This window comes from Amia ocellicauda, chromosome 8 (genome assembly GCF_036373705.1).
Source record: "Amia ocellicauda isolate fAmiCal2 chromosome 8, fAmiCal2.hap1, whole genome shotgun sequence".
NCBI classification, from domain to species: Eukaryota; Metazoa; Chordata; class Actinopteri; order Amiiformes; family Amiidae; genus Amia; species Amia ocellicauda.
The window spans coordinates 28,206,259-28,494,616 of NC_089857.1; the positions used below are offsets into that span (position 1 = coordinate 28,206,259).

Genomic DNA, 288,358 nt, shown 5'->3' on the forward strand with positions numbered 1-288,358 from the left:
GTCATTATATATATATATATATGCAGACACCTTCATTTTCTACTGCTGATTGTACCTAGGCAAGCACAGCAAAGACGGGAAGAAACGGGTATTAAAACGCTTTACGTTACCATGGTCTTTAAATCTCAAGAGTTCAAATCGCATATTTTGTTTGTCAAAGCCTCTCAAACATGGTGCTATTGATATTACAAAATAAAGTACTTTGAACTGCCCAAACTATAGTGTCCCTATAGAAACAAGTTATTCATATTGTAAACAAACTAGATGCGAAAATGGTTAGTCGGTGCTGACACCGTTAAAGTAAAGTAAAACAAAATTTATATATATATTAAAAAAAACTGAATCTTTCCTGAATTCTTTGAAATCTATGGTTCAGTGAAATTTGTGCGCTTGACATTTGTAGGCTATCGATAATTTTGAACGTAGTGAAAATGGAAATTGATCTGTTGGCCAACTATCCTGACACCTAATTTGACAAATTTGACTGATCATACCTGAGATAACATGCCATTGTACATCATGGAAATATTGGGATATGATAATGTTTAATAGTTATTACAAATATTAATTTTGTGGGGTGTGAGTGCAGGAGCAATAATTGATAGGTGGTATCTGTGGCAAACGTACCTTGTTTAGTACATAACAATTATAAAAAAAAAAAAAAAAAAAAAAAAACTACAGGACTCACAATATTGTACAACCTGAAATGAAATCCTACTGATCCACAGAAACTGATAATAAAACTTAAAGTATAAAGTGAACTTTACTAGTGAAGTGTTACTAGTGTAAAATCAAAGTGTTTATTTTACTTGTTGGCTAAAATAAAGTCACTATCATGCTTTGATGATTGTGTTATGACAGGGAGTTTGGCTCAACATCTGAATCTGAAAAGGATTTTCACAGCGGTGTGTGTAGGCTGCACACTGACCTTTTGTATAATTAAAAGTAAATTGCCATAAACCGTCATAAATCATGTACAGAAGTCATATATTCTGTTGCTGTAAATATGGAGGAGTCTTGTGTATTCATAGTAATGTTTGTGTATGTGTAGTGTATCATCATCCAGGCTCTTGCTTGCAGGCACAGTTTCTAATGTAAATGACTATACATTGTACAGTTATATACATTGTTGACAGCACTCTTTCCATCCACTTTTGTTTGTTTTTTGTAAAACTGTTGGGTCAATTGCAACTTACTTTGTACAGTTAGTACGGAGCTCTGTACGTTGTGTAAGTACGGCACTATCTCGGGATCATCCCCAGTTGTGGACTAAAGTTAGTGCCCATTGCAACGAAAAAAGAGGCGGAGCAGAGCTGGAGACTAGCTGATCGCCAGGTTTAGTCACGTACTGAGGATTAAGTGTGTTATGCTATTAAGCAGGAAGTGAAATCAGTGAAGAGGCCAGGCCTCAGCTCTAGCACAACCGAGCAGAGTGCCGGTGCTGACATACTAATGCTGCTGCGCTTTGGCAATGCTAATCAAGTTACAATGTGAATGCCATATAACACGATATAATGATACATTTATTTTAGTACAATAATCGATAATACAATGTTTTTTGTGTGTGTGATGTTATGCATCGATCAGCCATAACATTATGACCACTGACAGGTGAAGTGAATAACACTGATAATCTCGTTATCATGGCACCTGTCAGTGGGTGGGATATATTGGGCAGCAAGTGAACATTTTGTCCTCAAAGTTGATGTGTTAGAAGCAGGAAAAATGGGCAAGCGTAAGGATCTGAGCGACTTTGACAAGGGCCAAATTGTGATGGCTAGACGACTGGGTCAGAGCATCTCCAAAACTGCAGCTCTTGTGGGGTGTTCCCGGTCTGCAGTGGTCAGTACCTATCAAAAGTGGTCCAAGGAAGGAAAAGCGGTGAACCGGTGACAGGGTCATGGGTGGCCAAGGCTCATTGATGCACGTGACGAGCTACTGTAGCTCAAATTGCTGAAAAAGTGAATGCTGGTTCTGATAGAAAGGTGTCAGAACACACAGTGCATCGCAGTTTGTTGCGTATGGGGCTGCGTAGCTGCAGATCAGTCAGGCTGCCCATGCTGACCCCTGTCCACTGCCGAAAGCGCCTACAATGGGCACGTGAGCATCAGAACTGGACCACGGAGCAATGGAAGAAGGTGGCCTGGTCTGATGAATCCCGAGTTCAAGGTGTTGACTTGGCCTCCAAATTCCCCAGATCTCAATCCAATCGAGCATCTGTGGGATGTGCTGGACAAACAAGTCCGATCCATGGAGGCCCCACCTCGCAACTTACAGGACTTAAAGGATCTGCTGCTAACGTCTTGGTGCCAGATACCACAGCACACCTTCAGAGGTCTAGTGGAGTCCATGCCTTGACGGGTCAGGGCTGTTTTGGCTGCAAAAGAAGGACCTACACAATAATAGGCAGGTGGTCATAATGTTATGGCTGATCGGTGTAAGGTGCACACAATTAGAATGTGTCAGAAGTATAGAGAAGAAAGCAAGACGAACACCTAGTGGTGAAAATTTGACTCTTTAGTCACCTGATATTGTGTCCTTGGTATTGCGCAAGAAGCTTTGCCACACCAAAGATGTCTGCCCCAGTGTGACTTTTACCATTTCAGCAGTTAGTACACTTTACGGCAGCGTCTCCGTAAAGCTGTGGAGTAATCAGCTGACCGGGGTGAAGCTGCAGAGGGTAATAAACACAAGAAACAGAACTGACTTGTTTGACTGTAAACATACATTACAGATATTTTCGAAAACGTTTCAAATAAAGGACATGTCCCAATAGAGTACTTGTCTTTGATAGGTAAGTAATGTTGGTTTGTTATTAAGCAAATAACCCGGAAACAGGCTTTGCCAATGCAGGTGCATCTATTAATTACTGTGAAGGATAGCTAATGTATTGAATTAATTAAAATCAAAGTGGATAAGGAAACCTAGTGCTGGTCGAAGTTGTCTTGTATGGACAGATGTGTCTTCCATGCTTTCCCAAATCACAGTGATTGAAATAGCCAGTGGTTTATAGGGATGGTAATCTAGTAAAATTGTAAACAGTTATATTGCTGGTAAATGCCCCTGTCGATGTAGAAACCTTACGAAATGGCTAAAATAATGTAACGACATCAATAAAAACGGAACTAGTCGTGTTTCATTGCAAATGGCAGTGTTTGTGCACCGTGTAGTAAGTGTGAGCATCGACCCCTCTTGTACTAACGAGTAAGGCAAGGCAGGAATAAAATGGCAAAATTAAACTAGGCGACTGGACGATGCTGTATTCAAGTGTATATTATTCACCGCATACAGCAGGACGTGTATATGCTTTTAGAAAATACTGTTTTTGAAATAAAGTGTGTACCAAACAATGCTAGAAATGAGCGGCTACCCTGTCCTTTAATTGCCGGTAAAAACTGCAGGATCAGCCTACATTGCAGTGAAGGCCACATTCAAATTGATGATGGTGGGTTATGTACTTTCTTGTGCCCCCAAGCAAATTGCCATCTTGTTTGCCACATAACTGACTGGACCGCATAATCTAGGTCAGTCCAGTTGTATTTCTAAATGAAAGCAGTCCTCTTACTGACACTGTGACCCTAATATCTACAGTGTTACTCAGTTGAGTTTAAATGAATCTGTGTGTGTATGTATTAACAGCACCTGTTAGGAGTCTGTAGTCATTTCAATATGCATTGTGTAGGGAGACTGCTTCTGGGTCCTGCACTGAAGTTGCCCAAATGCACATCATTTGAGCTGACTCTTCATGAGAGACCAGTTCAGTATTTTATCATGCTCTTGACATAGGATCTATTGGTTTATTAACTAGATACTTAATGCCTGATTTAATAGCAGGACAGAGACATGGGAAATACTGTGTAGTCCATAGTATTATGTTTTTGCAGGTGGCAAGAACAAAGTCTGTAGTCTGTAATGTAGTTAATTCCAGTTGATACTCATGTTTATCTTGCAGCACCCACATTTGCATTCAACATACCTCTGACCTCTTGGCATGATAAGGCTCAATTTGTTACAGGCTGAGTGAAATTTGCATGGTGAGACGCTAACCAGTCTCCACAGCTCTTCAGACTTCCTTTTTTAAGAGAGAAATAACACTCCATTTCAGATCAATGGACCATATCCTTATATTTTTCATTTGGCGGTTTGGTGTAGTAATGCGAGTCTTGTCCTACTAACATGTACCTATTGATTATGCTAAAAGCCTGTGAATAGATTGGTTTGCCGAGTTTGGTAGTTGTGTTCTGTGGATCAACGGAAAAAATTAGAGGACCTGTGAGCCTTGCTAGGCATATTTCTGTATCCGAGTTTTTGGGGTAAAAAGAACACTAAAGAACACTCAGGATGAATCTGACATTTTGTGAGAAGATGAAGAAAATAGTTCGAAAGATTTTAAAGTCTTCTGTGAAACAACTTGAGGTAGCAAGGTAATGTGCCAACATACATTTTTAAGTGTATGCTGGTGTCTAATTTTTTTTTTTTTTTTTTTTAAGCACACTGAAAATATATATTTCGTGTTATTATATTATTAGGTCTTTGCCAGGAGTTTTTATGGAAGATTGAATACATTTTGCTCTAGCTCTTACCATATGTTAGCCTGAAGGGCAACATTGTGCTTATGGATTGTTTCAAATAGTTTATACTATCCTATACTACTGTCAGATACAAGCTATTCAGATGTATTATTATTCATTGTTTATGGTAAATTCATGTTTCTTCACAGGATAGTAATGTCTGTGCTTGTTAGGTGTGTTTTTAGTATTGTTTACTATCTCGGTGGAAACAGTCACCAGGTTAAGTTTTGTTATAGATCTCTTTTTGTATTATCTGGCTATTTATAAAGCATTATATTATACAGACATTATACCGGCAGCTTTTAATTCAACATCATCTGTTTTTGGGGGAACAAGTTCTGGTACTTTTATAACACAGCATAAAAGAGATGTCAAAGCCTATTGTTCATTCCTGGGTTGGCAACGAAAGAAGAGCGTACCTGTTTCAGGAAAGAAAGCAATTTAATCTAGAGGTGAAAGATGCTTTTAGAAAACAGAAGTTATTTGAACTCAAAGTAATGTGTGTTAATTGGCCTGTTTAAAGTAAGGTAAATAAACCATTTACATTGTTGTTGGCAAAACAGTTAATCAGCTTATTTTAGTTTACTGAGAGATAGCATAGCTCTCAATTAGTTTAAAGGATTTTAAACGATTCTGAAATAGAAATAAAAGAAAACCGAAAACAGGGTTCCATTCACTGTCTTTACTTAAGTTACAAACTTATTCATGTTTAAAAATAATAATAATAATAATAATAATAATAATAATAATAATAATAATACAAAAAAATAAAAAAAAAATATATATATAATATGTTATTATGTATATATATGTTATTATATAATATATAATATGTTTGCTTAAATATGACAGCCAATTTAATATGTGGAATCAGTATTGATCATGAATTTTATTTGGACTTCATATGTTTTTAATAAGCATTTAAGACCGCTGTAATCTATTCTTTGCAATAAAATTTGTTTTTAGATGCCATTTTAAGTCACAAAATAAAATGCAATCAACTGTCCAAGCACAAACTACATTGAACCATTCAGTAGATTTAAAGTAAATTGTAAATGGCACTAACAGCTTAGGAATTAAACTGTAGTGAATCAACTACTTGGAGAGGAATCGCCTCTCTGTTGTTTTTTCACACTGCAGATACATCATCATTTCTGCAAGTAGCCCAAACATTAAAACTGTAAGTAAGAGGGTCAACTGATAGTAGTTTCTGTCTTTCACAAAGATTTGTCAATCATATCCCTATACCAATATTGTCTCTGCAAAATGCTTAAAAATAAGAAAATTAAGGAGATTAGTCAGACATATTAGAGCTTTATTTCAAGATAACATACTGCTGTCTACATTGCCCTTTTAACTGGATAGGCTACTTCTTACCAAGCAATTCTAAATAAGCTTAGCCAGAGTACTAATCTATTATGGAGGGAAAACATAGTTTTTATTTTATGAAGGTTATCAAAATTGCATGCAAGTGAATCCATTGTGTGATTAATGCAATTTTCAAGTGCTGGGTAGCAGACAAATGAATAGGTGGATTACATAACTTTTGAAAACAAAACTGTCTGTATTTACTCTGTAGTACACTCGGTTACCAAAGTTAAGAAGAGAATCCAAATATAGCAGATGTTTACCTTCTTTTTAGACTTTATTAGAAAAAGAAAAATCTGACAAGGTCAGCACTTCATTTCAAATTACAAAGTACCCTGTAGTTATGTTCTGCATTTAAACATCTAGAAATGTAACTTTTGTGTCTGTCTCTTGGTTTGTCCATCTGTTCCTTGGTCTGTCTTTCTGTCTGTCTGTCTCTTTGTCTGTCTATAAATGATTGTATGAATATACTCTGTAGTAGAGTTTCTATAGGGAATGAATGCTGGAAGTATGCAAATTGCAACACTATTTATAGTCCAGACCAATGGTCTTTCACTGCACTTTCTGTTGACCTTTTTTTTTTTTTTTTTAATTATTATTGATTTGCCAAATACATGCCCTGAAATGCATTAATTGTTCTGATTGGTCACACATGAGTGGATAATGTGGTGGTCAATTTAGATACATTCACTAAGACTGGATAAATACACCAATCGGTTCTGAACAGGCCAGTCTGATTTGAACAAGTCATTATGTGTTAAGGACACAGTCTGTGTTAAAAAGGCACAGGGTTTATTGACGGTTGGATTTTACCCTGAATGAATATTGAAACCTTCAGTGGCTCAGTGAAAAAGGGGACCATGCGATTTCAGGATTCAGCAGCTACCTACCACACTAATAAACTAATCAGTGATTAGTGGAGGAGAGAAATACGTTTTTTCCACTAAACATCTACGCATTTCACTGTCAGAACTGGTTGACCATGGTGCCTTTATTGCAGCTACATGTAATTATTGTCCAGTAATTTCCTTCGTTTATCATGCAGAGGTGCTCTCACTCTTGATGTGTGTTGATGTGAGAGAGCTCTTTGACTCCTCCCAGGTCCAATGGCCCATAATGGAAATCACTAACCTTTACAGCTGGATTTCCATTGCCAGGGGGGAGAGAGACAGTTGGTTGACTGGAAACTGATGGCACTTCGTACAAAGCAGGGGATAAGGCTGAAAATCAAGGGACATCTCTGAGCTTTCTTTCCTGATTTGTTTTTCCTAGTATGTCAGACACAATAAATCAGAATCCGCCTGAGTTTCTGGGCATCACAGCTCTTCTGTTGATTTTGTATGTAATGGACATCTGCTTTCAGATCCAGTGATTCATTTCCAAACTAAACCCTGGTTCTGCTGGGTTTGTCCTCCATGTGTGGTATTTTATTTTGGAATTGTAAACTGTAAACATAGCATACTGCAGCAATTAACTTCCAATTACAATTCAAGCACACTTCCACATTCGTATGCTTTCCCCCTTGAAATAAGCTGTTACCCTGTACGGTAGCCATTTCTTTAGGAAACCTATACTGACAGCTCAGTGTGTCACAGGTAGAAACTATGCTGTCATTTCATGATCTGACCCCAAGAATCTGTAATATTACGTGCAGTTGGTGTTGTCACATTAATGTTCAGAGTGAAACCTAGTGACATAGTAGTGTAGCACTAGACTGATTTTGTTTAACCAAAGCCAATAGATATTACTGCAGTCACCTCTGGACATTCATAGAGGCATTGTAGCGAGAGAGAATCTGCGACTGGGGTAATTGTTACTGGCCTAATGATTGGGTGGATAATAGGGAAAACGGCTAGGCTACCTCATCTAAACCACCCACACTGGTTTTCTTTTGCCTAGCAACCTAGCAACATCTGCCCGTAAGGGTCACTGAGCCATATTGAGCAGGTCACATGCCCTCAATTGCCATGGGTCACTTGCTTCTCAGAAATGATGTATCAATTCTGTGATTTCAAACTGTCTCAGAAACTGATGTGTAAAAAGGATTACAGCAGAGTGCTATAAAATAGTGTTTCCATACCAGCACTGTCTACTGGTTACTATCAATTCTGGATAATGAGTAGCAGGGCCTATAGATTTTAAGATGCTTACAAAATAATCAAATAAATGGCCTAGGAGAAGGAGCCTTTTTCCTGCTCTTGCATAACTGTTTCAAGGTCATTTCATGCTGAATCAAACCTACAATAATGTATTTAATATTAACAGAGATAGAAGCTATGTTGTACTGGAGGGCACCATCTCTTCCAATGCACAACCCCACAAAAGGTAGAATACACAAAAATAACACAAATCCTGATCTGTTGGACTTTGCTTATGAGCGACAAACAAACAAAACAAATTAAGGTCTTCTGAGTTTATCTTGGTTACCCATGGGGAAATCCCATTGGCTTATTCTTACTGTCTTGAATTGTTAAGCACATTTCTATAATTCTTCTCCTTTTTTTGGTTTCCAGGCCTATAGAGAACATGGCAGGTAACAGCCTGGTGCTTCCTATTGTTCTGTGGGGCCGCCATGCCCCAACCCACTGCATTTCCAGCCTGTTGGTAATGGATGACCTGGCGACCATTGTCACCGGCTGCCATGATGGGCAGATCTGCCTCTGGGACCTCAATTCAGATTTGGAAGTGAGTCTTTCTCTTTCTCAGGACATCATCTCTGGTCCAATCATAGCTAGAGATTAACACTTGGGGACTGATCTGTAGAAGCCAACTGTTAGAAACTTTTTGTCAATTCCTGGTCCTAGTGAGTAGCAGTGTTATCGTTCAGGTTCTCATTCAACCATTCAGCTCCTTTTTGTCTTTATTACACTGGTTTAACTGTCCCTGTTCTGAGAATGTAGAAGCCTGCTAGGCTGCACTCCTTCACTCTATAATTATATTTTTACATTGAAATAAGTTATAATTGGATCAAGGTGACTTACCTGTAGCAAACAATTTAATTCACAATGCAGTTATTCCTTCACATTCGGTGTGATTGTAGATACCTAGGCAACAAGGTATAGCTCATAGTTAACTTAAATAAGTAAAATATTTTGTATGTACAGTGAGGGGAAAAAAGTATTTGATCCCCTGCTGATTTTGTACGTTTGTCCACTTACAAAGAAATGATCAGTCTATCATTTTAATGGTAGGTGTATTTTAACAGTGAGAGACAGAATAACAACAAAAAAGAATAAAGAATAACGCATTTCAAAAAAGTTATAAATTGATTTGCATGTTAATGAGGGAAATAAGTATTTGATCCCCTATCAATCAGCAAGATTTCTGTCTCCCAGGTGTCTTTTATACAGGTAACGAGCTGAGATTAGGAGCACTCTCTTAAAGGGACTGCTCCTAATCTCAGCTCGTTACCTGTATAAAAGACACCTGTCCACAGAAGCAATCAATCAATCAGATTCCAAACTCTCCACCATGGCCAAGACCAAAGAGCTGTCCAAGGATGTCAGGGACAAGATTGTAGACCTACACAAGGCTGGAATGGGCTACAAGACCATCGCCAAGCAGCTTGGTGAGAAGGTGACAACAGTTGGTGTGATTATTCGCAAATGGAAGAAACACAAAATAACTGTCAGTCTCCCTCGGTCTGGGGCTCCATGCAAGATCTCACCTTGTGGAGTTTCAATGATCATGAGAACGGTGAGGAATCAGCCCAGAACTACACGGGAGGATCTTGTTAATGATCTCAAGGCAGCTGGGACCATAGTCACCAAGAAAACAATTGGTAACACACTACGCCGTGAAGGACTGAAATCCTGCAGCGCCCGCAAGGTCCCCCTGCTCAAGAAAGCACATGTACAGGCCCAATGAACATCTGAATGATTCAGAGGAGAACTGGGTGAAAGTTTTGTGGTCAGATGAGACCAAAATCGAGCTCTTTGGCATCAACTCAACTCGCCGTGTTTGGAGGAGGAGGAATGACCCCAAGAACACCATCCCCACCGTCAAACATGGAGGTGGAAACATTATGCTTTGGGGGTGTTTTTCTGCTAAGGGGACAGGACAACTGCACTGCATCAAAGGGACGATGGACGGGGCCATGTACCGTCAAATCTTGGGTGAGAACCTCCTTCCCTCAGCCAGGGCATTGAAAATGGGTCGTGAATGGGTATTCCAGCATGACAACGACCCAAAACACACAGCCAAGGCAACAAAGGAGTGGCTCAAGAAGAAGCACATTAAGGTCCTGGAGTGGCCTAGCCAGTCTCCAGACCTTAATCCCATAGAAAATCTGTGGAGGGAGCTGAAGGTTCGAGTTGCCAAACGTCAGCATCAAGACCTTAATGACTTGGAAAGGATCTGCAAAGAGGAGTGGGACAAAATCCCTCCTGAGATGTGTGCAAACCTGGTGGCCAACTACAAGAAACGTCTGACCTCTGTGATTGCCAACAAGGGTTTTGCCACCAAGTACTAAGTCGAAGGGGTCAAATACTTACTTCCCTCATTAACATGCAAATCAATATATAACTTTTTTGAAATGTGTTTTTCTGGATTTTTTTGTTGTTATTCTGTCTCTCACTGTTAAAATACACCTACCATTTCCCTCACTGTATGTTTTTTTTAAACTCCTAAACAAAAACTGAAAATAATGAATATAACCGATTTTATAAGCCCCTATGAAAGGGAGAACAGCCATTATACCATTTGCTAACACCTCCCCAACCTTTGTTTTTCATACTCATTTTTTCCTCTGCAGATCAATCCAAGAGCTCTGCTGTTTGGCCACATGTCCTCCATCACATGCCTGTCCAAGGCCAGCTCTGGCAATGACAAGCAGTACATCATCAGTGCCTCTGAGAGCGGGTGAGTACGGAGCGGCTCTAGGGCAGATATGGCACGCTGCTCGTTGAGCCGGGGCCGTCTGTGCTGGAGCTGCGTGATTGCGCTGTGTTTTTCCAGCCAGGATTTGCCGTGCTTCTAACTGACAAGATTAACACTTCGAGTTGAAGCAAAGCTGCGACCAGTTTGTATTGTTTAATCCACACCCTGTAGGGAAAAATGAGACACTCATTCATCAGCCAAGAGAGGAAAGGGATTTCTTACTTTCTTTATCAACGCTAATCATTTAAAGAACTTTGTCATACTGATTTCAGACAGAGGTATTTGCATTTTAATACATTATCCAAAGTACAGCTTCACAAGTCCTGTTGAACAGAAAGTTCAGTCTTCTAGGCAATACATAAGTGATTATACACTCACCTAAAGGATTATTAGGAACACCTGTTCAATTTCTCATTAATGCAATTATCTAACCAACCAATCACATGGCAGTTGCTTCAATGCATTTAGGGGTGTGGTCCTGGTCAAGACAATCTCCTGAACTCCAAACTGAATGTCTGAATGGGAAAGAAAGGTGATTTAAGCAATTTTGAGCGTGGCATGGTTGTTGGGGCCAGATGGGCCGGTCTGAGTATTTCACAATCTGCTCAGTTACTGGGATTTTCACGCACAACCAGTTCTAGGGTTTACAAAGAATGGTGTGAAAAGGGAAAAACATCCAGTATGCGGCAGTCCTGTGGGCGAAAATGCCTTGTTGATGCTAGAGGTCAGAGGAGAATGGGCCGACTGATTCAAGCTGATAGAAGAGCAACTTTGACAGAAATAACCACTTGTTACAACCGAGGTATGCAGCAAAGCATTTGTGAAGCCACAACACGTACAACCTTGAGGCGGATGGGCTACAACAGCAGAAGACCCCACCGGGTACCACTCATCTCCACTACAAATAGGAAAAAGAGGCTACAATTTGCACAAGCTCACCAAAATTGGACAGTTGAAGACTGGAAAAATGTTGCCTGGTCTGATGAGTCTCGATTTCTGTTGAGACATTCAGATGGTAGAGTCAGAATTTGGCGTAAACAGAATGAGAACATGGATCCATCATGCCTTGTTACCACTGTGCAGGCTGCTGGTGGTGGTGTAATGGTGTGGGGGATGTTTTCTTGGCACACTTTAGGCCCCTTAGTGCCAATTGGGCATCGTTTAAATGCCACGGCCTACCTGAGCATTGTTTCTGACCATGTCCATCCCTTTATGACCACCATGTACCCATCCTCTGATGGCTACTTCCAGCAGGATAATGCACCATGTCACAAAGGTGGAATCATTTCAAATTGGTTTCTTGAACATGACAATGAGTTCACTGTACTAAACTGGCCCCCACAGTCACCAGATCTCAACCCAATAGAGCATCTTTGGGATGTGGTGGAACGGGAGCTTCGTGCCCTGGATGTGCATCCCACAAATCTCCATCAACTGCAAGATGCTATCCTATCAATATGGGCCAACATTTCTAAAGAATGCTTTCAGCACCTTGTTGAATCAATGCCACGTAGAATTAAGGCAGTTCTGAAGGCGAAAGGGGGTCAAACACAGTATTAGTATGGTGTTCCTAATAATCCTTTAGGTGAGTGTATATGAACATTCCATAAAGATTGTCCATCAAAGTTTTAAGACGCAAAATGATCCATATTAATGGTGAATTGTGTATGACAACAAATCTAGTTATAATGGTCAGAAATTAAATCGTATAGATCTAGGAATGTACATAAAGATTCAAATACAAAAATTCAAGTAATGATCCAATTTAACAAATTATGAGTTACATAATTCACATTTTACAGAAGGATGTGTAACTATTTTATAAAACGGAATGCAATTGCACAGGCACCACACACAGCCTTTATTATTGAAAGCCCCCCTGGTTGGGACATTCTTGGAAACTAACACTCTCTAACTAACTCTCTCCCTCTGCCTGTAGTGAGATGTGCTTGTGGGATGTCAGTGATGGCCGGTGCATTGAGTTTACAAAGCTGGCCTGTGCTCACACTGGAATACAGGTAGGAGACCGCCCCCCCCTTCCCTTAATCTTATTTAAACAGAACATAGTTCTACAGTTTGAAGTGTATTGTAAACACCACTAATACATACATGACTGCATTTTTCTGAATGGGTATTATTTCTCTATATTTGTTAAGCTTATCTTGGTTTTGAAAATACAAGTTGGCAGATCTTAGCAATAGAACATGGCAATATTTAACATATTATTCACTTGAATAAGTAAACCGGGTACAGTGTATGTTTTTTAAACAGTTTTACAAATCCCATTACAAATTAAGTAATTATGGTAACTTGCCTTTAATAACACACTGAGTTATTTGTAAAACAACAGAGACAAGAAATATTATTAAAGTTAATTAACACACTGATTTTAAGTTGTTCAAAGAATTGCCTTGGATTTCCTAATTGTTGAAATCAACAGTAAAATAGAAATTATAGACAGCCTGGGTCATTTATGGAGTCATTTGGTTTATGGTCTTTCTGTTCAAATTAAAACTTTTTCTGTTGATTATATGATAATGTTGTAAGTGGTGTTGCCTTCACCTGCTTGAACTGACTGAAGAACGGCTAGTTTACATTGCAATTAAATCTCTTGCAATTAGCATGACTCTGAGACACTTTTGGCAGGTGGCTTACATCACATAAGTCTGATTTACTCTGTAATTTGCATGGCTAGTTTTATCAGTTCACCATTGGAACCCAGCGGGAGGGAAGACTACTGTGTAATGGCCATTACCCAGAAATCCTTGTGGTCGATGCCACCAGTCTGGAGGTCCTCTACTCTCTGGTTTCCAAGATCTCTCCTGACTGGATTAGCTCCATGAGCATTATTCGTTCTCACCGGACACAAGGTCAGTCGCAGTCTCCTGCTGGGCTACACTGTAAACCACAGGCTTTACAGGAACTTAAGCTAAGCATGTTATAAATCCTTCACAGCCTGCTAAAAAGCATTGGTATTTCACTGGTTTCTCTCTCCTTGTAATCCTGTGTCTTGATGGCACCAAAGCAATGACTACTAAGAGTTTTGCCTGGTGTGTTGCTGTATTAGAAAAATGCCCTACAATCTCAAACTGTAATTTTTACAACATTGATCCCTTCTATTGCAACCAGACAACAGAACAAGTGCATGAATTTAGTCAGCAAATATTTCAAAATCTTTAATACTTAATTGAAACCTCAGAATTTTTTGCAAATTGTTCTACAGACATATATAAATGAAGTGCATTTTTCAGGTGGTCCTGTGTCTGAAATATATTCTACAGATTCCTGCAGAATATTATTAGTTATTTAACTATGAACTGTCATGGTAATCCCACCCTGTGCAATATAGGTGGTAAGAGGCTATGATGCTCTGATATGTATTTTTCAAGATCATCTTCATTATTATTTATATTAATATATATTTATATGTAGGTGGCTGTTTAGTGATTCTTGTCTTTATCTATCTATCTATCTATCTATCTATCTATCTATCTATCTCTATATATATATTTATATATATATATATTTTTTTTTTTTGCAGAGGATACAGTTGTGGCAGTGTCAGTGACTGGCATATTGAAAGTGTGGATTATTACTGCGGATGTCAGCCGAATGCAGGTATGATCTGGAGAAATGGTGCCACTGAAATAGTCCTCAGATCTTTGCAGCAGCACGCTTGCATTAAACTAGTATGTGTTTAATGGGAATGTGTAAAGATATTTTCAGATTTTATCCCAACTACTTCCATATTCAAAAACGATGTGCACATATACGTCTGCTCATATGGTTTTAAGTAAATGATTGCTTTATTCTCTTGTGTGGTGTATGAGGTAGATAAATGCCTTTTGAAGAGGCTTAGATGTTTACTGTGTTGGAAGCTGTATCTTACCTGAACACTGGTCTGGAAGCAGAGGCCTGAAAATGTTTTGTTAAATCATTAATTAGCATTTAATATACTCGGCTGCATCCTAAAGATACTTTCTATCTCATTAGTGGTGAGGGTATACTTCCTTATTTTGCCTTTTAATAGAACCTAATTTACAATCTTTGAAACAGCAGGTTGTCTCTAATGTTAAAACACAAATGGGATGCCATTGATGTGCTAAATTTATCTTTGCTTATGCTTCAGTTTTCTAAGTTTAGATTACTTTTATTCAGCGATTACTGCAGAATGTTGCTGGTGAAATGAAAAATGTTTCTTTCAGGACACTGACCCAGTCTTTGAAGAGGAGTCTAAGCCCATTTATTGCCAGAGCTGTCAGAGCATCGCCTTCTGTGCTTTTACTCAGCGTTCACTGTTGGTGGTGTGCTCAAAATACTGGAGGGTAGGTGCTTTGACAAAACCAAATGTAAATGAGAGAAATTAAACTCAAATTAAGTTAAATACAGCAAACTGTTAGTCTGCCAATGACTTCTAATACAGTACTTTACAAACTTTCAAACAACCTTGTATAAATTAATACAATTAGACTGTATGATATCATGCCATTATCGAACTTCCAATTACAGTGAACTTTTATCTGTTTTATTCTACTATTACAGTTTTACTAGTGGAGTACTGCATTCATGTATAGAAGCATGTTTCTCAACAAATGGGTGGCTCGCTGGATTCATAATATGCCAGTCTCCTTTGCCTTTCAGTGCTAGTCTTGGTCCTATAGTGAATTACATTGTGAGACCCTTTTCACCGTTGCTGTTTTGGTGCAATTCTCCCCAGGTGTTTGATGCCGGAGATTATTCCCTCCTGTGCTCGGTGCCATGTGAGAATGAACAGGCCTGGACAGGAGGAGACTTCATCGCTGCAGACAAGGTCATCATCTGGACTGAGGAGGGCTGCAGCTACATCTATAAACTCCCGGCAAGGTATATTTCAATGCTGTTGATTGCGTCGATGGAGACGTACCAAATAGTTAAATTGCTTATTTTGACCAGTATTCTGCTAGCTGCTTTTCCTTTCTTCTCTTAAGAACATAGCAAAGGTTTCAAGTGAGAGGAAATCCAGCTGCACTATCTATCTGATTTTGGATGTGTGCTAATAGCTATTTGTTGAAAGGATTTTATCCAGACCTTTCTTGAAGGATCCTAGGGTGTCTGCTTCAACAGCATAGTCGGGTAACTGGTTTTAGAATCCCACAGCCCTTAGTGTGAAGAAGTGCTTCCTGGTTTAAGTCTTAAAAGCACTTTATCTTCATTTATACTTGTGTTCTCTTGTTCTTTCATTTGTTTGCTGTAATTTAAAGATGGCAACGTGTTTTTGTTTGTTTTCATAGCTGTCTTCCTGCGAGTGAGTCCTTCCGAAGTGACGTAGGCAAGACGACGGAGAGTTGCGTCCCCCCACTCCTGTACAGCATTGTGGACAGAAAAGACAAGCAGGTCACTTACCCTCTCCTCAACCTTTCACTTACTCGCTACTCTAACCCTCACCTTCCACTTTCAGTTACTGTGGAATGAAGGCTTTCAGAGGGCTTGCAACCTTAATATTATTTATAATGTATCTATTCCTTTTTCGTTCCGCTTTCCGATTCCTTGGATGTGACAACACTGCAAAAACCTTCAGTGAATTGCACAACTGTCTTTTCAGCACACTCCCTTTTTCACCTCTGCACATGAGTCCTGTTGATTGATTGTTGATCAGGCTGCTTCTGTGAACAGCTGCCAATTAGAAGACAAGAAAAAACACCTTAATCCTTTGATACTTTTTATAATTAATACTTGCTTTCACAATGTTGTGCTTATCAGTCCTAAGTGAAAATATGCACAGTTTTCCACCTGACAGCATATGCGAACATTGTCTAGACAACGTCTACTAGTGATTTTGGGAAGAAAACAACAACAACAACCTGTAAACCATACTTTTAGCCTTGCATGTCCTTTACAATATTATCACTTTAAATCTCAGTCAATCACAATGTATTCAGTTCAACAATGGAGCTCCAAAGAGAGAGAGCAAGAGCGAGAGAGTGAGAGTGAGAGTGAGAGAGAGAGAGAGAGAGAGAGAGAGAGAGAGAGAGAGACAGACACTTCCCTACAGCCATTGGTTGGGCCTCACTTCTTTACGCTATATCCTTTCCTTTAATTGCTTTGACACGTGTTCATTTCCAGTCAGTCCCAGCCCCCCCACCCCCCCTTGTTATTTGTTAATTTTTATTTGCCGTCAGCATTTCATGTCATTTTTCATTTTGTTTTCATTTCCACAGTGTGATGTATTCTTTTTTTGGTATTTTTGTTTTACATTTTTTTGTTGTATTTTTGTACCTGCCATTTCTTGTCCTTCTCTGTGTGGAACAAACTCCAAAGCAGGCAGAGCAGGGCTGTGTGGGGGAGGACACTGTCCAGGTGTCTCTGGAAAACGGCCTTGATTCTGACTCGGCCTGGGAGCACTACACTCCTCGGCTACTCTGCCGTACCTGGCCAATAGAGGCACCAGTAAGAGCACCTACAGCAGTACTCAGAAATAGCCAGCAGAGGCAGTCCTTACGGCATCCGCAAAATCGTCCACTCACAATAAAATAAATAAATAAATGTCTCATTATGACTTACAATACAATCATTCATTAAGACCCTGAAATAGCCGTTTATAATTGCTGGCAATGGTAACCAGGATTGCCCTCCCACTGAAAGTAATTAGTGATTTGGACAGGAGCCCACTTGACAAAAAGATACAAATGACTACTGGGCCATACGAATATGTTATGATCCTTTCTTCAGTTTAATTTAAACTGCGCTTTTCAGTTTAGCCAAGGCGTAATGTTTAATCTAATCATACATGTCTGTCAGTATAAAGACACTTATAAAAATCCAATACTGTCTCAAGGTGTTCCTATGTGATCATCCTAATAATTGTGGAATATAGTCCTATTGATTTATAGTGCTATGAAAGGCAGTAGGAAGATTGGATTTGAGTACAAAATGAGAGGTTATTACTGAGGCTTCAAATGTATTTATTTTATAATCCGGAATAATCAAGCATACTCTAAAATATCTACATCACAGCTAGGGGAGGGGTCTGCTTTTGCAGTACTCTTTTGATTAAATATGCACAAAAACCCCAGTCAAATCTTTATTAATGTCTTCCTTTCATATTTTCATAAATGTATCCTTCTGTTGAATATGTTGACTATAAATCTCTAATCTGAATTTTGCACACTAGAAATATATCTAAGAAATTAAGCTTGTAGTTGGGTTTCTGCAAAAGACACCATGATGTTTAGTGTCTTTGGATGCCTTAGGAACAGCTTCTAATGGATATTTCAATAAGTTTGCTATTAGAGAGCTTGGCCCTTTCTTCCCTCTGTCTGACTCAGTTCCACACTTCTCTCACTTCAGGCCCTGACTGGCAAACAGGAAATATTATAATAGCAATTAATATGTGGTGGTAGTATACCTGTAACTTTTAGTCTGTTCTTAAATGGGGCATCTGATGCACAACCAGACCTAACCAGTTGGAACCTGTATTCTAATAATCAATCGTTAAACTTCCTTGAATGAGATTTGCTTTATTTATTTTGGAAATGCCAGTTGTCTTTTAACTTGAACTGCAGTTATCCCTGCTGTACTGATCAATGCAGATTTTTTCATCGTGAGCCAATCAAACCTATCTGTTATACAAGGCATGTAAATGTAGCCAGCAGACATTGTTTTGGGAGACGTGAGGAACCAGTCTAACCTGTGTTCTTGTGTGGTTTATTAATTCAGTCCCCCTATTCCATCCCTGGCACAGTGTCAAAGTGTTTTCTTGTCATTCAGTCAGGGGCTTCATAGTAAGCGATTTTGCAAATGTTGTGATAATGTCTGTCTTTTCTATTTTTACTTGGATATAGTTAGATGCACAAAGATAAAGCTTCAGCTTTATATTTGTTGCAACCTACTGAAGCTTTGTGGGTTTCTTGGATTACGTTCCTCTGCATCTTCTGTCAAGTCCCAAGCTATGATTATCACGGGATAGGTCAAGAGGGTTAATCCAGTATGTATGATGCAACAAATAATTTTCTGCATTGCCCTCTGAAAAGCAGTGTGTATATATGCTGAAGTGAAATTGTCACACAATGTAATTTTAAGATTATGGCTTGCCCATGTTTGTATACGGAGTAACAAACAAAATGGATAGAGTGTTTGCGTTTGGTTGATTTTTTTTGGTAGGGCTTTCTTTCAGCATGAAGTGGAAAAATGAAAGCCCTTGCTAATTTTTCAGCTTTTTTGTTTTCATGTTGATAACATCATGAATGGAATAAGTTTCTTTTATTACATTACTGTGTTTCATTTTCATCTGAATAAGTCCCTCTTATTCTTCCTGGATATCAATGGATGAATTTGTCTTGATAAAGCTGCATGTTGCTCAATGCATCATTTATACCTTTGAGAAACAAAAAATTAAGCAAGTTTGTAAACTAGGATCAGGGTTTAACAGTAAAAATGCATCTAACATGTTCTCCTGTAACAGTGCAGTATCAATACGCAGTCACAGTGATGTCATTTTCCCCCCCACTGGAAAGCAGAAGTATTGGTGAAGAACAGTGCTCTTCAGATGTGCTCTTCGAGACCTGTGGGCTACTGTGGTTCTCATCCCGCCTGAGCTCTTAATTCCTTTATCTAGTTAGTCACATTAACTGAATCAATTTAGCAATTTTCTCAGGTCTGCAGCGTCTAATGATTTAAAGATTAAACGGAGGACAGTATGTGAAAATCAGTGTTCCATAGTTTCCATGTCTACAGATAGATCAAACTATTAAGCCTTGTTGTCTTGCTCTGCTTATCATTCTTCTTAGTAATAATAACCGTTATTCTCTGCAGTCTCGCTATAGTGATATTTCCATATTGAGATGTTGCTCTGCTCTGTGTTCCAGCTACTCATCTGTCCTCCTGTAACTCGCTTTTTCTACGGCCGCCGGGAGCCGTTCCACAAGCTGCTGGTCCAAGGAGACTCTGCAGGGAGGCTGTCTCTCTGGAGCATCCCTGAAGCCACAGGATCGCAGCCTGAGTCGGGTTCTGCAGGTACTGAACCTCGTCGCATGCCACACAAGTCCCCTCTGCTCTCAGCCATCCCTGTGAAGAAGTGGTGTTGAAATCTGTCCTCACAATACCCTCTGCAATCAGCAAGTGTATTGCTTTGCTGCCCTCCATTATATCATGATTTTATTAGTTTACTGACTAAAACGTCAGCTTTAACTGAAATAAACAAATCATGATTGCACCGTTCACAAAAATCCAGCTCCTCTACTACTCCAAACCATTAGAAACACCCCCACACGATCACACCGTGACATCCACACTGACCTTTTGGACCAAAGTGCGGTGGAAGAACACGAAGAACAGACTGTTCCCCCCTCAGATCAGTGGCGACTACCCAAACCTTAAACCCTGGTGCACGCAATTCCCCAAGCATAGTGGACACACTTGTGGCCATGCCTCTGTGGTTATTGATCTCCTGGGGGATATTAGGCCAGATTTCTTGTCAGCATGTTTCTCTGTTCACTGATTTCTTCTCTGCAGTCTTCCATACAGTTTGCTTGGGAGATAATTGCCAAACTGGCAGGAGCTGAAAGAGAAATACTGCGGTTTGCCTTTATATACCATAACTATGGACTACAATATATGCTTTCTACACAGCACGTGGATTCTCCATTACAACTGGAGGGAGGCTTGATCCAATACGTACACAACATTCTATATGGGATCTTTTTGTCACACAGTTTTATTGAACTTCTACTGACAATGTTTATATATATATTTTCAAATGTGTTCGTCGTACTGTGATTATGGTAAAAACAAAATAAAGGACAAAACAAAAAAAACATTCAGTATGAATTTGGTCTGTTTTATGGATGTCTATTTGTATCCACTAGGTGGAGTAAGCGCCATGCATTTCAACAGTTTGGCCTTGACAGAATTATGAAAGAGCAAGACCACCCTTCTCTACGGAGTTGGCATTTTTTGTTTGTCAGTATCATGGCAGGGAACAGCGACAAACCTTAAACTCAGTCTTCTTATTTATAGGATAAAGGATAAACTGTTGCGAAAAGTCTACCAATTCCATTATGGAATATCACATTTAAAAAAATGTTTAAATGTTTTTTTAAATGCATTAAGCTGAATTGTTGCTTACTTGGGTGGTGCTGTCTTTGTGGAGTTTTTGGCAGGGTAAATAATAAATAGTAATAGACTTACATTTTTCTAACTTAATTGAAAAAGTACTATGTTGTGTCCATAAATCACTCGTTACTTTGGGGTTTTGACAGTCCTTTACTATAAATTCTTGTAAAAGTATTTGTCCGCATATTGAAGAAAAAGTGTGTTTTTACTCAACCAGTGTATTACCATTTTTAATTTGCATTTAATGGTATACTCTGGGGTAATTGTCAATGGGACTCAATCTGCAAACATTGGAAAAGGGCATTGGAGACGCCACCTAGTGGTGGTGTACTGCTGCTGCTGGAGTTTAAATCAGTGCTCTTCAAATCCAGCAGGTCTCTTTCAGTCATCACCTCCTAAACACCAGGGGTTACATGGGGACAGTCATGAAACTGGCCTTTTGGTATAGCTGGTTTATCACCTGTTTGGGGCTGTGCAGATCAGATGTGCAGTGTATGCATTCAGACTGCCTGGGACGACTGTTTGAATCAACACAACATTAATTAATCTAATTATTGGTGTAAAACCACTGATTTTAACAGCATTATCAATTTCTTAAAGTGCTGATGATTCAAAAAGGCCTATTAAACCTTAATGGGGTTCGGGCCCTCTGGCACGAGATTTGTGCACCACTGCTGCAAGTCCTTTAATTCGTTCAGTTTCCTCTTCACAGGCAGGAGAGTGAAGAAGCTGCACAGTGCGCTCTGTCTCACCACTGCTGTCTTGTTTCTTGCCTCTCTCGCAGAGCTTGACGTGTCTGCCTCGATCAGCCTTCAGGAGGCCTTTGACAAGCTCAGCCCCCGACCGGCAGGCATCATTGACCAACTGAGCACCCTACCCGGCTCCGAGGCCACCCTGAAGGTGACGGCCAGCGTCTACATCCCCTCCCATGGGCGCATGGTCTGCGGAAGAGAGGATGGGAGCATCGTGCTGGTCCCTGCCACCCAAACAGCCATCGTCCAGCTACTTCAGGGGGAGCACATGCTGCGCAGAGGTGCATTCGAACCCTGAGACACACAGGCTAGGAAAACTAACAGCAGGTCATAGCGATGGTTCCCAGCTTCTGTCCTAGTCAGCCCCACAGTGTCTTCAGTTTTCCATTCAAGCTCAGCTCCTAATTACATAATTGCATTGGCGGCTTTCTTATTTTTCAGCCATATTCTATTTCTACTACTAGACTATTACTATTGGCTTTGATAGTATGGTGTTTCTTACAGACTGGCTCTCCTCTCCTTCTCCCTCCTTCCCTCTCCTCAGGCTGGCCTCCCCACCGTATCCTGAGAGGGCACCGCAACAAAGTGACCTGCCTGCTTTACCCGCACCAGGTCTCCCCGCGTTATGACCAGCGCTCCCTGGTCTCGGGAGGGGTGGACTTCTCTGTCATTGTGTGGGATATCTTTACAGGAGAGATGAAGCACATCTTCTGTGTCCATGGGGGAGAAATCACCCAGCTCCTAGTCCCCCCAGAGAACTGCAGTGTGAGTTTGCCCCGCTGCCCTCTCTATAGCCTAATTGCCTTTCGATACGAACTTTAAGATGCAGAAATTCATGGTTTTCAGCTCCTTTTCTTGATGAGTCACACCATTTGTCTGTAAGTGGGATTAACCTGATTGTATTGTAGTTTCAAATTTGGCCAATCCAAGAATGGAAATGGTCAGTGGGAGTCAACAGAATGGGCATTGAAAGTCTTTAATGTCGAAGGTGGATAAGTATGGTATATGTTTCGAAATGAGAGAAGTTAAAATGTGTTCTTTTAGTGTTTAGCTTGTTACATGTTGAGTAGAAGCTAGCTGGAGAAAACAAAATTCTCCATAGTCATTTGACTCCTGTGGATTCTCGAGCACCTGCAGCTTTATAAGTTTGGCTGTTCCATCTGCATTGAACTCCCTGATAGTGGTTTTCCACTGACATGGTGCCCGTGCTGGTTCGGAGCCGGTGCCTAATCTGGAACCATTCCGCGCTTTTCTGCAAAAAAACTGGTTCTTGGCCGGCCTGGAGCCGCTTTAGCCGGCACCAAAAACTTGGTGGTCTGGAACCAAGGAACCAGTGACATCAGGGGCCGGGGGGTGGGGTAAAGTTGTCTACACAAAAAGTTATTTCCTGGAGTTCAGCCGCCATTTTTAAGATGTCAGCAGAGACGTGAGCAGTGAGGAGATTTTTGATAAAAAATGAGCGAAATCAGCAGCAGTCAGCGGGTCTGTCAGAGAGAAAAACTTTAGTAAAAAATATGATCTCACCAGGTCAACTAACTAGTTAGGAGTTGTCAAATGGCAGCAATGAGAGCAAGGAAAGACGTGTTACAGCAATATTATGATGATGGAGAGTTAATGCGATGATATAGATTGGATAGAAATATTGTTTGTTAATGGACAGATCATTAACTGGTCCTTATGGGCAGTTTCTTCCACCACTGGCAGAAATGCGGTGTTACGCCGAGTTCAGTGCCCCTACGAATCATGTGTCCCTGGTTGGTTTGCGCATGATTAATAATTTATGAATAAATTCATTTTCTTAACACAGGAGGCGAATTACACATAACATACATATTCTACAGTAAGAGAAAATCAAATACACAATAAGCGCTGTTGACAGCGCAGCGAGCGATCACACGCCAGCAGAGTGCTGACAATGTATTATTATTATGTATTTCTTAGCAGACACCCTTATCCAGGGCGACTTTCAAAACATAAGAACATTGTTGTGGTGTCTGGCAACAGGGACAATGCAACAGTGATTTGGGACCGTCATCAGAGACTTCATAAATAAGCAGAATTTCCCATCAAACCATGATGGCATTAACATCACCTGAGATCGTCCGACAGTTTATTGATTTTGCCCATGACTGCGCCGCAAATACCCCCAAAACAACTGCATTCATAATCAATAGGCTAGCGTATAGTCATTGTTTTTTTAACAAGAATATAAGTAAAAATACGCCACAAAATGAATGAAAATGTATCCACTCATACAAAGTGTATTCATAATAAACTGTATGCGCGGCGACGATGTTAACTCTAACTGGTATTGTATTCAATATAGTAAAAGTGTCTGACATAGCCAATGGGTGTAAATCCCTTAATGCATCTCAGTGTTTCCACCTGTGGACAATTTCCTGTGAACAAGGGAAGGATAAATAGTGTTCAATTTAATATGTTTTATATAGGCTGTATTTTATGATTATGAATGTGAAATTAATCTAGCATTTGAATTCCATGTAGCATCTTAACGTCCTCGTAATGAAGGAATGAGGGGGGAAACGCATATTAAGTCAGCTTATAAACAAATAAAAGAGTTATCTTAGCATATTTGTATAGTTGTATTATCTTTTCTGCTTGTCTACATGTGATCTCACGATTTTTTGTTTTGTTTTTTACAGTGTATTTGTGCTGTGTGTAGACACTGAACGAGTTTAATTTTGATGGTTAAATAGGGTTTCAAAGACGTAGTCCGCCTCGGTGGTGATTTATTATTGCCATGTGTTTCTCGACTTCTATCCCGTGCTTGGGAACGCCCACATCCAGTGACGTCAGCGTTCGGTTCCCAAACCGGTAGGAAATGCAGGCCGGTTCGTAAAAAGTTTAGCTGGTTCCAAGGCCGAGCACTGGCTCCGACTCCAACACCGGCACCATGTCGGTGTAAAAGTTCTATGATTGGTTTGATAGATGGACTGTAGGCATTCTGGGCTTGCAGCACAGAAGTCATAATGGTCATCAAGTTCACTAGAGTGGAGATTTCAAATTGAGAAGGAAAAGGGGTACAAATTGGACCTTCAAGAATACAGATCAACAGGTGTGGAAGGTTCTCTAGTCTGTGAGTGAGTGAATTTGAAGGAGTTGGATTTTTGCCTGGGTGGGAATTGATTCCTACACCTCCTGCAATCCCAGAAAGCATCCCTGGTTTCCTTGGGAAGAAACCGTGTCATGTGTGTGTCTTACTCCTCCCGAGAAAACCACCGCCTTGCATTGATTGACAGAAGCAATATTGGTGTCCATTACCCAGAGTAGTGCAAACTGTAAATAAACCTGCCTGAGAATTACTTTGGATTTAATGACCTGCTTAGTTATGCTGCTGGTTTATAGCATATCAATACTTGTACTTAAGGACTGGAGCATTTAATTGATATGTGAGAGGAGGCTGGATACTATATCTGTTGAAATCTATAATACCCAAGTGCTTAGTATACCTGCGCCTAGCAGCTCCCCCCTTGAACTGCCCACATTACCGTTGATTAAATCATAAAATCACCCTTTCGGCAGTTCAATACAAATTTGCGACCCCTTCAAACACTGTCCAGTTTGAAACAATGCTGACCGGGATTTTAAACGCTTTAAGAAACGCATCCCAGTTATTTGCATCAGTTATGCAAAACTTATTTTTTAATAGCCATTGATTAGAAGCCTCTTATTTATGTATTTTTTGGGGGAAGAATTCAGTCATTTGCACTATTAAACTCAGCTCTGAACATGTTCCAAATAATTGCTTTTTAATGGCAGTATAATGATAGTAATTAGTGAATCTGAATTTGATCTGCAGGAATAGCATCCACTTTGTTTTCTTAGATATTGTTCGCTCCGTCTCCTGCTTAAAGCCCTGGTTTCCCCCTGCTGTGCCCAACAGTGCTGCCATCAGTGGGTGTCACCCCACCTTGGCTATGTCACATTCTCACCTCAAATAGAATCTTCAACCTGTTGTGAGCATTTTAGTATATCATTTTAAACTTAAACTTTTCACCTCTTCCCAGAATTAAAATTAAATGTTGCCTGTAAGTTTTTAAGATTCAATTTTTAACATGATTATTTATATGAATTGACTTTATTGTGTTATTTGGATAGATTCTGAGAGTGGTGGGATTACATTTCTTATTTGTATTAAAGTGCTTGGGAAAAATAGCATGTTACTTAATTGAATTAACCTGTATACTTACCTGAATGAGTTTAAAGATAGAGAGTGATAGAGGCTCTAGCGAGCTTTTTAGTTGAACAGTTTTCCTATTTCTTCTCAGCTGTCTGTGTAGGTTGTGTTTCTATTATGAACACGCCTTTTAAATCATTGGTTTTAGGAGACTATAAATGTGTGCACTGCTTGAATGTAGAGGTGGAACTTCTATGTTTATTTGCATTTCCCATTTCTTATCAAGTTCGTTGCAAATTAAGGTGGAATTAATGTAGCTGATAATGGAGAGTTGAACTTGCACATCATATACAAATAGTGTAACGGTGTCAAAGCATCTGACAAAAAGGTTCTCGCCTGATTATTGGTTATGGTTAGCAATTTTCATGAAAACCCTCAGATGATCACACAAAGTACTAGAAGCAATTCATATAAACGCATTGGATCTGATTGCTACACTGCCTGGATTTTTAATGTATGTGTTTTCTGAAATTACAGCAGCATGCATCATATTACAGCATGTAACCACTGTTGTAAAGCTGTTACATGCAGGCTTTTTAACACTGAGCACCAAAGTGCTTTACTGATGAAGCGTGTTTCCACATGACCTCATTAGAGTGAAAGGCCCCATGTGAAGGAGTGGTATGAAATGCTGATGATAACGCCCCTGCTTTGTGGAAGTGCGCACTGACAGTGATGAAGAATGATGCATTCTCACAGCCCAAGTGCAGCTCCTCGTTGCTATTTTGTTGCACTGCAGTCTCTTGACAAGTCTTTCCATGGTCAGGCTTTTTATGGTAGTATATCAACACTGCAGAACATTGCTTTTCACTGGAACTTCAGTTTGCTTGCTGTTCACCAGTCTTCAGAGATTTTCTTATTTTAATTTTTTTAATAACTTTTCCTTTTGTTGTCGGCCTCATTTGTATCTCAGGTTGATTATAGTTAATTGTGTTTGCCTTTGAATAAATTTATTGTTTTTGGAATTCAGCCTTCTCGCTAAAGACCTGGCAATATATTCTTAAAACCTTAACTTCATATTCAGTTTACCACCATTTTTTTATTGATGAAAAGCAAACATCCAGTAGTACAAAATAAGAAAAAAACAAAACAAATTTTAGATATCCTCACTGCTTGGTGTTTTCTTCATTTGGAAACTATGGTAAAAATCTGATGCATATGGTCCTTAGAAGCATACTTGTAAACCAAGCAATTTATTTTTCCAGTTAGATTCCCAATTTAATGTCTCTTAGTTTTATTTAAGAATTCATCCTTCTGAAGACTTAGATTTGTAAATATATTTGTAAAACAAATAAACCACTTTTTCAAAATGCAAAAGTATTCAAAAGCTAAAAGTATATTATTTTTATAACTGCCCTGTCATTAAGCAGTTTTGGCAGCTATTTCCACTTAGAATTTTGCCTTGAATAGTTGAATAGTTTATTTTATTTATATTTTAGTTTTGTCTTGGCTTTGAAATCTTCAAAAGTCATTAAAGTGAAAAGAAAACTGAACAGAAAAGTCAGGTTATTATGCTTTTGCTGTTCCAGAGAAAAAACATGTCAGAATAGATTTTATAATGGAGACCTTAGAGACCTAGTTTATGATAAACCTCTGAGTGCTGCATTCAGAATTTGTGCTCAAAATATTAGTATCTGGAATAAGAGCCTGAGAGTATAAATAGACCATCCACACATCCTTTATTTCATTTTAAAATTACAGCTGAGGAATGCTTTTTATATGTCGAATTTAGCCATGTGTAGTCAAAACCATGATGGCATTTAAGTGTTGGGACTTCTTACAGCTCTCACACTGTTGGGCTTCCTTTTATATTTTGAATTTATTAGGTTAGCCAGCTCTTGTTTTTTAAGGTTTTCTTTATTGGTTTTTATGGGCTCTCTGTTCTGTTTTCCACTTTCATGTAATATCACAGAACCTCAAAAGGCTAGTAATGAAATGTGTCGGCAAACGATTGAATTATCTCCACCCCCTCCCCCAAAATGGAAGCAGTGTCTTGAAAACAAATATCTAGTCAATTTGAAAACAAAGGACTTTCCCATCACATTCATTGTGCCAAATGACAGAAATCTGATTTGATGGACAGCTTCTCAGTAATTGAACTTTATATGAAGGACAACTGTTTTTATTTAATTTTTAATTTTCATAGACATTTCTTCCAATCTGAAAGTAACAATGCATGTCAAATCGAGATGGCATTCTTTAGAATGAAGATTCCTTTCAGGTTAGACATTTTCTTAAATTCCTGTTTCTCATTCCTACAGCCTTTTACTTCATGCTAAGATGAACCACGACAAAGTATTTTAAATAGACTAACCGTAAAGGTGACCAAAATATTTAAATCTGTTATTCCAGTCTGAATGAATTTCAGTTTTCTACACAGAGCATTGTACTTTAAATTTGGTTAATTAATTAATTAACATTTTTGCTATTTAATACACATGAATGCAAAGGAGGATTTAACACATACTTAACTGCGATCCTCAAGGAACTGGTTTGAAGGATCTAGACACACGGGTTTGGGTTAAAAGGTAGGAGCATGTTTCTTCTAGTCATGGTGTCCAGCAGCATCTGATAGGACATTCTTTCTGTCCCTCTAGAACCGTGTCCAGCACTGCGTGTGCTCTGTGGCCAGTGATCACTCCGTGGGACTCCTCAGCCTGCGGGAGCGGAAGTGCATTATGCTGGCGTCGCGCCACCTCTTCCCCATTCAGGTGATCAAGTGGAGGCCCTGTGATGACTACTTGGTGGTGGGCTGCTCCGATGGGTCGGTCTATGTCTGGCAGATGGACACAGGTATGTATTCAACACAGGGCAGTCCCAGGCCATACCAATCCAATCCTAAACCACACATGGATTCAAAAGCACTTGCCCAGGCTCAACTAGAGCTTTCAAGATTGTATTCATCCCTGTTCATCAAGGTGAGACTTTTTAATCACAGCTCTGCCAGTTAAGTTCAGTCAGATTCACCTGTTCAGAACCTTTTCAGTCACTTGCAAACTGTCCACTGCCAAGGTGAAGAAGATCATAAATGGGTGTGTTTGACTGAAAGGAATATGGGGTCTTGCCTTGATGAACCATCTTAAAAGCATTTGCAACTGCATTTGAGCCTAATTACACCTACCATGAACCAATTTAATGGAATGGTCAAAATCTCTTTCCTGATTGTGTGAAATTTTGCCTTCAGTATACTCCATTTAATGATCTAATAATACCTAATATCCTTGTAATTGTTTTATATACATTTGGTTTTGACAACAGGTTATTTTCATTGACCTTATTCACTCAATGACTTCATGTCTATCAGTTGTGCTGAAAAAGGCACGGTAGGCATGGTCTTTGCTTGGTATCACAGGAATTGGTATGCACTTTTTCACCTGCCTTTATGTCCATCTGGAACTAATACATTTTTGCTAATTTCAGCTTGTGGGAGTTTTTATGCTAATTTTTTTCTATATAGGTACAGGCAGAACTTTTTGACTGCATTGATTCATCTGGTATTTGAAAGTTCTAAAAATGCAAAACAAAATTAAACCTAAATTGGACTTGACATGCTCGCTACAGGTCCTGAAGCATATTCTGAGGAGAGCTCTCTGTGTTTGATCGCAGAGCTGCCCGAGGCTTGTACTTAAGGCAGTGTACATTGGGAAAAATATATTTTCTTACAAAAATGTATCCGTGTACGTTTGAAAGATTTCACTTTTTCATCTTGCATCTTCTACCTAAGACACTGATACACAGACTTACATGGCTGTTTTCTTGTTGTTTTTGTCACAGAAGACTGATTTAGAAATGTCTTTATTTTGTTTAGGCTTCTGTGATGTTATTAGCGACTTACCATATTATTGTCGTAACAGTGTAAATGTACAGTATGTCCTTGTCCTTATGTCATCTCTTATCTTTAATATTTGATGGAAGCTGGACGATTTAATGCATTATTTTTCCTGTGCTGGCTATTTTAAACAGCCACAGCTTTACATTTGAATTTGAAGACTGATTGTCTTGATTGAAGAGCTCACCTTTCTTCTGCTGAAGGTTGAATATGTATAGCCAGCTCTTTGATTTGAGCATCTGATTGAAGATCCTGTGCTGTTTGTTTTATATTTATTTATATATTTTGAATCTCCATCTATATCTAATATCCATCTCCATCTTGTGTTTGTAACAGGCATTTGTTAATTGTTTTTCAAATATAGAACAGTTGGATCAAGATTTTTTTGCTGCTCTGTGCAGAGCATTTGCTTCCCCATCGATATAATTTATTCTCCTGAAACCTTGTTCTGTTTACAACTTAATATCATAATGTGTAAACAATAATGCTTCAAGAAAAGAAAACCTCTGATGACAGGAAGAGATGTAATTTTACAGAGCTACAGTGAGGGAAAAAAGTATTTGATCCCCTGCTGATTTTGTATGTTTGCCCACTGACAAAGAAATGATCAGTCTATCATTTTAATGGTAGGTGTATTTTAACAGTGAGAGACAGAATAACAACAAAAACATCCAGAATAAACACATTTCAAAAAAGTTATACATTGATTTGCATGTTAATGAGGGAAATAAGTATTTGATCCCCTATCAATCAGCAAGATTTCTGGCTCCCAGGTGTCTTTTATACAGGTAACGAGCTGAGATTAGGAGCACTCTCTTAAAGGGAGTGCTGCTAATCTCAGCTCGTTACCTGTATAAAAGACACCTGTCCACAGAAGCAATCAATCAATCAGATTCCAAACTCTCCACCATGGCCAAGACCAAAGAGCTGTCCAAGGATGTCAGGGACAAGATTGTAGATCTACACAAGGCTGGAATGGGCTACAAGACCATCGCCAAGCAGCTTGCTGAGAATGTGACAACAGTTGGTGCGATTATTCACAAATGGAAGAAACGCAAAATAACTGTCAGTATCCCTCGGTGTGGGGCTCCATGCAAGATCTCACCTCGTGGAGTTTCAATGATCATGAGAACGGTGAGGAATCAGCCCAGAACTACACGGGAGGATCTTGTTAATGATCTCAAGGCAGCTGGGACCATAGTCACCAAGAAAACAATTGGTAACACACTACGCCGTGAAGGACTGAAATCCTGCAGCGCCCGCAAGGTCCCCCTGCTCAAGAGAGCACATGTACAGGCCCATCTGAAGTTTGCCAATGAACATCTGAATGATTCAGAGAACTGGGTGAAAGTGTTGTGGTCAGATGAGACCAAAATCGAGCTCTTTGGCATCAACTCAACTTGCCGTGTTTGGAGGAGGAGGAATGACCCCAAGAACACCATCCCCACCGTCAAACATGGAGGTGGAAACATTATGCTTTGGGGGTGTTTTTCTGCTAAGGGGACAGGACAACTGCACCGCATCAAAGGGACGATGGACGGGGCCATGTACCATCAAATCTTGGGTGAGAACCTCCTTCCCTCAGCCAGGGCATTGAAAATGGGTCGTGGATGGGTATTCCAGCATGACAATGACCCAAAACACACAGCCAAGGCAACAAAGGAGTGGCTCAAGAAGAATCACATTAAGGTCCTGGAGTCTCCAGACCTTAATCCCATAGAAAATCTGTGGAGGGAGCTGAAGGTTCGAGTTGCCAAACGTCAGCCTCGAAACCTTAATGACTTGGAGAGGATCTGCAAAGAGGAGTGGGACAAAATCCCTCCTGAGATGTGTGCAAACCTGGTGGCCAACTACAAGAAACGTCTGACCTCTGTGATTGCCAACAAGGGTTTTGCCACCAAGTACTAAGTCGAAGGGGTCAAATACTTATTTCCCTCATTAACATGCAAATCAATTTATAACTTTTTTGAAATGTGTTTTTCTGGATTTTTTTGTTGTTATTCTGTCTCTCACTGTTAAAATAGACCTACCATTAAAATTATAGACTGATCATTTCTTTGTCAGTGGGCAAACGTACAAAATCAGCAGGGGATCAAATACTTTTTTCCATCATTGTACAAACATGTAGGAATGTATAGCAATGACAGTACTGGAATGTCTTAGAAACTGCTTGCTGTTTTTTTTTTGTGATTTTAGTATTTGGATTAATAATTTTAAGATGTTTTACTTTTTTCACAGTTTCCTTATTTCTCTTAATTAACTTTTAAATGCCTTAAGGACTCATAATTAAATATCGTTATGCATATCATCATGCAAGTCTTCTGCAATCTATTTATTGAATTGTCCTAAAGCCTTATTTCACTGATATATTGAATGGAACTACTAATTAAAACCTGCTTCAACTAATTTGTAAACTCAAATCAGACCAATGTGAAAATGAAATATTTTGGATAAACTATTTCTTTATATGAACACGTATATCAAAAGCAGCACGTTTCTTAAGCTAGTGAAAACTTTAGTATCCTTATTATATATTTGAATTCGTGTTTTTTACTCTCTTGGGTGTAGATGGGAGAATTTCATTGTCTTCACAGAACTGCTCTTTATATTGCAATTCAAACACAGCTGCCTTTTTTGAGAACATGTTCCATCATCCTTTTATCAGCTTTGTGCTTTATTCTTTTAAGTTTTTTAACCAATATAGGAGATATTAAGTGGTTAGAACTGCAATTTTATTGTCAGAGAAAACCAAAGCCCACTTTTATCCATTGATCACTTGTTTTGTCTAACCTCAAAACCTCACAATCGTAACACAATAATTTAATTTATTATTATAATTGTATATTTTGATGATTATGCCATTAAGTGATAGTTCCTGCTCTTCTGTTTTAACAACCCCAGTAAATAATTAATATGTGCCTTTGTCATGTTTGCACAAGGTTTCATTAAGCTACATGCCACTTCCTGAGACTGCTCTCATTTAAATTCACCCAGCTTTGTACTCCTTTGCGCTGCACAATGGAAACCAGGGGCCATGCACTTTAGAAACATTTTCTAAATATTGAATAAGCCTGATGCTAAAAGTCAGTATTTGTAACGAAATTAGGTGCATTAGCCTGTTTATGCAAGCTCTTAAAACTGGTTTTAAAGGAATGTTGCTGAGTAGGTCACAGCCTTTTCAGGGCTGATGAGGGGAACTCTGTCTGGATTTTTATTATCTAACTGGTCTGCATGGAAATCACATGGGAAGGAATTACTATAAAACTTGCTTCTTTTTATAGACTTATCAGGTATAGTATTTTACCCCCTGCAGGGTGCAGTTGATGACCCATTGTTTGTGTTGTTTTTTGTCTTGGTTATTCTACATTGTCATAGTTGGCAACCAAAGTATTTTAATTTCAAGAGCATTATTAACATGTATTGTCTTCATAACAAGTCACATAAATATAAATTAATCCATACACTAATTCGAATTAACAAAGAAATTAGTAAATTAAGTATGCATTTCTTTAATAAATTATTAAATTAATAAATATCAATATATCACCCATCCACCAATAGCAAATACAAACAACCTCTAACTCACATTCTTCTTCACCTAGACTAGCTCTGAATCAGCTGAGTTATCTTTAAGGGAAAATATGTGATATGGTCTCTATATTTTGAATTTGAGGCTGAAAGACCTTGGTGGGCTCTACAGTGATTCAGTCCTGCTTCCAGGATTTCTTTTGTCTTTTGTGTCTCTATATTATTATACACTTCTTGGCCGCTTGAATTCAGCCCTGGAGGACTACAAAGCCACACCCTTATTCCACTATTCTCCATGTCAGAGTGATGGCACACAAATGTAATGGAGTATTTCATAAAGTATTTTGAAGTCAGCATCTAAAAGTTCTGTCATAACAGGCCTCAGAAAAAGTTATTGTGATTTTAGTGTAGAGTGATTGATCTTTTAGTTTAAGCAGATGTAGAAATAAACCCCAAAAGTCTATTCATGATTTGCCTTGGATGAAGTCCACGCTAAATATAGTAATATATAGTAAAGTAGGTGAGCGTTTGGGGGTTTTATGAAGGTCTGAGAATGAGATGTAGTAGAAGAAATTGCGGGGTAGTAAAGTGTGAAATTAACAGCTCTGTGTGCTGATGCGTTGAATGGGTAATAGCACAGTGAACTGAAGTCCTCTATCAATGTGAGGAGCAGCCACAACCGTCTTGGAGTGAAAAGGGAGAATTCAGACTCCTTTACCTGTCCAATTCTCAGCCTATTTCGAAAACTGCCACTCGTTTGAGTTGATATTGAACAAAATCCCAATAGCGTCACAGTTCACAGAAAGCGGTGTAAACTTTCCTTAGTTGAGGGCAAAAAGGAGACATTTCAACTGGTTTCACTCTTGACCTCAGCCAGATTCAAACTGGAGGAGAAACCAATGGAGATGTACACCAATTAAAACAATGCAGTAGTCTACTGAAATATATATATAAAAAAAAAATCCACTTTGAGGTAACTGGTTTATCTTACCTTTTAACCTGATGTCCTTCTTAATGCACTTAAATAGGAATACTCCATTGCACTTTACATATTTTTGTTTCTTTGGAATAATACTTTTTTTTTTTTTCATTGCTTAGTGAAAAGCATCTTCAGTAGCTACAAGTAGCATCTACAATATTTATTTGATTTGTTTTTTCAGCCCCCACATTGAAAGTGTGGTGTAGGTTGTATGAATCAAAGGGATATTCGTATGCCATCTCTATGAAATTTCAGGTTGTAATACAACAATGTGAAAAAGTCCAAGGAGGGTGAATACTTCCTATTGCCACTGTATGGTTTAGTTAAAAATATTAGGGTTAAGAATATTCCGCATCATATTTTCAGTCCCTTAGACCTTATCCCTTATATGTCTTGGCTAGGTCTGCCAGCTTTGCAGAGTGTTTGTGTATGTGTGTGTGAAAGTGACTGCAAAATGCAAAATGGGTTGCATTTCAGGAATCTCTGTCTCCATTTCATTAAAATTGCTGCATGTATAGGGTTCATTGGTCACATCACCAGAGATGTGTTAAGAAAAGAACATTTAATGATATGAATCTGATGGCCTTTCCACGAGACTGGTGAAATTAGAGTAGTTTCTGAGCCTGTGCTGTTCCTCTCAGGGGCCCTGGACCGCTGTGTTATGGGCATCACTGCAGTGGAGATCCTGAACGCCTGCGACGAGGCTGTCCCGGCCGCCGTCGACTCTCTCAGCCACTCGGCCGTCAACCTCAAGCAGGCCATGACTCGCCGAAGCCTGGCTGCCCTAAAGAACATGGCCCACCACAAGCTGCAGACGCTTGCCACCAACCTGCTGGCCTCCGAGGCTTCTGACAAGGTGAGCTGTCCCCTGCGCAAACATGGGTTTGACTGCATTTGCAATGACTGTGTTCACCTTTGTGATCATCATGGCGAGACCTTGTAATCCCATCTCTACAATTCCAAATAAATCGTCTCATACCTGTGCATGATCTTCTTTGAAGGGGACATTTTGGAAATAGTTTAATTGCTTCTGAAAATTAGTTTTGACTGAACTACTCCCACAGTGCTCTTAATATGCAGTCCTCCAGGGCCACAATGCAGCAGTTTCTAGAAGTTTCTTTAAAACCTCACCTGCATTCAACCTATGACGTATTAAGAGCTCAGGTGGAATGATAACCAGAAGCACCATGGGCTTTAACTACTGGAATTGGTCAATGTGAAATATATACACATGTACAGTATAATTAGTTATACAGCTAATGGATCACAATATAAGTATAATACACTAGATGCCCCTTATTTTAATCTGAATAGCAAGTGCATCCTTCAACAGTTTCTGACAAGTGAAAAACGTAAAGGATTAACTTGCTGTATGTATGAGCTCTAGTTTAACATTTTATACAGATAGAAATATGTTGCACTTATCAAAGAGACTAGGGAAGGCAGTTACACATTAAATGCATTTATTGACAAGACATGCCCAATACAAATTACAGGTAAAACATGTACAGAAAAGATATTAAAAAAGAAAGACGATAAGTTGCATTTGTTAGTTAAGAGGTCAGGTGGAAAGAAAATCTGTGACCCTCCCATACCAGGATTCCACACCAGGAAAGTGTCTTTTTGTTGGTTCATAGATTATGTATGTATTCACATTTTTTTATTTTTTGGTAATAAGAACTACAAACACGGAGTTCTCCATATTTTTTCCACATGGCCACTTTTTAAATTTTTTTTTATGAGATTATAATCCATATAAGCATGTACTTTAGAAATAGCATTTTATGTTTATGGTACATTTTGAAACTGCATTAGTCAACTGCAGTCTTGTTTTTTAATAACATGTTCAGCACTTACCCAGGACTGATTCCTGACTGGTGTGTGTCCAGTTAAAAAACAATTAGAGATTTCAAAAGAAGGAGCAGAAGAAAAGTAGGGAAAAAAAATGAAATGAGCTGAGCGATGGAGGGGATAATCGCTTTATGAAAAATGCATGCCGTCTATCTCGTTGGGGAATTCAGTTGGCTGTCTGCTGTACAACCATTTCAGGCGGCACTGCAAGATAGTGGCTCTTCCAAGCAATTAGACAAGGAAATGACACCCCCATTTGATAACATAGTGTCCCCTATTGCTACTAGAAAGGATATAACGGGGGAAATGACTATCAAATAGCTAGAAAACTGTCTGGAGAGGAGTTAAGTTAATGTAGAGTGTGCATGTGCTGTGTGTAATATCCCCTTAGAAGTTCTGTGTTGTCTCTCCTATTTGTCACATAAGACACATGTGCTTTATATGGTTGTTAGGCAGTTCCTTGTCATTCTCTGCCTTTCCCTTTCTAAAATGTTTTTGCCCACTTCCAAAATGTATGGTTTGATATTTAAAGTTTGTTCGATGAGAGAAAAAAAAAAAAGCCAATTTTAGCTTTCAATGTTGGTACTGACAACTCCGTTTTCCCCTTGCTACTTCAGAGACTAGAGAGCAGGATTGGTAAATCAGAAACAATCCACTGCCAGCTTTTCAGCTTATGATGGGTGTACAACATAGGTACAGTGTATTGATGCATGCAAATACTGTTGCAAGCGGCAACTTAAATATACACTACTCCTATGGATCTGCACACAGATATAAAGTGTTAACTGAATGTAAAAATGTCATGATGCTCTGCAGATGTACAAGTATCCCAGCGAGTCAGAGTACCTGTAGGTTGCCTTGTGGATCTTTGTATGGAAAAACTTGACAATTCCCCTTAACTGGGGTTATTTTGTAGACATCGTCAGTGGTTTTAATAGCATTGCATACAGTGATCTACATAAATTTAATATTACAATGATAATGAAAATGGTATGAAAATTAATGCACACATTAGTCCGTAAAATTATGATAAAGTATCAAGGAAGAATAGAATGGTCCACAGGTACAATCTAACTTTAAGGAGGTGTCGAACCCTGATAAGACACTGTGCAGTGTTAGTCCTGGCAGTCATGATAGATTTATCCTCTTCCCTTTTTCAGTTCCGCTCATGTTATAATACATGGATTAGCATTTACTACCCAGAGAATGCCCAGGCCTGTGCATAACATGATAACATGCCTGGAAACACATGGGGAATGGGTGGCAAAGTGTTACTCTGCCCAGGACACTCATTCTTTGTGCCACATTGGAAAAAAACATTTTTTACTGTGAGCTGAGGGCTCACTGCCACTGAGGGCTGCCTTCCTGCTGGGACACAGTTTTGATACATATCCCTTGCCTGTAAACGTTTAGGGATTTTCCAAAATATAGCCCTGTTTTCTTTTCACTATCTTCTCACACACACACACATGTATATATAAAATATTTATTGAGACTTATCTGAGTTAAGTTTAAGACAATGCACTAGTTAGAGCTCATCTGGATACTGTGTACAGTTCTGGGCTCCACACTTCAAGAAAGATATATCGCTGCTCTAGAGGCAGTTCAGAAGAGAGCAACCAGACTTATTCCAGGTCTGAAGGGAATGTCCTACTGAGAGACTGAGGTACCTGAACCCTTTCACCCTGGAACAGAGGAGACTACATGGGGACTTGATCCAAGTCTTCAAAATCATGAAAGGCATCGGCCACATCAAACCAGAGGAGCTTTTCCAGATCAGTAGGGACACACGGACCCAGGGACACAAATGGAAATTGGGCTTCAAGGCAATCAAGACGGAAAACAGGAGACACTTGTTCACACAGCGAGTCGTCACAATCTGGAACAAACTCCCCAGCGATGTGGTTGAAGCGACAATTTGGGAACATTTAAAAATAGCCTGGATAGGATCCTTGGATCACTCAGTTATTAATGGACACCAAACGAGCACGATGGGTGGAATGGCCTCCTCTCGTTTGTAAACTTTATGTTCTTAAATTCCGTAATCAGCGAGGATAATCTGATGGAATCTTCTTAGGTGCCTCGTCATCTCCCACTTTTTGACTCCACACACCTTTCTTTAATCTGCTGTTAATCAGCTGTTGTGATGTGCTGCTTTACAAGAGGTATACAAGACTGTATCAGGTACATTGGGATCCCACGAGGTAGTGGATACAGATTCCTGCCTTACCAATTTATTTGTAACATGGTAAAAAATAATCAGATTTTTGGATAAAGTAAAAGTATCCTGTATTGTTCTCTGTGCAGTGGAATGGACTGCTCCTCTCTCTCTCTATATGTATATACACACACAACACACACATTGTTTATATACATGTATATATGTATTAGCTTGGGCTGGTTGCATTGTGCATTAAAACAACCATCAGCCCTCAGCTTTTTTCTAACTGCATGTCAATCATCATTTCCATTGATTTCAAGTATGTGCCCAGTAATCGGCCTTAAACGTTAAAATCCGATCCTGGTTGTTTATACATCTACGTAGATGACCTTTCTTCTTCCATTCATTTTTTCTAAACTGCATTCAGTTACACCATGAACCAAGACATGAGGAGTCTTGACAGAGATATGGTTAAATCACAGTGTCATATGTTTATGGTGTTTTCGAGCAAGATTTTTTCTCTTCCTCCTCCTGGCTGTATTTTCATTTGAAACTAATAAGATGTCCTATGTATTTTCTCCCCATTTTTTTTTTTTTTCCTCGCCCTTTCATGCCTCTATTGTTGTAATTTTTAAATGGCGGATCGGGGGGAGGGCTATTGCCGAGAGACCAGCTCGTTAAGACCAAAAAGTGGGAAGCAAGTGATAGATGACCTTAAACGATAGCATGAGTGTGGCTTGCTGTCTGAGCCTCTGAACAAAGGGGAACCTAAAGCTTTTTTTTTTCTCTCCCTGCTACCCCCCGCCTTTCCTCACACTGACAGTGTTACAGGATTCTTGACCTTTCCTCTTGCCTGCTGCACATTTGGTCTAATTAGTTTGATCTTCCCTGACTGTGAGGCCGCTACTGCAGCTGGCCGTTCAGTGACCTGGTGGGATGAAGGAGTCTTGGCTGATTACTCTGCACCTATGATGAGTGCTGGAGGCAGAGGGAAAGGGCTATGGGGGGGCAGAAGGGGGATCAAGCTAAAGTCTGGGGGCTGCCATGGTTTACAAAGGCTCCAAGCGAGATCTGAAAACAGAATGAGTAAATTAATGGTGGAGATTTTACATGACTCATTTTATTATTAATGAATTGTTTGTTTGATGGGCTGATAATTCAAACCAAGAAGAAGTATAACAAAGAACAGTGCAAAAGTAGGAGAGTGCTACATGACTCTAACAGATGTATACATAGATGTATACAGTTTATACACTTCGCAGGCGTCACATGGAAAAGAGAAGCTGTGGATTGAAGCAAGTGGAAACGTCTTGGGGAGGCCTTCCTCCAGCAGTGGATCGATATAGGCTGATGGTGATGGTGGTGATATATATGTATTTATTGTCATGAAGGACCATAATGGAACTCTTCAGACCTCATTCTGAGATGTCTCTGTAGCTCCATAATACAGGTCCATGTACAAGGATGTACACTTGGTAGCTTGAATACCAGTGGTCTCTGGTGCATTCCAGTTTAGACTGGCCTTTGCAAAACATGGCATATAATACATATCTCTATCAGGATATGAGCGGCTTTAGCAAGCTAAGCCTCAGGCCTCTAGAAATTTGGCTTTTGCTTAACTTGTAAAAGGACAGATTACTACATTTAAAATCTCTCATTGGTTGTTGTGTTCTGCTGTTTGTTTTTGATGCCTTTATCTTCCCATGTATATAATGTGTGCCCTTTCTATATATTTTATAAGGGCTTTTCTAATAAGCTGAATCCGTCGTCTAGCATCTGAAGTTTGTTCTTAAACATTAATTCTTAAAATACATTTCAGAAGGAGGGTAGGAGTGTTGCCTTGTGGAAGTGAGGGCCACCTTTCTAATTTTGACAGGAGGTGCTACAGGAGCCTCTTTGGGATTCGAATGACAGCTGGTGTGGCTGCAGATTTACCCCAATCTGCTCCATAGAGAATCATGAAAACAAAAAATTGATTTAATTTCACCCAGGCCTCTGTGAATGCCAAGAGAACTAAATGGTTTCTACTCCTGTTCAGCAAGATGATGAGATTGGGCTCTGCCATTTATTTAGGAAGCATACGACATGCTTATGGTGAAGCCTAGCCTCAGTGTTTGAATTGGTTTGAAAAGAGGGTGTCATCATAAAGTGTCTGAAATCTGATCCCTGCAATTAATTGGCCACTTGGCTTATGAAGAAGTATAATAGGGTAACGGGATAACCTGGAGCTCTTTCATTTTTGACTGTTTGTTTTTTGTAAGTTGTCATGTGCTACGGTTTCTTTAAGGTTAAACTATTGGAACAGTCTACCCCATTCCACTGTAGCTCTAATGTAATGTAAGGCAATTGTATTCGTAGGATGTGCAGTGCTAAATGTGGCATAGTTAATCAGTGGGTCAATACTTCCTTGTTTTGAAATGTAACATCTGTGTCTGGCTTTGTAAATGCATTTTGTGTTGAATAGACATGAAATATTTGGTAGATTGTTTTGATAGGTCTATACAATAATGGTCAAAGTAATCTGCTTTGTCACATTTGTGTGGTTTGGCTATATGATTTTTTAATCAGCTTTCACTTGGGATTAGGTTCCATTATTATATGTAATTTATATTGGTTATAGGATAGCTAGTATTCCCTGGATTTGTATTTTTCCATAGGGAATATATTTGTTTAATTTCATGGTCAGATTATACTGAAAGCAGTTATGAAAAGAATCAAGATGGTTACTTCATCCTCACTCCTCACATTTTTTTTTTTTAGTCTTTGAAATAAATTGCTAAATCTTTACAGACAAGCTGGATCAATGGACATTGCAAAGATGCATCAAGCACACATGCCTTTGTGGCTTTTCAGACCTTGCCATTTGTAAGGCATGATTAAAAAAAGAAAAATCTGAGATTTTATTTTTTTCCCTTTGGCCCTCTATCAAGGCTGCTGAAGTGCAATTTGAGTTACTGTTTCTTGGTCTCCACGATTACAGTAAGTGTCAGTGTCTGCAGTAAAACAGCTGGATGAAATTAAAAGGCCCTCTTCTCAGCCCACAATCTGCCCAAACCATCCAGCTTCTTTCTTCAGGTAATATCCCATCACTCCCAGTGACAGGATAATTCTGCACTGACTGCTAACACGGCAATAGCTCCTGTCAAAACAAACCATTATTTCACGAGATAAAAACGACAACAGGACCAAATACAGCCCTTTACGAAGGTAATAACACATAATCACCATGGAATGCTTGCACTTGCAATCATCCCGGCCTCCTCTCTTGTGTTTGATCTGCACATTCCACCTGAGTCAGGTGATCCCAGCTGCTGGTGCGTGCTCTCATGGCAGAGTCTGTGTGTGCTGAGAACACAGCCAAAGAGAGAGAACTACATTTGTCCCAAAAAAATGATCGATGCCTTTATAACTGGAATCAAAATTTATTAGGGAATTTGCAATGTGAAGCTGCTGAGTTTGTATGATTTGAGTACCACCATCAGCAATATTTTTAGTGTTCACTTTGGATTCTTACATTGATGTTAGTGCTTCCAAGTATGATTCGGTAGAAACATTTTATTGCTTCGTAGGCCCGTGATGGTTTTCGTTGATTTTGTTGTAAAGAACAGGAATAGCCAGAGTACTATAGGATATTCACAGTATTGCTCATTCTCTCTTCAGCTCATCTTTACAAATAGTCTGACTGTACTGGGGGCTACAAGCACTTCTGTGCAGAATTGCAAACTTCCCTCTTGATTGTAATCAAAATGAGTAAGGAATTTGTGTGTGTTTTTGCTTTGTTTTGATGTTTTGCATAAACACCAGTAGTGGATTATTTATCAAACTGTAATTTACTGTAGTAATTCCACAGAGTAAAAACTGAAACATTTTGGTCAAAAGACTTGTGTTGTGCTCTGATGCTCATTAAGCCTTTTTTAAATTTTATACTCATGGACGTCTGTCTTTTGTCATTGACCAGCAAGTTAATGGCACTGTAAAGCCTTTCGTCTGAGAACTGTTTATGTGCTACTATGTCTTTAGCATTAATAAACTGAGTTTTCTCAATCTCCACGCTAGTTAAAGGAGCAAATCTCATTAATAATGTAGTGGTGTTTGTGGTCAGAGCTTTCAGTCCGACTGCTGTCACAGACACCCCCTCTGAAAGCCCGATCCACACCCACAAATGAGCCACAGACCCATCATGCCAATAGGCAGGTCTTGTACATTGTGTTCAGGCGCCTGTTATGTCACTCCCCTAGACTTAAGAGTGTATTCAGATGAGATACTCTATATCTGTATCCAAATGTCTGTTAAAGCCAAACCAAAACAATTAAGCTAATAAGAATATAATTTACACATCTTATGATATTTATATTCTTGAATGTTGTCATTGTTTTATTATACTTGCAACTTATTACAAGAATGGTTCTACAATACTTTGTATATGTTTACAACATTACACAAGTGCAGATATATCATAAGTGCAACACACAAACCGAATGACATGAATTGAGTGGGCAGCTGTGTAGAATAGATCAGGGGTCAGACATAGGAGGAAGAAACCTGCGATCTTCAAATATCGTCCTAACAAATTGGTTGAGAGGCAGTACGGGGTTATTGGAGATGGTACAGCCCTGCTATTCGCCAAGTTCATTTTTAGTTTGTAACAAAATAAAAAAAATAAAAAAATCTGAAGGAGATATTCCTGTGTTTCTGAGGAGCACTTGGATTGTGTGAGGCGGCCCCTCAACAGTCTGTAATGAGAGAGCTTTCCCCAGTAAACGCACTGCCCTTGGATCTCACAGCCACAATGTGTTTATAATTCACATGCTGTTGCTCCTCAGATCCCCTTTCCCCTCCGCCTGCAGCTGTACTGAGCAGGAGATCTGTATTTGATGAAAATGATGATGATAATAAAAATAGTCCTCCTCTGTCCGAGAGTCCTGTGATTGAATTGTGTGTTGTTATTGTATGTCTTCCGTACCCACCAAAATCAAATTTGGGAATTCATCTTTTCCACGAATGGCCTTTAGAGTCATCCCGGCTCCTTCCACTCACCCCCATCCCTTCCTTTTGCCTGATTCTTTTTTCCAAACCAAGAGACTGCTCCCCAGTTTAGATTGTGCTGAGATTAAATAAAAAGCTCATGTCTCGAGTGTGGTTAAGAAGAATGCTGTACGTGCTCTTCGCTTCCTGTTGCCCTGTGGAAATTGAGTCTCCCACAGAGTACAGCAAAGAGGAGAGCATTTTCCTTTCAGACCCATTCCTAGATGCAGGAGGAATGGAAGAAAATGGTTATTTGCTTTTCACCTCAATTCCCTTTTCTCTTTTTTTCAATTGATCAACTGAAATTCACTCCAAAGAAACACTTGAGCAATGTGCACTTTTTTGTTTGTAGAGCTGTAGAGCTTTGTGATATTAACAGGGCAGGACTGTGCAGGGCAGGTTGTGCAGCATCATGTTTTTTTCATAGCAAATGGGCCTGAAACAAACGCACAATCGGGTATTTTTTGCAACAGGATTTTTTTTTAACCGAAGATTTAATCCCTAATTTCTAGTTTTGGTTTGTTGCATGGTAACCACTTCATAAATATACTGAAAAAACATGATAAAATAAATACGTACATAAATGTATAGTATTTGCACAGGCAACTGGATATAAATCCTTCCAAATGCATTGAAAATCACAATTTTCACCATGTTTATTGTGTTCCTTTTGGCCTGCTTTAAGGGAGCTCCTCCTTTCACTTGCCTGGTAGAGTCCTGGCTGGTGAATCACAGGGTCAGTGGTCAAAATGTGGCCCACTGCAGCCGAGCGTGAAAAGTAATGCACTATTTCAAGCCTTTGTTCACCTGCTGTGACTACATGTGGGCTGTAGAGGGCAGCCTTTCTCCATGAACCAATCCAGGCCTTGGAAGAATTGCTTAATTTGAGCCTTAATAAATTGGGGGGAGAGCGAGTGAAAGAGAGAGAGAGAAAATAAATGAAAAATAAAGCAAAATAAGGTGACGCCGTTCAGACCACACCACACTGGCTAGACGTATTGAATTCTGACAGAATGTCCCTAATAAGCTTTGTGCTGAAATGGACACTGAAAATTTGGATATGTTTAGTTAGGTATGTTAAGGTCTCGAAGAAAGAATCCTTTTGTGTGATGTTGTACAGACCTGTTTTTTCATTTTATTTTTTTGTAATGCTCCGTCTGAGTGGCTTTGTCTTTCTTTCTTCAAAGAGTGAGTGTGATGGGGTTGCAGGGGCTGGCTACAGACAAAAGCCAGGGTCACAAAGACATTTTTCACACCTCATTGGCAACAGATTTGTTTTACCCCTTTTATTAGTATTTTGTTATAAGACCCATTCCCAAATAAATAAATAAATTGTTAGATGGATAAATAAATTAAATCCCCTTGTGGTAATTGACTGATAGTGTGTGAGTGCCTGTTTCAGCCACAAAAAGTTCCAGAGGAGGCTCTTACAGTAAGGTTTTGAGCTGGAAATCAGTTCATCTATTACAATATAGTCTCTCCGTGCATTGTACTGTTTGACTTGCTTTCCTTTATCAAAGACTTTTAAGAAAGCAGTAAGTTCGTCTTGGTTCTCTTTGGTAATCCCGTTCAGGGCAGGTTGTCTCCTCTAGCTGATATGTCAAATGAGTCTCTAGAGTCACCTTGCATATCTAAGGTGTTTCAGGCTGGGATGTGACTGTAGAAACATAGAGCAGGGCTTTGATATAAATTTGAATACCTGATACCGAACATTCATGACAATGTGCTTTGGCTTAGTGATTTTCATGTTAAATGGAGGGATATATAGGTCAGACACAAGTAGACAGAGCAGTGCTTTTGATAACGACAAGGCAAAAGAGCAGTTTGTTTGTAAACTAATAGTTTTGCGGTGGCTTGTCTCCTTTCCCAATTCATGAAATGAAACTCGGAATTATAATACATTTGCCTTTGAAGGCTACATCATTTCAAAAGGTTCTCTCATCGTTTTATGAACCCAAACAGTTGTGCAATGGGTTTTTGTCTGAGATAACTGTGATCACTGAAGCAGACGCTGGCTCTCATTGAAGGTGCTTAACTGCCATTGAACGCGGTGACAATACAAACCTCCTAAGCACTAATTGTCAGTAATGGACGTTGGGCTGATTCTTATTGAATGCTCATTGGTGTTGAAGGAGAAGGCAGATGCACTGTATGAGATGGTTGTGTGGAATGGGCTTGGTTGCTGTGACTGATGCTTTTTCTTTGCTGATGATAGAGAAATTGATGCCTCTTCCATGACAAACAACTTGTTAGAAATAATCAATTCTTGCTGGTCAACTGAATTCCATGAATCACTGTAAACTGATAAAAGGTACCACAACTGTTACCGTGAATGAGATTAAGCTGTACTGGTGATAATCAGTTTAGAACTTTAACGTTCGGCTACTTAGTTTATTTAATTCCGTCTCCATCCAAGTGTAGTGTTCTCCCATTGTTCCATTTCGTGATCTTAACAAAGTTTCTAAAACGTAACATCTGTATTTGGATTTTAATAAATAGTTGATTACCCAAATAAATAATAACTTTGAAGTTTCCCCTTGGTGGAGAATCTTTCATGTTCACAGAATCAATGTTTACACATTCCCTGACTTACCTTGGTTTAATCAGGTGGAATTTGTTGAGGCTTAATCAGTGTTCAAGAAACTTTTGGAAAGATATTGATAAATAAGTGTAGTTTATTGGATAATATTCATATGACTAAATCAAGGACAGAATAATTTTTGTAATTTAAGGGTGAGAATTGTGTACATACACACGCTAATTTTATACACACACTATGTGAAGCCTTTTTCCAGTATTTCTGTTGTAATCAGAGGTGTATAAAACCAACAGGTGCACAATCCTGAATCCCTTCTGTTTTAATTCTCTGCTTCCCTGCAGATGGTTGTGAAATTAATTGACCCTCATCAAGATGAATTCAGATTATTTAAGAGCTGCTGCGGTGGGAATGGACCCAAACAAATATAGCTGAACAGTCGTGGTATCCGATATCCTTGCATCCTAGTGATGGGGTGTTTTTGTATTTGCTTGTGTGTGATTTCGGGGTTATGACATTTTCTCTGTCTGTTCCCTAGGGTAATTTGCCCAAGTATTCCCACAACTCCCTGATGGTACAGGCTATGAAGACCAACCTGACAGACCCGGACATGCATGTGCTCTTCTTTGACGTGGAGGCCGTTATCATCCAGTTGCTGACGGAGGAGGCGTCCAGGCCCAACCCTACCCTGGTCTCCCCAGAGAGCCTGCAGAAGGCCTCGGGGAGCTCCGACAAAGGGGGATCCTTCCTGGCTGGTAAGAGGGCGGCAGTCCTGCTCAAGCAAGTCAAGGAGACCATCAAGGAGAACATCAAGGAGCACCTCCTGGATGACGAGGATGATGAAGACGAGGAGCTCCGGCGCCAGCGGAAGGACGACCCCAAGTCCAAGTCTCTCAGCTTGCTGGAGTACAACCTGACCATGGACACTGCCAAGCTCTTCATGTCCTGCCTTCATGCCTGGGGCCTCAACGGTACTCTTGACGAGGTGTGCCTGAGCCGCCTGGGCATGCTGAAGCCCCACTGCCCCGTCTCCTTCGGCCTGCTCTCGCGGGGAGGCCACATGTCTCTCATGCTTCCCACCTTTAAGGACTCCATGGTCCGGATGGCCATGGGTGGAGGCGGGCAGGACCCCATGGGTAGGAAGATGTCCGTGTCCGAGATCCTGGGGAAGGGCACTTACGGTGTGTCTAGGGCTGTCACTACTCAGCACCTACTCTCTGTCATTTCCCTGGCCAACACCCTCATGAGCATGACCAATGCCACCTTTGTGGGCGAACACATGAAGAAGGCCCCAGTCAGGTAGGCCATTCATAATTACCCTGATTTCTAAAGCTTGCTTTAAGGTGGCGGGATAACACTTCACTCCACATGCACCATGTTAAAGACTTACATTACATGATGATATTATGATACAATAATGAATACGATATTTGAAATTGTACTCTTTACTAATTACAGTGTAGATGTCTGTATGCTTCACCATGCAGTACCTAAAGCTCTTTTATTTGAATTAATCTGGTCTAATGGTACATAGGGTGTTAGATTTCTGCAGTTTATCGTAAAAACAAAAAACAAATTATAAACTTTGCGAGAAGCATCTCTGTTGATGTATTTCGATTCATAAGCAAGCGTAAATTTCCTGTTTTCTCAAAGCCATCTCCAGTTAATACAATAAGCTTATATAATTTTATGAAAGGTATTGGAGGCTTCAATATTAAAACAAATATTATCATAGAGCACACTTTAATTGCATTGATATTTGCTTATAATACCGGCTGTTTTTATTGACTCTGAATGAGGTGTAAAAGATTGCTGCACCAGTTTCACACACACAAAAAGTAGTATGAAATGCAAAGCAGGCTTGCTGCTGTAATTGGCATGATTCCTCAAAGACACTATAGATTTTCAGTGTTTTCAATACTAAATATCTTATGTGTAGGGCACAGTGTGTGTTCGATTTGCTTATTGTTGATATTATTCATCTGAGCTTAAAGAAATATGTATACTTTCTTTAATTCTGAAAAAATAAAATGAGTCATAGATATTAGTAGAAATGGTTATCGAAATGGTTATGGACTAATTTTGAAAATTGCTGCTTACCAAATCAATCAATAAATAGTTCTGGCATAAACATGTAATGGTTCCCCATTGACAATTTGGGTTAAAGGATACTCATCACATGTCATAACTTATAGTTTTATAGTAGCATAAAATGGTGGTTTAGTAGCTCAGCATTACACAATAGTGGAATTGTTTACAATAGTCATACTTACTTCCCTTGGATGACTTATCCTTGTGCAAGTTGAATCCAACCATAACTTTGAACTGTTGCACAGTGATACTTGAAGTATCGTTACTGTTGAATGTGTCTGATTTTTGTAATTTTCAGGTTTGGAATAAGATCCTGAAGTGGACCTAATTAATTTGCCTAAAAGGCTGAAAATTCCCCCATAGCTAAGTTACCAGTTTCTTTGAACTTCAGATCACTTTCAGGTTGTGTCTTTACAGATTAATGGAAGTGTGGGCTGAAGGTCTATACAATATTGAGCTGTTGTCCTCTGTTTGATATTTGTACAGTGAAGCCAACAAGCCCTTATTGTTTGGGTTTCCACCTCCCCATTGGGCACTGAAAGATTTAGTGTTTCACACTGTTCATGAAACACCAGGAGATGACAATTTCATAGTCTATTTATATCACCCTTTGAAGTGTCATCTTCTTAGATGGATAGACAGGTAGACAGACAGACAGGCATACACACAATCCCATTGAAGATACCAGGTGTCCTGCCCTACTGCTTGATATTTTAAAGCACATGTTTATATGGTTGTCTTTCTTTCTCAAGTTTGTGGAGCTACAGTTTGCACAGGGTGGAACAGTTTTGTTAGAGAATTGTTTCATGAAAGTGTGGAAGTTCTCAGACACTGTACTAAACTTCTTCCTGGATAATTATAACAAAATAGCTTTACATTTTTTAAAACTGTCTCTTGGTGGCGGTGTACTGCCAAACACCATCCATTCCATCAGTGTAATAGTCAGTACTAAAGATTAGCCTACTATGTAATACCAGTCTAAGCAGTAAAAAACGTTTTGGCGAATGGCAAAGACCAGCCAGTCAGACATTCGGTCACTTTTATTAAAAAATACATTTAAAATGTATTATTTGGGCCTTTCACAAATAAAAAGTCAATATAGTAACACATTTTGTTCTGCCTACATTATATAGGCTAGGCAGAACACTGTTCAATTTCTACTGGTTAGTGTTAATTGGTTTAACCATGTACCGAATATAATGGTATTGTACCTGATCTGGGATTCATATTCGTACCATAGAAGCACCAGCTTTCCTTACCCTGTTTTTCTGTTTCTATTTCCTTCAATTATATGGAAAATCCTTTGTAGAAACTGATGCAAATAAAATGTACTTGCTGATGTCTTCTAGTTGCCACCCTCCGTGGTGTAAATGAAAAAGACTCTGTTAAAGAGTAGTAAATTTCCCTGTGCCTTGAGTCTTTGATAAACAGTACAATAGTCTAAATGAAATCCATTAGTGCAAGAGGTATTGTGCTGCTTTCTTCCACTGAACAGCACTTTATACAAATTCAAACAATGGAATGGCTCGTACAAAAGGGCTCGGCTTCAGACACCAAATTGCTGAATAAATTTGCCCAGCGGTGATGAATTGGACTTTAACGCCAACGTCTTGTACCAGTTCTGTTTCTTCCCCTGCTCTGTAAGCTCATTTAGTCTGCAATTTGATGCAAAAGACGGTACTTCCCGATAAGGTTTGCACTTTTAAAACCCTTTTGTAGTAAATATATTTTAATATATCCCTGGGTATCATGTAGGTCTATGTGTAACTTAATTTTGCTCAAGGAAAATTGCAAGTCTCGTTAGTAACTTAGGCCCTTCATTGATACTTTTAAAACTGAATTTCATGTATCTGCACTTTTCTGTTTTGTCATTTACTTTCATCTGTCTGCCAATAAGTCATTTTCAACTTCAGTATGCTTGAAAACACCCTTTTAATACAGCACAGTCTAATTGTATTACAGAACAATACAGTGGAACCAAAATATAATGTATATCTATCAAATTACATATATATATATATATATATATATATATATATATATATGTAACTTTAATATCCTTGTGCAAGTTGAATCCAACCATAACCTAAAACTTTTGCACAGTACTGTGTGTGTATATACACTCACCTAAAGGATTATTAGGAACACCTGTTCAATTTCTCATTAATGCAATTATCTAACCAACCAATCACATGGCAGTTGCTTCAATGCATTTAGGGGTGTGGTCCTGGTCAAGACAATCTCCTGAACTCCAAAGTGAATGTCTGAATGGGAAAGAAAGGTGATTTAAGCAATTTTGAGCGTGGCATGGTTGTTGGTGCCAGACGGGCCGGTCTGAGTATTTCACAATCTGCTCAGTTACTGGGATTTTCACGCACAACCATTTCTAGGGTTTACAAAGAATGGTATGAAAAGGGAAAAACATCCAGTATGCGGCAGTCCTGTGGGCGAAAATGCCTTGTTGATGCTAGAGGTCAGAGGAGAATGGGCCGACTGATTCAAGCTGATAGAAGAGCAACTTTGACTGAAATAACCACTCGTTACAACCGAGGTATGCACCAAAGCATTTGTGAAGCCACAACACGTACAACCTTGAGGCGGATGGGCTACAACAGCAGAAGACCCCACCGGGTACCACTCATCTCCACTACAAATAGGAAAAAGAGGCTACAATTTGCACAAGTTCACCAAAATTGGACAGTTGAAGACTGGAAAAATGTTGCCTGGTCTGATGAGTCTCGATTTCTGTTGAGACATTCAGATGGTAGAGTCAGAATTTGGCGTAAACAGAATGAGAACATGGATCCATCATGCCTTGTTACCACTGTGCAGGCTGGTGGTGGTGGTGTAATGGTGTGGGGGATGTTTTCTTGGCACACTTTAGGCCCCTTAGTGCCAATTGGGCATCGTTTAAATGCCACGGCCTACCTGAGCATTGTTTCTGACCATGTCCATCCCTTTATGACCACCATGTACCCATCCTCTGATGGCTACTTCCAGCAGGATAATGCACCATGTCACAAAGGTCGAATCATTTCAAATTGGTTTCTTGAACATGACAATGAGTTCACTGTACTAAACTGGCCCCCACAGTCACCAGATCTCAACCCAATAGAGCATCTTTGGGATGTGGTGGAACGGGAGCTTCATTCCCTGGATGTGCATCCCACAAATCTCCATCAACTGCAAGATGCTATCCTATCAATATGGGCCAACATTTCTAAAGAATGCTTTCAGCACCTTGTTGAATCAATGCCACGTAGAATTAAGGCAGTTCTGAAGGCGAAAGGGGGTCAAACACAGTATTAGTATGGTGTTCCTAATAATCCTTTAGGTGAGTGTGTATGTATATATATATATATATATATATATATATACATATACACACACACAGTACTGTGCAAAAGTTTTAGGCAGGTGTGAAAAAATACTGTAAAGTAAGAATGCTTTCAAAAATAGACATGTTAATAGATTATATTTATCAATTAACTAAATGCAAAGTGAGTGAACAGATGAAAAATCTACATCAAATCCATATTTGGTGTGACCACCCTTTGCCTTCAAAACAGCATCAATTCTTCTAGGTACACTTGCACAGTGTAGTCCGGTATTGTGCAGGCATATAGTCAGGTGTATGATTAAACAATTATAGCAAACAGGTGCTAATGATCATCAATTCAATATGTAGGTTGAAACACAATCATGAACTGAAACAGAAACAGCTGTGTAGGAGGAATAAAACTGGGTGAGGAACAGCCAAACTCAGCTAACAAGGTGAGGTTGCTGAAGACAGTTGACTGTCAAAAGTCAGACACCATGGCAAGACTGAGCACAGCAACAAGACACAAGGTAGTTATACTGCATCAGCAAGGTCTCTCCCAGGCAGAAATTTCAAGGCAGACGGGGGTTTCCAGATGTGCTGTCCAAGCTCTTTTGAAGAAGCACAAAGAAATGGGCAACGTTGATGCAGTGGCCGGCCAAGGAAACTTACTGCAGCAGATGAAAGACACATCATGCTTACTTCCCTTCACAATCGAAAGATGTCCAGCAGTGCCATCAGCTCAGAGTTGGCAGAAAACAGTGGGACCCTGGTACACCCGACTACTGTCCGGAGAAATCTGGTCAGAAGTGGCCTTCATGGAAGACTTGCGGCCAAAAAGCTACACCTCCGACGTGGCAGCAAGACCAAGCGACTCAACTATGCACGAAAACACAGGAACTGGGGTGGAGAAAAATGCCAGAAGGTGCCCTGGACTCTGGACTGATGAGTCAAAATTTGGCTGTAGCAGAAGCCAGTTTGTTTGCCGAAGGGCTGGAGAGCGGTACATGAATGAGTGTCTGCAGGCAACAGTGAAGCATGGTGGAGCTTCCTTGCAAGGAAGGCTGCATTTCTGCAAATGGAATTGGGAATTGGTCAGAATGAATGGTCTCCTCAATGCTGAGAAGTACAGGCTGATACTTTTTCATCATGCAATACCATCAGGGAGGCATCTGATTGGCCCCAAATGTAGTCTGCAGCATGACAATGACCCCACACGTACAGCAAGTCATTAAGAACTATCTTCAGCATAAAGAAGAACAAGGAGTCCTGGAAGTGATGGTATGGCCCCCACAGAGCCCTGATCATGAAGAGAGAGAAGCAGTTGAGGCTGCCTAAATCCACAGAAGAACTGTGGTTAGTTCTCCAAGATGTTTGGGCAAACCTACCTGCTGAGTCCCTTCAAAAACTGTGTGCAAGTGAACCTAGAAGAATTGATTCTGTTTTGAAGGCAAAGGGTGATCACACCAAATACGGATTTGATGTAGTTTTTACTTCTGTTCACTCACTTTTCATTAGTTAATTGGTCAATATAATCAATTAACATGTCTATTTTTGAAAGCATTCTTACTTTACAGCATTTTTTCACACCTGCCTAAAACGTTTGCACAGTACTGTGTATATATATAAAATAATAAAAAAGACTCTCAGCCTACAGGTGTGGAAGAGTATTGAAAGTTTGTATACAAAGTTAAGAAACAAATTTGAAGATATATTAGAGGACCAGTCAAGGTTATTTGTGATGCTGTTAATCTGCTCCAAGCTTCTAAAAAGCAGGTGGAGATGGAAAAAGACATTCACACACTGTCCTGAGCCCCATAGGGGAAGCCCTGTGTACAGCAGACTGATTAGTACCTTGCTTCATTTTTCTTCACTATCAGTCTTAAAGAATCTTATCAGAAGCATTGTTTTTTGCTGGAATAGTTAGTTACCGTGGAAAATAATTAAGATGAAACAACAAGGGGGAGTTGTTGAGATAAGAATGAAGAAGATATTAAGCAATTAGGAAGTGAAATAATTGGGAAACCCAAACAAAACTATTCCTTGCCTGAAGTACTGTGGGTAAACAGGATTTTTTTTTTTTTTTTTTTTTTTTTTTTCTTTCCCCCCCTCAGTGTCTTCTAACGGCTCTTGGTTATTTCAGCTGAAAATTTTATTTTTTACAAGAAGTCTCTCCTCCTCTTTTTTTGTTGCAATTGCAGATACCATTGTTGAGGTTATAGCTTACCTTTCTGATAAAGGGCTTTAGTTTATTCTGGCTTTTTTTCCCTTGTGCTTATAGAGTGAATTCTGTCACAGTTCAGCACTTCTCGTTTTTTGAACACCTAAATCCAACAGTTTAAGCTGCAACTTTTTTTTCTCTCTTTCTATTTATTTTTTGCAGCGTAGATTGAAAGCCGGCTTCAGGGGTAAATTCATAAAGCTGAGCTGAAGGAAGGATTATCATGTCTGCGTGTGTGTGTGTGTGTGTGTGTGTGTGTGTGTGTGTGTGTGTGTGGGCGGACAGAGAGGGCCTGCTCAATTGACTGAAACAGTGGCTGGTCTATGCTAATTGAATAGTTTAGGTAGCAAGCCCACTATGGCATTTACAAATGTTTGTGTTCTCTTGGGCCTGCTTAAGATTGTTGTTTCTCATGTCCCTTGCTCATAGGCCTAAGCCTAAGATTTAAAACATTCAAACAGTACTTTGGATGAGGCCACAGTACTGGAAGTTGGCCAGATATGTTTCTAGTTTTCAAGAGCTCCTCCCTTGTAGTCTTTCTAGTTCTGCAGTGAAGTTTACCCATCTCGACTTCATCCCTTATGGACTGTAGCTTCCATCGCAGCCACCCGGTAGGGGCACCCTTTGTGCATGGGTAGATATAATGAGGATATCATTTCATTATTGCGAGAAAAGCAGTGATGGCACTCCATTAAATTAAAGAGGAGTCTTTGAAAGCAAGAAAGCAGACAGTGTTTTAATTATGAGGAGACTGGGAGGCTCATGTTAATGCAGTCGCTGCATCCTGCTCATCTCCAGTGCGGAGGATAAATTGAACAAACTCCAGGATCTGTGGTTTATCAGGGAAGGCCAGTTCAGACTCACCAGCCATTTCAGGGGCACTAATGCTTAAAAGAAATAAAGAAATGATGCAGATTGTGTCCATCCTGTTATCGTTCAGTCTTAATACACATGGAAGATAAGTGTCTTTGTAGCTATAAAATACAAAAATAAAGTTATTAACTTAATGCATACAATGAAGATTGTCTTGATGTGTCTGCCTTTCAAGCCTGTCTCGTAAGAATTCAACAGCAATATCATCGCATTGTTTTTCATTAATTGCCTCTGCCCCCAAAAAACTGTCACTGCCCCCACCTCCACAAGCACACGCATGATAGCAGACCATGGAAATGTTTTTCCTTTCTTTGAGTAAAAAATAAAAGCAAATATTTTATTCTGCTTTTGTCTTCAGGCCCCCAAAACCAGGCACCCCTGAGATGGTTAAAAAGACATCCTCACAGGTTTCCAGCACAGCTCTACAAGGACAGATCAAACAAGGTAACTTCAGAGCACTGTTTTCATAGAAGCGTGCAGGGAAAATGACAGAGGTGGAAGCTTAAGTTATAAAAATGAGAAATTTCCCTCCTAGCCTGTCAATATCAGAGTCCTTGAACCTTCGAAGCACAGAGGGGTTGTTAACCCTGAGAATCCTGCTCCTTCTGGAGATCCAGTTTGGCATTAACAGCTTATACAGATTAATATCCGCTGGTGTTGGTGAGGCATTTTAAAGAAAGAAAGAAAGGAAAGGAAAAAGGAAGCTTAGCGAGAGGTTTGTATTACAAGGCCTTAGTATGTGTTTACTTTTAAATGTATAATGTTAAGCCAAGATCCAGTCAGCGTGTCACCCTGCTGAGACGAGTTTTCAATTTTTCTGCAGCTCTATGCTATCGTTGTCTAAATATTTAATAAATAAACAGAATTAATAATGAAAGCCTCATCTGCCTTGAGGTCTTTTAGGACTGGATTCCTAGGACTCTGTATTGCTAATAAACGATTATAAATAAAAGCCCAAATGTAGTGGCACAAATAAGCACATTTTCTATGATGAAGTTACAGTGCTGTTAAAACAAACTAGTGGCAAAATTGCACCATCCTTGCTAGTACATGGTACATAACAATGATGAAGTAAAAATACTTGATTTATTATACTTTTTCAGCTTAGGCACTGTTCTCACAGTTTAATGCTTTGAGGGGTAATGTTGTAGATTATTATATAATTAATTAGTCTTAATTCTGTCTTTTGAATTATGTGATTCATATTGTTCAATCAATTTCTTAAATTTAATGTATTTATATAATAAATATATTTATGTATATATATATATATATATATATGTATACTTGAAGAGGTCAAAAGTTGTCTACCTTGTACAATAAATCAGTGCAGATGGGAATTTAATGGAAGAAATGTTACAAAAACTGTATGGATTGTATTTGGAAGCAACCATACATTGCTGAAAGGAAATGTACCCATTTGCCTGAAGAGAACTATTTCATGAATGCATACAACCAGTGCACACAATAATACAAAATTCATATGCATTAAGCACTGGGCTCTGATTTCCATGACTTCTGTAATGGGCTCTGTGTGGCAGACTAACAGTGAGACACTCTGTTTTGACTTTCCAAACATTAGCATCTATCACGGTAGTTTTGGTCACTGTGAGGTGCGTTTGGTCTTTGGCAGCCGTTGTGGCAACCAGCCAAGAAAGCACCATTTCTCTTAGCACGTACAATTTCCTGATGTGTATAACAATTGAACTCTCCTTTCTGTAGTGTAATTATTTCAGAAAGTAATTGCTGATTTATTTTTAAAATTGAAACTTGACCTTTTCTAGTCTTAAGCACAGCAGCCTGGAATACAAAGGATATAAAAATGAAATAGAAAGAAAATTAATATGCATCAATGTGATATTGTGTTTCTCTATGTTTACCTATTGATCGAACTTAGCAGGAGTTTATTTATTCACTTTTCTGTCAGTGAAGTTGATAGTTAATATGGTGAAAGTTATGAGGCTAAAATATATTTTAAGCTATGTTATTTCTTTTAGGTCCATTCAGCACTGTATGAATGTTATGCATTCGATAAATTCTAAACCCATTACAGAAAGCAAATGTCTAATTTAATAAATGTTAACTTTTTAAATAAATGTTAAGACTTTTTTTAAGTCTTCTGTAATGAATTATACATTTTAACATTGTGTAAAAGTAGATTTTTTACAACAAATAACCTGCAAATTTAGAATAAATTTCACAATCATTTTATTAAAAATCAAAACCAATGCACAAATATTCAACGACTTTGGCAAAAGAAAACGGGCAATGAAAATAAATGAAAATTAAATGTGATGGACTTTATGTTGAAAACCTGCCTGCCTGTTTTAAATACCGTAACATGTAGACCTGTGGCCTTTCATGAGGTTTTTACAGTACTTACAATGCTGCTATGCCTGAGGGCTTGCGTTCAGCAATTCACGGGGTGTGTAGTATGGAAATTAAAAGGTAGTTGTCATGCAGATCCCCTGCGAGGACAAAAGAAACTCTGCCACGAGTTAAGCAAACAGACCATTTCCACCACACTGCCAAATCTGTACAGGAGCTTGAACCCATTGTGATTGTATAATAGAGTAAAGCATGGGGATTAATTTGTGTCCACTTATGCCCGGCATATGGTTATTTTTTCTATAGAAAGGAGGTGTCATGTTGCGACCTCTAAATCTAGGAGTTAACCTTCAATTGTTGAAGCACTGTTGCCATAAGGGCTTTCTGCTTTTTCATATGCAAATTTTTGTTCTTTCTTCTTTTTTTTTTTTTTTTTTTCCAGGCGTACGTGTAGATCGTTTAAGAATTTCCTGCGGATGTTAACTCGGAAATACAATCACTTGTCTTTCTGCTTTGCTTCTATGAGCCTCAGTTTGTCTTTATTTTCATTTTTTGTTTGTTTTTTGGAAATCAAAGCAAAATCCTTCCTCAGGCTAGATTTATCTGTTACAATGTATGTGAACCTACTGCAACAAAATCAATTTAAAAGGAAAAAAAATAAACACAGTACATTATTTGTAAGTCATTGTCCTTCAAATCCGCTCTTAAAAGACATGGGGAACTTTCTAGTTTACATTCCACTTGAGCTCTTCTTTAATTAATTGAATTGAATGGAATTCTTCACTTAACTGAACCAGTTGAAGCCTTTCCTAGGCCTAATGCAGATGTTGAGTTAAAGAGACGTGTACCACTTGCTGGTTTGTAAGAACACTACTTAAACCAAGGTGGGTGCTTGCAGACACCGGCATTTACTGCAATATCTACATTAAGGCCTGGATTAAATAAAAATTGTGACCCACCACCTAATCGCAAACTACCAACCTGTACATCATAGTGGTTACATTTATAAGTAGAAGAGAGAAGCATCTTATAAAAGATGAAGCTGCTCCTGAGTACAGTTTTCTAGTTTTCTATTTGAAGGTGGCTCAATATTCTGATCTAATCCATGCCTGTTATTGGTATTATTGTACAACTCTGTGTAAACCATCAGGTTATGCAAAAGTTAATTTTATCTTAAAAATAAAATACATCAGTGGATTTGTTTTACTGACGTTTTACTTCTGATCCTCTAGTAAAAAAAGTACCCTGTCTTAAGGTGTAACTTTTTCTACTTTAAGTTAGAAGGGTGCAAGAGAGCTCGAAGAACCTAAACTGAGAATCAAGTCAAAGGCAGTTCATTGGTTGGGCAATCAACTACTGCATGTTTTTTAAACACTGTGAAAAGGATAATGTAGGTGTTTAGGTGCATTCTGGGAAGAAACTAAAATATGCTTATGAATGCATTTTTATCTTATTTTTATATATTCATTTGGCAGGAGCCTTTCTCCAAGGTTCCTTACAATGTTTACAACAGTACAGCATAATCAATTCTTTATATAGGAGAGTTTCACTGTCAAGTTGCCTTAATGCTACTGCATGATGTTAAAAAATGAACCACATTGTTCCTTTATCCATATGCCTTCTGTTTTTATTGTATCTCTGTATTCATTAGTCAACATATCAAAGCTCCATGTGTTATTGTAGTTATTACACGCCATTCTGAAATTCTGCTAAAAAGTCCAAGCATTTCTTCTCTCAGTGAAAATCTTTGTGGTTGCTACATCTAATATAGTTTATTCTTTATTCTAGATATGTTATTCATGTACAACTGACCTTAAACTTTTGTTGAAGTACAAACAGGAGATGCACTAAAGATTGAAAACTACATTAGTCATGCAATGCCCTTAAGAAAAAAAACACTTGTGAGTGAAATCTTTAATAATGACCTTAAACACATAGCCAAACTTGTCATAAATGACTTAATGTGGGGAAAATAAGCTGTGAAATAATGCTGGTACCCTATGTTGGGAAGCTTCTCAGGATAGAGATTACAAACAGTATAAATATGCTCTGTAAGATGTTAAAGCCTGATGGTACAAAATAAATGGTGATACATTGCTAATTTTCACAATGCAGCGAGCATTGCGTTAGCCTGTTGGTATTACGGTACCCTATACAGGTGTCTCCACAATTGCGATGACCATTTTATATCCCTTCCTCATTAATATGTTGTTACGTAATAGAGAAGCATATTTAATTTAAACTTGGAGGATACAGTTTCATTGTAACACAAATTTGTTTCACCAAATCCATTCAGATTCAGAGCTTTTAAATCCTGAGCAAAGCTGGAGTCAAACTGTTCAAATGCTCTTCCTGTTAAAGAAAAAGAAAAAAGAAAGGATTTTAAGAAACAAATTATTTCCTTTTTAATGGAGATTTTCAACCTGTCCTAGAACCCATTATGTTAAATGAGGAGGATTAGGAGGAACAGGCTGAAAGAATCAAAGAATACTTGCCTGGATGTAGCACAGAGTAATCGGCAGGGGAAAAAGAGAGTTTGAAATGTTGTGACTTTATTTAACACACTGCTTTTACAGCCATCTGTCTGGTTTTAGGGTGTAATTGTTCTAAGGTACTGTTATCTTCTCTGCATTTTAAATAAGATGTGGAAAATGCACAAAAATGTTTTAACAAATTAAATATCTCAGAGATGGACTTTTTCTTATTTATTTACCTGTTGTCTGTTGTCTTTTTAAATTGGTAAGTGTCTTATTAGGACTTTCTAGTTTCTACAGGTTTGGTTCCATTTGTGTTTTTGTTTTGTTTAATGGCTTTAATGCAGGTTAGCTAATGAGCCTTCCTGAATACACTTTCCTTCCAATGTTTGGTGATTTTGTGTGGATTATTCTTCTGTACACAGTTATTTTGTGGACATCATAGTTTCTGTTTATCTGTTGTTGGAAGTTTGTAAAGTTGCAGGGAAGGACTAAACCAACAATGACATACAATCCTGGTAAATCATTTACCATTTATCACTCAAATTACTCTTAGTAATTTAAGTAAAACACTATCAACATGAATTAGCTGTAATTGGTAAAATGTTCAATGAAAAGGTACTCTTTTGGTTGACATTTAACAGGTAAAATTTAACTTCAGTTAAAAATAAAAATTTTGTCTCATGAAACTTAAATGTGGTGAAATTAATGTAACAAAAAATACTTATCGATTCTGTAACTTTTTTATTAGACTGCCCATTACACCCCCACTGCTCCTTCAATCCACTTCCCTCTCTTCTCTTAGATCTCCCCTCACCTGCCCTGCTTTTTGCTTTCATTTTAATTTAGCATGTTGACAAAGTTTACTTGGAGTCAGGTAAATCCCACCTTGTTACTTCTGTGTTATAATAAAGCAGCAAATCACTTTTTAAAGCCTTGATATAAATTGTTTCAAAATCTGCACCTCACCCTGAACACAGGTACTGCATATTCTTAATATTTTTAATTCATTAAAATAAATCTTACATTTGTCTAACCAATATAGATCAATAAGGCTTCAGACATATAAAGCTCTATGTATCAAGCAAGTTCAGATTAAAAAAAAAAAATAAAAAAAATTATGATTTATATTTTCAAGATCTGATTGGGAGGGTGACAGACATTTTTTTACTAAACGTGAATAGACAGTGTTGTACAGAGATGAGTGTTGATGCACTGTTCTCTCACTCTGAATCACTGCCTCTTAATGAGACCTGAGATAAATAAACAGCACTATTCTGGTCCTTTTTTATGACTTGTTAATTTGGCCCTGCTACGAAGTGAAGGACAATGGTGCAGTTTTTGAAGCAGGCATCTCCCTGCCAGCTGCCATGTGATCCACATCTCACTTTGGCTCGAGGGACCTCTGCAGTGAATACCTGGGTCTCTGCCAAGCAGTACTGCTCAAATGTGTCACAAAACTGCGGGGTTGTTGGCTGCTTTAGTGAAGTCGACTGCTGCCCTCAGAGGCCACCAAACTCAATTGTGTTTTCACTTCATCCTATATCAAACCAAAGGAGACCAATGGCAGTATTCCCCTGCCTGCCTCACCAGCCACTTGGGCAAGAGGTCGATCTACTCTCACCAGCCTCAGCCACCTTTAAAGTGAACCCCTGTTTAGTTCTTGTGTTGTGAGAAAAATGCAACATATATCTGAAACTGTAAAAACATATTACAATCAGGCAAAAGGGGTCCTAATTTCTATTGTCTTATGCAGGTTTGTGCTTTTGGATGTGATTTCCAGCTTGTGTGTTGGACCTGCTATCTTGTCATTGATGCTATTGGATTAGTGTTTACAAACTTAAATTTGACTGGCCATCAAAGTTGATCCAATAAATATTTTAATCTGGGTGGCTGCGATTTGCTGATTAATACATTAGAATTCTGCTGTTATCCATACCTATGAAAGCCCCCCCCCCCCCCACCAAGATAAAAATCTCTTCTATCTGGCAAAGCACCAGCTTCAACAGAGGCTATTTGAAACAGATTAAAAAACCAAAACCATACACGCAAGCAACCAAACACTGTTAGCTGCAGTCACAGTTAACAATAGGTTACACTTTTGGTTCAAATTCACAATATCCACAGCCACACGGTAGAATCTGAGCCTTTTTCCACAACACAAAAACTCGGGTCGGGTCTTTTGTTCCCTCATTCTTATTAATGCTGTTTCCTCCTCTTTATTTCTTCTCTTTCTCTATTTATCTTTCCTTTCCTCTATAAGCTGCTGCTGTTGCTGCTGCTGATACTACTGGCTCTGAGGCTGTTCACTCTGGCCCTGCTTTACATTCCTGTCCCTCAGTCAATGAAGGTACTTTCCCTGATATCTCCTCACTGCTCAGTACCTCCGCTCTCTCTGTTCAGTCATCCATCTATTCATTCACTCTTCCATTTGCCGTGCCGTTCCCGTGCCGTTCCCGTGCCGTTTTGAAGTTTTTTGTTGTTGTCGCGTTTCTTTTTTGGTCAAGTCCTCCCCAGTCTCACAGTCTCCATGCTTCCCCATTTCTGTCTGTACTTGGTGTCTTTATTCACAGAACTGTCCCTGGTCTTGGCTGGGAGGTCTATGAAGATTTTTTTTATTTTATTTAAGTTTGATTTTTTAACCGCCACTGTGTTTTGAGATTATTTAAATTGTTGAGGATCTTTCATTGAAAACGGTTTCAACCCCCCTGAGCCCCCACATCCAAATCTAGATAAAGCACTAAATCATTTAGAAATGGCAAGATGCTGTTTTGTGGATTCTGATCCTTTCCAAAAACACTGTGTACTTAAATTTTGCGTTTGAAGAGCTCACGTGTTCAAATACACCTGTCTGTCTTTTTATAAACCTTTTATTCCAGCACCCGCCCCTCCCCTCACACCCCCTCCTTTTCTTATTTTATACTTATTTCAGTACATCAGGGCAATCTGCAAGCAAGATTAATGAATTGATCTAACAACTTAAGTAAATTTGTGCTGGCATCACTGAGGTGTATTTTTATTTAAAAACAAAAACTAAATATACCAAAGCAAAGCTGATACTATTTGTTTAATTTTAAGCAACATCTACTGCACTGCTTTCTTTATTGTGTACAAAAGTTTGCCTTGTAGTTTACCATATATATGCAGGGTTTTGTGTATAACGTGAAACATTAATCTGAAGCTTAATTTAGTTGTTTTTAAAATCCAATAACAGATGTTTCACAATTTATCGATAGAAACATGTCTGCAGTACTTGTTTGGTAGCACATTTCTGCTTTCTTAGTTACAATAAAAGTGAAAAGAAACTAACAGTGTATTGGAATTGTGTGTTTAAATTGAGATATGCCTTTTCTCCTTAACCTTAAAACAAATTACAAAATTAAGATATACCCTAATAATAATAATACCCTATTAATGTAGGTAATGTTGCTTTTTTTCTAAAAGTAATTTGTGATTTTCCCAGAAACAGTTTTTTAAGTGGTCTCAAACTTATTACATAAAATAGATGTGCTCATCAATGATTGATTTTATAATTCAATTTTTATTCAGTGATGCAAAATATGATTATTAATATTAGTAATTTGATATACTTAATATATAATACATATAATTATATGCTAGCAATAATTACAATAGTAGTAGAAGCACTTGTAATTTTAATGACATTAATAAAAGCACAAGGATCCAGAAGGCTTTTGGTCTGAGTATATTGCAATTGGTATATTGGTTATATTGCAATGGCACTGTAGTGATGGCTGTGGTTGTCTTTTATATTAATGCAATTTAGAATACATTTGGTAGGAATGTTTAAGACACTGGCTGAGAGAAAAAATAAATAAACTGGTCTATTTTCTTGGTTTTATACTGACAATTACAATACTGATACTTACAATTGTACTTTCCAAAGGTATTGATAAAACTGAGAGAAACTGACTTATCAATACAAATGATATCATAAATACTATATACAATTATACACAGAAAGCATGTTTGTTTATGGATCATTATTTGGTAAAGTTGATTACATTAATGCTACATTAACTACATATTATATATATATTTTTCTTTCTTTGTTGAAAATGGCAAGCTAACATTATATACTATACACAATTTGAAAAATGTAAATTAATAAACTGACAATAAAGATGACAAATGGTGACAAAATGGGGTGTCATTTTACATCCCTCTAAGCCAAAGAACCTTTTTACACCAGTGGACCCTACGGACCCTCAAGTATTACCCATGGTCCCCCACCCCATTTATATAATATAATTTCATGAGAATCTATTAAAATAACTTATTCTGGCTCACCAAGCAGCTAATCACATTCAGAGCAGCGATAGTGTTACCAGTAACTTTTAATTGGCCGCCTTTTGATAGTGATCATCACAGGAGTGAATTATATATAGTTCTGAACTTTTTGTGGATGCTTCCACATGAGCTCCCAGTTATCCAAACCTTTGGAACACCTGGATTCATGATTATTAATAATATTTGTTAAATGTAATTTGGGAGCTAACTTTGATTTATATCTTTCCTGTTCCATGGACCCTCCACGCACCCCCCCGGACACACCTCATGGATTCCCTTGGGGGCTCTAAATTAAGTTTTAATCACATTGTTCATATATATATATATATATATAATTTTTTGTCCTTTTTTTTTCTTCTTTTTTTTCTTCTTGGGCTTAGTTTTCTTGGTCTGATTTTAGCACCTGTGATATTTTTCTTATGGGTGACAGTCGGATTGTGGCACAGCTCTGGGTGTCAGCAGGTTTATTCATATTGCCCCTTTTCTGAACCCTGACAGGATGGAGCCAGCTGGCGGCAATGCACTGTGTCATGCTCCCTGACTTGCTCGGGTTGGACAAATTCAGACCTCCCCTCCTGGAAATGCTGGCGCGCAGGTGGCAGGATCGATGTCTGGAGGTAAGATGGGGCTGAGAGTTGATCACTCCAAAGTCTCTGTGTCTTGTCTGTATTTGCACTACTCAATACTCCCCAAATATGAAGAAGACTGAATAAAAATAGAATACCAGTGGAATAATGACAGCCCTAACAAACAGGCCTCGACATTGTTTCTTTATTAAATTCAATTATGCCTTTATACCCTACTGTACAGGATTTGACAGAATCCTAATACAGTAAAGTAAAATTACTAACAGAATGACAGAATTATCCTTAAATACATACAACTGGGTTGCCTTTTCTCCTAGGTCTGAACATTTGCTCATGAAATAACTTGATATGCCTGAAGAAACTTGATAAAATAATATCCTTTATTCAGAATTATTTCCTTATTTGTGTTTTTCCTCCACTAGAAAAGGTTAACTAACAGAACCTGTTACTGAACAGTTCGTGTGCAGGTCCGAAATAAAGGCTGTTTTGTTCTGTGCAGGTTTACCTTGGTTTGAAATCTCCCAGGATGAACGGGCCCTTGGCATGTCCCGGGCTTGCGGATTGACAACCTGCTTACTTATTCTGTTTCAGGAGTGCAGGGTGCTGGGCATTGGCTCGGTACATTCCAGTTTGATAAATGACTAGATGGCCTTGACACGCACCTCTGCTGCTGTGGCAGAAATTCTGTTGAATGTGCAGCTTTGAACAGAAAGATGTGAAGGGCTGGAGGGCAGCAGCTGAGGTTTCAACAGCTTAATTGGACATAGCTCTTTGTTATCAGGGACGGGCTCTGGACTTGCTCAGTGTGAGATGATCACTGGTTACAAAACAGTCTTCTCTGTGTGTTTGCATTTTCTTGGTTCTTTTAAATCCTCCAAAGTCTCTTCTCTTTTTTTTCTTGTGTTTGTTTATTGAAGGAGTTTAAGTTCACTGCCTTTCTTCAGTTTCCCTTGGATCTTAAATGATTCCCTCCGGTTCTTCTTTGAAACCTGTTCATTATGCAATGCATCTCACCTTTAAAAAGTGCCTTGTTTTCCTAAAGAATCCTATTGTTTTAGCTGATTAGGATCTTAGATGTCTATGCTGGTGAAGACCAGGAAGCTTGTCAAAAGCTGTTTACTCTGTTTACAATACTCCTTTTAATTACCCAGGTGTTTTGCTGGACAATTGGACAATATAATCCTATACCTCAATATCAGATGTAATAGAGAGATTTAAATAAACTGGATAAAGGTGTAGTGTTGCAATTAAAATGGTTGAACTACAGAAAGACAAATAAAACGACAGTCTTTTTCACAATTAGAGTGACTTCTATAGTTTACAAGATGTTGGGCAAGAAATAAAATCAGACTGCAATAACTGTTCAATAATTGACTTTGGAGCCTGATGCACTGCATTCACATCCAGTCTCAGGTTGTGAGGTGCCTGAATTTAAAGCTGTCCCATGTTAGGAATTAAGTTATTCCAAATGGAACTGAGGAACAGATTGAGGGGCTGTCACAATCGCATGCTGCATTAATTTTATATTGCCCGTGTTATTCCCACCCCTTTTCACCCCATTTTGGAATAGACAGTTATTAAACTCTCATGGGAGGACACTTCCTCTGACCGATGGCATAGCATTAAAGCCATCCGCCATATGAAACTATATATATTTTTTTAAATTTTCTCCAAGCCGCATTTGCTTTCCAGTTTTATTAAAAAGGTTTTATTGGACCCACATGTGTTGCCATAGTTCAAGAGAATTGTTGGCCATTGACTTTGGTTTTTGAGGCAATAATACCTTTGTTCTGCTCTGTTGCTCTCTGCAGGTGAGAGAGGCAGCCCAGGCCTTGCTTCTTGCAGAGCTGAGGAGGATCGGGCAGTCGGGCAGGAAGGACACTATAGACCTGTGGGCGCCGTACCTACCTCAGTACGTCGACTGCGTCATGTCACGTAAGTACTGTGAACACTGGGGAGTGGAAGGAGAACAAGACACACTTACAGATGAGAGCAGTTTAAAAGAAGCAGCACATCAATGTTTGATCTTCACACTAGGGTTATATTGACGATTTAATTTGCACTTTGCATTCCAGGGGGTGCGCATCCCACAACAACCCCCCACCCCCCCCCCCCCCGGCGAGAAGATAATATTGGATATCTCAATGTTTGCACGTCCATCATCTGTGATATGTAATTTTTAATATCACCCAATCCTACTTCACACTACTGTGCTTTTATGGCATTTTTATGTTATACAACATTCTTGTGTTCTTCGCACATTGAAAACAATCATAAGTAATCAAAATACCAGCTTCGTTACACTGATTGCATGGAAAGCGTTTCAGTCATTGACGTAACCATCTTCATCGCTGCGCATCCTGTTTAATGAAGATGCGTAGATGCTAAGTGGTGTGAAGCCAGTAGATTGCTTATGGACAGCTACATAAAACACGGTTTTCCGTTGAGTGTTTTTTGAGTTTGAGGGTGTTGCGCTCAGCATCTTAACACATTGAAGTCAATGCGCTATTAAGGGATAAGATTCTGTAGTTAATACTTAAGTTATTCGATATTCAAGGTGTTTTGTTCAATTGACAATGAATTCTGCCACTGATGAGCAATCAAATAAGTATGAGATGTTTTTATTTTAATCATTTGTCTTTTTTTACAAAACAATGAACCATTGTCCATCGAACCAAGCCATAGTCCAAGCCTTCAGGGATTCTAGATTCAGTTTTGTTGCCAGATTTAAAGGAACATCTACAATGTCACCACTTTCAAGCAGCCAAATTGTCAGAATGGCCTCCTGTCAATTGTAAGCTTTCATAATGATTGTAACTAAACCACTTGTCCACTATGTAATTCTTCTTAATACTAAAACATGTGTTGCTTTTTTGCTTAAATGATTTAATCAGTATAAATGCATCTGACCTAGAACTAAGGAGGGGAAAAATACATTTATGTTAATGGATGTAATAACTGTAGTAATTTGCTCAGACAGATGGATAAGGACAAGAGTCTCATGCAGCCTAGTAGATACATGTGTTGATGGGGATGGTGATTTTCTTGGGAACATGCTCGTACTGACAATGCAGTTACAGAAATGAAGTCAGCGATTGAAGGATGAGCGAGGGGGCATGGCTAGAGTTTTAATCCCTGTAAAAGTCTTTCTTTTCAGCTGTGGCCAGTGTGAGCCTGGTAGATAGAAATGCTCGGTACCATTTATTTCAACAGCTGCTTCCAGTACCACTTGGAGAACTGCAGCGGTTTACAGATGTTTTCTCACTAAGTTTCCTGCTGCTGTTGCTCATTGGAGAACTGACAACTTTATTGTGGCAAACTCAAGGGAATTGGACGTGCCTCTCTGAGTGGCAGGACCACTCAAAGCATTAACCAATTAGCCCAGGCAAATTCCTTGCTGTCACTGGCTATCAGGTTTTTATTTACTGGCTAAACAAATTAGCAACAGTAATAAACCACGATATAACCAGAAATGCTGTCTGTATAATAATAATGCAGTCCTGCTGAATGACCCAAGGGAAAATTTAGTAGCATCAAAAGGTGCAATTTTTGCAGCTCTCAGCTGAAATGCTGCTGATGGAACTGTAGAAGAGGATTGTCTACCTGATGGCAATGAAATGTATGGATGTGATTACCCGTTGTTTAATTATGCCTGAGCTAATTGTTGGCTGCAATTAGTTAATTTGCTCAAGGGATATTATCCAGGCATTTATAAGAACTGTAGATGGGGGATTGCAAGGAGGTGGTCTCATTATTTCACTGTGCTTTTCTGCTATTGTCTCTGTGCTTTAAATTGCATGGGATCTGAATTGGCCAGAGTGCTGTGCAATTCGATATTCATTTCTACCCTAATGGCTGGAGTATTAGGAATGCGGCTGTTATTTATTAGTTCTCCGGGGGGATGTCATAACCAGGGACGGGGGCAGGAATATATTGTGACACTGGGGCTGCAAGTCCGGTAACCCGCTTTATTGATGTTATTACAGAAAACGAGAGAGACTACGATATCAAGACGACCGTTTTGGTGCAAACAGATCAAATACTTTTGCCGGGTAACTTGATTTGGCGTGATTGGGTTAGCGTGGATTGTGGTGTCAAGTGAAGGCAAAAGGGGCTCCATTTAAAAACAAAATATATATCCTCTGCAATTGGATATACTTGGGAACAGTCATTCTGATCAGTGTGGAGCAGCAGCTGTCTCTTCTCTTACCGAGTTATAACTCAGGGCTATCACTGTATGTCACACTGTCAAGTGATTCTTCATTCGATGTCACTTAATTAAAATACGTCATGTTCATTCACCCAGTTTTTTTTTTTTTGTGTTCCTTCTCCTCCAGACTGTTTTTTCCCTAATGGCTTACTTGAACTTGTTCTGCTGTAAGCTTCACATTTGAAAAGAAACAATTGGTGCTCTTTGGTCTTATCAACAACACGATATACCAGGCAGCGTTACAAAAGTGTTCTGAATCCAGCAGGATGGGATTGACTTGGCTAGTCTGATTCATTAGTGCCTGCTCAGCAAACATATCTGAGGTATGGCTGAACCTCAAGCTACTTTCACAAGGAAACACTTGGGCCCATTTGGTGTCCTCAGAAGTGCTGCGACTTTGCCCAATCAGGGCCCGAATCAGCACATTTGCAGAGGTAAAGATTAGCATCGCGCTATATGCAACGTCCCATTTTAGCAAGATAAGCCGCTGAGGGTGCCACGGTGTTGTGATTTGAGCTCTGCGCTTTTGAAACTCGCAGCATTTTTCATCACAGTTAGCTGCTGTGGGGGCTGATAACGATTTTAGATTTCTGTGTATGATCATTTTTACATTGCCCAAAAAAGAAAAAAATCAAGCCTATTGATGATTGTTTTATATTTTTTTGTATTCATCTTGTTGAGTAAATGTTTTGTAAGACATGACAGTTGGTGGTTTTCTTTTGTTCAGAATTTGTGGCCTTTTCAACCACTGCTGTTGCTGACTACTTTTTTTTATGAGACTCATTACAAGTAATTTACTTTACCTTCCTCTCTGGCAGCGGGAAACACATTTTCTTTTCCTTCTCTGTGCTGTGCCCCCCCATCTCCCCCCTCCCTCTCCCTTTGTATGTTGTGTTCTAACTGTGCTGCTTGACAGCCCCGTGGCTCCCTGGACAGCGCTGGGCCGGGAGGAGGCTGTGCCGTGTCGCAGGCAGCGTGTCGGCTGCAGCCCGCTCTTAATCAGCAGCCATCCGTGCACAGCGCCACATGGGAGCTGGCTTAATTTCCTGTGTGACAGAGGGGGAATTCAAACCCTGACCTCACAAAGCAAGGAGGCCAACGAGATCCTCTCTCTCTTTCTATCTCTCTCTCTCTCTCTCTCTGTCTGAGCCTGCTCGGCCCCGGGGAGCCCTGTCCTTTCTGCTTCACTGCCCTCTCCGGAGCGGCCTGGTTGGGTACGGCCTACTGAGCGAGTGGTTAGCAGCCACAGCTGTAAAATAAATTGCTCCGTAGATGGGTTGAGCCATCCCAGGTTTTATTTTCCTTCAGAGCAACACATTACAGTTTTAAAACACACCTCATTATCAGCCTTTGTTGATCATCTGCTTGAAGCAGGCCTCCCCAGGATGTTGCCACTTGTTTTGGTATACAACATGTCTTTTCCACATTAGACCAGCAAAGATCATCTCATCGTCCCGTCTCCTAGCTGTTATTTTTCTAGGTTGTTTTGGAATCCTTTCTGTACTCTCTCTGGTCTTTAATCTCATTGACATTTTATTTATTAATATTTATATATATATACATACACTTTTGGAATGAACATTGTATTCTGACATCATCTTCACACTTTGAACAACACCACACTGTGAGGTTTTCTCTTCTCTTCACTAAGGAGGCGTTTCTGTAACAACATTTTCACATCACACATATCCACGATTGCTTTACGTTTTGGTCTTTTTGGCAAAAATTGCAGGTTTTCTTCTCTGCATACTTGGAGATGAAAGAAAACTGTGCAAATAAACCCCCCTGCCCCCCCCCCCCAGCCTTTAAATATTGCCTCTCTGTGTAAAGAATGACAGTGTGTCAGCTGTCAGGAGAGAGAGCCTTGGACAGAGCCCCACTGTGCTGCTGCCCATCTGCAGAATGTTCATAAATGCATTCATTACTGGAATGTGGTGAAACCGTTTTAGTTTTACGTAACAGATTTGATCAAAGTTACCATATGTGTGTTTTTATTTTAATAATGTATTTAACAAAGGGGAGGTTCCCAAAGCTGTGTCCAGTGCAAAGTATAAAGTCTGCTTTTATTTATATATTTACAGTTTATTTGGTGATGAAAATGAGCAGGTATTTGGAGTTATGGGTAAATGAGAAGCATGATGAATGATCTTCTCTTGCATAGTCTAACTTTCTGAGGGGATAGTCTCTTTTGGTCTGTACTCATGAACATGGTTCAGATCTCTTCCTGTAAGCTTTCTTGCAACTTCATGTTCTTGCATTTCCTGCAAGTCCTTGCAGTTTGCTATTTGTTTTGTCAACCATCAAGAATAAATGCATAGTGATGAATAATTTACATCTAATTCATTCAGCATATATTATCTGCTATGGTAATTAAACATGTTTAGGAAAAAATCACAAGAAAGTATTTGGTTTTTTGTCTTCTGAAAAAACAGCAAAGTGAATAAGTTAGTTTGAGCCTCATATGATAATTGATTGACTAATATCAGATTGATTCAAGGTAAAGCGTTATGTTTTTTTATGTTCTTGCTAAAAAACTAACATGTCAAATCAGTCAATCAATCAAATAATGTAAACGAGGAAACTAACACATGCATTCTTTATCTTTTGACATTGCATGTTACCTCAATGTGGATTATGTATTCTTACAAGAGAGTTTTTTTTAATTCTGTTCTAGTGCTTAATTCCCAGTTTATAATATTGTGAAGAGGGGAATTTAATGTTCATTGTCCAAAAAGTAATCAGATGTATTTTAATCCAAAATCATTTAAAACAAATTACTTAACAGGTCTTTGCTGCTTATTTAATAGTCTGTAAGAATAGTAGAATAGTAGGGAAGGCCACAACAGTATTTTATTTGCAAATACTATTTCACTGAAGATAACCTTAAAGCATTTTATTTTCCCTTCAACCTGATTTTTGGGGTATTGTATAGTATGCCGTTTTGTTTTTTGAAAGAGTGCCCCTAAACTTTTTTCCTGTCTAATTGTAATGCAACATGCTTGTTTAAAAGAACTTTGTTAAGCTTTTTATCTCTGAATTTGACCTTAATAATCTATGCTAACAAAGAGCAATCTCCAGGGAGAGATCATGCTGCTTTCCAGAAAATACAAACCTGCTGAGAATTCCAGCAAAAGGCTAAATGCTAGTCTTGTGTGCTTCCTCTAGTTTAGACAGATTCCACTTAAAAAGATGTAGTTTTGTGGTTTTTGTGCTGTTTATTCCTGGAAGTGGAATTGTGTGCTGTCAGTTAGTCTACTGGCGGGTAGCAGAGATACTGAAAAGAGGCTGGCTATGACTCTAGGGAGTGGCTGCCATGGTAACCACTGATGGTCAGTGTTCTGTTACCACAGGAGCGATGCTCAATGACCTCTGCAGGGTACAAGGTTGCAGGGTCACTGAATTTGATCTTTCTTTGTTTTAATGGCACCTATTCTACCAGAACAAGAAAACACGGTGGGGAGGATGGAGAACATTAGTATTGAATTCTAATTCATTCATACATCTATATCTTTGTAGAGAAATCGTAGTGTCATATGTATTATTACACCCCATTGATCCGATTTCATGGATTTGTTGTGCATTTGATATCAAACCTATGAATGAAAATTCTGGGGATTTATTAAGATGAAAAGTATTTGTTGTCTAATTTTATTGATGACTACTAAATAAATCAAAACAAATTAGAACTCAGCTTGCAATATATAAATAAATATATAATGTATTATTAATATATATATATATATCTTGCAAACTGAGTTCTAATTATATATTGCAGATGGAAACATCTTGGGGAGTCCTTCATCCAGCAGTGGATTGATATATGTATATGTATATCCCATAGTATTAGAAATCATCACATGAGTTTCAAAACCTCTTATGCTGATTTGATGTACATGCTTTAAATTAAACTGGCGTTCTGTTTTATCCCAGATTCTTTTGTCGTTCTCTTGGTTTCAGTTTATTGCTGAAGAGATTTCTAAAAATATTTCTGCAGCCTTCTGACTCTCTCATAGGAGTTGGAGAAATGTTAGTTAAATAGTTGTATTTTCTTGAGTAGAAGATAATCACTTGTTTGTGTAAGTCAAATGTTGAGTTCTCCTTTCCTGGTAGGATTGCAGTAATATTCACAGGTGTCCCCATAATTCTGACCACCCGTGGTGATCGATAAATATACGCCCTTATTAAAGATGCCCGTATAATGGTGAAATAAGTGGAATTACTTTCAGAAGTTTGGGAGACATTTTGATTTTCTGCTCTGCTTCATTGCAATTTCTGACAGTGAGAGCACTCATGCCTGAGTCAGCCAAACAAACCCTCCTCTTGCCTGTTAACCAATTGGAATTGTACAGGAGTCTGTCAAATTTCGGGTCAGGTCGAAGGCCTATTTGCTTATTTCATTTAGAACTTTATGTGCAGCAGTCCAAGACTCTGGAGCTCCCCTGTCTTATCTCGTTTCCATAGGGCCCCTGGAGGACAGCAGAACCCGACAGTCAGGTTACCACTGTCAGTCTCCGAGCTGTGCTCGCTCTGCTGACAGGGTGAATACAGACAGCTTGCTCTGGTCAGGGCTGTTTAATACACACTTTTCTCCTCCATACCTGTCTTAGTAGTATTATTATTTTATTATTATTTATTTCTTAGCAGACACTCTTGTCCAGGGCGACTTACAAAATAGAAGAGCAATACAAAGTGCTATAATAATACATTTGTATGTTGTCCATCTACCCCAGCACACTTGTCATTTGTCATGCCACCATAGATGCAATATTTTTCCAATGCCATACTGATCAATTTAAGTCATATTAGTACAAATCAATGATAGTAATGCATGTGTTTACACATCCCACCGCCTAAGGGAATACACTAAGAAACATCCATAAATATTTTTCTTTGCTGTTCTTTTTTTATTTTAATATGTATGTATTTATATATTTCGTTAATGAACGAATTATTGACTTTATAACTTTCTAAACATTGTTTTGATTAAGGCTGTATGCCACTCTGTCACTGCAGAATTCACCAACAAGGAAATTTGTTTATGGTCATTCTTTCAGACTTCTTTATGGAGTTGAATAAATATATATTGTAAATATAGTCTGGTGTCAATACCACAAGGGGTGTTATTTGGGCCAGGTTTTGATGTGACACCCAATGTAAATGCACAATCGGAGACGGTGCTTTTTTCTGGTGGAATCACCCAACTTAATCAGCAGGAACACAGCAACAGGAAAGCTCACTGAATAGGAAATAAATAAATAAGACAAGAAACAATGAAGCGCTCAGACCCCAAGGAGTTAAGATTTTTTAACATGGCACAAGACGAGCTGAGGATCTGATGAAAAGGTGCCTTTGCTTCAAATTCACTTGACTTCTCCTAGCCCCCCACCTTGGCTGTACAGGTGGGGGGCCGGGGTGGATCAGGCTGTGCTGGCTGCCTATGGGCTTTGTAAACTGCTGGAAAGAGGTGTTTTGTCATGAATAATTCACTTCACTTCACTTCTTAGTTTGTTTATTCTTTTCCATACTGTTTGACTTGATCTCTTTAAATATTCCTTTTGGACCCTGTTCTCCTGCTCTCAGGTCAACTTTTGCTGTTCTTCTGTCTTCCACTCCTTCGCAGGTTCAGAGTATTAACATTGGCAGATGGCGTTGGGATAAAAACTTTGTTTGGGTGAGCAGTTTAACTGTAGCCCAGATGCAGACACATTCTTGCCATTATGTTCTGTTATGTATCTTTAGCAATGCATTGTCTTTTGGCAGACTAATGCATCTTTCTAATTAACTGTGCTCATAGGAAAGTATTTGTGAAATTTGTACAATAAAAATGAATAAATAAATAAATAAACATGGCAAACTCTATCACCACGACAACAGAATATATTATAATACAAATTCTACTTACAATATTGTCAATGTAATAATAAGATTTACAGTATATCACACAGTGTATTACATTACACCAGTCTTAGTGTGTGCTCCATGTATTTTAATCAGTCTCTCATAAGACAATATCTGTGAATATTTCACATTCTTATTTTGCAGGGGTTTTTTTTTTCGTTTTTTTTTCTCCTCTCTCCTTATTTTTCTGTGCCAGGTCAATGGAAAGCTTTTCTGCCCAATACTAATGTGCTCTCAGTTCTAAACAGCTGCTTTTCTCAGATTTTCTCTTGGAAGTAAGTAAATCTATCAACTTAATTGTTTTATAAGGGAATAGGTTTGTCACCCTTTAACCTAAACTTATTGCGTTTTTTCCTCTCCTTCTTTTCGTCTTTACTCGAGCAGTGGCAGACAGGGCCCGGCTCTCATCAGAGAAGTAATTGAATTGGTTAACCTTGAAAATTTCCCCAGTGCAAGGTTATCATCATGAATATATAATAGCCGCTAATACGGAAAAGCAGCACTAGTGCGGCTTAAGAAATGACCTGTTTCCAGTAAAACCCCTAACTCCTGCACAATTAGTCTGCCAGAAAAACAACAACAAAAACAACACGGAAGCCAGCCTTGGCGATCACGAAAAAAGAAAAAAAAAAGAAAGAAAAACCATACTGAGTGGCTTTGTGCTCCAGACATTCATTGCTGTTCTGTTGCTGTTTTAGATTCTGCAGTGCATACGCCTGCACACACCTTAACCCAGTAATGGCCACCGTAGCTCAGAATTAACGAGTAGTACTGTAGATCCCTTATTGCAGCATTTCCCATGTCATAATTATAGAAAACAACTAATTTTCAATAAGGCAGTGGGACGCACCGATTCTCTGGACGGTCCTCGTTCATTGAGTCCTGTACCACAAATTAAGTACTCTGTGACTGTAATTTTCTTGTGGAATTGATGTTTTGCATTAAAGAGTGTATGAAAAAGATCTGCCTGGCATGTAGCTGCCTTTAGCTTTCTATTTCTGTAGCTACAGAAATTGGCAGCAGGATAAAATGTGCCTGCAGTTTGATATTTTTGAAGATTTGTTTCATTGGGTAAATTTTTCTGCATTATGCTCCAATAACAAGCACAGGTTTTCAGTTTGTGAACTGGGATCGCTGCATTTTTTAAATTTATTTACTACAAACGTCTGAATTCCCAGAATGCATTGTGTGATTGACTAAGCAAGACCAGTCTAAGGAAAGACTGTTTTATGCAACCATTTTAACTGAATGTCTATTGTTAGTATGACTTATAATTATACAAAGAGAGAGACTTGGTCTACGTTTATGCAATTGGCCCCTGTTCCTCAACCACAGCGTCTTCTGCTTTTTGATTTACCCAAACTTGATCTGCTTAATTGATTCAGTTATTGGACTAGATAATTTTGCGTTCAGGACTTTCAGTGGTTTAATGTTTAGTGCAAGGGTTCTTAACCTGGGGTTCTTGAGGTATGTCCAGGGGGTCTGTTGTTTTACTAATTTTTTTTACTGGAGCCTTATGAAATTATATTCTCTAAATAGTTTTGGGGTTCATGGGTAATCTTTGAGGATCTGGAGGGTCCGTTGGTGTAGGAAGATTAATAATCACTGGTGTAGAGACCTATACATGTTTCAGGGTTGTGGCTCTCCAGAAAAAGTGTTGACAATCACTGGCTTAGACGGTCCAGGAAAGTGAGATGAGTTGTAGAAAATTGAATCAATGGAAGAAAATCTGTTATATGCACACTTTCTCATGTGCTCCACAAATATATTTATCCATCCTTAAGCAGAAGAGGGTAATGTTTTGATCCCCAGTGGATGCTGGAAGATAGGTTCATAGAAATACATTTTGTGGTGCATCATTAAATGTGAGTCATTTACCTTCTCCGCATATGAACCTATTTGAATGCTTTTGGATTTAGGCAGATCTTGAGGGGCAGCAAAACCATTTCATTTCCAGAGAAATTCCCTTTACCCATGAGGGATACGTTTCAGTTTCCACAACTCAGGACAGGTTGTGCATGTGCTGCTGCCCCCCCGGAGTCCCACCTCCTTGCACCGTCCTCCACTGTGTTAACTACCAGGGAAATCAGGCCAGCTGAAAAGACCATGCATGAGTGCCTAGAGTGAAAGGCAAGGCGGGGTTCCCTCCTCACAGTCATCCCCCTTCTCTTCTGTTCTTGAAGGGCGTTTTTCAATTCGGACTTCATGAACAAATCCACAATGAACTTTACTCGCTCATTATCAAATACTTTTTCAAAAAACAGCTGCTATTACTTTCATCTGTGTGACTGCCCTGTTTTATAGAAACATTATTATTTCACCCCTGTTTTATCTAGATTTAAAAGTGGAAAGTTTAGGTTTGCAGCTAGAACTTATTCTGTAATCAGTGGAGTGAAGTAATGGGAGCAAAATTATAGTTTGTCTGAATGATAATGCTTTTTATTATGAAGATAAGGAAATAAACAAATTATGTTCTTTGGAAATCTTCATACTGTTTATAGAGCCCAGAGAATTTGATCATGGACACTTCTAAAAATAATTGAATTGTATTTTTTTTTTCTCTGTACCTCTACATCAATTCCTTTGTGGCTACGTAATCATATACTATTGTGTTTCATCATGCTCTGTTTTGTGCTTGGTGTTATACTTAACAAGTGCAATCTCTATTGTTGGGTCTCTGCAACATGACAGGCCTATAGATTAAAGAAACAATATACAGTGCAAAAACCTGTCTAGTGGTTTTGGACCCTGGTCATGGAGAACTACAGTCTAGAGGGCTTTCTAGAACAGCTTTTAAGAAACCTCAGTCATTTTTAGATCATTTGGAAGACAATAAGTCAAAATAACTTGTTTAATGGATCAATAACAACAACGTGTTTTCAGCATTTTTAAACCAGCACATTAGGGTGGCCTATAAAATGAACATGTTTGGGCCACTGTCACGGTCACATCAGTCATTCAGCCAAATACCCGAAGATAAAAAAAAAACTGACTGCAGCCCCCAGCTAGTGTGATCAGTGATTATTGATATGTCTGTATCATAACATGCATGAAGCAAGTGCAGAGACATTTTCAAATAAATACAGGTACAGAGAGTTGTGCTGGTTTGATTTTCACTTTGATTCCTTCTCAGAATATACTTTGATTTGCCTTCTCTCTCTTTCTGTTCCGCTATAGTAATTGCCACAGCCTGCCCCTCTCTTGAGTATAGCCAAAAGAGAAACAAACTTTCAGAAAATTGGAAGACCTTGCTTAGACATCACTGCTTGATTGATTCTGGCCGTACATTATGGACCTGCCAACACGAAACAGTCGGAAGTCATAAGAGCTTCTTGGACGCTGATTGTTTAGAGATGGCTGTTATAAAAGAAACTGCTGGTATTTGAAAATGGAATCTCTCAATGCCTCACAAGTCTGCTAAGAGATGATTTTATATATGCTTGTCAATCATTTCAAATCTTTGAGTCAAACAAACAAACACAATTGTTTGTTTAGAGGTCTGTCCATTTTTCTGTCTTTCCATCTACAAGGCTGATCCACGGCAGTATACTTACCAGGTCTTTGTTAATAGCTTCATTTGAAAACCACACTGATTTGATCTCTATAAACCTAAAACAAATCTTTCCCCTCTCTCTCTTTCCCTCCTCTTTCCCCACCTCTATTCCTTTCTTTTTATTTGTGTGCCTGCGTGTTTCTGTGGGTGCGAGAAAGCAGACAGCCTGTATGTATAATGCAATTGGGGAGCTGGCCTTGGATCGATAAGCATGGTGTGAAGTGAATTAATGTGAGGCAGGCATTCTGTCTATCACAGAGAGAGAGAGAGAGAGGAGGGAGAGAGCAAAGGAAAAAGTGGGCCAGAATAAGGCATTGCCTACATTTCTGCACTGTTGTACCTTCAACACACCTTCCTGAAACACAGCCATCAAAAACTAGGCTATGAATGGGCTAAAAGAGATTTTTCCTTTAGGTAATCTTCAGGTTAAAACTTACCAGTACATTTCATTGCATTTCTTTACAAAGGAAAAAAATCCTGCCTGTGTTGGTTTCAGGTAAGACTGTCAGATGGTGCAGTGATGGGTAAATTTTTTCCATCCAGATGATATATTGGTCTCTCCCAAGAGACATGTGGAAACCTGAGTTTATTGCCTTCAAACAGCGAAGACAAAGCACAAAGTTGGTTTGAATGAACAGGCAGCGTTTTTTAAAATAAATGCTGACCAGGATTGTGCAATTTTGGGGTGTTAAGAAAAAAGGAAAAGAACAACAAAAAATGATTTTAATCTTGCCCTTGAAATCCAAATTGCCAGACACAAAAACATTTTGACTGGGGGGGGGGTGAACAAAATAAAGAAGAATAATCGTAATTAAAATGACACTGTGCTATTGATACAATAGCTCTCTAAAGTGACACTGCATTAGAGACTAGGTGTATCATATATAGATTTGTGTACATTTCCTTTCATTTGCAGCCATAGAATATACTTCAATCACACCACTTTACATGTATTGGGGTTGGCTATAACTTAGATAAGAAATCCTTTAATACTAAAATAGGTTCTGCACTGCATGTAGCAAAGGTGTGATGAACTCTCTCCAGTTCTCTGTGCTGAGTTAGGGTGCACTGTGCTGTAAGGAGTAATAAACTGTCAATAACCAGTCATAAGTTGATGTGCCTTGAAGAACACAACTATTGAGGCAGAAATGTGGGTGATGATTTTCCCATATACCCCAGCTGGCTGGAATACTCTAACATCCAGTAACATTAGTCTATTACTTTAACAGCCAAATAATCAATTTGTAAAAAGAAACATGTCTGTCTGTCTCTCAGTTCATCAGTGTGGCAACATTCCCTGTTCTTTGCAGCAGAAAATGATTGATCCCTTGTAATAGTCTATTTTTATGTAATATGTATGCAACCAACTGTAAAAGCTGCTGAAAATCACTCCTTTTACCTAGTCACTCATGAAGTTGATTACCTTAATAAGGCAGCCGCTGATGGCTGTGTAGCATGAGATTTGGCCAACTATGAACCACAAAAAATATGGATGATTGAAACTACTGTAAAGTAAAACTATGAACCAGTTTCTGTCATCTTTGGATACATTTGGTCCTACAGTTCCCCTCTGTCCCATCGCTAATGTTGAAAGATCTTTTCTATGTAACGACCAAAGAGATCTCTTCTGCGTTTGTCACATTTGTTGCACTATTGGTCAGCTTTGATTTTGGTTTCAGAATTTTGCGAGGCCTAGTTCTGATATGGTGTTCAGCTTCCTGTAATATTTCCCTGTGGATGACTATCTGTGGTGCTTTTAGCCTCTTTTCAATTGCCACCTGAGTCATATTTCAACCCTGACCTCCATGCTGTACTTGCAAGGCTTGAGAATTTGAACACAGCACTTTTTCTTCCCCAGTGGCTTCTGAAACAAAATGCCTGCCTTTTGCTCAGTAGTGACTTTGGGGAATGTGAATAATTATGATTCCCTCTTCTCTCTGATCCTGAGCATTCCCACCTCTAGAACTTTGGGTCTTTGTGCATCTCTTGATAAAAGCAACAATTGCTTAATGGGTTTTGCTCATGTTATGTTAACCATTATTATTATATATTCATGATATTTAACTGACATGTTGGCATAAGCTTTCCTTCAGGGTGTAATTATGAACAAACATTTAGATCTGAAATGAAACTATCTTCCTTCTTGTTTTGTTATTGAATGGGAATTAAAACATTCTCATCAGTTATTGCTGAATAGGTTGTAAAAGTTAGTAACCCAAATAAAAATGCAAGCCAACCACGAGAACAGATAATAATGTAAACCAATAAAAACCAACATATTTTGGCTTAATTGTTTATTGTTACTGCAAAGCACACGTCAAGTCCTTTAAAAAGTATTTTAGACAAAATAATCAGTTTTTCTAAAAATGTCCAATAAACTACTATAATAATATTAGTTTTAAAGCTGATTGACCCAAAAAACAAAACTAGGCTGTAGAAACTGATTCGCGAGGATCATTCAAGAAGCAGCTTGATGAGGTCCTTGGATCAATAAGTGTCTAGCAACCAAATGAGCGACATGGGCCAACTGGCTTCCTTTCACTTGAAACTGTTCTCACATCCTTGCCTTCATATGTGATTATCTTCTCATGAGAAATTGGATGAGCTCTACTTACTAAAATCCTCCTCAGCATGTGTGAACTGAAGGCATTATCAACTGCATACATTTACTCAATACAACCTTCTAACCAAATGTTCGTCTGCAAATAAAATGATTTTCACACTGTTCCGATACATTACCTAGCTTCTGGCCTTGATTCATCGGTCTACTACATAACAAGACTTACGTTAATTATGGTAATTTCATTCTGGAGGTCCAAATTGCTGCATCTAGTACAAACCAAAAATCCAATGAGCCTTTTATCCAGCAGTCTTCATCTAACATCTTCATGTAACACTTGATGCAAAATAACTATTTCTGCTCATGACATTGTTGTAGGGACTTCAAAATTAACTAAACTCCAAACCTACACTACTTAGTTTCCTTTTTAATACCCCCTAGAGTTAAAGCTTTATTCTCCAGCTTTTGATATTATACAAGTTGCAGGAGTCTTGCGTTATGTGGCTATGCTCCTGGTAGTAGGGGTGAATGGTGTGTGACTTAGGATTATACAAGCACAGCTGGCTCTGAGGCATAAGGGAATAAAGTGGATGGATGGATGGATGAATGGGAAGATAATTAAAATCAGGTGCAAGTGAGCCCTTTTTATGAATTGGGTGGCATAGCAGGTAAGTGTAATTCTTTAATCTCACTGGTCTCTCACCCCCGAGACCAGTGATTAATTGAACCAGATCCTGAGCTGAATCCATACACATAGAGTTGACAGTGACTGGTCAGCGAGGGGGAAATCATATTGGACTCAAAATCCCAGCTTCATCGAGGATTTCACACACAAGGTTTAACTTGTCCAGACATTTAGTGTTAGTTAATATTTGATCAAGACAGTCACAAGAGTGTGGAGTAATTCCCTCTAAAAAAAAATATCCTTTATTTTTCTTTGGCTTATAGTTAAGACATAGGGCTGAATGCCAGTGCTTTGAAAATTGTAACTGGTTTTGCTGTAGCCAAAAGGGAGCATCTCATGTTTTTGGTCCTTCCAGTCTCAACTAAAGCAGAAGTTTAATCCATCTTCAGGAATAAAAAAAGGAAAAAGGAAATTGTTAACCTGATAAGCTATTCAAAATGAATGTGATTTTTAACAACTGTTTTGGTGTCCCAGCTAATTAGGCTGCCATGTTTAAAACACAACCTGGGATTACACATTTCTTGTATGATTAATATTTATATGTGTGAAAAATATGTCCGGGCAGAACGCTTTGGTATAAAAGTTTGATGAATGAAGCGCAAGAATAGCTGTCGTGCTTTGCAGACACCTTCTTTAGGACCTGAATTTTAAAGCAGTGAAACCTCCCAGAAAAGCTACCTCTTCCAGGCCCTGAGGTTAACAAGGCTGGGTCGAAGCTGTGTGTCATTCCTGTCATAGAGCACTTGACCTTGCAGGAAACCGTTTCTATTCATGCAGCAACACAATGAATTATGGGTCCTACTACACTGGTGTCTTAATACCCTCTCTCAAACCAAGCTTTACATGTGCAAAGATTTATATTATTATAACTATAAAATTATACTCTTCATCTGCTGTTACTGCTTGTTACTTTCCTTTGTCTTTGTTTGAGAACCATAGGTGATCTTTTTTTAGCCTAGATATTTTTGTCCAAATGGCTATGACTCACCTTGCCAGCCAGCCAGGTTAGTGAGTATATGGAGGCTGATTGGGATCATGCCTAGACACTGGTGTTATGAGCACCAAACCCCATTTGATGCAGCCATTCAGCTCAAGGTGTTCTCAATGACCAAATACCAGTATGCAATCTTTACTATTTCTTTATATTAAGTTTTCCTTCAGTAAACCATATTAGATGACAGGTTTTTCCTTTCACTTTTGACCGCAAGCCCATGTTTAGATGGAAGAATCAGTATTTTTTTTCCCCCATTACTTTTCAGTAAATCAGTTTTTATACAATTTTAAATATAGGCTGTACTAATGCAAATTACTGAATTCATAATAACATAGGAGAGGGGACATTTAAATGTCTGTGTCTACCTGTAAATTTAGAACCACTCTGAATGTTGTTTAGGAGAACTTCGTAAGTAAAGTGAGATCTTGACTGCTGAAATCTCGAGAGACACAAGTATTGAAGCTATTTTAACCATGAGAAAGCAACTGATCCTGCCCTTAAAGGCATGCTGAGACTTTATACACTGTGACCCTGTACTGGATGAGTCAGATATTGAAAACTGATGGGTGGATAAATAACGTGCATAATGTGTGCATGATATATTCTGCACAGATACACACTTTAATCTGTACTGGTTGCTACTGTGCTTTTGACTTCCCTCTCCTCTGATTATGTGTGTGTGGGTGGAGATGGGGGGGATGTAATTTAGCCTCTGTCCTTTTTCCAACCTTGACCTTTTCGGTAGAAGCCAGAGGTGTCTGATGGCCTTTGTGATGCCAGAGAATGTAAAAGGGATTTTGCTTTGGGTAAATGTTTACTATGCTCTCCATAGCTATGCACAAAAATAATTGTCTTTAGATCTTAAATATGTCATTGGTCACTTCTGAAAGCCGAGGTTAATTAAAACATAAAGAAATACATTAATGGACAGGGGGATTAATCAGTCTCAGCCTCTGTGCACTAAGTTGTTCAGTTCATCAAAATTAATTGGACGAAAATTGTCAATATTGGCAAATTTAGCTTTGAGAACAGCAAGCATTTTAGATAGTCACAAAATTTGTTTAGAAAGTATGCAACACTGGAAAAGAGAAGCAGAAGTCTGGTCTGTGACATTTGCAGGGAAGATAGCAATATTGTTCAAGGAATTAAAATATCATGAAGACTCATTAAAATGTATTCATTCTGCAGAGGGTGGTGGGTGGCGATAAAATCCAACAAGTCATTTCCCTTGATGTGCAATACATTTAATAATCCTCAATCCAGTTATGTCACCTGGTAGGTAGTCAGAGAAATGAGCCCTAATTCACAGTGCTTCATCATTAGCTGCACCAGAAGAATGATGTCATATTTGTACTTTCCCCAGGAGATTTGTGAGGCTGGAGTTGATGCTCCATATGATACTTGATACTTGTTGGCTGTTTTTGTTTCTTAATTTGAAGGTTCACATTTATGACTTCGCTGCACGCCAATCTTATACCCGAGAAAACTCTTTACATTTGACATGACTATTTCTCAAGGAAATGGGGCGTGAGGTCTTGTGGTGTGGTGGTGAGCTGTTTGCCAAACTAAAGCTCACCACCAGCTTGTGGGAAGTGGATTTGATATGTAAAGCTGTACAATATTTGTTTTATTATATACAGTAAATAGATTTAAAAAATAAATAACTACTGTCATGTGGCACATGATATTCCTCAATATGGGGCTGTTTTGTGTCCCTAGGGTGTGTGGAAATAGCAGTCTCAAGATTAGTAACCTACCACAAGCCCCCAGGTATGGTTAATCTACTAACGAGGGTTCACATTTTGGTCAGAAAGTCTGCTCTAGCTCATGGGGTTTCTTTTATGTTGCAGCTGGAGCAACAGCAGAGACTGTGCAGACTGTGCCGCCCCCCCCTGAGCTCCCCGGCCCTGAAGTCAAAGCTCCGGAGGAAGAGGTGGACCTCCCTGAAGACGACATCACAGCAGGCAAGTCTTGGCCTTCTTCGGTTGTTTGCTTGGAATTTATATAGTTTAACCTGTAATGCCTGGCTATGTGTTGTCTGTACCCGTTAACTTTCCCTTAAGAAGAAATACATATCTTTTTTTTTTTCTTTTTTTCTCACAAAGAATGACTTTCTTAACTCTACTTTATTTATTTATTCATTGGAACTCTCACAATTCATTAACGGATTTCTCAGTCCATCACACATTCCCTAATGAGTGCAAATGTCCATGTAAGGTTGTTCCGGTAAACCGTATACCACCTCACTGTAGTGAAATATATATATAGAGAGAGCTCTGCTTCATAACCTGCAGTGGCGATTGTCTGTCAGGTTGTTCACAGCTGTAGCATCAACACATTTTCCATAACAACTACCTTTGAACGAACCTCTGTGAAGATGCTGGTGTAGCTGCAATTCAACTCTGGCGCTTTCAATCGCAGTGAGCAAAAGTGGCTCACAAGTGTCTGTCTTTGCAGGAGCACAAGACACCTGTCAGTCATTCTTTAGGACCATTAAGTGTTGGCTGTCTGTACATTTACCAAGCCGCAATTTCTTCCTCTAATAGTCTAATAAATTCTCTTGATTCTCAAATGTTGCCATTTTCTAAAACATCAAGGGGCAGACAGTTTAAAAACATACAGGCTACTTTTTATTCAGCGAATTGATTATTTTATTTGCACTTACCCATGGCGACTTAGTTACCCTGTATAGTCAAGAATCACAATTACAAATTTAACACAATTATTTATTTATACATATTATAAGATTATATAAATAAAAGTTATCATTATCGTACTTGGGCATCTCATTACTGTAATAGATGTCAGAAATTACATGCTAATGAGAAGTTGAGTAATGGTAATGGGAAGGCCTTCATAATTTCTGTAAATTAAATTCAGCAGCCATAGACATTTTGAGAAATGTTGGCGTCGAGACCTTAGATTCTCTTTACATCCCAAATATTTTTTTCTTCAAATTAAGGAATTTCTTACATATTATAGTAATTACATTAACAACCATAACACACAAAGGACACCAAGGTAAAGTATTATTTTAAAATAAATAAATTGATGATACTCACCTTATGTCCATCTTGAAACTTATTTTCCTGTTGCATCAGGGGTAAATAAAGCTTTATTTAATGCTTATTGGAACCTCAGGGGAACATTAGCAATTATAATGGTAATGAGAATAATACTTGGGATACATAGGGGCTGGATTTAAAAATAAAATTTGAATACACGCTTACTTAAGGAGCGAACAGCAGCGTGAAATTCCTTGGTGTTATTTCTTGACATATGAAGCAATCATTCCCTAAATCTGTATTTCTCTTTTTACTTGACTCAAATAATGGGCATCACCAGGAATACAGATATAATTTGATTTTCTTTGGGGGATGTATCTGTTTTAAGATAAAGTAAGTGTTAATCAATAATTCACATATTCATAGTTTTCTTATGTTCCTAGATGGTTATTGGGAATGACAGACTGTATTGGCTTGGTAAAAGGTGCAATGTAATTATTGTGTGAGAGGTAATTGAAATAGACATTGCAAACGGAGGGTTAATAATTTCAGATACTTCAAAGCCTAATACATCTGGAAATCAGGAAAAAAAACATTTTATATGTGAACATATATTTTATTAGTTTTTTTCCTTTCTTTAAATCCTGTGTAATTGAAACAGAGCTCCTTGACTTTGCACAAGCCTTGGACTCCATTTGAAGTGGCTCCCTGCACTATTCTACTCAATATAGCTGCCTTTAGTATTTCCTGTATTCCTTTGTGAAATTTATAAAGACTTTGTTAGTTCTTACATGGTACTTAAAAATGAACATTAAATAAACCAAAAAAGCTGTATCTGCTAAAGCTGGTAGTGAATAATGGATGTTTCAAGTGTAAGGGCTCTTGCTTGTTACTTTTGTTTGACAAGAATTCATTCTCCCCAGATGAAGCGCTAAGTTGAAGAGCTAGAGAGTAATTTGTCACTGCGATCACTTTACAGTTTTTAAGTGTTGCCACTAAGCACTGTACATGTATGCATAACTTCTGACTGCAACTTAAAATTATGCCACTTTGATCTCCTAAGAGCTGGTTACTGCAATTTTTTCCCCCCAAAGCAGTAAGAGAGTAATTACGGATGTGTAAAACAAACACTTATCACATAACTGTAGGCTTTGTTTGAACTCTTATGGATTGAATTGGAATATGGATTGGAAGACACTTTAAAATGGTCCGTTATCGAGTGTTGGGTGCTTAGGAAGAGGTGGATGCAACCAGCACCAGAAGCCAGAGATTAAAATACTGTCTCTTTACAAGCAGTTAATTTGTTTGGGTGGGGATAGCCTTTTGAGTACCATGGAGTCTATAATGTTAACCAGAATGATCTGCTTTTAAAGTGTCACCGGCAGATTGTAAGTGAGGGGGATGGTAACTATAGCTACTTGTGTTGAAATCACAGAAACCTACACGCTTCAAAGATACTGATTTCCAAAAGGGCCAAAATAAGAAGCTGGGTCCCATTGTGATATATATTTTTTTAAGCCTGATTTATATAACCAAATCAGTTGTTTTATATTTCCAAAGTTGTAGAAAGTGGATAAACTATCACAGAAGAGTTTATAAGTGACCTGATGAGGTTTATGAAATTGCCTTAGAATCAACACTACATTTTTGCCCCTCTGTAAATGCGTCTCATTAAGAAATACCCAAAATATTCCATTATAAGGAATGATACAGCACCGTGTGATCGGTTGACAAGTGCTACTGTGAGTATTGAGCTGCCCTGAAGTTAAACGAAACCCTTCACAGCACAGGGGGGCTTGTCTGGGCTCAGCCATTATAGGGGAAGTCTACTCGAGGGGTATTGTAGTGTGCTCATTCCTAAATGATTCATAAACTCCCATAGATGTTCCCAGCTGTTCTCTACGGATTAGCTTGGGGGAGCAACCTTCGCTCATTTCATAAACCAGTGTTTATTTCTCAGAAAATGCAGTTTTCAAACCTAAATGGGTACTTCATTAGTAGTAAGTTGGAGAAAGACCTCTTGTGTGTTGTTTTAAATGCATAATGTGTGTGACGTAACACTCTTTGTTCCTGATCTGCAACAATGTATAAATAAATCAGACACCAGCACAGTGTCTAAATCCTCGCCTACAAAGGCGAAACAAAGGCTTATCATTTATTTTAATTTTTCCTATTGATCCCCCCCAGTAATTAAAAGAGCTCATAAATTCCGGAGAGCATGCGAAGCAGGAGAAGCGCTGGGGCTAATTTCATGTTTTTGGCCGTGTTGATGACTTGCCTCGAACCAGCTTCCCTTTGATAGTCCATTATTTCAGCTCAAGCCGGCTTCTCCGTATAAACCCTTCTTATTAGCTGAGAGGATTTAAAACGATCCCCCTGTGGGAAGACTCAGACTGGGAGCCTAATGAACTCCCAAGACATTCCCAAAGCCATCATTACTTAAGATCGCACTGCAGCTTGGAAGAAGAAACATGTTTAACTTATGAGCGGTTTATCGGCCATGGTGGTGCAGCTTCTTGTTGCAAGGAGGAAAAAACAAAACGTAGTGGTAACTTCCAGTACATGGCTTCCCATTGATGCTGTATCGACAGAAGCATAACTTCCTATTATAACTTCAGCTGTAACTACTTGAAGACTGACCTTGTTCGATCTCATCTAAGAAAGGCTGTCCTGTTCCATGGAAGGTGTGATTCTGAGTAGTGTCAGTAGACCAGCAGTCCACACTGTACCAGCCCAGACTTGGGTTCACATGCATTTACAAAAGCTCTGTTCACCAAGATGAGACCTAATCCTTGCACCTTCATCGGTTCAGTTTAGTCAAAATCTCCAGTTCACGATCTTGTCCACCTTTGAACGGGACCTGTGTTGAGGTGTCTGACATGATCATGTTGAGGATGGAGTTGGATTGAGTTGATCTGAATTGTGATGATTGGTTGTGAGTAGAAGGCCTCTCCTTGATTAATAGTGATAGTTTCATTTCATTCATTCAAAAGCTGGCTGGCCTTGATTTCCCTCTTGTATTTCACTGGAGTATTTCCTAATGTACATACCTGCTGGCACAAAAATTATAGTGGGTACAGCAGTGTCCATCAGTAGTGTGTGAAGTGAGTAATTCCTACCTATAGAGTGCTTCAGGTCTTGTGAGTTGAAACAAGCTATATGATCTCTTATGATTATTGTGAGTAATACTAGTCGGAGGAGTACTTTGATTAGTAGTATAATTAGGGTTATATTATGATTGTAATAATGTTTCTTTGTAGGACAGTCCTAGACAATGGTTCTGTTTCATTGAAGCCAAGTTGATGCAGACGATAAGACTTCCTGTTTCTAGAGTCACATGTTTGTTAGTTAGATTAACATGCTGCTCCGGCTGTACTCCATAAATCCAGAGAGACTTTTCAAAAGATGACGGGTTTCTGTGTGAGGAGCAAAACAACAGTTGAAAACAACCCCCCCCAACCATTTAATAGTCTGGTATCGTACATTGATAAACTAAAGCGTCTGCTAGTCCTGTGTCTTCCCCCTCTTCCCGTATGTGTTGCAGTGAAAAGTTTCTCTTATCTAGCTGAAAATCCTGCAGTATATCTTCTAGCCATCTTTGATTAATCCTGGTGTGTGTGACCCATTCCTTATCCATTGTAGCATGACGAGAATTGCCTAACCCCCGCAGTGGCTTACCTCTAAACCGAGCAATTCAAGCAGGCCTGAATTCTGCCATGCATGTCCTTGACAGACTGAATAAACAAAAACAAAAAGTGTACTTACAAAAACTGCGCATGATTTTTGTAACTGCTGACGAAAAACGCACGGCACGCACACACACTCTGTAATCTCTGGATTCTTTCCCTTATAAACCCAGAACACAATTCTCTCTCTCAATAATCAAAGCTCTTAATGACAGAATTAGTCCACTCATAATTAAAATTAAATCTCATTTGCTCCATTAGCTGCTTCATGAGTAACTTAAATAAACGTGTTTCAGTGTCTACCTTCCAAATGTGCCAAATGAATCTGTTCTCCGCATAAAAGCACAGTATTACACTTCTTGATTTACCGTGAGCGAGAAATGAAACGTCTTGAAGTTTGAACTGTGCAGTGTGGCTGCAAACCACATCCCACATGGCTCTCTCTGCCTGTCAGCGGAGTGGACAGGATGTTTCTCATGGTGTCATTGCTCAGACGATCAATGTGCAGCAACTTCCATTTGAGGGTAATCCTATTAAAAATGAGCAATCATGATAAAACCCCCTTCAGTATTGGCGGGAACTAATATTGGTGTGATCGGTGGAAGAGTTGCTGTACGTGCATTTTCTATGTCACCCCCCATTCATCTAGCAGAGTAATTTCATTAATAGATTAATGGAGTTGATTGTGCAGATTAAGTTTTTCTATTAGTTTTTCTGAAGGAATTATGTATGTGTATATAATAATAAAATACAGTGCGTTTTGTACTTTTCGTTTAATATTCAAAACGCTAAGAATAAGGAACTTGTATATTAGTGGTAGATTTCAATGAAGAAGTTAAGGAAATTGGTCCAAATTGTAGGATCTTGTAGGAGTAGAATGAACTTCACTCCAAAATGGAAAAGAAGCCCTGAGCTCAGATTATTTCCCAATACATATTACTCTAGCACAGCCTTTTGTAGTTGTTGATTATTTTGATGTTTTGGAGCTACTGTGCGTCTAGCCCTAAATAAATCTGTGTAGGGCTGTCATTTTACAGTTAGTTTACCTAAAATTCTACCTATTGACTGCTCTTCATATTGCATTAATGCAAAAACAATAACACTGTAGGGACTAAACACAAAGGTTTCATTTTCCATCCCCCTTCCCTCTTTTTTCTTTTTTTCTTTTTATGCACTAAAGCGTGCAGGCGTTATTTGTTCCAGTTGTGCCCCTCTCTGTAGGCTGTGCAGAAATTAAAAACTAACTGACCTTTTAGTTAAACATATCCTGCTGTAATGTTTGAAGCATCCAGCATGGAGGAGAGTTATTGCTGTTATTAATGCTCTTTATGAGATGAAGTGAAAGGTCCTGCAGTAGGAATCAGTAATGTGATGTGCGGAGACTGCAAACGACGGCAGCTGGGGAGCAGCCATGCTACAGAGTCATCTTGGGCTGATACATTCATTGATCCGAAAAATCCATCTCCTGCACCTAATGTGGTTAAGTTTCTCCTTAATCCCACTGAAACCATACATTCCCACAACAAAGGTTGCTAAACATACCTGCTCCTTTACCCGCAATGCTGGAGATAATAGCATGACCACTTTGTGGGAAGAGCTTCCCTTAATAGGGGGGGTGTTTTTCTCTCTCTAGCTTTTGCTTACTGTTCAACACAAGGCTTTAACCTTGTACACAACAGAAGCAGTGCAGTAGAGTTCTGGTGTCAGGCTGCCGTTTATGAATTGACAATTAAAAAGCTGCTTTGTGAATTCTGTCTACTAGATTCTTGCAGGTTCCTTAAACTGCATTTGAAATGTGTATGGTGGTAGTTTTGGTCTAAATACTATACTGATTGTTTTTAAAGCCAGGTGTTGGCCTTGAGAAGTCGTCCCCCCCCCCCCCACAAAATTGACACTAGCAAACCTGGATTGATTAATGTTTTTTTTTGTTTTTTTTACTTGCAGTGTACTTCTGTTTTTAATTGACTGAAGTACGAATCAGCTCGACTGTGTATGTAATAGCAATTCAATAAGAGAAACATTTCTACTGGAAATTTGATCCCTTTTTCACATTTTCAGCTGCAGTTAAAATGTCACATTTTATTTCCCATATGAACATTGGAAATGGAAAAAAAATAACTTATCTGAAATTATATATATATATAAGGAATTAAAATAATAAATATGGAATGGAGTGCATTTCCAAGAAACTGTTCAATATTGCAAGGAAAAATATAACTTCAGATTGTTTTGAAATCCAGTCTCCTTTCAGAGATGGAAAAAAACTAAAATGCATCTGAGAACAAAACATGCGTGACAGTAGAATGACACAGGCTCATGATGAATCTATGAATGTATGTATGTATTTATGTATGAAATATATGTATAATCTGACATAGGACGGGACTGGATACAGATCTGTCCTGATTTGAATGTAAATAATCTGATCGTATAGAAATAAAAATAACTAACAATATTGGAGTGCTTCTGCTCCACAAAAAAGAAGAATAGAGGCTTGAATTGAAAGGGGACAATTTAAACCTTTCTCTATGTGCTTAAAAATATGATGGCACTTTCTAGCCTCCATTTATATATCTTTCCTAAAGCTAATATCTATTGATTGTTTTCACAGGGCAGACTTTGGTCTGGGCTAGCCAGTAAGGATGCCTGTAGTGTGCATCTCGGTGGCCTAATCTTTTTCCAGGCCATACTTTCATCTGAATAGCCTCAATCAATGCAGTTGGTTAAAATGACATTGCACGTCTTTAATTCTGCTATTACTGTATCGGCGCTCGTCTGTGCCCTTTTAGAAAATTCCGCCTCTGTCTGTGAGCTGCATCTTTCCCCCAGTAAAGGCGACTGAAATTTAAAACCCCTTTCTCACAGGGAATCATACATTTGCTTTTATCTCTCAGCACTCTGAACATGTTAAATAACATATAAGGTGAGTGGGGGACTCGTAAATTACCACTTCATTTACAGAGATTAACAAAATGATTTTACTCTGAAATATAACGCGGTGTGTTTCGATGATGTAACCATGGCCCATGAAAATTATGCCCTGATTACTACTTCACTTTAAAAATCCTTAAGGAGAAATCTTTATTTTGGTGCACCCAGTAGAACCAAAAAAGGAAATTACTCACAGTTTTGGCAGAATGGATTGACATTTTAAGAACATTGTTTATTGCATAACCACTCCCTGCATCTATGAATGGTACCCATGAATGCGCTGAGTATGTGAATCAGTTGTTTATTTCCCTTTTGTACGTGTCAGTGAATGATAAGACAGAATTAAATCCCTATCTGTCTCTTGGATTTCAGCCATGCTTTACTGAACCCTGTGTTCTGTTAGTATTGTGGGCTACTTTTCACAGGAATTCAGATGTCCAGATTATCCCTCTAGTTTAAAACCAGGATACTGCATTGTTAATGCAGAAACTCTGGGGTGCAGCTGCAGGAGTGTATTCTGCAAGATACTTCTCAGTGCTCCTATTCTGAAAATATCTAATCCTCCTTTTCCTAGACTTGTTAGGCATAATAACATTTCTTAAAATTGTCCTGCATGATGCAATCATGATAACATCAGCAAGCAGAAACCATTGTTTTCTACGGTTTTGATTCAAGCAATTAAAAACCCTCTACTAGGGCTGTGCGATATGACGATATATATCGTATGATGATAGAAAAATGTCTATCGTTTCATATTATGCTCTATCACTTATATCGTGGTGTCGCAAATCCCAATCTTCACGGCAGTATTTTTCATCATTAGGACGGTTTGCGTTCTTCCCTGTTCTTCCACATGTCGGATGCGGCAAGAAATGAACAGACATGGAGGAGAGTGAACTGACACACAATAACCAACATAACCAAGAGATCGCACCCCCCACCCCCGCTAATTTAGACAGATATAATTTGTATACAATTAAAGAATAATAAAGTTTGTTTTCATTTTAATAAATTGGAAAGCAATGCAAACAGAAGCACAAAGTTGCATTAGATGGTGAAGTGGTACAACAGTTTTTATTACTAAATAATAATAATATTATTATTATTATTATTATTATTATTATTATTATTATTAACACGTGCTGTATCGGTAAGCAGAATCGAAACGGGACAGTCAGAGAAGAAATGTCCCTGTCTAGCAGATGTTAAATGCACCACTGTAAACCCGGCTGTGGTAAAATCTATCTGAATCTGTACCATTTTACATGTGTTGTGTGATTACTATTACTTGTGTTATTGTTATGTGACAGTAAATCATATATATGGGATATATATATATATATAATATATATATCCCATAACAACATAACACACGTAATGGTAATCGCACACTTGCGCTGTAATGTTGCATTATGTATATATTTACAATGACAGTCTGCATGTAGTATTTGTTAGTTTCGCAAATTTAATGATTAACAAAATACTTGTAGTTTGAGTGTCTTTCGTCTTACAGTATTTTGTAGCTTGATTGGATGAAAACAATAAATATCGAGAGATATATCGTGTATTGCCCAAACTTCTAAAAAATATCGAGATATTATTTTTAAGTCATATCGCCTAGCCCTACCCTCTGCCATGGCCCCTTCAGGATCCATGTACACACTTTGAAAAAAACTCAACTAAAATAAGGACGAGCGCCTGTAAAAAATGTAAGGTTATTTATTTGCTCAGTTAAATCATTAAACAAGGTTATGTGTTTTATGTGGGTTTTCTTTTTTGTCTTTGTTGATCCTTTGCAATGCAATAGTCAGTGTGTGTTGGGGGATCTTTCTTCATGCTGGTCAGGGGGAATGCTTTATACCGATTCCAGATTTGTCTGATGCTTTCAATTCTCAGGCAGATGCTCTTAAACGTGTTGCTTTTATTAGGTAATAAAACAGGCAGATCATGATACAAGGCTTATTCAAATAAGCTGGCTCGTGTGATGGGTTTGCTTTACACAGCTACAAGCGTGAATTTAATGGAAAAGCAGGTCGAGTAACTATAAGGACAAATGTAGAATCTAAATCTTGTATTCCCTTTGTTCTATTGTTTTACTTAGATATTCCCTTCTTCTGCTTTTTTAATAAAACAATTTGTTTCATGTTGGTACTTTGATTTTCCTTTTATGCATTTTACCAAGGCAACAGTATCGCTTTTCTTTCTTTCCTGTATCACTTCTTCCACTGGTTTCATCTAGGGAATCTGGGGCTCTTATGTTCTGTCTCACACATCCTCCTGACTGAATGACGAGAAAAGTAGGAGAAAATAAACTTTGGATGAACAATATTGCCTATTTCCGTTATTACTGAGACATTTATTTTGAAAATGATAGTGTTCATATGTTAAAAGGTTTACATATCAGCCAAAGACAAGCAAGTATCCTAATGTGCAGAAGAGTCTGCCAACAATAAACAAAACAAAAAACAGCACATTTATTCAGTTCATAAGGTTAACATATACATATCTGCAGACATCCTAAATCCCCTATCACACTGGTATTTTGTACACAAGACTAAATTTAAGGACTCCCAATCCAGGTCACAAACCTGAATCTCTAATAATGAGCAATCCAATAATAATGATATGCAGATGCTACATTGCCAAGTCTTGACAGAGGTGATTTTGAAATGCATGTAAACCCTGACAAAGCCTTTTAAACAATATATAGACATCACCATTTTGTAAGATCTGGCATTGTTTCCGTCTTCTCTCAAATGTGCTGTAGTTGCTGCAGTCCTGAAAACAGAGGGAAGGAAAAAGATTAAAAATCGGCTCGACAAGGAAGCTGGAGCTTTAAGTTGTCTGCTATCCAGTAGAGAAAGGTCACAGACGCACTCAGAATGCAGCAGCCCTGCTTTGGCATGTGAAATCTCTTCCCTGTGTGTCTCATTCACTTTTATGTTTAATCCATAAAGGTGCACTTACTGTATTTATTTTTTTATTTACTTGCATTCAGCTTTCCGCAAGCCAATGCTTCAAAACCTGCATTTGTTGATTCTTCTGGAGGAATTATCAATGTGGTTAAGGTATTTATTTTAAGAAGATTAATGCACCATACCGCCCGCCCATCCATTTATGATGATGATGATGATGATGTTTTGAAAACTGAACGTAATTGTCTGACTCAGGAGCTGGTCACTTGGCGAAAGGAGGTCTGTGTTTTTAGATAGCATAATAGATAGTATTTAGAACTGTACAGAATAAAAATGGGGTTTAGAACTCTCATTTCAGATCATAATGTTTACTTTTTAATGCTGATATAAATCAACAAACACACGGCAGCCTGCGACAACACAACAATAACTACAATTTGGCTTTTCATTTGACACGGCATTTCAGCGTAGGAGCTACTTTCATCGGTCACTACTTGTTCTCCAATAATCCGTCTCATTTCTGCACTTGTTCTCATTGCCATTTGAACTTTCATTTTGTTGGTGGTTCCATCTGTCATTACTCTCCCTCCTTGGGTTAATACTCTAGGGAGGAAAGATATTCAAATGAAATTTAACTACTGTAATTTGACCCTCTGCTTTAAGATTTTCTAACCACATTAGCGCATGACAAACGACGACGTCTCCATGTCCGCGTTTCTGACCCAGCCCTTATTTATTTTTATTTGTATGGCATTACAGCCACTCTCAAGGCAAAGATCAGAGGCCGGAGGTCATTCAGATTGACGCTTCTCTGCTCGGCCTCAGCAAACTCATCCTTGCGAATGACGCCATTGCAGTGATAAGGAATTGCAGCGAATACTTCTGATTCAGCATATTGAAAATGTATGAATTTTCTTCTCTTATTGTAAAAGAATATGCAGCTGCATAGTTTAGTTTGTGTAGTTCTTTAGTCAATGATGTTTGAGTTAGTCTTTACAGAATGGACCCTCCTGTCCATAGTCCTGAAGTGTGACCCCTGAAGGTTAAAGATCGGTTTGGCAGTGTCAACACACAACAGCTTCCCGTCACGTCCCTGGTGCCAATCCTTTTCTCTAATGACTTTTCTTCTTGGATGCAGTTAAAATGAGCTACGGAAGGTCAGAGCTGGCTTGTGCTTTCCTATCCTTTTCCTGCTGTAGGATTTGATTTTTCCACTTTCTGTTTGAAGTACAGGTCTTAAATAATGAATGTGGGTCAGTAAGTGGGGGGAAATAGTTACAAAACAATTTAACCGTGCAAAGTATCCTGACTTACTCCCCTGTTCTGCTCAGGATCCAGCACGTGTTTAACCATCTCTTTCTTTTGTCTGTCCCTTTTGATGCCTTTTGAGAATCGGAGGCTCTCCCTATTTAGGAGCCATCTTCAAGAGCATAGGTTGTCAGAAGCTTGCTCTCAAGCCAGAGGTCAGTTCACTCCTTCAGAGGACTAAGACCAGGGTGGGTGGGGGTCAAAGGTGAAGAAGAGCATCACAAATCAGCACCGCCTCTTATGCCATTAAGAAGGAGCTATTACATTTTCTGAAACATAACCCCCTCTCCTTAATCCAATAGTAAAACAAAAGGAAGCAAGACGGATGCCATTTTCTTAATGTCCTGCCCCCCCCCCCCCAAGTCTTGCTAACCTGCACAAAAAAGACATTGCGATTATTAATTGATTGTGATAAATAATGCTTGAAGGAGTGGGCACCGAAAGAAGAATGAATGAATTTAAATTCATAAGTTTCAGTAAAAACCTACCTAGTTCGAACATTTAAGGATTATGACTCTTGAACTGTGATGTTTGTGAGGAGATGTATTAGTTTCTTTACTGAAAATTGCCAAGCTCATTGGAAAACATTTAAATCCTAATAAAAATAAATCTATATAGTGTGTGCATGTTTAGAATTTTCAGTTTACATCAGTTAATAGCATCTTGTTTAGCCCAATGTCTTGCTTTTGCAGTCTTTTGCTGCTCGCAGTCTTTCAGGCTCTGTGCACCTTCACCAGGAACCTTGATCTGAATGTATATTTGAAAGGGGTATGAATTGATTATGAGGGATTGATGAATGTGGAAGGCCGGGCCTGGCTGAGCCTTAAAGACGAGCGTTCTCGCTGCCGAGGGAGGAGGCGGAGGAGGGAGAGTGGGGCTGGTGAGCTTTCAGAGCAGCCAAGCCCTTTGTTTCTCCTCTGCTTGTGGAGCCAGGCTGATTGTATTGCTGTCTCCTGGAAGTCAAGGGAGTCAGAGGTTGGCCAATCCTATCAGAAGACGGCCCGCTTTGTCTTCTATCAGCGGCTCGCTTCCCTTTCTTCTGCCCCTCCTCCTTCTCCTTCTCCTCCTCCTCCTCCCGCTGCCTCTCCTCCTGCAGTGTTGTAGTATCCTTTTCTATTTGTTTATAGTTATTGTATTTTCCCCATTGATTCAGAGTTAACCCAGCCGAGCAGGAATATCGTTTGTCAGTGTTGGCTCGCAAGAAAGGCTCTTAACTCAATAAATCCATGGCAGAAAATACAGGGGTTTGTGCCTGGGAAAGGCAATATGGATACCATTTGAATATGGGTTTGTTTTTATTCTTATTAATCATAATCATTATTATATGGTTTCCTTCAAAGGTGTATGTCTTCAAAATATATATATTTTTTAAAGATTCTGGACATTCCACTTCTCTTTCTTTGTCTTCATTTTGATTTTTTTTTTTTCTTTTTTAATTGTTTTGGATATCGTACAATTTGCAGTAGTGGCCCAGAGTCGAGCATGATGTAATCCACAGAGGAGGGGGCCTGTCTCTGGTGGGTCACTCAATTAGACCGCCAGCGTGCAGCCTGATGTCATGTGTTTGATTGACCTATGCTGCTCTTCCCTGAAACCTACTTGGCCGCTGCAGTCCTCCAATAAAGGGGATAATAACATCATAGCATTCGAACTGCTGCTCTGTGATGCTGCCGGATCACTGATTGGCCAGGCAGAGCTAGAGTTATATTTAATAATTGTATTCTGCCTGAAAAGAAGTATGCTTTTTTGGGGGTGGAGGGTTGCAGCAAACCGCACTGAACTGTTTGTTTAAAATGGTGTTCACGCTCTTTAATGTGAAGAGGGAGACAGTGGGGGATATGTATGTGATGGATCCTAATACAGAGATCTCAGCTGGATAGAAATCTGCAGTACCCTCTGAATCGCATGGCTTTTTCCTCCACTCTTGCTTTGTGAAATCAGATAAAGCTTTTTTTTTTTGTGTGTGTGATTGTCTCTCAACGAGCCAGCCAACCTCTTGAGGTATACATTGCTGCTCTAAAGAGACACTTCACTGTACCTTTACAGACATCTTCAAAAATATATTCACTAAACATCAAGGACTAGAGTTGCTGGGAGATTGAGTACGTCTCTCCGTTTACCTGACGTGATACGGTTGACATTGTATTTATTTATTTTTTCATTTTAGTGTGGTGTTCAAAAATGTTACATCTTGCTACTCCACAGGCCCTCATCGCACTGTTTTGAACACTACTGTTTAGGACATTGGATATTATTGACCCTTGAGTTCGATTTATAAATCAAGAATCTGCTTTCATCAGTGGAGCCACATCGATGGTTTATCAATCTGTGTTTTGCTGTTCGCATGAGCCTTTTAGATTTGTGCTTACATTTTGGGTTGATGCCTGTAGCCCAGCTGTGCAAAATAATAATAATAATCATGATGATGATGATGGTGTTAAAAAATAATAATACTCTGGTGCTTTTTTCTTCACTTTAACTGTGACATTGACAGGGAAAGGACATGTCTTTTTAGACTGCAGAAGTGTATGATTGGGGAGGGAAGTTCAGAGATAGAAAATTCAAGTTGGGGGGGGGGGACAACCACAAAAAAACATTTAAAGCAAAACCTAGCTGACCCCTTTGCCCCTCCCTACCCTTGTCCTATCTCTGTAAGTGAGTGAAATTATAGCTGTTTTTGCGCAATTCTTCCAAGTCAAGGGGTCATGCGGTCTGTCAGTGGGGCCCGCCCCTGCCACCCAGTGGGGGACACCTCAAACAGGAAATGTGCCCAATTGGAGAACAGGTCAGCGGCAGTGCTGTGTTCATGCCCGTCAGGACACTGGCACCCGGCTGGGCCTGCTGAGGTAAACAAATCCCTCTCTTTGAGGCTTGGCTTTCTATTGAGACCTTGGCAGCATAGTTACAGTTGCAGGTTGAATGAGTCAAGGTTGAACGGTGCACATACAGGAATGTGCTGGGAAACAGGGCATGCGGCTCAGATTTTATGTGCCTCTGCAAGAAAAAGAAGAAGCCCCCCTTCCCAGGTCAGGCCACAGGTCATAAATCCCTGATTGCTGCAATAAAAACAATAATAAAGAAGGAAACAAAAAAGTGAAATGTATCTCTCTGCTGTCTTAAGCCCCATTAAGTTTGTGGGGGAGGGGGGGTGGGAATAAAAAATATATAAAAATGTAAAAGGCTGCAATCATGGACAAATGTTTGTTCTCTCCTGTCAGTTCAATTTAATATGCTTTTATTCATGCTGAGATGACCATGGACCATGGTATGAACTGAAAGTTTTTTTTTTTTTTTTTCTCATGAACAATGGTATAAAATATCTATTTCATGGTAACAATGCAATCATTCTTACTAGTTTTTCTTTTTTATATGTGAGGCACCAAAATTCTTAATGTCGTTTCTACATTAGACTTGATTGTAAGTTTAACATTCTATGTTCTATTTCATCTGAAGTTAATTAAGTATTTTCAGTACAGTAGGCAGCCTAGATAATAGCACTCAAATGAGATGTCAAGGTATCTTCTGCTCTCCAATTACCCCTATCAAATGGCTGAAGGTCTTTGATTTAATAAATAGCACCTAAAAGTAGTAAGAAAAATAATTTCATGTATTTCTTTTCAATGGTGTTAATTACCTATTATTGATGGGTTTATTCAATAATATTGCGTTGTAGAAACTGAAATATAGGGAAAAAAGGGTTACTTATTTATACAACAGTTAGACAAATTAATACTTACTACTACTCATATCAATGCTTCAGAAAGTGCTTCAGTTTTCTTTGTGCTCATTGCTCTTTTTACTGTAAATCATAATTTTATATATGTATAATATATATAAATTATATGTACACACACGTGTGTGTGTGTATGTATATATATATATATATATATATATATATATATATATATATATATATATATATATATATATGCACACAGATATAAAGGACACTTTTAAATTAGATTTCTTCAATTATAATTTTAAGTTTTAATATAGCAAAATGAAAGATGGTAGCCATGCTTTTATGCTCCTTTGTTTCTTTGAGAAAAAACAGAATTACAGGGAGATTTTTTTTCCAAATGTTTATATCTAAAGCTTGACCATAGTATGCAGGAGAATTCCAGTCAGGTCTTTCACCCCACTGTCTTCCTGTTCACTATAGAAGGAGAGCCTTAGGGCACACTTTTACCAAGCTCTGAAAAATAAAAATGCAAGCAAATGTGACGGCTATAGAGAGAGCTGTGAAGGGGTATCATCTGTCTGTCTTCCTGAATTGGCAACACAACACACACAGTATCAACAGAGTGTCCAAATGCCTCACTCAGATGCACATTGGCTCTTGTGTGCACCCAGAGGCCAGGCACTAGATTAAAGTGATTATTCATGTGATAATTACATCTGAAATCATGCTCACAACAAGAGCTACAACAAAGACCTTTCACCAAAAGACAAAAGCTTTATGATTTAAAGCATTTACACCTGTAACTTCTGCTTCAGCAAAGACCATCTAAAAACCATTCCTCAAATACTTGGGCAAACATCAGTCAGAAAGTGATTTGATAAACAGCACAGTTTTGTGAAAAGCTTTGCATTTCAAGCGCTATGATCCATGTGAAAATTGATTAATATTTTCTGTAAAACTAATGATAATGTGGCATGGCATCATTCAAATGATTAGGCCTAAGTAATATACAGTAATAGTAATATAATAATATAATAACGAAACAAAATGTAACTCCTGAAAGTTTGGTTTAGATCTGAAAACAAACTCAACAGACTGGCTGATGATAAATTGATTGAAGATCAGTGGATGAAGATACTTCAATAAAGAATAATAGAAGGAGAAAAAAACGTATCTTCTATGTTTTCCTAATTGTCTAGTTCTGCTTGCATAACCTGTTCAGGGGCCCTGGTTAGCTTACTTGAATGTCTGTGTGTGAGAGGTAATGTCTGAATATCTACATCTCGGCCAATTTAGATAGATGGCGAGGTTAATCTGAGGGGAAAAAAATAGTAATAAATACATACAGGCAGGCCAAGGCGAGCAGCGGTCTCTAGGAAACAAGAGCTGCATAGCTAAATTCCCCCCTAATTTAGATAGATGTTGAGTTCAAGCTGTGATTAGGCCTCATTTCCAGTGCAGTGCGGTCTGAATCCACAGGCGGCACTACATCAGCAGTGTAGCATCAGCTTCTGAGCTCGAAATGGAGGCAGTGGCTTTTCTCTTTTTTTTTTTTTCTTCTTCCCCTTCTTCCTTTTTCATGCTCGACTCCAGGATCAATGTAATGGTGCAGGGTCAGTCCTAAGATCAGTCGTTATTTTGAAAAGAAAAGAGAATCACAAAAGCAAACAGTGTAGCAAACAGCCTATTACTCCCACTCCATTGGCTTTTCAAGCCCCAAAGCCAGGTCCTATTCAGTGCAGTAATCTGTGCAGCTTCTGCTGTCTGAACAGAGGCTCAATTCTCCGCTGTTTGTTCAGGCCCCCTTATTTCAATTCAAACGTCCGCATAAAAAGCCAGTGCGTCTCTCCTTTTGTGGGGAGTAATTAACCAGAGTCGATATCTCACATGCCTGAGGGTGTGCTGTCCAGGACAATTATGTATTTATCTTTATATGACATTCTGTAGAATTTATTTTCTTTGCAAAGTACATGAACACACACTTCACTGTTGTTTTTGTTTTCTTGTAATCTGGTTGACCATTGTTGTGTTGCTTTCTACTAAACGGAAGAAATCCAAACGATCTCCTTTGTGCTGCATACTTGGTTTATTTTAGGCTCTCTGCTTTATTTTCCTGAATATTCCTAGAATTCCAGGCATTTGAGTTATTACCAAGTTGTCTATCTTACTAGGACTGGCAGGTGCATGTTCACCAGTAAATTATTTGACCCGTTGATGGAATATTTTCAAGTTTTGACGTACACAACACAATGTTGAAAGTTTTCCAAGTGTTTTTCTTTATAAAACCTTCAGGTGACCAGATGTCTTTGACTTAACATTGATTACTCTGCAGTAATATTGCAGTAGACAGCACAGATTTAAAGTAACTTGATTGACAAAAGCACAATCATTGTTTGAAGTTAAATCTCTGGAGAATTGCACACACTTGCTTTTTTTTTTTTTAAAGAATGGATATTACAATATTGCAGGAATTACAAGGAACATTTAGTTTTCTCCCTAATTTCAGTTTCATACTGTAGAAAACTGTTCTTCAAGAGAAAAAGTAGTCCTTCTGTGTATTGGAATATTATTCTTAACCTTCTTCATTGGGGAGAAATTGAATTAAGCTTTAAGTTATTTTCTTTAGTTTTCAATATACTGTACTGTGTAAAATGACTTGAATTTGTGATTTGAGCGTTAAATCTGTCTTTAAGAGTTATCAGTTGATAATGTAACACCAATTACAAGCATTTTCCCTAATTGGTTCCTGACATTAATTTGGAACCTGAACTTGTGGCATAAATTAAATAAGTACATTTTCATTAGGGTGTGAAGTGTACAGTAAAACATTTTTTTTACTTACATTTGGCATTTATTGAAATTGTTTTTTACAGCTACCTGCCTGTTTAGTTGTGCTTGTTTTGTCTACATATTATCAGAGATTTTCATTCACCCAAATACTTCCCAAAAATATGTTCTTAAAACTTATAATACAAATTGGGACTTCTAAGTGAAAGCAGGATATACTTAGAAAGTTATAACAGATGAGAAACCACGGAAGCAAAAATTATATACACCTACAAAAGAACATCAGTCCAAAGTCTCAAGCCGATTTATAAACAAAGTTTCAACATATTAACTTTGTCCTAGCAGACGTGCTCAAATTGTAGCCATCTGAGCTGGTTGTGCTCTGTGGTTTCATCAAAGCTTTTATAAGGAGTCAGCTTAGCCTTCTTTACAAAGTCCGATTTTAAAATAAATCAAAATAGTGACAGATATCAAAAAGAATGCTGAATATGAATGATAAAGTAATACACTTATACAGTGCTGGTGAGGGATTTTAAAGCTACAAAATATATATAGACTGACCAGGGGAGAGCACAAAATTGTTGGTGTCTCTTCTGCCTCATTCCTGGGTTATTAGTACCCCACTGTACCAATAGATAACAGGCTCCTCTTGAAAACTATACTTTAAAGACCCGTTTTTGTGTATGTGTGTATTTGTGTATGGCGCAAGTACTCTAGCCTCAAGTACTACACAAATTGTTAGTGTAGGTTATGCAGATTCCAGAGTTGTATGAAGTACCTAGCCTCATATCTCATAGGTACCAGATTGTTAATACACCTGAATAGGTACAGTATATTCCTCCATAACTGGGCTATATAAAAATGAATTTATTTTATGTATTATATTAGTTTGGAAATAGTAGGTATTTCAGAATGTTTTATCCCCCCTTAATACTTACAGTATTTCATTTATAATTCTTCTTCTTCTTAAAAAAAAATAGCATTATTGGTTTGAATGGTGCACATTTTATTGCAAGATTGTGTGAAAAGAGGTTTCTTACCTCAAATTACATGTCTGTAATATTAAAATAATAAACACCGGCCATTTATCGAAGGCTTTGATAAAAAGGTTCTGTTTTTTTTCCCTGTTTCTCATATATTCCACTTTGAAGCTAATGGCTGATGGAGAGCATGGCCTCTGGTCCAGCAACAATAGCTGAACTAAGATGATGCTGACGGTTTTCTTTTTTTTGCAGCGGTGATTAAATACAAATTAAAAGCTGCTTTGATCTCCACAAGGCTGCCCTTTTGTGAGACCACGCACAGAAATGAGTGTTGACAGGAGCTGAGGAACGCTCTCTTGGCCCCTACCTAAGCTCCTTAAATGGATCCCAGCGGGAACTTTGTTCAGTGGTTGACTTCTGCCGCATGCTTATTGTGCCGAGCAGTGGGCCAGGGGCTTGTTTGTTTGGGGTTGACAGATGGTCTCATCGGTTCCAGACTCCCCCAGCCATCCCTAGTTTTCAAGCAGTGACTTGGGCCTAGTAGTGGTGAGGTGCTGTTGTTGCATGGGCTACACCTGCCACTTCCACTTCAGGAAACACCAATTGAGATGGGAGTTTATTAGGAGAAAGGGACCGTTACGAGTTAGACTTGAGCGAAACAGCCTGCTGAAAAGAGGTAGGGGGTGGTGTGGTGGTGGGGGTGAGGGGTAAACACCTCAAACAATCGCAAGCAAAACACAAAAGCACTCCTGCCAGCTCGCAGCTCTACTGCTTTTGGGGTCAAACCTTAAAAGGTCAAGGAAAAAAAAAATGCTTTCTGCTCAGTGCAGAAACTGAAAAATTAAAACAGTGACACATACATTTACACACATAAAGAACTGCTTCTTTTAGAATATCTTTTTAGTAATAGACGAGTGCTCCTAATACTTGTGAAAATAGTCTTTTTTTTCCTACATATCCATAATTTGCTGTCATGATTAACATTACCTACATGTCTACAGTCTATATGTTTGTGGGTGCATTTATGAATGTGTTTATCTGAACAAAAGCCATTACAAGAGTCTATCTCAAACACCTTTCCTTGCCTATCCTCTTACCACTTGGGAAGAAGAAATCTTCTTAATTGCTGTCTGCTAGGAAGTGATCTTTTTGGTTCATTTTGAATTACTGGGATCTAGTCTTATAAAATGCTATTGTGGGGCCCTTGGAAATATTACTAAAATGTTATAAAAAATGCTAAACTCTGTATAAACCAACTGGCTTATGCAAAAAAAATCGTATTTATTTTAAGTACCACCGTGAATATGTTTTGCTGTCATTTTCCTTCCGTTTCTGGCATTAAGCTATTTTCCCATATAGAATTGTACAGTAAGGCAGCATGACTCAATTGAAGATGCATTTTAATGATTGTGTATCCATAGTTACTCCCCGATCTCTTTCTAATCCTTTCCTAACTAGCCCTCAAATTGCTGCTGATTTCAGTTCTAGATCCAAGCTCTCACAACACGTGTCAACAATGCACAGATGCCTTTGAGAAGCTGCTCTGATGAGGAAAGCTGAGCAGCTCAGAAACCTTTGAAATACCTGCAACACATTTGCTCTATTCCTCAGTATGAGAGGATTTACACATTTCCTTATGAATCAATGCTTTTATTTTTTTACTGGTCACAATTCTGTGAAATTCTTCAGGTGTCCCCATAACTGTGACCACCAGTGCATCTGTACTGTGTATTTATTAATGCAACAATGTTCTAATTATTGGCATGTGTTCTTTTTGTGTTTTAACAGGATATAGATGTTTAAATGGATAGGGCTACTAATTATTCTTAATGATGTTGGAACATCATCAAATATCATGCTGTGAAATCGATGTAGTTTGTTTTTTGTTTTAGTTTTTGGACCCTAACTTAGTTAAAACACTGAATGTATTTTGTAAGCTCCTGACATTTGACCTGTGTAAACAGGAATAGGGAAAAAAGCAAAGTGAGTAGTAAGAACAAGTTGTTTATTGATTAACTCTGTATTGAATTACGAAATGGCTCTCTTTCTGAATGCTATTGAACTACTTCAGGAAGCTCCTTCAAAAAAGAAAAGAAAAGTGTGAAACAATGAATCCTGTAAGACTCGAGAAGTAACATCAAACACATTTGTCATCTACCATACTAGATAACACATTGCTTTCTGTTTGTATTCAGCCTTCCCTACACATTAGGAGATGGAAATCACAGCACTCATATGCTTTGCTCTAGGCATAATCTGAGACAGGTACTTTCAATATGGTGCTGTAGTAAACAAATCTTGAGAAGAAGGTACAATGAAATGTACTGATGCGAGGGCCAGGACTTGATGTTATTCCGTCTACACCAACACAAAGAAAAGTCATTTTCAGGTAATGTCTGTGGAACCTCTTTGTGGTGCAATTCTTTTGGGAAATCTTCATACACAAAAGTAGCTGCAATGGTAGATGGGTCAACAGGTGTGGATTGCAGTAAGGAGTTTGGAGACAGAGAAGTGTATCACTGAGGGCCTCAAGTAGTCAAACATTTGCATGTGTTAAGTATGTCCACAAACATCAAGAGTGTCAAGGAGGGGAAATCAATGAAAGCAGAAAATGAGTACTTGTACTCATGTACATGGTACTTGTGGGATCAAAGGGTTAATAACATAAAGAGCAGGGCCAAGGAAATCGCTCCTAAAGAGATCTGAAAATAAGACCACCTTCTCCAATATCTAGTCTGGGAGTGTGGTATAAATCAACGGTTTGGTCTTTATAATTCTCACATGCATATGGTGCTTATATACTGAGAGCCAAGCAGGGGGTGGAGTGGAGGGCATGATGCAGTTATTGTACTATATTGGTCCCCTGATTTCCAAAAGGAAAAAGCGAAAAATACGAGGATGGATGGATCAATTTTGGGTTTAACTAATGAGAGCGTCATTAAATTCTTTATTGCCGCACGCCTCTGTTAAAGGAGGAGGATGAGACTGCACTTTTCAGCTGTTCCCAGGAAGGCTGTGTGGATCTCAGCTGTACTGCTTCTGCTCCTGTCCTGCAGCAGTGCAGTGAAATTAAGGGGCAATCTCTTGTCTTCCATCTTCTTGTCAAACAGCTGCCATTTACTCCCCCCACTCCTCCCTTTTTCTTATTTTTTTTCCCCCCACTCCCTTTTGCTTTTATTTCCCATTTAAGAGGTGTTAATTTTACACTATATTAGTCTATGGATTTAGTTTTCCTTGAGCAATATATTATTTTCATTGTTAATTTTAGCAATTGTAACATGTGATACAGGCCATTATAATTAACCTATTTTCTTGTGATCATATTTATTTATATTATATTCATCAGTTTGCCATCCTCAACTAATCTATGACTTTGCAAATGTGATCCTTCAACCAGAAATTGCCTCGAGATTCCTCTTTTGAGTTAATTTTGCTAGCTGGAAAAATTAAAGCATGCTCGCAGCTTAACAATAACACAATGCATGCCCAGTGTGGAGTTAAACCAAACCATTCTTCAGCCAAGAATTTCTCCAGTTCGGAATCTGAAGGTATTCTGAGACGTCAATAAAATGATAATTTGCAATTTTATTTTCCTGGTCTTGTGTTAAGCATTTCATATTGTAGCACATGTGGTGTCTTGAAGATAGCAACAAACTTCAATTCCAGAAACATTTTAAATTGCCCACATTTTGTTGCAGTTCTCCATAGTAGAATGCTATGCTTTGGGCTTATTTAATATTCTACATCCTAGAGTTCAATATTAGGAGGTTTATTAATGTTACAGTATTGTCTGCCACAGTTGGTATATGTAATGTAGGCCCACAGTGATTACTGGACAGGTTACATAAGGAGGCTGCTCAGGCAGAGTTCAGTTCTCAGTGGAGCTGATGAATTGGGAGTTCAGCTCTCTTGCATCTTCAGTTCTAAATTTGCCATTTACTCTGTAGAAATTAACCAGAGAGGTAATAGTTAGAGATACATTGCAGTGAACTAAAGATGTGAAAGTGAATTAGGCAACAGAGAAGAACATGGGCCTTTGCAATAAAGCTTCTGGAAAGATGAGAAATTGCAATAAGTTAAGGGCACAAAAGGGTTTTTAATTATTAACCTATTAATTAAAATGTATTTGTTTTAACAAATCTTCCTATTTCTGGGAAATTACCTTAGCATTTTTACACACCTTGAAAATCTCCAGTGTAAGAACTACCTGTTACATTAGATTAAAAGAAATACATGTCTTTATTTGATTTGATGTTTGATACAATACTCTTATACATAAGAGTTTACAATATTTAGGCTAATTAGACGTGGTACCTATTTCACCCAGTTACTGTAAAAGGAAATTGACTTCATGTTCTTAATTCCCTTTTACCACGATTTATGGACAGAAAAGTGAGTGGCAAAATAATTTTAAATAAGAACTACAGTTTCCTGCAACTGAAACCAACTCTCCCTTCTGGGACCCTTTCATTGAGCTGTCATTATTCAGACTTCCAGCAGATGTTGCTGGTGTACATACTCCGAAGATCACAAAGAGTACCAATGGAAATGGATGCATCTGCACACCTAAAATGTTAGTTCCTTTAAATAACTGAGGTAGCATTATTACAGACTTTAGTTTTCACTGCCTCCAGAGGAACCCTTTGTTTTGTTTGATTTAATGTATTTATTTAACACATTCTTTAAACCCACAGTTTATTTTACACAGTTAAAATAGTAATGTTTATCAGTGGAAATCTTACCTTGTTTCTTTTATGTTAGGGTTGCAAAGCTGTCCCTTCACACACACATTTGAAATCAGTTTTCTTTTTTCTTTTTAATTTTAGATACTATTACTTTGAATTGCTAACAGAACAACTCCTTAATGCATCTTTCCAGTAGCTTTTCCCCAAACAATGCAAAACGATTGTGTAAAAAATCATTTTGACTTAATTGATAACCACCTCCTTCCTGAATATTTGCCTTAGGAGGAGTGGTTCCCTCACATTATGCTGAAGCTATTCTATTATTTGGCAGTTCCTGCAAAGCTTCTCTGTCAGTTCTACATTTACGCTCAGCCTTTTGTGGCATAATTTTAAAGGTTGAAAGCAGGCTGTGATATAAAACGTTAAAGGCCGTATTTTTTTTTTTTAATTTATCAACATTTAAGAGGAAAGTTGATGACATAGCCAGAACTATATACAGTATCTCTATTACTTGTAGTTCACGCTGGCAGGTAGAACCTAGACCTGGATAAAAAAAATATATATATATTGTGCCCAACTGGAGAAGAAGATATATTGGAATAGTCCACTGAAAATCAAGTCAGTAAAGATGTGTGTGTGATATATATATATATATATATATATATATATACACACACACACACACACATACATCTGGGTTGCCATGCGCACTCACAACTACAGGGCAGTTTCTTCCACCTGGAGAAAACCCACACGGGAGAACACTCCACACAAGCAGACACCCAAGGCCCATATACATCATAAAATCAGGATGACTAGGGTGAAATGTCTGCTACAAGCTCCTCTTCTCTTAGTTGTATGCAGTGGTCTGCTGTACTGTGCTACAGTATTCAATATTAATAAGAATTCCTGCAGAGCTGTGTTGCAATTAACCACCTGTCAAATAGAAACGTCACTATGGAATGCAATGTAACTTAATTCCCACCTGAGTTTCCGAACAAACTCGACTTCCAAAACAGTGTTTCTTTGTAACAAAGCCACACTGCCCACAAGCTGAACGGGGGGGCACTAGGATCTGCAGATCCTGACTGACAAAATCCCCTTTCTGATCTGCCACATTTGCAGCATCATACAACACCGTTTGCATATCACAGGCGGCAGGTATTAAATGCTGCTTAGTGAATGTAGCAGCACTAAAATAAAAGAGTGCATATGAGGGAGAAAGAATTGCAGCTTGCAAAGACACTGGTTTCAGTGGATGGGGGCAGGGTGCGTGAGGGAAAATAATGCAAGTGTGGGAGACAGTGAAATAAAGGAAGGAACGCTTTCATTGCTGTTAATACAGTGGCTTTCCTGAATTAACGTTGGTTGTCTTTGTTCTATGTTAATGTGAGAGTGATTAGTTACTAGCTTAATCAGAAAGACAAAGACAATGGTTTGTTGTATGGTTGTCTCGCAAGTAATATCTCCTTGTGTTCAGTGCTGTTTCTGAGGTGGAATTACAGAATTGGGTTCAGTTTAATTCTTAGCCTAATGAAGAAATCTAACCTCATTTTAAGACTTAACCACTGATCATTGTGTGTTTTTAGGCTGTAGACTAATTATAAATTATACATTTGAAATACAAATTGCACACAACATATGTTTGATATAGGCACAAAGGAACATTTTCATATTGCAAGTCTGTATTCTGAGTGAAGAATAGACTAATGCTTTTAGAAATCTTCTACAGTCCCCTTTTTTGAGTGAAAACAATGTTTTTGCAAAATTGCTTTCCAATTGAAAGTGACATCAGAAGAAGGTCTTGATCCTGTACAAACCTAATTGGCTTCAATTTCCAGAACTCATGCCTGCAAATGCGAACTCACTAGTACCACCTAGTTTCCCTTTCCCCTTTTAAAGGAGCTCATCCCAAGAGTAACTGCTCATATGGGCGGAACAGCAAATCAGAATCAATTGTCTTCCATTTTAGCTCAAAAGTAGCATTCAAGCCCAGTGACATTTTAAAAGCACACAGCTATTCTTTTATCATACGTACACAAGGCATTGTTCCTTGACGCCACATCAAATCTCTCTAAAAACAAGCTAATTTTATATTGTGATGTTTTTCATGAGTAGAAACCATTACATTTGCATAACAGTGAAAAGCCAGAAAAGACTCTGGAAAGCTTGTTCTTTGTGACTTATTACGTGTCACATCCTTTATAATATTTCAGTACCCCAACTTAAAAAAAAAAAATGAAAAATATGTATCCTTGTTGTGCCTCACTTGGAGGGAGATGGACTCTTAAGAAAGCATGTTTACCACAATATTATGTGCCTGTAATGCTCTAAATTGTATGAAAGCACTTACAAAATACTGCTCATATTGCATCTTTACATAATTTCATGTTTTATGATTTGGAGGCTTATGTGCAAGATGTAACTATGAAGCAGATGACATTGAACCTCACACATGTATGTGCTGAAAAACAAATCATGTGATCTTGAAATATTCAGCAGCTGTGATAGCTTATACAAGAGCCTGCAGCTCAATAAAACTGATACAGATCAACGTTCTGTGTGATGGAAGGTTCGGTTTACACTGAAAATTAGTTTTACAGTTAAAATAAAAACTACTTAAATTAATTGTATATACAGCTCTTGAAAAAATTTAGACCACTGCAAAATTATCAGTTTCTCTGGTTTTACTATTTATAAGGTATGTGTTTTGGTAAAGTGAACATTTTTGTTTTATTCTTTAAACCACTGACAACAGTTCTCCCAAATTCCAAATAAAAATATTGTCATTTAGAGCATTTATTTGAAGAAAATGACAACTGATAAAATAAAAAAAAATGCAGTCAGACCTCCAATAATGCAAAGAAAATAAGTTAATATTCATTTTTGAACAACACAATACAAATGTTTTAGCTTAGAGTTCAGAAATCAATATTTGGTGGAAAAACCCTGATTTTCAATCACAGCTTTCATGCGTCTTGGCATGCTCTCCACCAGTCTTTCACATTGATGTTGGGTGACTTTATGCCACTCCTGGCGCAAAAATTCAAGCAGCTCTGCTTTGTTTGATGGCTTGTGACCATCCATCTTCCTCTTGATCACATTCCAGAGGTTTTCAGTGGGATTCAGTTCTGGAGATTGGGCTGGCCATGACAGGGTCTTGATCTGTTGGTCCTCCATCCACACCTTGATTGACCTGGCTGTGTGGCATGGAGCATTGTCCTGCTAGAAAAAACAATCCTCAGAGATGGGGAACATTGTCAGAGCAGAAGGAAGCAAGTATTCTTCCAGGAAAACCTTGTCCGTGGCTTGATTCATGCATCCTTCACAAAGACAAATCTGCCTGACTCCAGCCTTTCTGAAGCACCCCCAGATCATCACAGATCCTCCACCAAATTTCACAGTGGGTGCAAGACACTGTGGCTTGTAGGCCTCTCCAGGTCTCCGTCTAACCATTATACAACCAGGTATTGGGCAAAGCTGAAAATTGGACTCATCATAGAAGATGACCTTACTCCAGTCTTCTATGTTCCAATCCTTATGGTCTTTTACAAACCTCGATCCCCTGCTGCATGAAGGGCCCCCAAGATATTTCCACTTGTTTCCAGGTCACACCAACAAATCTTATTTCATCTTCCTATCTTTTATGTGGTCGTCTTCTAGGTCTTTTTTTTAATCTATTGGGATCCATTCATTAGCTTGTTTTGTCCCATCTTTGGTCTGTTCTTTCAGTGTGTCTGGCCCATTGCCATCTTACCATTTTCAGTCTTTATAAAGAAGTTACATTGATAATCGACATGTACTACTTATATTTATTGATATTACCACATTTACAACTTACTTCTACATTGTGTGAATCAGAGTTGTGCGTAACTATATTCTGATTTTGTTGTTTCTTCTTAGGTGCCTTTACACTTTTGTGTTCCAAAAATACCAGCTACGTTTTTCTTTTTTTTTCTTTAAAACTTCCGCTCACATCCGATAATGCAGCCCCACAAATGGTGTTGTTGCTCTTTCCTGTCTTCCGCCTCCTTGTGTTGTCTCCCAGTGGGCTCACTAAGGGAGCACCTCCTGAATTAACAGCGGGATGAGAAGGCCGCATTTCTTCCTAAAGTGGATGTGTGACGGCCGTTTTAATGTGCCCTAATAGTATACCACGTGTTTGTATTTCACATTTAGGAAACACACTCCAGCAAATTCCCCCCAAAGCTTGCTGATTTGGAATCAATAGGGTATTACAAGTGGCATTCATTACATTACACCCTCTCCCCCTGCCACTCAGAGGCATTAGAAAACATTTACTCTGATGAAAGTAGTGCAGGAGTTTTGACAATTTCAATATAAACATTTAATAATGGAATTTCAAGAATATTTTATTATTGCTACACCTATATTCTAATATTCAATATAAATGATCAATAGATTTGATACCATTGTTGCTTTAATAGTCAGATTGGATATGTTCATTAAACCACTGCATACACAGCGATAACACAGCTTTGTTTATAAATATGGTACTTGTTCCTTGTGCCTGGCACGGTACACATGAAACTTTTACATTCTTTTGCCTCTTTGTTTGCAGAGAAGGGGGCCCCCAGTCATGTTCACATACAAAGGACACCCTCCTGACATCACCTATTTCACACCATATCACTTGGTTAACTGAAGGAGACCCTTCCATAAGCCTAACTGACAGTGGCCAGAGGCAGGCTCCCAGCCTTGACCTTTGAGATCGGAGGGACCGTGCAGTGTCCTAAAGAGCCAGCTGTGACCCTGGTTAATAAGAACTTTACATTAGTCTAGTGTTTAACTAGGGAAGGTTGTCGCAACAGACTTCACTTTTTACATGCTTATGTGTATATTCTTAAGAGGTGGGCTTCGATAAGAATGTATTTTCGATGTAATGTTGACTAGTGTTTCACGCAAGTTCAGATGACTTGTGATTGTAACCTCTTAGACTTGTGGGATGTTGTTTTGTGATGATGCCTACAAGAAACACCACAATATACACCTTTCCCTAGCCCCCTCTGTTCAGCTTTCATTTCAGCTCATGTATGCATTACACCATACCAGCAGCAGTAATAATCATTCTTGTCAGAGCTGTTACAGACCAAAATCCAATCACTAGCCCTAGGCATTTTGATTGGAATGATTTTTGTGTACAGCACATTTAATCTATACAAAATATACGCAAAATATAGGTCCATTTACTGCCTCAGCTAAAGAGTGTCAAAAGCTTTTGTGGCTTTTATAAATGTAACAGGAAAAAAAAAATCTTATGATTTTTCAGTTTAGAATTTTTCCCCAGCATGTTTGCCTCTCTTTATAACTATATACATTCATATTTATAGTAAAAACCTAAACCCATTATAATTGCTTTTGATCTAATTATTTGATGTTTTAATCTTTCCAGGAAGGTACGGTGTAAATTTGGGGTCAAGTTGTATAATTGTGTTATTACATTATATAAGAATATAAGGGCTAATGAGAAACCAAGGAAGACTGTTATATGTTGAAATTAATTTTATTATCTGCTTAATAGATTTTTTTGATTGAATGAAGACATTATTCTAAATCATTCAAAATGTTTTCCTTTAATTTTACTAATGATAAAAATACAGCCTTAATTTGACACATTATTATGAATTCATAGAATTATTGCCATACAGAATTCCTCATTTATGATTTTACTTAATATTTTACTTAATATTTTTTATATTAATATTTTTACATTACATTCATATTTGATATTAGTATTAATTAGCAAATAATCCCTGTAAACACACAAGTACATCTTGTACTCTCACAATTGTACAACATGGTAAATATCTAAAGTTTTAAAAAATTTTTTTAGATATTACATTTTACTTGATTCACATTGCTTCTAAAATAGTTTATTTTACAAACCATTATCTAAAGCTCTCTCTATAATTTTTTTTAAAGTAGCAGGTTAAAAGGTTTTTGATGTAAACTGTCATTTATTTATTTTATTTTTATTATTATTTACCAGTTGAGTCTGAACGCTAATATTTTTAATTGATGCAATTGAATAAATGTGATGTTTTTTAAATGTATGGAATAGAGCCTTTCAGACTGTATAATAAAAAGCACTCTTTCAATGTGTGGCTATAACCTTGAAGCAGCTAATGTATAACATGTGAGCAGCATACATTTTTTACTATATATATTTCAAAACAGCCCCGTAACAATTATTTGATTTGTAATGTATTCCTATTTCAAACAGCATGTTCTAAAATTAGTCTATTTGAATGTGTGTGTGTGTATGTTAGCAAATCTTTCTTTCTATGGCAGAACAAAATGTTTCAGTGCTTTTGTTTGCAAAATAAAAGGTACCCCTAAAATGAACTTTAACATGTAGACATTTGACCTATTTAACAGGAATCCCCTCTCCAAATTACCATGTCCATTGAAATGATCTATTGGATTATTACTGTTTTCAGTGTCATAGATTGAAAGACAGATTGGTTCCTATATTGTAAATCAAGTAAAGTTATTTATTTGATTTGATTCAAACGATAGAGAAATCAGATGGCACCACCCTATTATGCAATGTGATAGCTGAATTAATGATGTGCTTAATATTGAGCTACATGTCAGATGAAGCATTCCTCCAGAATGTTTCCCTGTGAAATATTACATATTTTTCACTGCGTCATACCGCAACCTTGGGTTATGCTTTTGATAAATAGATTAGCTAAGATTCAATAGGCCTATCACAGCGTATAATGGCTATTCAGAAGCAATTAAACTGTCTTTTTTTTATGTCTGTGCGCGAGTGCGCCCTTTCACAACCTTCAACTGGATTCGCAGTGATTCAAAATTAACTTAAAAGTCTTGTTTGCTGACAGCTTAAAGCTTAATTGACTGAAAGCCAAATAGAGTGTGTTCTGTATTCAGCAGCGGGGACTATTGATAAAGCCATGTGCAAATCACACATGTTGAAAGAACGGCGACTGGGCCCCTTCTCTTGTATTCAGCGCACAGCTTAGCAGGGCCACGCAGTCAGAAATGCTTTGTCGAGTCTTTCATCACCCCAACTTAACTCTCTCTGGAGTTTCTCAAACAGCAGCCTGCTATTGAGCCACTCACAACTGCAAGGCCTTATGCAATTCTTAGAAGTGATTAAACTTGCAGTGTGCCTTTCTTCCAAATCTCTTTTGTTACAGGATCTTGATAGAATATAACAGGACCCCCCCCCACACACACACACCTTTCTTTCTAAATGCCCCCCTTCATGCTATATTAATATTTGTTTAATTAGGCAACATGAAAATGGTATTTATCCACATCATTGACTCTTGTGTAAGGGTGTAGTATTTAGGTAATCAGGAATACATTTCACTAATTAAAAGCTAAATAAATAAAATAAATAAAAACACCACTAACAACATAAGATCGTTACTAAAGACAAACTCTTTATGGATATAGCCAGACATTAAATATGGGGCTCTTTTAAGTTTTTTTTTTTTTTTTAAGTTACTGCAGTCTGGGTCCAGGTATGGTTTCTGAACTGCTGGAAACCAGTTCGTTCCCCACAATGCACAAAACAATAATGCAGATGCTGATTTGAATTGAAGTGTGTAGAATGAGTAAATGCATCCCTAATATCAAGAGAGTGTTTAGATCAAATAATTAGGAATTACTAAAGCAGGGGACTGTAATGTGTTCTGTGGAAATTGCTAAAATGGTGTTCTCCGAGGTGCAGTATTATATGATGTGGCTCAGTTACTGCTAGGAACATAATTACTAAAGTGATCAATGCTGTAAAGTGGGAATTTACAATGCAGAAGGCCCCATACTGCACGACTGGACAGCTTTCGCTATTCTGTTTATGGTTTTTCCCATAACCTTACAGGCTGTAACTTAGTATGAATGTTCCTGCTTCTTGGACAACATTTTTGAAATGCACATACTTGGAGAGATCTGAATACATAGAAATATGCTTGCATTACATGGATTGTATAACAAAAACTTTAAGGTTCTGCCTAAATCACTGCATCAGAGTACTACATCTCCCTTATTTCTGCAGTAAGCTCTTCATGAGCTTTCTGTGCAGCAATGTAAATTACAGCAGTGTAATATCTAAAGATATCGCACAAATGAATAATGTTTACCCAAAGCTCTATGGGCGGGTTGTTAATACTCTTGTTAGGAGAAAATGTAAGACTGTAAACTTTTTGTTAAATGTATATTTCTCTGTTCTCTCTCTGCCTGCTTATGTAAGTATACAGGTATATAGAGATACAGCCAAATGTTTGTTGAGCAAAGTAAAACCAGGTGTTTTTCAGTATTTCAAAATGGGAATTAATACATCACTATTGTACATCAAATAAAAATGTTGTAAATGTTATCCTGTAGTACTTTTTGGACAACTGGTAATTGCATGAAACATCTATAATTTGTAAGAAGTTTCTTTAAGTCTCCTTCATTGCCATTTTGAACTTCACAGAATCAATCTAGATATAATTTGTCCTCATAGAGAATATCTTGCAATGGACTACATTTTTCAGATGTTACAATTTTTCTGATGTCAATGCCAAAGGAGGATCCATGAATTAGGGAATAAATGTGGAGGCTATTATATGTTTATACGAGTGTGTATATTGTGTGTGAAACTGTCTTAGTATGTTTGTTCAGTTCTATATGAACATATACACACTTACATATTCTGTACTTTATGCAGGGACTTTAGATGAGGACAATATTGATAATTCTCTTTACTCCACTTCCTGAATTCCTGAATTTATATATATATATATATATATATATATATATAATTATCTCCTCTTTGTAAATATACTGCATGCATTGCTAAGGAAGCTCTCTAGCACAAATCAGGGCAGGAAAATTTGTCCTTTTACTAGGAAAGCTGTAGATCCACGGAGGGTGTGTTCCCTGCTGATTCATCTGTAAAGGACATTTCTCTGAGAAGACAACTAGTTTATTTTTCTAATCATCTAGAAAGCTTTTAAAGTGGAATCTTTCACAAAATGTAAGCAGAGACCCTAGTTTGACCCTTTAACTACCTTGGCTGTATTACTTGAAGCACCCTTGAAGAGTAAATCTCCTGCTCCTTTCATTTGTTTAACCCACTGCTTGCTGTTATGATGGCTATTGTAGGAAAAAAAAAAAAAAGCACTCAACGCGAGTGTGGAGACATGCTAGACATAAACAGCCTGCTTTTTATGAGGGACAAAACAAGAAGTTGCTTGCAGTGCAGAGTCTGAAACCTAATGTGGGTCCCTTAGTGATCTTCTTTCAAATGGATTTATATGAAAGGTGTCTATCCATTTTGTGCACCTTAAAACAATATTTAAATCTATTTCTGTTATGTCATTCAGGGTTTAAAAATCATCTTGCAACCAACCTCCTATCTTATCCCTTGTGAAAATCTGAGAGTGTGCTAAAACCCTGCTTTTAGACCAGACTCAAACTGAAACAACTGAAAAGCTAAAGATTAAGTCCTATAACGATGAATGCCCAAAGAGCCAGTGCATTTATATAGATGATACACAGATGGTCCTATGCCATTCTGTGTACAGTAATTGGGAAATATTTGTACATTTTCCTGAGTCAAAACAGTTGAAGCACTTGGAGGAGGAAAGTTGTGCTGGTGGAGTAGGGCATTGACACTATACAAAGAACAACTCTCATACAAGCGTTAAAGCCAAAAAGCTCACAGCTGTTCTATTGTTCAACATTGCTGATGTCAGTGTAATGCACGCATGTCTAATTACTTTGGATTACTAGGCTACAAAGTATTTCCAATAGAAATCATGTCAAGAAACCTTAATCCATCTTTCTGAACGTACCAATCTGATTGATCGCTAACCCAGGAGACATCCCTTTTTCAGTTTGTGTTATGCAATCAAATTTATTCAGTTAGTCTAACTACACACAAATGATCTCTGCTAAGTTTAAATACATAAATAAATAAATATGTTCATTAATTAATAGAAAAGAACTAGAGTTGTAAGACAGTCCTAGAGAATAGAAAGGTTAAAAAAGTAAACATAGCTGAACTGTAGTCCTGTGGGTGTTATTCTGTATATTAATGTTTTTCTCTTTTGTATTATTTCTTTTAAACACTAAGAAAAGTGAGTTTTCATCCTCGAGCCATTATTTGACCTCATTAAAAGATATATACAGAGAATTACTAAGTGTGAGATATGAGGTTTTTGTTAGAAATAAATGTTCAATACAGATGAAAATAAACAGGAGACTTCATATAAAAAAACCCCAAACAAAACGTTTTTTTTAATTTAATGAGTGAGTTTCTCTGCCAGTGAATGAGATCAAAGTTAACAATACTAATTACCACACAGCCATGTTTGCCTGTGCCAGCATCCACCCGCCCAGCCCCTCCCCTGTTTCCAATGTTCCTGTCAGTTGTAAAGTCAAAGGAAGAAATGACAGGTGAAATATTGATCACAGCATAAGCTCTTTGAGAATTGATCTTTTGGAGGGTAGAAAGTTTTTAAAATATTAACCAGGCCTGTTGTTTTTGATCTGCCATCTGAGGAGGTAGAATGAATAGTGAGCAATATTTGATATTCTGGAATTCAAGTCTACTTATTTATTTTTGTGAATTAAATTATAGCAGTTTGTAATTTCTCTAAATCCCCCAGTCCCCCCACCAAACAGTTTCAATTTTTTTACACTTTTTTTCTTTTTTTTTTTTTCTTTTCTGTAATACATGGCTCCCAAGTCAGGCTACTGGGAGTAAATTAATAATCCCCAACCTGGATGTAGTGTGTCATCGTTCCTAGTAGAATCCTAGTCAATCTTCAAGCTTTCTTTCTCTGGAATACAAATATATACACAGCATTTTGACCAATGTTATTGTTCTTAAGGTTTGATTGCGTTGTAACTCTATTCTAACACACCCACACACACACCTAATCCTATTAAAGAATTGTATGGCTTTTGCATTATGTATAATGAAATGCAGCAGGAAAGAACTGCATAAATTGTAACAAAACAAAAAAAAAAGAGAAGGCTGGATACATTTTTGTATAATATCAAAAATAAGGACAATTCTTAAGCTTTGAAGGTATTATTATTATTATTATTATTATTATTATTATTGATAATAATAAATATACATTTCATTGACAGATGCAATATGTGTAATCTTTTGCATTGTGACTTTTCAAAAAGAGTATCCAAACACTGAACCTAGAAAACAGATACACTGCAAGCATTTGTTTTAATATCCTGCTGTGACAAAAATTACTTTCCACCATATGGGTCTTCTATGCATTGATAAATCCATTTTTTGTTATCTGGAGTTCTATATTTTAACTTTTATTCTCTTTATGGCTTGTGGGAAAGCAGTTGCTGTAAAGCATGTAAATACAGGTGATTGTTGCTGAGAAACAGGGTTTTAAAAGCATCTTTCTCTCTGAACTTTTAAAAATACTTCTCTGCAAAGCAATCTTATATTAAAATGCATTGCAAGGACTATTTATGTTAAAAAAATGTATGACTATTAATGCTATTACTGCTTCTTTTATAGGTATTAATCTCAACAATAATTCAATTGGTCTTTTTTTGACCATTAAATTAATATATATTTGTTTACTGATTTTGTGTTTTACTTAAAATAAGCAAGCAAACAATAAAGCAAGCAAACAAACAAACAGCAACATTATCACAGTGCTGCTGCCTAGGGTACCACCTTTTGCAATGCTGCTTTCATTAGATTATAAATGGTAAAGATTTGATAGGGTCCAGTTTATTGCACGGTTTATTGAGTGAGTCAGGTGATAAAGAGCCCTGTCTGCATATTTCTAAGTGATTTCTCCCCGCCAAGCTCTACTACACAATTATAAAAATGCAGAATTGAATCCGATCACAAGAAAATCATAATTGCACTTTGAGTGGCATAGTGATGCATTTTTTTCCCCGAGCCATTTATTTAGAAGAGTTTAAACTGAGATTAGGAATGCCATTGAACAGGCAATGCATGGCACACTTTGCTTTGTATTGCAATGCTGCTTTCCTGTCTCTTAACTAAAGCTCCCTGCAGTGAAGTCCTGTGATGGTCGTATGTTCTTAAATTATTGAATGAAGTTAACCTTCAGGAGACGGTCGGTATAGCCTCCGTATATGTGTATGTAATTGAATGTGTGTGTATTTTTGTATATACATATGAATATGTAATGTATACATGCAGAAACATATAGTACAGTATATTGCTGAAAATTAAGTGTACATAATATAATTATACATGATTACTATTTTTATTAGAATGATTATAATTTAAAAACATTTGTGGTAGTTATTTGTGAAGCTATTTTTACATGCTTTTAATTTTATTAAAATTTTGTAATATTTAAAATATTATTTTCCCCCACCCCACATGAAAACCCAGCCTGATATTGCAGAATCTCGCTATTGATTTTCCCACAATCCCAGGCTATCAAATTTTACCTGCCTTCTTATCGATGTTCAATTGAGGGCCAGACTGCCTGCGAGAGCATGGCATCATGGGAGACCGGTCTGGCTGAACACAGCTAAAAACCTGCCCAATAATCCATCGTTTATGAGCATGCCCAGTACCTTTGCCTAAACAACTGTGTGGTTGTGTGTGCGTATATATATGTGTGTGTGTGTGTGTGTGTGTGTGAATGTATGTTCATTGTTGTCAGTAACATTTTACATTTATCCTAGTCTTCTATATAACTACTTGTAGATCCCTTTCTTTCTGACTGTACTTCAAAACCCAGTGCTTGTTTAAAGATATATGCGCTACAGTATTGATTATTTTGCCAAACAAAAGGCTTCATTGCGTTTCTTTTTGTTTCCTTATTCACCCTCCCTATAGGGCAGCTTCATGCAGAGAAACCACACAGACCCCAGTGCTCTCATTTGATGCTCTCACTTTCTTCTCTTTCCATCCCTTCCTTTTTCTTTCGCTGCCTATGTCTACTAGTCTCCCGCGTCCTCCTCCTTTTTGTCCAAATATGCAAGGTGCTTTAAAATCAAGCTGTTATTCAAGGATCGCAAGTAATCAAAGCGGTCTATTTTACCCCAAGCAGGATTGATATTTTGGTGTTAAGTACAATAACTCATTCACCACTTTTCAGATCAATTGTCTTTCACATCAGTTAATTAGAAAGCAATGCCTTTTGATGTTTTATCTTTCCATTAATTTACAAAAGGGGGTAGCAATGACATCATAAATATCCTGTGATGCTGTTCCTTTCCCTCCCGCTTCCCCTATCTCTAAGATTGTGTGTACCGGAAGCAGCACACTGTATTTTCATGCAGTGCATCTCTGTGCTGCTAATTCTATTTTGAAAGGCATTTGCCTTTTCTAGATTCATTCCCTCTTCTAAAGATTAAGAATGAAAGAAAGAAAAAATTATGATTCAACCTCTTTAGTTTATTGCGTTATGTTTTGAAACCAGGGTACAGAAAATACGATTTAGATACAATGTCATTAAAATAGATCTCTCCATATTAAACTTATGGGATCAATACTATTCAAAAATCAATATCTTTTAAGCAGCCTTTACTCCATGAAAGAAGGTGGAAAACGACAAAAAAAAAATATGCAGGCTCTGCTTTTTCATGAATATCTCTGCAATTAGATGTATGAAATCTTAACCTGTCTTTCCAGACTTGGATTTCAACCTATAAAATATCTCCACACACACTATTATATTAGCACAAATATTTAATAAATACCTTTAAATAAAGTAAACATTTGTATTGACTTGCATGCGTTTATTTTTATTATAAAAATATTATTTATTTAACATACACAGCCTTAATAATAATATTTTTGTGTTCTGCAAATCTATTATTTTGTACGAATAATTATATTATACTAAAACCACAACTAAAACTAAACCTAGAATTGTATTTTTTATTTTTTTACCCCCTCCCCCTTCAAAACAATTTGTTGCTAAGATTTTACCTTTTTATTTTTACATTTTAGACTTCATTGCTGTAGTCATTTGGAACTCAATTTCCTCATCACATTAATCCTTATCAGTGCTATAGTAATAAAAACCACATTAAGGTGCATGTATCCCTGTTTACACATGCAGCAATTATGATTGGACCCTATATTTTACAAATGTAACCAGCTCTCTTGCTTTTTTGATTTTCGCTTACAGAGTAATTTGCTAGTTATTGGTAGTTTTTAATAGGATGACAGATTCTAGTAAGGCTGTACAGAGGTCTTTATGGAAAACGTGGTTTGAAATAAAATTACTTTGTGGGTAGAAATGGTCCTATATTATTATTATTATTATTATTATTATTATTATTATTATTATGTATATATAGTTTTGAACCAACATTTTTGAATTCTTTCTGTGGGCTTCAGAGCCAATGGAAGGTTGAGATGTTACCTTTTAATGTTTTTGGGTTTAGTTGAAAATAACACTATGTAGATTTATTAAGATTAATGTCCAGAACTGTTTGTACATTTTGTTTATAAACACTATTTTAATTAAATAAATTTCTGTTATTATGGTTTTGATGCATGGAGAATATGACTGAACCATTTTGATGGGGGTGGTGATGTTTGTACAGGAGATGAGGTTTGTTGCTTGCTGTAGGCAGTTTAGTGTGAAGCATATCATTACTAACACCTTTATAATGGGGACTAGGATTCATAATCTGAGGCAGCCCCATTGATTTACACCCATATCAAAAAAAGAAAAATAATAAAAAAGTAAAACTGCAGCTGCTTTCATTTTGTGAGTGTTTGTCAAAATTGACTTAATGGTAGAGGCCAATGCTGTAACTCACATTGGATTATGTAACGGGGACTCGTACCTAACTAGCTTAGTGTACAATTGGGTTTCCAGTCTAGCGATGAGTTTGAGAGGTCTAAGTGGATGCAAAAAGAGTGCTGAATCTGTTGGCTTGTAAAGCGGCACTTCATAATTGGCTTAGATGGGAAACGGGAAAGAGCAGGGGTTACGGTAGCAAGTTGGAACAGGGGACCGTATATAGTTCTGTAAGTTAATCAGGGCAGGCTGACTGTGTGGAAGGAGAAGCGAGGGGAATGACAGGTGCTGATCCTGGCAAACTTTGGAGGCACTGCTTATAATATATATATTGGTTTACTGTAAAAACACCTGACGATAAAAGCATCAGAAAACCAAACAAACAAACAAACTAAACAAAAATGAAAGCATAGGGGCGGTCTTTTCCGGAGCCTCTTTTAATGAGCACTGGGAAGTCTGTCCAGATAGCTTATCAAGAACTGCACAAGCGGTGATGTTAAGCTTCTTAGGAGCGGTGAATGATGGTTAATGATTATTTAATGACAGATCTTGGGACTGAAAGGCACTTAGCACTCACAGTGTACTGCGCAGCCTATTTTTCATACCTCTAGACAGGTTTATGTGGTCTCACCTTGAATGGAACAGCGCAGTATTGATTTTATTGGTGTGGGTTTAAACACACTATTGGCTTAGAATACCACTGACTGGGAAAGGGAAAACAGTTGCATTTACCTGGCAATTGTTTTAGTTTGTTTTTTAAATGTCTTTTTTTTTTCTTCTTCTGTTGACCCCTTATGTACAGTCCTTGGGGTCCATATCAATGATCGAAATACTCGAAATGAGGCTGCTACTACCTATACAGATGTATGTTTTAAGCAAGGTGCATCTTCACCCTGTATAAATGGGAACCAGTGTTCTTCCCTGTCTATGGCTGCTGTCCATTCCTATGTTTCTTAAGTTTAGCTCTGCAAATCAAACTAGCCTTCAAGGGTGACAGCATAGTGCTAAATATTGTGCTATTGGTGTGTGTGTCGTAGGCTTGCATTACACAGTTACAGTTTACTAAAGGCACTATGTAACATAAAATGCAGAGAATTTAAGACCAGTAAACAAGTTTGCACAAGTCTTACCAGGACCAGGACTCAGTCTTGTGTTATTTCAAATCTTTTTTTTTTCTTAATGTTTTTTATGTGGTTGGCACCTTTATATAGGGGGATATGCGTCAGTGTGTATCAGTCACTCTGGACTACAGCACCCGTTCACATAGCAATTGAAAATTCTGAGTTCATTATATTATTATGCAGGGGGGCAGCACCAAGCCACAAATCCCCATTAAGTAATCTCAATAGGTCTTCGCTCCAGATGACAGTGCCTAGGAGGTCAGTGACATTGACCTTGACTCGGGACCCCATTGTAGGGTGCCTCAGTGGTCCTTAATTGAGACAAGATACACAACTGTTTTTCAGGCCATCAATAAAGCAAAGCTATCATCTTCCCAATTGTCAGTGATCAAGGTAACCAGGGGAAAATTAAATCGAGTGCACTGGCACTTTAATGCACTTAAGCACTTCACCTTATTCTCTTAAAAAGGACAAAAAATACATCGTTTTTTTTCTTCATTTTAGTTTTTTGAAAGATGTGTTTTCTTTGCTGTGCACATATGTAAATACAGCAAAGCAGCCAGACTATGAGTTATAGTCTGAAATTCAACAATTATATTTGAAAAGCTTTATTTTTCTAATTTAAAATATATAATGTGTGTGTGTGTGTGTGTGTGTTTATTTAGATCGATTTTTAGAATAGGAAAATAAAAGTATTTAATATAAAACATTTTTATTGGATATATTTCAAATTTGATAGTTCTGAGTTGGACCCATGTGGACCCAGTGTATCTAGGGAAAGATGAGGTCAAGAGCATTGTGCTATTCCTGTCCCAAAAAACAGAACATGTAGAGAGGGAAAACTCTAATTTATATTTTTAAATGCGATAATAGGGTACAAAAACTGTATCACAAATGTATCAACTTGTGTTTTTGTTCTACATAAAAAGCTAAAAGATAGTTTATGAAGCTAGAGAATTGGAAAAAGAAATAAAATAAAAGTAGAAACCTTTTTTTTGCCTATTACATTTCAATGATTACTGTAGTAAGCAAGCACTAATGTAAACACTAAAGTAAATGATATTACCTATTAATTTAGATGATGTTGATGATAATAATAATAACAATAATAATAATAAAAAAATAGTAAAGCTTTATTTTCCATAATAAAAACTTAACATGGACATTTGTTTTCACTTCACTTCATGGCACAATACAAAAAGCTATAACATTGAACACTGATAAAACAGTAGTCCATCATCTCAATATACATAAAATAGCAGCAGCTCATTGTTGTCCAGATAGGGAGGAGTTGTTGTCATTGTTGCTGTTGTTTTTTTATATATTCGCATTCATACTTTTTTTTTTTTTTTTTAGAAAAATTGTTTGATGCTTTCGTTGTTAGATTAATACTACATTTTTCAGCTTTAAAGCATTAGGATAATAAATGCACCACATTATTTTTGGATTAATTCACTTTTTTATATTTGTTTTCAAGTGATTCTCAGTCTGTGCCTTTTTACACCTACAATATGCTCAGAACTAAGTCACTGTACAATTTCACAGTTATACTATGAACCTCCAAAAAGTCACATTTTATTTTAGATTTCTATGAAATAACGGAAAGACCTCTGTATACACACTCTTTAACTTGAAGCCAGTTTAATAAGTAAAATAAACTAAATATTTTGATGCATTTAATTTTCCTTGATTGTTATAATAGTAAGAATACCATATGCCTATTATGTACATTTTACAGTAATCATTTGTGATGTTTCATGAATTTGTATATTTGCCTGTGTAGCCAGATTTGTGTATAATGATTCATGTTGTTGAGATCCAACATTTCTGGGTGTATGTATCTTTAATGGGTGTGCTTCCATAAATAAAAAGTCAATTACAGCGCCAAATGTGTAAGCTTGAATACCATTTGTTTGTACGTAGATTTTATAAAAGGGTTTTCATCGCATTTAAATTGACATGGTGTCAGTTTCTTAAAGAACTACCCTACAGGGCTGTGTACATTATGAATATTGTTTTCTTTTCTTTCAAAATAATAATTATTGATTATCAGCTTAGAAAAATCTATTTTTATCTTGATGAGATAAAGCTGAACAACTAAGATATGATAGGATCTCAGATCAGTTGAAAACATATATAATTTACTTAACAACAAAAAAAACAAAGTGCTTCTTTTTCTTTTGTTTTGGTTTGGTTTCAGGACCAGGCTCCAAAGTTTGCCATGCTTTGTCAATGCATTTTAGATGTTACCTAATTCAATTAATTCCTGTTCCAGGCTAACCTTCGGAATAAATAAGATCCTTTAATCCTTTTATTCTTGGCTGGGACAAAAGGAGTTTAAGCCAAATTACTTTTACTTCTGAAAGCCAATTAAAGGGGGCTTTTATGTAAATGGAGTAAAACTGCTTACACACCCTTACTGTGGTTTTAATCCCCTCTCAGCAGGTACATTAAAAGCATGCAAGAAAGTGTCATGTTAAAATTCTGTCTAAAAAGAATAATACCTTTTACTTTTGAAAAAGAGCTTATGATCTCTATATTCCAGATTCTGTTGATAGGCCGTGATCAATACTGCTCGAATAAATACCTCAGTATCTGGCAGCTTTTTCAAGAGTGGTGTCTACATGTTACTAAATTTGTTCACTAGTTAATAAGATTAAGCCTTTAAAATGTGCTGTACTGACAGCTGTGTTCGCCTTGACTATAGTTAATCAAGTAGCTTTGTCATTTCATGATTTCTAAATAAGATGCCGAAAGGCTCCAGAAGTTTATCCATTTGTTAGTAATTATTTTATTTATTTATGTTCCTTTGGCTGCAGTCATTTCACTACCCCTGAAACATTGATTTAAGCTTTCTGGAGAAACAGAAATTCAAACTGCAAACCCCTTTTCCTCAGGTGTCTTATCAATACAATTCCTCTCTCTGCAGAAACGGAGCAGTTAAAAAAGTTTATTAAAACAGTGCAGGGAAACTTATTGACTTCTTGAGGGTTTCCTGCAGTGTGTGGCTTCGATCGTGAAATTTTCAGTATTTTAAATATTTCAGTTTATTTCTTAGTTTTATTTATGTTACAGTGGTGTAGTAGTTGTAAAAACACATACTTTCAGAGGATTCTGTAATGTGTCACCACAGTCTTTTCCCCCATACCTTACATATATGGGGAATGCAGAAATCTCTCAAAGATTATTTAATAAAATAAAAGTACATATTTCCCTGACAAAACACGCAATAGTTGAGGGTGTAATATAATTTCCTTAAATATACTCTTTTAGTTAGTTTTTACATTGAACTGAATGTATTTTTAGAGTGTGTGTGTGTGTGTGTGTGTGTGTGTGTGTGTATATAAATATATATATATATATATATATATATATATATATATATATATATATATATATATATATATATATATATATATATATACACACACAATAGTGTATTGCAAGCCTAATGGTAGTTAAGTCAGTCAACAATTAATCTGCCAATGCCACACCAATACTTTAATTTAATAATTCATAGGCATAAAGGACGATGTCATAGAAAGGTTTTGTAATTATCACTGAATAATATTAAATGAATTAATATTACAACTGTATGTATTCATGATGTTTAAATTCAAACATATCCATCAGTGTTATGCTGTTAGACCAAATTAAACAAGTATTTCTGACATATGTTTTACTTTTGCTTTGCTGTTTCACTTTTTTTTTTTTTTTTTTTTTTTTTTAAGAGATTAATTTTCCAATATGAAGTTTTCACATTTTGTATTCCTTTATCAACTCCGCTATCTCTCCTTGTGGATGTAGTGTAATGAACTAAATGCGGCAATGAGCAGTTGACTATTGAGTGTTACATTTCTATGCTGCGTCTTGTCTTGTATAGATTTATTTATAATGCTTGATGGCATTTTATTTCTGCACGTATGGATTACAGTGCTGAAATTGGTTTGATTTAAATGGTCTTTTTGATTGTGTTAGGTTTCAGAAACTAGCAACACGTTTCCCACTTAACACATTCTTTGGTTGGTGTTGTTTTTATTAAGAGTTACAAGCATTTTTTTTCCTAGGCCGCTTCACCCAAGTGATTCAATTTAGGTAAACCACTGGCGAGATTCTTTTTTTTTCTCTGTCTTACACTGCTGCTGTGCATTTCAGAGTTGTATGTGTCTGCTTTGTCCTACATAACAGATGCAAATAAAATCCAAATACTGCATTGATTAATGATTCAGAAACATGGACGCTACAAATAAACGATCAGTTATTTGGGAAAGGAATCTGGCGAGCAAATTTATTAAATGACTTCAGCACTAGCACATTAGGATTAATGTAGCTCTGCTAATATTGGTTTTAAGTATTTAATTATATTTCATTATGTTTTCATATAGTGTTTCAGGGCCGTTTCAATGAATAGGGGGGAAATTGATCAAGGGTTTTGAAGGGAAGGGGTTATCTACAGTGTATTTCAGTGCAGCATTCTTTTCCAGCATCTCTGCTTTCACACTGCTTATTTGGGGTTATTAATTTTCTTCTTCTGATAGGGTGATCAACTGTCTTGTCAAGAAAATGGATCTCTGTGTCACACTTTAGCATGATTAAATATAGCCACACCACCGCTAGAAATACCAAATTCTCTGTGGATTGATGAAACTGCAGAGGGAGGGATTTCAGATTTCTTTTACCACCATTATTACTCCTTTCCCCCCCATTTCCTTTCACCTTCTCTTAAATACTTTATTCAGATACATAGTTCCAAGTGATCTATGAACTTTGGTTTGGATTGTAGAGACTGAAAGAAAAATGAAAGGAAAAAAAAGGATCATAGTTTATGAGCAAAATGAAAGGAGCTACATGCCCTTGAGAATGTGTCAGTATGGTTGATATGTGTTGAAAAAGTGTGTCTGTGTATATATACATATGCATAGGAAAGCATTTATATATATATATATATATATACACTCACCTAAAGGATTATTAGGAACACCTGTTCAATTTCTCATTAAAGCAATTATCTAACCAACCAATCACATGGCAGTTGCTTCAATGCATTTAGAGGTGTGGTCCTGGTCAAGACAATCTCCTGAACTCCAAACTGAATGTCTGAATGGGAAAGAAAGGTGATTTAAGCAATTTTGAGCGTGGCATGGTTGTTGGTGCCAGACGGGCCGGTCTGAGTATTTCACAATCTGCTCAGTTACTGGGATTTTCACGCACAACCATTTCTAGGGTTTACAAAGAATGGTGTGAAAAGGGAAAAACATCCAGTATGCGGCAGTCCTGTGGGCGAAAATGCCTTGTTGATGCTAGAGGTCAGAGGAGAATGGGCCAACTGATTCAAGCTGATAGAAGAGCAACTTTGACTGAAATAACCACTCGTTACAACCGAGGTATGCAGCAAAGCATTTGTGAAGCCACAACACGTACAACCTTGAGGCGGATGGGCTACAACAGCAGAAGACCCCACCGGGTACCACTCATCTCCACTACAAATAGGAAAAAGAGGCTACAATTTGCACAAGCTCACCAAAATTGGACAGTTGAAGACTGGAAAAATGTTGCCTGGTCTGATGAGTCTCGATTTCTGTTGAGACATTCAGATGGTAGAGTCAGAATTTGGCGTAAACAGAATGAGAACATGGATCCATCATGCCTTGTTACCACTGTGCAGGCTGCTGGTGGTGGTGTAATGGTGTGGGGGATGTTTTCTTGGCACACTTTAGGCCCCTTAGTGCCAATTGGGCATCGTTTAAATGCCACGGCCTACCTGAGCATTGTTTCTGACCATGTCCATCCCTTTATGACCACCATGTACCCATCCTCTGATGGCTACTTCCAGCAGGATAATGCACCATGTCACAAAGGTCGAATCATTTCAAATTGGTTTCTTGAACATGACAATGAGTTCACTGTACTAAACTGGCCCCCACAGTCACCAGATCTCAACCCAATAGAGCATCTTTGGGATGTGGTGGAACGGGAGCTTCGTGCCCTGGATGTGCATCCCACAAATCTCCATCAACTGCAAGATGCTATCCTATCAATATGGGCCAACATTTCTAAAGAATGCTTTCAGCACCTTGTTGAATCAATGCCACATAGAATTAAGGCAGTTCTGAAGGCGAAAGGGGGTCAAACACAGTATTAGTATGGTGTTCCTAATAATCGTTTAGGTGAGTGTATATATATATATATATATATATACAGTGGGGAAAAAAGTATTTGATCCCCTGCTGACAAATAAATGACAAATGTCTATAATTTTAATGGTAGGTGTATTTTAACAGTGAGAGACAGAATAACAACAACAAAATCCAGAAAAACGCATTTCAAAAAAGTTATAAATTGATTTGCATGTTAATGAGTGAAATAAGTATTTGATCCCCTATCAATCAGCAAGATTTCTGGCTCCCAGGTGTCTTTTATACAGGTAACGAGCTGAGATTAGGAGCACTCTCTTAAAGGGACTGCTCCTAATCTCAGCTCGTACCTGTATAAAAGACACCTGTCCACAGAAGCAATCAATCAATCAGATTCCAAACTCTCCACCATGGCCAAGACCGAAGAGCTGTCCAAGGATGTCAGGGACAAGATTGTAGACCTACACAAGGCTGGAATGGGCTACAAGACCATCGCCAAGCAGCTTGGCAAGAAGGTGACAATAGTTGGTGCGATTATTCGCAAATGGAAGAAACACAAAATAACTGTCAGTCTCCCTCGGTCTGGGGCTCCATGCAAGATCTCACCTCGTGGAGTTTCAATGATTATGAGAACGGTGAGGAATCAGCCCAGAACTACACGGGAGGATCCTGTTAATGATCTCAAGGCAGCTGGGACCATAGTCACCAAGAAAACAATTGGTAACACACTACGCCGTGAAGGACTGAAATCCTGCAGCGCCTGCAAGGTCCCCCTGCTCAAGAAAGCACATGTACAGGCCCGTCTGAAGTTTGCCACTGAACATCTGAATGATGCAGAGGAGAACTGGGTGAAAGTGTTGTGATCAGATGAGACCAAAATCAAGCTCTTTGGCATCAACTCAACTCGCCGTGTTTGGAGGAGGAGGAATGACCCCAAGAACACCATCCCCACCGTCAAACATGGAGGTGGAAATATTATGCTTTGGGGGTGTTTTTCTGCTAAGGGGACAGGACAACTGCACCGCATCAAAGGGACGATGGACGGGGCCATGTACGGTCAAATCTTGGGTGAGAACCTCCTTCCCTCAGCCAGGGCATTGAAAATGGGTCGTGGATGGGTATTCCAGCATGACAACGACCCAAAACACACAGCCAAGGCAACAAAGGAGTGGCTCAAGAAGAAGCACATTAAGGTCCTGGAGTGGCCTAGCCAGTCTCCACACCTTAATCCAATAGAAAATCTGTGGAGGGAGCTGAAGGTGTATATATATATATATATATATATATATATATATATATATATATATATATATATATATATATATACACACACACACACATTTATATATTTGATTTACATATATATTTCCTACATAATACATTTCCTGTTACAAAGGTAATATTTTTTTGTATAATTTAATACAATGTATGATTTATTGATAATATGCCAGTCATGCCAGGTCATTATTATATAAAACACAGTTGTCAATGTCTTTTAATCACCTAGAGACCTGATTACAGAAAACTGAAAGTAGTATCCTTTAGAGAACGCTGATCTCCCAGGAGGTAGAGTACACAGACTAAAATGCATAAACAATGAGCTACAAATTTGACATTTCAGATCCTTATTGATGATAGAATCACACTGCCATCATAATTCTATAACAACAACAGCGACAACAAAATACTTATAATCTTCCATAGTGCTGAGTTTTAAAGCTTAGGTAACACTAATATCTAGGTGTTGTACATGGGATAGTCTCAAACTTTCTTGGTAATCGTTATACTTTGATTGAAGTCTTATACTACCACTTTTAGCTTTTAATGGTATTATGTGTGAGGTAAGAGAATACATGCTTGATTTATTCAGAAAATCTTGCCCAAGCACACCCATTTTTTAAGTTCATGCTTGTTCTTGTATTGTTTTCAAATCATTATATTATTTTTGCTTTAACTAGTTTCTTTTCTGTCAGTATATTGATCAAATGTAATGTATTTTTATTATTTATTTTTTAGCAGATGCCATTATCCAGAGTGACTTCGTTTACACAAAAAACTTTTTAAACCATTACAAAAGTGCAGTAGTACAATCAATACAAAATACAATAAGCATACATCCTAGTACAACAAGGTAATTAGTGCAGACAAAGTTAAGTTCTAAGTAGCCTGTGTCTTAAAGGGAGGAGTAGGCATAGGAGAAGTTGCAGTAAAACAATAGAAGTGATATGAGCATGAGGAGGCATAGTTTAATTAAAAAGTAAAAATAAAGCAAGAGGATTAGGGTGCTTTATTAAAGGTCTGAACAAATGTCATAAAATCGCTGGAAGTTGGTCAGGCACTTGGCAGTCCTGACCTCAGTGTGAAGGCCGTTTCACCACTTAGGACAAGGGTGGAAATGGAGCGGGCTGTGGAGGTAAGGGAGCAGAGAGGGAGTACAGTGAGTGTTCTGGTGCAGGGGCATCGGAGTGGTCGGGAGGGAGAGTAAGGAGAGATGAGTAGATAGCAGAGAGACCAGAAGAGATGCAATGGGAATGAGGGGGTCAGAAAATGGAAAAGAAAGGAAGATCTGGGCATCCTCTGCTTAGAAGTGGTAAGATAACCCATGGGATGCATAGTGGGGACCCACAGACCGGATGTAGAGAGAGAATAGAAGGGGGTCCAGGACAGAGCCTTAAAGCACACCTGTGAGGAGAGGTTGACGAATATGTGAGTATCTGTACAAATGCAAATACTATCCTATATTCAGCATCACATTCTTTACCTGAAAGCTACAGCCATCAATCGAACGAGATTACAATTCTACTTCTTCTATCTTTTCTCCTTGCTGTAGCCCTTTTTCCTATTTCCTAGCTTGTTTCATTCCCACTTTGCTCCCCCCCCCCCCCCGCCCAAATTAGCTTTACTTCCCTCCCCCCCCCCTGCTTTTTTGGTTACACTTGATATAATTTAGGCCTTTAATGATGGGCAGTATTGTGGGTACCCAGAGAGTGAACGCAAGGCTGTCTCTTCTCACTAAAGCATGGGCAGCTGGGGAGGACAAGAGACTTGCCTCTTGCCTTCGGTCAAATATCCCTAAAGAAACAGCCCAAGAAAAAAGAATGAAAAAAAAAAAATAAAAGTCCTAAAATAAGTGACCCAGTTCAGGGGTCAAAGAGCAGCCTTTGTGTTGTACAAAGCTGAACATCTCCAACAAACTGTCAGAAAAGAGCGCTGCTCTGCAATAAGCCACAGCTGAATCAAGTCTAGGAGGTACAGATTGTTTGCAATCACACAGCCTGTGAACAGCACAGGTAATGGAATGGAAGAAGCCTTTCGTGCTTTTTTGGGTTGTTGTTGTTGTTGCTGTTGTTGTTGTTCCCCTGTTGTGTTAAAATATGTATTGACGGATTAAAAAAAAAAAAAAAAAAAACACAAACAGGCAGAAGAGTAAATCTCGTTTTAAGCAACACTGCAGCTGCCTCTGCCTGTTTCCCTCAGTCATTTTCACAGTATGTTATACCTCCAAAATATTTTAGTCATTCTGATGCTTTGTTTATTGTGTCACATTTGAATTAGGCCCAGTGGTAACTTTGATATCTCTGGCTGGTTAACCAGAAGTAACAACTGCTTAATCATCCCAATCGTGACTTCAGATCCACAGAGTGTTTGGTGTAATGTAGTGTTGCCACATGATGAACTGATGAAAGAAACTTGGTTGGCACACCTTGCCTATTGACCCCTTCGGAGAGGATGTGGGACAAAAGATTGTACAAGTCAGTTATTGATCAATTTAGCAGGTACCGTCACTTGTCCAGTTAAGGGAACTCTGGTCCTTGAGGGAATCAAAGGTGTTTGATTGATCTGAAAATTACTCAATATGCTAAGACACCTGCTTAATAAATGAGTCAAGTATCCCAAGTAGGGCTGCAGCTATTGATTAATAATAATTTATAATCGATTATTCTGTATATCAAATGATCGATTATGCGAATAATCACAACAACAAAAACATTGTTTTATTATCAATGCATTTGAGACTGGTGTTTTGCGGTACTATTTAATGGAGCTGCCAGTTGAGGACCTGTGAGGCATCTGTTTCTCAAAGTAGACACTAATGTATTTGTCCTCTTGCTCAGTTGTGTACCGGGGTCTCCCGCTCCTCTTTCTATTCTGGTTAGAGCCAGTTTGCGCTGTTCTGTGAAGGGAGAAGTATACAGCGTTGTACGAGATCTTGTTTATTCGCAATTTCTCACATGGAATAGCCTTCATTTCTCAGAAAAATAATAGACTAATGAGTTTCAGAAGAAAGTTATTTGGTTCCGGACATTTTGAGCCTGTAATCGAACCCACAATTGCTGATGCTCCAGATACCCAACTAGTCTAAAGAAGGCCAGTGTTATTGTTTCTTTAATCAGCACAACATTTTTCAACTGTGCTAACATTATTGCAAAAGGGTTTTCTAATGACCAATTAGCCTTTTAAAATGATAAACGTGTATTATCAAACACAACGTGCCATTGGAACACAGGACTGATGGTTGCTGATAATGGGCCTCTGTACGCTAATGTAGATGTTCCATTACAAATCCGCCGTTTCCAGCTACAATAGTCATTTACAACATTAATGATGTCTACACTGTATTTCTGATCAATTTGCTTTTTTCTTTCAAAAACAAGGACATTTCTAAGTGACCCCAAACTATTGAATGGTAGTGTACATGGAGGCTCTAAACAACATGCGATTGGATAAAAACATGGCATGATTGCCGTCCCTGACTTTCAATTCACATTCTACAGTATTAACACTGGCTTGGGGAATGACATGAAACTACACAGAGGGTTTTCATTTGACATGTGTGTGAACATCATGGTATTGGAAGTGGTTAAATGCTCAGCCCTATTGTCCTCCATAGCGCCCAGAGCCTACATATGTTTCAAAAGTCTATATCCAAAATTATACGTAGAATTTGACATGTCTGAAACATGCACATAAACCACGTGTCTTCCATTGCTGCGCACGTATGTGCAATGTCTACAGCATAACTTAAAAACGTTCCGGCTTAATTTGTTCAATGCTGTGACTGTCGGTGGCACAAGCATTGGCGAGAAACCAATTGATGTTAACTAAGAAATTCTAGTGTGCTTGTATTCAAAAGTCACTTTTAAGTTATTCTGTACCTTTGGAAAATTGCGTCTGTGCGCCACGATTGAAGACAAATGTAGAATTACATGCATGTATAGGTATGTCAAATTTAATGTCGAATTTTGGATATAGACTTTTGCATAGATTAGCATGAGAGATAACCTTACAGCAAATACAACACTTTGGTCAGTGCAATTTCATAATTAATACCACAGTTGCCCTATTACTAGCAAGGTTGCAAAAACTTACCATGCATTTCGTTTCAAGTGCTCAAGCTTGTCGGATGTGCTCTTTTGGAAAGCTAATTCTGATTCACACAGTCCACAAAGCACAGTACGTTATCATTCTTTCTCTCTTATAAATACTCCCAGTTTCGATGCTTTCGCCCAAGTTTTGTTCCGCGCGATAGGCTGGCTGCGACGTGCAGGCTCAGACATTTTTCCAGTGAGGCGCATACAGGTGGATGACAAACCAAGTGATGCATTACTGCCACCTACTGCTGTTGGGAATGAAACCATCGTACTCACACAGAAGTAGGAATACGGGCCAAGGATATTAGACAAAAAGGCTAAGATCAATGATATTAATAAGAACAGTTAAGATAGAGGTAACGTAGCTAAATGACTATTCGACAGCTTAAATAGAAGTTGACCTATTTTACTAGTCGAATAAGTCAACTAATCGTTGCAGCCCTAATCCCAAGTCTTTATATATGGATGATTTACGAGGGACCTGAAACCCCTGCTGGATTGGGGTTCTCCAGCACCACAGTTGGATATTCCTAGGCTAGAGAAGGCCATTGGAGGACCCCCAATGATCAACAATCCTTGAAATATTTCCAAATCTAAAATAGTAAAATGACATAAGAAATGTAATTAACTTCAAATTATTAATCTAGCTGTATCTTAATAATCAAAATTGCAGTTGACAATTATTGTTGTTAATATCCTTGCTTAAAAATGTAAAATTCCTTTTCTAATTAAAGACGGGATTACTTGAAATCACTTGGGGACAAAAAAAAAGTTATTGGATGGAACTGTGGTTACCAGAGCAACCTCCCTATTTATTAATTTTAAGTCTAAAGATGCCTTCTCCTATGTCTGCATCTGCACTGTAAATCTAAAGACAATTTCCAGTCAAGAAATGATGTTTGGATATGTAATTTCCTCAAGATATCATGGTGAACAGTGGGTGAATGCTAGCTAAGGTCAGTTTCTGTTTCGTCGACTCAGACATAGGTTACTTTGAGCTTTACTTCCTCATTTAAATCAAGAGGTTTGCAGAGTCAGGGGTCGTTTTTGTGTGTCCACCCTGTGATGCGTATCCAGATACAGGTGACCGAATCTTACACACGTACAGGGGGAGAGTGTAAAGAACAGCATATGAAGATGTTGCTGCTTGTCAACCTCTGTTATGTTTGATTTGCAATTTAGCAAAACAGCATTAAGGGACGAAATAACCATACTACTCCCCACTTCTCATTTCCTAATGTGAGCCTGTGAAGCAGAGACTCATCCCTGGTGTTTGGTTTCCTACTGGAACTGCACACATGGTCCCCCCCCTCCCCCTCACCACCCCCTCCCCTTGCAAAAGCGTCCATTGCAGAGACTGAGCGGCTGGGGGTCAGGGGCCTGCCTATTGATCAGTATCCCTGCTCTCCTCACTCCTGCATCTGCTTCATTGGCTCCTTTCAGTGGCTGCTCCACTACATTAGAATAGAAATCCATAACCAGGGCTGTGCTCATCCAAGCAGGGGAAGAAACTAAATTAAATGCTATAAAACAATCTTGGAATCAGGAGTTGGTGCCAATTCATCTTGATCTAGAATGTCATGCCAGCTCTCTCTCTCCCTCTCCCTCCCTCCCTCCTTCCCTCCCTCCCTCTCTCTCTTGCTCTGTCCGAGCACCTGGGCCAGAGGCTGCAGGAGTGAGAATAGATGGACCTAGCCTGTCAGCTGGGGAGCTCAGCCGTAGTTAGTATTTCCCTTTTGCAGAGGTCAGCTGACAGAACAATCAGTGTACGGCCATGAAATGAAGCTCTCTGCCTGTGCCTTTGTTTGGACGCACGCTCCACACAGAGAATGGGCGGGGGGGAGAGTGTGTGTGTTGGTGGGGGAGTTTCATCCTCTAGCTGAGGAAATTACTCCTGGGCTGCAGGCCCCATTCGCACAAAAGACTTTGTGCTCCCTTCACTTCCGAAACACAGGCGCTCATTTGTGAGAGCAGGCCATTTGTTATGGGAGCCGTGTGCGTTGGCATCGGGTCAGTCAGTATCTCTCTTGAAGTGCGCTTCCAAAAAAATAGCTGGGGAATTTCACTTGGCTCTCAAGCCCACAAGTTGGCAATAGAGTAGTATGCTCCGTTTTATCATTAGGTTGCTCAATATCTCAGACTGGGAGTACTTGGGCCTGTAAAGATTTTAGTGTGTGTTTGTGTGGAGGGGCTGCGGGGGGGTGGTTGTTGGACATGTGACCATCTACATCAACATGACAGGTTTACTCTTCTACACAGAGGGCTTTTTGGCACATTCTCTTTCATTATTATTATTATCTTTACATGACTTTCATGTTGTTGTTTTTTTCTTTTTAAACACTGACATATGATGGTCTACATAAACACAGCTTTACAATGGGTTATATCTTCACTACCAAAATCTATTTCAGTGAACAACATTGCAGTTATTTGTAGTAGCCATTGTCACAGAAATGTAGCTGATGTACTAATAGAGGATAAATAATAATAAACTTGAGAGGCAGAATGAGACAGATGCTAGGAGTTGCATTGGGTGAGAATAGACCAAACATACCATCAAGGGAGACCAGTGGTAGTGACATATTATCTGCTGTGCTACTTGAATTCCAGAAGTAATTAACGCACATATATTAAGTAAAAGTATAAATAATTACAACAAAATTAGTACCTTCAGCATGATACTTGTCTCACTCACTATTTGATGAAAATTAATAATAATTTACTGAGATTAGCAAAAATGTGACAACAATAATACGCAAACCTTAACCATTGAGCAGTTTTTTTTGTACACCTTTCAGCAGTCTTGGCAATCTTGTAACATTTTAACTTCATGAACAATCTGTAAACATTCTTGAAAAACTGTATTTGTCTCTTTTTGAATGAAAATGAATACATTTTGAATGTGTTATACAAAGATTATGAAAACAATGGTTCCATAAAGCTTGCAGGTCTCTATTTATTTGCACATATATCAGCATATATATATATATATATGTGCATCTGGAAAGTATTCACAGCGCTTCACTTTTTCCACATTTTGTAATGTTACTGCCTTATTCCAAAATTGATTAAATTCATTATTTTCCTAAAAATTCTACAAACAATACCCCATAATGACAACGTGAAAGAAATTTGTTTGAAATCTTTGCAAATTTATTAAAAATAAAAAACAGAAAAAGCACATTCACAGCCTTTGCCATGGCACTCAAAATTGAGCTCAGGTGCATCCACTGATCATCCTTGAGATGTTTCTACAAATTGATTGGACATGATTTGGAAAGGCACACACCTGTCTATATAAGGTCCCACAGTTAACAGTGCATGTCAGAGCACAAACCAAGCCATGAAGTCCAAGGAATTGTCTGTAGACCTCCGAGACAGGATTGTATCGAGGCACAGATATGGGGAAGGGTACAGAAACATTTCCGTAAATGGAAGAAGTTTGGAGCCACCAGGACTCTTCCTAGAGCTGGCCGCCTGGCCAAACTGAGAGATCGGGGGAGAAGGGCCTTAGTCAGGGAGGTGACCAAGAACCCGATGGTCAGTCTGAAAGAGCTCCAGCGTGCCTCTGTGGAGAGAGGAGAACCTTCCAGAAGAACAACCATTTCTGCAGCACTCCACCAATCAGGCCTGTATGGTAGACCAGACGGAAGCCACTCAGACCATGAGAAACAAAGATTGAACTCTTTGGCCTGAATGGCAAGCGTCATGTCTGGAGAAAACCAAGCACCGCTCATCACCTGGCCAATACCATCCCTATAGTGAAGCATGGTGGTGGCAGCATCATGCTGTGGGGATGTTTTTCAGCGGCAGGAACTGGGAGACTAGTCAGGATCGAGGGAAAGATGAATGCAGCAATGTACAGGCATCCTTGATGAAAACCTGCTCCAGAGCGCTCTGGACCTCAGACTGGGGCGAAGGTTCATCTTCCAACAGGACAACGACCCTAAGCACACAGCCAAGATAACAAAGGAATGGCTACAGGACAACTCTGTGAATGTCCTTGAGTGGCCCAGCCAGAGCCCAGACTTGAACCCGATTGAACGTCTCTGGAGAGATCTGAAAATGGCTGTGCACCGACGCTCCCCATCCAACCTGATGGAGCTTGAGTGGTCCTGCAATGAAGAATGGGAGAAACTGCCCAAAAATAGGTGTGCCAAGCTTATAGCATCATACTCAAAAAGACTTGAGGCTGTAATTGGTGCCAAAGGTACTTCAACAAAGTATTGAGCAAAGGCTGTGAATACTTATGTACATGTGCTTTTTTTGTTTTTTATTTTTAATAAATTTGCAAAAAATTCAAACAAACTTCTTTCACGTTGTCATTATGGGGTATTGTTCGTACAATTTTGAGGAAAATAATGAATTTAATCCATTTTGGAATAAGGCTGTAACATAACAAAATGTGGAAAAAGTGCAGCACTGTGAATACTTTCCGGATGCACTGTATGTGTGTGTGTATATATATATATATATATATATATATATATATATATATATATAGTGGTAGAAGTGGTATTCGCAAAAATGTGTTAAAAGTTAAATTAGTGCTAAAAACAGTGCAGACAAACCGTACCCAACGTAGGGAAGTTGATAATTAAATGCAAGAATAAAAGCATATCAAATTAGATCAATAGAACAGAAACCTTAAATCTTTAAACTGCACACTTTTATTTGAAGTTGTACTATTGCAAGGGAACTGAAGTGTATCCTGCTAATGAGCTTTATTGTCCCAGTGCTCTTAAGTACATTGGTGTAAAGCACACTACATTCAAGTATTTGTTCTAAATATTTGTATTGGAGAATATGCTAAAACAGTGAGTTTCAGGACACATATATAAGAGTTCCCAGTGGTGACGGGTGGGATTATTCCATTATATGTGTGAGCCTGATTATTTGGGTCAGGCATTATCAGAAACAAGTTGGAAAATTGACAATGGGCTCTTTTTGCTTATGGTGTACATGCCTAATTCTCTTTTCGTTTTCTCTCCTTCAACTCTTACGACCTCAGGGTGCCTGTCTGGTCTCCCGCCTCACATAAAGAAGATCTCCTCTTCCTACGAGGAAAGGCGAAAGCAGGCGACAGCTATCGTCTTGCTGGGGGTGATCGGAGCGGAGTTTGGCGCCGAGATAGAACCTCCAAAACTACTATCCAGGGCACGCACCGCAACCCAGGCCCCTGATGGCTTCGGACTTACTACTGGAGGTTCCAATTACTCACTGGCCAGGCATACCTGTAAGTATATGTCATCATGAGGTGTCCTAGTGGGAATTTTAACTGTGCACTTACCGCTTAGTCCTCCACAAATTAACTCAACGTCAGTATCGATCTTGTTGTCTGGATATCTTAAAGATTTTTGGCTTCAGAGGAACTGGATCACAGTGTATTGAATTGCAAAGTTTTCTTTTTTCTTTCTTCTTTTTTTTTTTTTTTTTTTGTTCCTTCCCACCCCCAAAAAACCCCAAAGAAATAACTAGTCTGAGCAGGCAGAACTTACAGATTATAATGTGTTTTAACTGTTTCTTTTCACTACCAATTTTAAAAAGGTCTTTTTTATTTTCTTGTTGTTGCTTTTTTGCTCTCGGGCTTGTCCAAATCGGGCCCCCCTCCACCCACCACCAACACCACCCCCAGCACCACACGCAAACCCCAACTGTGATTTCAGTCTTACAGCTGCTTGAGGGCTACATAAATAATCTAAGACTTAGTTAGCCCAGAACCACAGCAAAGCTTGACTAGGGAGTTTCTATAGTCTCACTTGTGTTGTCTGGTGTGTTCTTTGGAAATACAGGAATTGAAGTCCTGCATAGCCACCATAGACGTGTCTATATAAGCACAAAGAAGTAAAGTGCTTCAGTATTGTCTTTAGAGACATTAAATAATTTGTCCACTATATCATCTACTACATAGATCCATCCAGAATAAAGTCTTTAAATGCAGTAGACTGAAAAGTCATAAATGTTCTAATACCCCTGCTTGAATTAAAAAAACCTGACAAAAGTGGATTTCATAAGTTCTGTACACATTGAAACAAATCGCTATACCTTCATACCTCAACTAGATTTATTCAGCTCCTCCATGCTTTGGCTCTGACCCCTTTGCTCAGTATTATTAGATGTATGTGTATTTGTTAACCCCCCCCCCCCCCCCCCGAAAAAAACACTTAGTGTTGCCTACATTGCTTTCTACTTCACACTTATGAAGAAGGCTTGAACTTCATACTTTATTATTTGGACTAATAAGTTGTAGGTCAGCACACTGTCGTGCTGGGATTTACAGTAGTACAGGGTAAGCAACAGAAGTCATGACAAGCAAAAGTATATTCACCAGCTACTGTGGATAAAGTAAGTTTATTTTATTTTTTAATTATGGAAATGTAAACATTTTGACACCCACCTAACACAACATTTCCTGTCCTCCCATTGCCAGTGCCTGATTTCACATTTAATTGAATTTCAAAGGATCTTTGCTGGGGTTTAACATCAAGATTATGGGGTCTGTTTTTGAAGTCATATAAGATTGTAGCTCTAAACCTGAAAGGTGCCGATAATGTTTTGTTGTGGCATTACACTCAGAATAAGGCAATGTGCCTGCAGAATAATTAGGTACTGTGGGGTTAACCTGTCAGAAAAGAGAAACATTCAACTCTTTCTCATTTGAGTTAATATTAGTGAAAAGAAAGAGCTGCTGTGTAGTTCAGAAAGCTTCACTGTTTAACTAGTTTTGTATTATACATCTGATGATATGTCCAGCTTCCATGAAAGAAACACACTTATATTAAAATGTAGGGGTTTATATGCAACTATTTGTTCTTATATAAACATGTCATACATAGGCCTTCATATTCCAAAACTGAAAACAGAGATGGCAGTACATATGTTTATTATAACTTCTGCAAAATTCAGCTTCTCTCATCCACATAATGGATACCAAAAGACCCCATAAATAGTCATAATTTGAAATACAGCTAAATGTAATAAATTGTTTTACAGTGGCTGGTCTTACTCAAGAGTAAATCTTTTACCAACTTTGGAAAACCTGGCCCATAGTATATGAAAATTAATGGGTACAATCTCCATTCCTGTTGAGAGTGAAAGCACAGTTGGTGTCCTCAATATTTATAGCTTCCTTTGTTAGTGTTTGCTTTATCTAAGTGACTGACTTTGTGCTTTGAACTCCCATTGTACTCAAATGGGCTCTTAAACGAAATTCAAAGCTTCCACTTGGGCTCCAATCGACTTGACTTGGCAAAATTCTTTAGGAATTCGCCGGCTGACCTCGCCTGTCTTCTGGCATTAATCTTTGCTGACCTAACAAATGGCTTGTGATATATGTAATTGTTTAGGCTGATGCCACCCAGCGAAGTTCCTTATTACGCATTCATAGTGCTCCATCCGCCCCACACCTCATTTTAGGATGAGAAATTCTCAAGGCTGCCTGCCATTCCAAGAAATCTGCTGAGTGAAACAGACACACTCTGTCTCAGTACTTGCTAGGGCTGAGAGGGGAAAAAGGAAAGTTAATGTATTTACATTTTATCAGTTTGTTAGTCTTGATATGAGAGTCAGGAACTGTTTAGTTAATAATGCAACTTTGAAAGTACTGGCAGATGAAAACAATACAACCCCAATATACATTCCTGAAATGGACAACAACACATATAACAAAAATATATTAAACTGTAAATACACAGTGCTAATTTCATGGTAACTTGATAGCTCAGTACAAGTGCTTGTTGACAAAAGATAATATGGTAAGTGCTGCAAAATATCTAAGTACTGTATATACGTTTTCATAAGTGGTCAAATACATATTTTAGATTGGCAAAGCTGTAATTTCAATATAAAATGGTCCCCAGTGGCAGAACTATCTGTTGAATACACATCAACAGACACTCTTCTGAGATGCATTTGGCATAAGTTTGAGTCTGTGGAATTGAGTTTTGTATATGTTGTTTTCCTACTTTATTGTCCTGTAAGAGAGCCCAATTGTATTCCAATTAAAAACAATTCAATAACTATAGCATGTTTGGGTTCATGTTTGTGCCAGTTGTGTTCATTCACACAACACTTTAAAGAAACTATTATCAGGACACAAATGAAAAGTTTCCAAATCCTCAGGCTCCTCTCTGAACTGAACTGCCCTATATGTTTTATAACGGTAGGACAGAAAACAGGAACGTTTATACCTGTAGAGTGGCCTGACACTCGAGACATCATTTAAAATTGTGGTGTAGGTAAACAATTGTTTTCAGGACTTTTGGGACATGACTGAACTGAAAACACTTCCATTGGCCTCAATAAAAAATAAATAAATAAAAAGTGACATGGGAGAACTTTGTAGTCTGATTCTTTGCTCATGTTAGAATGACAAACTACCACAGCAGCCAAACGTTTTGCATCATCCCTGGGGTTATATGCAGTCCTACCATGCTGCAAAACTTGTGTCTGAAGCTGTGAAAGACCTCTCTGTACGTTTTGTCCATTCACGGAGGAAAGAGCACCTGAATGCTCTGGGTTTCAAGTGAAAAAACATGATATTTTCTGCCCTGTCAAAGAAAGAAAAATGCAGTTTCTCTTGATATATAACCATTGTCAGATTATAACCCGAGCACCTGAATTCACAAGAGAAAAACTGCTGCTGGTTTGGTTTAGGTGTAACAGGTTATTATATGAAGAGGCCAGTCAAAAACAAACAAACAAATATAAAAATAAACCAATACAAACAACAAAAAAGCAACACAAAAAGGAAAAACGTTTTTTCAAATAATGAATGCTTCATAGAGATGCGTCTTGAACACAAGTCTGTAACAGAAGTTAAGATTAGATTTGTAAGGACATTATATCCAGTAATGCCAGCAGTGTGTCAAGTTTTCCTCCAGAAAAAACACTACATAAAGTAAAGCCTTTTCCTGGGGAAGAAAGAGGTGATGCGTTTGTGTGCGTACTGTTTTCTGCTTGGGTGATTTTGCTGTGTGTGTGTACCATGATTCTGAAATCAAAACTATGTCATGCTTTGCAAAGCAAGCCCAGGAGCGTGGTTCTGAGCAAGAACCTGCCATCGATGGAAAAGCAGTGCACGTCTGCAGCCACAGATAACTAATTTGTGTGTGCCTGGGCATTTTCCTCTGTCCAACACGGCCTAGGAAAGGAGTAGCACACGTTCCAGAGACTCTCAACTTGGACTGGAATTAGAACGTGGCAAGGCATGTTTCTTGTAAATGGAAAATTATGTGAATGCATACCTGTTATTTGTGCAATTAATACCTGAAGCCATGCATAGCAGATCCTTTCCTTCAAATTGCCTGTCATTACCTTCTGCAGGCATCGATATCTCCAGAAGCTATTGCTAACTCTGTTGAATTACTGCCCAGCTAATGGTGCCCTGGTGGAGAAACCCAGTATAGATCAGATGTTTTAGGTATGGTATTTGCTATATATTACTAATAGTATTGATAGTCCATCTATCCTGAATGGAAATTAAATCTGAACAGCTGTATAATTACCTACTTTTAGAAACAGCATACATTACTCTTTGCTTCAGTGAATGGTGCTTTGAAATTCCAGCTGTGAGACTTTAATGCATTTTAAATAATACTATCAATAATACAATCTGATTTGAGGGTGCACTTAGTATTTTTGAAAAACAAAAATGAAAGAAAAACGTTTCATATTATTTGTCAACTGTGGAGCCTAATTCCACTTGATGCAATGCAGTTGAAATCCAATAAGAATAGCTGTGAAATATACACTGCTTCTCTCTATTGTCTTTCTGCCTTTATGAGCTTTGACAGCATAGCACAAGCAGTTCATTAAAACAGAACATTACCTCTGCTTTTTATGTAATCTTGAATCTTCCTGGGGATTGTCTGTAATTTTTACTAGTTTTAGTTTTGGAAAATATGGGAAATATACAGAACGAGACCTGCCTGGGGATAAAAAAATAAAATGAAACAGGCTGAGGCTTCATTCATAAACCCCATCTGCAATTCATTTTCAAATGGAAAGGGGGAATATGTTGGCCTCACTGTGTCATATTGACACTATGCTGTTTGATGGACTGTAAAATTGTTGGATGCTTGCATAAATCGGCCAGGTTTGGTCTTGGCCACTTACAAAGGATTTGTGTTGCATTCCTCTATGGATATATGTCTGGCTTCAAAAAAAGCCAGCTAGGATAATCAATATATCTGATGCTGCGCCTTGAGTCTGGTGTGGATAATCAATGTGATTGGATCGTTGTTGTGTTTTTTTTTGTTTTTTTTTTTTTTTCATAACCCAGACCAAAATCCTGTAACAATGGAATCAGTATTTCTCTCAGCCAGTAAAGCATCGAACTCTGCAATATATATTTCTGATCCACAGGGACTTAGCTTTATCAACTGTGTAAGGTAATATCTTTCTGCGTTATTGGAAATAAGCGTCCATGTGCTAAACAAGAAAATAACTATTTTCTTCCAGCATATAGTCTTGCAGCAAGGCAAATTATTTTATGCAAAGGAAATACCATATCCTTGTTTATATTTTCAGACTTTCAATCTTTAGAGGAAGTCGCCTTCAAAGAAAATGCTCACTTTAATAGTACTCCATTCCCTGCCACTTGAATCTGTGCAAACTAAAGGTTATATTCCTTTATTGCATAAAAACAGATTTAATAGCTGCATGTACACAGCACATCACAGTACAGCAATGTGCATTAAACCCTGTGATGTAACAAATTCCATTCACAACAATATGCATGTGTGTTTATGGGTGCTGTGCTTTTGACAACAACAGCTTCTTACTGAAGTCGGATCCGTTTATTCACTTTCAAAATAATTGCTGTATTTCCTTCTTCAGACTTCATTATTCTTAATCATTGAGTTTGAGATTTTTTTTTTTGGAGGAACAGCACTTCTTTATATGATGTACAGTAACTCAAATACACAGTTACATTAAATGTACACACCTGATATTGTTTCAACAATTAGACATTTTGTGAATTATTCACTTTTATATTGCCATTGTATTCAACAGCATACTAGCATTTTTGTAGAATTATTTAAATGCATCATCATAATAAGGTATGATTTCTTCCTTAAATTGTGAATAAGATTGTATTATATCATTACAATTTATTTCCATCTAAACCAATCACATTTAACAGTTGGTTCTTCTTTCAAATGCACAGCAGGTCCGTTAAACCTTCCCAGCTGTTTGCTTTCTATTTGGAGACTTTAATATCTGATCAGCGGAGTGCATTATAGAATCCAAAGATGGAGAAGACCTTAAGAAGCCAGCCACAGTAGGTCCAGATTCAGCTGAGCTAGATTAAGGTAGATAAGAAGCTATTTATTTCCCACTGTAAAGTAAGGTGCGGATCTCCTTTTCTTCCTCCTTTGGATGCTGTTAATAAAAATGGAGCTGTTGATAATTAGCGGTAATGGAGTATATTCAATAGCCCAACATACATCTGCTTGTGGCAGGGTGGTGTCGAGGCATTTTCTAGCTGCTGCAAACAATAGGGAGCTACAAGGTTTTGTTTCATTGTGTTTTTTTTTTTTGCTATGATGAGTAACTGGCATGGCATAATTGCCCCAGACAAGCCTCAGGGCAGGAATTATTCTGCAGGCTAACAAGGATGTTCTGGGATTCATTGCCTCCTCCTCGATGAAAACAAGGCCTTCCCTCTGAAATCTGATTATGTGTTTGGTGTGAAATGAAAATTGTAAGCGCTTGTGAAGATGATGGAGGGGCCTCTCCAGTCGTCCGCCCCGCCGTACCTTCTCAGTCATTTGGGAAGGCCGCCCATGCATGCAGGGGAAATTTATCTGTTTGTTTGCCACCTCGCGCTTCCTGTTTTCAAAATGAGGCCATGCATCATCTGAGAAAAATACTTAAAGAGCAGCTGCACCAAGCGATGACTGTAGGATAAAGAATAGAAGAAAGAGGAAAAAAAGAAAAGAAAGAAGAGGCGATTAAGGCAAAGCAGCTCAGACAGTCAGCAGAGACGGTGCTTTTCTGCTTATTTTGACTCAGTGTGCTGCCGGGCAAAAGATGTCTGATATGTATTCATTTTTTTTCCCTTTCGAATGTTAAAGGGGAAAAACAAAACTAGTTACTCACTGGTTGTGTTAATTTATCTTTAGCTGCCAAATGATTACAATGCATTACACAAGTGGGTTGCTTTTCTATTTAAAAAGGATTGAAATGTTTATTCTTAAAGCTTCCTCCTGTTGATACCCTTGCTCACCCTGCAGCTCACCAGAAATCACTTCTCTGAAATCCCATTTGCAGTTTACATAGTTTAATAAAGGACACGCAGGCAAGACTGAAAATTCTAATTAAATTTCCTACTATAGACAAGCCATTTTTTAAATCTGTTTTTTGTTTGTAATCATAGGTAACCCTAGAATACATGTACACACATTTCCAAAAACTCAAAAATAAGCCTTGATGTAAGCTGGAAAAAAGTACAATTAAAAAAAAAAAAAAAAAAAAAAAACATATTTCAAATAATGTCTTGCTCTAATTGTATTGTTTGTCATTCTTCATTATAGTGTGGCTGTAGTTTTAAATTTTAGCTTTGTGAAACACCATGCATGCAATCTAGAAAAGGCTTTGCTCCTGGTCCTGAAATTAATTAACACCTTTATTAACCCTTTTTTAATTCAAATTGCTTTTATGCTGGTGTCAAAACTCCTGAGAGATTTAGCCATATTCTTGAATTGTTTCAGTAGATCGGAGAGCTTATGAAATGGTATTAACTTCTGGCATTATTGGCATGTATCCTTGATTAATCAATATTACTGCTCAGAGTGATCTCCTCTGCTTGGTGTACTTAGGCATGACTTGCAATAAAGCAAGACTACAGGGTTGGGTCTTCCCAGGAAAAGAGTAAGGCATTTACTTTAAAGTTACTTGTTGAAAAGACTGCCAAGATGGTTATTTCCTATGCATAGTTATACAGTTTAGAGAAGTAAGCAACATGTCATTCATTAAATTAATTCCAGTTATTGGATAATCATACATTTTACATTGGGGTTTTGTTTAGCCTTGTTTGAATGTATGAACCACAAGTGTTAAATAACTAAATGCTTGGCAATTGTCCCTTTTTGACGATAAGAACATAACAGAGGTTACAAACGACAGGAAACTGTCCCACCCATTGCTCTCATTTGGTTTCTTTTAGCGTAATGATACAAGAATCCCATTAAGTAATTTCTTAAAGGATCTTAAGGACTTGGATTGTTTGTTTCCAATCCCCATGATTCCGTGTGAAGTGGCTTTTATTTTTCTCTCTTTTTGTCATAAATGTTCCTAAATGTCTTTTTCACTTGGTCTCTGCCTCATTGTTGATCTTGAAGATGTCCCCTGGAATAACTTTGTAAACACCCTTCACTTTTATGAATACCTGAATTAAATTACCTCTTAGTCTTCACTATTCCAGGCTAAAGAGATTTCATTATTTCCATCTGTCAGTGTTTGACATTTTCTTTCACATCAGAAATTTGTCATTTTGCTCTCCTTTGTACTCCACTGTTTATACTGGCTTTACAGCAGTATCTCTAGTTTAAATAAATGCAAAACTGTGCAATTTATTAAATTAAAATGAACTGTGCCTTCGTACAAGTACAGGGAAGGCACTATTACCATTACAGTAAATTACTGTGCGCACAAATATTCATATTCTTGTAAAACTTTAGCAGTCTTGATTATGGTAATATATCCATTTGCTAATAAGTGTGTCTTTGGCGATGGCAGTGTAGAGAACAAGATATTTTAGTGTTTACCTATGATATCAGTAGCAAGTTTACACAGTTTTCTGTTACATCAAAACCTTGTCTTATATAACCCCCTTCTCTTTCTTTGCAAGAAGGAAGGTGATATTCCAAAAGCCCTGAAACAAGCCTGAATGTGTACCCTTTCAATTAGTGTATAACCTGGGGCACTTGACCTTAAACACATTAAAAAGTAACCTTTTGTGCATTTAGTTTACAAAATCAAACAGGAATTAATGCAGCTAATCTCCAGGGAGCCCATTTAAACCCAGAGGAACTTTAATTAGCTGTATACAGTTATCAAAACTATAACTGGCTTGAGTGGTTTTCCTTCCTGTGAACACTTCTAATATAGAATAACTTACTCTTAGCAATAGTTGGTACTTAGCAGGCATATGTCATCACCAAACAACAGTGACCTAAAATACAACTAATAAGGTACTGAGTATCATGTAAAGGAACAGTAAAAACAACACAAAACACATGTAAATAATGTTTATAAATGAGTTATGACACTTTAAATATTGTCCAATGTGGCCCTTGTCAGTATCGCTGTTTTGAGCCATTCCTGACGTGAGCTCACAACATTGTGCATCTTCAGTGGGAAGGAATGAAAGTACAACATACCAAAACAATGTATTAACCATGGCCTTGGACAAAAGTTCAATACCAATAGAAAAATGTAGCTCAACCTACTTTTTCTGACTGCACATGGCTGGGAATGTGACGGTGTATGAAAACACCGGTGTATAAAAACTGTGTCCAGTTGCATTAACTATCGGTTTCTTTCCTGGTGACCTACTGACGTATTTGTGTTTTGAAGCTTTGTGGAAGCAGTCTAGTGGAAGTGCACAGAACACAGTCAAGAATATTTTGTAGGATTGAAGCCTACATGAGCAACATTGTTCATTCATCTTTTTAACAGTTGCTTAGGGGAAATTAATGAAATAACACATTCAGTGGTACGTCTGCTGCTGTGGTTTTTACATCCAAATGACCCACAGTGTGACATCTGTCTTTCTTACGGTTCCCAACAATGACATTTGTACAGTCTGTGAGTATTTTTTTGTTCCAGTGTAGGCTATGATACCTGTATAACTCAGTTTTGCTTATCAAACTAATACTAGCAAAACAAACTTCTCAAGCACCACAAATGCGCAGTATTGATTCTAAAAGTCAAGTCTGAAAGACAAGCTCATTCGAGGTGACCATTACCTTCTGCATGCTCGGATAATGGTATCTGATTTTGCCGATACATGTTCACATGCCTTTTTAAATCAAACATGCTTGAACCCTTGACAGAGCTGTTGAGCATGAAAATGCTGCTTTTTTATTGCATATTTACATTAACCACGTACTTCTATTTTTGCCTTTTTTATGACATTTTGTAACAATCTCAAGCTTTGTATGTTTATATTTTAAGAAAGGTATTATTTCATTATGTTTTTCTTAAGAGCATTCAGATCAGCAGCTACACTACACTTTCAATTTTAATGAAAGGTGTCCTAGTAGATTGGATTTTTTCAAATCTGCCTTAATAAACTGTAGCAGGTCATGCTGATCCTTTTACCAATTGCTTCAACTGGACAGTTAAAGCTGGTGCTTTGTTCTGGACCTGTATCTTTTGCACAATGCATGTCTAAGCTAATGCCATCTGGTACAAAGAGGACAGTGTTTTTAATTAGAGATCGTGCCCTGCCTCATACCCTTTCCCAACAAGAACATTGGCATCGCAAGAGCTCCATATCTTTTCCAATCGCTGGGCATGAACCCAGCTGTATTGGCAAATTAGTTGCTCGTTATATGTGTTATCACACTCAAAGTATTATCCTGCTGGGCTTTTCCTCTCCTTCATCTTTGTGATCTTTTTCAATCTTTGTAGAAGCTGTTACTAGTGAAGTACTGGTACAAAATGGAGGAGGCAGTCAATTAATTGATTGTTTTTCAGACTTTATCCTAACTCTTGGGCCTGAGAATTTCGCCCTTGTTGAAAGCACTTGTAGCGAAATTAGCCTTTTCATCCTGTTGCACTCTTACCCCTGGCCCAGTGCTCTTAAGCCCAGTGTGACACAGTGTGTTTTGATAAGTGGTGCGCAACTCGGCCCCGGGAGCAGCAGTGTGGGGCTGATCCCCCTCTGACCAGCGTGTGTCAAGTGGCTTTGTAGTGCAGGCAGCTGTCTGCAGGGACTGGAGCTCAGACCAGAAGCCCCACTGGCTTCATTGAGTGCCCTGGAGGGAGAACTGTCAGACAGACGTGACGCTCAGACCCTCTCCGTTTGAACCTGGCTCGCAGAGGTGAATAGCCACTGGCTGTATCTAGGGAGCAGGCCGCCCTTGTATTCTCCAGCAGACCCCCTCAGCCCACTTCTAAATGAGTTATGATTTGTGAGAGCCTATCTTTACATCTAAAAAGGCTCTCTGTTATTACAGGACTTTTTAATTATTCATTTCCAAAGGAGTAGTTGGAGGTTATTTTCATCTTATTAATTAATTTATTTTGGTGCTTTCCATGCGATTTCCTTAGTTTGATTGAGCTCTTGCAGTGGGCTTTGGGTTGCTTGCTCATGACCCTGATCTGTATTCTTCTGAGCGTGCAGGACCGTTTTCACCACCACGTCTCCCTAATGTGGAGCTTAAACCTTTCTTCATTTGGGCTGTTGGTTAACATACATGTTTTTGTTTAATAGAACTCAAAATAGATCACTTACAGTCAAAAGCCATTTTGCTGCTGTTTTTGGATAAGAGAAAAACATTTCCTTAGTGTGACAATTCAAAAACAAACATTTAAGCTGCCTGTAGGGTCTTTTAAATTAGCATCTTGAAAGATTTATGTGACACTTTACAATTTAATTGTTGTTTTCTTCTTCTTAAGAAGCAAGAGTAAGCCTACCCTGGTGGTAATGTTTTTACGAACGTAGTCAAATTGTCATGGTAAAAAAATAGTTTTAACACCATTTATGCCTGCATTATTTTGTGGTGTGTGTGTTTGTTTTAGAATGCAGGCTTAATTGTGCTGTTGGGTTCTACTACAGAGAACTATTAAGTAAAATATGAAGACAAAAGAATTGATCTCTGATGCGTTTTTGAGAATATTGTTTCATCAAGTGTGTCATGACTTCTTATAAATAAGGTTGGCATTAGTGTGTGTCTGTCTGTCTGTCAATCCCAGGTTTGGCAAATTCATGTAATCGCTGTCTGCAAATTATAACATACAATCCCAATTCTGAAAAAGTTGGGACAGTATGGAAAATGCTAATAAAAACAAAGAGGAGTGATTTGTAAACGTACTTTGACTTGTATTTAAACAAAAAAACATATAAAGACAAGGTATTTTATGTTTTACCTAATCATCTACATAGTTTTTTGAAGGTAAAAGTTTATTTTGAAATTGATGCATGCAACAAGTTCCAAAACAGCTGGGACAGTGGCAATTTAGGACTAATAGCGATGTGACAAGTTGAAACAAGAAGGTGATGTGAAACAGGTGAGGCAATCGTGTAATCATAGTATATAAGGAGCCTCCAAAAAAGGCCTAGTCCTTCAAGAGCAAGGATGGGTCGAGGCTCGCCAATCTGCCAACAGATGTGTCAGCGAATAATCCAACACTTTGAGAACAACATTCCCCAAAGACAAATTGTTAGGAATTGGGGCATTTTACCTTCTACAGTACACAATATAATTAAAACATTCAAGGAATGCAGTCAAATCTCGGTGTGTAAAGGGCAAGGCCGAAACCACTTCTGAATGCGCGTGATCTCCGATCCCTCAGACGTCACTGTCTTTAAAACTCATGAGTCTGTAATGGATATCCTGACATGGGCTCGGGAATACTTTGGTAAACCTTTATCTGTCAACACCATTCACCGCTGCATCCACAGATGCAAGTTAAGGCTTTACTAAGCAAAGCAGAAGCCATACATCAACACTGTCCAGAAGCGCCACCGACTTCTCTGGGCTCGGTCTCATCTAAGATGGACAGTAGCACAGTGGAATCGTGTTTTGTGGTCCGATGAGTCAACATTTCAAATAGTTTTTGGACAAAACAGCCATCATATTCTCCGGGCCAAAGAGGGAAATGACCATCCAAGCTGTTATCAGCATCAGGTCCAAAAGTCAGCATCTGTCATGGTATGGGGGTGTGTCAGTGCCCATGGCATGGGTAACTTGCACATCTGTGAGGGCACCATTAATGCAGAAATATATGTACACATTTTGGAGCAACATATGCTGCCATCCAGACGTTGTCTTTTCCAGGGACCTCCCTGCATTTTCCAGCAGGACAATGCCAAACCACATTCTGCCCGGATTACAAGCGCATAGTTGTGTAAGCAGAGAGTGCGGGTGCTAGCATGGCCTGCCTGCAGTCCTGACCCGTTTCCGATTGAGAATGTGTGGCGCATTATGAAGCGCAAAATAAGGCAACGAAGGCCTTGTACAGTTGCGCAGCTGAAGAAATGCATAACGGATGAATGGGGAAAAATTCTGCTTGCTAAACTTAACCAACTGGTGTCTTCAGTGCCCAAACGCTTAATAAATGTTATTAAAAGAAAAGGTGATGTTACACAGTGGTATTTTAACAATAGAGAGATACTAAAGATTGAAAAGCATGTATGTTTGACTGTTGGAGAGTATGGAACACCAGAAACTGCCATTGGCATATCGCCACATTCACCTTTTCCAGTGGGCCTAAATCCAGCCCACTGAGAGCAGATTTTCAAAAGCATCCTTGCCTCTTTTTCCTTCCTGAAAAGCTATAAGTAACCCAGAAATAAAATACATTTTTGGCCATGGCTGAATTTCGCATTGCAGCTTCAGGCTGAAACTCGGTATTCCCCTATGAGACTGCCTCTATCCACCATCGCACACTGGCTCAGGCCTTCCCCGGTGCTGTTCATGAACAAACTCATCCATCAATGTCCAGCTCAAACCACCTGTTCTTCAGGCCTTTATGCCTCCATACATCAACTGTGTTTAAGGATTGACACCAGCAGCCCAGCTCACAATTTCTCCCTATTTGCTTAGCCTCCTTTCTGTTACGGTTGTCCTGGTGTAAAGAGCATATGGATACCTCCATTTTCCTACCCCCCCTCTGTTTTTGGGTCCTTTTAATGCGAATGGTTTATAAAACCATTAGGGAAAAGCATGGATAGATAGGTGCTTGAAATGTTTCCCTTAGCCAGCCATGCTTTAGTCATCCTATATGGTGTCACTGACCAATACAAATTTGATCTATTTGCATTAGTGGTGAAAACCCCATAATCCCCTAGACTGGTGTAGAGATTTGCCCTTGGTTTCTATGTGGCAGTTTAAAACCTAGAGATTTGGAAACATTGTGTATTCAAAGGTTTGTGACTGCACTGTATGTATATTTTCATGATTTATGCTTTTACTAACCCCCAATATAAGACTAAATACAGTTCAATCTCATGAATAACGACGTCCAGTATACCAGCCATTGTAATTTTTGAAGACATTTGTGTTTCAGGTGCTCAGTTCCCTGCCTATCTGACGGGTTCAGTTCAGCCATGTTTTCTTGGTTTATTTTTTTGGATAACATAGATTCCCCTAGCTGTCTAAGCACCCCTCCCTTTTGAAGAACCTTAACCTGTTATTTTATTATAGTTCACTGTAGTTCCCAGTGATTGGGAATATTGTAGTGGTCATTTCTTTTGTGTCTAAATCCATAGTTTGATATTTTCCCCTTTCCCTTCAATGGTTGAGAAACTGCATCATAAGGGAATCGTCTTCATATGTCTGATATGACGGGTCCTGTGAAGATGATGGATCCAATTCAGCCTTTATGGCATTTGAAAATAATTTAGGACCTGCTAAATAAAACCAGGTACTCTATCGGCAGCTTCAAAGATCTGTCCAGTAATGTCTGCTGTTACACTGTTTTTCAGTGACCAGTGGCTTTCAGTGTGGGAACTGCCTAGTCACGAGAGGCCATTTTGCATTTATTAGAAGTCGGTCTTGATGTGTTCTAAAATTTGTAGACACATTTGTAGACTATGAATAACTGGTCATCTGTTTTTCTATTTCTAAAGACACCAGTAACAGCGAATAAAAGGAAATGTGCAGTGTATGTGGTATTTACACACATGCATACGATCTGTATCCAGCTGTACTGCACTGCTTGTCTGGAAACATGAAATTTCCAACTCTGCCTTTAAAGCAAGCTTCATCCCATTCTCATTTACTTCCCGTTTCTCCCTCCTGGAACTAGAATTGATTTTGCTTTCACTTTTGATTTGACCACTGCAGGTGCTGAGTAGCAGAAAAATTGTGTTGTTAGGCCTACAGTAACAAGGCTTCAGAAATAAACAATAAGGATTGGCCAACTTTAATGGGATGAAAGCAAATTTTTTTTTTCTTTTAAGGCCAGATCTGTGTTCCTTAACAAATAGCCAGCCCTGGCAATATCACAGCTGGCAAGAACAAAGAATAGGAAAAGAAAATTGGGAACCAGCATGATGTACCGTTCTTTTAAGCACAGGCACAGCAGTGGCATGAGGCCAGCCTAAGACCATTTTAATGTAAGGAATCAAGAACATGTATTTTGTGTGCATTATTGTTATTTTTTACAGAACTAAGTAACCAACCTTGGGCAGAGTATTTTAAATATTATCAATAAATGACAGCCACTGTACAGTAGTGCTTTAGAGCTTGTGCTTCTACAGTGTCTCCATCATTTCAGTTAGTCATTAAATCACTGGTTTGCTTGATGCTGGTTTGAGTGGTGGACTCTGTGTTATCTTTCCACTGAAAAGCTGTCTGCTTTCCTCAGGCAAGTGGTTGAAGTAAAACTTCCTTCTTGATTCTACTTCTTGTAACATTGTCACTACATGAATTCAATGAGCAAATAAACATACGTTCATATACTGGAAAAACAACTAAAGGCATTCAGCATCATTTGACAAATCGTTTGTAAACTTTAGGCACATGTAACATGCTTTACTAAGTCTAAAGAATGAAATGAGTTTTCATGCTGAATAACTGCCTCAGTAAACATTTTTACAGGGAAGATGGTATTGTGCAGAAGTGTAAGCTATGGATCAACACAATAGGATGTTTATAATGTGCAGCTATTGTATAATAGTTATAATTATAATAGCCTTAGTATTAATTCAGCTGCTTTAAATTTTCATGCTGGAAGCAGGCATTTTTACTTTAGTTATCTTTAGATACTTATTTATTCATATAATTATTCATAAAATACAAGTGATAATGAGGCATTCACGAGAAATATGATAGTGTGTAGGAATCTTGTGCTTTTTGGAGAAACAAACCAATAGAAATGCCCAGATTTGGGCAGTTTTCCAGGTGCCTCCAAACCTCTTAAACCACAATTGTCAAAGGGAGACTTGTCATAAAATGGCCAAGGTATCTTTGGCCAGTTTTTGAAACATATGTTAAAACTGCAACAGATTTCTCATGTCTGTAACTCAGGGCAGCCTCCTTAATGACAGAAATTGTTCTTCAAGAGATTACATTATCCCAAAGTAGGGTAGACTGTTTCACTTAAGTTTTTGTCATGTGTTCCTGTAAATCAACACTGGTTACCACCTATCTCTGAAACTTAAAAGGCATCAGATACTATTCTGGCAACAGTGCTGAATTCTGAGCATCCAGACTTAAAGCTTTCGTCCCTTTACTTTTGTGAATGACCATAAATACTTTGCTGAACTCTGTTTGGTAGTATTGCTAACCAGTTTAGCCTCGCTTATGTATCCATTTATTTATGTATACTCGTTTCTATTGAGGTACAGCTCTGGCGTTACAGTGCCATAAATACAGGTGAAAATCAAGCTCATATAGCTCAAAAATACTCATGATTATTTCTGATCAATATATTTTTAGTACTTCCAGTGGAGTTCTTTTTACAAACCAGCTAGACCTAATCAAAAATTTGACCGATCCACCAAAATGAACCAATTGATGGTGAATTTGCATTCAAAGGGACAACCCTCTGTTCAAGAATAACCTGCCAAGTATTGTCGTGTCTTTTGCCCATGGCTATTTGTTTAGCTATGGCTACTCTGATAATGCAGTCCTTGACTCTGGAGCAAGTGCTGCTGTCAATGGGAGAATTCACATTAGCATAGCTCAGCTCGTCCCACACTTGATAATGGACTCAAAGGTTAAGAGCAGGGGATCTCAACAGCTCCAATCAGCAGAGCTTTTCCAGGGCTAATTACCTCTTTACCGTGCTGACTCTAATGTGACATGTTTATTGCCTTAACTAACAACTCATTAGCTTAGTTGATGTTTTGTCAATATTAATTCATTCATTTAAGCCAAGTCAAAGCTTAAACAAAGATGTCTGGTCTGAGAAACGGGCAGCGTTTTTCTCAGCCGAGTCTGGTTCTGGGGGTCACTTTTAGCTTAATAAATGTAGAATGTCGGGTGTAATTATATTCTTAAAAAATCCTCTCTCAAAAGGGGTTAATAAGGGTCACCTTTCTGCTTTATGGAGAGTGTACGTCTCCTTGGATATTGTGTGTGAGAGTCTATGGAGAGAGAGTGTGGTGGAGTGGTGGGGGGGTTACATTTTATGGAATCCTTTTTAATAAGTATTGATTACAGTGCGTGTTCTGTGCTGTTCACTTTGCACAACGCCGTGCCTGCCCTGAACTACGCTGATATGAAGCTTGGACATACAAAAGATTCTCCTTGTGAGTGCTCCCACCATATCAGTCACTGCTCTAAAGGATGTTGGTCACGCTGTGTGTAGGGTTACATGATCCGCAGAAACATAAACACTCGCTTCATCGTTTTGGTTTTAGGAATGTCAGGGACACGGTTTGATTGTTGTAAAAATGTAATCCAAATGAAAAGAAGAAAAAAAAAAAAAGTCTATCTGTACCTAAAAGGCATTTCAAAGAATCTCCAGGATATTTTCATGCAGGTGTGAATGTGGAAGTAACCATTTCTTTACACATCCTGAATCCTCATAGATACTGTTGCAAGCTTCCTCATTGCTATATGTAGGGAAACATAAGTTGCTGAATTCATGCACTGTTAATAATTCCTGATCTGATCAATGGCACTATGCCACTTGTTGTTATTGATATTAATTAATGAATCAAAAAGTTACTACTCAGTTAGTAACTGAGTTATAAGTAAATTTAAAAACCAACTTCCTGAACTACTAACATGCTGATATATTTGTGTTTCACAGAGAAGGATACATGTTTGTTCAATGAAGAGAATAATAGTCATATTGTGCTGGACAAAGGTATGAATACAATATTCCAATAATACAAAATAAATTGATTGAATTGTTGCTTTGTAACTGGACCTGGATAAGATATCAGGCTACTTCTGTGATGAACTAAAAGAAAGAAAGAAAGAAAGAAAGAAAAATCTGCAATTCTTCAATACTTGGCAGATCAGGGCCTTTGTGTTTCACTGTATTGTCCACACTAAAGCTCATAGGAGAAGTGAATGGAGTTTGAGTGAAACAAACCAAAAAATCATAATTCACGTTCTGCTCTTTCATTCCTTTTGGGAAGGTAAATTGATTTTTTTTTTTCACCTTGTCTTAATATGTCAAGTTTTAGCCCATGTTTCACTCCCTAAACTTTTGTAAAGAAACTGTTTCCAGTGACCTTCAGTAAGACAGTGGATACAAAATGAAGTGACTATAGTTTATGAGGTGTCCATATTTGACGTTTATCAAATACTACATATCATTTCACAGTGTATTTTTTCCTAGCACTGGACTATATTGTTTTCCCTTTTACAGACCTGTTTTGTATGTGCCAAGGCTTTCCATGGATGCACCATTATGAGATAGTACAACACTGAAAAGTTTCTGTAAAAAAAACATTTTCTTTTGGAAGAAACCCAATTCCAGAAAAAAAGTAATGAAACAATTATCCATTAACCACTTACTTAGCATCAGGTATTAGAAAAAAAGTCAGTTATTGTAATATGTTCATTAATTTCACAGTTAGCTATGAAGCCTGGGGTGATGCAAACAAACAGGAAGTAATAGCACATTCAAAGTTTATCATAGATGAAAGTCAAGAAACAGAGAAAGAAATGGCCACACTCTTGTATACGCCAACAAAAAGGTATTAGTTGGCCGCAAAATTCAATGCTGTTTTCCTACCAATGTTCTAGAAGATTTGAATACTCCATAACCCATCTACCTGAAGCATCGTTTCTCTTTGTGATTGAGGAACGTTCTACACAGCCCCAAACGAGTGACAAACAAGCTACACCAAAAGCCCTCTCCCCTAGCCTGAAGAGTAGACATGCTCTTCCTTGTCTAGTGGTGTGACATCACAATGAGCCTTGTCACAGAGGGTAATCCAAAAAATCAAGCACTGTAGCTGTCCAAGGATGTAAAGATGAAATTATGACAGAGAATATTGGGATCTCTGAAGAGAGAGAGAGTCATGCAGCATTGTGATGGCTAATGATCGTGTTGCAGTGGCTTGTTTTCCTATCTCAGTGTGGTGGCAGTTGTATTAAACCTTCAATCACAGGTGTACTTGTTGACAATGGGTAGAAGTGTTCATCTCAGTGGCTAAAAGGCTAAAACAGCACACTCTTGGGTGTTTGTGATGAGCAATGCTGTAAGTGTCAAATTGTCTGAGGCTTAGAAAGTGTTCTCTTCTGGCCCCTTGCTGAGCTATGAATGTGATGGGAAAGTCTGCTTCTCTTTGGCAGTAAGGCCAGTAGAAGAATGGCTGAGCTGGACCCCGTGACAAAATCTACTTTTTAGTTTAATCAATGGCAAACTATAAAAAAAAAAGTATTTGATCCCCTGCTGATTTTGTACGTTTGCCCACTGACAAAGAAATGATCAGTCTATAATTTTAATGGTAGGTGTATTTTAACAGTGAGAGACAGAATAACAACAAAAAAATCCAGAAAAACGCATTTCAAAAAAGTTATAAATTGATTTGCATGTTAATGAGGGAAATAAGTATTTGACCCCTTCGACTTAGTACTTGGTAGCAAAACCCTTGTTGGCAATCACAGAGGTCAGACGTTTCTTGGCCACCAGGTTTGCACACATCTCAGGAGGGATTTTGTCCCACTCCTCTTTGCAGATCCTCTCCAAGTCATTAAGGTTTCGAGGCTGATGTTTGGCAACTCGAACCTTCAGCTCCCTCCACAGATTTTCTATGGGATTAAGGTCTGGAGACTGGCTAGGCCACTCCAGGACCTTAATGTGCTTCTTCTTGAGCCACTCCTTTGTTGCCTTGGCTGTGTGTTTTGGGTCATTGTCATGCTGGAATACCCATCCACGACCCATTTTCAATGCCCTGGCTGAGGGAAGGAGGTTCTCACCCAAGATTTGACGGTACATGGCCCCGTCCATCGTCCCTTTTTTTTTGTTTCCACCTCCATGTTTGATGGTGGGGATGGTGTTCTTGGGGTCATAGGCAGCATTCCTCCTCCTCCAAACACGGCGAGTTGAGTTGATGCCAAAGAGCTCGATTTTGGTCTCATCTGACCACAACACTTTCACCCAGTTCTCATCTGAATCATTCAGATGTTGGCAAACTTCAGACGGGCCTGTACATGTGCTTTCTTGAGCAGGGGGACCTTGCGGGCGCTGCAGGATTTCAGTCCTTCACGGCGTAGTGTGTTACCAATTGTTTTCTTGGTGACTATGGTCCCAGCTGCCTTGAGATCATTAACAAGATCCTCCCGTGTAGTTCTGGGCTGATTCCTCACCGTTCTCATGATCATTGAAACTCCACGAAGTGAGATCTTGCATGGAGCCCCAGACCGAGGGAGACTGACAGTTATTTTGTGTTTCTTCCATTTGTGAATAATCGCACCAACTATTGTCACCTTCTCACCAAGCTGCTTGGCGATGGTCTTGTAGCCCATTCCAGCCTTGTGTAGGTCTACAATCTTGTCCCTGACATCCTTGGACAGCTCTTTGGTCTTGGCCATGGTGGAGAGTTTGGAATCTGATTGATTGATTGCTTCTGTGGACAGGTGTCTTTTATACAGGTAATGAGCTGAGATTAGGAGCAGTCCCTTTAAGAGAGTGCTCCTAATCTCAGCTCGTTACCTGTATAAAAGACACCTGGGAGCCAGAAATCTTTCTGATTGATAGGGGATCAAATACTTATTTCCCTCATTAACATGCAAATCTATTTATAACTTTTTTGAAATGTGTTTTTCTGGATTTTTTTGTTGTTATTCTGTCTCTCACTGTTAAAATACACCTACCATTAAAATTATAGACTGATCATTTCTTTGTCAGTGGGCAAACGTACAATTTTTCTGTCTGTCTTTTCCACAATTCCATGGCACACTTGTACTGTACATACCCGATGGCACCCCAGTCATGGAGTCTGCCGCAGTTATCAACTGTTAATACAGAATTGGCCATTAGTAATAATGAGCCTAAATTTATAAATAAATAAAATAAATGTACAAGCACCAAAGGCCTGTCCCTGTTACCACATGTGTGTAATATTGCCTGCTGTTGGCATCAGTAGCAGATTTCTAATTATTTCAGGCCTGCTCCTATTTTTAGTAATTAAAGGCAGTTTATTGGATAAGTTATTCAGAGAACTTGTTGCTCGACCAATTGGCTTTTAGATGTAATGGCCTGAAATAAATTCTTTGCGCCTTGCAGATAATTGTATCTGTAATTATTTTGCAGTTATCTATCACAAACAACATAAAAATTGATTTGTAGGCCAGCATCAGGCTGTTTGGAAAGCCCTTGTCAGTATTGCTGCAGATCATTACACTCGGTGCAGACCCCTAATGGGTCCTTATTCAACCTCGTTCAGTGTAGCCCTGCACGGGTGAGGCAGCCTGGAATTACAAGGGCGATTATCATTATCAAAGCCCTTCTGTGAAATTGTGCTGTTTTTGTGCTGTTTTTTTTTTTTTTTTTTTTCCTTTTTCTTTTCTCTCTCTCTCGAATGTCACAATGGAGTAACCTTTCATTATGTTTGCACATTGATGTCTCAGGCTCTGCACTACAATTTACTCAGTGGGAGTGTGTGTGCGGCTGTGTGCACACGCCGGTGTCGGTTCATAGGCTATATTTACGTGTGCGTCAGTGGTCTCGGTCTCCCACATTTCCTTTAAATGCCAGCGGAGCCCACGGTGGCCATTCTCTCGAGACCCTCCCCCACACCACTCACTGACCATTGCAGATGCAGCTCTGTCTTGGTAATGAGTACAAGTGATGACCCAGGGGTTAGTGTCCGCCAAACGCCTTTTCCTGTCTCGCTGCGAAAACGGTTTTGGAGATTTCCGTTTTTTTTCGGGGGGGTGGGGGCGGGTTGGGGAAATCTAGCTTCTGTTTTGTCATTCATTTTTGCATAAGTGATATTCCATCATGATAAACACTGAGCGCAATATACAGAGCTTAGCCCGCTCATGCCACTTTTCCTGTACTGTGTAATGAGGAAGGCTTTGTGTTGGGTGTGATTTAATGTCCCTGTAGGTTTCCACTTCTCATTGAACGTTGTAGATATTATTATTAATGGCAGCATTAGTGGTAGTAGCAGCAGCGATAGTGTGAATATTACAATACAATTCACACTTTTCTCACAGCCCTCTCAGTGTAGCAGCGGCTCAGAGCCGTGATCCGTTTCATTTGGCAAGTGCTCCACAATTCTGATGATAGTTTGAACATAAGTATTACTTGTAACTCTAGCATTAGTTTAATGACATGTTAACACATTGAACCAAGGTTTGTAGTAAAACCTAATATGATGGAAATTAATCTGTTTTAGAATTAGAATGAATATTATTTAAACTGCAATTTCTTGATGCAAAAATAACAGATGCATACATAAATGAAACGGATTGAAAACCTGCATCACTAAGCTTTAATGTGTACAATTATCATTTATGCTTTCTGTGAAGTGCTCTGGTTTCTGTGTGTCATTTCAGTGGCCATCCACTGGGGAATGTAGTACAACAGGAATATTGAACAAATCCACACAGGCACCATCTTCACTAGCCTTTCTCATAGCAGCCACGCAAAGGAGCTTTTAATGATGAAATAGCAACAGTAAAGATGGGGCACAAAGCAGCAAAACTGAGAATGCTATGACATTACCGGTGTAAAGTTTATTCAGTGCAAAATCAATGTTTCTGTTGTTGGACGCAATGTTTAAAGTAGGAGATATTCAAATGTATCTCAAGCCATCTTATGAAGCACAATATCAAACACGCTCGCACCCAAAAATGGAATTGACATTGAAAGACACCTCAGGCGTGGACTATTTCCATGGTGTCGTGTTTTTGTGTATGTGTTTCTGGATGTTTGTATGCGCCCAGTATTTAGCACTGTCTAATATAAAGGTCAGTGGAACACAAGGCAGTGAATGGTGGAAGAATGGGAGGGCCTTTGTTCTTGTCTGTTAATGGTCAGTCTGCCCCTGCAATGCTTCTCTCAGAAGCCAGGTCATGCCTGAAGTGACCTCTGCAGAAAATATTCTCCCCCCCACCCCCGCTCACATAAAATGGCTGATCCTGCCACTCTGGGTTTGCAGTTGCTCCTGTGCTTGATAGCTGTCTGTGGTCAGTGCAGACTTTTCTCCTTTTCTTTACTGTCTTTTCTTTTCACAGGGTTATGTTAAAACACAGCATACGTCTAGCCTGAGACTTTGATTTTTTAGAGCACGTGCTATGCATTCAAGATTGACCGCTCTGCCACAGCACAATATCCAGACATCTCTGCCTTCAGCTCAATAGATTTGACTAAAACTTGTTACTATTAAAACAGATATATTTATTATTAGTAGTATTAGTATCAGTATTATTATTACTAGTATTAATAATAATAGTATTACCAGTGTTTATTGCATATTTGCAGAATCCTGTACTATTTGAAATATTCTAAGCCTTTTCCTGTTGACAGAGTGATATACTGTGCAGACAACAACTTACTGTGTAAGGCTGACATTTTAAAATGTAAGCATGAGAACTATTACAACAAATTGAAAGAGCTATATTTAAAAAACTACAATTTGTATTATTAGTGGCAGTAGTAGTCATGTTAGTTGTAATAGGAAGATGAAGAAAATGCTACATTATACCTTGACTAGCTACATAATGAGCATAGAGACTGCATACCTAAGACTGTGAATATCACACTAAAGTGGATAATGTGGTAGAGATGACATCTCTTATATTCCTTTGAAGTTTACAATAACCCCCTACAGTCTTAATGAGCCACATTATGATGAAGTGACGGGCTGTTTTTAGAGAATAATTTCTTGTTTGGCTTCCACGTCTTGTCCCTGCCCCTGTCTGTACAGTGGTGAAAGTATCCCTTGAACAACAGGCTAGATTCTCTTTTCTGCCAAGACAAAGAGACAGACACATCTACAGGTGAATAAAGAAGAGAGAAACCGGACGGAGCAGTGCCAGAGCGCCGGCATAGTGGCGTGTTTAGCCTCGTCAGCCGCACAATGCTGTTGAGCTTTTGTTGCACCGTAGCATGCTTGGAAACAGATTTGATTATGGGGCTGGTGTACATTGTGATGAACAGCAGATTATCTGAACTAGTGTAAGTGCATTAATGGGTAATGGGATAGAAACCTGAGGGATTGCTTTTGAAATAATAGTAGCCATTGTTCAGCACTATTGTCAAAAAAGGCATTCACTGTATGAGCAATATATTAATTTTCTTGCTGTAAAAGCTAAAGTTTTTATTTCTGAAGGTGTGCTTTTATCATCTGATGTGGTTATGAATACCCAGAAAGCCTCAACACCCCAGAGGCAGTATATATAGCAGACACTAGGCTGTGTCTGTGCAGACAACTACAGTTTATACGTAATGTGCAGCATTTGATTTATATAACCATGTTGTCTGTACAGGGAAATTCAGTTATGCACGTCTACAAAGGGGACTTTTTAAAGTTGTGATTAATAAAATGTCTACAGATGGTGATTCTGTAATGAGAACTTAAGTGTGCTTCAGGATATCCATACTAATGGGAGGTGATACACTAGATTTTCAACAGTTGTCAAACTCCCTGAATGCAGTGACGGCACTTTGTGAATTTTGTTGTATGTTACTGAAACTTGCTTTGCAAGGAAAACGCATTTACTTTCTCTATAAATACAACCATTAGAACATCTGATCCATCGTTTCAGTGAAGGAAACATTGTGCAATATGTTTACTATAAATGGAGGAAAAAAAGAAAAGGAAAAACATCAGTAATAAACATTTCAGCTGTACATGAAAGATATGGAATAACCAGGACTGCATAGTCCCGGGGTAATTTGAGACAGGATGGGATTTTATAGTTGCCCATAAATCGAGAGAAAGGAATTAAGCATTTTACCTTAAAGATATATGTTGGTGCTTAATTACCACATGCAACAAGTAGCTATCACTGATCTGCTGTTCACTACTGCTGCCACTGCTTAAAAAGCAAACAGCTGATCAATGTGACTGGTTTTATGAATGCATATTTAACAGTACAAATAACCTATAATTCTTAATGTATTGCTACTGTTAGTGGCCCACTTAAGGGATGGAGTGTAATGCATTAAAAAAATGCACAGGTAACTGGACTGACAGTTCTTATTCCCTCATTTTAATCATGATTTTCTACACGTTTAATAACATTTATTTGCTTGTTGGTCTTTCCCCTCCTTTTTTCCTACCCCAGGTAAAGCTCTCACCTTCCTGCTGCTGCAGCCACCCAGCCCCAAGCTACCCCCACACAGTACTATCCGACGCACTGCCATCGACCTCATCGGCCGCGGGTTCACCGTCTGGGAGCCATACATGGATGTGTCAGCTGTTCTGATGGGCTTGCTGGAGCTGTGCGCTGACGCTGAGAAACAGCTCGCCAAGTGAGTACCTCTGAGTCCCGGCTCTCCCCAAACGACTCCTGCCAGCATGTTCAGAACAGAAACGGTGTGCACTCTGCAGGCCTACATACGTGCCCACACTTTTCCTTGTAAGAGAACAATGCAGTGAATAGTTCAGTCTGCTCTGATTCCTTGGCCTCTGCTTTGTAAGTGTTTCTGGTTTGAAAACCCAGTCATGGGTGATCAGCACATCAAAAGGGCATAACTACAGTTGTATCATCATATAACATTGTTTAATACTTTCGACTACCACTGACGGTGCAGATCAAAGCTGGAAGTGACGATTAACATCAAAGTATATTTAAATGTCTTAATGATGTGGCCCACTTTTTTGTTTTTGTTGTAAAGACTCTAGGGGGTTTTCAAAGAGCACTTATATCTCCAAATGAATTTCGTGAAACTAATCAGAGTAGTGTAAGTGAATATGTTTTTTAATTGCATCGGTGTGATTTATTTTCCTGTAGCTATAAATAAGCTTGCAATTTCACTTAGGAGTGTGTGGCTTCACCTTGTTAGTGTTGCTTGTTGCATGGTATGCAAACCATCTTTGTCTCTGTCAGCTATGACAATGAATGAATGTAAAGCACCAACATGGTTGAAGAAAATTAATACATAGTCGTTTTGTCATCTTTGTTTTATGTTCTAAACCTTTTGCAATGGACACAAAGATCATCAGTCTGTTCACTAACCTTTAAGAAAGTGCCCCACAAATAAGGTTAAATTGGACTGCCGGGACACAAAATAAAAAATACTGCAAACATCTGTTTATGTAATTAAGATGAAACCTTATCTTTACAAATTTATTATGAGTATATATATGTCTGCTCTCCCTGTAGCGAACTCTAATATGGTTAGCCTGAAAGGCAGTAATTTTTCAGTGTTTATTAGTAGAGGGGCCTAATGCTAGGCAAACCCAGGCACTTAGTACAAACTCAAAATATGGACGTTACGTGATTTCAAGACAAAAAATTAGATTTGCCTGCAAGATTCTCCCCTCATCCACCATCAAGTAGCCCCGGATCAACCCTCATATTTCCTCTCACTGCCTCCCTTGAAGAGTGACTCATTGTGTAGATTATGATGTTGCACTGTCTGACCTCAGATTGAAATCAGTGAGTTAGAGTATCTTGGTCGCTGAAAAAGCAAATTCTGTCACTTGCTTATCGGGGCTGGCAAATGGCATTTGAATCTTTGTTTTAAGAAGGGAGGGGGGGAGGAAAAAAGATTTACACAATACTGCTATCTGTCCAGCGTCAAATACATTTAATACAAAATTGAGTCTGTGATGTAAAATCACATTTTCAAGGTCTTGTCTCCCAAGCCTGTAGAACAAAAGATGCATCTGAACAAAATGTCAGGACGCACTGAGATAACAGAAAAATTGGATGCTTACACTATTTTGGTTTTGCTTGTCTCCCTATTTTTTTTGTTTGTTTTTCTTTTCTTTTTTAAACGTGGAAGGCATTTTAATGGCACTATGAATGGCATTGTCAGCACAATTTATTTTCTTCAAATGCACTTATCATGGGTTCCTATCTATTTGATAAAGGCTATTGTTAATACACAATTGCCCAAGGTCTTCTGTGGAATTTTTGTGAAATATATTTTACATCTAAGGAGCAAGAAAAAGGCACTTAAAAAAGCATTTTCCCCAATGAAAAGCAGGCAACATCTGTGGCACTGCCCTCCAAGAGAAAATCACTCTTTATTCACCAGTTTCATTCATAAATGCTCATTGTATTCCATCAAGTGGATTAAAAAGAAATCAAACAAGAATATATTCAGAGCTTGTGTGTATATTGCTCCTGAGTCGACTTGAATCCAATAATAACACTTAAAAGCTCTCTTTACGGGAAGTACGTATCTCTTCAATAACATTCAATTTTCACTCGAGCAGTGCTTTACGAGAGAATGTGAACGTCTCAACAGCTACAAGTGACTTGTTTGGTATATAGTCACCATTCTAGGCTGACAGCTCGCAATAATGTTGTTTGCACCTTAAAGGAGAGCAATTAAAGATGAAAATATATTTATATTTTAATACTTTAAGTACTAAAATTCACTGGAATCCAGTTTGCCTCCATCTGTTCTGGATCCACCCATTACAATGAGCAGAAGGGGATTGACAGTTGGCCACCTCCAACTTTGCGTTCTTGTCTGCAAAACTCCAGTGAAGAAATTAAGGCTCAGGAGAGAAAGCTACCTTTTGTTTTCGCAATCTGAGATCACAGAGAGAATAATTATTCAGTTGTCATCCTCTCACTGTCACGGTTATTTTGAGATAATGAAAAATATGTGCTTTATTATCTTTCAGCTCAATTGCTTCTTTGCTGTGAAACCTTTTCTTGTGATTAGGTCAGCACTTTGTATGAAGTTTGACTGGTCACCCTTAAAATAACTTCCTACTTTGACGAGGCCAAACCCAGTTGAGGCCTGTATCTCTGCAAACAATTAATTTTTACCTGGACAGTCGGTCCTTTTTTCAGTCCACTTTTAAAATGAAAAGTTGGTAAAACCTTGAATCTAATTTATTAATCACATTTTCCTTGCTGCATTTAATTTTCCATTGGAATTAAACTGTGATCCAAAGTTGTATGATTTATTTCCTATTTGTATGTAACTACTAAAAGTAAAAAATATAAGTATTTTTAACTATCAGCACTAATACTAAAATGTCTTGCAGTATGTACACCGATCAACCATAACATTATGACCACCTGCCTAATATTGTGTAGGTTCCCCTTTAGCAGCCAAAACAGCCCTGACCCGTCGAGGCATGGACTCCACTAGACCTCTGAAGGTGTGCTGTGGTATCTGACACCAAGACGTTAGCAGCAGATCCTTTAAGTCCTGTAAGTTGCGAGGTGGGGCCTCCATGGATCGGACTTGTTTGTCCAGCACATCCTACAGATGCTCGATTGGATTGAGATCTGAGGAATTTGGAGGCCAAGTCAACACCTTGAACTCGTGATTCATCAGACCAGGCCACCTCCTTCCATTGCTCACGTGCCCATTGTAGGCACTTTCGGCAGTGGACGGGTCAGCATGGGCACCCTGACTGGTCTGCAGCTACGCAGCCCCATATGCAACAAACTGTGATGCACTGTGTGTTCTGACACCTTTCTATCAGAACCAGCATTAAGTTTTTCAGCCATTTGAGCTACAGTAGCTCATCTGTTGGATCGGACCACACGGGCCAGCCTTCGCTCCCCACGTGCATCAATGAGCCTTGGCCGCCCATGACCCTGTTGCCGGTTCACCGCTTTTCCTTCCTTGGACCCCTTTTGATAGTTACTGACCACTGCAGACCAGGAACAGCCCACAAGAGCTGCAGTTTTGGAGATGCTCTGACCCAGTCATCTAGCCATCACAATTTGGCCCTCGTCAAAGTCGCTCAGATCCTTACGCTTGCCCATTTTTTCCTGCTTCACCTGATCGGTGTATATGTGTAGATGTTTTGGGTACATGTCTGATTGTAGAATACATCTGTAATCAACACCAGTGACCAGTCTTCTCCTTAATTCATGTGTAATAGATTGGTTACCTTTTAAAATGCAGACTTACCATTAATAACAACAAATCAGTGTCAATAAAAAGGGAAATCGTTTAAAGCTTTTAAAGATATTTTCTATTTCACCCTGAGAAGTCCTACTCAATTATTTAATTTAGAGCTACTGCTTGGAAAACATAAATGTTGTAACAATCTGTGTGTGTGTGTGTGTGTGTAAAATGTAGTTTATTTTCACATTTATAATATTTTTTTAGAATGTGAAATCGCACAAGAAAATATTTTAACTGATAAAAATGTACTCAGCAACATATAATATTGTTTCCTTAATGTATTTACTGTACGTATTTTAATACAGAACCAGGCACAATGTATTTCATGTCCTGGAAAGGAAAAGGTCTGATTTCTCATGATCAGTGAAGTATTGGGGACAAATGCTTTTTATGATTACATTTCACTGATTTACTATTGAGAAATGGTAGAAACGTGGCACTATATGTGTAATTTATTTACGGTGGATTTGCAAACACCAGGCCTGTTGAAGAAATATAATTAGGATATATTGTGGAGATTTATATAAATAATAACAGGAATGCTTCTGACACTGCTACTACTACTACTACACATTTTAACAATACAATTTAAATTATTTTCTATTTCCTTTATTTATTATTATTATTATTATTATTATTATTATTATTATTATTATTATTATTTTCCTTTGTGTTTGTTATGGTATTGGTATTTATTGTTGACTGAGACTAGATTTTGCACTGTCATTTGTGTGGGTGCATTGCAAATTGTATTCTAAAACAGGAATGTAGGTGGCACTGTGGATAAGCCTATTTCATTCAAACACCAGCCCGCGTCTGGGATTTAATTAGACAGCAGTGTTTAGATTAAATAATGGGGCCGTAACAATCACAGGAGACTCATAGGAGTTGTTGAGTCATAGGAGCAGCCACGGAATATACTGTCCAGCTGAGTAACTGAGATTTTTCACAAGGTTTTTACTGCACTTCTAATTCTATTACATACTGTTAGAATCCCTATAAAATCATTCTATTTCCATTTCCTAGATAAAGACATTAAGACATCTAATTTATTCCATAAGTCAGTTTTTGCAGCAAATAGCTCCAGTTAGTGTATTAGGTATGATGGATTAGTGATAGATAAATGGAAAAAAAAAAAAAAAAAAAAAAATATATATATATATATATATATATATATATATATATATATATATATATATATATATATATATATATATGTTTATTTTCATTTTTCTATTACCTGATATATAGATAGATAGATGCATACACAGTCTATATATATATATATATATATGTTAGAAAATGAATAAATAAAAGAGTAGCTATGTGATTGGGAGAGGTGAAAAACCATTATCTACAAAGAGTGATGAATAGTGAGAATTTGATTTTGAAAGAAACAGCTGAAATATATTTATTTATTTGTTAGATTTTGTTAAAAAATAAACAAAATGCTGCATGGTAAATATTTATATTATTATTCTCACCAGTTTGTGTTTGTTTATTTGGAGTATACTATTTATTTGTAATAAACTGTAAATTGTGACGAGGACAAAGCTACACTATACCACACAATTGTGAGAGAGCTGTGCTGCTTCTAAACTGCAGTATTGTTTACTTAAAACAATGTCATTTCATCTGCAACCGAATTAGATCAGTTTGTTTCCAACTAATCAATGCTATATGTATCTTTTGTCTCCTGCAACAAGCAATACAAGGAACCATAATGACGATTTCTACAGTAGTAATAGCACTTGGTGAAAACTGTCTTAACATTTTCAACAGCAGTTGTTCTTTTTGTAGTTAGATATGAGTTTTCCAATTATTTGCAAAATAATAAATTATTCAGTTGGTTAAAAAGAAAACAATTAATTTGGTCTCCATGCTGAAAAAGTGTGACGTCAATGAGGGATCGTTTGTGACTTTACACTGTAAATATTTTAGAAAGTGTCAGACAGTCAGTAAGTTATTATACCTAATGATTGAGGTTTTTTTTAATAGATAATTTAATTGATCTCCCGGATACTTCATTTGGAAGGAGCTTCATGTTTTCATTATCCATTATTTCCAAAATGTGAATGTGTGTTTCATGAGACCTAGATGCCTGAAACCAGACTTAACAAATGCTGTGGATTATTTACCCATCAGGAATAATTAAATAATTGTCAACTTAAACTCAGTTATGGATTCCAAGCAGATTTTGGGGGGTTGTACCAAATAGTTTACAAATGCCACAATATTTTCATTTTTTAATAAAAATTGGAATTTGCAAATCATATATTCTGTTTAAAACTGAAAGTAATTTAAAAGTGTTTTTAATATTTATATATACTCTCACGTATACACATGTATTAGTGCCCTTTATCTGAAAGGCTATACAGAACTTAATTTCAAATAAAATAAATATACAAATAAAAGTAAAATAGTAATAAATAGTAATTCATACTTTGTTAAACATACATACTTTGTACATTATTAGAATTGTAAATCTATCTTACATATTAATATATCATTAGATGGAAAACTGTAATATAATAATAAAATATAAGTTTTGTTGAGAGTTGTTGGTATATGTATACATCAGTTTGAAGTGAGTAGATATTGATGTGCCTTAAGACCAGTCGATGGCATTGTAATGTACCATAGAATTCCTCTAATACCAGGTCAGAGGTCATCCCAAATTAATATTTCTTCAGATCTATGCAGCGGAGATATTGACTCTAGTTTGTAACTCAGAAATTAATAGTTCAATTAGTGTGTTTTTGTTTATTTATAACAGTATATTTTTTATATGTGTTGCTTGAAATGTATTATGTAATTCTACAAATACAATGTAAGTAAATATATTTAATGGAACATCCCTATTTACAGTTCCAACCCATAACTTTTTTCTGTTTTTACACACACTCTACGTACACGTACGCACATGCAAACATGCATATACCCATACAATTTAGTTCTATGTACAATTCAGACATTATTTTATTTTAAATTCAGAAGTTTAAATTCCAAACCATACCTTTATCTGTTATCTTAAAAAACTGAATAAAAAAAAATGTACCACCATCAATTAAAAACATACTTTCAATACATTTAAAAGATTGTTGAACTATGAAAAGGTTTCTAAATACTTTGAAAATATCAGTGTTTTCTAAACGATACCATTCAACAATTACAGCTGCAGTGGACACCCTCTTCCTCCTTGTGCAAATTTTATTGTCGGGGATTATTTCTCCACTGACCACAACATTCCTGGCCTTTTTGTAGAGCTGGTTTTAATTCTCTCGCTAGCTTTCAGTAGATTGTTTTCCTGACGATGACCACCCATTAAGAAGGAAAACCTGCGAGTTACAGAATTAGTGTTGAAGTACGATCCATTGCCCCCCACCTCTAGCAAACCAGTCTACACTGAGCGTTCGGTGCCCAGTTCAGAATTTACAGCAAACATCTGCCCGAATTCTGTCTACAGCGCTAAGCATGCTTTTGTGAAGACCTTTTTTTTTTTTTTTTTAATATATTTTTTCCACGTGTATTGACTTTGGGGAAGCGGCAGGCTGTGTCGATGAGCTTTCAAACACTGAGAGAAGCAAACTTCAGAGCCCCCTGCCATGACAGTGCAGCAGATAAATCCCTCCAAAAAATAAAGGAGCAGGAGAAACAGGACTTTACTGCATTAGACACGCTTTGTACTGCGGCTGGCACAAATGCGGCTTATCTTTTTTTTTTGTTTTTTTTTGGTGCTGGAACACTTTTCCAGAAACTTTAAACAAAGTGCATATATTATTAACAATACCCTCATTTCTGGATTTACTGTGCAGTTTGAATAGGAAACAAAAACATACAAAAACGATCTAGCTGTCTATCTATTTAAATAAACTTTGATAAGTTTGTGGGTTTACCAGCACTGATGTAACTATGTGTTGTCTAATTGTAAAAACATTGACAGAATTTCCTGATCAATCTTCACTTACCATCAGGCACTTGAATACAATAGCAAGTTCTTCTAAAAACACATTCAGATATCAAGGAATTTGGAACTAAACTCATATAGATAAACATTTGTAAAAGATTTGTACTGATTACGATCTATTGCTTTCCATGTATAGAGTTACAAACATATACATAAAACCATATATCATGTATATGAAAATGTATATATACAAAGTAAATGTGGTTAATTATATGTTATACAAAACAGTTTCTTTCACGTCGTTTTTTACAGTATTGATGTGGTTGTCAATAGTTCTGTAAGTTAAAATGCAAACTGCACGAGAGATTTAACCATGATTATTTGCTTGCGTCTTTGACATAAGCGTATTGACAAATTGTTGGATCAGCTTATAACAAAGCAAGTGGCTTCCAGTCACATATATGCAAATGTACAGATAGCTCAAATAATCCCCTTCCCATAAAAGATCTGAGCCTCTTCTCACACTTCAATAAATACAGATCATTTAGCTTCTTTAATGCTTCCAAACAACACACTGTATTGCATGTGAAATGTAATATTTTTATTCTGAAAATTGAGACATACCAACATTGTATTTTTAGTAGTAGTAGTATTACCTATACTACTAAATTAGTAGTAGTAGTATCACTACTATTACAATAATACATTACATTTAAATTAGTAGTTTAATTTAAAATGTATTTACATGTATTGTAAATCAAAAGGAATAAGCTTTCAACGTGAAATGTTTAAGAATATAATACATAGAATTGTCAGTGTTCTTAAAATGTTAAATGTTGACTTAAAATATTGCCTGTTTATCTTGTGCAAATGTATTTAATCAACCAAGAAATTGTTCAAATTTATAACTTAAATATCCCTTTATTTTTTGTCATAAAGCTGAAGTGCAGTGTTTTCAATCTATTTAAAAGCAATAGGCATTTTCAAATTTCTTGCTAGACATACACATGAAATACACAATGGAATTGTCTGAACAGTTTTCGTTATGGATACAGTCCATGCAGAAGGGACTGTAAAGATGTAAATGTATTCTTTCTGTGTCCTATCGTTTCATGTCTTCAAGCAGATTGCTGTGGTTATTGATCATTGATATCAATCAATATTTAAATTAAAATATTGATTAACCTCTATGAGCATGTGTGACTACATTGTTTTGCATGTTTGCAGGTCACACACTTGCAATTTGTTTGTTTTAAGCATTTGTGTCTTAATATCTAACAATTTTGAGCACAGTGTTTCAAACAGCAGTTTTGAAGTTAGTTACTTATATGCTACTCCCATATTTCAGAACATTTATGATAGCTAAAGGAAAATCAATCCATCTATCCATCTATACATGTGTGTGTGTGTGTGTATATATATATATATATATATATATATATATATATATATATATATATATATATATGATATAATTACAGTATAGGCAGAGTGAGAGAATCGTATTTTTCTATACCTCTATGGAATATTCAGTTAAGTTGAGAAACCAAGAAAGCATTCTGCAGAGAAATTTAAAGAAGATTTATATAAAAAAAAAAAGGAATTTGGTTGTATATTCATTTGTTTAATCTGAGGAGTTTATTCAGAATTCCTGAATAAACAACACGTGAGCTACTTGCATCTGATAAAATGGTGGTTAATCTTGTGCAGTGTTGTCTGCTGATAGATTGAAATAAACCTGCAATGCAGTTGCTTTTGATCTGAGCAGCACCGTTATATATTTATGTGATTGTGTTAATTCATAGAAAATGTTCTGTTTTGCAGATTTATAAACTAAATTTATAAACAATGTATCATTGTGTAATCTTGAAATAGATATTATATTATTTTTAAATGTGTTATATTAAGCCAATTCTGCGGGGGGGGCGGGGGAGTTACCACCTTTTATTATCACTTTAAATTTATTATTTGAAAACAATGCAAGACATTGGATTTTTGTGTTTGTTTCCTAGAGATTTTCAACAGTATTTAAGGTAGATCTTTTTTGTGTGTGTGTGTGTGTATTTGGTTTAGTTACACACACACACGCATTACATATAAATATATCTCATAAATGCATATATAATATATATTTAAATTATTTAACAATTTAAATGTAGCATAGGCTTTGAAAAAATAGAACCATATTTGCCTACAGTTTGATTTCATAAAATATCTACATGCAAAGTAAGACCTGTTGCTGTTAAATTATCTAAAGTTTTTTTTTTAATGTATATCATATATCAATAGATATATAACAATACATATAATGTTCGTTTGGACTTGTGCATATTACAAATTCAGTAATAAAAAAAATTCACATTTTCAAGTTGATTTAAATTACAACTTTTTTTTTTTTTTTTTACAATTCTTTTTAATTCATTACTATATATATCATCGTTATTTAATTGTATTTCATTGTTGGTATATTGCGGAATTATTTTTGTCTTTTTGGGTTTCAGACTAATTTTTTTTTTTTACTATTATTATTATTATTATTATTATTATTATTATTATTATTATTATTATTAAATAAATCTTTACTATATAATGCAACCGTTTTTCAAATTATTTTAATGATCTGCTTCCACCACACTTATGTTGGAATGCAGTATATAACCAAAACAAAAAGTTATTTATTTTAATTTAGTTGGTTATACCATGCCACTGTATACAGTGTTTTTAACAATTAATATTTTAATATCTGTATGACATACTCTTTTACTAAAATGCTTCCTAAATAATGTGACTAAAAATAAAATACATTTTCAGTAGCTCTGATTACTGATTACTAATATTTCTGTAAATCAGATCTCTAGGTAAGGACATGGTGCTCTTACAATAACTTTAGATTAAATTATATTGTATTTATAAAACCACAATGAAATGTGTTATTATAAAAGGACACATAATACAAGCAACTGATGTTTAACTGAATATCACTGCAGAATGTCATGCCAGCTTCTAAATCCTCTCAGTTGTGAAATTCACTTTTAAGTTGGGCTGAAATAAATGCTTAATTCTTGCTTCTGCTTTGACAACTTTTGAAATGCATGCTTATTTACAAATGTGTCAAATTAATGTTAAATTATGTTCTATGTATTATTATTGAAGGTATATGTAAGCCTGCATTATTTTATCTAGTACGATACATAGTTAAGCTTTTCGGAGGCCATGATACATTTGTAAAAGTTATCACATACATTCTGTAGCTGGATTGATAATCATAATTACACTAAATAAACAGATACATATTTAAGTAGATCGAGTAGGGGCATCTAAATTAACCAATCAAGCAAATAAAATTGTAATGAAATACACTTTTCTAGGCAGTGTTGGTCAGAGTTGTATTTCCAATGCTGATCCACTGGAGAACGGGGGGAGTGGACTGAAGTAGTGTGTGTATGCGTGTTCAGGGACTGTAGTAGTGTGTGTATGCGTGTTCAGGGACTGCAGTAGTGTGTGTGTGCGTGTTCAGGGACTGTAGTAGTGTGTGTATGCATGTTCAGGGACTGTAGTAGTGTGTGTATGCATGTTCAGGGACTGAAAGAGAAGGAGGACTAATTCATGGCTCACACAGGGATTTGTGATGGGAGGGGGGGACCTGTTGGTTATCAGCAAGAATAAATTAAGCATTAACGAACCCTTGGATGGAAAGCATATTTGGTGGAACAGCTGAACCTTCAAAAAGTCAATAGAGGAAATCTTATATCAAAAGAATTACATCAGATTTAGGGAGAGGAGCCGTATTGTGGCCTTAGCTCTTCTTTGTGTTCTTTGTACTCTTTCCCTTGATTTATTTTAACAACTTTTAGCCACTACCCCCCCACCCCCCCTCCATATTATAGAATAACATTGATCTTTTTTTTTTTTTATATATATATATATATATATATATATATATATATATATATATATATATAATATGTGTGTGTGTATGTATGTGTATGTGTGTATATATATATATATATAGTCACACCAGTCCTGACTGGTTTTAAAATTTTAATTATTTGTGTTCTTACTGTTGCTGTCTTTCTTCCTATGAGTAATCACTGAATAATATGGCATTTTATTTTATGATTATTTATGCACACATATCCTTGTGTAAATATTAATTAGGAAAAATAAAAAATGAACTTGTTCCTTCTGTTTTTATGGTAGTCATGATATGAAATGTTAAAACGGATTGTCTCCCTCCCTCAAAGTTAAAAATTACTGTATACCAGTACATTGAAATCTGTGGAGCATGTTGTTTGGTATACATTAATTCATCAAAAGTGTATTAGGTAAGCCTATGAAAATTCAAACATTCTCTCTTCTTTGAGTTTTTTGTTGTTGCATTTATTATAAATAGGGGGGAATAGACAGACTTCAAATGAATCGGTTCCTTTAAAAACTGTAGTGTAGGGAAGCTTTCGCCTTCAGGCCTATTTTGAACATACAAAGAAAGAAGAACCCTGCCAAGGTTGTTTTATGCATTGCTCAGAGTCACAAGAAACAGAGTTAGCAGGAGGTTGTTGGTGTGAATATGAAAGCACTGCTTGCAGGCTTCATGGAGCAGCAGGTGAAATCTGTGAAAGGCACGGTAAAATGAAGGGCAGGAAGAAGCACAAAACTGTATTCTACCTGCTCCAGGCTCGACAAACTATGAACATCCTGCAAAGTCTGCTTATCATAATTTATCCCTCTATGTGTTTAAAACTCAAAGAATCCTTTAGTATATCCTGATTTATATGCTAGTATGGTATAGTACTTTCCATAGCTGTCTTGGTCAGCACCAAGCAACTTGGTTGTTAGAAGAAATCCTTTTCCTTTTATTAAATTAAATAAATAAATAAATAAATAAATAGAAAATAAAATATCTCCCATTTTTCCTATATTAAAATCTGATTTTCTTGCTTAAATGCATTTTTTTTTTTAGAAAAGATTACTTTTTAAATTGAAAAAACATCTGCTGGTATTTGTGCCCCTAGTAGTTTAATATTAATGGCTCCTGATTTCTCCTATACTTAGCATAGTTCTGTATGAAGGTGACTCGGAACAGGTGTCTTATCAATCTACACTGATCAAATCAACATGACTGACAGCTGACAGCTGCTAATTTTAGAGTAAAATAGTGTTTGGCTCTGCATTTTAGCACAAAAGATCATTGTGCATTGAAACCGGCTGCTGACAAACCCTGCAATGCTTTTCTCGTGCATCAACACATCTGTCCATTGGCTTTTTCATTCAGATATATATATTTTAAAAGGATGCAATATATCGATGCTATATGGTTTAGAAAGCCTTGATGAAAAGCCACTATTATTAGCTGTGTAAGAAAACATTTCATGGCCATTTCAAGTAGACAACCTGTTTTTGCTTTTCGTTTTACCTCGTTTTGCATTGATCATTGGAAGACTTTGAAAATGGTAACAAAAGCCTGCCGGCGGTTGTTAAAGCAGTATGCGGTATTCAGAGTGTGTGTGGATTATTGTTCATTGGACTTCGTACATGATCTGTGATTGTGTTTTTGGGTAACATGTTTTAGACTAGCACAGCAGTAGCTGACCATACATATTGTGTGCTTTTGCTGATGGCAATGACTGTAGTCAGTTGTCAATATGCAATAACTATATGTTTTAAAGTCATTATCCATCTGAGCATAATAGTTTTTTTTCTGTTTTAAATAGTCTGCCATGGAGGGAAGTTTACTCCATCTAAGTGAACTACTGCTACTTAATGTTTTCTTCTTTCCCATGACAAAACATATGTAAAAAATAAAGCAGTGATAATGCTTTAAAGTTTACATAAAAATGTAATGAAAAATCAAATACTGATATGTATATTGTAATGTATTTTCAGTTGGTAGGTGTGAAAGCATCCATTTCATTTTAAATCATGAAAATATACGTGAGTTTTTTCCTGTTAAGTTTTTTGTGTATTTGTGTATTTATATACTTTCTGAATGTGTCCCACTTTGTGTGTGGCATCTGTGTTTGTGTATGTATATGTGTGTGTATATATATATATATATATATATATATATATATATATACACACACACACACACGTTCAAGATGGATTGTTTGACCTTCAGAATAAGAGAATGTCTTTTACTGTAACTCAGTGGCTCAGATCATGATCGCGCTGATACACCAAAAGAGCATTTGTTCTCCACTACAATAGCCCAGTGACTTGCATCTAGGCCAGATATTGGTCTTCGCAGTGCCATTCCTGATACATATTCAGCACGAGGCCTGGATAATTTGTTAACAAGGCCCTTTTTACATTTGAGACAGATGCACAAACTATTTTCAATTTTCACGCTTAATTGTTTCGGCTGTGTTGTTGACGCTAGAACACCCAGACTCCTAATTATTCCGCATTGTTGGGAGTCCATTATATTCGCACTGTCTGAATGATCCCATTGACCTTGAACTGACATTATAAGCTGTGTCTAATCTTTTCACTCTATATTTCTAATGCTTCCTCTCCCCCCCCCCCCCGTGTTATATTTTTGTCGCCTCCTCCTTTTGTCTGCTTCCCTGTTTAGCATCACAATGGGCTTGCCTCTTAGCCCTGCTGCTGACTCAGCCCGCTCGGCTCGACACGCTCTCTCGCTCATCGCCACGGCCAGACCACCAGCCTTCATAACAACCATCGCCAGGGAGGTGAGCACCCCTTCACTAATCACCGTTCCACAGAGCTGCCGCAGCGGCCGAGGCAGCATCCCAGAAGCCCCTCCTCTTGCCCCGGCCCTCTGTTCTCATTGTCACTGTGGGGCTCCGGTCAGATAGAGCAGCCGCGCCGCGCTCTCATTTCAGAGGAACACTTACGGCCCCTTTCCTAATCAAGTGGACAGTTCACGCTTGATAAACTTTTTTCTTTTCTACCCCCCCATCCGTAGTCAAACAGAAACAATAAAGGGGTCTTGAATCCTCAACGTTGAATGTGTATATGTGAAAGGATCCACACACTGTCAATAACAACATTCTAAACACCGCCTTCATTCGACTTTTATTCACGGTTTTGCAGGTGTATTTGAATTTCTGTGTAAACTATGAGCTGGGAAGCTGCATGCTCTTAGATCAGGGGGAAGAAATGTGCAGTTCTGTTCTAAATGTGAGGAACGCCAAGTGATTTATAAGAAGGGTGGGGAGATGGAGGGTTCTTCACTCTGATCCCCTGATTGCTAATGCCTTTATGTCCCTGAACAGTGTTCACCGTAGAAAATATACAACTTTGACAAGGGTGATTTCTCATCAGTTGTCAGGCCAGAATGTCCTCCTTTCACTAGGAAAGCTGTATAACTGTGTCGAGTCTGAAAATTCATCATAGAGGCCCGGCAAATAGAGTGGGATTGTGAGACGGATTGTGCAAACTTTTTGAGTTCCATTCCATTGATTTCTGAGGAGGTATGGCCAACCTTTGACTGAATCAGTGTTCAACAAACTCTGAAAATAGGTATAGCTTAGAGAATAATATTTGCATCAGTGACTAACATTGTTTCGTATGAAGGCCTTTTGACTACAACTATGTACTATCTTAATAATAATAATCGATATTGATGAATTAAACAACAATGAATTATCATGCCTTGCCATATTCAGTCAAAATGGCTTCAAACAATAACTCAGACTGAATTACAGTATCTTAACAGAGCTGAAAGTTAATGTGGTTAGCACAGTTTGATTTTGATCAATGAAAAATGGGGCAAATATGAATTGCAGATACTTAAACATACTGCTAATTCAGTGTTCCCTGCTTAAAACAAAATCCCCAAAAGAAGATGATGATGATAAAAATGATGGTGATGATGGAGATGTATCCACCATGTGGTGCAGTGTAGTACTGGGCTTCTGTTTGTCTCCAGGTCCACAGACACACTGCGCTTCAGGCCAACACCCAATCCCAGCAGAACGTTCACACCACTACCTTGGCCCGCGCCAAGGCAGAGATCCTCCGGGTTATCGAGATCCTCATTGAGAAGATGCCTACTGATGTCGTGGATCTACTCGTAGAGGTAACGCAGCTCACTGGTTTGGAAATGAAGCAGGCAAAACAAACGTTTGGGGGTGAGGGAATATGCTGTGCTTAAACACTGGAGTCGCATCAGAACCTGGGCTTTTACATCTCAGATGAAGGGCTGAGCTAAGTCACTTAATCAGGTTAGCAAACAGTGAGTGGTTAACAGAGCCAGGGCTGGAATGCTTGGTTAGATGTCCTATTTCTACCTAGCCTTCTGTATTCAATATCTCCATAGGATTCCCACTGCCATGTGTACATTTTTGTCAAAAGTACATTAAGCCATCAACTCTAAACTGTAAATCTTTGTAGATGAATTATTTAACTCATGGCTCCAGTTGGAATGACAACTCGAAAGATCTTCAGGATATTACCTTAGTCCTAATCTAATGTTGATGTACAGTTCAGCCAAATAAGTCATGCTTTAAAAAAAATATATATATATATTGTTTCCTAACAAATAAGGTAACATAACATGTACTTTTTGCCTTTACAATAGTTATTCATTCATTTTTATCAAACTGATAAAATGTTTAATGTTTTATTATAAATGTATGTTCTTAAAAAGCTGTTGGTGTGACTATTGAGATTGTAGAGTCTGAATAATCTTCTTTGATTTCCCCTCTCCTTTTATTAACATCAAAACTGTGATTTGGAATAGAGATATGCAGCAAATGCCACTCTCGCTTCCCCCGGGAGCAGCAGCAACATTAATTTTCAGATTCTCCGACATTGAGGCATTGCATTTACATCTTCGGAAAAAGTGAATTTGTACGTGCTTTTGTGACTGATTTCTGTAATGATCTTTTCTCCCTGAGGTAATGGACATCATAATGTACTGCCTTGAAGGATCTTTAGTCAAGAAGAAAGGCCTTCAGGAATGTTTCCCTGCAATTTGTAGGTAAGTCACTGTTCTCTGTTGCTATCAAGTCATTTGTCACTTTATTCCATTGAAATTGTCCTCTTTTTATGCCCCAGTGCTCTGTTCTGTATGTAATGAGTCTAAATAACTGAAATTATTAAAACGCTGATAGCTCTCTAATTATACTAGTTCAATGGTGAATTGCTTTGTAATTTAGGTGTCCCAAAAGAAGATGCAACCACATATGTTTACTGATAATAGAATATTCATACAGCGTATTAAGTGAAGACACACACATCATCAATTTTAATTACTACAGGAAAATTATGAGAATGCAATTAAATTTAATAGTTAAGAATGGGCCATTCTCTTTCATTAATTTGTTTTATTTAAGATATGTATTGTATTGGCCATATAATGTACAGGATTTCTGTATGAGACTTTCAAATATCAACTTACAAAAGCTGGGTATGCATTTTACTAACTATTGATATACATCAGTGTTTCTGAATTGATTGTAATCAATAAATAAAATGGAATTGTTAAGGCGGAGTTTTCACAGAAACCACAAATGTCATACCTTGATACTGGTCACATTGTCAGAGTCTTAACAATTCCATAATTCATAAAGGTAAATTCTTTCAACAATGAACATTCTGAGGAAAATAAGTTGCTTCATTTACATAGTTATAGGGTCACAAATCACTGCACAATTAACAGCTCTCTATAAATAAGACTGTGTATTTTACAGTAACTTAAACCTAGTTTCAGTGAACTTCTGGAAAGCTAATTATGCTGACAGTCTCTAATTATTTTATTTTGCAGAGTGATGCATTCTGGGGGAAGTGGTCACTTTATTTAGAGACCACCTCTGGTCACAGGTTACAAAGGTTAGCATTTGGCTGCTTCAGTCCGGACCATTTCTTAGTGAGTCTGCGTTTCTCTCCACAGGTTCTACGTGGTGGGATACTGTGAGCGGAGTCACAGGATAGCAGTAGGGGCTCGCCATGGTTCAGTGGCACTCTACGACGTCCGCACTGGGAAATGTCAGGTAAATAAATCATTGCGACTTCCTCTCCATAAAGTGAGAAAGTGATTGAGGAGAGAGAGAGTGAGTGAGAGAGACTGGCCCTGCAAAGCTGTTGAACTGCCAAGCTGCTGTGGCCTTATGGGTAAGGCAGCGTGGATCAATAGTTTAATGAGAGACACTCGGAGTGTGTAACGTCCTCTCCCTCCTCTCTCTGGAACGGAGCAATATCCAAAACAGGGTCCCGAGTTCTGAGGCGTGAGTACCTGTGGATAAGGCTGATATGAGCGATCAATAGGAAAGCATGGGGCGAGAGGTATTGAAGCCTGAGGAGCTCGGTCTGCCAGCAGCGTATGTTTTTTTTTTTTTTTTTCCGGTTCTTTTCCTTGAGCTTCCACATGTTGGGAATAGGCTGTCTATCCAGGAATGGGGAAAATTAGACCATCATTATTATTTGCACTGTTTGTGTCATGGCTGTAACCACTCCTTTTAAAATTATTCGAATCCCGGTCTTGCCACAGGCTTTAAAACATTATAAATACAAATTAGGTTGACTGGGATTATCACCCAACCTATTTACTCCTTCTCAAGAGGTGTTTCTCCCACCCAAAATATCTTATCCTGTCATTTATCACTGGTGTCACCTTTGCATAATTCTGCAGTGAAACTATGGGTTAATTCTATTTTCCAATCTGAGACCAAGTGAAACATGCACAGTCAGCATAGTTAAGACTTTTGAAAGGCTTCTCTTTATGGTATTGTGTTTTTATTTGACTTTTCTGGTAGTATCTGAAAACTTTACCATTGTTTTCATTGTATTGTTTTGTATAAAATAGAAAATGCTCCAATACATATGTAAGTAATGCCTTCCAACTGAGTGAAGCCTGTAGACAAGGAAACCTGTATAGACTTTATATATGTACGATTTAAAAGCTGTGTGAGAGAGAGAAAGAGAGATATACATGTTATTAAAGCTTTCGTGCCTGTACTCTGTGAGCTGAAATCCAGAGCTGTAAATTGATAAGAGAGACTAGGCCCCCGGCTTCTTTATGCATGGACACAAATCTGCAATGAAAATCTTCCCTCTGGCTCACTTTGCCCTTGCTCCAGCTGACATAGTTAAGTACCTTATCTGCCGATGTTTTTTTTTTCCCAAAACCTTTTGGAATCTATTCGGTGTAAGAACCCCTGGCTATTTTGGATAGAGATTTTCTGTGGTAATAGCAAGAAGGTTATTTAACCTTTGTGGAAAATCAACCAGAATCCAGGCCATGTATTGAATTTTGGGCCTAGTCCAGCATAGTCTATTTATCTTTTTCCCTGTGTTCGTATTTAATAATTTAGTAACTGTTTATTATTTAAGGTGTTTTTCTTTCATGGGCCAATGCCATCATCTTAAGGATCTCTTAACATTTAAGACGGTATCAGATTATGTCAGATTGTGACTGTGGTGTCAGACAGTTTGATGTTTTATTTTCATATTTCAAATATATCCACTTAGCCACTTGGGGAAAATGCATTTTACATTTCTTAGAAATACCTAAAGTCTAATCCTAGTTACTTTCCATTATTTTTTCTATTGAGTAAAGCAATCTTAAATGTTAGCATGGATTATTTATTAAATAATTGATTATATTTAATTATTGTATACAATATTAAAGTATGTGCTCTTTTGTATAATAAAACACCTCTTACATTTAAACACAAGGTTACAGTTCTTTAAATGTAGCAAATAATTGAATATCACAAAACCAATATGAAACCATTAGTGGGACAGGTTATATTGTGGCAGTATATTTGTGTTTGTTCTTTCCGAGAGCCACTCTGATGAAAAAGAAAATTGTCAATGATGTATATGTGTATGTGTATCTATTTAGCGATCTTCAAGTATTTCACTGTAACACTGGTACCTGTTTTAGACCATTAATGTGTTCTGATTTCTAAATTATTGCTGGTCTGGCCTTGATGATGTCATTATGAAGTTCTCCCGATTTTAATTTTTTTGGATGGGATTTTATTTTTGTGCCTGATTAATACCATTAGATTCAATATGTTGTCATTTGATTTGAAACTGCACAACAACAATAAGAATGACTGTAGTTGCTAGTCCCATTTCTAAAGTGAAGTGTGTGGCCAAATTAAAAAGAGTGGGTAAAAGTCTTCACAGGAGAGAGGAGTAGGTTGCAGGGGTGTTACAAGACACAAGAATCTTCAGATTGTAAAATTTTCTATGGATGCCATCGCATTGTTTTTGTTTTCCATTCAACATAGATGTTTTATTTCTTATTATTGTTTTCAAAGCAGAAGGCTACAGTAATTAGGGTGGACTTTTCTCCAGCTTGATGTAGGCTGGACATGCTTTGATGACTGTCTCGCTCCCTGTCAGGCCTCACTGCACCTTATACAGCCAAGAGGGAAAAGGCCTGGGCTTGCGTTTCACAGACATTTAGCCGATTTCAATGCCTTTTTTTTCGTTTTTTCACTGAACAATGATGTTTTCAAATTAAGCCGAAGGAGTTATTATAGTTTAAAACGTGAACACTCCATATTCACTTTTCTGAGTCACTTAAGCAGAGGAGGTGGGTCTGATGAAACTTCTTAACTCCTATTTAAAATGCAATCCATGGTCATATTTGGTATCAGGCAGCCCGTGGATATTGTTGGGAGATTTGAGGATTCCTAACAGGTCAGGCTTTGTTTAGCCGATTAAGGCCTTTGCTTTCTGTCAGATATCTCTCACATCTAGTGAAAATTGAGTAGATGCTCAATCCATGCACACGCTAAGGGATACAAATAAATAATGCATTGCAGTATCTGGTGGTGTGAACACATACACAACGGGTTGAGCATCTCTTTATTTATTTTTTCTTCTTCTTCTTCATCTATTTGCCATCCCAGCTGCAGTTTAATAAATACAATGTGTCATAACAATGAATTATGCAATGCAATTTTGGTTTGCCGGCACCCATGAAAACCCCTACTGATCTGGGATAATTGCATGAGTGGATTTTATTTATTAATTTTAAACTCAGAAGAATGGGACAAGCTAAAGGAGGCTAACTATTCTGCTTTCATACAGTTCTGCTCTCTCACTCTCTCTCACTCTCTCACTCTCTCTCTCTCTCAGCATTTTTGTTTTTAGTACAGCACTTTAAGCAGGGAGAAGTGAACATAAAAAGAAAACAAAGCCTAAGCCTTAAAACACACACTGTGTACTTTATTGAACATCATTCAAGTCTTGGCTTGTTTTTCAAACCATTTTCTTCAGCTATTTATAAAAATCACACCACCAATCCAACCCCACCCCCCAACACACACACACACACAAGCTTGTCTTGGATTGTAACTGCATTGAGAAGCCATCGATGTTGCAGTTGAAAGAGATTTCAAAAACAAACCAAATGGAGACCACAAACTTTTTTCCCTTTTTTCCTCCTTATCATGTCATGCTTTTAAATTAGGTGATCCCCCCTCCATTTATATCCATATAAATTCTCAATCAAAACCACCATCAAGTGCAAGGTATTACATTAAAACATTACCCCTTTGCAAAGGAGCTTTCTGGAATAAAATGCTCCTTTTTATAGGTCTTTTTAAAGTGTTGTGAGCCCAGCAGATACCAGAAGATTAAATAAAAAGGTGACATTTTTGGGTCCTTTTCTGTAATATTGATGGTGTATTGTGGGAAGTGGAACAGGGTCAGTGTCCTTTCCTTGGCTGTATTGATTTGCCCTTCAGCTGTTTGTGGTGAAGCGCGAGGCAGGGGCTCTGCTGTTGATTATCTACACAATGTCTCTGTGAGCATTATTGACTCAGTTGCAGCTACTGCCTGTGGCTCTCAATTTTTCACACCGTCTCCATGACAATCATAATAAAACATAGTATCTCACCACAGACCAACCTCAGAAACCGCCTGTTCTAGCTTGGAAAAAGAAAGAAAGAGAGAGTGGGAGACAGAGAGGGAGGGAGAAAAAATAAGTTAACATTTTATGCAGGAAAGAAATTGTAAGCTCTCTAAAGAAAGCTTGTTTTGGGCAAAGGACTCTCCTGAATTATTCATTCTGCTTTTTTAGTTACCTGTGAGTTCTGTGCCAGATGTGTTCATCTATTTAACCACCCCGCAATCTTTTTTGGGAGCAACCTTTATGAAATGATTATACTGTATGTGTTATATGATACCAACAAGTCCTACACAGCCTTTTCATGAAACATATTTGGTATGACAAAATGCTGTGCGCCTCTACATTACTTGAGCTCTGATTTTTATTTTTATTTTATTTTGCTGTTCATTTATGCTTGAGAGGTCGATGCTCCTCTTCTGATGCATCTCTCTCATATCTAATTGACTGCTTCTGCAAGAAAGAATAAAATAAATAACGAGGGAGGCTAATTAAAGTGAATGTGCCTGCATTAGTCTACACTCTGCCTAACGTTTCGGCATGCTCCTTTGATTTTCTTTTCGCTGTTTGAACACGATATTGCGAACACTCTGACTGACCAGTTCTACTGGTAGGACAGACCAGACCAGTATTTTGATTTTGTTTTCAAGAAGGAACATGCAGTAGCAATAGAAAAAGGCCCTGCCCCACTACTATTCCACGCTGGCTTTATTTGTAGCCGTTCTTCCCTACATCACACTCGTACAAGCTGAGTCCATGTATCTGAGTGCCTGGGGTATTTTCATTCAGAATCATAAAAAAATATATAATAAAAAAAAAAAAAAAATGTAGACTCCTGTTCTTATTTTCTGGAATAGAGGTATATTTTATTGAGGAATTCACCGAAGATGAGACATTTTACAGTGCTCTTTAGACAGTGAGAGAAAAAACACCTAGGCTTTGGAAAGCCTGTAAAAATAGCCAAATAGAAGCCAACCTCTTTGAGACCCAGTCATGTCATGTTTTATAATGATCTGGCCCAGTGCTAGGGAGCCCTGGTCCTGGCCGGCCGCAGTGTCTTCTGCCTTTTGTTTCACTCCAGCTCTAATGGAGTATAGTGAACCGTTAATTTTCTACATGGATGCAGAACCAGAGTATCCTTTCCATGTTATGAGTTGGTGTGGATGTAGAGAGACCTGCGAAACATGTGGGACCAGGGCTGGCTTCCACAGGCACAGGGGCATAGGTTTCGTTTCAGAATTTGGTGGGGACGGGCATAAATAGTGGAGGCTCTCCCTTTTTGCCTTCGACAGTGACTACTCCGATGCCTCTAATTCCCAACAGTGGCCCTAGCCAACCTCACAAGCCCACTGTACCACACAGCTAGCTACTGCTCAGGTGGAGTAAGGCGCTAGGGATACAGTTTAATATCATACTGCACGTCTATGATGTAATAAATACACAATCGCATGATTTGTGTACTTTCACTCAGATCCCTTCCAAAAGCCTTATTTTAAATGTATTCAATTAGTTCAGAAGGCTGTGTAATCTTTGCTGATTTTTGTAAAGATTTTTTTTCCAAAGATTTTTTGTTGTTAATTTTAAATACTGTATGCACTGAAAGAGTTGTATTTCCTATGCAGTTTATGAATAATATGTTTTATTAATAATAATAGTAGAATAAGCATTCATATTGTACTCTTCAATGCAGAAAAATAATATTTGCGCGGCACAGACAGACCCTGTTGATGTGAATTTTATCATCTCCTGATTTGCAATTCTAATCTTACGCCACATCTATCGAACTGTTTCAACATGTAACCATATGCCTTCCAACCAGTTACTATCTACAGCGCTCCAAATGTGATTAGAATTCCCATGATTCGACAGAATGTGTCTAAATAACTTGAGCCATACTCCAGCATTCATCATAATTGGTTAACTGATGTGTGTTCTGCTGCTGCTGAATGCTGCATTTCACTTCCTTATTGAGACTTTTAAATGCAGAAGGATTGGGTGATTCGGCTTTTTCCTGGCCTGTGTTTTGGCAATATAGCTGAATATCCTTTCACTCCTGCAGAGGCTTTAGAATAGAATTGCTGCCAATAGAGAATGAGATCTGCAGTTTTACCTCCTGATATTGTTAGTCCACTGTTAGTACTTTGTGTTGAATGAATTCATCTAAAACTACAGTGTCACTATGGAGACTACTATTACAAATCCATGAAAAGTAAAACAAAGTATTTGTATACATAAGTTTGCATATACATATAATATTATTATTATTATTATTATTATTATTATTTATTTCTTAGCAGACATCCTTGTCCAACAAAGTAACAAACATGTGATCTGTAGAAACCATAGAAAAAGATATACATTTTTTTTCCCCCAAATTCTCCAAAATTAAAATTAGGATCAGTGTCTGATCAATGAAGCCATATAGTTGAGGCTACAGGAGGACATACAATTGATTATTACACTCAAGATGATTCAGAAATGAATGATGATTGATATTGTCATCATATATTGAACATCATTCAGTCTTTTGTGGATGCAGAGCTGAACACTGTCCTTCATTTTTTTTCTTCATGTTAGGGAAAACTGGTCTAAAATTGTTATGTTTGGTTTGTGGGCTTATTATGATATTGTGGCTTATATACTTGCAACCAAAACCTATATAATATCATGGATGTTTATTGGATTTTTAAAAATCTGAGCCTGCGAAGATGCAATAATTAGTGCAATAATTTCAAGACGCAGTGACCACAAGATAAGGCCTAAACATATGAGAAGAAATGTTGCATAAAAGCTGAAGATAATAGTTGCTTAAGTATCTGATGAGCACACCCTTTTTTTTTTCTTTCTTTCTTTTTGCACAAACTGATGCATTAAGCTGTGAAGTTTGTTGTCCGGGGGGCTAGGTGTTGCCTGGTTCTTGGGAGCCGCATCTAAATTTCACAGCAAGGGGAGTAAAGCTGGCCTGCAAAACCATCTGCTGCAACTTTGATCAGCTCCTGTGAACTGCAGAATGTCAGCTGGAATACACCAATCTCTTTTAACACTTAACTGCGTTTACTAATTGAAGACAATATCCCTGGTTGTCAATGCCTCAGCCAGAGTCACAGGATTTAGTTTTAATGAAATCAGAAAGTCATATTCCTCTCTTCTTTCTTTCTTTCTTTTTAATCTATTTATTTAAACTGTGGTTTCAGTGTGTGTATGTATTTTCTTCACACTGTTTGTTATTTATTCATTGTTGTGTGTGAAATAACAGCATGTTGATGCCTGGCATATCTATAGCTCTGGAACAGGACAAATGTCTGATGTTCTCAATGTCCTTTAATTGTATGGCTGGTTATGTCAAACACGTTTCCAGTTCTAGTCATTTCATATCTGATTAAAAAAAATTGAAGGTTACTACTTTTCCTTCTCTTTTTTTTTAATTGGTCTCTCTGAGTGCTGGGTACAATTCCTGTCCTTCTTCCTCATGTTTTGTTATCCTTTAAATCTTTAAGGTAGAGATGTTATTTTAGTTATCAAGGCCTGTGCACCTGGCACAATGAAAGTATGGGACTTAAATAATTTGGTTTGACTAATTCAAGGTTAGAAAAAGAAACATCTTATATTTTCTTAGTATGCTGCTTAAGAAAGGAAGGCTGGCCCTTTTGGATGTTTTGTGTTACTCTTTAGAATTCCAGTGCTGGCATTGTGTCTGTGCTTAATGGATGTTTTGTCCTAAATATGCTAGCTATCACCGAGACATTTAATTTCAGGTTGTCTTATTTGAGAATTTAATACATAAGATGAGTGTGGGTGCAATTATAGCAACAGAGGAAGATGGATTTTAGAAGTATTTTATCCCAAATTAATTTAACTTCGGAAAAAACATAGGGTTCGTCCCACATTACATTGACACTTAAGTGTGATAAGCTACTAATTTTGTTTTAAAATATATATTCTTTAGAATAGCTTAAAGGAAATAAAAACAACTAATAATAATTACTGCTACTGATTATAATGCAATATTTAAACTGCTCTTATTTGTGTGTCTGTGTGTATATATATATATATATATATATATATATATATATATATATATATGTGTATAGTGTGTGTGACACCAAGTAAATTATTCTAATCTGTGTTTTTTTTTGTATGAGGTTTTACCTTTTTGTAAGTGAGCCGGGGCTCAATTATTGAGTAGTTTTAATTGGCCATCCAGTTGATCAAAATTAGATTTTCTGCAATTTTCATGAGCATGGTGGAACAGAGAGCTGAGTGAAAAGCTTCAAACAGAGAGAGGGAACCAATAACGCACTTCACAAAGATGCGATAGATTTATTGTTTCAGTTCAATCGTTACAGTCAAGAAATAAATGTTGACCAACCCCACAGAATTGCAGCCAACATTTTATTGGCTCTGCATTCCACAATACGTGAATTTACATGTCTCAAAGCCAAAGGACCTCATATCCCTGCTACAGAATTCCTGATCAGTAATACACAGCAATCGATGCAGATGGAGAGAACTCAGCCCTGCCCTTTGAACACAAACCACTCAACCTGTTCTTTTCCACCAGCTCCTGCCCTCGCATGATATGAAATCCCCTACCAAAAAAAAAAAAGTTTGTGTGATGTTTGGATGGGATTTTCCAAAGGTCAAACCCAGGTGGCTGAGCAGTGACAGGGTGTGGGAAAGGTTAAATCTTATCCGCATCAGAACTGTTGAGGTTTCAGCAAACTTCCATCCCCACAACCTGTCGGCCACAATTTGATGATTATTATTGATTATTTCGCAGCCTTTCAGTCACTCTCTGGCACTGCAGCCGGCGTTGATAAACAGATACGGGAGGGCTGCAGTCCAGCTAAAATAAGACTCCATCTTGATAATGGACTGAGATGAGATACTGTTGTGTGATAAAGATAATTGATGGCTGGCCATGAATGGGAAAGTAGCTCCCTGAATACCTGCTCCTGGCTTCCTTCGTGACCATAGACATGGCCACTGGCTCAGGGAATGATAAACAACGGTCGCAGGAAGGACCGGACAGCCATCGTTACCGTTAAGTGTTCTTTTCTTTCTGGAGCCACGTTGATTAATCAATACCAGTCAATTTATTTGCGTCAGATTCACATGCTTACCTAACTGCCCTTCCAACAGGCAGGCTTTACATATATGGCCTTTGTTTCCTTTGAAAGCTATCTAACCCATGTTCTTGGTGTTTTATTGCATAGGGGCGTTAACTTGCTACATGCTCAATCCAAGACAACCTGAGGAAATAAGATGTGGTGGCTGTTAGTGGCTTGCTGAGTTTGTCATACACCAATACATCAGATTTGCAATAAGGACTCTTGGAATTCCATTGAAATCATTGTCTTGTATTTAGATTGTGTGTGTTTTTATTTAGTTAATATCCAAGTACTTATTTTTAAGTTATGTTATATTGTTCACCAGATATTTATTTTACTGTTACATTGTTTTTTGTCTGGAGACCATGTGGACAACCTTATCTTATCTTATCTGCAATTACTAAGCATTTGGGCAAGTTTGCAGTGGCAACAGGGAAATTTGCATGGTCTCAAATTTGCACTTATATTTGTCCCTATAGCTGGAGAGAGGAGTTCGCTGTTGTTTGGAAAGAGGCTTATTTGATCATTTAAAAAATCCACATAAAATAGTGCTGGTATGCCTCGGGATAATTCTGACTGCCATTGTGAATTGATATATCCATAGATAAATGTGCAGATACATAACCATACCCTAAAGTTGTTATGAAAGCACAATGTTTTGTGTGAGTACTACATTTTATTAGCGACCTGTTATTAATTATGTGTGTGATTATGATTATTTTGTTTGATTTTCTAAATAAAACTGTAAAAAAAAAATAATAATAATAATAAAGCTAATGAATAGAGAAGGATAGTGGAATTCAAAGGCAAATACATTTAATCAATTTGGCTTTGTTGTCATTTGTTAAATCGTATGGTAAATGATGTATGGTATGATATATATTGAAAGCTGCACGAGGTTTGTGTATGTATGTAAATGGCACTGCTTTGTAAGGCGCTTGCAAAATTGGCAGAGTTATTTAAGCCCAGTGAGTGCGTGGGTGGGTGTGTGTCTGTGATAGATGAATCTTACATATGAACACACAGTGTAAATCAATGGATGGGCAGATGCAACATGCAGGCTCTGTGGACGAGTACGTGTATTGTTAATATGTGTCTGTTCAGGCTGATTCTTCAAAAAGGATTTTCTTTTCTTGTTTTGTTTTGTTTTGTCTTTTCATTTTGGTGTCACTTTCGATATCCCCGAATGTCAAGGCTGTGCAGTTTTGAAGGTCTGTGGTGCATCCTTCTTGAAAGGAAAACTGTCAGCATGTCAAGCCTTTTTCCTGGCACTGTGTCCTCAGTCCTGTGAGCACTGTCTCTACAGGAGGTGGTCCTTCCTTTTTGCCAGATGAATTTGCTCAAATCCCCAGTAGGCTGGTGATTGAGGAAGAGGGGCCAAAGTGGTGAATGATAAAGGGTTGACAGTGACTTTTTATAGAAATAGCTGCAGTACGTCTTTGTCTCTTGGCTTCAACAAGGCAAATTAACAGCAGCTTATATATATATATATATATATATATATATATATATATATATATATATATATATATATATATATGAGTTTAAACCTATTTCAGTTTAAAGCTTAATTAAAAATGATTCTTTAACAGTTCAAGATCTAATTCCATCTGTGTGTCCACTGCACATTTGTGTCAGATATTTTCTTTCTCAATGTTCATTCTCAAGAACTTCCCCAAGAACTCCTATTCTCCACTTTAAACTGACCTATTTTCCAATGATAGTTGAAAGCTCTAGAATATGTCTGTGCAGCATTGAATAACCCAAGTGAAACTCATGGAAACTATATTGAACTTGCGTATTGAGCACTTCGGGGGGGAGCCAGTATCATTTGTAGGACCACTTTATGTATCTCCGTCTGTACTGATTTGTTGTTTTGACTTATTTGAGAATACTTTGGTTGATTTGAATAAAGCTGTTAAACATGATGTTGAGTCCAACTTTTTTGCATTTTTTTGCACTCTTGAAATTGAAGCTGCAGGTCTTCAGGTGTTTTTGCAAATATGACCATGTCATCTGCAAATTGTAAGTTGTTCGAATAAGTCCTGTTTAATTTTCCAAAGTCTTTAGCACTTCTTCAAGAGTTGCCATTAATAGTTTTGCAGAGGTTATGTCTCCTTGACGAACTCCTTTACAAATCCTGATCTTGTCAGTGTCTTAGTAGAGTCGGATTGTTGATGTAGCATTTTTTTAAATATATTTAATAAGAGTTATATAGGTTTCCTCAATGTTTTGAGCTCTGATGACTGAGTTTGTATGTATATTGAATAAAATGCTTTTGTTCGTTGTCAACAAAACCCAGGCACAGAAGAAGCTCATAATTCTCTGCTTCTTTCCAATTCTTCTGGTACAACTTGCATATGATGAATCCTGCCTGTTCTCTTGGTTGGGTGAAGTCCAGGGTGTCTTGAAGGTGATGTGTTACTACCTTTGTAAATACTTTGTATAAGATGGGAAGTAGAGTAATGGGCCTATAGTTCTTTAGAAAAGGGAAGGTCGGTGTGTTTGGAGCAACTTGTAAGAGAACCTAAATAATTGATTGAAACATAGTGAAAATCCAGTTAACCTGGAAAACACAGCAGACAGATTCTAAACACAGATTCTTCTAATGGTTTTATGGAACATAAATGTTGAAATGTGTTGACATATCACCAGACATGCTTTGCTGGGGACATAAATTTAGCTTTTTTAATTTGTGGTATAAATATTTATTGGGGTACCAAAGAAACCAAACTTTAATGAAATAGTAATTCAGAGATATAGTTTAATATTTCAGAAAGTAAGTGAAGGGAGTCATTGCATGTCGCACCCTCGCACCTTGAAAATTTCCCATGCACTTTTAGAAAGGAGAGACAATAGAGAGACTGCTGTCTATACACATTTCCCAGTGTTCCCTATGACGACTTGATGTGAGTGAAAAGAGGAGATGCTCTCAGATAAGGGGGAAACAAAATCCAGTCTTACTTATGAGCGCCATGTTAATCCCATTGTACGGTGACCTGAGTAAAACCACATTTAGCACTGGTCCTTTAAACCAAAGCTGCTGTCGATCACCTATAATTTCACATCCCCACAAGCCGGCACACCGTTCACCATTCGAAACAATGGCCTTGCTGTGTGGAGGCCAGACACGGAATAGCTCCAATCTGCCCTTCAGCCCTTGTCCATCAATATGTGATCTGAGGTTTGTTGCCAGGGCTGGCTTTACAGATATCAAACATTCTAGCTGTGATTTTTGCAGTCTAGCACACACCATTCAGAAACACTCGACCTTATATAATAACAAGGTCAAATACTAATCTGAACAGTAAGGCTGAGCTGCAATCCCTTGGCCCCTGGACGCTGCTGAAAACAATACTTGATAATTGCTTGAAATGTCTTTTAATTGGAGTAATAAAATAACACTTTGTTGAAGAGTGAAACTAAAGCCAAGCTAAGTGTAAACAAAAAGCCCCAGCGCCTCTGCTGCCGTTCAGATTTCATCGCTCATTTCCATGGCAGCCATAACTTCAACATTTCAACCGATCCCAGTTGCAGCTGCTCTTCCCATCCCTAGGCAGGCGTCACGAAGCACTGAGTCTGGAATGTTCTGGAATCTCTGTCTTCCTATAGGTTTGTCAAGGAGGTGTGTTTACAGCACACCTCCCGTACTAAAGCTGTTTATTCCACCACGGGAACAGTCACTTCCACTGCACTACAGGGCCAAAGCCAGAGCCTCGGTTATTGAATTAATCAGGACCAGTTGCAGTTCAATATCTGTGGTGCTGTTTGTACCAAGATCCTTTAGTGAAAAATATATGTACAACCAGGAGTGAAAGGGGCCCTATTCTTTATCCAGGGGTCTATTGTTAGGTCTCCTGCGTTAAATGAAAAATAAATTAGATCACTCTCCAAATTAAAGCAGGTAAACCCTTAACCCCTCTGAAGCTCTAGTCAAAAAACACGTATTTAATGAACAGCAGAAGATTTAAACAACTAAGCCTATGCACAAAATATCCATGCCTTTTTACCTTTTTTTTTTTTTTTTTTTCTCTACCTGTGCAATGTCGTTTTCTCACTTCTGAACGAGAGATTCGCCATTGTCACGAGTTGGAGCAATATTACATTCTTCACTGGCTGATTACACTGCCTTACTGTACGCCCTCCTCTCCTGTAAGTGAAGTAATTCAATACAGTGAGCCCTAATAGGGATAGCCTCACCAGTAATTGGAAACACAGAGCACAGAGTCTCTATTTATAGAATATAATACGCTCTGAGGCCTCGGGCGATCTGGGCTCTGCGCAGGGAAGTCTTTGGGGAGAGAGTGGCAGATAACTGTGAGCAGATTACAGTCGGGCTGATGAAGATGTGAATAATTGCGTCTACTTGTGGCCGCGCAGATTCATTACTCAGGATTTAAGCAGATCTTTTCAAAAGCCACACACTCCCAATAACAATAAAGCAGATTACATTGGGGTTATTGAATCTCTCACACTTGGTCTGCTAGCTCCTGTTTCTAAAGGGACGTGTGCTCTGGCCACTGTCGCAAAGCCGTGCTTATTCCACAGCTGCGAATGTGCTGGGGATTGTAAACACAAATTAGAGCTCCTTTGCATTGACCAAGGGGCCTTCAATGACAAACTCAAGCTTTCAAATGTCAGATCTCTGGACGTTTAAATAAGAGCAACTGCAAAGAATACCTACTCACTAGCTTTTCACTATATTGTTGTGTGTGTATGTATGTATGTGTATAATATAATATAATGCTGCAGCGGCCCAACCTGTTCCCAAGTTAGAATTACACTCAGCTATTGCCACTGCCTACATTCGATTCGGACATATCTGGACAGTTGCACAATACCCATGTGTACTAGTTGAGCACAATAAACCACAACAGTGTGTACACTTGTATGTAATCAAGAAACAATTAGATCCTTATTCATGTACTTAACAAATGCATTTTTCCCTGTTAGTTCCTTATGGTGGTTTTCATAATGCAAAATAAACCGAGGGATGCCTTATTAGATGTTTAATTTTCCAAAATGTGGAAAGCAATTAAATGTATTATGTTTTGAATTGAAGTAAAACATAGATCTGAACCCTGTATACAGGCGTGCTCAAATTTGTTGGTACCCCTCCACAAAAAATGAAGAATGCACAATTTCCTCTGAAATAACTTGAAAAAAGTAATTGGCATCCACCATTGTTTATTACATATTTAATAAAAAACAGACTTTGCTTTTGATTTTGTTTTTCAACATAATATTGTAAATAATAAAACATGAAAATGGCATGGACAAAAATGATGGGACCCTCAACCTAATTTTTTGTTGCACAACCTTTAGAGGCAATCACTGCAATCAGATGTTTTCTGTAGCTCTCAATGAGACTTCTGTACCTGTTAACAGGTAGTTTGGCCCACTTTTCCTGAGCAAACTGCTCCAGCTGTCTCAGGTCTGATGGGTGCCTTCTCCAGACTGCAAGTTTCAGCTCTTTCCATAGAATTTCGATAGGATTCAGATCAGGACTCATAGAAAGCAACTTCAGAACAGTCCAATGTTTTGTTCTTATCCATTCTTGGGTGCTTTGAGTTGTGGGTTTTGGGTCATTATCCTGTTGGAGTGTCAGAGCTTTCTGACACTGGGCAGTATGTTTTGCCCCAGAATGCCTTGATATCTTGATGTCTTGAGATTTGTTCCCTGCACAGATTCAAGGCACCCTGTGTCATGCAAAGCAGCCCCAAAACATAACCGAGTCTCCTCCATGGTTCACTGTAGGTATGGTGTTCTTTTTTTTGAAAGCTTCATTTTTTTGTCTGTGAACATAGAGCTGATGTGACTTGCCAAAAAGCTCCAAAGGACATTCTCCCAGAAGGATTGTGGCTTGTCAATATGCATTTTAGCAAATTCCAGTCTGGCTTTTTTATGTTTTTCTTTCTTTCTTCCATGGAGGCCACTTTTGCTCAAAAAGCGATGGATGGTATGATCAGAAACTGATGTACCTTCACCTTGGAGTTCAGCTTGTATCTCTTTGCCAGTTATCCTTGGTTCTTTTTCTATCATTCGCACTATCCTTCTGTTCAATCTGGAGATGATTTTCCTCTTGCGGCCACGCCCAGGGAGTTTGGCTACAGTTCCTTGGACCATGAACTTAATAATATTTGCAACTGTTGTCACAGGAACATCAAGCTGCTTGGAGATGGTCTTGTAGCCTTTACCTTTACCATGCTTGTCTATTATTTTCTTTCTGAGCTCCTCAGACAACTCTCTCCTTTGCTTTCTATGGTCCATGGTCAGTGTGGTGCACACAATGATACCAAACGGCACAGTGACTACTTTCTTCCATTTAAATAGGCTGAATGACTGATTACAAGATTGGAGACATGTGTGATACTAATTAAAGAAACAAATTAGTTTGGAATATCACTATAATCCAATTATTTATTATCTACCAACAAATGTATCCAGGCCATTGTAGAAGATCTTTGTAGAATGAGCAAAAATTAATCTTGTTTCACAGCTTCTTTGATTTATTCTATGACATACCAAAGGCATGCAAGTATACATGATGCAATAGCTTTTAAGTTCATCAGTTTTCAGGAGGAATGAAACATTATTCAATGAGCTTGTAAGGGTACCAACAAATTTGAGCACGTCTGTGTGTGTGTATATATATATATATATATATATATATATATATATATATATATATATATAAAAATCACCATGTATATAATATATAGGCCTAATGATAATAAATTAAAAATGACACACCTGGAAACATAGCACCTGTTTTCCATTATAGAAGTAATTATACCTCCGGAAGCAATTGAGGCCAATCAGTGAAGTTTCTGAAAGGATGGTGTAAAAAAAGGATGAATTCTTTAATTAAAAAAGCCCTACCATGCATTTTTTTCTAATGTACATGGCTTCCTCTTTTATAGGATTATGTATTATTGATTATGAAGCCAGGAAATGCTTTGCTTAGAATACGTTTGGTGTTTTTTTCTACTTACACATCATTTGTGGTTTAGGGAAACCCTTCACAGCCTATTTTAAACAGACCTGTCGCAAACCAGAAATAAAAAACTAATAAATGAGGAACGTATATGAAATGCCCAACATTTTAACTACCTCACTTCATTATCTTACAAATACTCAAATATCCATTCAAAACAAAATTCAAATAGTCAGTTTTGCTGTGCCCGATTTTTTACATTTTGAATTATCTGCATGTGTCTAAATCTTCTGGTCCTGAAAAACATTTAATACCAGCTTGATTTGCATAGATAAATATAAAACAATTACACACACATCTACCAAGTAGTTAATTAAGGAAAATGTAAACTGTAAAGGGATCCAGGCTGTCTGTGTAAAATTTCTGCTCACGTTGCCTTCATAATGGGAAAAAAAACAGCTCATCTGAGGTATGGATTGAGATGTATGTGTATAAGTAGGGTTTTTTTTTCCTGCAGTAGGGAGAATAGTCCTCAATCATTTACTGTAATTGCAAATCACATTTCTGTACACTTGCATGCACATAAACCCAGTGTGCAGGCTAAGCAGTATGCAACCATGACAGGAGGGAGACTTAATAAAAGCTGGATGTCAAACACGATTACTTTGTCCAGATATTTTCCGCAGGTTTGCTTTGAAACTAGTGCAGGCATGCTTCAGGTTCTTTGCTGCAAATTATTGAGGGGAAGTGTTTGGAACAGTTTTGTGAAACCCTGAAAAGACTCCAAATTAGTGTCTCAGTGGTGAGGCAGTGTGACGTCAATGGCTTCAACGTGTAGACTCTGTTCAATTAAATTCAGCCTCTTTATTACCTTTTGTTTTTTTTTATGACAGTCAGTCCAAAAAAGCATTGACTGGAGGGAACAGATCTTTTTCAATTCTCTTAATTTAGGCCACACCGAAAAATAAATAAGTCTAGGTGTTACCCATTAGTGTTTTCCTGATGAGCATGATTAATAAAATAAATGCCTTTTCCTGGACTCAGCTGGAATACATTATTATGCACGTTTTAATATGACTTTGCTGTTGGCTATATCCTATTTTATTCTTTGCACCGCTCCCTCAATTGTTAGAACTTGAAATGTCCTAATATCACTTTTATCTGGACACAATGCTTATCCAGTGCATCTGCAGTGCTTGTGTTTTTCCTCAGATGTATTGTCATTCAGTAATTGATTTTCCTGCAATCTGTTAAAAAAAAAAAAAAAAAGTCTGAATTCTGATGTGTGTATTACTGTGTCAATGTAATTTCCTTCCCTGAATGTTAAACTTCCTAAACTCTGGTGGATTTTCTCACCGAGTTGGTCTGTTGGCTAAAATTGTGTTAATGTGAGGAAATTGTAACCAACAAAGAAAGAAAACAAGCAAACTTTTCAAGAACATATCTACTTAAACTGTTTGATATATATTTGTATGTGTTTGTTTGTGATTGTGGAGTTTTACTATGTGAGCCATTTCAGCTTGATTTAGTAGTGTATGCAGATTTGCTTCTTGAACTCCTTTTAAGTCCTATAGTACATCCCAGAAATAAAAAAAACACAACATTCTTAAGCAATAATACACCTGATGTTATGGGCAGGAGAATAATGTCAACTCTTGTAAAAGTTAAACCTTTTCACTCTCAAGTTACAACCAAACATTTGCTTCACCCATGACATGAGACATTTTGAAGATAGGAGCTTTCAATGTACCATAACTGGCCCCTACTACTCAGTACAGCTAACCCATTTTTCACTTGACGAAATTTAATAAACTCCCAGATTAAAAATATGGTTTGGGTCGAGTTTTTGTGATGCCTGAGAAGGTGCCCCTTTGTCCACAAAGCTGATTCTCGGGGGGGAAGAAACGCAAAAAAACACCTTTCTGCTCTGACTGAAACCAAAGGGTGTGGAGAGGCCCTGCGAGTCTCTGTATTGGTAAACAGGGGCTTTGTTATAAATAGTAATGCTGGCATGGCCGCATCTGTCAGCTAATTTAGTATGACAGAGTGGGATTTGGAGAAGAAGCTGTTTTATTTTTCGAGCTTGTTGTCTTCTGCAGGAAGTGAAAGTGAATCGCAGTGAGGGAATCACAGCAGGGGAGCTCTTTACAAATGAGAGGCAGATATTGACTTACAGCCAGCGTGCAGTTTTAGTGATAAATGTATTTTCATACGCTGCCGCTCAAGGTCACTTCATGCTTGCAGCGTGTGCCAGGCATCAAAAAACAGCCCGTTTTCTTTTCCGTGCAGAGATTTTTCGGAGATTAGTTCTTTACAGTTTGGGGAGGGGGAGGTGGCTAGCTTACCCAGCTGCTCAGTTGGTCTAAAGCACAGCAATGACGTTTCCTCCTTCTTACACTAATCCTTTGTATTACTTAAGCAGCATGTTTACCCGGGAAAACTTACTTAAGTTAGCAGTGGATTTCCCCAAACTTAGAAAGAGATCAATTTATACACAAAACCCAGAATTCTCTCTCACTCATAAGATGTACGCTGTCATCTTTTGACTCCGCTAAACAATTGATGAATGTTTCTGTATTTTAACGCTGAAGGATGTTCGAGTCTCAACACAATTACAGAGTCAGATGTTTCTCTTTCTTTTTTAAGGAGGGAAACACTTACTTTTTTCAAACAAGCAAGATAGCTTAGTAGTTTCAGGGCTCTTTCATTTCATATTGATTTTGTAACACTTAGAAGGCATCTTCATCTCCTTAACACCTTTCCTCATGGAATTTATATATATATGTATAAATACAAACAAAAGCAAAAAAAACATTTCTCGGTCTAAATGTTTCCTGCAATAGTTTTTGTTATTATTGCATTTCAGACCAGCCCTTTCTTAAAAACAAAAATATCAATGTGTGTGCTGAATATTGCCCTTGGTGCTTTTTTCCTCTCCTTCTGCTTATAAAAAATAACCTCATATATTCCCTTTTGTGCTCGAAACTTAAGGCTATATGGCACAATTGTTTGGAAAAGCATTAATTATCAATCAGGTTTCTAAGCAAACAAAATGTATGATGTGCTACTTTTTGCACTCATATTGAATTGATGATCATGAATTCTCTTGACCTGAGAAGTGTTAACAAATTAAATGCAAGAAGACTATAGAAGGGGACTTTTAATGAAGTTCCTCAATTTTAGACATTCAGTGTTCCTTAACCGGAGCTTCTTAAACAACAAACAAGGCCATTTTGTCCCATTAGCCTCCTCTCCCTAGAGAATGATTATAGCATGTCACATGGGCTGTGATGTACCATCATTAATTTGTGTATTAAGATTGCCCTCCAGAGCCATGAAATAGATGAGCAATGCCAAGCCAATATGTTTTATCCATGCCGTTGGCCAATATTGGCTTGCTAAATTAACTAATCACGTAATACCACTGTACGTTTCACTAGAGAGGACAGCCACAAACTGTGTGCAAGATAAGCACCACCCGACTGACAGACTAATAGATGAACAGGTCAGCTGACTTTTTAAAGAGAAAGTTGTACCCAGAATGCACTAATTTGTCTAGTGAAATTCAGCTCAACACAGTCAAATGTGCCCATTAGACAAATGCAATATATATTTTTAAATGTTAAGCTCTGTATGATTTACCGTTTTAATCAACAGTCCCACTGAAACCCCCAAGGCTGTAGTTTTAGTTTTGTTGCACAAAATGTTTTTATTCACCTATCAAGTCCATCTGCTGTAGTGCAATGTATTGACAGCATACATGAAAAAGGGAATGTATTTGGTCACACAGTATTGTATTTTTTTTTTTTTTTTAAACAATCTGACTTGCAGGTGTATCAGTTAGATTCAGAACATAGGTACATTGCTGGAAGTTTAAACCAATGTGCCTCAGAGATTAATGTTCTGCATGGTGATTATTACAAACAGTAAATGAGTGCCACTTCACCTACATAAGAACATAAGAAAGTTTACAAACGAGAGGAGGCCACTCGACCCATAGTGCTTGTTTGGTGTCCATTAATAACTAAGTGATCCAAGGATACTATCCAGTCTGTTTTTAAATGTTCCCAAATTTTCAGCTTCATCCACATCGCTGGGGAGTTTTCATTTTTCCTGATCTCCTAAATGAAGATCATGTTGGCTCTGTATGAAATATTCTGAATCTCTGTCTCTCCTTCTCATAGACCATTCATGGACATAAAGGACCCATAACAGCAGTGTCTTTTGCTCCTGATGGGAGATACCTGGCCACGTATTCCAATGCAGACAGTCACATCTCCTTCTGGCAGGTAAGATCTCAGAACAGGGATGTTTTTAATGACTTTTCATTTTAACTACCAGATGATTCATTTTCTCTCCTATATCAGTTTTTTATCCCTCTGCTTTTTGTTTTCTTTTTTACAGTAACTTTCTGTTTCCTCTGCCTGTCTATCATTGAAATATTACTGCAGTGTACTTATTTCCTTTTGGGATCATGGACCTAGATTGTCTCCAGAAAATTCTATTGAAACCTAAGCACCGTGTTTTGCCATAGATGGGAAAATGATTCGCACTCCAAATGAAATCTCTAGTAAGCTATCAGCTTTTTACTGCTCCCTCTTCTTACAAGTGACATCCCTTGTGTGCTAATGTCGGAGGTTCTGGTTAGAACTCATTTGTCTACCTCTAACAAGTAATCACATGCACTTTCAAATGCCACAGCCATCGTTGTATGAACATTCATGTTGTATGAAGTCCAGTGACCTGCTGGCTGGCTGATATCTCTACAATGGGAAACGGTGCGGGTGTTGTCACCGCATGTGAAAGGCTTAATATTGCCTGTGGTTTTCGTTTTCTTTTTCAGAATTAAACTTCAGACATTGGTCTTGCCGTGTGCGTAACAATGTAGCAAAAACGAAAAGCAAATGGTACTGTTTAGACATAACTTTAAAATTCAATTTTTATTTATTTTAGCAAAAATACATTCCAGTGTGATTTGTAACAGCCACAAAGAGAGACAACAATATCACAATGAGTTGTCCTTCAAAATGCCAGAAAGAGACAATTCAAAGGGGTGTTGGGGGGCGGTGGCATATAGTGTTCTGTCTGGTTCACAGCTGTGTTGTGGGGTGGAATCCATTGATACAGATGTAGTTTTGTAAAGTGAATTTCAGCTCACATTAACAGAAGATAAGAAGAAAAAAAAAAAAAAGGACCCAACATATTTTCAGAATTCTATAAACCAAGGTGGGAAGTGAGTATTAAAAGCGTTTAGATTGGTAAATGAGTACCACAGCACTTATATTGAGCAGCCTTTAACGGTTGAACATGCACTTTATTATATTTCTTACCAGACATGACTTACAGTTGTTACAAAATATCACATTGTTTTTTAATAGAATAACCCATTTATACAACTGTGTTTTTACTGGCACAATCTAGGTATAGTACACCTTGTTCAAGGGTACAACAGCACTGTCCCCCCTGGGATTGAACCCACAACCCTCTGTCCCAGTGTGTTGAGCCCTAACCACTACTCCACACTGTGGCCGACACTATCAGGCACTGGTGGGCTTGAGCATTATTTCATTATGTTGAGCCAGTGCCTCGGTTTGGTTCAAAGTACCTGGCTCTGGCCCTCGCACTATGTTCCTGCCCCCAGCATTGAACTGGGGTACAGTTTGAGTTCCAGCTCATATGAAGGCTATGGACCATCACTCTGGCATCTGCCGAAGCCAGGAAAACTGGCTGTGCTGACAGTGTGTGCTCTTTGAACCTGCCTCTGCCCCTGACATATTCAGGCTTTCGGCTGACTACATGTTTACAATAGGTCCTGGTCAAACAAGACTGCAACTGTAGGCAGATGTGTGTACCTTGTCATTTGTTGTTTGATGCTTTTGTTTTTTTAAATGTTTGATTGGAGAAAACAAATTGTCAGCTATATCTGTGTTTTATTTAGCTAGACTACTTTCACTTTCACTTCAGCACTATACAATGACAAATGGAAAAATGTGTGTGCATGTGCATCAGGTGTAAAGTGTGTGTGTGTGTGTGTATATATATATATATATATATATATATATATATATATAAACTGTACGGTGCTCTTTAAAAAAATATTTTGCTAACATGACTCGTTGGAAGTGACCTCAGGATGGAGTGATCTTTTCCTCCTCCCCTCTCTCTCTTGTGTTCTCTGCTCTTAATGCAAGAAAATCGGGAACATTACTCATCTTAAAAGGGTTATTACTCAAGATGATTTAAATTGTGAAAATGTCAGCCAGGCTGGCATGCCTCTTTGCTAGAGATGCTCTGATTTAAACTCCCTGATCGTGCTGCTCTGAGATGCTCTCTCTAAGGTAACAGGTTTCAAGCACCAAGGCTCAGTGTGCCCCAACACACACCAAAAGACAAACTTGAGCTAATAGGCCTGATATCTTTTGGTTTGTATTATCAGTTATGCGTAACTGCAGAGTGGAAGAGACTGCTCAGCAGCTGAGGTACTTTTTCTGCAGATATCTGCTTTTCATTATAATGACATTACAGTAAGTGAGAGCCACAGTTCATGGACCTCTGGAAAAATAATTAATTCTCAGACAGTCCATTTTCTCGCCTCGTTCTGCCTCCGATGTGCTCCTGTAGTTTGACTGCTGTGTGTAGCTCCCAGTTGCAGTGAATTCCTCGTTCCATCTCTGAGGTAGCCAAGTTCACACTGTTCATTTGATTGGTTGACTATACCACAAAGCACTTTGGTTAAAAAATATGAATTAGAAGAAGTTATTTAACTTGACTTTATGTTCAGGGATTGTACCCAGTAAGTACAGTACATTTCTGAAAGGGAAGTTACTGCCATATGAAAGAACTACATGTATTGCATCAGTTTTTGGTCACTTGCTTTCCAGTTGACATTATGTTGGCCTTCAGGCTATTGAAGCACTTTAAGAAAGGTAGAAGTTTATCAAAAACCTCTCATTTACTGCTTTATCAATATTCTGGAGGGAATTGTTTATGTAATGTGTGTGTGCGCTAATTCCATCTTTACTCCAAATCGTAGTTGTTTATTATCTTCCAATTATCACCAAACACAACCTTCATCTTCTTTGTTTTAGTTTTTGTAACTGGATTTCAATGTCACTTCTGATATCCTTGTTTCATAAGGCGAAAAAACTCCCCAGTTGAGAAGTCTTGTCTATTTTTCCCGTCTGTGTGAAGGGATGACACTGCGGTGACTTGAGGCATCTGTGACAGGCCTTGACAAAGAGGACTGCAGTCCATTTACATATCTTCTGACCCCTGACCTCCCTGAACGAATAGAAATCCACATAATCTTAAATCACAGAAAGTTGTATTTATATATACAGTTTCCTGAGTGTAGATGTTGCAATGGTCACACTGTGTAGTGTTTTTTGCTCTGTAGAATGTCTAATATCATAATTTGCTAGAGTGTTGTAACTTAAGCTCACAAAACATATATTAACTGCCTTGGATCGTGATCAAAGCCCATCAAAACAATGTGTGAGATGTGGGCTAGTAAATTGTTAGCGGTCTGTGAACCGCTGTTTAAGACCATGCATTTCAGTACACTATGTGCCGTAATTTCACACTGCCTTCCTGAAAATAAAAGGGAACCGATTTTAATGAATTAATGTAAATGTTGCTATTATAAGCCATAGTACATGATTCACTTTGAATATTGTTATTCTTGTAAGAGGTGGAGTGGTTTTTATCTGATACATGAGCTAACTGGACATTATCCACGATCAAAAAAGCCACAAATCTCATCTTCCTCTTATCCTTACCTCAGGACTCACACCCACTGATAAAATAGTTGGGAATATGACAGTGCTGCTCTCTGTACTGTCAAGAGGGCCCATTCACAAAGGATTTCAGGTTTTATTGTTTTAAAAGTGTTACAAATATTTACTTTGTGTGACCTATAACCTTTTTATGTTGTGAAATCGCATGTTTCAATAGTTTGGTCTTATATTAGAGGTAGTGCAACAACTATTATGCAATTATGTAGTTTAAAATTACATAGTGTGTAAAATGCATCCCTGTGAAGAAGTTGTCTTTGTGTTTGCTTTTATTGATGGCTGCATCTATTGTGGTTTATTCTGGAGTGTTCGAGATTACGCCAATGAGAAATTGTAAGAACCAAAAACAATTTGTGGGAATGTGCAAATGTGACCTGCATCTCCTTTTCTGCAGATGAACACATCGTTGCTGGGCAGTATTGGCATGCTGAATTCAGCCCCTCAGTTGCGCTGCATTAAGACCTACCAGGTCCCGCCAGTGCAGCCTGCTTCCCCCGGCTCCCAGAATGCCCTGAAACTGGCCCGCCTCATCTGGACCTCCAACCGTAATGTCATCCTCATGGCGCATGATGGCAAGGAGCATCGCTTTATGGTCTGAAACCCCCCAGATTGGATTCTCCTAACTCCCAATCCCCCCACCCTCCAGGAACCAAGTGCCCATACGGGCTATATAATCCATTATTTACAGGATTTGGTTGTTTACATCATGTCCATTCCCTTCAGTCTTTTTTTGGTGGGTCTTTGTTCAGTTTGTCTGTTTGCCCCTGTTATTGTTTTTGTTTTTGTTTTTTCTGACGAGGGGGTTATCTCATTCTGGAGATGAGGGTCATTTGACCTGGCCTTAGTCTGCTCCTTAAAAAGTCTATTTTATATCTTACATAAGCCACTGATTTCTTCATTTTACCTGCTCTGAGCACTGATAATCACAGAAAAAGAAAAAAAAGGCTGTCACAAGGTATTTCTGTCCCTGAGATATGAAAGTACTGAACCTACTTGGAATTGTTGCTCTTTAGTGTAAGGTACGTGTACAAATGTCATATCATTTATTCAAAATATCATCATGAATGTTATAGCTTTTGGTTGTTATTTCATTATTTATTTTTTGTTCACTTGTTACTGAACTGAATACTGCTATAGGGGTACAGATAAACGTGCCCCCCCCTGCCTCCCCACCCTCCATCTTAAAAAGCCAGCATTCTTTTTTTTTTTTTTTTTTATGTCTTAAATGGAAAAATCAATTGTCCATCTATTGTAGATAATAGTTCAGCATACACGCAGAAATATATTTTAAACAGTAGTATGATATATACTGTTTGTTTGACTGATTACAGAAGCTAATTTCTTCTCTACCTGCAAGATCTGGGCCTATAGGTACCCCTGTTGACAAAACTCCCTGTTAGTTGTCAGTGTGCTACTAGGAAAATTAAGTCTATCTTTCTTATAATACCCTGATTCATTAGCAAATGCAGTATCACTCAGCACCACACAGCTATTAACACATTTGCAAGGCAAGCATATCGACAGGACCTTTATGCATTCTTTCATCTTCAAAAATGATATTTTTATAATTGTCTTGTTAAAAAATGATGTAATGTTCTGTTTAAAAAATCCACTAAATGTGCTTTTCATAATTCACCCAGTCCATCACCTTGGTTAAACCAAATACAAATTTTGATATGTGCACATTAAAGCTTTAAGGGGGCGCGAGACGCGAGAGATCGTGAGACGGGAGACAACAGGTATTGTTTGATGATTGGGGAACTTTGTGTTGTTCTGAAGTGAACAAGAATTTGTGAGAGAAAGACAACACTTCCTGTTGTGAATCTCGTTGGTACATTACAAATGACAAAATTACATATTTACTTGGTCCTGCAGAGACCAAATCGCCGTTTCTGTTGTTAATGAAGTCGGAGCTGTCCTGCTAGCATTATAAACGGCAGGCTTACAGCAGTCTCTACGCCTGTTATTTTTTAAAACACTCCTCAAAGGTTACAGAGATGAGAAAATGACCCAGGTGGCCAGATATTCCAAGCTCTCCCCCCATGCAAACAGATAATAGTGGAAACTTCGAACGGTTACCCTCAGCACTGCTCCTCTGTGTGACATTTTGGCAAAGCCGGAATGAGGCCTTAGATTTTCCTGAGCTCTGCTCGTTTGCTTTCTGTTTAATCTCCCAAGCCGCCCTGGCTAAAGCTTGGATTGGGCTTCACGATGGCAAGTTAATTGGTCCGTCCTGTCACCCAGTGCTCTTAATGCTGGTGTACATTTCCGTTGGAGGAGGATTTTTTTTCTTTCTTTCTTTTTCTAAAAGGCATCATGTACATGCAATAGTGATGCAGGGCTGTTTTAACAGGCCCGAATGAAGCCAGCACTTAAGCCAGCTATTCTACAAGGTCCATTTAGCTGTTTCCTTCTGATTTGACAATTAGCTTTTCAGGGTATTAAGTTAGCACAATGGGCCAGCCATTCACATTAGCTACTCTTGCTCAGATTGTAATGACATGCGTTTAAACTGAATGAAAAAGCTCTTCCGAGCAGCTAGGTTCTATGAACATAAACTTAGTCCGAAATTTAACTGAGCTAATTGGAAGGGAATACAAATGGGGACAGGATTTCCACCAAAGTGTTTATGGCATTTTACTCATTCCATAAATGTACCTTGAACAAAACTATGCCTTTTGCCTCCTGGAATTTGTAAAATTAGTAAATGAAAAAACTAAAAGGTTTGGTTTGCTTTATAATCCTGTCTAAAACAAAAAACAAAAAAAACTGCCGACCAGTAATTAGCTGAAAAGAGACTACTGTTGCAATGCAAATCCACATAAGAACTTTTATAAGTTTGTCAACATTGTATATTTTCAAGACCTCTTTAAATGTAATTAAAATATGTATTAGTTTCTCGGATCTTGAAGTTAGAAATCTAAGAACCAGAACAAAGCCTTCATTTGAAAATGTTCTTCTGTAAAACTAAAATTGTATTTGATGTAAAACATTTTCCACTATATTTTCATTGTACCTGTTCCACATAATGGGGATCAGTCAATATTTTACTGGTAATGACTGTTGTCACAATCACAGTATTCAGGAAACCTGTCATAGTACCAGTCAGTTCTGTTGCTTTTACTCCTCTCTCTCTCTCTCTCTTGCCAAGTCTCTTAAGCCAGCAGTTAAGTATGAGGTTTATGACCAGAGCTGCATTATCCTAAGAGGATGTTAAAAAAAAAAGAAGAAAGCAGGATATAAAAAAGAAAAGAAAAAACAGATATTCACAGACCCACAGTTTGCTTTTGCAGTGCTCAGTGCTAAGCTTTCTGCACTGCAGTAAAAAATGGCATTGTCACTCCTGCGTGAGCTTTTAGTGTTTTATTGATTTGCTACGACTGTATTTGGAACTGTCCTTCTTGTAAATGTAGATACATAAACAACTTAATTGACAATGTATTTGTAAGAGATTCAACATACTATGGTAACACCGTTATGAAGACATGCAGTGGTAGCTGTGGAAGATACTCTGTGCTGTACATGAAAACTGTGTGTGACCGTGTGTATATCTGTGCTACTGTTAACTTATTATACAGAGTATGTACTGTAAAGGCTATGTGCGAACTTGTGTGTACGTATTTGTGTTCAATAAAATAAGTCGTCAAGTGGGATTGTGAGCTTATTTAAATGCAGACCATAACACCTTTCAATGCAAGACTCTGACACATCATTGTTTCACTGCACTTTATTAACAAAACAAAAAAAAACTACAGGAAGAAAAGGTCACTTTTTATGTTGCCTGTTTCATATATTGTGTGTTTTGGAATGTTGCTTACATTTTGAACCCAGTGCCCTGGATTCACTTCAGTTTAGGGTTTATACATCCTACCTACTGTATTTAGCTTAGTAGTCTCTCAATTTCTATCTACCCCTCTGTGAAATTAGTTGCTGGATCAAAATGGCTAAGGTGGCAGGAATGTGAAAAGCTTGAGGATCGAAATATAAATGTGTCATTTTGAAAAGCAGTGAATACTAATGAGCATCCCAACATGAAGCGCAGACCAGGCCGGCTGTGCCAAGGACGTGTGGCCTAAAAACCAGCACCAGGAGATCAACACTGCACAGGTATGTCTACAAGAAAAGATCAATATGAATACAATAGGAACCAACCAAATTGTCTTAAAAATGAATTGAGTTATTTTGCACCAAGGGGTATATGTGAACACAAAAGCAAGGGAACTGAGCTCAGTTCTCTAGAAACTATTATTATCTTTGAGGCCCTCCGTTTTGCAAGGCGCATCAGTGAGAGCATGGCTGTTGAGCTTGTATTTTGACACTGGCTATAGAACTTGCACGCATTTGACACATTTCAACTGCAGACAAGTTAAATTCAACAGCACATACAAAGCATTCTGCTACGATATTAATCCCTAGGGGTGTTCTCTTTCACACAAAAATGCATTCATATGTATCATTATTTGGATTGTATTTTACTATTATTTAAACTAAAGGACAGAGATACAATTGTCCTCTGTAGCTGTGCAGTTGGGAGCGATATAAAGACTTGAAAGACTACCTCTAATGACCCAGGTGGATCGAGTAGGTAGAACCCAGCAATGCGTTAAACCTCCTGGCCTGCTCAATGTCATTTAATATTAGGCCAGTGAATGTCTTTCACTCAAAATCAGAGGACATATCAGCTGAACACACCAGGGAAGGACATGACACTAATAGGAAGGTAAAGCCGGCCACTGCGGAGTGAACTCTCACCTTTCACCCTCGCAGTGCACAGACATGGCTGCTGCGGAAAAATCAATACTTTGGAGTCAGGAGGGAAATATTTCCAGCCTCTAACTAGAGAATGTGCTCTGACAAGGCCAAGCTAATCCATGCAACAAAGGAGAAATAAGAAAGGAGAGCCATTCTTAAAGCCTGGCACTTCAAGGTGTTTCTGCACAATAGCACGGGGGAATGAAAGACGGTCAATAAGTACAAATACCAAAGGTCAATGGCAAAGCAAATGAATATCAAAAACACTGGGACCTTTTCCAAGCAAAATTACCTCCTCAAACAATGCTAAGTACACCAATGCGTGATTTCTCCTTTTAGCATTATCAGATCTACATTCCTCATTTTTCTGTGGGTAGCATTCTTGTCTCTGTCTGTTTCTTTGTTTAGGCGCACCTAAAAGACGACCTGCCGCAGTCTCCCAGCACAGACAGCGTAAAATGGTAGAGGAGATGTTTTAAGTAGATTGATCCCTGGCTCAATTAATTCATAGATTAAAAAAATATTCCAAATGTCGTGTGTCTAACTGAGAAGCCTGCATTCTCCACCGTGTGTTATTAAAGAAAGCTGATGAATGAAGCGCTTGGTTAGTGCATGACCTGCTCTATGTAACTGTCACCGTGATTTTCTTGCGGGGTGATGGGATGCTGACGGGCAGGGGGGGGTTGTGCAGATGTGTGCTTCCTCAGCTGGGGATGGGGGAAGGGGGGGGTGTTGTAAAAAGACATAGAACAAAAAAAATCCCAGCATGTCTTCTCAGCTGACACCAGAGCTGTGCTGCTGTGTGTCAGCCCAGTGCATCAGGAGGCAAAAAGCTCAAATCCGCTGCTGACATTTTCGGCTTCTATCTAATCTGATTCAGAGGGAAGCAGACAGTTTTTGGAGAAGATGTTTGTAATGAACGGTGGTGGGGGGGTTGTGTGAGTGGGAGGAGGCAGCTTTCTTTTGTGCTGAATCCTCCCTGATCCCCCGGGGAGGAGAGGAAGAACACCTGGGGAATTTCCAATCATTTCACTTCTGGCTACCGACAGGCAACTGATAAGTAACTGGAATCCTTTTTTTTTTCCTTCCCCTTCTTTCCTTTGCAAGATTGAACACAAGCTTCGGCCTGTGGCTGTGGTCTGAGCGTTTGTCGGGCTTTTTGAGAGTGGCCTAAAAGTGGGAGGACATGCAGTAAAAAATAGAAACGTATACAGTGAAGCACAATAAGTAGTCCAGAAATCACAGCAGTGTGAATCCCCCTGTCCTGTAGTTTTAAGTGATATAATAGTATATTTTTCTTTGTATATTTGTTCATTGTGTATTTATAAATGTGACAGTTTACACACATGCAGTATAGCTAAATAAACCTAACTGTAGAGTAGATGAGGAAGGGGTTTTAACAGGGTAATGGCTTCGTTTTTTCTATATCGAGTATGGTTGGTGATGGTTTTATTGTGTTTTGTCATGTTTTAATTTGGATCGTTTGGATTATGAACTATGTAAATATTTGTTGATAAATAAAGGGGATTCAAACATAAATATAAAGTCAAATTGTCTCTGTCTCTACTGAATTTATTCTTTTGTATTTCATTTTACAGTTCATTCTACTTTTTCAGCAATATTTATCATTACTTACATATGTGTTTCATTTCACCAGAGTGAATATTTTCATCCCTCCAGTGAAGAACAGTATTCCACGGGGACTCTCAATTCCGGGATCTCTGCGAATGTGACCTCCGTGCAGCTCTTCTTTGGCTAGTGCTCGCCAGGTGGAAGTGCTAAGCAGCTGGGCCTCTGCCACACCAGCAGGATAGGGGAATGGTATTCCCTGTGGCCTAGTACATCTATCGGCTTTGCTGGAAACAGCGCAGTCCTAAAGTTAAAGCAATCTGTAAAGTAGCTGAGAATGTCCGTGGTCATCCTGGAGAAAGTGCCCTTTTGAGGTGTAGACAAAGAACATCTATTTCCTTGCTATTTTTGATAATACTGAGGTTTAGCGGTTTAGTTATGATAAAGGGATGTTGTATTTGTGTGGGTTTCCTCTGGGTGCTCCAGCTTCCTACCACATCCCAAAGACATGCTGTTTAGCTTGGTTGGCTATTTTAATTGCCCTGTGGTCATGTGACTGTAGTGCATGTGTGTTAGTGCTGCCCTCTGATGGAGTGGCATCCCATCTGTCTGTTGGGCTGGGCTCTGGTCACCCCCAGGACCCTGTACTTGATGAAGCACATATTTAAAATTGGTGGATGGGGTGTCATGTGTGAAAGTTGCACCACCGCATGTGGAACTCACGTAAGTAGTAGGGCAGTTGGTGTCATTTTGATAATACGGCAGAACTTTATTTCCCTCTGGACACAGCACGGCATGCACCTCTACTTTCTGTGCAAACTGGGGCATTGTGATACATTACCTGAAAATGACCAACTCAGCAGTAAACAGAAGACACACCATGGGATATTATAAATGTGAATACGGCTAACACTGGCACTACGTTATTGGCCTGATATTTTTACCATTACATTTGGTCTCATAAAATTGTAAATGTCATTGGCTGATTCATTTACTTGAAAAAATATTGTACATTAAACAAATATATTTTTCAATTATATAGCAATGATGAGTTCTCAGTTTGTTGAGCACTGATTTAGGCTAGAGAAAACAATCAAGACTGCAGGCCATGGAAGTGAGTTAAAACAGGAGCACTGTAATCTGTAGATTACTATGTTGTGAATGCATTTAACTGTGATCTGTGGTAAGTTTTCATGTGTTTCTTACCCAGTTTGTGGCTTTTTCCATTATCAACATTAAACATAGCACTCCAGCTGAAAAAGGACAAATCGTTACACAAGCCATATTGTATCATTCTGACCCATAGTTTGTGTAACTCCAAATGCAATGCCTCTTGGGAACTGACATTCAGTCTCAGTGGAGTCATGCCGTGCCTCTTCTCTGTGCTTTTTCCCCTCTCCTCAATACTCCATCGCCTTATTGAGTGCCCAGGAACACGACAGCTACGATACTTTTGCTGTGCATTACCGCAAAACACTCCTTCCACTGCGTGTAATCTGAACTTTGCATGTGTACTGCTATTGATTAGTAGGAAGTGAATTTGGCCATTTTACCATAGCGTTTACCTATTGGTAGGTATTGATCAGTGCTAAATTAATTATAACATCCCAACTAAATCCATATGGCAACAGGCTCTTTTCCCCTTTGTCTTGCAGTGGGGACAATTAGAGACCCAGCTCCAGCATTTTCTCTCTATGCTCCAGCATAGAGAGATCCCTCCCTTTCAACCAGCGTCGTCATCGGTGAGACCCAGCAATCAATGCTTTACAACACTGGGAACTGAAGTGAAACCAACAATGCATCTTAAAAATAAAAAGATGGCCAGTGGTCAGCCAGCTTCCTAGGACTTGCCAGAAGGTCGACATAAGCCATTTTTACAACCCTAATCAGTGTCCAGTAGGAAGAGAACCAGCTGTAGATTATATCTCAAGGTGATAGTGACCCTTGACCTTTATGCAGTCCTGGTGCCTACTGGCCATTCATCATATGGTCTCTCGCCAGCCAGCCTCCTTAACCATTTTAAAGTCAGCAAACATTAGCTATTGATTTTATTGATCAGACTCTACATCTGCTGTGAAACCCAGGGATCCTATCGCGGCTACTTTTTCCTTTCCCCTTTCTCTGAAATGGCTGTTCATTGTTGTCAATGTATTCCTGGCCATTTACCCCCTCATTTGTAACGGTTTGAGTGCTGCCTCCTCTTGATCGAAGATCCTCCTGTCCTGCAGAATATGCAACTGTTCCAGGAGTTGAAGATGTAAGGGTCGGCAGGGATTGTGGTTTTACAATGAGACTCCCAGCAGATGGTACAGCTACCCACTGAACTACACAGATTGCAGACCCCACTGAGTCTTGTCAAAGCACCGCTGGCCCCTTTTGAGGTCCTCCTCTCTCTATTGTGTCTGAGAAAACAACAACAAAGGTGCTATTGCAGAGGAGGTGGGGGTTATGTTTGTATGCAGCAGCCATCTTTGTACACAGTGTCTGTTTCTCTGGACATCTGCACTCCAGATTAGGAATTTCTCTGAGCTGCATGCGATAAATGAAACCCTGCGTGGGTGAAGTTTGCATGAGCATTTTAAAAATGAATTACTGCCACCTAACAGACAATTGTCAAACTGCACCTTTGCTCTTATTTGGGCATGCATGCTTAAGATGAGAATGCATTTTGTAGTGTAAAACTGATACAATGCCAACATACTGACTATGCATTCTGTACGTTGATGTAAACACATACCTGAATAGTTTTAAAGAAGTTCTATTGCTGTGAAAAATTATCATGATTAAACAGATTTAATTACAGATACACAACGGGGGTTATGTTATGTGTGTTAGTGACACATCCCTGCTCAGACCCCTCTTTCTTTGTTTGTTTTTTGCTTTAGTCAGTGGGATCTGCTATTGACTTTGGCATTTTAAAAACAGAAATATTTAAGATCAAATCAGATATCAGATAAACATTGTGGTATTTCTAAGCCTACTTAAGTAATGATGTATGAAGTTTTAATTCCAATGTTATATATTTGTTTTCAGTTAGTGGTAATCCAACAGGGCAAGAACAAATTGAGTTTCCCCAAATTCAAAACAAATATTTAAATTTCAGACACATTACATACCAATGTCACATCACATTGTTGTATCACATCAACAATTCTCTTCATCCTGTACAGAGACTATCCTCTCCCTCAAATAGTGCTCTCTAAAAGCTATACACATACTTACAGTCTGCTGTTATAATCGTCAAGTAGCAGCAATACAGCACATGTAGCAGCAGCAGCAACAGCAGTAGGTGTGAAATGGCAGAAATAAATACTTTACATAAATCATAAATGAAATACCTACTGGTATAATCACAGGAATTTCAAAATTCAAAGATACAGACTAAGAAACGAAATCATTGTTTTAAAAAACTAATCAAATCAGCAAATAATCTTTCATATGATACAAACTGAGGTGATGTATTTGATGTATGACTGTATTATTAGTATTATTATTATTATTAGTAGTAGTAGTAGTAGTAGTAGTAGTAGTAGTAGTAGTAGTAGTAGTAGTAGTAGTAGTGTTTTTTCTGTTAAGTTCACATATATACAGAAGCCCCCCAGTCCCTGGGTTGACCGACTGGGCGTTGGAGATGGGGGGGTTCAGGGGTGGGTTGTGTGGTGAGGCTGGCAGATGCTAGTTCAGCCATCTGAAGCATCATTTAATCCGGCCTGCAGTCTGAAAAGATTTTTTTACGAGCTAAAGTTTGCAAAAGAAATAGTAAAACTGAATGTCCCCTCGGGGGTGAAACAGCTTGGAGTCATGAAAGCTTTTCTGTTCGCAGCACAAGACGGACCAGGCAGAGGAAGCAGCCCGTCCTGACGAGCTGCCAGTCAGAAAGTCTTTCTCTTAATACGTTTGAAAATAAAACAGCTCATGAATTGTCTCTTTTCCAAGCGAGTAGTATAGGAAATGGCATTCGATGCCATAGATAATTATGTATATATCCACACTGCAATAGTGCAACATTGTATTTGAATGTCAATGAATGTTCCCAAATGAAATGCTATACATTGTTAAAAACACAGATCACTTTTAATGAAGACTGTGGCAGTTTGCCTGATATGACTAAAATAGTGTTGTTGTTATTATTATTATTATTATTATTATTATTAATAATAATAATAATAATAATAATAATAATAATAATAATAATAATACATTTATGGTAAATCGTATGTCGAATTTACCTAAACGATTTTTTTTTTACTTGACCTACTGATGTGTTCTCTGAAATTCGTATAATAATAATAATAATAATAATAATAATAATAATAATAATAATAATGGGCGTATTAATAATTTATATCTTAACCGATTTATACGCTTTTTTCCCAGGGAACTTTTGTTCTAGAAATTGATTCTTGCTGCGGAGTCAGGTGTCGCACAGATGGGAACAGTAGTCAATTGATTTTTGTTGGCTGTCTTACATTTTTACTTTAATGTCGGACTCAAGAATTGTATCAATCTTTTATATTTGTTTAAAATCGCAAATTGTCAAATGCCATTATTATTCATAATAATACAAAGGTTGTGACAGAGCAAAGACCCTTGTGAATCCTATTTGAAATGGATTTCGTATTAAATAGAAATGTTGCTCTCCCATGATGCAGATTCATTTGCAAAACGTCATCTTCTGCAGACTCCTAATCGTGCGATTTATTTATATAATTAAATTACAACACTGCACATGATTCTAACCGGGAGTTTAAAAAATAAAATAAAATACAATTCACATTTGCCAAATCCTGTTAGAAACAACCACTTTCAATTCAGGTTTTCGTTAATCTAACAAAACGTCATTAGCTTTTTTAGATGAGTTAATCTATTTTTAGAGAGAAAACGTCAGTCAAAAAATAAAAATTGATGTCACCCTAAAATGACACACACACGTATATACATATGTGTGTATGTGTGTTTATATGTTTTATAATATTTTTCCTTTGGCTGTAACAGGGACATGTATAGATTGATCAAATGTAAAGTCAAAGTGCGTTTTTGAACGCATATTGGTCCAGTTCGCCGGAAGGTTATTTTGGGTGTTAATGTACCCTCCTGGATAACTACACACCAAAAAAATGGATCATATCTTATGAAGGCTTTTTTTTGCAAAGGTCGTGGGCGGGTTGCATTTTTTTAATCAGTCATGGTCTCTTTTTAGTGACACAGCATCTTTAAGACTACAGATTCATTAGAAGAACAAAATAAAGTGGGGGAGGGGGGATCAATACAACTGAATGTTATGGAGTAGTCATTAACCAGAGATAGCACTAACCAAAAACAAGATTTACGACTGGGTACAGTTGAGTTTTTATAATAGGATCAAATTCAATCGGCTTTTGATGGGGGTGGGGAGAGGGGTCAAAGGCCCTGACCTTGGGGTCAGAAGTTGTGGCCGGGGGGCAACATGGTCAGTAGTTTAGTGTCTTTTCTCTCTAAACATGGAGCTTTCTGAATGATTAAAATGAAGCCCAGGAAGGAGAATGTTTCTGGTAATCATGGTCTCGTTCACCCAGTGATAACAGGGCAAGGAGTGGCACACAGAGGACGTTTGAACCAGCTGAGGATCCAGGAACACTTTCTATTCTCTTCCCTTGATCCCTGTGGTATCAAGAATGCAAAGCAGGAGTTATAGATCGCCGTTCAGTAACAAAAGTTAATCGATATGTAGGAGCAAAGCAAGGGTTAAAATGTGAATGTGCTCTGCAGGCTTGCTCTTCTGCAGGGTTTGTGAATGTGCAGATCCTTGTCCACCTTCTACCCGGATATCCCTGTCTTTGAACTGATGTGGGCACTCGCTTGTCATTAGGCAATCTAGTTGTATGTCTGTGTCATTGTGTCATTGAAGTTTGTCTTCATCAAATACATATTTTTCAATCCTATCAAGTATAAGCCAAGTTGTGTACATTATGAAGATACTTTTTAAAATGTTATATAAGACTTTTTAATAATAATAATAATTAGCCATAATAATATGAATGCATTGAGGCTGGCATTACAGTCTTGTTAAAGGTAAGGAATGACGTGTATTTGCAGTCAGTCTCGAAGGCTGCAGTGTGCACACGGGAGTGGCTGCTGTCAATATGATAAATGAAAGGTTGGTTTGATTTCATGAGCATTGTTATTTTGAGAAGGTGTGGGCAGATACAAAGTTAAAGCTAGCCACAAATGGCAATGTATGACATCGCGTATACATTTGGCATCATTTTGTGGTTCCTTTTGGACTCAACACTGAAGGACATCAGACAGGGTACCCAGTGTGGTTTGATTACTGAGTTGATGACTGACCCACTCCTGGCAGGTCACCCATGCATTAGCATACTGTCACCCCTGACCTGCTCCTAACTGCATTAGAATCTATCTTATCACTTGGACACTTGAGTTCCAAACATATTGTGTACTATGTATACACATTAGTACTAAAATCAGGACAGCAAACAAAACAACAGAAGACAACGGCTCACTGTGTATTTTATAAGGTGTTGGCATCAATTATGTTGTCATAGTTTTCTGCACTGCTAAAATGAACAACATCCATCATGTTTTATTAACTGGCCAGAGGAATACATTGACTCAGAAAGGATGGACTCTGGATTCAGGGCAGTTCCCTGTTTTACAGTCCCAATGTTGTGCGTGTAAGTTCTGTTTCAGATGGATGGGTCTTCCCTGAAAAAATCTAACATTGTTGTTGAATACAATATGTACTGAGGGTCATTGTACCCGCCACAAAAAAAGACCAAACCATGAGAAAAATAATCACATACATCTGGACTCGACGGGACAGTCTCTATTAACCACATGGCACCACCACTCATCTGATCAGACTCTACTTGCAGGTTGTGTGTATCGTCTCCTCCGCCTCTGCACACTGTATGGCTCCCCACGGCTGCAGAATCACTGTCGGTTTAAGGCGCTGTTGTCATTCTGCTCTTGGCATTGTACTTCAGTCACTGCGCTCTACAATCCCTCTTTGTATCCAAACAAATGCACTTGTGTGATATAGTGTAATGTTGTACAATGTAGTATTGCATATTGATTACACTGGAATCAATCATGTACAATCAGTAATGCATGCACCCAAGTTCATTTGAATTCTTTTATATGTTTTTTGGCTTTGAGAAGTCAGGTTTATTCGATATACTTGACCTTAGTTCTGCTCTGTTTTCTTTTAAAATCAAATTGATCTTTTATTGTCTACTCTGTCCCTGACTGTATTGCCAATAGAAACATCTTTGAAATGGCACAGATATCTCAAATGCCTAATCCAGCACATTGCTGGTCCTTGTAGAATAATGGGAGAGAAAACTGTGATTGTGGCAGAGAGGATGAGAAGTCCATTGATGTGGCTGTCTGGAGGTTCCATAAACGGTACATTTGACGGCACAGGGCATGCATTGTCAAATGTACTAATTTGACGCTCTTGACATTTGACAGTGGTTTCCATGAACCGGCCCTACAGTGACTAACGAGACCACAGTTTCCCTGCTGTCTTCCTCATACGAAGAGGCTTGTTGGGGTCAGAGGTCAGGTGCATTGTTTAAGTCGTTGTAGAAAAAATGGAAATTATAGCCTTAACTGAGTGCCTTCCCTCTCTGAGCAGGCAGGCGTTATGAGCTCTCAGGCCCTTGATCTTTTGTCTGTCTTAACCTCTGAATTTACTCATATTAAAACTCCCATTATTAGTGCTGGAGGAGAGATGAGGGACAGGCAGTAAAGTTCACCTGCTGGGACTGACAAAGAAAAGCATCCTCCAACTGGTTTCGTCTGCCACTGTGCCACCCAGACAGGTTTGAATTTTATTCTATCCTGGCAGGGCTGAAGAATGATTCACTTTAAAAATAATTTGGGTCTGACACACATCGAAATTAAACTGACATTCTCCACACGGTTGATTTAAAACACTGTCCATAATTAGCATATTGTAGTTACAGATTACTTCAGATTACTTTTTTAATGCAAATAAATTCACAGCATTGCTATAAATATGGATGAAGGTATTGTGTTTATTACTTGATTTCTTGATCTTTGCTCATTATTTATTTTTTTAGTTAATGTCCTCTCCAATACATTTGGAATTGACAAGTGCCACAAAGCTCTTGGCTATTTTATTAATTATATCGGTTATTTCTTTTTCTTTTTTTTATGACAAACAATTAAAAGAGCACCTGCGTGCAGCTTTTTAAAAACAAGTCACCATCAGTATTCAAAATCTGAAGCACTTGTTTCAATATTCCTTCCTTTAGGCCATCTTCTTTGTATGGTGATGTTAATGATACTAATCACTCATAACCAGAATATGGAACAGGTAATCAATTGAACATTAGGGATATTTACAAAAGCCTCCTTTTGAAGTCATAGTATATTTTTGGCTTAATTTCCAGTCACTTTGCATTTAGATCAATGTTTTATTTTTATCTGAAACAGTTTTTAAACACATTATTCCACAGAGATTAGAAAGTAATTGCCACCATCTTCAGCTCACATACCTACCTGTGATTATTATGTGGGAGCACAGGAGAGGGTTCAAATGGCTTTTATGCTAATATGGCAAAGTGTGTTGAAATAGGTAACATGCCTTTGGTAAATAAAATTGCAGTAATGTCATATTACCTTATATTATGTACAAATGGTCCCTGAACATATGGAGTAATTTATTCCGGAGCCATACCCACCTCAGAACTAACTGGAAAAAACAAAAGTCAACAAAAGTTTTTTTGATTATTCCTGTTATTATGAAATAGTGGTACAGTGTGTCAGTATTACTTCTTGGCCTACTTTTATTGTGTCACAAAGTAAATTATACATTACATTTCACAGTATTATTTTAAATGTTGCAAAATCTTACTGATGAATGTGAAGTAATGTATGCCTACAACTGTGTGTATTTGGGCCCCAACACTAATATATCTTATATAAAATATGAGACATAATAAATAGTTCTGTAATGTTAATTTAGTTATCTGAATATGAACATTAAATAACGTAAACAAGTTGTCCATGTAAAGGATGGTTTCTGCTTATCTCAGCATTTTTTATTGTAAAATTAATTGAGGTTAAACTGCCATTCATGGCCCTGTTTTAAAAAAGACTGAAGCACTAACTTGTACCTCAAAATGCTGAAATGAATTATATATAAAGGGTACTTTGCAAAACAGCTGCTAAAAGAAATCTGATATGAATATAGTAAACTCTTACAATATTTAATATTTAATGTTATCTCTAAACCCAACATTTTCGTTTTTTTTTTTTTAAGTAGTGGTATTGCTTTAATGCCCAGGCACCAGTCACATATTTAAGTGGATAATGCCATCAGTGGACATCTCAGTTTTAATACATTGAGGTTTGACTCCGCAGCCACCAGTCCATTATTCTGTTTGCATTGTTTAGAAACAGGAATATGCTTTACATCCTGATGAATGTCTCTGTATATTTAAAACAACAACAAACAACCAAAACAACACCAATCGTAACCACTCAGTTAAGTCCCAGTCGCATATCACTTATGTGTTGTTAAAACATTACCAAGATTAAAATATTGTAACTGTACTGCACTTTAAAATATTTAAATTAATTATACATAAAGGGTACAGTGCGAAACAGCTGCTTAAACTCTTAAAATGACTATATTTAATTCTAAGACTGAGTTTTTAGTTATTAACTAATTCATTAATTTATTGCAGCTTAATGAGTCTACAACTAACAGAAGAAACCACCCATTTTATTCACATCTCCACCTTTATTGTGTCACTCCCGGGCTTAAAGAATCTGTATTTCAGAGAGTTTACTTACTCTTCCAGTAAATTATTTATTGAGTAATCAAATTAATCTTGACTAGTGCTGACCATACCTCAGACTATAATGTAAATCATCTTGCCTAATTGTTCTTTGTGTAAAGCTTGCTAATGGAGTGCTGGAGCCAGCGTTCTCGGTTTGCCACCGTCTTGATGTTCTTTAAGGGGCAAATGCTGCTATTGTGGATTTTCCATTTCCTTCTCCTTTTTAAAAGAGCTGCTGGATTATAAATTAGAATCCAGTATATACAATATATATATATGGACATCCTTCATTTGCACCGTTAATATATGCTCATTGTTTGCTGACTCAAGTGTACTGACTTATGAATAATATGTGTTTGCATTATTGAACCCATATTCATTCCAAATGGTTGGTGTTTGTTTCAGTTGATCTAACTGAGTTAAGACCGGCAATGACATAATTTATGTCTGCAGCTCTATAGATATCTAATGCTCTATCTCTATATCTTCAATGGGCTCTGAGCAGGATGTTAGAAGCTTCTGAGTTCAATACAACTGTCCTTATGCAGCAGTTCAAGACTATAACAGATAACTGATACATTCAGAGTGTGACTGGTCCATCTGATGCAGAATATACACAATGCTGCATCTTCACAGTGGATTGAGTTAAAGGCAGAAGGTGACATTTTCAGCAGCCCTGCTTGTGATGCCTGAGAGGAGACTTACAGAGCACCATGCCTCACTCATCTCCCTCACCTGCTGTGCTGGCTGAACCATTGCCCAGAAACATCCTGTGTGATTTAAACAAATTGCTTACATTCAAAGAGTAGAGATTGTTACCTATACAGAGATCAAAATATTTGAAAGGAGTAGTGTCTTGAGATGTAGATGAGGCAACACACTCACAGCCCAGCTTTCCTTGCAGATACAAGTGATCCACTAAGTCATATGCAGGTATTCAGAAAGCATCTTACTGTTGGGAAATGCAAAACACCGAACAGAGCCTTGTAGTTTCATTTGAGTGTTTTAGTGTAGGTTATACTTGAAGTGTAGTGCTTGGTTTGTGCTGTTCAATTTGCTAAACTTCATATTGTTACAGGGGGGGCTCAGTGTGAAACACGTGACCAACTTCCCCTCTCGCTCAACAAGTGAGGTGGCGTACTCGCAACCCCCGTCGAATTCTCTCCCCGGGCAGGCTCAATCGGACCCCAAGACACAACAGCAGGAGGTAAGGAATAACATTGAAGCAGGTTTGATGTAACAATGCACAGGGCACAAAGGCAGTGGAAGACAAATTGCAATTGCACACAATCAGGGAAGATAACAGCCAATAAATACACAACTGAAACCCACCTTTAATATTCAGAGCACATAAAATACTAATACCTTCTCTGCAGCACTCAAATATGGGGCAATTAATCTCTTAATGACTGGCCACCCACCCCTCCAATGTCTGGGGCATAGTAGATGGCAAAGCTCTGGTGGCCACATCCACAGGGAGCCGTGCCTGCCGACCAAACATTAAGTAAAATGGAGAATAACCCGTTGTCTTGTATACAATGTTATTGTATGCTTGCATCAGTTCAGGGAGCCGCTCAGACCACTTATGGTTCTCTGCCTCCCCCAAAAACCACAACAGGGAGAGCAGGTTCTGATTGAGCCCTTTATAGGCCCCATTGCCTTGGGGATGGTAGGTAGTAGTCCTGCTCTTTCTTACCCCATACATATTGGCCAGGTCTGCCATAAGTGTTGACTCAAAATTGGCCCCTTGGTTGCTGTGGAGGCACTCGGGACAGCCGAAAGGCTGCATTACTGCCTTCCACAGTGCCTTTACTGTAGTGGGTGCCGATTGATCCCGTAAAGGCACCAACCATGTGAACCATGAAAATGGATCCACCATAACAATTACATATGGGTAAGTCATCTGTACGGCCCAAGGACAGGTGGTCTAGGGCAACTATCTTTAGGGCATAAGGAGGGGGCTCCCGCTTCCAGCAGCGCCTTTGCCCAGGAGCATTGAGGGTCCTCCCCCACCCAACGCTTCGAGTCCTCCCCCATGCCGTACCAAAAATACCTCTCCCGTAGTACGGACAAGGTTCATGCACTACTTGCATGACCGGTGGCCTCGTGTTACTGGTGGCCTCGTGTTACTGGACCCATACCTCTCTTCCGAGCACCCGAGGGGCTATACTCTGTAATACCTGTTCTCCCATGACCAAGCCTAGTCTCTGGCAAACCAGAACTGGGACCACTTGGGCAGCATCCATTGGGCTTCTGATGGCAACAAACGGGAAACCCTCCCTGGGGGATATTGCCATCTTTCCACCCAGTCTCATACTACCTGAAGTGCCTCATCCTCTTGTTGCCACCATGCCCAGGGAAACTCTTCTCTCACCGCAGAGTCTCCCCCAGCTTCCACTGGGCTTTCCCTCGCTAGAGCACACACTCGGCTGGACTCCTCAGCACCCATGGAGTGGGGCGGCGATTTTAGCATAGGTGGGGATGAAATGTCGGTAATACCCCACAAACTCCAGAAATGACTGGACCTGATGCAGAGTCGAGGGAACTGTCCAACTCTTTACGGCCACAATCTTTTCCAGGTCGGGGGCCACCCACACCTTACTTACCCGGTGCCCAAGGTACCCAACTTCCTTGTGGAACAGGCAGCACCTCAAGGCTGTAGTTTCAATCCATGCTCATGGAGGGTCCAAAATACTCATTCTAGATGGCATAAATGAGTCTCAAAATCAGGGGAATGGACAATGTCATCCAAGTAAATCAAAAGAGAAGTATTTACCTGATCGCCGAGGCACCTCTGCATCAGGCGCTGGAAGGTGGCTGGGGCATTGCAAAGGGCATTCTTTCAAACTCATAAAGCTCTATAGGGGTTGTAAAAGTAGATTTTTCCCCCCTATCTCGTGGATCTACTGCGACCTGCCAGCATCTACTTGCGAGGGCAATGGTCGAGTACCACTCGCCCCCGGTCAAGCTAGTTAGCAATTCCTCTATGCGGGGGAGAGGATAGGCATCTTTATGAGTGACTTAATTTAAATTGGCGGTAATCGATGCAGAAACACAGGGACCCGTCTTTTTAACTAGCACGACAGTGGCAGCCCAGGGACCACTGCTCTCGGTGTTCACACCCTGGCTCCTCATCTGCTGGATCAACCCCTGTAATTCTTTGTACATTGCAGGAGGCACTGGATGATAGTCCTCTCATGATGGAGGGGCAGCTCCGGTGGGGATGTAATGGAAAACAGCCTCTGTTCGACCAAAGTCCTCCTCGTGGGTGGCAAAAACGCACCACCAATGACGCAGCAGTGCCTCCATCCAGTCTTGTTGTTCATAGGATAACCCTGCCATCTCACCAACCCATTCCAATGGATCTTCTGCCACCATTGATAATAGTGTAGAGCTGGCTTGCCGTTTCATTGGAGGGGGACATTGGTGGTATGCATGTCCTTCTTGACCACCTTGCAGGCAGGTGGCTGCCCCTGCTCTGTCCAGTGAGGCTCGGTTGAGTTCGGAGGCACCTGGCCTTCGGAGGGAACTGCAGTCACCAGTTGTGAAACATGACCAACTACGCCACCTCAATTGAGCAAGAGGGGAACTCTCAACCCCCTTCAAATTCTCTCTGGGCAGGCTCGATCAGACCCCAAGACAACAGCAGGAGGTAAAGAATAATATTTTATTTAAGCAGGTTTGATGTAACATGCACAGGGGACAAATGGCAATTATAATCAGGGAAGATAACAGGCAATAAATACACCAGCTAAAACCCACCTTTAATATTCAGGGCGCATAAGAATAAAATACCCCAACCTAAAGAACTAAAAGGACCTAATAAAACACTATCAATATAAAACTAATCTTCCCATACTTTAAACATTCACACTAAGCAGCAACAGGTCAGGTATCAGCCACCCCACAAACCACCTACACACAAGTGAGATGCCTGCTCTGGGATGCAATTTCTCTTCGGTTCCTCCAGGGCCAGTAGCTGTTTTGGGCCAAGCAGAAGCTCAGACCGGCTCGGCACTGATTCTAGGATAGATACAGGTCAGTTGTAGTCAGAAAACAGTCTGCAAAATAAGCAAATATGGATGTCCTTTCCTTTTCTATTATAGGTTATAAATCCCAGGACAGCCACCACAGGAGGGTGAGGGAGGGCAGCAACAGTTAAACAATGCAATTGCAATTTCAGTCCTGGTTCCAAAAGGACTCCTACCGTCCTTTACCACTTTCCGCGGTTTTCAAAATAAAGTGCACTAAGTGCGGTGTTTAAATCTATTATATCAATCTCTTTTCCAGCTACAGGGAAACAAAGTACTTATCCATGCTGGGCAGGTCCATCTTTCTTCCACAGACTCCAAACGTCACGTCTCTGGTCCACTGTTAGTCAGGTTCCATGGCTCTTCCTTCAATACAGGTCCCCGGCATCTGTTGCTTCACTGTCCAATCCCCCACTCCTTCCTCCAGCACATGCTTGCATCTCAAAGTGCAGTGCTCTCACTGGCTCTGCTGATGGTGTGTCTCTGGGTCCCTAGTGAACCGAGCTTCCTGCTTTTATAGGCAGAACAATAGGGTCATGGGTGCAGGTGATGGTAATCAAGGAGGTGATGCGGGGAAGTCCATGTGGGAATGTGGCCTGGCGGCATATGGTTGGCTATTAACTTAAATAACACAAGTGAAGCAGGAAACCAATTCAAAAACAATTAAGGATACCAAAACAAGGTTGTTAATAAGTGGAAAGAACAAAGAGAAACCTAACCCTAAACCATAAATTAATATAATTTAGAGCACTCAATAATAATTGCTGAAGAAGGAACCAACAAACAATAATTAAATAATACGTGATTAAGGCCAGTCACGCCCCGCTTGTGACTGTAAATGAAGAACAGTACAGTACCAGTGAAATCCGAAGACTGAGAAACAAATATCTCAGTTCATTCTTCATCAGCTCAGATCCCCACGATTGCATTTATCCCACAAAACTATTGAGGAACCAGTTAATAGGATCAAAGCTGCTTATCTCAACAGGAAATGCTGCTACAAGATGGTAGTGAGCTCCTTTCCATTAGGAGGCTGGTGAAGTGGTTGTAACTCAAACTGTGAGCAGCCTCTAGCTTCCCCTCCTCGTTTAGTTGGTTCATTAACACAGAAGTTTGCTCTTTGTTGTCTAGTTGTCTTTCTCGGGATGCTAAACTTTTTTCTGCTGTGTAGACCTGAACTTAACAAGAAAATAACCAGAAAAGCCCTAGTGCAGCGAACTGTCTACTCTGTTACCAGGAGACTTTTTGCTGACATGGCAAAGCAGTAAAAAAAATCGGGCCTGGTCATTTGTCCATGTCACACAGTGAAACTGGGTGATGCATAGAAAACTAGTGGGACTTCATGTGCACGTTTTTAACCCTCTGTGGTTCTGAAATACACACTTGTAACTTTGCATGCACACATGACTTGACCTCTGCATTTGTGTTCTTTGATTTGCATGCATTTTGACCTCCCTTTTTGTCACTTTTACCTCAACAGTTGTGTTTTGTCTTCTCTATTTTTGTTGTTAGTTCTTCTGCACTGCCAATTCCATGTCAGTAGGCAATTTATATGGATAGATAATTATTGGCACCATGATTTTGAAGCAAACTTCCAGGGCTTAGGTAGCCTGCAAATAAATTGAATTAGTGGTAAAATATGAAAACTGTGGTAAGGAGTGACTCTCTTCCACACTGATGCTTTACTGATGCCAACCTCCCTGAGAAATAAAAGTAAAGATAATGTAGAATGATGGGAGCTTTTTTGTATTAATTTTAGATTTGCAATTGTTGCTGTCAGAAGCCAGAGAAAGGGTTACAATGACTTACAGTTTTTCCCAGTCAGTTTTTCAGCACTAGCAAGGATTTAAAGCTGGCTTACCTCGTTAAAATACAATACCCAGATTTTTTTGTCTTTCTCCTTAAACCCTGTCTTAACATCTTTTAGTAAGCTTAAGCCCACTCTAAGCTTTTTTCTGCAGTAACAGAATTTTTAATTAAAAAATAAGCACTCACAATGAATTTTCAGCAGCAGTGTGCTTAAATCTATGTCCCATCACACCAGCTCTTGCAGGTTGCGCTCTGGCTGTGAAAGCGCTTCGGAGGGTGGGGGTGCAATAGGGGGAGCCCCCAGCTGATGCAGATTCTGTTACTCCCGCTCTCTGTTTCTTCCATCCAAAGGTTTAATTCTCACCTGAGGGAAGCCTAGGCATTAGCTGTTTGCTAATTTGAGGAATTTCAATACCTGGCTATCTTGATGTCAATATAGTCTTGCCAGTAGTTGTGCAGTCTGCCTGTGAGTGGGTGTGTGTGCATACCTGCCCCTCATTCACTTAATCTTCAGCAAAAATAATCTTACTCAGTTTGGTCTCAAAAATCCATATCTAAATCAGCACTACAGAAAGAAAGGAAAAAAGTAACATTCTCACATTTTCAGAGTATGCATTACATTACATAAAGATCCATTTAATCATAGTTTAACCTGCACATTAGCATCTCTCTTCATATCTCAAGGTCAATTGTTGTATATTCATTTGATTAATATTCTTCATGAACGGATGCAATCAAGGTAGCTTTCCTACAGATCAGATGAGCTAGTATCCATTGGGGTTATCGAGCAAAATACCTAATTTGTATTGGGCGTATAAAGATGCATATATGCTCCTCTAAAACACAAAAGTGTGTGTTCTTTAAATAAAATACATCAAAATGAAATATTAAAATTCACACACAAATCATTGCTGTGTTAATTAAATCAATGGAAAGCGAACAAAACAGAAGATTAAAAGCTCACAAAAGGAAATTAAATTAAATATTTAAAATTAATATTTTTACCTTATTCCTCCTGCCAAGAGTGCTAAGGAAAATTCCAAAAACATGCTTGTTTTTAGTTTTTATCTTCATGAATAGACATAAATGATGGAGTTTGTAATGCTTCACTTGCCATGAGAGACATATCATTCATGCACAATAAAATACAATTTTATAAATGAGGGAGCTAGATAGCCAGCAGTCCTGATTGAATTGTTGAAATTGGCTAAAGGACACTTACCGCATAAGTAGTTATGAATGTCTTGTCGAAATTGAATTTATATGCTCCGGGATATTAATCATTTACATTCATAATTAGGAACTGTAAAATTAAGCATTACGCAAATTCATTACGTTATATATTTTGTGCAACTTAAAAGAGCCATATTGACTTTCTGGTCCACACAAATATTTGCCATTTACATTTGGTTAAATATTTGATATAGTTACAGCCTGGTACCTGGTGGCTTAGTTTAAATCAAAGGGAAGAAGACTTAAAATAAAAAAGTATTCCGCGTAACAGCCTTCTCTGTTTGCACAGCTCAGAAACCCGTGGATTGGCGATTGAATTATTGATCCCAGTGATAGATTTATAGTTGTATTTAAAAGGATTAAGTGAATCATCGTCAGTTAGGTGCTTATCTGTAGTTAAAGTAGGGAGTTGGTGTGGGGTAATCACAGCGCTGTGTGACTGCATTGTTCTCTCTGCTGATAACAGATTTCTTCAAAAGTGCTTTAGATCGTGCTATCAGGGCTGGATTTACATTTTGAGCAGTTCATCTTGTGTCATACAGATACTCTCCCTAAACACTGGTGCAGTTCAAGGCCTGCCAAGTGGATTGAAGACAGAAAGAAGTGAGATGGGCCCTGTTTAGTTAAGCCCTAATACTAGTTATTGGTGTTTTTTGCTACACACTGTGAAACATTGTTACATTTATCTTTCCCCTTTGCATTCACCCTACAAGTATGTATCCACTGAAAGTTTCTGTTGTGGCAGATTCCATAAAATGTAATTTATGTTGTAATTTCCTTGATGCCAGGGCACAACTTCAGTGTTATGTTCAGAACATCTTTCTTAAATATTTTTCAGGGCGACTTACAATTCTTACAATACATCACATTATTTTTACATACAATTACCCATTTATACAGCTGGGTTGTTACTGTAGAAATTTGGGGAAAGTACCTGGATTAAACCCAAAACCATCTGCTCAGAACTCTAGAGCTCTTAACACTACGCTGCACTCCTGCCCAGTGACGTTCAAACCACCACACCAATGTGTCAAAGCAACAGCAAAAGAGAAGGCCTGACTTTGTCTAATTTCTGGAATCCAGTACAGAATTTAAGGATTCTCCCCATTAACCTTTAAAATAGGTTTTACTGTTCATGAAACTATCAATGGCAAACTAAGCTGTCACGCAGATAAATCTGATTGAGAGGCACTGAATCCAACAAAAGGCATTGCTTATATTGTACAGAAACGTCTGTATGTCTACTTGAAGTGTTATTTCTCATAACTCTACAGGCTCTTGGCAGACGTGAAATAAGATTTTGTTCGATGTGGCCTTATAGTCAAGAGAGGGACAGATGTTTCTAAGGAATAGACCTGTGTTGTCATTGAGTTGCAGTGTTCATAATCTTGCTTATTTACATCTCTCTATAAGGAAATCTAAGTAAGACAATTGCAGTCCCTCTTGTGTGATGACTGCATGGTAGAAATGGAGAGGGAGGATGAGAATGAACCATGCAGGGTATAAACTACAATATGTATACATATAATCCACTTATTAAACAGGGGAAATCCTTAGTCTCAATCTTTAGTCCCCTTTATTTGTTGTGAAATACTTTTCAAAAATTGGCTTTCTTTAAAAAAATGTGAGTCAACAATAACTACAATACAAAAATATGTCATATTGCAGAAACCTTCCACCACACAATCTCCACAGATGGAGGAGGCATAATTAGCTGAGAATAGAGACCATAGCGACACTCACAAACACGTATACCAGAATGTCACAGGGAAGTCGTTAGCTTCTTTAAATCTTTTACCATTTTTTAATTCCATTATGCTGCAGATCCGCAATGTATCCTCTTATGGTGCATTTGCCTGTAAGCTAAAACTGCATTGCGACTCCTGAACATGCCGTGAAGTGTTTAAATGGGATTCATAAAATTCACTGGATTGATTTGAACAGAACAAGACAGATAAATAGGCACTGGAGTGCTGTTGTTAAGCACAGAAGTCGTTTGCTGAGACACGGTGTCACTGGTAGTGCTGCAGATTAGTGGTGTGTGTGTGTGTGTGGAAAGGGGCTGATATAGTAACCTCATATTGGGAATCTTTCAGGGACCCAGTGGGATTTCTCGAGCATCACTGATATTTACCACACCAGATGTGAGGACTGTCTTCATGAGCTCTGAACAGGGCTGTGGTGAATGAAGGATAAGACATGCATGGCAGGGGGGGCAGGAGGTACCAGAGGTTAATTCAGTCTCCTTTTCCAGCCGTGTCCATTTAGCAGACTATTACATTGTACCTTTGCTTATTTTCCTCATCATGAAACTCCAGATATCTTCTCTCAATATGCCACACGGGTAGAAAAAAAGACTGTGCTGTGTGGGTGTTATCCATACACTGCAGATCTTTGGAAGATGTTGAAGTTTGTCATTTGTCTCTTGGGAAATGAATGATGTAACCAACGTGCTATATTCAGAATTACATTTCTGAAAAGTGACTTGATTCTAACTGCATGGGAAGGAAGTGTTTGACCTGAAACCATGATGTAACTAAGCAGAACCAGAACAGCTTTGGTGTTGAGATGGAACTGTATCTCATTTCAAAAGCAACAGAGCACAGTTCTGTTCCTAAATGACTAAACTGAGTCACATATGTAGATTGTGAAGTATCAGAGTTGAAGTGCACCTGAGCAAGATACCCAGCATGCAATTAGAGCTCTCTGGGTTCCTCCAAGAAATGGCTAGATGAAATTCTGGTTTCATGTAATGTCTGACAACCGAACTATCAAAACTGTCTGAATCTCTTTTGTAACTTTCTCATATGAACTAATGTTCTAACTGGGCCACTTCATGGTATATTTTAAAACCGATGTACCCTTATTCTTTAATAATGATGCTGGCTGAGTTAGGAACACACAAAGAGAAAATTACTTGTCCTTCTTCTTTTCCGAAAGCAACGTAAGGCATCTAAAGTCTCCAGGAAGGCAGGCTGAAATAGAGAGCGATGGAGTCCCCAGCACAGAAGCCCTCCTTTCCTTAAAGACAGGCAGCTGACAGGCAGTGCCAGAGCCCCCAATTAATCACTGGGAAACGAGCAAGTGCACAGTGCAGCGAGTGAAGCACCACTTGATTATGGTAATTAATAGAGCATTGATTCTCTGGGATTGGCAGGGAGGGCGGCTCCGGCTGCTGCTGTGTGAGTCGTAGGCCGCTGGCAGGCCCAGGACGGGGCTGCTGTCTGCAGGGAGCAGCTGGCCGTAATGTCCTCATTCACGGGTAGATGATGCTGTTATGACTTGGCCCCCACCCACCCACCCCCTCAAAAAAAGAAAATCAGAAGGCCTTTGCGGGGGTCCAAAAGCTAAACCCAGTCATTGCCTTGTAATGAAGCTTTTATTATTCTCTTACCGCCTCCTGGGTTCCCCCGTCTCTACTTTCATTTCCCAGCTAGATCAAGGCACTTTTGCGGATACATAACTCTGCTAATCATAGTAAACAGTGACTAGTGTCAATTATTTTAAACACGAGGCAGGTAAAATATTTCAGTGTTGCACACTTTCAAACAGACAAACAATAACAACAAGAATAATCCCACTAACGAGGAGAAGATGTAGAAACAGAAATAGGAGAAACACATTTAGTGTAGTTAATTTGGTTTGAGCAATGAATTGCTCTGTCAGTTGTGGTGAAGTTGTGAAGTGAATATTAGATCAATGAAAGTGTTTAACTACATTAAGGTATCATAAAATATCTTTTATATGCATAACTGAAACAAAAACAATGTTAAAAAATTATTTCTGTAATTATGTTCAGCAGCAAATAAACTGTGACTTGTTTTTGGTAATCATAGCATTCCATAATTGGGTAGTGATGTAATTCAAATACAGAAGAACCACAGAGTTTAAGAAGGTGGATTTCTTTACTAAACATTGGTGTAGAAAATAAAAATCAGGTTTAAAATGTCAAAAACTAAATTGTTTGTAACATCACACAGTAAAACCTTGTTTTAAGAGGTTTACACAATATAATTTTTGATTTTCAGTGTACCTGGACTATATATGCCATCCTACAGCTGTGCCTGTACCAATATGCTGATGTATTTTGATATCACTATATGTAAGAATATGATACGGGGGCATATGTAAGTTGTAACATAAATGTACCATAAGACATGTGGAGGGGTTACTTACTCTGAGTTAGTTTGAGCAGTATGGATTTCAGTCTGTAAAACTATTCGCTCTCAGGGACTGTATCAGCGAAAAAAGGGGAAGGCTTTGTAATTGAACAGGTTTGTCTTTTTTTAAACTGTGGGGGTGTCTTGAAATCATGTTACAGAGTTCAAGGTGTGGTCTCGAAAGCACACACAAAATATATATCAATTTCAAACGTGTTAGAAGCAAGGTTAAAAAGAGAACCCAGAGTGGGAATTCAATTAATAGTGTTCAGCAGTGCTTTGAGTCCCCAAGCTGTGTATAAGCACCAATTTCATCTTTATTTTATTTGATCCCCTTTCATGGAGGGACCGCAGAGGGTTCAGAATTGCCATAAGCACTATACAAACTCCTTCCCTGTCTGCAGTACATCCTGATTGGAATGCAGTTTGGCCTCAGAAATGTTTTAATGTTGCATCAATAATTTGCACGTTGGTATGAGTGAAAATTAATTGGCAGCCAGATTGCGTCCTGCAAGTGGAACCTCCATTAGCGCTAATGGAGAAGCAGACCTGACGTCTCCAGCACTAATGCTAATGGAAAGCCTGCTGACAGGAAAGGTGGTTTCCTTTAATCAGAGGGAAGTGTGTGTGTTGGGGGGGTGGGGAGAAAGGGAGAAGATTCTCAGCCCTAAATACAGTTCTCAAACCCAAACCCAGAAGTTATGCTAGTATGCAGACCGAGGGCCAAACAAAACTGCCCATAACAAAACAGAAAGCAGCAGAAAAGTCCCTGGTATTGCAATTTTCTGACACAAAGAAAATGTATCAACTAGCTAGATGTGTCATGTGTTGCTTTTTCTTATTTCCCACCTCAAAACAAGGTGATCAGGGATTCAATCTTTAATTTTTAATTACATTTTTGTTCTGTTTTCAGTCTACAGATAACATAAAGTTCCGAATTATGACACAATATAGGTCTGGGTCTGAAATTTTGCCATGCGTGCCCTGCAGTTTGTATTTCTGCTATTAAACCATGCTTATTCCCTGTATGTACTGCAGATAGTCACAATGCTTTTTACCAGAATGATTGCTGAGGATGGCTGTTCATGCACTGTACTCTCACACAGGAGGCACTGTTCAGCCACGTTCAGTCTTCCACAGAGAAAGCGGACAATGATAAGTTTCAGCATCACCTGCCCTTGTGAACACTTCATTATATAGCCACTGACAAACATTTCCTGATATTTGCTGATGATGATGATGCTTCCATGTAATTATGCCTGCCCCCGTGAGAGGTGAAGGACAGGGATTTTGGCTACAGTCAGCCACCGCCACACAATGAAAGCTTCCTATCAGGACTTTGCAAGGATAAATTAGTCCTGACCTAAGTGTCCACTGCAAATCATTCATGCTCCCCCCTCCCCCCAGCCCAGCGAAATTCTGGTCTCTGCAGTAGAGGCTGATAAATCGTGCCTAATTAACCTTATGTTGAGGCTCCACCCCCTTGCTGAGATCCTAGTTACTGTTGCTAGGCCTGACAAACATAAATACAATGTTCCACCATTTTGCCACAAAAGTAAAACAAAAACAGACTGCAAGAGAGTATGTGGCATGTATAGTAGATACTGAACGCTTTTTTAAACTGATGTTTATTCCCTCTGTTACAAGTTACTACAGAATGTCTTTTGATGTTATCCCAGTAAGTACCAAAGCAAAATGAAAAACAACATAACATGATCAAATTTGTCACTTAATAGCATTGCTGTTGATTCTGTTACGACCGTCATTTATGCAGCACTGCTTCTCCAATGGAACATTTATTTTTAAGACACCCAACGTGAACTTTAAGCCATGTGCATTTCCTACAATACTGAGAATGATAATAATGCTTTTAACATTTCAATTATAGCAATATTAACATAACTCTGGATCAATATTTGCCTCCTATGAAATTCAATTAAAATGAAGTTGTTTGTATTATTTTTCTTAGGATAATGCCATCGTTATACAATATTAAAAGGATAATTGTGTTAGAGATTAAGGAGAAATTCAGATTAATCAGCTGCAAGACCATAAGCAGCTTCCACAATTCAACAAGGGGTGGTCTTGGGGTGTAAAGGAGATAATTCTATCACAAATAAATGCCTGATGTCTAAAACCTCTCACAGACATATACTGTACATACCTGCTCCTTTATTAATACATCTCCTAATTCACTATGCTAGTTCCACATTTTTGAACATCACTTTATCAATTTATCAATGTTCTCCCAAACCCTTGGTTGTGTATCTGTTTGAGTCCTTAAATCATACACCAACCTGTCTTTTCAATATGTTTTTAAAGTGATGTAAAAGGACTGATTTGAAGTACTGTTTTGCCTGTCATGTCAAAATGGCAGAATGGAGTGCTGTTTTCTGTGTTTTCATTGGCTAGCCTGCTGATTGGTGACATGAAGGTAATGAAGGTAAATTGTGTTGAAATCTGTGAATCATCTCTAATGTGGAGCAACACCCTCTAGAGGCAAAATTACAACAGGCTTGTTCGTTACACTTATGAACTAAAGCAGAACTTTTAACCCCTGCCCACAGACAGTGCGTTAACTAGGACTCACATTTTACCTAGAACTACCTCCCCCCCCATTATCCAGCCTTGATGACAATCATACAAATTCACTTTCATGTTTGATAATCCTTTTTTCATTAGGCCTACTCACCATCCTTGATGTATTTATTACCCCTTCTGGCTGTTCTACAGATGTATCTTCGTAAAAATGTTCATATTTAGGTGTTTTTGGGGACACATTTTATCCTGTATGGAAAAGCGACCCCTTTTTGGACTGTTTTTGGGGATACATTGTATATGTTTAAGATGATGGCAGTGAGAAGAATTTCTGTGAGCTCTGTTCATATTTGAAAGGGTGACCTTGGTTTGGTCACACTACTGTGCATATCTTCTGACAGCCACACAGAGTCCGTCTGCACTCCCCCTGACTGGAAACGAGAGTTAGAACAGGAAAGGCGCAGTGGGCCCTTCTCTGTTGCTATGACATGCAGTACCCTTGCTTTGCCTCCAGCAGCAGCAACCACGGAGCTAATCCATGATTTATAAACGGTAGGTATATTTATTATGGGCTATGAATATGACAGATCAATATGCATAATAAAGTGGTGCAGGTAGCTGCCCAAGACAGGCAATTAACTTTAGCCATATGTCTGGCGAATGCGAGACATGTCCTGTAAGCCCTCTGGCCTCCCTGTAGCTTCACATCAAAGAGCGGATAAATATTAACTCTGAGCACGGTTCGGGGAGAGAGAGAGAGAGAGAGAGAGAGAGAGAGAGAGAGAGAGAGAGAGAGAAAGAAAGAGTGAGAGAGAGAGAGAGAGAGAGAGAGAGAGAGAGAGTGAGAGAGAGAGAGAGAGAGAGAGAGAGAGCAGGAGAGAGGGAGGGAGGTTCCCAATGCTGACTTGCCTCCAACAGAAACTGTAGTGCATGTCGCTTGGCTGCTGATGATAATTAATTACCTCTCCTTTTTTCCCTCTCTCCCTCTCTCTCTCCCTCTCTCTTTCTCTCTCTCTCTTTTTGGGTCCGACTCCTAAGTGTCTATCAGTCTGATGGCACCCTAGAGAGTCTTTTGTTCTGAATGGGCGAAAAATTGTACCCGCAAAATAGAGATTCCCAGCCCGATCAATTCTCTCTAACAACTCTATTGATTAGCTGCAGTAACATTTTTCATTTATTAATTATGAAGAAGATGTTCCTGGGATTTCTCTGACTCTGCTAACCTGTTTTTTTTTCTCTCTCCTCTCTCTCTCTCTCTTTCTCTTCTCTCAACGTGTTTAATGTGAATGACTGTGGCTACGACTGAGCAATAGTATCTGGATGTCCAAAATAGATTAATATTAATTCACAAGGTGAAAGTAATCCATAACTTAATCACCAATATCACAGCACATAAAAAATAGAAAGTGCTTCGCCAATCCAGTACTGGCTCTGAGACACGAAGGAAGTTTGTTGTTTTGCAGCTCTGTTTTAAGACACTGTTGCTATGGTAATGCACTTTTAAATCCTATAATCATTTAAATATAGTTTTCCTTTTATATCTAATTAAGCTTTTCATTAGCATAAAGTCTGTTCCACTGATAGTATCACCAGACCCAATAAACTTTACACTTCCAGCTAAAATGTATTTTCGCATAATATCATATATAAAGTACCTACAATATATGTGTATATAAGAAAACACAAAATAAATTAAGATGAAGTTGTTCTAATAATATCTAGTTCTTCTTTGCATTTTAAGAATATTATTATTATTATTATTATTATTATTATTATTATTATTATTATTAGCAAACTATTATTCAATTTTATATTTGTAAATGGGAAATCTCAAGGTATTGTGCAGACCTACAGAGTAAAAAAAAAAAATGTATCCTGAACAGTGATGGGGAACAGGCGATGGAATTCTTGAAATACACTCACCTAAAGGATTATTAGGAACACCTGTTCAATTTCTCATTAATGCAATTATCTAACCAACCAATCACATGGCAGTTGCTTCAATGCATTTGGGGGTGTGGTCCTGGTCAAGACAATCTCCTGAACTCCAAACTGAATGTCTGAATGGGAAAGAAAGGTGATTTAAGCAATTTTGAGCGTGGCATGGTTGTTGGTGCCAGACGGGCCGGTCTGAGTATTTCACAATCTGCTCAGTTACTGGGATTTTCACGCACAACCATTTCTAGGGTTTACAAAGAATGGTGTGAAAAGGGAAAAACATCCCGTATGCGGCAGTCCTGTGGGCGAAAATGCCTTTTTGATGCTAGAGGTCAGAGGAGAATGGGTCGACTGATTCAAGCTGATAGAAGAGCAACTTTGACTGAAATAACCACTCGTTACAACCGAGGTATGCAGCAAAGCATTTGTGAAGCCACAACACGTACAACCTTGAGGCGGATGGGCTACAACAGCAGAAGACCCCACCGGGTACCACTCATCTCCACTACAAATAGGAAAAAGAGGCTACAATTTGCACAAGCTCACCAAAATTGGACAGTTGAAGACTGGAAAAATGTTGCCTGGTCTGATGAGTCTCGATTTCTGTTGAGACATTCAGATGGTAGAGTCAGAATTTGGTGTAAACAGAATGAGAACATGGATCCATCATGCCTTGTTACCACTGTGCAGGCTGGTGGTGGTGGTGTAATGGTGTGGGGGATGTTTTCTTGGCACACTTTAGGCCCCTTAGTGCCAATTGGGCATCGTTTAAATGCCACGGCCTACCTGAGCATTGTTTCTGACCATGTCCATCCCTTTATGACCACCATGTACCCATCCTCTGATGGCTACTTCCAGCAGGATAATGCACCATGTCACAAAGGTCGAATCATTTCAAATTGGTTTCTTGAACATGACAATGAGTTCACTGTACTAAACTGGCCCCCACAGTCACCAGATCTCAACCCAATAGAGCATCTTTGGGATGTGGTGGAACGGGAGCTTCGTGCCCTGGATGTGCATCCCACAAATCTCCATCAACTGCAAGATGCTATCCTATCAATATGGGCCAACATTTCTAAAGAATGCTTTCAGCACCTTGTTGAATCAATGCCACGTAGAATTAAGGCAGTTCTGAAGGCGAAAGGGGGTCAAACACAGTATTAGTATGGTGTTCCTAATAATCCTTTAGGTGAGTGTATATATATATATATATATATATATACAGTGAGGGAAAAAAGTATTTGATCCCCTGCTGATTTTGGATGTTTGCCCACTGACAAAGAAATGATCAGTCTATAATTTTAATGGTAGGTGTATTTTAACAGTGAGAGACAGAATAACAACAAAAAAATCCAGAAAAATGCATTTCAAAAAAGTTATAAATTGATTTGCATGTTAATGAGGGAAATAAGTATTTGATCCCCTATCAATCAGCAAGATTTCTGGCTCCCAGGTGTCTTTTATACAGTTAACGAGCTGAGATTAGGAGCACTCTCTTAAAGGGAATGCTCCTAATCTCAGCTCGCTACCTGTATAAAAGACACCTGTCCACAGAAGCAATCAATCAATCAGATTCCAAACTCTCCACCATGGCCAAGACCAAAGAGCTGTCCAAGGATGTCAGGGACAAGATTGTAGACCTACACAAGGCTGGAATGGGCTACAAGACCATCGCCAAGCAGCTTGGTGAGAAGGTGACAACAGTTGGTGCGATTATTCGCAAATGGAAGAAACGCAAAATAACTGTCCGTCTCCCTTGGTCTGGGGTTCCATGCAAGATCTCACCTCGTGCAGTTTCAATGATCATGAGAACGGTGAGGAATCAGCCCAGACTACATGGGAGGATCTTGTTAATGATCTCAAGGCAGCTGGGACCATAGTCACCAAGAAAACAATTGGTAACACACTACGCCGTGAAGGACTGAAATCCTGCAGTGCCCGCAAGGTCCCCCTGCTCAAGAAAGCACATGTACAGGCCCAATGAACATCTGAATGATTCAGAGGAGAACTGGGTGAAAGTTTTGTGGTCAGATGAGACCAAAATCGAGCTCTTTGGCATCAACTCAACTCGCCGTGTTTGGAGGAGGAGGAATGACCCCAAGAACACCATCCCCACCGTCAAACATGGAGGTGGAAACATTATGCTTTGGGGTGTTTTTCTGCTAAGGGGACAGGACAACTGCACCGCATCAAAGGGACGATGGACGGGGCCATGTACCGTCAAATCTTGGGTGAAAACCTCCTTCCCTCAGCCAGGGCATTGAAAATGGGTTGTGGATGGTATTCCAGCATGACAGTGACCCAAAACACACAGCCAAGGCAACAAAGGAGTGGCTCAAGAAGAAGCACATTAAGGTTCTGGAGTGGCCTAGCCAGTCTCCAGACCTTAATCCCATAGAAAATCTGTGGAGGGAGCTGAAGGTTCGAGTTGTCAAACGTCAGCCTCGAAACCTTAGTGACTTGGAGAGGATCTGCAAAGAGGAGTGGGACAAAATCCCTCCTGAGATGTGTGCAAACCTGGTGGCCAACTACAAGAAACGTCTAACCTCTGTGATTGCCAACAAGGGTTTTGCCACCAGGTACTAAGTCGAAGGGGTCAAATACTTATTTCCCTCATTAACATGCAAATCAATTTATAACTTTTTTGAAATGTGTTTTTCTGGATTTTTTTGTTGTTATTCTGTCTCTCACTGTTAAAATACACCTACCATTAAAATTATAGACTGATCATTTCTTTGTCAGTGGGCAAACGTACAAAATCAAATACTTTTTTCCCTCACTGTATATATAGGCAACTCAGAAAAATGAATTTACGCCAATTGCATTTTCAAATAGACAAAAAAGAACACACAAAAAACACTACATTGCATGTTAAGATACATGTAGTGTTTCATATGTATGACATATACTCTATATACATATACAACATTAAAAGTACTGCAAAGTCCAGTATCTCTTATTTTCTTCTCTTAGGTTAATTAACCCAGAGTCCTCCCAAACCCCAACATAAATTTACCTGGAATGAGGCATTTGTGTCCCGGCACAACGGTGCATAAAAATCAATTCTATCTAAAACTTGTCAATGCAATGCACAGTAACTATGGCAAATGATGCAATTCAGAGGAAACAGAGTTTCCCTGCAGGAAAACTGGCATTCACAATCAGTCACTTTCTAAATGGGGCAATATGAAGAGAGCCATTCTGCCTCATACTCCTATCAATTTTAGAAAATGGCTCCGCAGAAAATGAACCCAGGAACATATCTATTAACTCTAGCATGATTAATTAAGCAATAATAGAATGACAAGGGGTTGGTTATCATGTGATAACCACACCCTGGGGGGCTTTATGAGGCATAAGGAACAGTCAAGCCTCCCATGATAACACATAGCTTCATTGCTAGAATGGAATGCCATATAATGCTCATCCTTCCCATTTCAAACACAGTATACTCTGATTACAAAAGATAGGATATTTGGAAATCAGACTCTCAAAATGCTTTCAAATTCCTAATTAATTCATATATACACTACTGTTCAAAAGTTTGGGGTCACTTAGAAATGTCCTTGTTTTCAAAAGAAAAGCAAATTTTGTGTCCATTAAAATAACATCAAATTGATCAGAATTACAGTGTAGACATTGTTAATGTTGTAAATGACTATTGTAGCTGGAAACGGCAGATTTGTAATGGAATATCTACATAGACGTACAGAGGCCCATTATCAGCAACCATCAGTCCTGTGTTCCAATGGCACGTTGTGTTTGCTAATCATTTTAAAAGGTTAATTGATCATTAGAAAACCCTTTTGCAATTATGTTAGCACAGCTGAAAACTGTTGTGCTGATTAAAGAAGCAATAAAACTGGCCTTCTTTAGACTAGTTGAGTATCTGGAGCATTGGCAACTGTGGGTTCGATTACAGGCTCAAAATGGCCAGAAACAAATAACTTTCTTCCGAAACTTATCAGTCTATTCTTGTTCTGAGAAATGAAGGCTATTCCATGTGAGAAATTGCCAAGAAACTGAAGATCTCATACAACGCTGTGTACTACTCCCCTTCACAGAACAGCTCAAACTGGCTCTAACCAGAATAGAAAGAGGAGCGGGAGATCCCGGTGCACAACTGAGCAAGAGGACAAATACATTAGAGTGTCTAGTTTGAGAAACAGATGCCTCACAGGTCCTCAGCTGGCAGCTTCATTAAATAGTACCGCAAAACACCAGTCTCAACATCAACAGTGAAGAGGCGACTCCGGGATGCTGGCCTTCTAGGCAGAGTTGCAAAGAAAAAGCCATATCTCAGACTGGCCAATAAAAAGAAAAGATTAAGATAGGTAAAAGAACACAGACACTGGACAGAAGAAGACTGGAAAAAAGTGTTATGGACAGACAAATCTAAGTTTGAGGTGTTCAGATCACAAAGAACAACATTCGTGAGACACAGACCAAATGAAAAGATGCTGGAGGAGTGCTTGACACCATCTGTCAAGCATGGTGGAGGCAATGTGATGGTCTGGGTGTGGTTTGGTGGTGGTAAAGTGGTAGATTTGTATAGGGTAAAAGGGATCTTGAAGAAGGAAGGTGATCACTCCATTTTGCATCACCATGCCATACCCTGTGGATGGCGCTTGATTGGAGCCAATTTCCTCCTACAACAGGACAATGACCCAAAGCACAGCTCCAAACTATGCAAGGATTATTTAGGGAATAAACAGTCAGCTGGTATTCTGTCTATAATGGAGTGGCCAGCACAGTCACCAGATCTCAACCATATTGAGCTGTTGTGGGAGCAGCTTGACCGTATGGTACATAAGAAGTGCCTATCAAGCCAATCCAACTTGTGGGAGGTGCTTCAGGAAGCATGGGGTGAAATCTCTGCAGATTACTTCAACACATTGACAACTTTAATGCCAAAGGTCTGCAAGGCTGTAATTGCTGCAAATGGAGGATTCCATGTTAAGTGGTCTCTTATATATATCAGCATGTATGAATACCACAGGAATAGCATATGTACCTCCTCTGAGCTCTGATGCTTACCACATGTATTAAACCCAACCCTTGTTTGTAACGCCATTCCTAACCCTGACCCTGAGCCTAACCTTACCTGTTATACATGTAACCAACATAAGAACTCAGTGCAAGAGATATTCAGGTGTTCCTCATGTTGTGCACACATTCATTCATTAGGAATTGGCGCCCATTACTGTAAAGTGCTATCAATGTTTTATTTTTAAACTCTGAAATGTCCTTAATATTTCATTTTACATACCATTGTTGATCTGTTTAATTAAAGGTATTCTCTATACATTTGCCTGAAGAGAAAAGTATTTGATCAATGCATACTACCAGCACTTGAAAATATGTGACATCATTGAAAGAGTGAAAATGTGAAAATGACAATGTGCCTGACACATTGCATGAAGAACAGAACAGACAATGGAAGTTATTGATAAATACAAGAGATGAAAAGGGACCTAAGTCTTCTAGGTAAAGGATGGGAAAATGAAATAATAAACTTTGCAAGTGTGACATGGAAAATATAAGCTGTAGATTGAAGCAAGTGGAAACATCTTGGGGAGACCTTCACCCAGCAGTGGATTGATATAGGCTGATGGTGATGGTAATTAAATATATATAGGGTTTGATCTGTAACACTAGGGTTTGATCTGTAACACAATGTAATCTCCTCAAAGTACTTTTCAGAAGATGTCATATTTTCTTCTTCTCAAGATGATAGAAAACACATAATTTTCTTTGTTTATTTTTTTAACTTAAATTTGTGATGATCGCTCCAGGTCAAGGGTAATATGTACAGAGGTTTGACACAGTATATATTCTATTCATTTTACACTCAACAACATAACATATAGCTGAAAACAATACAATACAGCAATTCCAACTCACTCAGAACACCACATTTCACAATGAGGTGTATGCTTCTTTTGAGCAGAGAAACAGACTAATAGTGAGGCCTTGTCACGTACAGAAGCCCGAACACACTTTGAATGCACTCCATTGCTCAGGGGGAGAAATGGTTTCTGGTTTACCACACTGCTCAGATAAGAACACAGCCGGGTTCATAAATGTCCCCCAGCTGCTTTGATATGATTTTCTAATCTTTAGATGTCACTGTCCAAGTTTTCCTGATATTTCATAGAGGCATGAGCAGTTATTGCATCCTGAAAGCCTTACACATACATTTCCAAAGTTGCCATGGAAACAACAGGGAGGCAGCAGGCTTCCAAATTTTACTGCATAGCACAAAAAAAAAGCTTTATTGTGTGTATAAATGTATGTATGTATTATTATTGTTATTATTTGTACATCACTGTATTGTTTTATTTCAGTGTAGAGTAGGGTGCATATTTAAAGAGCAACTTTACTAACCCGCGGGCATACACTATTCTCCTCAATCCATATAAAGGCATGGAATTGTAGGTTCAATATGCTATGTGGTTGTCAGTTAATAACCTAATTATGTACGGTAAAGGATTATTTGTAATTAACTTTAAGACGTTGAATTCTTCATTTGAACAGAGACCTTTAGTTTGGCTAGAAGTGTTGCATGGACTGAATTGAATATTGAGGAGATACACTGTGTGCGAGGCAGTGCAAGTTGTGAAAACTGTGTGTGTGTGTGTGTGTGTGTGTGTGTGCGTGTGTGTTATGTGTGTGACGGGGGGGGGCATGGAACTTTATCTATTACCATGTAATCCTTTCAAACTGAAATCTTGACATTGTCATGTCAAGTGGAGAACACACTTCTGAAAGTGAGTCTGAATTGTGTTAGAAAATATATAAACAGTGGCCTTGGGAATAGCACATTTTGAAAAAAAAAATCTGTACTGTTTAAACAACTATAGAGCAGACACAGATGGCATTTTCTTAGCAAACAGCTATAAATGGTGACCCAGAAAGACCAGGAAAAATCAATGCTAAGACCAAGCTTTTGACTGGTAGGTGGGTGTGTTTTGTTTAATCGTAAACAATTTAAAAAGCAGGCTGGCAGAAGAAAGGATTTACACTTGTCAATGAATCCTTATCAATCTGACGCATCTCCTTCAAACATTAGCACAATAAAACATACAACATTCCAAGAGGAGAAACCATGTGTAAATCAATGTGTTCAAATGTGTTTTTAAGAGTTTATTTTTTATTTTTTATGTTTTATTAATTATTATCAACTGATGCCATCAAGTCAACTCAAATAAAAAACACTTGAAGGATGAAATTCTAGAGAAGTGGAGAAAATGTTCAAACTACATAGTGTTTTATTTATTTTTTATCTGTTTTTGTTTTCACATAGTGTGGAATTTTCCCTTTAAAGTATTTTATGCAACTGGCCATTGAGTCAAGAGCTGAGACTAGGTTTCAATGAAATTGATGATTCTGCAGAAAAAGAAGGCAAGAGAAATCCAGGGACAATACATTATGAGTAGCGGAGGGATGGATTGAGGGCAAATAAAGTTATTTGCAGAGATTGAGGGAGAACTGGTGATAGAACCAAACGAAATAGAGAGAGAGAGGTGGAGGAAGATGAAGAGATGTAGAGAGGGTTGGACTTGGAAAGGTTGAGTTTGGGGTTATTGGACTACATATAGGAGGAAATGGCTGAGAGGCAGATCACTATGAAGAAATGGTTGTGTTCTGAAATAGGAAGAAGAGAAAGATCTGAGCATTAGTATCATGGAAGTGATAGGAGAACCCTTGAGAGGAAATAAGGGAACAAAGAGAAGAGAATAAAAGAGGACCAAACACTGTGCCTTGGGGAACACCTACAGAGAGAAGGAGAGAGAGTCATATTAACATTGTCACAAGAATAAAGGAAAAGAACCATACTGCAGTAATATAATACACAATACACATATATAGATACATCACAATACATTTTTAAGTATATCTTTTGTGATCAATTAAAGATAAACTATATGTTTCTAAATATATTTCCAAATATATATAGTGCCCTACACTCCCTTTCAAAATGTTCACCTTTTGTTGCCTTATAACCTGGAATTAAAACAATAAAATCTTATTTTTATTTTTATCTACACATCCTACCCCACTTCCAAGTGAAAAGCATATTTTAGACATTTGTAGAAAATTAAAAATTAAAACTGAAATTGGATAAAGGAACTTTCAGAAGAACTCTGGGAGAATGTTGTTGAAAGAACCCAGATCAGGGGGTGGGTATACAAAACATCAAAGGGCTTGAATATCCCTTGGAGCATGGTCAAGACAATTATTAAGAAGAGGAAGATGTATGGTACCACCAAGACCCTGCCTAGATTATGCACTGAAATTTTCAGCATATAATTGTATTATGTTTTGATCTGTAATTGTATTCTGTATTATTGCACTATTGTATTGCTCTTATATTCTGTAAGTCTCCCTGGATAATAATAATAATAATAATAATAATAATAATAATAATAATAATAATAATAATAATAATAATAATAATAATAATAATAATAATAATCAGGCCATCCATGCAAACTGGATGACCAAGCAAGAAGGAGAGTGATCAAAGCTGAGGGAACTGCTTTGTTGGGTGATCGGTTTCACCTTGTGGAGTTTACACCTCTCTGCACTCTGGAGTGGGTAAAGTCTCTCTCTAAGGAATTAGGAGAAAGGTAGTTTCTGGTAGTTGTGGTCACTGTGGTTGCTGTGGTGGTCATGGTGGTTGCGGACATCATTGTTGTTGTTGTTCTTCTTGATTTTCTTCTGTTATAAAATAATGTAATAGTGGTTGGGAAGCTCCTAGAACAGTGGTTTTCAAACTGGTCCTGGAGTACCCCCTGCCCTGCTGTTTTTTGTTCCAACCGAGGTCTTAATTACTTAATGGTATATTGCTTTGTTAGATCAATTAAATATTCAATTAAGCAATTAAGACCAGCAGGGCAGGGGGTACTCCAGGACCGGTTTGAAAACCACTGTCCTAGAAGAAGGTGTGAGTCTTAAGTGAAAGTCTGAGACATCATCAAACCTGTGGAAACCTTGAAAACAGATTCTGAGAGGAAGTTATTTTCATTCTATGTGTTTCTCTTACTTTTGTTATTGTTTTATGAACTGCATCTGGCCCAGATATACTGCTGCCCTTGTCCTCAAACAATAAACTTATTTGTTTGGCACATGACATCTGTCTCCTTGGTGTCTGAACCTGTAGCACAAAGAACGTGTTCACTATATAGATAGATAGATAGATAGATAGATAGATAGATAAACTTTTCCCCTTTTTGAAAATCATGCTGTATGTTTACATTAACATTAATTAAACATACATTTTAGGGGCAAATTATTATACCTGTCCTGTCTCTCGGTTTTGCTGAACTACAGTATCCAATAGCAACCCTACTCAGCGTCAGCTTTAGTAAATTGTGAAGGAGCACACAGTTACATCTTTTTGATTTTGAGTAGGGTCAGTGTGAATTGTCGCCACTGGTTTCATGACTAAATAAATGAATGAAATAATGAACTCCACAATCCACAACACAATTTACTGGAGGCATTAAATGTCAAAGAGGCATCTCCAGTAACACTGGGTTTCAGTATCAGTATTCCATGCTTAGACATTTTAATTACACAAGACATACACTCACCTAAAGGATTATTAGGAACACCATACTAATACTGTGTTTGACCCCCTTTCACCTTCAGAACTGCCTTAATTCTACGTGGCATTGATTCAACAAGGTGCTGAAAGCATTCTTTAGAAATGTTGGCCCATATTGATAGGATAGCATCTTGCAGTTGATGGAGATTTGTGGGATGCACATCCAGGGCATGAAGCTCCCGTTCCACCACATCCCAAAGATGCTCTATTGGGTTGAGATCTGGTGACTGTGGGGGCCAGTTTAGTACAGTGAACTCATTGTCATGTTCAAGAAACCAATTTGAAATGATTCCACCTTTGTGACATGGTGCATTATCCTGCTGGAAGTAGCCATCAGAGGATGGGTACATGGTGGTCATAAAGGGATGGACATGGTCAGAAACAATGCTCAGGTAGGCCGTGGCATTTAAACGATGCCCAATTGGCACTAAGGGGCCTAAAGTGTGCCAAGAAAACATCCCCCACACCATTACACCACCACCACCAGCCTGCACAGTGGTAACAAGGCATGATGGATCCATGTTCTCATTCTGTTTACACCAAATTCTGACTCTACCATCTGAATGTCTCAACAGAAATCGAGACTCATCAGACCAGGCAACATTTTTCCAGTCTTCAACTGTCCAATTTTGGTGAGCTTGTGCAAATTGTAGCCTCTTTTTCCTATTTGCAGTGGAGATGAGTGGTACCCGGTGGGGTCTTCTGCTGTTGTAGCCCATCCGCCTCAAGGTTGTACGTGTTGTGGCTTCACAAATGCTTTGCTGCATACCTCGGTTGTAACGAGTGGTTATTTCAGTCAAAGTTGCTCTTCTATCAGCTTGAATCAGTCGGCCCATTCTCCTCTGACCTCTAGCATCAACAAGGCATTTTCGCCCACAGGACTGCCGCATACGGGATGTTTTTCCCTTTTCACACCATTCTTTGTAAACCCTAGAAATGGTTGTGCGTGAAAATCCCAGTAACTGAGCAGATTGTGAAATACTCAGACCGGCCCGTCTGGCACCAACAACCATGCCACGCTCAAAATTGCTTAAATCACCTTTCTTTCCCATTCAGACATTCAGTTTGGAGTTCAGGAGATTGTCTTGACCAGGACCACACCCCCAAATGCATTGAAGCAACTGCCATGTGATTGGTTGGTTAGATAATTGCATTAATGAGAAATTGAACAGGTGTTCCTAATAATCCTTTAGGTGAGTGTATATATATATATATATATATATATATATATATATATATATATATATATATATATATATATATATATATATATATGTATATTAACAGATTATCCAAATGGAAGGAAGGATGGACAGCAGCTCCCATCTAAAAACAGTCCACATACCGATGTCACAAAAAAAGATTTATTGGAAAAAAAGTGAACATCATGATGCTCACTTTTTCTCCAGTAAATATATTTTTTTATTTTATTAAAACTATTGTAGCACCAGCAATTTTTGAAACTCTCATATACACACAGACGTGCTCACATTTGTTGGTACCCTTACAGCTCATTGAAATAATGTTTCATTCCTCCTGAAAACTGATGACATTAAAAGCTATTGCATCATGTATACTTGCATGCCTTTGGTATGTCATAGAATAAATCAAAGAAGCTGTGAAAAGAGATGGATTATTGCTCATTCATGGAACAGTAACCAACCTCCTTGGGCGTGGCCGCGAGAGGAAAATCAACCGCAGATTGAACAGAAGGACAGTGCGAATGGCAGAAAAAGAACCAAGGATAACTGCCAAAGAGCTGAACTCCAAGGTGAAGTTACGTCAGTTTCTGATCGCACCATCCATCACTTTTTGAGTGAAAGTGGCCTCCATGGAAGAAGACCCAGGAGGACTCCACTTTTGAAAGAGAAACCTAAAAAAGCTAGACCTAAAAAATGCATATTGACAAGCCACAATCCTTCTGGGAGAATGTCCTTTGGACAGATGAGTCAAAACTGGAGCTTTTTGGTAAGTCACATCATGTGTTTGCAGACAAAAACATGAAGCTTTCAAAGAAAATAACACCATACCTACAGTGAAACATGGAGGAGGCTTGGTTATGTTTTGGGGCTGCTTTGCATCTCCTGGCACAGAGTGCCTTGAATCTGTGCAGGGCACAATGAAATCTCAAGACTATCAAGGCATTCTTGAGCGAAACGTACTGTCCAGAGTCGTAAAATCTCTGTCTCAGTCGCAGGTCATGGGTCCTCCAACAGGATAATGACCCAAAACACACAACTAAAAGCACCCAAGAATGGATAAGAACAAAACATTGGACTGTTCTGAAGTTGCCTTCTATGAGTCCTGATCTGAATCCTATCAAACATCTATGGAAAGAGCTGAAACTTGCAGTCTGGAGAAGGCACACATCAAACCTGAGACAGCTGGAGCAGTTTGCTCAGGAGGAGTGGGCTACACTGCCTGTTAACAGGTACAGAAGTCTCATTGAGAGCTACAGACAATGTTTGATTGCAGTGATTGCCTCTAAAGGTTGTGCAACAAAATATTAGGTTGAGGGTCCCATCATTTTTGTTCATGCCATTTTCATTTGTTTCATTATTTACAATATTATGTTGAAAAACAAAATCAAAAGAAAAGTCTGATTTCTATTAAATATGGAATAAACAATAGTGGATGTCAATTACTTTTGTCAGTTTTAAGTTATTTCAGAGGAAATTGTGCATTCTTCATTTTTTGTGGAGGAGCACCAACAAATTTGAGTACGTCTGTATTTGACCACATTTGATTTGATATTTGATATGTGCACTGCTGTAGTCATACTCTGGCCTCTTTCCATATTTAAACGTGTTAAACATGTAAATGTATAATGTGTGCAAGTCAACTTTTTGTGATTTTCTTCAGATGTGGAAACAGTGACAGTGGTGGTCAAAGGAGGGGGAGATGGAGGTTTTAGGAATGTCTTTACACTTGTAATACAATGCATTACGGAAATAACAGTGTATGGTTAATATGGATAAGAATACAGGATACAGTGCTTTCTTTTTCTCATACCTTTTTAACATATTCAGGGTTACAAGGTTTATTCACAGTTAAAGCAACCTACTTTCAACGTTTATTTCTACTTTCTCTACCTGCCCTTAAATCTGTAATTAGGCTTTTGGAATTCATGACCATTTAAAAATTAGATCAAAGAGATCTCATGGCGAATCACACATATTGTAATAACTGCTTCCCATTAAGATGCAATGAGGTGATGGTAATAATGGTATGAGCTCATTTTCGCCAGAAGATTTCAACAACAGCACACTGACTAGTTCATTGCTATAACAATGCATGGCTCTTTATCAACTGATTTCTCTCTTCCTAAGTATCTCTTCCTATGCCATCAACCATTTGTAATCTCCCATTTACATTATCTTGTAGGACATTCCCTCAAATTTAGGCTACATTAATGTATCAGTGTATTCTAACTGTTACCCAGATTAATTAAAAATGTTGAGTCACAAGCTTATCAACCTTTACAAACCAGGTTACTTTACTTGTTAGTTGATTTTGTTTTAGGTAGATGCAGGAAGCTTCTTGTAAACAAAGGCTGCCACCAAAGTCTGTGATTTCCAACTGGCAGGAGGGTACAAGTTATGATCTGATTTAGGCCAGTGTCAAATACAGTACATTTGGCACGTGGAGTGATGTTTTTGAAATATATTAAACTCACTTTTAAACATTTTTCATGCATTGCCTCCTTGTGAGTTTTGCCAACTTTATTCTGTACTGCAGTGGATCTTAAATTAATACATTCAATGTTAGTGTTATACATGGTTGGTCAATCATAAAATTGTGGAAAGCTAGTTTCCAGTCTCTCGAGTTCTTTCTCCAAAATGGGATAAAGCAAACAAATTCTACTGGGTCTTAATACGAACAAAGTAATTGAATGGTTAATGTCCCTATGTCAGCTGACCAGCTTAGGTAATCAAAAACCCTTTAACATTTGTTTCCCTTGTATAATTTCTAGTGCACCTTTAGCAGGAATAAGGAGTCACAGTTTTTGTTTCTTGTACATTTAGTGATGTGATCAGTTATCAAAAATGCTATAAAAAAGGAGACAAGATCCACTGGCTGGGTCTTCAGTAACCAACATCGTTCAAGCATCTCTTTGAGGAACCTTATAATGTGTGGATGTTCTTGAGGAATCAAACATTGGCCTTGGCCTGATTTTAGGTCTAGGAAGTTGAAGAGGAGACCAGAACCCTGCATGTAGACAGGCTTGTTAATTTCACTTTAGTTGTTTATACAGAACCTACTGACTGTAGACCAGAGCACTATAACCTTGCCAGGGAGAGTGTTAGACCTCTAAAAATAAATCTGATTACTGTTGCTACAGTGAGGCCCAGAGGCAGCTGGAATGAAAGTATTGATGAAAGGAGCCAAGGCTTGGAGGCAACATCAAGTCAGTAAAACAGCCACTGGCCAGAGGCCATAGTAAACCTATTGATCTGCAGCACATTCCATTTCTATATGGCAGAATGAGCTCTGAGCTGCTGAGTTTCAGGCAATTCCCACCTCACAAAGAGAGTTAAGCCATTATTATTATTTATTTTTTTATTTTTATGCTAGAAGTGTAGACAGAAGATATCCTCTACCCATTCCCCCAAAACTGCCCCTTAGAACCCCCTTTCAGCCAAACTTGCTTTGGCTGTCTTTGGTTCCCCTTGAAACCTGTGAAGAAGGGAAATGTTTTGAAGGGTAGCTTCACACAGTTTACCTCTCTTCTCACCACACATTTGTTACAATAAGAGACAATTCTATTACACTTGCAAGTCTATACTTACAGTTAAAACTGGCTCCCTGTTGTTGTATGACTACCTTATGCATACTGGGTTGTAAATATATGAATGTATTAGTTTAATGTTATAATACATACAAAAAAGTAAGACCCCCCCTGATGCAGAAACATGTTTTTTATTAGTTTTTTTGCGTGTATAAACAGTTCGCTGTGCTGCAGCCTTTTGCCCTAGCCTGCAATATGTATGACTGCCCAAGCAGACATTACTCTCCTGTGTATGGTCAGGCAATTAAGACCACAGCAATAAGAATCAGATCACAACAGCTTCCTACATGGGGACATATTGATTTATAGTTTTTGGTGCATTAAGGACAAGGTAAATCAGGGCAGATGGCTCTGAGTGTTATGAGGCCGAAACGTGTGATGTTCCTCCGGTGCAGTTGCCAGAACCCAGCAAGAAATCCAGCTGAACACAAGAGGACACCATGGGAACGGGTACATGATGTTGGAGAGGATTGGCAACGTTTTCATTTGACACTAGATTACATTGTTAACATCTTAACAATTCACTGGTGACCGGCAAAAGCAAGGGGGCACTAAATTAAGCTATCTTTTGTCCATTAAGAAATACAGGAAGGACACAAAAACATAAAATGTTAATGACTGAGAAATGACCTTCTACAACAGAAGACAATAATATTAAAAAATGACAAGAAAAAGACTGAAATAATGAGCACTAACTAAACAAACTACCTTACTAAATAAATAATGAATGTAAAAAAATTATGATGCATGACAAAATGTAACATTTTCAAGGGTGATTGAATAAGTGATGAGGTAGTACATTTTCAGATCATCAGCAATATCCCCACATGGAGAAATCGTTTTGTCTTACACTATGTGAGTGCAGTATGTTACCAGCTTAGCTTAATGCTCATTCTCCAGACTAACCTCTTGTGCCCTCCTGAAACCAACCTTACTGACAGTCCATCGTGTTGACCTTCGTCCTTTTTTGAGTCCTTCCTGCCACCGCTTTCCTCAGTGAATCAAACTGGACATTTTTTATGGTGCTTACAACAGAAGGGACACATGAATGATATCTCCAGGCTTCCTCATGGCAAAGGAGAAATTACTCTTAAAACTGATTCCAGGATCAATAAACCCATCCCACCAACTGAAAGTACAAAACCATACAGCTATATCCCCAAAAATAAATACATTTACAAACATACAACAACCAACAAAGTATATAAAATAAGTAGCAAAACAAGTAACTTAAAAGGAAACTTTTTTTTTTTTGTTGGCCTCAATACATTGACCATGAGCTGAGGGATTAATGTCTGCCTGAATAACCAATTCTAGCACAAGCGGGGATGTCACAGCACTTTCCCCCCCAAAGAGAGACGTGTTGGCTTCTGCTATCCATTGTGTCAAACAAATGGGGCGCATGAATGAGCATCATTGCACTGTGAGATCTGCATTAGAGACTTAATAAGCATTTTTTTTTCCCAAACCCAAAGAAAAGCATTTGCACCCAGACAGCCTCGGGGCCTGCCCTCCAATTATACAGAGAACACCATACACTGAGAGAAAAAAAGATAAGAGGAAATGTACAACAACAGTTACTGAACCTTTCTCACCTCCCTGTAATCAAGGTCATTACCCAACATGCACTGAGTGTCAAGTAGATGGGGTAATATTTATTACAGAGCAAACAGGGTGCCAAGGAACAATCCAGTACATAGCCTTTTTGCTATGAACACAGACCAAAACTAAAAAAAAACTATAAATTAAAAGAACAAAATACAGCAGCTATAGAAGAATATATGTGTGTGTGTTTGCATCTTCCTTTTTCAGACTACATTTTGTTAGCCCCATGAGTCAACAGTTTAGTTTGTTGGTTTGTTTTTTGATTTTTTCTTCTTGCCAGTTTTCTTTTTGGCACCTACCCCGAAATTAGAAAAAAGAATAACAGTGCAGCTTTTTTTTAATGCAATTCAAATGATTTGGTACAGTATTTGTATTTTAATAACCGATTAAGAGTACTTGTCAGCTTAGTTTCAGTACTGTGTCAGTAGCCATGTTTGTCTTTGCAGTAATGTCATCACACCTTTGTGTTAAAAGAGGTGATGCTTGAGTATTTGGCAGCAGAATGTGTATTGGGAAGAATACAGTTCACAGAGTGTAATGTACAAGAAATTACTGATTGCAGGACAGTGTGAAAGAATAAAGCATTCATAAAGAAGACCCATATCAGCTGAAACTCCATTTTGAATATATGAGTATAACATGAACGGCTTTGGACATAACTGCTGATGCCGTGTCCGTCTTTTTGCAAAGAACATATCCAAATCTGATATTTTCGCCTCCTTGCTAATAAAATATTGTTAAACAGTTACCAGGTTATTTATAGGATGCTTTCTGTTTAGCAGTTGTTAAGTCAGTAACACATCAGTCATTCTGCAATTGTACATGAAGAGCCCAGCAACAGCCCAGAAACATCTCCATGATATAACCTTTAACTTGAAAAGGAAGAGCAATGCCTTTCCATATCTTGAAAATTTGAACATTATGAATAGGGCCTCATTGGCACCTAATTTTCCTTGTAAGTGAATCCTGGAAATAGTCACCGCAGTGGGCTGCGAAATATGATTTGCACCTCAGATGAGATGTGATATTTCATGTTGGATAAGCCAGCTTCTTGTCATGCTTGAAAACTTGGAGATAGTTTACAATAATATACGGCCACTTTAACACTGGGGCCAGCAATCTCCCAAACAATGTTCCCATGAAAAATGTGGGTAGCAGCCAGGAGGTTAATAGAGCATTGGTCCTTTTTTAATTGAAAAAGTGACTCGGGGACTTGTGGTATACAGAGTGGTAATATTATTACAGGCAGTAAGTAACGTTGCAGAGACTTACTGTTCACCTGGGATAAGGTTAATGAACATCAGACTTCTGCTGCAGACTCCAGCCATGGGGTTAACTATTTCTCTGCTACCTTAGGACCCTTCTCCAAAGCATGTGATCTAAAAATAAGCACAAACAATCCATCATGCTTCCTCCTGAAGAATGCTGAGTCTCGGCACATGTAATGCACACCTCCAAATCTCTACAGCACCATAGGGCCCATGTACGTTTTAACAAAATGGTATTGTGACTAGGGTGACCACCTGGCACCCACGTATTCACAGGACACATTGAAATACACGAAGTAGTCGATTGAGTGTTAAAGCTTTGCTGAATGGATGTGGTTGCCTAATTGCTGCGGAACAAATATTTTGCAGCATGACACTACAACAGCATGCTAACCTGGGCTTACTGACAATTAAATAAGTCATTGGCTCTGTGTTGTTCCTCTCACAAATGAACACATTTGTTTTGATCTGGAGAGTCTGAGCAAAATATGGTAAGACGGGTCATAAAACAACTAGAACAAATATGAAAGAGGGCAAGTAATACATAAAGTAAATAGAGCGAAGGATTTTAATACAAATATTCAAGATACTTTTTCAAATTTGTAGATGGATAGTGTACTATCATGCTCAGCACTCGTGCATTTAGCCACATTTGTTTAATGAACTAATATGCTTCTTCTTGCTGCTGATTACTTATAGAGTGCTTTAAGTCATCATACCATAACTGATTCTATAATATTCATACTTATGCTGGCTCTACCCGTCAGCACACACCGGGAATGGAATTCTCCAGATTTTTGTGCTTGTTTAAGTTCTTACATACTAGGATGTATCCTTATCTTATTGAATTTTGCACTTGTATATTTATTTATTACTGCTGCGAAGAATGTTTAATAACTGTAAGTCTCTCTGGCAAAGGGTGTCTGCTATGAAATAAATCATAATATTTATATAATGCAATAATAATAATAATGCAATTATAGAGCAAGGGTGTTAACATATTCTACCTTTGTATTCATGCAACAGAAGTATAAATCTGATTTACAAATATTACAATGCACAATTATTTTTTTTAAACAGTAATGCAATAGGGCTTGATCCTTACACCTCAAATAATCAAAATAACAGCTGAACATGAATGTATAGCCACATTTATTTATTGTAACATGGCTGTGACTGGTTCTTACACCCTCTACCAGCAGTATTCTTCAGTAAGGTAGCCTCCAGCAATGCAATTCCAGGTATATTGGTTGTGAAAAACAGCTATTTGTGTGCCTGTGCTTATTGATTATTATGTACTGCCTCTACCAAACGTTATGTTTCCCTGTGTACTGGTTGTTTAATTATACCTTTTATGGGCTTTACTCTTTTTATGTTTGCCTATTGTTTGCTAGATGGTGTTATTAAAGATGTTTCAATGGATTGCAGAAAACCTTTTTTATTCTTTTGTTATTGTCAATTTTAAATATTTTTCTTATGTGAATGTTTCAGGTTCAATATGAATTGGACTGAGACAGGTGGATGAAATAGGCAGAGGACTCTCCTATAAAAACAAGCAAGGGAGAACTTGTATTCATTAATTAAAACAAGCTCAGCAGATAAAAATGAAAACAATAACTTACAAAACATAGGCAATATTCAATTTCCCTGCTAGCCCAGTTATCACTGTTATATATAATGCCATCTTCGCAGTTCCTAATTTCCTTCATACATTACAGTTTTACTGGCCTTCAACTCACTCACTTCATTCACTTTAACAGCTTGGCAACTGCTCTACATACCTAGCTTTGTGAGCTAGCTGGAGATGAGAACACTCCCCCAACTGTGTCCCACCCATATGTCTATATAAGATAATTCAAGCTTTTCACACAAGTTAATGGCACTAAAGCCAAACCCACTTACTGAATATACATGAACTCTGGAAGCATCTTCAATCAAATACAATAGAATACAATGAAAACACACCAAGAAAAGGACTTAAGAACACTCTAGAACATATTATCGCAAAATAATGCTATTCATCTAATGCTAATTTCTAGAACCCTTTAATGATGAGAATTAACAAAATACACTTATTCCCCCAAATTATATTTTAGGAATCAGGGGCCGGCATTAAAATATATTACCCTAGTCTAAACCATTACACTAGTCTTAATTGGACAGATTAGACTATAATTCTAGATCTGTGGATACAACATTTCACGGCCAAAACAGTTTTGAGGGTGGTCCTCCTCCAGCGGGCAGACATTGTTTTAGCATATTCGTCCATCGTTTCTGCACGTTTTTTACAGACCGCACACAAGCAAGTTGACAAGTTGTGTTGTTATTTTATCCCATGCCTGTGTTTGAGTGTGTTAGTGCAAGCTTCAGAAAATGTCCACTAAAGTAAATATTGTAGCAATTCTGAAGATACGTTAACTAGCTTAGTTTTTAATTAACTGTGAACTGGGATCGTCGCTGTTTTACAAAAGGGTCAACCATGTCTTAAAATTCCCAGAATGCGTTGCGTGACTGACAATGTAAGACCACTCTAAGGAATTACTGTTTTATGCATCGGTTTTAGCTAAGTGTCTATCTTTAGTTTGACTTATAATTATAACAAGAACAATTGTATGTAGCCTATACTGAAAAAAAAACAACATTGTTGTGGTTGTTGTTTTAATATATGATTTACTTGATTTACTTATATGATTTAGATAAAAAAGAAACTTAATTACAGACCTGAAAGACTAGGTGATTTCAAGACTTAACACAGCATAAACCTTTCAAATTAGATTAAAACAAAACAAAACAGAGAAAGACACACAATGAATTACTTAATTTGGCAAGACTCAATAATAAAACGTGGTCAAATGTTTTAGGGGAAATGCATTAGCCTTGTAGCTTCAAACACATTACATTTCAATTGCTTAAAAAAAAAAATGCCGTATAATGTTTAACAGAATAACAGTGAGTATGTGGTTGGCTGCTTTAAAACATGTTGTTACTTTGTTTTCATCTCTAATGTCCTGGTACCAGTAAATTGCATCATGTACTTTTGTATGCATTATAGCATTAGGATTAGGTATTCCACTCTTCTATGTCATTTAAGATATGCTTTTCTCCCAGTCATGTGCATGAAGATAAGATACCAGTGGTCATGTGCTGAAATCCACAGAAACGCTCTCCTCAAGCCACACTTTTTGGATATAATTATTCTGCCATTGACATAGACTGGGTGCTACCAGAAACTGCAGTACAACCCCCTAATATCATACTTACTTAAATTGTGTCCATAGAACATATATATTATTTATTTATGTATGTATTTTTTTAATGTAATGACACTCTTCACAAGTAGATGAACTCCTGATAGAAAGACAGGCTTCCTATCTAATTTCCGTTGCTGTGAAAAAAAATTGTCTGCAGAAGCACTCATCTCTGTAATTTATTAGCACTTCATTCATTAATCCCCTTTTGAAAATGGCATGTGCACAATTATTTATTAATGAAATTCCCATCTCCTTCGGAAAGTTCACAAATGAGTCCTTCATCGTACCAGCTCAGTCATTAGCGCAGGCATTCTCCATAACAAGCCTCTGAGACCAGCCCTTGACTTTGTCCAGGTTTGACAGTAGATTTCACTATCTAACGGTGAGCAACTTAAGAAACACTAAACTTATAAAGCAGTACAGGGGGCAGTCAAACACCGGACCTCCCAATCCCTCTCTTTCCACACCTTTAGCACAAACAGCTTGTTAATCGCTTGGTTAAGTGATAATTAATTCAAATCTATAATTAATCAGGTGCCTGTCCCAGATACCTGCAATAGGATAGATGGAAGGTGTGTTATTTGACATCCGCTGAGGTGTCAGCTGGAATACAGAAGTCTGTTTTCTCCAAGTTATGTAAGTGTGCTTGTGAGGCCAACAGAGGGATTCATTAAAACAGTTCAGCCCCCAAAAAGCTGAAATATCTATGCAGCAAAATCAACACAGTCTGAAATCTAATAAAAAGATGAGTCCTCTAAATCCCGTACTGTAAGAAGCTCAACTACATCATAAGACAACAGCTGTCACTTCCCCAGTAATTTTTTCAGTTTTCAGTTTCACTATGTCTCTCTACACAAACACACACACACCCACGCACACACGCACACACACACGCACACACCCACACCCGCACACCCGCACACCCACACACCCACACACACGCACACCCGCACACCCGCACACCCACACACACACACACGCACACACGCACACACACACACACCCACACACACACACCCGCACACCCACACACACACACCCGCACACGCACACACACACACACACACACATATAGAAGTCTGTCTTGCTATATACCAGACCACAGAAAGGATATGAGTATGCTGTGCACATTATGTCATGCAGACCTCATCTCCTCTGACTGACATTCTGTTATACCACCGCTTTGCTGCATTATGTGTCATTAAGCAAATTAAATGCACAGGCAGAGATGGAAATCATTGCATGTGGCATGACATACACTGGTTTATCAATTCCTGTACTTTTATGCCCCACTGACCCTTTCATTTCTTTGGCATTTTTCATTTAAAATACATATTTACTGAATAAGTTTTTAGCTAACTCCTGTAAAATGAATTCTGAACCATCCTTAGAAATTTTTCTATGAACTTAATTCTGGAATTATGGTAAACCGACTAAGTAAATGTATAACCTTGAAGGGGTTTCAAACAAAGCAAAACAAAGAACAATAGTGGGTATCAAGCACAAAAACAACCAACAAATAAACAAAAAAGAAAAAATTCAAAGGCATAGTCAATCAGATGTTACTCATCTGCTAAACTGAAGATTAGGTAGGGACATCGCAAAAAGGTCCAAGGTCGTGCGCTATCTTCTAAAACTATTGTACTCAATCACTGACTTATCTGACCCCTTGTAATGCGTTTACTTTTCCTTGGTACTTTGGTTTGTGAACCTATTAGTTCATCATGTAAAATGAGTTGCAGAGTGATTTATAACAACTAAACAAATAAATACCAAGCATTTGAGTCTGTTACTCTCTTCACCGGTCTTTGAGCTAAGTTTGACACTAGCAGGGTCAGATTTCTGAAGATTATGAACTCATTTTGGCTCTGTTTTTCACTGCAGCCAAATTTCTCACTCCACTGTAAGTGAATTAAGTGGGAATTTTGAAAATGAGAAGAAATAATAATAATAATTTATATTTTTTCACATTCCTGTGTACAGTTTAAATAATCTTGATGCAACATGATTCTCATTAAATGAATAAGAAAACAAATGTGTTTTTTCTGATCATGGTAAAGCTCCCTTATACACTCACCTAAAGGATTATTAGGAACACCATACTAATACTGTGTTTGACCCCCTTTCGCCTTCAGAACTGCCTTAATTCTACGTGGCATTGATTCAACAAGGTGCTGAAAGCATTCTTTAGAAATGTTGGCCCATATTGATAGGATAGCATCTTGCAGTTGATGGAGATTTGTGGGATGCACATCCAGGGCACGAAGCTCCCGTTCCACCACATCCCAAAGATGCTCTATTGGGTTGAGATCTGGTGACTGTGGGGGCCAGTTTAGTACAGTGAACTCATTGTCATGTTCAAGAAACCAATTTGAAATGATTCGACCTTTGTGACATGGTGCATTATCCTGCTGGAAGTAGCCATCAGAGGATGGGTACATGGTGGTCATAAAGGGATGGACATGGTCAGAAACAATGCTCAGGTAGGCCGTGGCATTTAAACGATGCCCAATTGGCACTAAGGGGCCTAAAGTGTGCCAAGAAAACATCCCCCACACCATTACACCACCACCAGCAGCCTGCACAGTGGTAACAAGGCATGATGGATCCATGTTCTCATTCTGTTTACGCCAAATTCTGACTCTACCATCTGAATGTCTCAACAGAAATCGAGACTCATCAGACCAGGCAACATTTTTCCAGTCTTCAACTGTCCAATTTTGGTGAGCTTGTGCAAATTGTAGCCTCTTTTTCCTATTTGTAGTGGAGATGAGTGGTACCCGGTGGGGTCTTCTGCTGTTGTAGCCCATCCACCTCAAGGTTGTACGTGTTGTGGCTTCACAAATGCTTTGCTGCATACCTCGGTTGTAACGAGTGGTTATTTCAGTCAAAGTTGCTCTTCTATCAGCTTGAATCAGTCGGCCCATTCTCCTCTGACCTCTAGCATCAACAAGGCATTTTCGCCCACAGGAATGCCGCATACTGGATGTTTTTCCCTTTTCACACCATTCTTTGTAAACCCTAGAAATGGTTGTGCGTGAAAATCCCAGTAACTGAGCAGATTGTGAAATACTCAGACCGGCCCGTCTGGCACCAACAACCATGCCACGCTCAAAATTGCTTAAATCACCTTTCTTTCCCATTCAGACATTCAGTTTGGAGTTCAGGAGATTGTCTTGACCAGGACCACACCCCTAAATGCATTGAAGCAACTGCCATGTGATTGGTTGGTTAGATAATTGCATTAATGAGAAATTGAACAGGTGTTCCTAATAATCCTTTAGGTGAGTGTATATGTATATAAAAAATATGTATGTGTATCATTGAAGAGTGAAAATGATCAAATGGGCCAGACACATTGTAAAAAGAACAGATCAAAGATGGACAAAGGAAGTTATCGAATGGATCACAAGAGATGAAAAAGACCTTCAAGATGACCACATAAAAGATGGGAAAATAAAATCATACACTTTGCAGGTGTGACATGGAAAAGAGAAGCTTTAGATTGAAGCAAATGGAAACATCTTGGGGAGGCCTTCATCCAGCAGTGGATCAATTGATTGTGATGATGATGGTGACATATATATATATATATATATATATATATATATATATATATATATATATATACAGAGAGAGAGAGAGAGAGAGAGAGAGAGAGAGAGAGAGAGAGACAGAAAACCTGATTGTGGAAAACCACAGAAGGAAAGGAACAACTCCCTTGAATAGATCCAGATCTGTATTCACTTTGTAGAAAAAGTATATTTTTGCAATGTTCTGATAAAGACAAACTGTTGAAATGTGTTAACATTGTTGTTTGCTGACTTTTGAAATTTTAAAATGGAAGATTTTTTTTTTCTACAAAGCGAATACAGATCTGGATCTATCCAAGGGAGTTGTTGTTCCTTTCCTTCTGTGGTTTTCCACAATCAGGTATTCTCTTTATGTTATATTCCCTGGACAAGGCACCCCAGATTGGAAACAAACAGACAGCTATTTTTTAGTGCTTGTATAAACCTTTTGCCACACACACAGACATATATATGTACACACATATTTATGTATATACAGTACTGTGCAAAAGTTTTAGGCAGGTGTTAAAAAAATGCTGTAACATAATAATGCTTTCAAAAATAGACATGTTAATAGATTATATTTATCAATTAACAAAATAAAAAGTGAGTGAACAGAAGAAAAATCTAAATCAAATCCATATTTGGTGTGACCACCCTTTGCCTTCAAACCAGCATCAATTGTTCTAGGTACACTTGCACATACTTTTTGAAGGATCTCAGCAGGTAGGTTCGCCCAAACATCTTGGAGAACTAACCACAGTTCTTCTGTGGATTTAGGCAGCCTCAGTTGCTTTTCTCTCTTCATGTAATCCCAGACAGACTCGATGATGTTGAGATCAGGGCTCTGTGGGGGCTATACCATCACTTCCAGGACTCCTTGTTCTTCTTTACGCTGAAGATAGTTCTTAATGACTGTTGCTGTATGTTTGGGGTTGTTGTCATGCTGCAGAATAAATCTGGGGCCAATCAGATGCCTCCCTGATGGTATTGCATGATGAATAAGTATCTGCCTGTACTTCTCAGCATTGAGGAGACCATTCATTCTGATCAAATCCCCAATTCCATTTGCAGAATTGCAGCACCAAACTTGCAAGGAAGCTCCACCATGCTTCACTGTTGCCTGCAGACACTCATTCATGTACCGCTCTCCAGCCCTTCGGCAAACAAACTGCCTTCTGCTACAGTCAAAAATCTCACATTTTGACTCATCAGTCCAGAGCACCTTCTGCCGTTTTTCTACACCCCTGTGTTTTCGTGCACAGTTGAGTTGCTTGGTCTTGTTGTCACATCGGAGGTATGGCTTTTTGGCCGCAAGTCTTCCATGAAGGCCACTTCTGACCAGACTTCTCCGGACAGTAGATGGGTATACCAGGGTCCAGGGGCGTCACTAGGCACTGTTTAGGGGGGCTTCAGGCTTTCCCACCCCCTCCGAAACCAGAAATAACACCGTAAGCACCCCCCCCCCCCCCCCACCAATCCTGGACACCGTTTTGAAGCCCCCGTAAAACTTGAATTCTAGAAACACCCCAGGGTCCCACTCTTATCTGCCAATTCTGAGCTGATGGCACTGCTGGACGAAGGGAAGTAAGCATGATGTGTCTTTCATCTGCTGCAGTAAGTTTCCTTGGCCAACCATTGCATCTACGGTCCTCAACGTTGCCCATTTCTTTGTGCTTCTTCAAAAGAGCTTGGACAGCACATCTGAAAACTCCTGTCTGCCTTGAAATTTCTGCCTGGGAGAGACCTTGCTGATGCAGTATAATCTACATATTGAATTGATGATCATTAGCACCTGTTTGGTATAATTGTTTAATCATAAACCTGACTATATGCCTACAAAATCCCTGACTTTGTGCAAGTTTAACTAGAAGAATTGATGCTGTTTTAAAGGCAAAGGGTGGTCACACCAAATAATGATTTTTCTGTTCACTCACTTTGCATTGTGTTAATTGATAAATATAATCTATTAACATGTCTATTTCTGAAAGCATTCTTTCTTTACAGCATTTTTTCACACCTGCCTAAAACGTTTGCACAGTACTGTGTATATATATATATATATATATATATATATATATATATATATATATATATATATATATATATATATACATATATATATATATATATATATACATACATATAAATACATATAGTTTGAAGTCTCAGCAGTTTAAAAGAACAAAAAAAAATCCCTTTTGTTGTTTATTTATAGTTTATATCCATATAAAGAAATCAAGTTTTATTCTTATCTTAATAAAAATGTTCCTTGATTTAGGAGGTTAAATTAAAAAAAATGGAGGCCTGTCTTTCACCCATGAAAAAAAAAATCTGATTGCTGATAGAATATTTTCCATGATATGAATTAAGCTATATCTACTGTCATTCTTGTAAGGTTAATAGGATCGCACGCCTTTATCAGCGAGCGGCACTCCAAATTGGGCCACAAGGGTTCACATATAATTCAATTGCTAATTACTCAAGCCAAGATTACAATTTTTGTGGTTGACAGATACTGTCTACTTGTCTAATATTTTGTAAAAGGAAATCAATATTATCATCTTTGCACATTACTTGCAGTAGGTCAGAGCGGAATTTGTAGTGGAGGAAAGCAGAGTCTTTGGTAGATGTTCTTTGGGGCTTTTAGTGTAACTAAGGGTAAAATCGTGCACTGCAAGTCTTCAGACTCCCGTACTGAAACCTGTCATTCAAATGGTTCTGCTGAGTTCAGTCAGTTTTTAGATTTGACTAAATAACGTTAGAATGAAAAATGGAACTGGCGAAGATCAACAAAATAGGAAAAACAGAAATTAACTTCTAAGACTTGATACACACTTTTTGTACAATATTGATTCATTGTTTTCAATATAAGCTTTGGAAGTTTGCTGCCTCATATCGAGTTTGAGTGATACAGAAATAAAGAATACCCCCACAGATCATACATTTGAGCCTGTTACTATCCTAGATTGGCCACAATCAGCAACCATTTAATTAGTGACTGAGAGAAGAAGGGCATTGATTTTAACCTTTTAAAAGTCACCCATAGACATATACGTCACAGACACAAAATAGCTACTGACTCTAGCTGCTGACACTTACAAGAAAAACGTGCCAAAAACATTTTCATTCCTTTATAAAATTGTGACACTCAATGGTTAAACCTGCTCAATATCCTGGTTGAGAATGAAACTCAAGTTAAATACTATGCGTAGTGTTCCAGAGATATTCTGTCACCAAAGCCCCAACGTCATAATTGGAAACTAAGTGTAACTAAATTTAGAACTGACAACAGTCTTTATTATTTTATTCTTTAATGGCTGTGTATGGTGTAAGGCCATGTTGTGGAAGCAGAGACATTTGAAGAACATTGAAGAAGATGTGATTGCAGGATCATTAAGACACTAAAAATAACAGGAGCGAGACAGGCCAGCCAGCCTCATCGCATGGTAACCTTCTGTTAGCCAAAGAGAGAGACATATCTTTTGCCTCCTACGTCAGCAGATATGCTTCTCTGTGATTAGATCTCAACATTGTTGTTGTGCAAGTTTTTCACTTCACCTATCATCATTTTTAAAGCTGATTTCAAACAGACAATCCCCCCCCAGAAACCTTACCAAACTCCATCAGTTTGCTGGCTCAGCATTCAGATAAAACACTTGTTTACATGCTACTCTGTTACCCATTTTCACAGTAAGTACCACAAGAGGAGATAGGCCTACAAGACCTTGTTTGCAGTAGGTGAAACAGTAATAAAAAACTATCAGTGTGCTATTAACTCCCTGACAATACCACACCTTATCTTGTTTGTAGACCTTACTGGAATGCAGGACTGGTGACTCTTTTCCAAATAAAGGAAGGTACACTAAACTATCATAAATAAATCATCGATTATTCTTTGCTGACTCACTGTAAATCTATCGTTGTGGTACTCTACAAAAGCTGAGAACAGGAGGCTTGTATATAACATATAAAGTATGTCATATGAGTGGTATTATTTTACCTTGACTGGGTTTCTCTAATTGTAGGGGTGTGTGATAACCTTTATGTAAGTGTCTAATGCAGTGCGCTTAGTTACTGATTGGGAAATATGAGATTAATTTAAGGATAATGACTATAACTTTAATTTTATAGTACTGCGACTGCCAACCGATGTTCTCTATATCCATGACTTCTCACCTTTGAAACATCCTTCCATTTCATTGTGTTTTTAATAGGACGTTTGATCTGGCCAATTCCAGCTTGTTGGAAATGTTGAATTTGGAGTTAAATATTTCTTAAACTGACGCCTACACTTTATTAATGGTTTACATTCTGAAACCATTAATTATATTAAGAATTATCAATAAGTCAAACACAAGACTTAAAGACAAACCTGGTGATTGTGCCCAACTATGAATCATAGGTATTTCCTTGACCTCTTGACACTCATCAGCATTAAAAAAAAAAAAATCCTGATTTATCATGTTTTATGATTTGTGAACATTAATATTTCCTTGCTCAGTGGCCGCACATTAACAATGACTAAATGCAGATTTACAAACAAAATTACACTTTGCAGTCAGAATGATTAATCATTGGACAGGTGGATTTGCAGCTGCTTTATTAAATCAAGATATAAAAAATGCCCTATGATACATTAACAGACTGCATCATGTTTTAAAGGTGTAAGATATGGCATTAGTTATTCCCCAGTTATTTATGTCTTATGTTGGATGTGTTTTTCTTCTGTATTGTATAGTCACTTCTGTCTGCATGTATACTATGATATTAGGAATCTGTACACTACAACCCTGTTTACTGATCAATGATTATTGATAATTGACTATTATTATTGTTATTATGAATAATATTATAATAATAATAATAATAATAATAATAATAATAATAATAATAATATAGTGTTATAAAAATGAATTTCTGATATTTAACTTTCCACTTGTTACCTTTTTCAATCATGGTGATCTGTAAATGTGCATATCTACTGTATGTATATATGTTTATGTACTTGTGTATGTATAACTTTGTATGTATAACTTTGTGTATGTATCTGTACTAGTAGACACATACGTGATTACCTGAAAGGAATGCAGCTGCCACTCCACCCTTGACCTGAGAGCCAGGACACAGGTGGCGCTGGAGAGGTGGAGGTGAATTGAAACACTGCAGGGGATGCTGTTTTGGGTGAGCTTATATACCCTGGCCTTGCTGTTCATTGGAGGGCTATTTTCTGTGATAGCCAATGGGCTTGTTCAATCTGTGTGTGATTAAGTGAGTTTACTGCCTGAACCAACGCTTTGCTTAATTAATGACTGCTTACGATATATTGAATCATAACAGTTGAGTTTTGTGCTCTCTGATTTCCTTGTTACTTCAAAGTGTAATAGGGCTCTGTAAGGTGTGTTTTATATTTCTCTATCTTTCTGTGATATTTCTCATATGGAATGGTGTGTGCAGGCAGATCCTTGCTATGCTTTCCCTAAAAATTACAATAACAAATCTATAATAAATAAATACATAAATACATATAAAGTCTATACAAGTCTCATATCCCTTCAGTAAGATGTTCTCATTGCATCAGTAACAAATTTAGCATAATATAATTAAAACAGTCAAATAAGGTGGCAATGAAGTCCTTAAAATCTTGATATGTCTCTAATCGTTTTTAATTGTTTTGCTGGAAATTAATGCAGTAAAAGGAACAGATCTGCATGGAAAGGAGGGGGAAATAGTTATTATTGATTTTTGATATTATAAATTAAACAGCTATAACCTAATGTGTAAATAAATCATTTTTGACACTACTCTGGGAATGGAGCCTTTATGATTTCTGTGCAAGACCATTGTGAAGAAGGCAAAGGTCAATATAATAAATCTCCTTTTTAGGGATCTGTGATTTGAAGGAAAAAAATGAATGCAACAGATGTATGAAAGGAATTTACTCTTTTATATGTACATTTTGAGTTTTTGAGTCTACATTATATTCTTTGCAGGACAATGACCTTGTAATGTCTGCTGCAAAGAGTATAGCAATCAATGTGTAAACCTCCTTTTCTCCTTGCTCACTCCACAGTTTCTATGAGTTTCATGTTCAGAGAAGGCAATTCAAAAGGAAAGGGATTGTATTCATTAACACGGACACAAATACATCTTTAAAATCCTTTTCTAGAACTATCTATATGTAGTACAAGACATAATGTTTACACATTATTTGATAATGAAGATCATTGACAGTTATGTTTTTGGTTTGTTATGTATTACTGTGATCTTTTAAAGAGATAAGCATTGCTTAAATACAGGATCATGATATTAATGATCACAGAAATACATGTTTGGCTCATAGTCAGGATTAGAGAAAGGTATGATATAGATAAGTCCGAGTTCTCTAATTTGCAATGGATTTTAAATTTTCCTTTTGGCTTGGACCATAATCAAAATTAAATCATACATCTTTAACTACGATCAGAATTTCCCCCTTTGTCATCATCTGTCTGGTTTCATAAAATGACAAGTGGGACTTCGGTTTTCCACCTTCTTACCAGGGGGGACAGTCTCCTGCTCCTGTATTGGTCCTCTTTGCATACCCTTCTGCCCCTGAGACGCCATCATTTCAATCACCATTAGGCCAAGAGGCCACACGTATTCCTGACATAATGTAAGCCATGCAGAATTGCCCGCACACCTCATTCTTGAAGAGTGGTATGTGCATCCTTTCAATTAACCTCTTTTGCACACTTTGACATTCAGAACAATATTTGTTCCTAAATTAATATATCTATCGCAGGACATATTTCAATTTTCTTTGATCAAAACTGCTCTCCTTCTGGCTAAACTCCTAATTGACCTAAATCAGTTGGGAGATACAGGGTATGGGGATGCATAGTCAAGGACCTCAGTACTGTACATCAGGGCCTTTTTCCAGAATTACTATCAGAAAAGACATCAAAATGAAATTAAATTTTTTAAATGAAGTGAAGACCTAGTCAATGCAATATAATTTCTCATTTAATTTTACTCCCTTGTCTGAATTCAGTTCTGATTAATTTTAATTGATGAGCCGGTATCCCTTTCTTGAGATGAGAATATCTGTTCAATACCATTCGGCTATACTTCTGATTGAATGTAATGCAAACGACAGTTTTGTACACCTGCTTAACATAAAGTGACGCTTGCTGTACTCAAAGCTTGTGGTAATGGTAGCAGAACTCTGCAGCCCTGGATTCCACTGCTAGCATCATGGCAGCTGGCCTTCAGATATGTGTGGCATGTTGTATTTTACTAGTACAAATAATAATCATTACATTTGTGGGAACCCACATTATGAATGTACCTGACTCTCTGGGATTTTGCATACAGCACATTCATCAGATCGAAATATTGTATTACATCATATCACAATAAATACTTATCACAAACCCATTGACATGGGCAAACAAAGTAAACCTGTCTCCCTTGAGATTTATGCTGCTTTTGCCTTTGTTTAACTGGTTTCTAATAGTGTGAACTCACTTTCATTTGTTGCCAGGGCTGCTTCAGAACTCATTTAATGAATTAGTTTTCCCTGTGCAACTGGGAGTCAGAGTGATTGATACTGGTCAGCTCAACGCGTGCGGAAATTGATCTGAAGTGACTCCAATCAAGCCACAGCTCCCTGGTCATTCGGTCGCTTAGCAACCTCAGCCCTTGGTTGGCAGTGAGTGTGTCCAATGGCCCTTGTCCCCACATTGGTCTTACAGTCACTGACCTCTAAGTCATACATCAAAAACTGAAAAAAAATGCCACTGCACTTAATGTTCCTATTCATCCTTCACATGTTTTCCAATCAGTTATGCTTAACCTTCAGCTAATACACCATATCAGCTTTAGAGTCTGTTTAATAGTAGCTAATTGGGCTTTCTCACTGCTTTTGCAAGATGGTGATTTACTATGTTATTAATGTGATTATTATATATTATTATTTGTTTTAATGTAGGTATACATTTAAAATCCAAAACCTACCAAAGAAAAAAATATTCATTCTCTATCTCACATGACTGCTTAGGTTGGTTATTTTATATTATGTGGGCTGAAAAAACAATTCAGCACAAGAAACTGAAGACTACCACTGACAGGTTATCACAGACATAAATAAATACATATTTTAAATAAGCTTGAATACCATTGAAATGGTCCAGAAATGGTTTATTAACTTGAAATTAGCTGGTCTGCATTCTCTGCATATGAGATGCTGATCATGTATTACAAAAGGATCAAAAGGGAGTTTGTCATGTTAGTATTTTTCTACCTGCTGTTTCTTTATTTATGCCTTCAAGCAAATGGCTGAAGTGGAAAATCAAACACTGATGTACAGGACACCGTATACTTTTTTGAGTACAGAGCTTTCTTTCATATTGCTTTGAATGAGACGGACATTGCATCCTAGTGCCCAATTATGAAGTAATTCAGAGAGCTGTTAATTTCCACAAGGCCTGAACTGGCAGACGTTTGGTTGCAATTGATTACAATTGTATTTCCATGTGAGATTTATATTCTGTTTTTAAGGAGCAAAATGTTAATTTTTAAAAACCTTAACATAAAAGTTTTGCATTTTACTCCAAACCATTTCTCCAAGTTTCTTTACGTTTGTGTGTTTATTAATACTGTATATTTATTTCTACTTTATGATTTCTGTCTCAGCTGTATTAATGTACTCAGTTAAAAATGCAAATAGAATTTAAACTTCCATCTTTTTTAATCTTATTTATTCAAAACTTGAAGATAAAGTAATATCGTAATTTTAGAGCAACTATCACGTTTAAGTTGTTTTCATTGGCATTTCCCCTTCAGTATGTTTTATTAACTCAACATTTCTGTATGGTTGGAGTCATTTGTAATTGCATTGTATTCAGCAATAATTTATGTTCTTTAACAGCTTTCTTCAATCATCTCAATAAATGTAATTGAATCACTGTCAGCTGATTTGCGTAAAATGCATATTATTAAATTATTATTTTTTAAAACTACAAATTAATTATATTGATTTAGAAATGCATATATTTAGATGTTCACCAGGCCTCATTCTGGGAAATATAGCACACAAAAAAAGCTGAACTAAGCTGAATTTAAAGCAATAGTACTTTTTTAATGTATCATTTATTCAGTAAGGTGCCATTCTTTAGATCCTGGTAATTTTTAATCAATTAACTAATGTCCTTAAACACAAAACCAATCATAAAAAAGATGTATTCATTGGGAAAGAGAGGCCTTTCCTATGAAAAACGGTGGTGTAAAAACACAAAAGAACAAATGATATTGGTGAGTGCCAATTTGGTCAAAATATGCCATGTCATTAACATAAGTCAGCTAATGAACAATTCATGGCAATTTGATTGACCCCTCTTCTTCCAGACCATTGGCCACAGAACACACTTGACAGATGAATTGGAGCATGGACCATGCTAATGCAACCTACACCACCCTGGAGTCTAATCTCTCTGAGGATACAATATTCTGGGCAAGAAATGTATCCTATATTTGGGTCGTCGGGTATCTGCTGAAAAGGATTTTTAAATCTTTAAATACATTTGCTTAAATTCTGGTATTCTTGTTAAATGTTCTTCAATAAAACACAGGACTGTGACTAGTTTTATTTTCTACTTCTGTGTTTGTTGCAAACATTCTTACTTTGGAAGGGTGGTACCCAGCACTGGAAGGTCAATTCAGATCAGATCAGGTACAACCCAGGCAGTAGCTGTGGTTGATAGTTTGGTTCAGTTTCTATGGATATCAATCCTTGGTGATCCTTTCCAGACTGTTTGACAAGATGTGTGTGTGTGTGTATATGAGAGAGAGAGAGACAGTGTCTATGTGTGTGTTTCTATTTTTAATGTGGACAAATGTTGACATTGAGCTGCTATGTCCCTATGGATCCATTCAGGACAGTGTATGAATTGTCAAAAACATTACTGCTAAAATGCTTTGGGAATCCCTTTTTCCAAGGCAAGGTTCAACACAAAAGTAAGTTTCATTACTTTATCCACTGGCTTTGTGCAATTCACCAGCTCATTCCATAGGTTAAAATAATAAAATACATTTTGGAGCACTACCATTCCTTTTCTCTTTCTAATTAAATATATTTCATTTTTTTAAATTACATATATTACAATATTTATAACTCTTTTGATTATTTCACTTATTAATTTATACCAGGATCTAAACATATTCCACCTACAGTATATGTATTTTATGGGGCTGGGAATGTAAGATTATAACAATGGAAATTGAAGAACATACCTTGGATTAAACTGAATGACACCCAGTGGAAAACAGTCGCTTCAGAAGTTGAGGATTCATGTGTTAATGCATGTAAATTACAGTTACGTCTTGCATTACTGCTGCTGTAAATGTCTCCATCTTACAATGTTTTTTACAGTGGGTATACAACAGAACCTTAAAATACCCTAACATTTTGGTACTTTCCAGTATTCATTCACCAAAATGTTTGGATGGGACATGTTTATTGAACATTGCTACCTGCCCAGTGGTGTCACTTCTAAAAATTTACGGCAGATAAACCATGAATGAGGCAGGGAGCCAGCGACCCAAGCCAGGGCTCAGAGAAAAGCAGCTGCTGGTGGGGAGGTGAAAGTGGATGTATTTTCAGACCCTGCTCGGATTTGAACCGCTGTTTTTGGCACGCCTTTGAACACCTGATCTACACACACCCACACGAGCAACAAACCCACTAAACTAAAACCTTGAATGGATTGAAGGCTCTAAAAGTCATGTCAATTATGAGACCAGTTACACAGAAAACAGGAAAGAAACTATTAAAGCTGGATTCATAAAAGTCTTAATCATCATCAACCCCACATACAGGATTTACTAGCATTGATCCTTTAAAGATCACATTGGAGATGATGGAAGCACCCTTTAAGGTACATTGTGTAACAAACTTAATCATTTTCAACTTAAATGTTCTGTAAAATTATGGATTTCTATGACATATGCATATAATATATTGTAAAGATGCCTACAGGGCTACTGGCTCTAATTCAATCCTAAAGTTCTGTCCATTGAGATGTCTTCTTTTTCTTCTTGTTGTCGATTGTTAGTATTCTTTCTCTGTTGTTCGAATATCGTATGAATGAAATCAGGTGGTGCACATGACTGAGGGGTCATTGTTTCGAGTGTCTGGGAATCCTATTGACTGAGGAGTGAAGGTTTCAAGGACAGATTGTATAAACACACCACTATAGTGCCCAGCAAGCATAAACAGAGGCTTGTCTTGAAGGGCTTTATCGTCTATGACTCAGAAGCACTTTAACTGCCTTTTTTTTCTGTGTCCATTCACGGGGTGACAAGACGGGATGAAAAAGAATTGTCTTTAGGTTGTGTGGTTATAAGGGGTGAGGAGATGAAATTTTTGTATCCAAAATTTGAAAAAGATCAAGACATGAAATATAAAATTAGGATGGAGACAAGTCTGGCTTCTATTTTCAAAGCACCTGTTAAGATTTTCATCAGATGTACTTCTTTGGGTCACATGATCGAAGCATCTTCTGCCTCTGGAATACAAAATAAACTGAATGCCTTATAATCTAAAAATAAGCATGTGACAGCATTACCATTATGGCACTGTTAGACATTCGCCAAATGTCCACAATTTCTGAGTTACTTAGTTCTTGCCAAAGAAGCCTGACTGACAGTGCAACACCCCCACAATGCAAAACTGAGTCATTATACTGTCTGTGCTCCAAATCGAGCTGTTCGAAATCCTGCCGCTCTACCCAGTAATAAAGAGAAAAGGCTGCTTAAATCTGGCACAGTGCTGAGAATAGCTCTTCACTGAGGATCCTGTCTCACTGTAATGGCATTTTGTGCTAAACAAGACCAGTCATGCATCTGGCCTGCAATGCTTGAAAAGACCTTCAGCTTTATGATATACAATTAAAGCATTATATAAACATGAAGTGAAATTAACAGTCAGCCAGTTAAGAACAGGCTCTTTTATGAACAGGTGTATTTTTGTGTTAGGAAACTGCAATAACTGGTGAATACAGTTATTCTGTTGTTATGATATTTTATCTAAATTCACAATGGGGGAAATGTAACAAACACTTAGCTTATTCTGGCAAGCTACACAGGTTCACAACATTATATCACAATACAATATGCCCTGGACTGAGTGGATAGAAATATTTTGATTGGGTACAAGGTGTCATATAGGAAAGACAAACTTTGTGGCAGCTGTTTTCATTGTTTACGTCTAAGCAGAAAGTGAGTTAATGATTTCTGTATTCAGAAAGTGGATTTACCAATAAATATATGATTAAGAGCTGAAGGCCTGTCCCCCCTAGAAGGGCTCAGACAGCTGAATACATGATTTAATCTCATCTTGGCTAGATTGTTGTCTTTTTGATTTCTGAAAGTTGTTTCACCATCTGCAGATGGTTCAGAATGCTCCTGATGGAAAGTTGCCCAGAGCTGGGGAAGTCAATCTTATTATACTGATTCTGTATTCTCTTCAATGGCTTCTACTCTCTCAAAGAACTGAATTCAACATTAATTTCCCATTATTTAATTAATTCTTGGCTCTGTGAGTCTTGGCCCCACCGTACCATACAACATTAATCTTTACCTTGTGGAGCCAGGAAGTAAAATCTAGTTATCATAGGCTAAATAGAATTCATATTAACTTGATGCCAACACGGTTTCTTTTAGGCATTAACATATTAATGTAATATGTTATTGCTGCTGTTACAGAATTGTTCAAATGTTCAATTGCATATTGTATTGTTTATTGTTTAATGTATTATTCAAAGGCAAAATCTACCTGCACAATAAAGGTGGCATGCCATGTTTTAGAATAAAGGTATACTACTACTAAGCAAAACTAACCACTAACTTTAAATGCTGAAGACCACAAGGCATATCCATGAATCATTTTCTTTCACATTAAATTGAAAACAAAAATTGAGAAAGGAAAACAACTGAAACAAAAACATTTCAACTCTAAACTCATTTGCATTCCAACTGAAACACATAATGCTTTATTGTTGTGTATTCTTCATAGGATTTTTAAAAATGAAAATTAACATTAATCTCAGATTTCTTTCAAATGTCAGAGAAAAAATAATAATGAAATTTTGAGTTTGCAGCAAGCCCTGTAATGTGGTGAGAAGGTTTCCTATGGAGAGATCAGAAGAACGCAGTGAGGGTCTCATAATAAATGCAGAGAGTGAGCTTGGCAACATGGAACACAATCTTGGGACAACAAAGTGGATCTGAAAATTGAACTGATGAAGCCTATGCTCTCTTATGGAAGATGGTGTAACCTGTGGGATTGACAAAGCTGGAAAGGCCATAACTGGCAAGTCTGTGTTCATGACCCCAGGAAAGTGAACTTCTTTTTTTTGGTTTTGTCTGGGGAAATGGCTAGGAACAGAGATGCATTGCAGGGGGGAAAAAAAAGCCCAGAGGTGAAATTACCAATGCAGTGTGTTTACACAGAAGAAGAAACATAGACAGACATAATCATGGAGCCCAGTGTAAAAATTGTCCACTGTGAAATGTTATGGAAAACTATAAAGCCGATACAAATACAATAACCAAGGGATCAGAGGCCAAGGGCTAGAAAATAAAGACATGGAAGCAAAGCCCCTAAGAGTAGGATACAAAGTTAAACTGCCAAGCACATGCCCATGGTTGTTTATGAGACAAACACTCAAATTCCCAGGTTCAATTTGAACAGCTCAGTATGTTTATTCTTGAGGAAAATTAAATATTAAAGTGGGATTAGACAATTAAAAATAGGGAAGAAAAAGAGAGCAAAAGTTTGCTGATGTCTTTTCAGTAGAATACAACTTTTCACTGCAGTTTCTGAAAGAATAAAATAGATTACTATCTTCAAGTTTAGTTACAGCACCAACGCCAACAACTTCAAAACCAATACAGGTAACCAATAAATGTATCGATCAGATTAAAATGTATTACCCTTAATTGTTTGTAATTAACCTAATTAAATTCATGCTCGTATCTCAATGACTAATATTTGGGGATTTTACACTACTGCGGTTACTGCTACTATTAGTACTATGTCTGCTACTGCTAATAATCATCAGCATTATTGTTATATCATATGCTAAGATAAAAACATCACATGAGTGACTGAAAACAAGAATCCAGACAGCAATGGTATCTTATCCGCCTGCTAAAAGACAGGAGAGCGTAAGACTTGTGTGCACAATAAAGCCACTTCAATTGCTAATGTCTGCTGCCTGCGTTAATGCACACGTACGGCTCTAAAACGTGTAACCCATTACTGCGCAGGGATTGAACGGATATTGTCGTGTTATTTATATATTTATGTATTTATTTTATTGTACCGAAAGGATCGGTCCCCTTTAAATATCCATCGGAGCTGGTTAATTAATTAAATTCAGTAGCTTGTATCGAACAGAAACATTATTCCCATCGCATTTATCTTGCAGGCTGGGAGCTGGGGTGGCAGCTGTTTGAAGCCGAGCGAGAGGATGAGGGGGCATCTGAGCAAAGACGCATCACCAACGCAACCAGCTGCCATTTCCGCCACTGCTCCTCATACCAGCCCTCCATTTTTTAATTCCCGAAAACCCCCGCTGCACATTAATGTATATTTTTAAGAGCCGCCTTCATGTTTTCCTAAGCGTGTCTATTTTCTTTGAATGAATGCGCGATTTGCTTATTTCTGATCTGTCGTGCCGGGAATGAGAATACGCCAAGATGGTCCGCATAGCAAGCGCGCTGGGTTTGGTCATGCTAAGTGTGGCTTTGCTCATTTTATCTTTGATCAGCTACGTGTCAATCAAAAAAGATAATATCTTCACCACCCCAAAATATGCCAACTCGGGGGGTCCGAGGATGTATATGTTTCATGCTGGATTTCGGTAAGTCTGTATTCAACTCTGTATATTGTGAAAGCTAATGTGCGTTGCGTGCGGGCATGTGTATGTATGTATGAATATATGTATGTATGCATGCATCATGTAAGTAGTAATATACGTGCATATATATATATATATATATATATATATATATATATATATATATATATATGCAATGCAGTGATTGCTCTAATATCACTCAGCCCACAGGTGTCAAAGTCGATATCTTTCTCACTTGCTTTCCTTGGAAAAAACAAAACAAAAAACAAAGAAACAAATAAAACAAAACAAAACAAAACAAAAAAACACGAGATGATTTTTCATTACAGAATTAAGCTATTGTTCGCAATACGCAAGTCGTACATCATAGAGTGCAAAAGGCCTTCACTATATAATATATAGGCGAACTGGTGGCGCAGGCGCCGTGAAGAAATCACGCAGGGATCCTAGAAAATGAATACTGCATTCCTCGTATGTCTTTGAATACAAACATATACCAATAAAAGCAATATAGCAACTGATTCAGTCAGTTGTGTTTTGTTAAACACAATTGTGGTTGTGATTAGCCTTAGTTATTATTTTGTTACATCTGTGTGCTACGCATTTGGTCAACAATTTGATGCAAGGAGTTTCAAACACCTTAATATTAAACACTATTGTTAAGTACAGCAGTGTGTCTTTCTATGTCACACCTGCAGGCTGTAAGAGATACCGAAAAACAATTTGAAGTGGATGCTCATGAATCCTATATCGTGAAATGTTCCTTGTCAGTTTGAACAGAAAATATGAACACCAGCAATCGATAATATGATTGTGAAAATAAGAGAATCCATCTTAAAATGCACAAACATGATACAAATTCCTTACATTAAACAGGGGCCTATAAGAGAAAGGAACTCTATGCATTATATTTTTCAGGGGCCTGCAGCTCACTTAGTAACATCTGCATTGACGCCATTGTTATTGCTACAGTGAGCTCTCCATGGTGCTGATTTTACAGCATGTGCCGAAACATTTTCACATATTAATCACAATGCTAACATTACTGACAATAGTATTAGCAGGGAGCCATTTTGTAAAGCACAAAGCTGACCTTAAAATTAGGAAAATCTTAATGTTATCATGAATGTGTGTTGCATTCAGACAACTGTTTGAAGCTGGGTATCCTCACTGCATAAACAGGAACATCACATTGATTATCAATTGACAGACAGTGGTTCAGAATCAGTAGGCAATGTTTCATTCCTGACTTACTGAAGAAATAAATATATGTAGGAAAATGATTACCTACATTACTCAAATCATTATATATATATATATATATATATATATATATATATATATATATATACAATTGTATGTGTGCCTGTGCTGTGTATCTTTACCTGTTGTTGATGTTGTCTCTACATTGTTAAAAAAATAGGTATTGATTAATGAGAAGAACCCTAGGCTGGCTTATAGTGTCACATGTACTTTATTATGAGGAGAGACTAACTCTTAAGTATCCATTAAATCTTAGGTGTGTATTTTTAAAGAGCTGTAGAGACATCTGTAGAAGTGCAAAGGTAGGGCAAAGGTTAGAATAAGGAATGATGGGTAATATATAGGCCCACCACCAAGTCTTCTGTATGGTTATATGGTTAATATTGTATATTAAGTATTTACAGAAGAGTTCAAATTGATTATGATACTTACAAAGTTCATGTTTTTAGTCTATCTATGGCCCGTTTTTGGTGCATCACAGAGACATTGAAAGTGTTGTAAGGAATATACTGGAAAATAACAAATGGCAATTTAACAAGTCCTATGTTTAAAAAACACCTAATTAATTAGCTTTTAAATTGATTGCAGTAAGCTTGGGGCATTGATTAGTGCGGCACTTAACAGCTGTCTCTCAATGATACCAGTGCCAGGCCACTGCTCTAATTGAAAAGAAATGCACTCTTGTACAGGTCACAGTACGCAATGAAGTTTCTGGATCCATCTTTCATCCCCCTTACCAATGCTCTGAATGAAGAACTGCAAGAAAAACCCTCAAAATGGAAATTTAATAGGACAGCATTCTTAATGCAAAGGTAAGGGTATTTATTAATTTATTAATTCCTTAAATTCCTTAATTACCATTTCTCACAGTAACTTTTTTCTCACAGTATCTAATTTTTAAACCCATAAGTACTGTTATTTGCTCTGTGCCACAGCTGGTACAATTGCTAGATTTTAATAAATTTCACCATGTTCAAATCCTGCCTGCTAAAATTGAAATTACTTTGATTATACAGTATGTTTTTAGCTTACATTAATACCACACAGTCCATATGGTCCATCAACTTGAGACAAGAGAGCATTACACTGATTGAATTCCACATTCTCAACCGCAGGTGTGTGTCACACTGGACAGGGTTTGGATGTCCTTATTCTGTTGATAGAGAGAGGACTTTATTTGTGGTTCTGTCTGTTCAGCTTTTCAGAAAGCCTAAAGAAATTCAATAAATTGTAGTTATTCTTAATAGCAGTGTCCTTTGTGCCTGTATATGAGAAGGGAATGGATAATGCTGGCAAAGTGTTTGCTTTTGTTGCAGAACCCCTATTGGTTTTGCAAACCTTTGATTGTTCCATTGAAATTGATTAAGAACATCTTCAAAATAGAGAGATCAGATAGAACAAAGTACAATCATTCTATTTACAAAGTAGAGTGCCTTGTATTTCTCCCAATGGTTTTATGAAATTCCAAACAATATACCATACTCTCCTTGACAATGCACAATAGGCTGAGAGAGTTTTGAAAACTATTCCCGTGCAGCACAAACGCTTAGGTGATTGTTTATGAAAGCATAAAAGGTAGCTCCCAAAGAAAATAGAAACACATGTGGATTTAAATCTTGCATCACAGCTCATATGATTTTAGATTAAGGCATCTTTGAAAGGGTATGATTTCCTGATACAGAAGTCCTACATACTGTTAATCCTAGTCGAAGCTGTCTGACATCATAGTGAAACAGACAAGAATAATTTGTATTCAAATAAACAGACCTACACAAGTTTTGCAGTGTGGAGTAATGGTTAGGGCTCTGGACTCATAACTGGAAAGTTGTGGGTTCAAAGCCTGGTTGGGACAGTGCTGTTGTACCCTTGAGCAAGGTACTTCACTTAGATTGCTCCAGTAAAATACCCAGCTGTATAAATGGATACAAATGTAAGTCACCCTGGATAAGAGCATCTGCTAAATGACAAATAATGTGATGTGTAGCATTACAATCTTCCCAACACTGCAATTAATTTTTCATCAATCTTGAAATACTTTGATGGGAGATATGAATAAAACTAACTTACCATTAATAAGGGGGGGGGGAATTGTATAGAAAAATGTTAGTAGCCATAGTAGCCATGTTTTCAGCTCTCAAAACCAATGCAGAGGCTGACGGCCTACTCACAACAACAAAGCCCTGAAACAGTCGAGTTTGCTCCAGAAAGTTCTATCATGAAACATGTATGCTCTGAATTGGTGTGTCTTCCTGTACTTTACCTTGCAGAAAGGAAATCCTACACTACATCGATGTGGCCAACAACTTCTCCCTGATCAAGAACGGTGTGCGAGTGGGCCAGCTAATGCACTATGACTACTCTAGCCATAAATATGTATTTTCCATTAGCAATAATTTCAAGTCTCTTCTTCCTGATGCCTCCCCCATAATGAACAAGCATTACAACGTGTGTGCCGTGGTGGGGAACAGCGGAATCCTCACAGGAAGCCAGTGCGGGCCCGAGATAGACAAGTCAGACTTTATCTTCCGCTGCAATTTTGCTCCAACTGAGATTTTCCATAAAGACGTAGGGAGAAAGACCAACCTCACGACCTTCAACCCCAGTATCCTTGAAAAGTACTACAACAACCTCCTAACAATCCAAGACCGCAATAACTTCTTCCTTAGCCTAAAAAAGCTGGATGGGGCTATACTTTGGATCCCAGCTTTCTTCTTTCACACATCAGCAACTGTTACCAGAACCTTGGTGGATTTCTTCGTGGAACACAAGGGACAGTTAAAAGTGCAGTTGGCTTGGCCAGGGAATATAATGCAGCATGTCAACAGGTAAGAGAGACCCTTTCTCCTTTTTCTTCTTCTTCATGGTGAATGTAGGAGTGGAGGTATAAGTTACAGAGCTCTTGTGTTCATGAGCCTGCTACAGTGACATCACACTTACCAACTTAGAAGGGTATTCCAACTACCCTTGCATCCAGGGTCCCATCTCCTGGAATTGCAGGTCTTTTGTAAATTTAGGGTGGAGGCAAGAGGTTCAAATCTGAGTGGGGTCTCAATGCACATTTTACAAAGGTGCCATGAATCAGAACTACAAGATTGATGCCCTTCATTTGCTGAGGTTGCTGTGGAGTGGGAGAGTGTAACAGTTAATTTTGTATATGAGCCATTCCACTTACATCACTCCCCTAGTCTTGAAAGACTAAGGACTGGTATTTTGGCATGGTGGGTTTGTCACTCGTTTGGGGCTTTTTGGAAAAGTCTTAAGCGTGTGCCAGAGATGGCCAATCAAGGTCTGACTGCTCCTCTTTGATAAATATACTTGTGAATCAAACTTCCACTGTCTCGCAAAAAAACATAATGCTCATTAGTGTTTTAATTTGGTTGAGTAATTTGCGTTGTTCTGTTCTGTGAGTGTTACATTTCAGGTCATATCCTTTTCACTTTCATTTAAATATCATACATTCTCATGCTGGTGATTTTTATATGAGTTTTGTGTATAGTAAGATCCACTCCAAATGTTTGGCAGTAACCTCTCCATTTTTGTATCCAAAAGCTTCACCCAAAATAACCAATAAAGGGTCTTCAGCAGTCTTGTATTTGCCAGTGCTCTGCATCTCCTGGGTTTCAGGCACACATAGGATGCACATCTATGTACGAGCAACATATAAAATGATATTGCTGTACAGGAGGAAGGACAGAAATAAGCAATGAGATTGTTTGTTCATGTTTGGGAGTTGGCATACAAATTGGACTGAAGAGAGAGCCGAGTGGATTTAACCAAAGTAACATTTTAATATCTGTCATTTCATTTCGCTGCACATCTGTTGTGTTCATTTCATTTTCTATGGATTTCATGATTGAGCTATGGATATTAGTCAATAGTAATGTGCTGCCATCTGGGAAAGACTGACTGAAAGTTTAATATCACTGTGCTGGGTAATAGAGTTTGGGTTTCACTTCTCCTTTCTGCCCAGCTCTACTCTGAGACAGAGGAGTGGTTAGACAACATCATTACAGTATGTAAAATAAATATCAGTCAGAGTGACTCCCTTCCTTTCTGGTCATGTACAGTTGTAGAGTTGTAGGTGAAAGTATTCATACCCTTCATATGAAACAACATTACTCAGTTAGTTTAAAACATATTGCTAATTAAATGATACCTATTTAGTGTTCAGACCATGTTGCACACAGATTCAGCCTATAGAAAATGGTAAAGATTCCAATGGATTGAAAATAGAAATCAATGCACTGACAGTCCAAAGGTTATTAATTTATCTTAACTCAAGTTCAATCAAATGGAATCTTTTTCCAAATGGAAAGTTTTCTCAACAAACCCTGAAACTCAAGAGATATCATATAATAAATAAGTATTTAATTACCAGTATTAAATAATAAGTTAATGATTGTTTGAAAGCTGTGGATCCTTTCATCTAGAACGGTACAGTTTTAAAACGACATTAATATAATGGTTAAAGAAGAGTGTCAGAAGGACCATTTTATCCTTTACTGCAATATCTGTAATATCTGCTTCATTCAATGTTCAGGTTGATTAGAGGGATGGAAATTATAATCATATTATTCTCCCATAAGCAATAATACATTCCTGCTGTAATTTATTTTGTTTCTAATATTTCTCATGTTTAACCAGGTTACCTGCCTAAATGCATTCAAAAGAGGGATGTCTGTTAATAATGAGAGTAGTGTTTTTTTCTTCTTGGTCAAATATGAAACAATGCATGGACTCCCTTGTGATACACCAATAAAATTAAATGAATACAAAATGTGTTTTAAATAGTGGGTCTAGTACAAGTAAAGGACTTGCAGGAATGGCATTATCTTATTTGAATCAATATGATAGCTTAATGTCTTGTCTGTTCTGTGTTTGTGCATATTTCCGCAGTGAATACACACAAGTGTGTGCCATGATTAAAACATGTATTCCTCCATGTATTAGGATGCTAATCAGGCAGCTGTAGGAAATCACATGTGGGATAGACTTAATGACAGGGTTGCTGTATGTTGCTTCTATTGTATCTGTCAAAGCCAGCCTCACAAATAAAAATGCCAGCACTGCTCTTTCATGCTTTGCTTCTTCATAGGGCTTCTCCACAGCAAAACAAGAAAATAAAACCTGTCCATCATGTATACAGGATTTCTGCAGATATTTTGATACAGAAACAGACCTGAGGCAGTTCTGTTCCTGTACACCTAAACTTAATTGGAAACTAATCTATAAATTGTGATAAATATCTATATTCCTCCCATCTCACCGAGAAATCACAAGAAAGCTACACCCATTTGTGTTTTTTTTTTCCATTAGTTTTTTTTTTAAGCTTTATACTCATCTGCAAATATCCATGTGTAAATATTTAGTATGAATAAAATGGCAGCTCCATCCCTTAAGCAAATGCTAGCATATCTTTTGAGATTAAATACGGTCTGGCATGTATGAAGCACTGAATAAAGCAACACCCTTATACAGAACAGACTGCTTTAGTGTATGGTATTGTGTAACTCCCAAAGATGACAGGCTGTACAGTAATCTCATTCAATCCCATTAAACTAAACTGCTGGAAAGATTTACTTGTTTCACAAGCCAAAGCACCCTTAAGCTACCTTAAGCATTATTTACTAAAGCCTTTCTCTTTTCTCTAAAATGAGATTACATTGTAACAGGTGTTGATTATGGGACTGAAAAATATATATTGAAATCTTACCACTTCTAGAATGACTGGGTTCTAACTTTGATATTTATAATATGCCTATCTATGCTGTGCATGGTTTACATGTATTATTCTCCTAGTCAATGCTTGTTTTGTCATTTGAAAGTGTATAGTTAATAGTGCATTTTCATAGCTTTTTTTACTGTTATTCTCACTAGTCTTCTAGTTTAAGTATAAGAATGGGTGGATTGACTGACTGAATCATTCAGTGAGGTGCAGAGTTCTAATTTTGTTTCTTAGTTTTAAGAGACCGGAGAAGAGCCAATTAATAATCACTGTTATGTAAAAGTGACTCTTATTAGACAATTTACATATGTTTTGTTTTACTGGATGAAAAAACAAAACAAAACAAACAAAGGCTTTTTTTCCATCATCATGTCTATTTGCATTGCTGATTTTGCCCTGCATTGTAACAAGCCTATTGATTATTCCTCCTGCACTAATCATGAGTGACAGAGACACTCAAACTCAACCAACACAGGGGTGGCCAGCCCATGTGGAAACCATCTGACTCTTCTTTGAAATGTAGAAGTGTAAAGTGGTTTTGTAAGAATAATACTGTAATAATGCTGTAGTTAGACGATAATGGAAATTTAATAAAATGATTGGACTTTAATGACAGTTCTTATTGGTTCTTATTCTTTGAAGTCCAGCATACAAGAAGCCCTTCTCATAAGGTCTATATATCTCTGACCTGACATAATGTGTACAGAGACACTGTCTGTTTCAATTTGGTCATAATACATCTCTGCACTCCCTGGTCATTGTTCATCCATGATTTTTGTAATCCCTGTTTGTCATAAACTTCAAAGTTATACACTATCTCTTACAAAGCAATATCATTAAAACCCAATAATATAATATAATAGAAATGTGTGTGATCCTTCTATTTTTCATGTATGTATTTCTTTAATAGGTTGAGAATATATGGTGAAGTACACAAAAATATATGCCTTTTAGACTTGTGGTTGGAATACATCTCATATATTTTAAATGTACCAAACAAGGGGTACATTTTGGCATATGAAAAATATCATCATCATGCATTTCTCCCATATATTCAAAATATGTATTTGTTCTGAAAACAGTGACCTATAAAACCTGCTGTATTGAGAGTGGAGAGCCCTGGTATTTGCCTATAATAAATCTCATGGTTTTGCTTTCTGTCCCAACAGATACTGGAAAACAAAACACCTATCTCCGAAGCGCCTCAGCACTGGCATTCTCATGTACACCCTGGCATCAGCAATGTGTGAGGAGATCCACCTCTATGGGTTCTGGCCCTTTGGATGGGATCCTAACACTGGGAAAGAGCTGCCCTACCACTACTATGACAAGAAAGGGACCAAGTTCACCACCAAATGGCAGGAGTCTCATCAACTTCCAACTGAGTTCAAACTCTTGTACAAAATGCACGCAGAAGGTTTGACCAAACTGAGTCTTTCACACTGTGCCTAGAGACCCCTTGTTGAATAAGTGCCAAATGATCATTTCAGTGGTGCTCTACTTGGGCTGACTGAGGATAGTCAACCATCATGAGACATTGTACAATACGAATGGGCAACAACATGGCCACATAATGTATTTTACATCACAGCTGGGATTTTATTTGCTAGCCACAAAAGTGAAGAATGGTCTATTTTCAAGCAGAGGCACAAAGGAGTTAAACCAATGACAAAATGCTATTGGATGTATAAAACCAATGAGATTTGACTAAAGTGCATGAAGGGGAAGTTACATAGTTGTTTCTGGAACATTTTTGCTAGTTTTATAAAATAAATAGTGTTTCCTAGAGGGGGGGTGATGGGTGGTGGTTTTGGGGGTGATTAGTGGGTTCCCTATGATAATTAGCTCTTGTCTTCGAATTTGCTTCAAAATATTCAAAATGGCACCCGGGACTTGGACTATTTATTCACAGAATCAAATAAATAAGTGTTTTAAAGCAAAGATTTCTACTCGATCATTTGGGACCAATTGTCTTTGCTCGAGTTGATAGGCTAGACAGATACCAGTTATTGCAGATTCATATTTTCTATCTTTCTCGCCTCATGAAATGAAATATCTATCTGTGTATAATTGCAGATTTAGCTTTTTAAAGAGCTAAGAGTAAAACGAAACAAACATGAGGAGAGGAAAAAAACATAGAGTAAACTCTGAGTCGTGTATGTTGTCTATTGGCTAAAGCACCACTCCCAGGTATATATTCTTCCCTTCCTTATTAACTGATAGGTTAAGTTTATATATATAATTCTGCATTGCCTATTTACAGACTTTCAATTCATATCCCAAATTCTCTATAACATAAACATGTCGCTTAACATTAAAGAAATATGGGATACTGACTAAACTGCCAGATTGTCTTCATGTGCACCTGGGTAGAGCACCACGCCACTGCATCCTCCTCTCATTCTCCTATATTGCACTGTGTGTTTGTACCCTATGGGTAATTTATTTTTAAAGGGCAGCCCCCATTGAGACATTTCAGCTGTATATGAAACAGCCATAATGCTATTTTTATGTTGTACAGGTAGTCTTAGCAGCAAGAAATATACTTTTATGGTGGTGTGGACTGAAAGGTACTTCACAAGGAAACACTGAAATGTCGGCAGAATGGATGTAAATTTATGAGAAGGAAGAATCTCTATGGGAAAAGAGGTCAGGAATGGGCAGGAGAGAAGCTTCAACTCTCCTCCACATAATGCACTGCATATAGAACAGGTTTGTTATTAAGAGACACACTGCTTATGTATATAGGTACAGTGTAACTACCTGTTGAACAGATTGAATAACGCTTTGCACCAGTCCTTATATTCTAATGCACCATTTTTTCTGAAAATATCTGAAAAATGTTGCCAAAGAAGTGAGAAACATCATCAGTACTCCCAAGGACAACTGGTTAAAATTATAATTAGTCTTGCTGTTTAGAGTACAACTGGAGCAAAAGATTGTAATTGCAGCCTTGGACAACTTCTCTCTTGCTCTGGCTTTGAACCCAGAATCCATTGCAACCCCTTCCATGCCTGCTGAACCTGTCCGCTCCATCAAATAATAGTGTTAAACAAAAAGTTGTTTCAGCATCAGATACTATATTTTACGATGTAAGCCATTTCTGAATCGTTTGATATTAATTAATGTATTTGTTTATTTATGTATGTATTTATTTATTTTGCTATGGAAGACGTTATGTAGCAATGTACCCTTAGTAACCTTTTTTCAGATTCGTCTTCTACAGGCTATAATGTGAAATGTGTTCCATATTGACGGGAGAAGAAAAAGACACATTTACTTTAAGGAGATACTTTACTACTGTATCACATGTAATTAATCAATACCATATTTTGAGTTACATTTTGTTTGTTTATTTATTTAAGGTATTATATATTAATCTGCTTATTTATTTGTTCGCTTTTTTGTTCATGTACAGTTCATGTCCATTTGTGGTGCTGTAAACTGTGACCCGTTACAGCACACATGTGTGATTAATTTACCTGCCTGTTAAAAAAAGTGTCTCATCCTGTACTTAGTAAATTCAAAGTGGAGA

The 288,358-nt window shown here is 38.1% G+C and overlaps 2 protein-coding genes across 3 annotated transcripts in view; both read left to right on the plus strand.

The window, feature by feature from the left end:
• Window positions 1–2,656: 2,656 nt before the first annotated feature.
• Window positions 2,657–210,639, plus strand: wdr7 (WD repeat domain 7). 2 transcript variants are annotated; one of them, XM_066710923.1, is made up of 28 exons: window positions 2,657–2,794; window positions 8,453–8,624; window positions 10,693–10,799; window positions 12,757–12,835; window positions 13,513–13,687; window positions 14,359–14,435; window positions 15,023–15,142; window positions 15,535–15,680; window positions 16,088–16,190; window positions 19,661–19,808; window positions 21,691–21,939; window positions 22,203–22,423; window positions 28,454–28,649; window positions 34,834–35,048; window positions 46,304–47,064; window positions 54,628–54,713; window positions 61,335–61,421; window positions 63,881–63,999; window positions 65,781–65,904; window positions 83,720–83,833; window positions 140,261–140,485; window positions 165,639–165,825; window positions 179,886–180,003; window positions 181,206–181,355; window positions 182,176–182,258; window positions 183,171–183,270; window positions 203,378–203,482; window positions 207,381–210,639. In XM_066710923.1, the coding sequence occupies exons 2-28, from the start codon at window positions 8,466–8,468 to the stop codon at window positions 207,582–207,584; spliced, it is 4,458 nt and encodes a 1,485-aa protein (XP_066567020.1). In that variant the 5' UTR covers window positions 2,657–2,794; window positions 8,453–8,465; the 3' UTR covers window positions 207,585–210,639. The 2 variants fall into 2 exon arrangements, with proteins under 2 accessions (XP_066567020.1, XP_066567021.1); XM_066710924.1 differs by lacking the exon at window positions 61,335–61,421.
• A 66,532-nt stretch (window positions 210,640–277,171) lies between these two features.
• st8sia3 (ST8 alpha-N-acetyl-neuraminide alpha-2,8-sialyltransferase 3) overlaps window positions 277,172–288,358 on the plus strand; it is a 14,543-nt gene continuing 3,356 nt past the window's right edge. The window contains exons 1-4 of the mRNA XM_066710926.1: window positions 277,172–277,838; window positions 279,788–279,910; window positions 281,366–281,923; window positions 285,993–288,358. The exon at window positions 285,993–288,358 is cut by the window's right edge and continues 3,356 nt beyond it. Coding sequence (XP_066567023.1) covers window positions 277,675–277,838; window positions 279,788–279,910; window positions 281,366–281,923; window positions 285,993–286,275 — 1,128 coding nt within the window. The 5' untranslated portion in view covers window positions 277,172–277,674 and the 3' untranslated portion in view covers window positions 286,276–288,358. The remainder of the gene's footprint in view (window positions 277,839–279,787; window positions 279,911–281,365; window positions 281,924–285,992) is intronic.

Excerpts from the sequence above, each read along its gene's own strand:
- wdr7 (XM_066710923.1), top strand. The coding sequence starts at position 8,466 with ATGGCAGGTAACAGCCTGGTGCTTCCTATTGTTCTGTGGGGCCGCCAT. Across the intron at positions 83,834-140,260 it reads TGAAGACGACATCACAGCAG|GGTGCCTGTCTGGTCTCCCG; the intron begins GCAAGTCTTGGC and ends TTACGACCTCAG. Across the intron at positions 203,483-207,380 it reads GTCACATCTCCTTCTGGCAG|ATGAACACATCGTTGCTGGG; the intron begins GTAAGATCTCAG and ends CCTTTTCTGCAG.